The sequence below is a fragment of the Halictus rubicundus genome, chromosome 3 (assembly GCF_050948215.1).
Source record: "Halictus rubicundus isolate RS-2024b chromosome 3, iyHalRubi1_principal, whole genome shotgun sequence".
Taxonomy (NCBI): Eukaryota; Metazoa; Arthropoda; class Insecta; order Hymenoptera; family Halictidae; genus Halictus; species Halictus rubicundus.
Genome location: NC_135151.1, coordinates 22,207,460 through 22,433,902, shown reverse-complemented (window position 1 = coordinate 22,433,902; position 226,443 = coordinate 22,207,460). Strand labels below are relative to the sequence as shown.

Sequence of the window (226,443 nt, the reverse complement as noted above, 5' to 3'; positions counted from 1 at the left end):
GTAAGAAAGGGAGTCAGGAGGAAGCGTATTGGATTCCTTCTGGCTTCCTTTCGGGTCTCGTGTGCAGCAACCTCCTCGTGGTGAGACCCGGACAATCGGTATTATTTTCTATTTGTAAGAACTTCTAGTAATCTTACAAATAGAGAATAATATCGAGCTAATAGCTGCTCATTTATAATTTGCAATAACATTGTGAAATAAAATTTAAGACTTACTATTAATAAAAACTTGTGTATTTAATTGAATTGTGTCTTAATTTACTCGGTATGGGCCAAGACTCCTTCAATGTTTTCATTGTGTACCCCTGATCCACCTTCAGCTTCTTGGTAAGCTCCTTTCAATTATTAACCGAAACACACAGTTTTTGTTTCGGATTACCTTGTCATTCAATGAACATCATCAACTTTTTTTTCTGGATTTCTAATTGAAATTTGCTTCGGAACTTTTCAAAAGTTCTTTTTCTTAAAATGTTTGCTTGTTTTGCTTAAAATTGGTATTCCTCCGATTGGTGGTCCCTCTGGGGCTCGCTCACGGGTGGGGCCGTGGGTGAGTACGGGTATTGGCGAACCCTGGGCGTCCAGAATCGCCTTTAGGTCGTTGCGTTCCCATTTGAGTTAGTAGTTTGAAGTTCTGACTTCTTTTACTCTTGTTGAATTCTTGTTGGTTAGGCCGCACTCGTATGCGGGATTATTAGCTTGGCTCTCATGAGCTGGTTTTAGGTTTTGCTGAAAGTTGTCATTCCACCGATCGGAGGTCCCTCCATTTATTATAGGTGAATGTTCTAAGCTTCTCGTGGATCTAGTTGCAATATTTATCGTTCGTCAGCGTAGAGGGCGTAAATTGGTGTTTTTAACGATGTCGGTATTTCAGATCGTGAGACACGAAACCCCATATGGTGATTGGTCCACTCCTATACCTCGTTTGTGATTTTAGTAACTGCAACTCCTGACATTTCAGTTACAACGATAAAGAGCGCGCATATACTATTATTTTGGCGGTGCCGATAATGTAGATTTCTGTATTCTCAAGATGTCGATAATATAAATTCGTATTTTATAGATGTGTATTAGTTTTCTGTCTTATCGACAACATTATTATTGATAAATTGTATATTATGTCAAATAGTTTTTGACACTTTGTAAATATTCATTCGTTTGTTCGTCGTTTATCAAGAACGTTTCAATCAATAATGAACAACCAGATCCAAACTCTATTGTGTGAAATATCATAATGAAAATATTACTACATGGAATATTATTATATGGAATCTAAATTCCATATAAATCAGAGAATAACGAGATGAAATTAATATTGAAAAACTTCATGCAAAACGGTAGCGTCTTTACGTGTCGTACCGTTGCGTTCGTCGTTTGCTTTCTAACTACAAACGTGAAGGAAAAATAATACAACTATATAAATATGTAGTATGGGGACTATTTCCAGGGATCATGAAAAACGCCTTTAGTTTCTGTGACTTTAATCCAATCATCTTTATTTCAATCGTTTGGAACACCTTTTCTTGAATAGCAAAATATACTTTGCCCTGAATGACATCCAAAATTAATCAATAATATCTTCTCAGACCAGCTGTATACCAGCTTTATTATAACACGGTTATACGAAGACCTTAGACATACATTACATATCAATATCTACTTAAAAATTATCGTTGATACATTCATTTTCGTATTATAATTCTACGGCATCCACAATTTTTGATTGCCTATAATTCGCTATTATCTTTTGGCTGGGACTATGAAATTGATCGTTTTCCTGGTTCGTGCTAAATATCTTTCGCTTCCATTTCTCAATTTCGGACCCGTCTTGGATGGAAAGACTTGCTAATTTTTCAAAAAAGTATAGGAAACTCTTTTGCAGCATCTGATTTTCATCGTTGAGCTGCGCTTGGAGATAATTAACCATGATCACTCTACTTCTGAGGTCGTACAATTGCAGCGATAGCCTCTGCATCTCGGTTTCTGTTCTTGATCTTTCTTGTAGTTCGGCATCTACCAACGCTTTGTTATTCATTAACTCTTTCATTAACTTCCTGTTAGAATCGATTATATCCAATAATTGGCCCTCGAGGGCATGAAGATTTTTCTTTTTCATCTTCAACGCGGATTCTTTCTTCGTGTTCTTCATTACCTTTAGTTGCTTTGGTTTTTCTTGGAGTTTTGGGAACCTTTTGAGTGGACAACTCTTTAACGAATTTCGTTGGTATCTACCCTGAAAAAAATAATAAGCATACAATAAGTATTGTGAACACAATGTTTCTTAAATGAACTGTAGATATTTATGCAAATTGTCATTTTAATATGTCGATCTGCGAAGAAAGAGTGTCCATGTAAAGAATCGTAATTGTGCAATTATAAAAATAAAAATCGTAAGTGTCGTAATTATGATTTTTTTTTAAATGTCCATATGAAACACTAATTTTGCTAAATTACATTTACTAACTTGTTTGGTTGTTTAATCGTGTAACTGTTTAACCCTTTACAATCGGCTAAAATTTTATCAAAACCTGTTAATCTCTTCTGTCTACAGATTTTATTAAGTTAGAAGAAAAATCTTTACTGAACCCTAAGCATAAAGTTGTCAATTTGCGGGATGTATTTCGGTTGCATAAAATCTGCAGTAGTGGAAAGGAATAAGAAACATACTGTTCTTCTATTCAATCGTTGTTTTTCATTCTTAGATCCAGACGTCAATGAAGATTTCTTACAGTTCACGAATAATCGTTTCTTCACTGATTTGCTTTCCGTTGTGTCTTCTCTTTTTTTCAAAAGCTTTCGAATTGCCTTAAAGGTGTTGACAGGAATGCGATTACGAGAAAGGTCTATCCTTGTCAAAACAGTGTTCGATTTCAAAACATTGATTATATCCTCCGCGGTTTGTTTTGTCAGCCCACAACGTTTCAAGCTCAACGTCTTCAGCCAACAATCGAAGTGCACAGCGTGCATTAATTGTCGTACGCCATTGTCACCGAATTTTGGATTCTGGTTCAAGATTAGTGTGTGCAATCCTTGGACCTGAAATAAAAATTATTATTATTCTTCAATTCCAAGAATTTTTCAAACACTTTGCATCATTTATCATTTTCTTTTCTTAAATTTTTACTAACTTCAACCAGAAAGGGGATATCACTTGTTACCATGTGTTCATGTGATTTATGTGAATCATCCTCTACATATAGTGGTTGGATAAAATAATCTAAAGACTAGTGGATAGAATGATAAGAGCTTCAATATTGTATTTATAGGAGATAGACAAAATAATGGAAACCCTTCGCTAACTAAGAAAATTCTTTCGATGGAGTTTTTAAGAAATTCCTCCAACACAGATTAATATATTCACTGTTAATATAAGACTTGTAATATAAGTAAATATAACTTAATATAAGCTCTTTTTTTTAAGAACAACAATAGACTGAATCCCAGTCAACGATATAGATCATAGAATCCCAATGTCAACAGGTGTGACACAATTTCTAAGCAACGTTCCCATTATTTTATCCAAACTACTCTGTAACAATCATCTTCCCAAGCTATTCACCTTCTCAGCAGAATAGCATTCGCGAGATCGATCAGAAGACTCCGTCCACACATTCTGCAACAAGTCAGCTCTCCTCCTCTTCAGGAACAGGTACAGACTCATGGCACTTTTGTTGGTGAGACGACATCCGGAGAGATTCAGGACACGGATGTTCGGGTTGTTCGCCAAGCTCTCCAACAGCGTTTTGCAGCCTAAATAAGAAAAACATAATAACTAAAAGTATTTCGCGAAGAAGAAACAACAAAGGATACACCAGAAAAATACCAGAAGAACAATGTGTAAGTAATTTTAATTAAGAACCATACGAATTCGACGTAAACTAAGAAGTGGAAATATCGATATTGTTGCAAAGGTAGAAAACAATACTAACCGACGTCGCTGATTTTGCATTTCGTCAACGATAGATAGGTGAGCTTTTCGTTGTTCTTCAGCCCGGCGCAAAGGATGCTCATGTACTTGGGGGACAGCGGGATCCCGTCGATCGTGATCGATGTGATCCTCGGCGAATCCCTCGCGCAGACAGCAATGGAGTCGACCAGACAGCGCAACAGGAAGTTCGTGTAAAGGATTGGCCACAGTTCGTCCTTTCCGCATCGCCTGGACGTTCGAAATTCTCGTCTTCCGTCAATGTAATTGCCATCGCCGGTTCTTTAGCCTTTCCCTCCGTATCGTCTCGCACTCCCTTCCTCCATTCCATCCCCATCCTCTTTGCCACATTCCCCCTCCTCTCTCATCCTTCCTCGGTCCAGGCGATGCGACCTGCAAGCTTAAACTTTCTGCGAGTAGTATCCGAAAGACGAAACCAGGAAATCTCTTTTTCTTTTTTTTTTGTTTGAGAAATCTGAAGGGCTCGGGACGGGAGAACCAGCGTCGCCAGATCAAGACTTGTTCCCCCACTCTAATTTCCCCTTCTACCGCGCTATTCACCGGCACGTGACCGGTCACGTGACGCGTTTCGTCTCTGTCGCTTGTACTACCGGTACCGGCAGAGTGGGGGTAACTTTTTCCCCTCGATCCCTGCTCCCTCCCCTCGTCTGGCGACACTGGGGGAACCTCGTGTGTAGCACTTTGATCGAATAAAAAAAATTTAATTCAAAGGTTGAAAGAGTTTGACCGTAGAAGTTTTTTTAAAAAAATGTTTCCATTCTATGAGTTCCAACGAGTAAAAGTTTGAATTATTCATGTGAAGTATGTTTGTGCTACACAAAAGGTTGTCGGCCATGGGAACATTATAATGTTGCACATGAAATGGTCGATTTTATTTGATGATGACAGTTAACGAAGATTCTGCCAACGATCACAATTAACGAAGGCTGTAGTTTCATTTTATGATTAAAATATACGTGACCTAGATACTAGATACAATACATTCAAATGGATTCAACGTAATCTCCTTTCACTACATGCATAAGAACACAGTTTTTAATTCGAACGCTTAGTTATATGATAAATGATACACCTATGTAATATAGAAACAAGTTACTTCGAAATATAGTAATTATGGTACAGATTATAATATAGAAAGCATTACAAGTTATTTTAAAAGATAGTAATTGTGATACGCACATAATATAGAAAACATTACAAGTTATTTCAAAAGATAGTAACTATGATATATATGTGGAAAGCATTACAAGTTATTTTACAAGATAGTAACTATGATATATATGTGGAAAGCATTACAAGTTATTTTACAAGATAGTAATTGTGACACGTATTATGACATATGTGGAAAGCATTACAAGTTATTTTACAGGATAGTAATTATGATACGTACATGAAAACATTACAAGTTATTTTACAGGATAGTAATTATGATACGTACATAAAAACATTACAAGTTATTTCAAAAGACAGTAATTATGATTAATATAGACAAAAGTTATTTTAAAAGAAAGAAATTTCTTAAAAGAGTAATATAAATGTTCTTGTGTTTCTCAAATTTCTCAATCGGCCTTTCCACGTGCAACATATGAAGCATGCAAAGTAAAAGAAAAAAGACGTGGCAAGTTTAAGCTTGGGGAAGCGAAATATTCAAAAATCATCCCCTATAAATGTCCTACTAAACTATTTTCGTGTAGTTGCAAAATATAATCTGCCAGTAGCTCAATTCCATGTAACACTCACGCGTTTCAGATTTTAACACGAAGACGTAATACTCTCTTTTTAATGTCATAGTCGTTATGTCATTGTCTGCTAGTCGATATTTCAAAATTCGAATGTATTCGACCTTCGCTGCAATTACCATAATCTTTCGAGCTTCTCTTCCGTATTTACTTTCTCTCGTATCCTTCGGCAAACGCTCCGACTATACACATTAATTTTCGATATACTCCGATTCTCGGCGATACTATTCAATATGGGCGACCAATGTTTCAAGGCCACGCGGTCCACGCAGAATCGCAACCTTTTTCCTTTAAATCGAGCTCGTATGGTGGACAGCGGTTTCGCCGACTTTTGCGCGCACAATACCTTGTTAAAAAACGTTAGCATAACTTTTCTGGGACACCGAATCTCTAGCATACTAGAACCAGAAGCAGTTTCAGACATTCAAAGTGCTCCATTACGCTGTCTTCCTACTTCTGTGACTTCGAAAGAAACAATTCTAATTGTACTTCTCTGCATTTTTGAGAAATGAGTAGGCCAGCTATGAGAATTTACGGAACAACAAATTGACCAAAAAACTCTAATAAAATTTTGTCAGAACTGTAACTTAGAATAGGGCTGCTACGATACTCTGTTTTTTCATTTCTAAGTAAGGAAAATATATTTCTGAAAGTATTTAATATTTTTACACATTTTTTTGATAAGCTCAACCAAATCCAAAGACTGATCAAACAATTTGTAGGAGAAACGAATAAGGAATATGGCAGACAAATGTTGTCTATTGTTGCTATTTTATCAATATTTTTCCTTTCTACTAAATTGGCTGGTTCTTAATAAATTGCCGCTTCTGTCACAGATTAGCTAGAAAATTAAACATTGTACAAAAACAAGGGAAACACGAAAGTTTTTGCTTGTTTAGAGAAAACACTAATAGCGGATAAAAGTAGGAAGACTTTATGATACTAGAACGTCATGCTACGATACCTTGCAGTTTTATGATACAATTATAGGTCTCCGTTTACAAATAAGCAATATAATTATAGTTAGTAGCTACACTAATGCTGATCGTGATAAGTGCGATTCAAAAATCATTCAGGACTATGTTTACGTGTTATGAAGAATTGTGGAGTTGAATGAATCGTGATGATTATGAAATGATAAATATGTGAAATTATAATCTATGTTATTGTAAGTAGAATTTTTGTTACTTCCTTGTCGACGAACCTTATATAACCAACCGAACTGTTTGTTACTCTTTTTTCTCGGCTCTTTGATATTTCGCATGATTTGTCAAGTTTTATGTACCGTGCTCATTGATCCTTCGACTGGTCACCGTCGGATTTCATCACTCGTTGAAATGTTCGTACATTATTTAAATAATACAAGTAAAAATTGTCAAAACTGTCGCGTAACATTAAAACACATCGAAAACTGATACTGTCAGATTATCAAGACACAAGGGAACATTTGACAACTATTATCTTCTCGGTTGATACTTCATGCTACTGGAAAACTCGATTCGACATAACTAAAATTCCGACGAATTATACTTCTCCCTGGAACAGTTGAAAATTCTCAACAAACGTAATGGCTAAAATTTGTAACTTGATTAACAATGTGTCGGTTGTACATCAATTTCACATTAAAATTATTGTTTTTGTGTACAGACAAAGCGATATTGTATGTTAAATTTATAAATAGATAACTTGGACTTACTGCTTATTATATTTTAATCTCTGCTGTTTTTATAATTATTGTGAAATAAAAAAATGTAGAGTATAGACAGGCATTATTTTTCTACAATTGAAAGATTTATCGTAACTTTTTGTTATGTCTACGTCTTCGAGCATTCACCAATTTCTTCCTCATTCGAACATTTTTATTCACATTTATATATTTATTTACTCGATCTTTTTGTTTCATACGCTAGAAGTTATATTTTCTCACGAACATTGTGATCATTTTCTCTGCTGTAATTAAAACGCCTAAGAATCCTGAAATCTAATAAATCCTAATTACTGGAACAACGTAAAGTCTTTAAAGATAGGGAGTAGTTGACATTGAAATCTTAAATTATTATCTTAATTGCGACGCTTATGTTAAATCTATTTAAGCTCATAACATATTTATTTTAGACTAAAGCTATTTTAGTATAATCAAATGTGTTTAAACGTTAAACAATAATTCAATTGAAAAAGTAGATAAAGGTTGACTTACTTCCTTTTACAATTAGAGTCTTAGAGATAGAGGGTAATTGCTAATTTGTTCAACAATCTAATAATTCACAATATAAATACCGAAAAATCTTCCATCATATTTCAATTCATTTAAGTTTATTTGTTCTTATAATAATAATTCTGCTTTCATTTCGAATACTACGGCTCTGAATTTTCTCCTTGTTAGCAACTTTCCTAAACACTTTTAGTATTGCAATGATCGCGTTCACTGCGCCAATCAGGCTAGATTATAATTAAATTATTAAATAATTTTCCTGCGAAATCAGAATCATGGTTACGTACATACGTATTTGCGATGGTAAACGATAAATGTTATTATAAATGTTAAACAGAACTTACAATCGGAAATTGAGGAGTGAGCAGCAAATTTTAATGGCCGCCGAACTTACAGATTTTTTGTTCAGGCTATTACGATCAATTAAGTATGTATTTTCAGTCGTTGCAAGATGCAAGAATCATTTTAATTTTTCCTGTTCGATTTCCAGTGGAACTGAACTGTTATGTCCTTTTGCAATCAATCTCGATTCCTCGGAGATTAACAAATTAAACCTTTCTGTTTTAACGTGCCACCAGGAACACAGTCCCCAGTGATAGTCATCGTTGAAATAGTTGGACATTAAATCATAATAATCGAAAGTAACGGATGAAACAATTTCTGATGAAACGTTGTGTGATAGAATGTTAAATAAATGAATTTTATACCTTAGAATACGATGTTACATGTCTTAGTAAGGTAATAAGAAGAAATATTCTCGCTTTGTTTATCAGTTTTATTTTACGGCTGAGATCCAATTCACATTAAACATCTTAATGCTTCGAGTTCTCTTATCATTTTTGGCCCATGATCTTCGAATGATGTTTTTAATGTCTTCAAGTTGTTCGCGAATAATAATATGCTATTTCTTATTATTTTCAAGAAGAACACGGCAAAGATTATTAATTTAGACACAGTCCCTTTAATCAAATTTTAGTTGGATTTAATCAATGCTAAATGTAGATACTGTGAACGGAGCTTTCAACATGTTTTAATGGCATAGCTTTTGTGACTGTTGTGCAATTATCATATAAAATTGTATCGGGAGATATGGAATGAAATAATACTAAGTCCGTTACAAGAAGCACTACCAGCAAATCTCAAGTTTACATTTTTTAATTATAGGAAACCAGGTTTATTTGAAAAATTCTTTAATTTAGATTTATTGACGCAAACGTTGCATATTCATATGCGAAAGTGTAATTACCTAAATGTAAATAGGTTTAAATATTTTAATTAAATATTTTTTATCCCGCTGTGTAAGCTGTATGTATTCGCTCTTATAACATTTAAGATAGTAGAATTTGTTTATCATTTCCATTCCAACAAGCGTACGTGCAAAATACTGAACGTCCAATATTATTTTATAATTGTCTCCATGGGTCACCACACTTTTATACACACATTCAGAACATTGAAAACGTTCATCGAAAATCTAATTGTATAATCCCCCACCAGAATTCATGCGATAATAGAAAATTATGCGTTCAAAGGTGTCCCCTATTAAAAAGTTCACTAACAAATTGTTCACCATAAAAAGACAAAGTTCTCTCGTAGGCTCTCCCTAGAGAAACAATTTCGAGCGCACGATAAGCTCTCTAAGGCAATAGTAATTTACGCCAAGGAAACAGAAGTGTTCACACTCTCAAATAGTCGCTTTGTATCACCGCGGTCTGTGTAAACCGGCAATTAAAATTGTTAGAACTCCTTTGTATTTGCCACGCGTAAATTCTAGATACCCAGTATTCTCTTTGACTATCACCGAGTATACATTTCCGTTGTCACTGGTTGCCTTTCATTAAGAACAAAATTGCTCCCTTTTTGACGTCCAATTACAATAATGCAATCACACGATTGCAATCGAATTCTATATGTTCGTTATTAAATTGAATAATATGTCATTACGCTCGTGGGTTGCTTCATTTTCAGATGCTATGCAGATTTTTTACAATTTTTGTTACGACAATCGTTTAAAGATTATGGATTTTTGTGGAACTAGCACACAAGTTTTGAATTAACATGATTTTGTATGGTATTATTTGTCGAGTTAGTTTAATAAAATAAAATATTCGATCGAGGCAACAACTCTGCGAATCCCCATTTGAAATATAGTAGAATTATAGTAGAACTATAGTGATTAATTTATGCGTGCCATGAAATAAAATTACTTGAAAATCTCTGGTCCATACCAAAAGTTAGAAAATGGCAAATGACAGCTGGTTCATGATGGATGTATAAACACTTCGTACTTCGAATATTTAAATTTTCCAACTATTTTTGAAACTTTTAATGTAATGAACCCTTAATATATCGAATATTAAAATTTTTCCATTACATTAGAGACTTTTGAGTGTTTCAGCAATTGTTTGGTGCATACATGGCAATTTAAATTTCTGTAATGAGCACTTAATATTTCGAATATTAAAATTTTTCCATTATATTAGAGACTTTTGAATATTTGAGCAATTGTTTTGCTGCATCATGGCAATTTAAATTTCTGTAATGAGCATTTAATATTTCGAATATTCAAATTTTTCCATTACATTAGAGACTGTTGAATATTTGAGCAATTGTTTTGCTGCATCATGGCAATTTAAATTTCTGTAACGAGCACTTAATATTTCGAATATTCAAATTTTTCCATTACATTAGAGACTGTTGAATATTTGAGCAATTGTTTTGCTGCATCATGGCAATTTAAATTTCTGTAACGAGCACTTAATATTTCGAATATTCAAATTTTTCCATTACATTAGAGACTGTTGAATATTTGAGCAATTGTTTTGCTGCATCATGGCAATTTAAATTTCTGTAACGAGCACTTAATATTTCGAATATTCAAATTTTTCCATTACATTAGAGACTGTTGAATATTTGAGCAATTGTTTTGCTGCATCATGGCAATTTAAATTTCTGTAACGAGCACTTAATATTTCGAATATTCAAATTTTTCCATTACATTAGAGACTGTTGAATATTTGAGCAATTGTTTTGCCTCACACATGCCAATTTACATTGCTACAATGTTGAATACTTGAATCTTCAAATAGTACAAAATTTAAATTTTCAAAACACATCCAGTTTGATGGACTTTAATATTTCATTAAGTCGTGTGTTACTTTAGTCGTACCGGTGCATTGTGTGTGCAGCTTTTCTATTAGATAAGGGGTCGAGATTCGAGTTTAATTTCTGCCTCTACTTTGCGAATTCGTCGAAAACAACCGGGTCTGACGCGCGACCGAGTGCTGTTCGCAATTCAGAGAGCATGCCACATTATTAGCCTTTCAAATCGAATGATACTTTCAAGGCAATTCCACTGAATGTTTCATAACGTGTTGTTCGGCATCGAGGTGCAAACTTATCACATGTCGTGGCGCATCGTCGGCGTCATCATCGTCTCAATTTATAATCATCCGCCGAAAATTTCATTTCGCTAATATCTACACCCCCGTCAAAACAACTCCCAATCGTAACGTTGCTTTGAACGCTATTAGATTTTTGTTAGCGGTTCAGTTTTCACGTGAAATTGTGCAAACGTGTGTTAGAAGCCACCAAACAATTAGTGTATGTTAAAATTTCTTTCAACTCTAACGCTGCAACTTTTTAATGTATGTATTTCAATTACGAAAACTAGTTCTTTGCTAAGAGATGATTATTCACTATATTCACAATCTATGCAAAATATACCGGAGAACCATTTATGTCCTAAAGTTTGCAGTATTGAAATTCAAAATTACATTGTTCAACCGGCTTGTACTAAAATATTTTATATCTCGATTTTCGTTATAAGCAATTTTTATAAAAATAGAAAATAAAAGACATTCGCGAAAGAGAAATATGACTAATCGTCAAATTTTTCGGATACTGTGTTTTGTTGCTTAATATATATATAAATAAAACATTCTATTTCAGCTAAATTGCATTAGTTGCCTGAGTTTATACAATTTCTTTTCCTTCTGTTTTCCAACAAATCCATAAATCTTATATTCCATAATCCCATATAATCCAATTGCGCGCGAGGAATAATTAGTTCGGACCGTAACAAAACTGTGCAAAAAATTGTCCAGTACGACGAAAGAGTAGACAAATCAATTACAGCCAAAAATTATAATGCAAGACCTACTATCACTCTGAAAAAAATTCATAAAAATTGTTAAATTTTGCAGCGTTTACACGAGACTTTCTCTAAATTGTTTAAAATCGTGACACGCGAGGTTTGTCTTACAGTCGGAAATGTTTCTTGATATTTCGGCGCTCGAAAATGGAAAACTTTTTTTGTTTTTAAACAAATGAGTGATGGGGATGTTTCCAAAGGAAGCAAATCCGAAACAAATTTTTCGAGGAAAAATTCGAGGAAAGTTCGAGGAAAAAATTAAGAAAGTGAAATTGTCTCCTCTCACATGATTTTTCCAATATTCAATTGCAATTTGAAAGAAAACTATTAGAAATAGCTGAGTTGGGTTCAGACAATACAAAAGCTTGCATCTTCTAGGATTCAAACGATTTTGAAACAAGTAATTGTTATTACATTCTGAAAAGTACAGTTTTTTCAGGCGAGCACAAGTATTTCACCGTGAACTATAAACATGCGCATCTCAGCCGAAACCTAATAGAACCTTGCACCGACTACGATAAACTATGATTAGTTGACCAAACAATGCAAAACAATTCATTTGCGACAACTAGCAACAAATCTACCAGAAATCACAGATTTGCTTCAGGAATATTGATGCAGAAGAACAGGCATATTAATTCCACATATTCTATAGTTTCTTTAAAACCTGTGTAATTAATAAACACCGTGTAAATTCAAATTGATTTTTCTCGCAATCGGAAGCTACAAATGTTACCTTTTTACCTATTAAATTTCATTCTCTCTAATGGCTTAGAAGTCATTATTTTAGAGCGCGAAAATGGCATTTTCACTGTGCGGCTGCGCGACACGGCAACGTGAACGTAATGATTATCGGTACCATCGGCAAACAATCGGCGATCTCCCGCGGCAAATAAAATATTTGGCGAGGCGATCGGAAGGAAGAAGAAGAAGAAGAGGGGGTGGGGGTGGAGGGGGTGGAGGAGGCATCTCGAATTCGCAATCTTTAGTCAGTGGTTTCGAGGCCAGCATGCCATCTACAACTGGGTCTAGCTTTATTAAAACATCGCGCACATCTCGGAGCACCGTGTCGCCTAACAATGGATTGACAGTGGTGCGGGTGTTGATCGGTTCGTCGGCGAAAATAACGTCGGCGCGTCCTGTTCTCGTCGGATCGCGACCGCGGCAACAATCTCGCATAACCGCGCCGCGTCGTTTGGTACAGTGATCTCGCGGAGTACACGGACCACCAAAATCTTCGAGGCCACTTTTCACCTGAACGGTAACACACATCGTCTTCCGAGAGCATCGAACCAATAGATCGATTCACATAATTAATACCACCGACGGCTTCCAACGATCCCGATTCTTACTCCACGACACTTGGGATCAACTCTCCCGAGAGATTGTTAAACACATTGTTTCGAATAGCAAGCATCCTCGTGCAAGAGAACGTGTCGCTCACATTGACTGTTTGGTAGCTCCAGTGCTAATGAAGGTGAGAGATACTGGCGCTGAACTGCCGATCGCGAGCGTGCAATATCATCGGCGTTTATGGCACAGTTATATTAAGAAAAGATATCCAACGCGACAACGACAGATAATCGATCCGTAGGCGCGAAAGAAGCAGTTGAAAAAAGTCGTTCAGAAATGCAGATGATATGAAGATGTGAATTTTCTTTTCTGCGCGGCCACGAATTAGATTTTGCAGTGCACGGTTAAATTTGGTATGCTAATCAGTGTTTGGAATATTGCTCTGTTCATTGTACTCGGCCGACGTTCCATTAGCGAATTTTTATGTAATTTGCAACGTCAGTGATGTCCCAGTAATGTCTGAAATCTAAAATCAACGGTTTCGAAATTGGGAAATGTAATGGTGGAAGATTTGCTTCTTCAAAATGTTCAATTCAAAATGACAGCATCGTGAGTCCGATATTTTTGTTAAAAAAAATGCTTCATCTAATCACTAATACGTTATGCATGCCCGCGTCATTATCTTCGTTAATTGCTATGATGTAATACTTTTCCTTACTCCGAAACTCGGTTTCATATTCCTGGTAGACTGTATTTGTTTATCGTGCGTGGCATTCGTGAAGTACAGTAGAGGAATTAAACGGAAATATTTAGCAATATTTAGCAGATCTTTAGCACTATTTCGGGAGAAAAATTAAGCGAGCGAAATATTAATTTGTACTTTTTTTTAAATGCTATGATATCGTACTCCCACGATAAGCTTAAGCCTCGAAAGCGCAGCGGCTACTTAAACAATTCCGATAATTTGAAGATTTAAATCCGACCATCAGTCCAATTACCACCGATTTCAAGTGAGAAGAAAATAATTCGATCTAATCAGAAAATCCGGCGATTGTTCGACCACAAAATGCAGATACAATCAAAGCAGAAGGGAATCAATCAAACAGACATTCTGTCGGAGTAACCACTCCAACATAAATCACTTTTTGCTCGTGAAGATTTAAATAACGATTAAGTGTGCAGTCGTTAGTTACATAAGCAATGAACTCCAAAGTCGCTGAAAGTAAGTGTGTCGTTAAACAAATTTTGTGAATAATTTAGAGTGAAATTGCTGTTGCAAATAATATGTATACCAGAGATAAAATTTATTGGACTGTCACCGTTACCGTCAACCAAATGGTTTAGAAGCTATTACTATGAGACTTATGCCAGCGAATAAAATTTTTTTCAATAATGCAAATGAGCTGCCGGTGCTGTTCAATAATGAATCATTCTACTTGAAGATTTTTCTATGTACATAAAATTTTTCTAGACATGCAGAATTTTTCTAGACATATAGAATTTGTTTTAGGCATACTGAATTGTTCATATAGAAATTTGAAAAAACACATAGAATATTCTAGACATGTAAAAATTTTTTAGGCATACTGAATTTTTCATAGAATTTTGTAAAGAGAATTTTTCGATACATGTAGAATTTTTTTAGGCATACTGAATTTTTCATTTAGAAATGTGAAAAAACAGAATATTCTGGACATGTAGAAATTTTTTAGGCATACTGAATTTTTCATAGAATTTTGTAGACACATAGAATTTTTCTAGACATGCAGAATTTTTCTAGACATGTAGAATTTTTTCAGGCAAATAGAATTTTTCGTACAGAATTTTGCAAAGACACAGAATTTTTCTAGACATGTAGAATATTGCCAGACACACAGAATTTTTCGGAATTTTGTAAAGACGTGTGGAATTTCGTGCAAAAATCGTGGTTCTTTGTGGATGTTCAAGCGACTGATGCTTTCGCGAAAGAAATCATGTTTCTGATGTTGAAATCGGATATTGATCGAGTGCTGAATCGATAAAATTCAATGACGCTACGTAAGCTTAGTCCACTAGCAAAGTAATCGCGATATTTCATTGATAGGTTCCGTGTGTTTACGATCGATTGACAGTAGTGTTTGTGTTCCTCTACGCGTTCGCGCTGGGATCGCAATCGTTTCTACGATGCGTGCACGCAACAAAGAATCTTTACAATCGCGTGTGTGTGCGCGTGTGTGTAATCTGTTCTACGACACGTCGTTCAAAAAGAGAATGGAGAAATTCCGCGTGAAACAAGCACGTGCCGGGGCCTATCTAGAGATTTTATCTGAACTTGAGATCGCGGAGGCGTTCTTGGATCTCCGGGGAGGATCCTCGGCTTCAGATACGACGTAAGACATTTTGAATTACGTGGAAGACACTCACGGCCGACGCGATAAGATAAAACGAATGACGGAGATGCGTCGCCCGGTTGAACGCGTGCCACGCAATTTCCAATCTCAGGTACACATGCACTCCCCGATCATTTAACAAGTTTCAATAACAAATTTTCCCTGCACCCAAACATGACAGTCTAGCAGATCCGTTAATACAGTGAATTCCCGATATAAGTCACTACGAGCCTCGCGTTTAAAGGTCACTGGGACTACCCACACCACCACGGATAGTGAGAACCACAGATTTCGTCTAAATGTCACTCGCCAGAACCGCGCAAGTGACTTATATCGGGAATTCACTGTAAATATCTTAATTTGCAATTTTATCTCTAGTTAGACAATTTGTTGCTCTTGTTCATGAAATTTTTCACTAAAATTCGTCAGATTCTGCCTGGTATGACGGCATTGCTTTAGCTCTAATGGTTATGTGACTAACTTTTATGACAAATGTTAAAATTTTCGTCCTCTGTTTCTAATTCGCCAAAGAAATATTTACACTTTCGGGTTGAAAACATAATCAATATAATCGGTTTTAAGAACCAATACACAATGAGCTCGTTATTGTTTATTTCGCCTTTTAAACTTTTCCTTTATGTAGAGTAGTAATATATTTATTTTCTATTTCAAGTAACTATAAAGTAATTTTCATTGGAATTCTATTAACGAAATCTGTCCATCACCGTTCTATGTTTATTGTTTCGAAAAATGAGAGGCATATTGTTAGGCAAACTTGTAAGTCATCGATATTTAACACTTTCTTTTCTTTTGCTTTTTAAATAACTAATACACGGATCTACCACCTAACCCTCCGAATTAAAAGCTAGTATGTTTCAATTCACTGTCCATATTCTTAGTTATAATCTCTTATAAATTGATTCAGCTATGTCTGATTATCCGAGATGTTAATCTATCTTAAGTGAACATTATGTTTCCTAATTTTTAGTCGGTGGTGTAGACTCGAGGACTATGCAATTGAGGCTCTGCAGGTGTTAAACTTTTGCATTGTACGTGTCGAAATTGACAGAAGTAATAAAAATTACTTGAATTTGTTTCATGTTTTTTTTTTCGAGAACGATTTATTTTATTGAGTTCTGATAGGGGCTGCTTAGTTATTGAAACATTTTTGCAATCAGTTAGATGCCGGAAGTAACACTCGTTGTTAGACGATTCGATAAGTAGTTTCTTAATTTAATTATTGTATATTTTATACGTTGGACTAAATCATTTTTAAGTCTCCTCAAAGGCGTGGAAATTAATATTTTAAATGTTCTTGCAAGTTACAAGAATGTTGGCAACACGTTTCATTAATTAGATGATATGTTCAGAATAATTTTTTTAAGTAGGAGACGTATAGTTCCTGAAATACTATTCTAACTAACTCAATCCAAATTATGTGTCAGATTATATGTTCAGAATAATTTTTCGAAGTAGATGAAGTTTAGGTCCTGTAATACTTTTCCTATTAAAAAAACCGAAATATGTAGCTTATAAAAATGATTTTATTTTCTCATTTTGATATTAAATTGAAAGTGTCAAAGGATTTAGTATAGTATATATCACACACTTCTAGCTGCACGCTCTTTAAAATGTCAAGAACAATTTTCCAAGCAGTTGCCATTTATTTTCCGAGGTATTTTTTCAACTAGAGCCAAATTATGTAAATTTCGCCAAATATTCTATTACGCCTGAATTACACCTTTGGGATAATACTAAAAAATACTGTATCACAATTTGAAACAATTTCCAATTACTAAATTTATTTATATTTAATATTATATTTAATTTTGATTTATGAATAACTCTTAAATGGAAGTATGATATGAATAAATACGCTCAATTTATTTTTGTTTTTTTCTAAAATTTTCTATGACGGTTCAAATTTTGAAGTTTCACAAAATAGAATTTCTATAGTACTGTCATGGACTCGTTTTCGAAGTTCGATCAAAATTTATAAGACGACCATTGAATTAATTCCAAGAAGGAAGACCTGAACATTAAATCGCATAATTTTCATGCATCATACCAAGAAGCTCCATCAACGATACTTAATTTTCACTTGACTACTGAAGAATATACAAATCGAAGGCATGGTAGTGTCGCAATACGCGCAAGTATTTTTACGATGGGTTTTCGTGTCACGATTAATTTACAAACAATACCTGACCGTTTTTATTTTGGCCAACGGGACCGCAACATCCGAGAATATTTATAGCTTATTGTGGTTGTCACTGCCAGTGTGTCTTCCTCGTAAGAACGCTTCCTGCGCCGGCGATCTCTGAAACTCGTCTATAGTCTGTTCAAAGAGACGAAACTCGTCTATAGTCTGTTCAAAGAGACGAAACTCGTCTATAATCTGTTCAAAGAGACGAAACTCGTCTATAGTCTGTTCAAAGAGACGAGGCAGTAGACGTAAACAACTGCACGTGAACGCCGCGTAACTGGGATAGGGGCGAATTGCAATTTTCAGGGCCCTGTCCCTAATAAGGCAACAAGACTGACTATAACATGGGATTGGTCATTATCAATATAAATATTGCATGAAATTTTCAGAATATGAACGTTTGATAACATTTTCAGAATGTAAACGTTTCATAACATTTTCAGAATGGAAACGTTTAATAACATTTTCAGAATGTAAACATTTAATAACATTTTCAGAATGTAAACGTTTCATAACATTTTCAGAATGGAAACGTTTGATAACATTTTCAGAATTAAACGTTTGATAACATTTTCAGAATGTATACAATTGACACAGATCTAACAAAGGAATTTTTAAATTTTCAATATAGGTCGACATGAAAAAGTTGTAAAATCCAACTTTTAGTACTTTCTCTGCAGTTCTAAACAATTGCAATTGTCTCAAAATTTCTTTTTCACGTCACGTAGTAAACTGGTGGTTCTAACTTTATGAAATAAGTGAAGTCGTATGGCCCAATATTAAAAAAATTATCGTCTTTTTAACAGTGTCCGAATATTATCGCGATTGACTGTACTATGTGTACGTAGTACAATGTGTAAGTAGTGAAACCCTAATTATTCAATCCTACAGTTTTCTACAAATTATAAGGTTAATCGTTCTAATAGGTGAAGAAAAAACAATTCTAAAATTTTTCTAACGTTATAAAATAATCGAAGTCGTATGGCCCAATATTAATAAAATTATCGTCTTTTTAAGTGTCCCAATATTATTGCGAGTGACTGTGGCATGTGTAAATAGTAAAACCCTAATTATTCAGTCCTACAGTTTTCTACAAATTATAAGGTCAATCGTTCTAACAGGGGAAGAAAAAACAATTCAGTTCGTAACCACGTGGTCCCTGTATGAGCCCTAAAATTGTTCTAACGTTATAAAATAACCGAAATCGTATGGCCCAATATTAATAAAATTATCGACTATTTCAAAGTGTCCGAACATTAATTGCGATTGACTATTGCGAATGACCCTAAAATGAGGATATCACTTTTGAGGACCAACAAGTGACACGCAATCAATAGTTATCACTGTCGCCAGATTCAGACTTGTCCCCCACCCTACCTTACCCCTTCTACGAGTCTATTCCCCCTTCCTCCCCTTCCTATCCCCACCCTTCCGTCTCGGCCCGGTCACGTGACGCGTCTCGTCTCTGTCATGCGTCGCAACGTCACCCGATTAACTATAGTTAGTAAATCCGGTGATGACAAAGGGAGGGGTATACTCCCCTCAATTTCTCCGGTCCGACGACGCTGACCGCATGAACTGTTTGTTTACGTCTTCCGCCTCGTCTCGATGGACAGACTATAGACGACATTGACTCGGGATGTTCAACTTTTCCACACGGCAGTCACATTGAAACGTTATTGCGTGCTTATTATGCGAACCGCGAAGCATTTCCCCTTGCAAATCTATATTTGTCGCGATTACGTTGATTCTTCCACACGGGAAATTCCCAAGAGGTCACCCGCCATTGTAACTCGCTGTCCGCAGTAAAAAGTTGTTCGGTTTTGTTTTTTCAAGAACTAGGTCGTTGCGCATGAAATGTTCGATTACGTAACAGTAACTTTAAAGAAACGTCACTTTTTTCCTAAATATTAGGGTTGGAACGAGAGTTCCTAACGTTTTGAAATTAAAATTCACAGAAAAAATTAAGATAACTTAAGATTACTTAAGATTTAATTCTATCTTTGAATTTTAATAATTTTCTGAATTTTAATCATGTTCTGTCAACGAATGACGAGTTTTCTCCATTTCTGAGATTATTGTCTCCATTTTTGAGCGTCTCCTATGAATATAACAGTTTACTTCCACATTTCGCATCGCGTCGACTGACATTGACATTGAAATAAATATATGCATGACCAGATTAAAAGATTAGGTTTGCTCGAACGATGTATGTGTAATAAACCTGTCGATTGGAATAGTATTTCTTGAACAACCACTTCATAAAATTTGCATTCTGAAATCGGGAATTTCGCATGCAACGACCAAATATTGATTTTGCATTTGACTAATGCGTCCTATCTATGCGCGTCTCTTCGTCTTTTCTCGAGCATTCTTTTTGTTAGTTTGCAATTCTAAACGCGAAGACAATGACACTGCGAATATTATTAGGAATCGTCAGGACTTCATTGAACTCGTAACGCGTCTTTTCTGAGCTACCCGTGTTGCAATTCAAATTTGTTCTAATTAAACCCCGAGTCACGTTTAGTGTACCATTTCGTTTTAGCGTAGTTGCAGTGATGAGCGGCGATAATTATTGGGATAGAAGGGCACGCGAATCCGCAAGTCTCTCTCCTGTTTTCTCGAGTCGCTAATTCCCGAAGGTGCGCCCTATTGTTATGAAGAGTATCTCGGCATTGTCAATGTAAAAGGGAACCCGTTCGACGTCGAACATTCTGCAAAAACAAGAGGTTGCGACTATGCGGAATACTACTCGAGGACTTTGCGCGAAGTGAAACCTTCTGTCGAGGATGGGATGCGAGCATAGTATGCTGAAGTGCCTAAAAGACAAAGGGGATGCAGAGAAAAGCAAGTCGCTGGAAACTTTGGCCGAGGGACATCGAATTAATGGAGGTGAGTTTGTAATTACTTTGTCCCAAAATCTCTGACCGAGGAAATACGAGGATCCTCGTAGCATTAGTGTCTAATTATGTTTTCAATGATTTAATAGGAACATTTATGCATGTTTAAACGAGCCTAATAGCATTATTTTTTTCCTGGGACAAACCACTTACTCGCGTAATTCTTTTAGAGCACTGCTGCGTTGGTTAATAAAATTTTGATTGCATCTGCCTGAAGCTTTCAAGTTTTCAGTCCAATTGTTATATGAACGTCTATTATTTGTTCTTTCTTGTTCGACACATATTCGATTTCACGTTTGAAGTAGCTAATTTGCATTATTTTTGTGTTCTTCTTTTATCGACACAAGATGCATTTTAAGTTGTCAATCTTACATCTCTCTTGGTCATCTAATTTAATCCTAGCTGCTTTTTAATTTTAACAATTCTAACTCAGAAATGAATTACGTTTCAATGGGTTCAAAGTTTTCTTCGACACTATCGTCACAACGTGTTTGTTAAATTCTGTCACATTTCCTTTGTCCTACCTCGTTTTGCAAATAAATATAATTCATGGTCGACTCTTGTAACTCATGAATAATTCTGGAAAACACTTTTCGTTGTTGTAACACGTTCACTCCCAGCATCAATAAAATTTTATATTTCAATCAAAAATATGTTTTGAATCTTGTCTTACTTAGTTTCGTGATGGTATTTCAAAGCTAAAAATACTTTTAAAATCATTAGAAGACTTTTAGAAAAAAATATGATTTTGCTCCCAAGTATTATGACACATCGAAGACCTTTTTTTATATCTCTACGTAATTTTAATTTTATATCTTATGTAGATAAGTCATTTTATATATTGTACAATGTTACAGTTAGTTTTAGTTATTTATAGTTATAGTTATTTATGTTAGTTTGGTACGATGTTATATTTTGTGTGCGATACTACTGCTTATCAACTTTCTTGTAACATCTGTCCTTTCACTGGCAAACATCGTTCACTGTCATCCTCCCGCAATCTACATGCATCCGAATTACCGCTTCACAATTTAAAATCTCAATCGTTCCCGCACAAACCGTTTAAAACAAACAGATCAACGGACACGTGTTCACTCGAGCAAATTTTACATTCGAATTTCACATCGTCACTCTGTACCATAATACTTTCAATGATTTGCAAGCATCAGATCGGATCTCTTCACATAACAAGCCTCTCATAAGCATGCGTATGTACGCACTCGAGAACACAGCCAATTAACACCTATACACCACACGCATCAACAGCAGATTTATTATCACGTTTTCATTATACTGAAAAATTATAACCCGTCTTTCAGGGTAGATTATCAATGTTGTTATAATTATGGAAATATCCCTAGATCTATTTTTTAGCTGGACCACTGAGAAAACTCTGTTAAAAAGCTCTTTTTTTTTGTAAACTTTTAATACTCAATGCGCGAGCAGTAATGAGCGAGCGAGGTAAATTTAAGCAATGTTTAAATACGTAGCCGAACGTAGCCGTGGGTAACCGAACGACAAAAATGTTTTTTACCTTACATAATTAAATTTAAACCCAATATTCTTCTTAAAGTTATTAAGGTACACTCCTATACTGAGATAGAATTAAACAACGAGGTAGACATGGTCTTTCTTATTTTTATAAATTATAATGTGTGGTATTTTTCTCAATTATCATATACCGCTCAAAAGTGTCCGGACAAATGTTAATTTGTTTGACAAAATGTTGCTTAAATGTCACATAAAAGGCTCTGCAATCATTTTATCCGTGTGTAATTTGTTAGTATAAACTGTTCAATTTGTATCTGATAAATTGTGAAATTAATCAGACAATAATGCAGTCAGTATAGTGCGATTTTTCAGTCAAACATTAGCTCAAACCGAATTTCGAGTAATTTAGTATAGGGGAATGTTGTCAAATACGTATTGGTCACTTGAATCGTACTTCGTGAATTAATTCGTCATTATTTCTTATACTTGATAAATATACGGTTTGTAATGTCCATAATACAAAGATTTATCCATAACAGTTGTTGTTTTGTAGATTCCAAATTATACTAAACAAAATTGAGTGGGCCTAGTGTAATTTTAATCAATTCTATAACAAGCAACATCATTTTTAAGAATGCCACAATTATATTTCCCTGTTCATTATTTAAATCTCCATCTCAAATCTTGTTTGAATTCTTGTAATGGAACCATTCAAAAAAATTCTTTTGTTTTAGAACAATATCTACTCATGGAACCTTTATTATATGGATTCTAAAATATCTGTTCCACGATAAAATCTTTCAATAAAGTTTTTGAGTGTAACGTGTCCTTTTTGACCAAAGGCCCACAGGAACAGATGGTTTCTTTAAATAAAACATTTTAAGTTGTCAATCTTACATCTCTCTTGGTCTTCTAATTTAGTCCTAGCTTCTCTTTAATTTTAACAATTCTAACTCAGAAATGAATTACGTTTTAATAGCTTCTTCTTCGATACTATCGTCACAATGTGTTTGTTGAATTCTGTCACATTTCCTTTGTCCTTCCTCGTTTCTAAATATAAATATAATTCATATTTTCATTTTAATTCATATTTTCTGGTCGACTCTTGTAACTCATGAATAATTCTGGAAAACACTTTCTGTTGGAAAATTAGTTTTATTGGAAAATCTTTTAACGAAGTTTTTGAGGGTAACGCGTTCTTGTTGACGAAAGTCCCACAGGAACAAACTTTTGAGTCTGAATTATTTAAAAAAAGAAATGTATAAGTGTTTGTACGAAAATATAGACGGTTCTGTTGTTGATCAATTTTCGTTGTTTTCTGGCATATTGATTTCTATTCCGGATGTTCTTCGTAAAAATTTGTTGGGACACCTGTTATTTTCAGTACCTGATGTTACCAGCATTTCGCTCAGCTCTGAACAATTTTCATTGTTTTCTGATCTATTGATTTCTATTCCGGATTTTTCCATAATAATTTGTTGAGACTACTGTTATTTTCAGTACCTGATGTTACCAGTATTTCGCTCAGCTCTGAACAATTTTCATTGTTTTCTGATCTATTGATTTCTATTTTGGATTTTTTCCTAAAAATTTGTTGGGACCACTGTTATTTTCAGTACCTGATGTTACCAGTATTTCGCTCAGCTCCGAACAATTTTCTATTGATTTATATTCTGGTTTTTTTTCTAAAAATTTGTTGGGACCACTGTTATTTTCAGTACTTGATGTTACCAGTATTTCGCTCAGCTCTGAACAATTTTCATTGTTTTCTGATCTATTGATTTCTATTCCGGATTTTTTCATAATAATTTGTTGAGACTACTGTTATTTTCAGTACCTGATGTTACCAATATTTCGCTCAGCTCTGAACAATTTTCATTGTTTTCTGACCTATTGATTTCTATTTCGGATGTTCTTCGTAAAAATTTGTTGGGACAATTGTTATTTTCAGTACTTGATGTTAGCAGCATTTCGCTCAGCTCCGAACATGTTCAAAGCGGTCGGAAGGGGGCCGCTGTTGAAGCCATTGCTACACGCGCAATTCCCCGTCGAGTGGGAAAGCGGATTCGTCGGATTTCACCCGGCGGGCATTAATCGAGCAATAGAAATAAATTGCAACCGGCCTGGGGCGTCGCTGCGTCACTGGTGCGTGCGTTTCGCAAAGGAGAGTACACTTCGGGCAAACACTGATTCTCCTTGACCTAGTCTACGCCTCTGACCGCGCGCCGTGTAATCTTGACTCGAGTGAACCGTCCGCGACATGAATTAATTGGACGTTCGCGAGCGCCTTTGAAAACCTACCAGCCGGTTCTATCGGTTCTCGATCGAAGGAACCAAACAAAACATCGTCGCGAATCAACGCATTTCTGTCTACCATGTATCCTGCTCCTCAAGGACCAATAGAAGTAACGTAGCCTGCGGGAAAACGCCTCCTTAATTTTCTGTAATCTAGATCACCCTTTCCTTGTCCACTTTTGTTCAAATACTGTATTTCATGTTTTAACCCTTTCGGAATTTTTAATATGGTCGCAGAAACCCACACGATAAAGCTTCCTTAATTTTCTGTAACCTGGATCACCGTTTCCATTTCCAATTTTTTTTGAAATACTATATTTCATGTTTTAACCCTTTCGGAATTCTTAATATGGCCGCAGAAACCCACTCGAAAACGCTTCCTTAATTTTCTGGGATCAGGGTCACCGTTTCCATTTCCAATTTTTTTTAAATACTATATTCCATGTTTTAACCCTTTTGGAATTTTCCATATGATCACAGAAACCCACACGATAAAGCTTCCTTAATTTTCTGTAACCTAGATCACCGTTTCCATTTCCAATTTCTGTCAAACACTATATTTCATGTTCTAACCTTTTTGGAATTTTCAATATGATTGCAAAAACCCACTCGGAAACGATTCCTTAATGTTCTGTAACCTAGATCACCGTTTCCAATACCAATTTTTTTCAAATACTATATTTCAGGTTTTAACCCTTTCGGAATTCTTAATATGGCCGCAGAAACCCACTTGAAAACATTCCTTAATTTTCTGTAACCTAGATCATCGTTTCCATTTCCAATTTCTTTCAAATACTATATTTCATGTTCTAACCCTTTTGGAATTTTCAATATGATCGCAGAAACCCATTCGAAAACGCTTCCTTAATTTTCTGTAACCTAGATCACCGTTTCCTTTTCCAAATTTTTTCAGATACTACATTTCCGTTTTAACCTGTGTTAAACATTCGTTAAACACTGCTCTAATCTTTTATCATCTAGTGTGCCTACTTCGAATTTCTGTTCGAATACTACATTTTTATTTTAGAATATTTTAGCGTAGTTTTGCCGTGAATAATTTCACAGCTAGGAAGGGAAGCTTTAGAGTAGTTGAGTAATTAATTTCTCTTTTTACGTTAAGAGAACACTGACACTGACCTCTCGTACACACATTCTTCCTCTTTCTTTAACACCGTTGTTTTCAGATAAATATACAACTTCCTCAGACATGATTTCAATCGTCACATTTGCATCACACGGTCGTTTAACCCGATCACACACATAACACATAGATATGTCTCACTTAATTTCATTTACACAGATGAATGCGGATTAATTAATTCGGGTTACACGAATCTGTACTTCATGAATGATTCATCGATTCATTCGCGAAAGAGTTTATGCTGGTTAACAAAGCACAAAGCTTCGACTGTTTAAACTTTTATAGCGAGCTTTGACTAATTTTCAGAAATGTGGCTCGATCGAGATTCGAGTGGTGTCGATTCTCGATAGCAAAGATACACTAAGATTTGTGTTGCTTGAATTGCCATTTTTATATCGTACAATTAGTTTTATCATAAATCTTTGTAACGAAGGTTACAAACGAACGAGCTGCTGACTAATTATTTGACCTTTGAAGTAGCTAGCTTTCAAGTGCTTGTTTAGAATTACCTAATTGGTTATTCTCAAGACACTTTTCCCTTACAAACTATATCCACTTATTATACCTAAGAGAATTTCTTATGAGATTTATTTATGCTAATTTTATGTAGCAAGGTACTCGGTAGTTTACAGCTTAAATTTCGAAATAGGAAGCTTGATTCTAATATTTAATATATTAGGCTGTAATATATAGACTTTTTATTAGACTACCAACTCTTTTTAGAAATAAACATGCGGGAGAAATGTTGTTGAAAGGATCACTATGTCGTACCAACTCAGTCGTTACATCACAGTAGGCTTTGACAGTCACAACATAAAACTCGGAACATATTCTCAATCTTTCAAACTTTTCCCTTTCAATATGTTTTCAAGGTCATACTTCGGCAATTCACTTCAACATACATGGACGACAGAAAGCCTACACTCTTCATGGCAATACCGTTTTCACGTTGTTTAGCAGTAACAAAAAAAACTGTTATCATCTAACACACCAATGTTTTTTCAATCTTGCCTTTCACTCACAATTTTGTACTAATATTAACAAAAGCCTTCTGCATCTCAGAGTCATCAACCGAATTGAAAAAATAGCACGAGCAACAACTACTGCATATCAGCACATATATAGCAAATATTTTTTACACTCCAACTATTTTTAAAAACAACCATGCAAATAGATTAACTTCTCAAAGCTTCTAACAGTGGCATTGTCCAAATTGAATTGTTTACTTCACGATGAATATCTTTAATGGTTGTTAAATTTACAACAGAACACAGTCTATGACAATCTGCGGAATCAATCGGAAAGCAAGAATCATTCGATTGAAACTATTGCTTCAGTCTCCTCATTAACTATTTAGATGACGGAACTATTTGTTTTGTTCTCGATTTTGTTAAACCTCGTACAACAACAGTATATGGTCCGGCATTTCTAAAAGTCTTCCAAATATTTTATATTAATATGAACTCTATTAATATAGAATTATTAGGAGTAAGAAGTTTGACATTAAGAAGAGGATTGTTCCAGATCGATCATGGTGATCATGTTCTATTGTTGCGAGCGTCGAAAAATCTCTCAAATACTTCGATTTTACTATCCTGATGTTTCTAATAGCAATCTGCTGCAGTAATCGAAAGGATCAACAAGCAACGATTTGTTTTAAATTACGTTAGTTTTTAAATACTTCGTACGATAAGAATATATAATTTTTTAAGATTATCCAAATATTATATATTAATATTTCACAGACTCTTAGCAGATTGAAAAGACTATTGATAGCAGGGGTGTTATTCAATTTTGTATTAAGCAATCAACTGTTTCACTGGTTGCAGTTTGAGTTATGGTTTTCAGTGTCCTAAATACTTTGCATTCATACCAATTTATTGTGTCCGTCTCTCGAATAGCAATAGCAATTTCCCTCAATAATCGCAAGGATTCAACTCAATTGGAGTTGCCGGTTCACTGACCTCATGAACTATACAAATTTCGCGACGTCGATATTTATATTAACATCCCGTGTTTCATTCTTTAAGATTTTAGCTTATTTATACAGAATTATTCAGAAACAACACTGTACCACCTTAATTCACTAAATGACGACGAACTTTTTTAACAAATACCAGTTTCAGTATGCCGAATCCTCCAAATATATTCTGTTAATGTTAATTTGCGATAATGTTAACGTCCACAAGTCACAGTTGAAACTATTGCTTCGAATTTCTCGCGAACTATGCAGATCACCCAACATTTAGATTAGGTCTGACATTTACACGAAAAGATTTAAAGATTTTATATTAACATAAATCTTACATAGTCCTCCGCTTGCAAAATCGTGTTAAGTGCAACTATTTGTACCTGTTTCTTCACTTTCAACGTGCATCTTCAAAAATTGTAATTTGTTTTCAGTTTTCAAACACTTTTTATCCATATAAATTGATATTAATTAAAATCCATATTAATTTAACTTTAGAGAGTAAGTTTAATTCTTTCAATTAAATTGGAATTATTGCATCACTTTCAATTATGATTGAATCGAAAAAAGAAAATTCACCATTTTACACGATCGAATAAAAAAAAAATTTGTCATACACTGCTCATCACTCCACAATCACTTTACACAACTCGACAATTTCTGGGGTTTTTGCCCTAATTCCCAACGTGATCTACAGTCAATAATGGTCTCTAACACATATGTATATGCGAACGTATGTATTTATTAAGACATGCCAACGAATAAAATCGTTTTGCTTGTAACTCATGTTATCTGGCCTAATTCGCAAGTCAATATTTTTCTTTCTTTTCAAATGGCAATTGCTGAATTTGTATTGCGAAATTTTCATGATGTACAAAACCGAATTTCCTCCGGACTTTCGATTGAAATCGTTCACTTTCTTTCTCACGTCGTTCGGGAATTCTCCTAACTTCGGAAAAAAGCAAGAACGTACAGATTGGGATCGTTCGAGGAGCGAACGAATACTTATGCGAACGATTGTGTCTCCGGGGCCACTCGCTCGCGAGTAGAATTTTAACTTGCACAATTCGGTCCTCCAGTCCAGTTGCCGCCATTGAGCCTCTCGCAACGCATCGTGCGCCGTGCGTGCCCGATCTATCGGTATACTTTCGCGCTCATGGTTTCGATATTCAACGTGCACCGTTCGCTCGCCGTCGTTAAGCGTATACCCGTCAGTTATCCCCGAGGAGAGAACGTCTTTCACGGAACAATCCGCGCCCGGACAGTGATCGCCGAAAATATTCTTCCAAGTGCACAATTTTGAGTCTTCAATGAAGAAATTGTGAAAATTTCCACACGACCAACTAATTTCTCGGCACAAGGAACTATCGCCAACTATACCGTGACGTGAACGAAAGAAAAATTGAACGCATTCCACGAGTTGTCTTCCAATGTCAAATTTATTTGTTTATTCTGTAAAGAATCGTCGAATCGATTTTATCCGGTGTGTTCGTGTATGTTTCTGTTGTAAGTGTCGCATCGACTGCGTAAGTCCAATTATGATCTGTGAGTAACGTGTCCAATGTTCCGTTCGCCTATTCGAAACTATCTCTCGCATAATCGGGCCGATATGAGGAGACGTTTGACAAGAGATCGGTGCGCATTGCTGCTTTGAAGATCATCACCGAGTTTCTATATGGCATCCCCTCCGAACAAGTACTTCTTTCCCAGCGAAGATGAAGAGACTTTGCAGGACATGCTCTTCAGCAACGGTATGCAGAAGGGTTGCTCTCTCGTTCGACTAAATTTAATTTTTCTGACTCATTTCCGTTCCACTTCGGGGCGGAAAGCGATCTCGTTACGCGTCCGAATTTCCGGATCCCCATCCGCAGTGCCAACTCTCTTGATCGTTAAGTTTATATCGGTGTGAAGATGATCGTTCGCGAATTGACTCCGTGGTAGCTTTATTCGTGCGATGATTCGATCGACGATCCACGTATTCGATCTCGCGAATGCGAAAGGCCAGGAATGAAAAGGCGGGCAAGATCTTTGAAACGTGCTCTGTTGTCCCTACGGTGATCGGTACCGTCCAATTAAGGTGCCCTACTTTCGATCAATTATCTTTAAATTCAAATCGAACGATGACCATTGAGCGATACTGCCGTAAAAGGTGAAAATATGCGAACGCGATCTCTTGCGAATTAATCGTCTTATCCTGCTGTTAAATCCAATTTATTAACTGTGGCTATTAAAACAAAAACTCCGAATGAAAGCATTCTGCTCGATAAAACGGATGATTTTCAGAATCGGTAAATTCCTTTCGTGATAATCCAAGTGCCGTAAGCCATCGAGTAAATAATACAAGCGAGCAATTTAGTTAACAATCTGTAACGTTCGTCAGAATGAATCAGGTTATCGCAATGCTAGCATTTCCTTTTTTAGTGGAATTCTTTTAATCGTGAAGTCATTCATTCATTCGCTCGTAACTTTCCGTGATTAAATTTAATTTGTAATTTTGAAGTTTAATAAAATACGGGATTATTTCCACAAATATCTTGTTCAGATTATTTCGTCAAATTAATTACATCATTCTGTGAGTCGAGTATCGATTTGATTCGAAGAAATTTTTGCAGACGCTAAATGTATACGCTTTTAATAAAATATGGGAACATTTCCACAAATATCTCGTCCAGATTATTTCGTCAAATTAATTTGTTACATCATTCTGTGAGTCGAGTATCGATTTGATTCGAAGAAAATTTGCAGACACTAAATGTATATGTTTTTAATAAAATATGGGAACATTTCCACAAATATCTCGTCCAGATTATTTCGTCAAATTAATTACATCATTCTGTGAGTCGAGTATCTATTTGATTCGTGAAATTTTTGCAGACGCTAAATGTATACGCTTTTAATAAAATATGGGAACATTTCCACAAATATCTCGTTCAGATCGTTTCTGATCGATTCCGTGAGTCGAGTATCGATTTGATTCGAAGAAACTGCAGACGCTAATTGTATACGCTTTCCTATAAAGAGCGATCCATTTGAGCAGATTGATCGATTGAATTCGATAACGCGTTAACGAACTTCATCGGTCTTCGTTTCGAGATTAAAAGTTAAGTGCTACAGCAATTAATCCTGTAAACAAGTTTTAATTGACGGTTCGGTAAGTCTTGATCCATTGACCCATATTTCTCGATAACGATCTAGGCCCCCGGCTATTCGATTCCTAACAAGCCTGTCTTTCGTTATTGTCAAGATGCTGTTTAATTGCTTGTACAATGAAAATATATGAGATTAATCAAGCTTCCCAATGGAACGATGACTGTGCCGGTTCGAAGAACATCGAGACTGCGTAATGTTATCTTCCACGGTTACTTAATCGCGATTGATGTTGATCCTCGAGAAATTGAAAAGAGTTTGATTTCCTTTTCATTTGCTGTTCAAGGAGAAACCGAGTACGATAGCTTGGAAGAAAAGTCACCGTTTGAAGAAACTTCGGGCGTGGACGATGACTTGGATTATACGACAGCGGTACGTGAATTTTTAATACTGTTTCAATAATTGCTACACAACTGCGAAAATTTTCATTGGAACGATTGATCATTACTAGGGTGTACAAAGAAATTGTGTATTAATTACAAGAAGCAGTGACCAAAATATCTCTCGAACATAATACATAAATATTTTTAAATTCCTTTCATCTTTCCACTAGTTTAAATTTGATTTATACACTTTCACCTAAATGTATAGAATTTGCAGCCGCCTAATCATGCAATAATTTTCTCGATTTACAAAGCAATAGAAATGTAACGATTCGTGACGATATTAGTAGTATGATTAATATATTACTTATTTCTGATATTATTATAGTTAATATATCTCATTAGCTGCTAGTAAAACAGGTCATGCCCCTGGGTAATTATCGAGCAAACAATTTACTGTTAATATTTCAAAAATTATAACGATTTTAGTATAGTAATTCTAGTACCATGTTACCAACACGTTTAAATTTTCATTTTAAATATTCAGATACGACCGAGACTGTTTTTACATTATATGTCTAAGATATTATATTGAATTAACTAGAAGAGAAAAAGGATTCTCTATGCTTCCGCTATAATCATTTTAATAGAGCATTATTACTTTCTTATTGGACAACTTGTGTGTTGCGTATCGGTAAAGTTAAAATGGATAGTGGGACACCTTGTATATTCCTTTCTCCTCGTCTCTTTTCGGGCCACGGATACAGCAATTCAGTATATAGTCATTATCATCCGTTTGAAGGAAGGCCTGCATTAATAGGGCCAAAATAAAGGATGACCCATTTTTACCGTGCTCTTTCTTCCGGCGAAGAGTACACGAAAAAAAATTGAAAGTGCACATTGGTGGATTTTGAATGGGGAATGAGGACCACTTTGAAACAGTTGACAAAGGAACGCAGAATTTTAAAAAATTCATCGAAGAATGGGTGAACTCTGTGTGCAATTAGAATAAAACATCCGCCATTCCAATCACCGTTTTCCTGTTCGTGCCATAATCGGTTTTAAGGAATGAAATCACCTGTTGAACCGAATTCGTATTTTTCTTTCTTCTCGGAAATATTGAAAACAAATATCAAATTGACGAAATAAAATTTTGAAGAAACATCTAATTTTTATGTTTCCTTTTACAAAACTGTGAAACTTTGATGATGATCTAGCTATGTCAAAAACACGAATTTTTCACGAGTTCTGTACAGAAAAATAGATGCGATTTTTATTTGAAATTCTTTTGATATATTTCTTTTTTGAGAAAGAAAATTCAAAAGGCGATTTCACCCCCGGAAAATCGTGTTGTGGCGAACACAAAAGAAAGGTTTGGGTCACAAATGAGTTAGTGTAGTTGCACACGAAGTTTTTTGATTTTTTTTTTAACTCCTGGACAATAATTAATGAACGACCAAAGTGAACAGCTGTTACACCACCGTATCTCAAGTTCCTTTTCTGTACAACATAATAATTAAGTACACGTTAAAGGTTCTCTTTCGCGAGCAAAACCGCACTTTCAGAATCTCAACTATCTACTAATGTGATACAATGATAAATTTAATCTAATCTAATAGTAGCAGTAGGTGCAACGTTTTAAAGATAAACAACGTGAAAATATTGTGTTCATATCGTTATCTCGGTTCTTGCTAGCTGCAATCAAAGATAACACCCTGGAAACAGCGTTTCACTTCGCACTTTTTAACGCGGAACAAGAGGCAATCGAATTTACACGTTTGTCGTTTAAACTTCTCAAGCCATATATATATGTATATATATCAAAAGTATTTATTTAAGAAAAATGTTCGACGCAATCTACTATTATTTGCAATTACAGCACCATCGATGAACTTGTAACAATGTGGATTCAAACTGTTTCTGACAAATATTTTGCTTATTGAAAAGACCTAACTGTGCAGAATAATAAAAGTGTGCAGATAAGCCTTGAGCAAAATACGATCGATTAATTGTTCGTTATAGTTTTTTACACAAAAGTTCTATTTCGTTTTCGGAAAATATATATTTCTGAAAAAATTGCCGTTTCAAAAATTGAAGTTGCCCACTTTGAGTAACATCAAGAAATAGTATCTCAGAGTTTATTCGACACCTTGAACAACATCAACATTTTTGAAGAAAATGTTTCTGATATTACACGGTTCGGAAAGTTTCTGTGTGTCTGTTTGATCTTGTGTATGTGTACCTTCGTGTATCTTTTCTGTGTGCACCTTTTTGAACACATCCTTGATCCCTGCCTTCAATTTCATATTCTGCCTCTTGAATAATCATTTACAATTCGTTGTAATACAAAATGACTCACGTCTATTCGAATATTTTGATCGAAATCTAATTATAATCGACAATCTATTGATCGGAGAACTGGGGAAATCGCAATTACAGCAAATTTAATGTTTCATTGAGAAACAAATACTGCAAATTCAAGTGTTCGTGATTCTACGTATAGATTAGTCTGTGTTCACTTTTGGAGGGAAGCAAATTTCAGTATTTGAGGTTAACTGTACCTCTAGTGTCCTTGAATCAAATTTGACCTTCATCTTAACATTATTTTCGAAATTTCCATGGGAGCATGAATGTCAGAGGTCAAGCAGACATATCGTAAAAAACGACAGAAAGAAAAGATCGACCTTCGTCTATAGTCTTTTTTTTTTTATTAAATCAGAAACCACTTTTTCTCGAAATTCTATTGAAAATTTCCATATAAACGAGAAATCTAGAGGCCAAGCAGATGCTCCCGCCGATTCGCGGAAGAATGAATAAAAGATCAACCATGTGCAGACAAGAGGCATCGCTCGCTTTCTCACGAAGTTCGAACCCGCAATTAACCCTTTTTGCACTAATGGGAAACACGCGCGTCGTTCCCTCGATTATGACGGAGTATCGTGAAAAATTCATCGAATGTTTTGATTGAAGTTTCCATAGGGGGACAAGCGACGAAAGATTACAGTGAACTATGGCGGTGTCGGAAGATCATACGGAGTTATTCATGAACTGTTTCCGCTCGTTCGGAGACATTTTGTCGACCGTGCTTTCCTTACTGCCATTCTCGATACCGTCTATAGACAGGATATAAACTGCTGTCTATAGACGGTCTATAGACAAGACCGGGTTGCAGTCAGAAAAGCCGGAGGAGCGAGACAAAGAGTTCATTTGCAAATAAAAGTTCTGACACACCTGTTAATTATTAAATTCAGACTATTTTCGTAGCCAGACATTTTCTTTCTTGTTGATCCTCGTTAGACTGCGGAAGAGTTTCCGAGTCGACCGAAAGAAACAGAAGTTAAAGGAAAATGTAGTTGCAATAATTTTAGCACGTCGAAAAATATATAACAGTATTTTGAAATTCCTCTATAGTCTTTGCAAGATTGTATTTTCAGCCTCTTGGTATAAACTGCACCAAATCTGCAGTCCAGTTATCATTCTATTCAAAGATATCGCTAGGATGACGCGACAAAATCTTTCCGTTCGATTATGATTTTTTGAAGGGATGTCTGAAGGCAATTATAATTGAAATAAGATCGATTAAACAACCTTGGCCTAGACATTCGAATATGTAATTTTGCAATAATTTATATTGAACGTTTCGAAAATCAGTCTTTCTTCTTCCCCTTAGGACGTAAAAATGGACACTGAATTATTTCTTAATTTTACTATATTTCTATTTTTTTAGGAAAATCATTTATAATTATCCGCTATTTTCGGTTTCGTCGAAAGTGGATTCGGAGATGCTTTAATCATTGTGATAATTGTCTACCTGTATTTGGTGCGCGCATAATCCAAAAGTGCATTGGTAAAAAATGTTTATTCCTCTGAACCTGTTTGCCTTTGCAAGGAAGTTAATATGTACGATTAGTAGACTGCGGATCTTTGTGCAAAATAAAAATTGTCCACCTGAATTGCAACAGACTGGAGTGAAATAGATATTTATTTTCTTTCTTAATATGTTTAGTAGGTTGAAAATAATGTAACGGTATTTTAAAATTTTTCTAACGTTTTCACACTCCTTCCCATTTTTGTCATAAATGATAAAATCCGCATGATTAGTTTCTCTATCTTGATACGGAACGCAGAAGTGACACAATAGAACCTTCATATACTTTCTGCGTCTATAACACTTCGTTTAAAAATCATTCTGCCGAAAATAGAATTTCAAACATTTTTATTTTTAGAATTCTGTCTCACTGTCTGTCGATTGGTACACGAGTATGAGCTATATTTTTAAGCTTCTCAACCGGTTTAGTTTTGTAAGAGATCAAGTGTATAGGATTAGTTATTTTATTCTTAGTATTCTCGGTTGATTTCATGATGACTTACGTCGAAGTAATTTTGTCAGAACCCTAAACATGGTACTCTCAATGTTATAAGAATATGTAAAAATACAGTGCCTATCGTCTGAACCATATTTTTTCTCTCATGCAATCTAATGTTTACCATTTACTCTTTCGCAATTTGCAAATTATATTTTTAAATTTCACGAACACTTGGAACATAATTTGTGCCATTTTCTTTGAGTCTACATTTAATAGTAAACTAATGATTAAATGTCTTAACATCCACAATAGAGTGATAAAAGGAAATTTAATTGTACACCCAATAATTATGTAAATAATTTTTTGCGACCTGTTGGATTTTTCTGACTATTTATTTTGACCAAAAGCTTAAATGAACTCGGTTAGTGTTCAACGTAAACAGTGTCATTCGATTTATTTTAATGCAAACCACTCTACCAAAATCGTGAATGACCATTTCTAAAAGTTTCTTCCACAATAGTACTTCTACCCTCGTCACAAAGTTCGCTATCATTATCGTGAACTCAAGATCGAATTATTTTTCCCATAGTTCGTAATTGCATCGCTGAGCGAGTATCTTCTATTTGTTCTTCGCGAAAGTCAGATCACAGTATCTATTCTCCCATAAAAAAAATACCGCGATAACGTATATTTATAATCGATTCACGTGACGTTTTATCGGCTGTTTATAGAATTGCCAATATCAATAACTATACGTCGACGAGTGAACTTCCACGGAGAGGCTTCGTTATCGAGATTTTATAATAGCGAAATGATAGCATCGGTGCGTGACGACGACCGATCAGTATCGCGTCGGATATTCTCGAACGTCTTTCCCGGTTGCGTTCCGCGAGTTTTGCATCGTAGAAATTACCGTTTCATTAAACAATTTATCGTTACCAAGAATTTCACCACGGTTCGGCATGTTTACCTCGGAGACACAGGACAATTGACAGAAATTGATCTAGGTGGCAAGGATCAATCGCGGATCAAACTCGGTGACCGTTTCCGCCGGAACAAATTATGCACCGCTGCACGTCGAACGAGTGAATCGATCCGTTCGCGATCTCGATCGTTCCGATCGAGGGACCTTTGATGCGACACTCGGGACAGTCACAATTGATCATTAAGGATGCTGGACAAAAGGCAGTCGACTCAAGTGCGGATTTTCGTTTGCCATGACACCGAATTCACCGAGGAAAAGATTCCCCGGTCGAGAACCTGGTACAACTGGATTGTCAACCTAATGTGCGGCTCTGTTCGCAAAAAATGGCACGCCAGCAAAAGCAGGACACACATGAAAGGGCCACCGCCCTCGGTTTTGTTAGCTTCCCGGGTACGTGATGCGAATGGTTGTCACATTGACAGAGCAAAGAAAATTCAATCTATAATCTGCTGGCTATTATTTTATAATTTTGGAATTTTGGGATATTTTGATTTTGGAATTTTGGAATATTGAAATTTTGGAATTGTGAAATATTTTATAATTTTGGAATTTTTGAATATTGTGTAATTTTGGAATTTTTGAATATTTTATAATTTTGGAATTTTTGAATATTTTATAATTTTGGAATATGGAAATATTTTATAATTTGGGAATTTTGGAATATTTTATAATTTTGGAACTTTGAAATTTTGGAATATTTTATAATTTTGGAATTGTGGAATATTTTATAATTTTGGAATTTTTGAAAATTGTATAATTTTGGAATTTTTGAATATTGTATAATTTTGGAATTTTTGAATATTTTATAATTTTGGTATATTTTATAATTTGGGAATATTCTATAATTTTGGAATTTTGGACTATTTTATAATTTGGGAATATTCTATAATTTTGGAATTTTGGAGTATTTTATAATTTTTTATCTATGGTCTACGGCTAATAATTTTGTAATCTTCGGACGACGAGATTTGACCTAAATCAGATCTACATTCTAATTTTTTAGTAACCGGGATTGATCTTTGAAAAATAGGTTAAAAATGTGCGAGAAAAGTTGACTTTCAGTGGATTCAGCCACAATAATTTCGTTTGGGATTCATATTACGTGCAATAGAATTTTTGGAAGTCTGTGGTCCATGGCTGAAGATTTTTTAACAGATTTTTCAACGTCAATAGTAATTTCAATCGTGAACCAACGAGTCACTCCAAGCAACGTAATAATTACGTTCATGACTATTATCTTTCTTTTGGTATAGTTAGTGAAAATCCTGTTAGTAAGCTCTTGGTAGATATTTTAAGTCATTTAAAAATAAAAAAATAACAAGTGAGGTCTACTTAATGAATTTTTCCCTGGCGGTAGCAATTTCGTTCATAAACAAACCAGTAATTCTGTGGAATACACAGGGTGTCCGAAAAATGCTCTACTCTCCTTGACAGGGATAATTCCTGAGATCATTTGAAGTAACTTTTTCCTTTGAAAAATATTCTCCGTGGTCTCGTTAAGGAGTTATTAACAAAAAACACGGACCAATCAGGGCGCGAGAACAGCAGGGGGCCAGCTGAGCGCGGCGTTGGTATTGGCCGAGCCGGAATCTGTCCTCTGTAGCCGCGCCCTGATTGGTCAACATTTCTCGTTAATAACTCCTTAACAAAGCCGCGGAGGAAATTTTCGCAAAGGAAAAAGTTACTTCAAATGACCTAAGGGATCTCCCCTGTCAAGGAAGTACATTTTTGGGACACTCTATAGTTTGATCATTTCTTTTGACCTTTTGGAAGACAATTGTGAAATTCTTTTTTGATTTAACAGGAATATTAGAGAACCTATCAATACGCTTCTGGTAAAGTGTGAACCTTCTAATTGGAGATGACGAGTTATTCTTAATTTGAGTTCACCATCACGTTCAAGACTCTTTTCAATTTTTTCTTAATTCAACAAATAACTCTTTTCGTTTCATTGTTGTAGGTAGTATTTTGTAAAGTCACTTAATTAAAGGGAAACAAATAATAATTGGGTATTTCGATTGTTCGTTACAGTTATTCCGGATAAAGATTCTTCATAACTGTTTTAATCAGGACTTTTGTATTTATAAATGTTGTAAATAGTTATTTTGGAAACTGGTAATAATACGTAAACAGAAAGTTGCGGTTTGTGGAATCGATTTCGTTGTACAGATCTTTTACACTAAGTTATTATTTGGTAGCCATCTTTTCTTATGATTGCAAAATCTGCATTGACAAATTTTTCTGGGAACAGACAAAGCATTGATCGCAAATAATTATCGTTACACTAGGAACATGAATGTTATCTTTCGGTATTTGAGACAGTTGGATGTCACAAAACAGTGATTTGGATTCGTAAAAAATGTTTTTTGGAAAGCGTGGCTTTCAGGAAATTCTTGGGCTAATCTTTTTAAGAACCCCTTCTCCCTTCGATACAAAATTTACAAGCTTTCTCTCCTACAATATAAATAATATTATATTAGATATTAATAATTATAATAATGATATTATTATAATAATTATAATATAAGCAGTTATTCAAACGTTTAGACAGTTCTTCTGAAAAGTGATATATTTTAATTTCAAAAACTGCTACTATGTTTTTAATAGATCAACTAGTTATTAGAAACATAGAAAAAAAAAATGAAAAACTGTTTCATTTCACGAAATTGTTTTCGTGATACTGTTCTATCTCTTTTTACTTATTCAATTGTCATTCTTTGACAAATAAAAAGTAGACTTTACAGTATTTATTCGTCTTCATCCTAACAAAAATAAAATTTTAGGACTCATAGTTTCTCGAGTTTAAAAACAATATTGAAGTTTGGTTCATTACATCCAGAATGGAATTAATTTCTCCTAATTTTAAAAGGCTCAGTACCGAGTAACATGTTCTAATAGTTACTCCAGCAGGACAATAGTGTTTGTCTTCTTCATACGGTGCTCTGCTCGTCCTGCGATTTTAACAAGTCTTCTCCGTTTCAACAAAAATCGACAAGAAAAATCTGGATTTCAATTAGTACACTGGCGCAGAGAACAGTTACTGAAACGACAATCCCCTTTTCCGCAGGTGAAAATGAACTATGCATAGATCAAAAACCAATTTTATTTCTGATTCGGTAATACAGTGTTTACAGTTTGAAAATCGACTTCTGCCTCTCCAATGGAAACTAGGATACTTCAACTTGTTGAAATTGAAAGTTCCGACGAGGATGCACATCCGCGAAGTTAATTTATCATCATTGCACACGCGTGTCCCGCGTTCGAGTCGCGCACGTAACCAGCAACGACGATGATTCAATATCATGTCATCCTTGTTCGAACAACGCCTCGTACTTGGAACGTTTCGTGCGCTCAGAAGGAACAGTTCCGATAAGCAGTGAAACAATGTCACTATTTTCCAGTGCACTGAATAATAAACGAAACAATTTCAAGTCCGTTCTGAACTTGGTTGACGGCAAGGCTAACGAACATAATCGAGATGGTGGTCTCAGTTACCCGGTTCTCTGGCAAACTTCGTATCTTAGCGGATCGGTTTGCCGGCCTCCGATTCGTTTGTCTATTTGACGTAACTCTAACATGAATAGGTTATACCGGCGAACGCGCAGTTTTCCAAGTCGAGCACCGTAGTTTATACGAATGCAAAGCGCGGAACCACAAAATGAGAAGGATAAAAGTGTGAATGGATCTCCGCGTGCAAGGCGACGAGCGAAAATTTGTAAAACGACTACACCACCGAGAACACAGAATAGTGTTCCTTCTGAATTAGTAGGTTCTCCTCGCGACCCTATTCAAACGAGTAGAATTCAAGATAGGAAAACATTTAGGACTAATGTCCGATTATACCATAATCTCTACGAGTACAGTAAAGCCTTGATCTAAGCCGCACGTAGCTACACGATATTAGTTCGCTTATCCCCTCCACCGGGGAGCATACCCTATTGGGGCCAAGAATGTATTCTTTTACAAAATATGAAAAATATATTTTCATAGAAAAGTTATAAATTGAATGCTGTCAGTGGTAATATTAAATAACGAAAAAATTAGATTTTCTTCAGGCGAGAACTTTGCGCGAAACTGTACATTTCTATAGTTTTGTGGCAATTTAAGTGTTCTGTTTGGATCGAGTCGAAGATTTTTAATGAGATTGTTTTGTTTTGCAGAAAGGGCCACAGGATATCGACGCTTATCCGTTAACGAACAGTGTTCCTAGTCTCGTAAAAGTAAGTAAACCTCGTTCCCCATGATCTATCGACTAGCAGTCGAACAAAGCCGATAGATAATTTCTATTGACACACGTCGATTTATCGTGGCATTTATTATTTCTTTCGAATCGAACCCCTCGAACGTCAGATATTGTTGGTCTTCCCCAAAGATGATCAACAAATGGATATACTCGCTACCACTTCGAGGCGATTGGGGTGGAGCGTGTCGGTGGCGAAAGATAGGGAAAAAGCAGTGGAGTTTTTCCAAAGTCGGGGTCACGAGCTAATAATCATCGATCATCGGGGGCAACGCGCCGTAGAGGCTGATACAATTTGTAGGTACGGCCGAAAATCATTATCTGAACGTCTACAACCTAATCAATGCACCGCAAAATTTCACGCAACAAACTCCCTCATCTTTTGTCAATTACAAAAAATATTAAAGTGTGCTAAATCACTCAAAATCTTTTTGCACAACACTTTTCTTTTGCATGTGCAATTATACACTTGTACTATTTTTTAAAACAGAAACTTCCCAATTTTTGCGTCATCAAATTTCCCCCCCACCCCTCCATTTTATGTACAAAACTGTCATAGAACGGTTCTCATTGACTTTCATAAACAAACTATAGCTTAAAGATAGAGCTACAAACTATAGCTTAACTATAGCTTATAGATTATTTAAAATATTCTATGTAATCCCATAGAAGAGAGTGCAACATTTTTTCGAAATACCTCCCGAACCAATAATTACTGTAAAAGGAACTGAATTTTTCTATTTTAGGCGAGCTTTTGCAATCATGTGTTTCATATTATACAACATATATGTACATATTTATTTAACTTCAACTTTTATAATACAGATGGTGAATTCCTCATTTTGATTCCAGGGCAATTAGGTCTAGTCCCGTTTACCACAATTCCGTGATTATAGCTCTAGTAAAGAAATCGTAAGTTAACTTCTTTTTTTTTAATATTCGTCTTATTGTTCGCGAATTGAATGATTCGTATTGTCTGACATGTTTCTTCTGGTCGATCTCGACAGGTACTTCATGTATGGCGAGAGAGATAAAATCGTGGCACTGGATTTACTTGACACGGGCTTTAACAGGGTAAGCTAAACAAAGGCATTGTTTCACTATCGATTTTGCTTCTCCACGAATGTTTTTTTTTTCTCAATTTTTCACATTTCTTTAATCTGTTAAGGCCGCGTAGGTGGTTCTTTGTAGTCCAAAGTGTTTCTTCGGTTCGACTATTGAATCGACAATTTCCAAAGTTTCTTAAATCATGACGAACGTCATTGGATTAGCATTCAAGTATTTTACATATCAGAAAGTTATTGTAACTCCTGCGAGTTCTAGATATTTCACTTTTGTTCCGATATAAGACGATTGCTCGGGACCGGCTTTCGTCCTATTTCGAACGATAGCGGCAAACACTTATACGAAATGGTCGCTCTGAAGCGTTAACCTGCCAAAAAAAAGATTCTTTCTTTTTCTCTATTATTTCGCACGTTTCAGGCATTAATGGAGTGTTCCCATGAGGGAATATTAATAAACGAATTAGTGGGGATATATACGAGCGCGTTGCTGCCAAGGACTCAACTCGCAGCTGCCAATGCACTGTATCTGGCACTTGACAGATGCCGTGACATGGTACATGTGACCAGTGATAAACACATTGTACAGGTAACGTGAGTAATTGTAAAAAGTCATCGATTGCCACTTAATAAATTTTCGCTTAAAATAGAACCACTTTTAGAATAGAATAGAACTGCTTTCCGCTCAAATAGAACTACTTAATCATTCGCGCTCTAGTTACTTTTTTTTATTCGCCTTTTTCAGTATTTTGTAGTACACATTTAATTTATCAGAGTCGCGTTACACGTTTACTTCTAGTTAATCGATATCTGCATTTTCAATGGTTTGAGCATTCGTTGCAACTATAGTATTTCTGTTCAAAATTTTTTACATGAAATTTCATCTATAACTTAACGATAAATTCTGACGAGTAATAAAATGGACCATTAACCATCGCATTCGTAGCACCGAATGAGTGCTGACGTCAGCCTACGATTTGTATGAAATGTAGCAGGTGTATTTTCTGTTTGTTGCAGTTTGTTAATAAAATCAGCGAAAAGTTACTAGGCTATAAAACGAGCGAAATGTTGGGGAAAAACATCGGAGAGTTGGTGCACTACGAGAACTTCGTGGTGATGGAGCAACAGATCAGCAAGGGCCGGGAGTTCGAAGGGAACATGAACTGCAGACGAAAGAACAACCAGATGATCACTATCAACTGCAGGGTGATACCTTTTTGCACATCGTTAAAGTGAGTCGATTCAATTCTTCCGCCGGTAACAATTATATTTCTCCAGAGTCTGTCGATAATCGATTTTCTGAATTTGCTCGCAACAACTTGTGTTCGCAGAAAACCGACTCATTATATATACATATACGACACGACATATCTATCAGAAAACATTGATCCGCAAAGTCCAATGAGTCCACTTACCACGCCTCTGCAGCAGCCAGCGTTCCCAAAAACTGGGCCCCAAAGTACAACGCCGAGGAGGTCCTCCGATGTTAAGTCCAGTATCATTGACGGTGAGTTTCAACTTGATTCTCAACTCTTTCGTAAAGCTCTTTTCCTTATTAAGAAATTCCAATTATAGAGGAACGATACCGCACAGACTATAGCCCTGAAAAACAATTCTTCGATCCAAAAAATCAAGTGTCCATTATCATCATTACTCGTAGTTTCCACGTGGAAAATATCTCCACGCCAGCGGCGAATGCAATGATAATACTTGTTAGCGGCAACGTGTTTGAACATATTATCTACCGGCGATTATTTCACAATTTTTTACGAAATATCTTCTAACAGCAATGGCAACTTCAATCGTGAACCAACAAGTCCCAGCAACGCAATCTACTTATTTCGTTCTGGGATTAGTATGTGAAAAAGCACATTTTTAACCTTCGTTTTAGCACGGAAAAAATAGCTTGAAATTCTTAACAGTGGGTTCACGGGACCCGTAAAAGTGACAAATATTTTTAATTTGTGATTACTGAGCTTTTAAAGTTGCATCTACTATTATTAAAAAATTTATTTCTTTTGGTATTCTAAAAATATGGCTAAAAGTTTGGATAGATACATGTTTGTTGTTTCTATAAAATAATATAAAATTGTTTTTAGCGCTCCGCACACCTGGTGTCGATGCGCAACGCTAGAAACTAGGCTATCAGAGATACATGTACCTATACATTTTTTTCAGTTATCTATGACAGTCGTAAAACTATCGAATCGGTAAACAGAAAACTGGGGCATTAATCAGAGCGCTGCCAATACAATTTTCACTCTTCCAATTGTCTCCAAGTAACTGGACCGTAGCATTCGATGATTATTTGTATTTCAGATCATAGGCGATCCAGTTTGCAGAAACTGCATTCGATGCAATTGGAAGCACCTATCACGAAGGTGATCATTCTTCTCTCAAATGCCATTACGGAATCGACGAGTCCCGAGACAGCAGCGCAAATCGATAAGGTATCGTTTTATTCGAATTTTCAAACAAAATTCATTCCCCGAAGATCTTTTCGATTCATCCGAAAATTAAAAAAAAAAAACAGAGCATGTTCATGTCTCGTCCTCTCGAATGCAATATTACTAAATAATAGAGACTGTTTGCAGGAAGTAAACAATATCACCAGATTTGTATTTGCTAATTTACCAGGCGATAGAGATGCTCAAAGTCTCCGAGTTGTATGTGCCGCATCTTAAAGAGGACAGAAGTTATGCTGATCCCGTAGCGACAGATCTTGTTGGAGCCTTGCTTGCGGTGAGAATCTAATTTTTCGAATTTATTAACGAGCGATTACTGAATGCAACGTTCACACATGGATCATTATAGTCGCCGAGGAAACCATGGGAATCGAGAAGATCATCGGCCGAGTCGACGCGGCTGTCTACTATACGAAGTCTGACGACAGCGCCGAGCAGCTCGCGAATGCAGATCAAGGGGTTCAGGGGGCCCCAAGAAATCGCAGAAATACTCGACAGGTGTTTGGAATGGAATTTCGACATATTCAAGCTCGAGGTTTTGACGGAGAGAAGGTATGCCGGATCATCGAAAAAATATTTACATTAAGTTTCCGTCCTCGAAATTAAACTCTGCCTAGCAGCAAAAGTGACTGGCTTGCGTTACGAAACTGACAAGATTTAATTGATTTAGGGTAAAAATATTCTTTCACCCTGTATGCAATATCGATGATTAAATTATTGTCCCCCTTAACAGGTATATCTAGATCTATTTAAATCCAACATTTATTATACATTTGTAAACCTACTTCGAGGTCAACGTTGGTCTTGTAGAACCCAATTCGAAGCTAATAATTAGACAGCGGATCTTTATGCGAAATGAAAATTTTCCATCTGGATTGCAACGAACTGAAGTGAAATTAATTTTTTTTTTTTAATATGTTAAGTAGGTTAAAAATGATATAACAGTATTTTTAAATTCTTCTACTAATAATTAACCCTTACAACTCGAATGGCGACTGTAAGGCGTTTTTGACGTCATTAAATTTGTTTGTATTTAATAAATTACTAACATTTCAGTATTGTACGAATAAGTTGTACCATTTTCATATGTATATCATGAAAAAAGTATATATATATAGAAGGGAAATATTCTAGGTCGGAAGAAATGTATCGTTCGTGAGTGAAAATAGCTTCGAGTGCAACGGGTTAACGAAGCTGTCTACTAATAATTAGTGAACAGAGTCTCTCTTAGAAGGTCGTTGTTTATCTATCTGATCTCTTGGTTTCAGACCGCTGCTCTTTCTGGGAATGACTATCATGAACCTATACCAGGTACCGGCAAGATTGAACTGCGACGAGAAAATCATACAGAACTGGTTGGCCGTGCTCGAAATGAATTACAGATCTCAGAACTGTTATCACAATTCGACTCATGCTGCGGACGTCCTTCAAGCGACCGCTAGGTTCATGCAATCTGAGAGGCTAAAACAGATCCTGGAACCTTTGGACGAGGTCTCGGCCCTAATCGCGTCTGCTGCCCACGATGTAGATCATCCGGGAAAATCGAGGTAAACCGAAGCTCAATTTCCTCTTTAAAATCTGCCCATACCGGGATCGATATAGTTATGGCACTCTTTAATACTGTTCTAAACCGTGGACCCTAAAACATTTTTCAAAAATGTTCTTACCTCTTAAGCTTCAACGAGAATAGACAAAGAATAACTCTGGAAAGTAAAGGTTTAGTTTGAAGATATAAAAATAGAAGTTTTTCTATTACAATACTAACAATTCTGTCGATCATTGCAGCAAACGTTCAAAAGTAATTCATTCCTGTGGAACTCTTGTTGTGCCGATACTAAAATATTTGTCCTATAGATCATTTTTAGAGATCAAAAATACGCATTCAGTTCTTACTAATTACTTTAATAATTACTTAGTACTTATTTTCATATCTTATAGTCAAAGCACCAATATTTTTATAAGCAAATTCTCACACACGTTCGAAATATAATTCTTTCTCTGTCTGGAATACAACAGAAAAATGTGAAAAATTGACAAAGTATTTTTAAGACTTTGTAAAATATTTTGCATAGATTCTTAAATTATGAAGAGTACTCTGAAATATGTTCATCGTTAAGTTGATTCTCAGTGAAGACCTTGTTAATGATTTCCGCTGTTCGCTTGAACTTGAACCCGTTTCAGCCAGTTCCTCTGCAATTCTAACAGCAAATTGGCAATACTTTACAACGATATATCTGTGCTTGAGTCACACCATGCTGCCCTGACGTTCAAGCTAACATTGTCGGACGACAGCGTGAATATCTTCAAGGTAAAACGAGCACGGTGGAATTAGATTCGTAAGTTTATTATTGTTTGCAAGTGAAGATCAACCAGCGAAATTTCACGTTTGTTCTAGAATTTGGAACGAGACACGTATAAGCATGTTCGTCAAACGGTGGTGGACATGATTCTGGCAACAGAAATGACGAAACACTTCGAACATTTGGCCAGGTTTATGAACTTGTGCAGCTTGAAGGTTGGAGACCAAGCAAACGTATGAATCACTAATACTTTTTAACAATTTAATCGAATTAATTAATTTGTTTCCTCGATCTTTTAAGTGATTCTATTTTTACAATTGACAAGCTCTTAGGTACCATCAAATATTTTTCTTTTTTAATAACTATGTAACTTTCTGTTGCTGCCAACGTTATTCTTGTACTTCTGTTTTATTTATCTTAATGCGTCTGGTCTTAATTTTCTACTCGTCGATTGTACCCGACCATATTTATTTAACGGAATTTCAATATGTGTTTAAAATTGTAAGTACATTAATAACTTGTGCACCTATGGCGAATGGTTTGTTTGAAATTCTTAATTTAGAACTTTTTATTTAAACTTTAAAAATTTCAGTCACCCTTAGCAACGTGTTAGCGTTTAAAAATATTTGTAGATTAAGAATTCACTTACCTCGAGGGAATGCTCGAGCAACTATAATTTTCACCTCTGGATTTTATCAGTAGCTGTCTTAAATATTTGCATTACTCTTTGGAGTATATTAATCTGACTAATCGATTGTGTTAAAAAATACTTATTTCAAACCTTATTAGTGTTTAAAGTTGAAGTAGAAATAGATTAATAATGTTTCCATTAAGTGGGAATAGTTTGTCCGATTTTCTCGAGTTTACACTGCCCACTTTCGACCGCTCCTGAGCAGTAGGGAAAATCTAAATGTCTATTGTGAAATTATTATAATCTAATTGTTTATTGTGAAAAATTGCAATTTAAACACAGGGTTACGTCGACTCCGTGGACATGACCGTCGTGTTGCAACCCGAAAACGTGGCACTGGTCAAACGAATGATGATCAAATGTGCGGACGTGTCGAATCCGGCCAGACCAATGAAAAGTTGTATCGAATGGACCAGGCGAATAGCTGAAGAATACTTTACTCAGGTAAAATTCACTTACTTAGAATGATTGTCGCATCCGGAACGGCCCCTTCGTCAGCTCAAGCTCTTCTTTCGTTCAACGATCGTCGCGTCCAAAGAATTGTTCACGCGAGAATCGAAAGTTTGAAACCCTTTCACGTGGAAAACCCAAAACCAAATATCAAAAACTGCGTTGAACTTTCCGATTAACATTTCACATTGCTTCACTAGCTTCTTTTTCTAAATTTTATTTTTCCCTTGTGCGTTAAAAGGTTGAATAACTTACAATCTACAGTGACGCCTGGAGATATGCAAATATCGATGAAACAGTAGACTCCAATGACAAAATAGTTTCTCTTTCTAATCATTCTTCCACGAAACTCTTGCCAACACATTCGCGACATTTTTCTGGTTAAAATCAGCCCAAACACGACGCAATTCCGATCATGTTTACTCGTTTGATTCACGATACAGAAGAACCTCGATTATCCGAACGATATCTCAATTCTCAAAATTAAAGTTTCAAATTTAAACAGATTAATACAGATCGTACAGATCAGCTTAATTCTACTTAATTTTTCCTCGAACGTAATTGTTCTATTATCCGAACACTCGTGTCCCATAGATTAGTTCGGTCAATCGATGTTCTACTATACCGTGAATTAAACGATGCGAACCAAAAATTATGTCACGTTTGGTACCATTTCAGTCAGGAAAGTGTCACGAATATGTGGGCAGAAGTTTCATAAATAGAATCATTAGAAACAAGAAAGTTTTACATATTTGTAAATGTAATAGCATATTCACATGTTTGCATACTAAGAATTGTTACGTGTAAGCATGTAATAATGCATAATAATACAAGTAAGTGCTATCACATGTTTGTCCCCAAATTTTGCACATATCTGAGGATTTTATAATAGTTTTGAAAATCCTCCGCAGACCGACGAGGAGAAAAGTTTGAAGCTGCCTGTTCTGATGCCGATGTTCGACAGGCAAACGTGCTCGATCCCGAAATCGCAAATCGGTTTCATCGATTTCATCATCAACGACATGATCGAGGCCTGGGATGGTTGGTAATCCTTTCTACTATTTTTATCGCGATCGAGTGTCGCATAGTCACGGAGAATTTCTTCTGTTTTCCAGCATTTATCGACATGCCAGAAATGGTTGGATACATGAGACAAAATTACGACAAATGGAAAGAGTTCAATGTAAGACTGGTTTTTATTTCATTTTCCTTTTACGCTTTTATGGAATTTTGTTTGTCGAACACGTTTACTGTTACAGGAGAAGGGTATAACGACCCTGCAAGACATCGAGAAAATACAACTGACTCCCGAGATGCATATATACCGATTCACGTGACCCATGGAAACCGCCGGAAGTCGTCTTTCGTGTTTCTGAAATCCTCACTCTGGTCCGTCCCGACAAAGTTGAACGCTGCGAGTTGTGCAACGATTTGTAAAATATTTGTAATAATTTAAGAATAGAGTAATATGACACGTCGTACGCTTGTAAGTCCTTTTTTTTAGAAAATATACTGTAACTCATTCACACGTTCGCCACTGTTACTACAAAACCTCGCCCACCCCACTCTTCGAGGTCTAATTCTGAATTCGTGACAGAACGCGCCGAGCGGAACACGATGCGTTTTATAAATATACCGATTAGTCACCTGTTCGCGAACGTCAAGTAGAAATCTGTTCTCTCCGGATGTATCTGTTCTCGCGCAGGTAGCTTCCCGGAATTTCATGCGCTTTCTGTCGCTCCGTTTTGAAAAATTGAAGCTCGAACAACAAAGCTGGAACCGAATTGAGTGAAACACAGCTAAGCATACAGCTTATCGCTAACGTTAAAGCAAATCTATTTGTTCAAGGAACAACCTTCCGTTTAGTTACTCTTGTTACTATTAGCTTAATTTTGTAGAATTTAATAAACCTCTTGCAATACAATGACACTGCGAACAACTTGAAATATTATACGAAATCTTATTGTTCGGAACGTTAAAAATGTGTGCTTCTGTAACAAAAGAAAAAAGAGTTTAATACGTTTCTACTGAATACAAAAATTCGGTCAAAGAATACTTGATGTTCCTTCTTCCTGTAATTTTATTTACTCAATCCGCGTCTGAACTTGCATTCTCTTAGATTGTTCAGCGTGTGCCCGTACGGGCAGCGATGTCCTTGCCCCGGGCATACACAGAACGGCGGGCACGGAAGCCACGCCCCTGCGGGCAAGGCTGCGTGGCCAGCTACCCCCACTCCACTAACTCAGTTGCCCGTGGCTACGCCCACGGGCATCGGCGGGCGCCCTTGCCCGCCAATGGCGTGTCGAGCAGATCTGCTCTAAGAGAATGTCTTCTCTCGCGATGTCGAAGTAGCATGCAACAGTCTTTTCTAGAAGGGACTGGTTTCTTTGTCGAATGGAAAAGAACTAATTCGGTTATGATCACAATTTCATTTCACTTTATTGTTTCTCAGCCAAAAAGTGACGAATATGAGCCTATCGCTTGGCGTTGCAGAAATTTTACACAGAATATGGAACAAGATGTATATAGGTATATATATGTATATATATATATCATTATATATTTAATATAATTATAATGAAAATCTTTGGATCGGTAAGAATTTTGTTGTATAATCTTTTCTTTTAAATGAACATACGCCTCTTGTGTGGTTACACAGTTGTTTTCCTCAACACACGACTTGGCTACACGAGCAACCTAAGAAAAAAGACATTCAAAGACGTTTTTTTTTCTCTCTCTCTCTCTCTCTCTCTCTCTCACGAACTCTTTCAGAACGGAGTGGTTCTCACTGATTGGTTACAAACGCAAAACGTATTTTTTTCTCCTCGGAGCAAAATAGTAGAAGTGCGATCGGTCGTTACAACCCACTTCGCTTCACGGATGGACACAAGAATCCGATACAAACTCGTTACTAAGTCACACAGAGTACAAGTGTGATTTTACAAACGCTAAACGTTCAGAGTAATATACCATATCGTTTCGTTTATGTGAACAGCACACGCAGAGATTTAAAGACTCGTGGAGAAGTGTTTTTCTTGCTAATCGCACTAATCAAATCGAAGTCGTTTTATTCAGTATCAAAGAGACACGTGGAAGTATAATATGCAATTTTATAATGTCCCTTTTTTTTTTGTCCGAAGCCTAGCAGACGACAGAGATGGACTGTTTTTTTTTTGTTTGTTTGTTTTTCTAACGCATGTATGTTGCTTTTATAGTGACGTATAAACCTTCCGGCGAGAAGGTGCCTGACGTAACATTTAAAACACGGGAAAAACACAATACAGATATATTTCATGTTTATCGGTTATTGTAAATATTTAGACGAATCACGCGTTACCTAATAGTTACGTTAAACATTAAGTCTACGATTTATAATGCCGCACAATATTCATATAACTTCGATGTGTTAAGAAAAGAACATAAGCGTAGGAAATTATACAACCTGCATGTTCACACTCCCGGACAAAGAGAATGCAACGTTTGAATAGCAATCGCAAATATATAGTCCATTAAATGTAATATACTTATAAACTAGCGTTAGACGTACGAGTAAGTAACTTTAAAGTGTAAATGAATATTATATGGAAGTTCGATAACACAAATTTTCAGCACACACTGCGAAAAAACGAGAATTTGCTTACATTTATGAAGAACAATGTAATGTTACTATTTTCTAAGGCATCCTTTCATTTTTACTGTTCGAGTTATTGGTTTTGATAACGATTTCGATGATTTCCATTATTGTGCTTTCACCGACTCTACGGTAATACTGATGTTCCAAGTGATTTTGAAATTGTTTTTCATTTTTCTACCAATTTTCAATCATTATCGAATTTTTATCAATTTTCAATTATTATTATTGCTTTAGGACGCCTCGCACTGTTCTTAAGACGAGAATTATCACGTTCCTATTTCTATCGATGATTGTACCTATTTTTGTAATTGTATTCCGTCGAAAATTTGCAATTTCATCAATTTTCGTCGACCTGTTCCCACGATCGATATTCTCCAATCGATGTCCGTGTTACGACCAATCCGTTTCAACGCTTCAGATTCTCATATTGTCAGTTTGCAGAAGTAGAGTACTTAAATATAAACGGAATCGAACAATACAAAACTCTACGCTTAAACCTATCAGCGTAAATCGACGAATATTACCTAAACATATTTCCAAAAACAGAAACGCAAGAACCAAAAAATGCCTCTCTGTCCGGGAGTGTAAACATTAAAAACATATCCTGTGCTACTAACAAGTGCTCCCCCTTCCTTCCCGTAACAGAAAAACGTTGTATCGCGCATGGAATTTTCACAAAGTTTCCCGTTACAACCAAGTACGCGTAGTTGTTGTCAAGCGAAAGAATAGATATTCTCGGATACAACTAGCACTTGCCGCTAAACAGTAATTAAAACTCGCCAAGTAAACGCGCATCAGTAACAACAAACATCATACGCTACGATATAATAGAGTTAAATCGCGTTGCAAGTAGTAGGTGTGCGAATCGATCGAAAAAACACAGACACTATTTAGAATTGTTTCGTTTGTAGTTTCTTATTCTTTTTTTTTTTTTTTGGTTTTTTTCTTTTTTCAGCGACAAGACACCGAGGTGCGCTCGTCGAGTTTTCTTTTCTTAACGTTACTGTCAAGGAGGTCAACGACGCGACGTTGCTCGATCCTACCCTGCACGATACATGGATCTCGCGATCGCGAATGCGGTATACACGCGTCGTGTCCCGGACGTTCTGCTTCCTTTCGGCCAGAAAATGAGGGACACGTTTCGACTGTACGCGTAATTCTGTACGCATTTTGTGCATGTTCGCGTCGAGTGCAATTGCTGTGTGAGATCGTGTCCCCGGAGGATCGACAGGGTGTCAGTCATGCTGGAAGTTGGATCGAGAAGCCTCGAATGAACGCTCAAGCAGCGATGTTACTTGGTCGCGCGATTCGAAACAGTGGTGGTCTGCTGGTGTTAGCTCGACGCCGATAATCGGTCGGGAAGCAGTGTAGGCGAATCGCGATTAGTGCAACATGATTCGAGGATTTCTTGTGGTCTCCCCCCTCAAAGTACCGTCATTGTTGCCAGTAATTGCTAGTGTTAAGGAATGGCGACACAGTCGGCGTTGACACTTCTATACGCGACAGGATCCGCCAATCTTTTGTATTGCGTCTGTTACCTCCGTCTCGCTTTGAAGAACGACCTGAACGACCCCCGGAGGGCAAGGGCTTGCCCCCGGGGGATCGTGGGACCTCGGCCTTGGAAGGTGTTAGCGCGCCAAAATTATCGGAACACCGCATCGCGTGGAAAATCATCCCCTCCTTCTTCTCCGTTTGCGGGGGGGTGCGTATTTTTAGACTGAAAGTCAGTGTTACATGGGCTGCATAATTTCGGTGGCGTGTACACCGTGTGTCCAGGACGCCGTGGGCGTCGCCGCTCTTTTCTCGAGGCGAACTATTTAAGCTTCTCGCGTTTCCGCGGCTGAATCAGTCGAATTCCTCTCCGCCAGTGTCTCGCTCGTGTCCAAGTGATCAGTATAATACCGGGGGTGCGTCTCTCATCAGCTCGAGTCCGGTCAGCGGTCAACAACGTTCCCGAAGCTTACGGTAGTTTGATCAGTCGGTGTAACTTGACCGATCTAAAAGACCTAACACAGCAGAGAACATTCTAACCGAAACTTAACGTCTAGTACATCTAACGTTCCTTAGCGGTATGTAGCGGTTTTGCATCGGTTAACCCAACACAGCAAGAGAACACCCTAACCGAAACTTAACGTCTAGCACACATAACGTTTCTTGCTTGTATGCGGCCTTTAACCCTAACCTCGAAGGAATGGAATCCTTAAGCCTAGTTCTGAGACCGCGAAAGATAGAAAAGACCCAGCTCTGTTCAACTTCGAAAACGAAATTTTGTCGAAGAGGACGCGAACTACCCTCGTCCCTTCGTTAATCAAAGACGCACTACTGTAACAGCGATACTGCATGATCCGTAAGTCGCAACTTCTAGAGAACTTGGTAGACCAATAGTATGTAACACCTATGCTTCGTTACGTTCGGAGAGTATGCTCCTAAAACCGCTCGACGATTACTTTTCGATATCCTCGTCAGAATTTGTTGTCCGAATTTTCCTTCTCCGCTGAATCCTTCGTGTCTCGATACACTGCTGTGTCTCCGCTAAGTATCTTAATGCCCTGATTTCAATTCTCGTCACCGAACGCGATCGAGGATGGTGCGCGTCCACAGGATTCTTCGTCCGAGTAAATCAAATCAATTGGTGTATGCATCCTGTGTGTTTGACAGTACTATACTGGAGACGCGATTGGTAACGACGCGGTCAGAATTTATTACAGCTCTCTCGGTCACCTCTATTCCTAAACTACCACAGTATATGTGTCTCTGCATGGCTCCAACGTTAGCTAGCTCTTAAACTTAAAGCTAGCGCGAGATAATTGTGCGTATTCGATGGAAAATGCAACGTCCGTGACACGCAGACGCGCCCTCAATTCGACACGTATCCCTCAGTGTTTCTATTACTTCTATTGAAGTTATTCGGGTTCGATGTAGTGGAGTTGAACGAGTACACGAAGGTTCTTGCGCGAGAGCTGGTCGTTGCGTGCGTGCGGTCTTGCACCTGGGTGCTTGCACTTGGATCATTCGGGTGCAGGTACACTCGGTAGATGACAAGTGTAGAACGCGGCGAGCATTCAGATTTCGTATTGTCTTCGAAGTGGGCACCGTATAGGATTTGGTCAATTTTCGGAAATACGATTGCCGAATGAGGAACCAAGCCCAGCCAGGAACGCGGCCCGAACCGATGACTCATGACAGCGTCCAAGCTGACCTTGGCAGCAGAGTCGAAATTAGATTTGGATCGAGGGCGGAAGTGCGAGGAGGAGGAGGAGGAAGAGTATCACTTTCCCAGGCTCTGAAGAAACTTGTGGCGCCAGAGGATCAACCTAGGCTAAGTCTACCACCACATGTAAACAAGACTCGAACAGGTATTGGAGCGGAGGACAAACCATTGTTTTGGAAAATGATAAGAAATCGTGTTGCCGATTATTGCAGAGTTGCAGTTACCGATGTCGGTGGTTTTTTTCGAGCAGCTGGTGAAATTTAACAGGTGAAGCCGCATTCAGATCTAGGGTCCGAATTATCCCCGGAGATGTTCGAAAAGCACTAACAAGACCGCACGAAGATTAACTCATAACGTCAAAAACGCAAGCGTCTTGCTAGTTTCTTCCACAACCGCTAAAAGCCCGAGTACGAGATGTTAACGTCTCGGCTTGACAATAGCCTCTGTCTGTGGACGAACGTGATCATTCGTTGCCGGTCATGGGTGATTCTAAATGTATTCGAAGCCGCACTTGCAGAATCAGTGCACCGATCGGTGCACTGGTGTACCTTTATCAGGTATATTCTTATTTCCTATGCTTACGAGATAACCCCATCCCCGAAAAGCACGACTGAACAATTTACTTAGTCCTGGGCCATGCTTCTCTTCGTAAGGCTAGCTCGAAAATGGTCTAAAATACTAGTAATTCTCGCGTTCCTTTAGTCAGTATACTCCTACCAAGCAGTAGAGCGTTAATAATTTGAAAAGAAAAAGTTACCACCGGTAACGCGGGGCGCAAGCGCGTTCGACTATACACGCGCGAGTGAAGCTCAAAAAAAAGCTTTTCGCTATCTTAGTCCTTCCTAAGTCTTACACCCTAACTTCGAACCAAAAGACCTTATATAAAAATTTCGATCGTTAACAACGTTACAGTTGTTCAAGAAGTGCGGGAAAAGAACCACCAACAAAAACAAGAAGAGATTACGAAGATGTAGACTACCGCCGAAGACAGAAGTCACTGATGCCGAATTTGGGAAATATTTGCCTCGCAAAAGGCTACGTACACGGATGGGATGCTGGAAGCGGTCAAGCAATCCCGAAGGACAATATACAATTATCTCGATTCGAAGAATTTCTAAAGAACTGCCCTCGAAGCCGTGTATTCAAGAAAAAGAATCGCGCATAACGTTATTAAAAGGAGTACGGCCTTTTTAAGGGGCACTTGTATCATTTACACGATGTTGACGGAAGCTGAAGAGGCGGCGTGACTTCATTATTGCCGAACGTGATTGTTCATACTGTTACAGCAGCCGCGGATGACACTGGACAAATTTTGCAACGTATTTCACACGCGGTGGAAGAAAAGTTGCGCACTTTCGAATTGACGACGTGAACTGAATTGAAACTAGACACACATCTTTCCCGGAAAGTTCTGGACCCGAGGAATTGAAAATTTTGCGACGACGCGATCGACATTAGTGACTTCATTAATTGTGAATATATAGTAGAGCTGTACGGATTCAACCGTCACGAGCTCGTTTACTTATAACTACTTTAAATGGACTGTTTACTTATGTGCCTCTCTTCCACTGTCAATATAGAATCTGATCTTTCGTTACCGATCATGTGTGACCGAAACGAGCAATCAGCGATAAGGATCTATAGTGTACTAGCCACGATAGATGGTTTATCTTCTAAATCTAATGATTAGGCTCCATTTCCAGAATCAGTTCACCAATCGGTGCACTGGTGTACCTTTTTTCAGGTATATTCTTATTTCCTATGCTTACGAGATAACCCCATCCCCGAAAAGCACGACTGAACAATTTACTTAGTCCTGGGCCATGCTTCTCTTCGTAAGGCTAGCTCGAGAATGGTCTAAAATATTAATGATCTGCATGTGTCATTACAAGTAGTGTACTCCTCACAAACTGTAGAGCGTTAATAATTTGAAAAGAAAAAGTTACCACCGGTAACGCGGGGCGCAAGCGCGTTCGACTATACACGCGCGAGTGAAGCTCAAAAAAAAGCTTTTCGCTATCTTACTCCTTCCTAAGTCTTACACCCTAACTTCGAACCAAAAGACCTTATATAAAAATTTCGATCGTTAACAACGTTACAGTTGTTCAAGAAGTGCGGGAAAAGAACCACCAACAAAAACAAGAAGAGATTACGAAGATGTAGACTACCGCCGAGGACAGAAGTCACTGATGCCGAATTTGGGAAATATTTGCCTCGCAAAAGGCTACGTACACGGATCGGATGCTGGAAGCGGTCAAGCAATCCCGAAGGACAATATACAATTATCTCGATTCGAAGAATTTCTAAAGAACTGCCCTCGAAGCCGTGTATTCAAGAAAAAGAATCGCGCATGACGTTATTAAAAGGAGTACGGCTTCTTAAGGGGCACTTGTATCATTTACACGATGTTGACGGAAGCTGAAGAGGCGGCGTGACTTCATTATTGCCGAACGTGATTGTTCATACTGTTACAGCAGCCGCGGATGACACTGGACAAATTTTGCAACGTATTTCACAAGCGGTGGAAGAAAAGTTGCGCACTTTCGAATTGACGACGTGAACTGAATTGAAACTAGACACACATCTTTCCCGGAAAGTTCTGGACCCGAGGAATTGAAAATTTTGCGACGACGCGATCGACATTAGTGACTTCATTCATTGTGAATATATACTAGAGCTGTACGGATTCAACCGTCACGAGCTCGTTTACTTATAACTACTTTAAATGGACTGTTTACTTATTACTGCTTCTATTCCACTGTCAATATAGAATCTGATCTTTCGTTACCGATCATGTGTGACCGAAACGAGCAATCAGCGATAAGGATCTATCGTGTACTAGCCACGATAGATGGTTTATCTTCTAAATCTAATGATTAGGCTCCATTTCCAGAATCAGTTCACCAATCGGTGCACTGGTGTACCTTTTTTCAGGTATATTCTTATTTCCTATGCTTACGAGATAACCCCATCCCCGAAAAGCACGACTGAACAATTTACTTAGTCCTGGGCCATGCTTCTCTTCGTAAGGCTAGCTCGAAAATGGTCTAAAATATTAGTGTTCATCGGGTTTCGTTACAAGCTGTATATACCTCACAAACTGTCGAGCGTTAATAATTTGAAAAGAAAAAGTTACCACCGGTAACGCGGGGCGCAAGCGCGTTCGACTATACACGCGCGAGTGAAGCTCAAAAAAAAGCTTTTCGCTATCTTAGTCCTTCCTAAGTCTTACACCCTAACTTCGAACCAAAAGACCTTATATAAAAATTTCGATCGTTAACAACGTTACAGTTGTTCAAGAAGTGCGGGAAAAGAACCACCAACAAAAACAAGAAGAGATTACGAAGATGTAGACTACCGCCGAAGACAGAAGTCACTGATGCCGAATTTGGGAAATATTTGCCTCGCAAAAGGCTACGTACACGGATCGGATGCTGGAAGCGGTCAAGCAATCCCGAAGGACAATATACAATTATCTCGATTCGAAGAATTTCTAAAGAACTGCCCTCGAAGCCGTGTATTCAAGAAAAAGAATCGCGCATGACGTTATTAAAAGGAGTACGGCTTCTTAAGGGGCACTTGTATCATTTACACGATGTTGACGGAAGCTGAAGAGGCGGCGTGACTTCATTATTGCCGAACGTGATTGTTCATACTGTTACAGCAGCCGCGGATGACACTGGACAAATTTTGCAACGTATTTCACAAGCGGTGGAAGAAAAGTTGCGCACTTTCGAATTGACGACGTGAACTGAATTGAAACTAGACACACATCTTTCCCGGAAAGTTCTGGACCCGAGGAATTGAAAATTTTGCGACGACGCGATCGACATTAGTGACTTCATTCATTGTGAATATATACTAGAGCTGTACGGATTCAACCGTCACGAGCTCGTTTACTTATAACTACTTTAAATGGACTGTTTACTTATTAATGCTTCTATTCCACTGTTAATATAGAATCTGATCTTTCGTTACCGATCATGTGTGACCGAAACGAGCAATCAGCGATAAGGATCTATCGTGTACTAGCCACGATAGATGGTTTATCTTCTAAATCTAATGATCAGGCTCCATTTCCAGAATCAGTTCACCAATCGGTGCACTGGTGTACCTTTTTTCAGGTATATTCTTATTTCCTATCAGTGTCGGAGACTTGTCACGAGGTAACCCCACCCCCGAAAAGCACGACTGAACAATTTACTTAGTCCTGGGCCATGCTTCTCTTCGCAAGGGTTGCCCGAAAATGGTAAACAATAATAATTTGAAAAGAAAAAGTTACTACGGGTAACGTGAGGCACAAGCTCGTTCGACTATACACGCGCCAATGAAGCTCAAAAAAAAAAACTTTCCGCTATCTTAGATCATCCTAACACTTACCCCCTAACTTCGAAACAAAAGACCTTAGATCTCTATAAAAATTTCGATCGGTAAACCGTACACAGGATATTTTCAACAACGTTACAGTCGTTCAAGAAGTGCGGGAAAAGAACCACCAACAAAAACAAGAAGAGATTACGAAGTTGTAGCCTATCATTAGGACAGTAGTCACTGATGCCGAATTTGTGAAATATTTTGCTGGCGTTGCCTCGCAAAAGGCTACGGACTCGGATCGGATAAATCGCAATAAACTCGATTCGAAGAATTTCTCAGAAACGGCTCCCGAGACCGCGTATTCAAGAAAAAGAATAGTGCATAACGTTATTAATAGCTGTACGGTCAACTTAAGAAGCACTTGTATCATTTACACGATGTTGACGGAAGCTGAAGAGGCGGCGTGACTACATTATTGCCGAACATGATTCTTGATACCGTTACAGCGGCCGCGGATGACACTGGACAAATTTTGCAACGTATTTCACACGGGGCGGAAGAAAAATTACGCACTTTCGAATTGACGACGTGAACTGAATTGAAACTAGAGACACATCTTTCCCGGAAAGTTCTGGTCCCGAGGAATTGAAAATTTTGCGACGACGCGATCGACATTAGTGACTTCATTAATTGTGTATATACAATAGAGCTCTGCGGATTCAACCGTCACGAGCTGGCTTACCTATTACACACAGTGGTTTTTTTTTAGAATCTGATCTTTCGTTGCCGGTCATGTGTGACCTGAACGAGCAATCAGCGATAAGCATCTATCGTGTACTAGCCACGATAGATGGTTTAAATTAACGTAACTTGACTTCATTAATTGTGACTATACAATAGAGCTGTGCGGATTGAACCGTCACGAGCTCGCTTACTTATTACTGTTATTTCTTTTTTATCAGCAGGAGGCATTTCGTTGCCGGTCATGTGTGACCTGACCGAGCAATCAGCGATAAGCATCTATCGTGTACTAGCCACGACAGATGGTTTAAATTAACGTAACTTGACTTAATTAATTGTGATTATACAGTCGTGCTGTGCGTATTCAACCGTCACGAGCGCGCTTACTTATTACTAGTGCCAGGACAATTTCAACAATCTGATCTTTCGTTGCCGGTCATGTGTGACCTGAACGAGCAATCAGCGATAAGCATCTGTACTGTACTAGCCACGACAGATGGTTTAAATTAACGTAACTTGACTTCATTAATTGTGGATATACCGTATAGCTGTGCGGATTCACCCGTCACGAGCTCGCTTACCTATTACAGCTATGACGTCTGTTTCAGAATCTGGTCTTTCGTTGCCGGTCATGTGTGACCTGTACGAGCAATCAGCGATAAGCATCTATCGTGTACTAGCCACGACAGATGGTGTAAATTAACGTAACTTGACTTCACTAATTGTAAATATACAGTAGAGCTGTATGGATTCAACCATCACAAGCTCGTTTACTCATAACATCTAAATAGTGGGCTGGCATTCTTTCCCAAATCTGATCTTTCATTGGGGGACATGCGTGTCCTAAACGAAGAATCATCGATAAGCATCGATCGTGTACTAGTCTATTATGTTAGAATCGAATAGCGCAGGTTTGCCTTCCTAGAATCAATGCACCGATCGGTGCACGGGTGTACCTTTTTTAGGTATATTCTTATCCCCTATGTTTATTCGGCAATTACTCCAGAGAGAACCCCCCCGAAAAGCACGACTGAACAAGTTACCTAGTCCTGGGCCATGCTTCCCCCTTCGTAAGGGTTGCTCGAAAATGATCTAAAATATTAGTGATCCTCGTGTATCTTTATAGTCTGTATACTCCTTACAAGCAGTAGAGCGTTAATAATTTGAAAAGAAAAAGTTACTATGGGTCACGTGGGGCGCAAACGCGTTCGACCATACGCTTGTGTGTGAAGCTCAAAAGAAACTTTCCGCTATCTTAGTCTTTCCTAACACGTACACCCTAACTTCGAAACAAAAGACCTTAGATCTCTATAAAAATTTCGAACGGTAAACCGTAGAACTGAAGCACAAGATATTTTGAACAACGTTACAGTCAAGTTGAAGACGAACAGAAGAAGAACCACCAACAACGACGAGAAAAGAAGTCACTGATGCCGAATTTGAGAAATATTTGGCTGGCCTTGCCTCGAAGAAGGCCACGGCCTCGTATCGTATGCTGGAAGCGGTCAAGCATTCCCGAAGAACAATAGACAATTATCTCGATTCGAAGAATTTCTAAAGAACTGCCCTCGAAGCCGTGTATTCAAGAAAAAGAATCGCGCATGACGTTATTAAAAGGAGTACGGCTTCTTAAGGGGCACTTGTATCATTTACACGATGTTGACGGAAGCTGAAGAGGCGGCGTGACTTCATTATTGCCGAACGTGATTGTTCATACTGTTACAGCAGCCGCGGATGACACTGGACAAATTTTGCAACGTATTTCACAAGCGGTGGAAGAAAAGTTGCGCACTTTCGAATTGACGACGTGAACTGAATTGAAACTAGACACACATCTTTCCCGGAAAGTTCTGGACCCGAGGAATTGAAAATTTTGCGACGACGCGATCGACATTAGTGACTTCATTCATTGTGAATATATAGTAGAGCTGTACGGATTCAACCGTCACGAGCTCGTTTACTTATAACTACTTTAAATGGACTGTTTACTCATTAGTACTCTTATACCACTGTCAAGATAGAATCTGATCTTTCGTTACCGATCATGTGTGACCGAAACGAGCAATCAGCGATAAGGATCTATCGTGTACTAGCCACGATAGATGGTGTAACTTAACAAAACTCTAGACTACTAACATAACGATATCGGCCATTGCCTCTCGTCGATTGTGAATATACCGCAGAGCTGTACGGTTTCAACCGTAACGAGCTCGTTATTTACAACTTCTAATTACAGAGTTGGTTTTCACAAGGTGATCTTTCGTTACCGATCATGTGTGACCGAAACGAGCAATCACTGATAAGGATCTATCGTGTACTAGCCACGATAGATGGTGTAACTTAACGGACCTCTCCTCTATTGTAATGTCATTTATCTGTCGTGAACCTGTGACCTAACATAACCATACACATGCACGCACACACGCACACACACACACATCCATACACGCGTGTCTTTAAATACGATTTCTCATCACACAACGCTTCGCATAATCCCAAACAAATGATCCTTATTCGTCTGTCTTATCCGATCCTACATCGCTATACTAGTTTTCTATGACTCTATCTGACCGAGAAGCTAGAACTGACCAGGACGCGTGTCTCTTTTTCGTGTTGCACAGATGTCCATGGTGCCTATGATGTTTCGCGATTGGTGGGACGATTTCGACCGGCCGGTGTCCAGGATCATGGACCAACACTTCGGCAGGGTCCTGAACCGGGACGATCTGATCTCGCGGTTCTCCGATTTCGGGTTCGACAGGCCTAGCCGTTCGATGTTCAGCGGCAGGTACTTGAGACCTTGGCGGAACGTGTCGACTCGCCAGCCCTCGAGCGGATCCAGCACCATTCAGTTGGACAACAAGGACAATTTCCAGGTTGGTGGCGCTCGATCGAGTTTTCTTCGCATAATCGTCAGCGCGATCGTTTATCTCGCAGCTTTGTCGCGCGGTATAGGCTGAATCACTCGAATCTCCCAAGCCCGCGTGACAACGTTTAGGGTAGCTTCGAAAAGCTTGAGCAGGTTTCTCGGTGAATGGTGTGTTGTGGTACGATTGACGCAAGATTAGAAAAGCACGATGGTCCTGATACCTTGTTCCCAGACTACATCCGGAGGAGCGGGAACCGTGTATCCATAGTTATCACTCGATGGCGCGAATCGCTCCCATCGTCGGTGACAATGGGAGCGATCAAGGTCGCCTTTCGGTCGAGCGATGACTATGGACACGGGCCAAGAATGTATCTACTGGTAGACCACACCTGTGACCGGATCACGACTGCTCCGAGAGAGTTTATCAAATTCCAAAATGGTCTGATGTTTTCGAATTGGACGTTTTTTTTTTCTGCTCTAGATTTCCAACGGCTGAGACTTCAATGCGTCCTTGCGTGTCTGTTGTCGTGTTGTCGCTTTCCGTGAGTTTTTTCGTTCGGGGTTTATACTTGTAGGGATGGAAGTGGTACGCTTGTGTCAGGTATGGTTGACGTTCGAGGGCAAGCGATCGAAGTGTGCTTTGTTGGTTGCGACTTTGTTACAAGCGATTGATTTCCTTTGATGCGGTCGCCGATCGTTCTTGGATGACGTGGATGGTAACAGACAAGCATTAGTGTGTGCACATCTGTGGTCTGTCTGATTCGACAGTCTCGTAGATGGTCGAGCTAGCGAAAGCTCCTGCTGTTCGTGAGCAGACTTCCTGATGATCGTTTCTCACGTTCGGATTTCTCATTCTCCAACAATTGCTGGATGTTCGAAGTTTCTCGCGACAAAAGTTCATGGCAAGCGCAAGCGCATTTCCGCGGGATCCCGCCGTTTCCATAGCGAGCGAACGAGTATGTCAGTCGTTGGAGTACCTCGGGCTTCTTCAGCCTACACCTCCAGGCTCGCTTGGAATTGGCGGGATCCCGCAGAAGGGAATTTAAAGGCGAAACCGAATCACAGATCTGAAGAAGATCTAAGAACAAACGATGAAGAAATTGTTAAACAGCCGATTTCAAAATGTTAATTTCTCATCGCCGCAATTACTCAGCCTCGGGAATACTATAATCCTGGATCCGTCTATAATTCGGAAAAGCTCGAGCGAGGTACCAGGTTCGTTTAGGTTTGTTAGGAATCTTAAATTTCGACGGGAAACGAGATTATCGAGCGACTTCGAACATCCATGTTCATGCTGCCGTTGAATGTCAATGATCCTTCAAACTTTCCACGTGTATCGTCTCGCAAGCTGTGCAACGACTATCCCACGACTTTCTGAAACGGAAAGTCGTGGGATAGTCGCCGCCCCGACTTGGCGTTTATGCGAAAAGAAAAAGCTTGGACTTGAAGTTTTCCTGGTTCTGGATCGAAACGATAGCGTTGTACTTCCTTTGTCTGTTAATTATCAGTGAACGGAATATGCACTCCACACCTATACGCGAGGAGGTTCGTTTAGCGGTTTCGAGTTAAAAAAACGATTAAATTTGATCCCAAAGAAAGCCGAAAAAAGGACCCCCCGCGCGGGGGGGGGGTCCTTCAGTGAGATTCGACTCGAAATGTAGTTCTAGAAAATGAAACGTGAAAGGCACCCTTCTAATCTGTTCGCGTGTTAAAAATTAGCAGAAAGCCGTCTCTTTGATTGCTCGAGATTCGAACTGAATAAAACGCTTTGAATATATTGTTATATTATATTTGGTATATCCCTCTTAATGCGGAATCGTGAACGCACACCAACGGGTACACAAAGTGCGCTGTGAACGCTTAAAGTAACTTAATGTTGATTTTCAGTTTGTCGGTATAACATATATATGTATATATATATAAATATATATATGTGTGTGTATGTATGCGCGTACGCCGTGTGACACAGAGCTAAATTCTTCTTTACAATATTCGGAGTGCTGTCACCTGTATACTGGCCTATTAGCGGTCTACTGACAATTAGATTTTTCGCGGTGTGCAGTACGAGAATGCTTTTGGTTCCACCTATCCCTTCTTCTTCTCAGCTAACAGATTTTTTGCGTGCAGATTTCAAGATTAATAGCGTTTCGTGGGAGGATAATCGCGCGGAGTCGATGCCGAAAAGCAATTTATGAAAGAATTTCAAACTGAACTGGATATCCCGGGAACGCAATTTTTCCGAAGCGAAATAAAAAGGGGGGAAAAAAAGGAAAGGGAAACCGAACTACATGGACCGGGAAGCGTGAATCATAAAACAATGAATTTCAACGGGAAACCGAACGGGGGAATCAAACGACGAATGTTCGCGAGAAACAGTGAAGAACTAAGGAAATTTACTGAGGAACTGGAACACCAGAAGGCCCGAGAACCAATTTCTGTTTTCACCACTACTACTGCTACCACTACTGCGTTTCGTAGTCATTTTCTCTGTAGGTTGCATCACCGAATGATTGAGGAACGTGACGTGACGTGAGGAAACTGCGTTTTTCTCTCTCTAAAACTGCCTTCTTCCCCTCCGCTCTCTTTACAAATGGTTCACAGCACCGCTGTTATAGCGTTTCGGGGGAAAACAAATATTCGGGGGATGGGGAGTTTTCACCCCCCGCGAGGGGGTGACGCGTGACGTCGGTGGATTTTTCAGCGAAAATAATACAGAATCAGGTCTCGAAAAACAACTACTCTCCGTAGTCAGTGACTCGATCATCGAAGGAAAACATTCTCCATGAAACGGAAAGAAGGTGCTCCCTGATCGCGGCAACGTAGCAAAACATAGTTCTCGATCGTCGAATCACACACGCTTCACGCCCGGAAGTACGTTCGTAAAAAATCACAGTTTAACGCGCGGCGTTTTCGCCTCTTTTGTTCTCTCTTTTTTTTCTCTTTCGTTTTCTTTTTCTTTTCATTTAAAAAGGACCGAAAAAGTCCGCGACGCTCTCCTCTTCTCTTCTCCCACTACGGTTTTCATAAAAGAACTTTTGTATCTTTTTTTTTGTTTGTTTGTTTGTTTGTTTAACATAGGTACAAACGACGACCGTGTAACAGGTATTTGATAGCCGAAAAACGGGTCGCGTGTCGCAAGTGTCAGTCTTCTTTTACAGAAAGAACCGAAAAAATTCGTTTTCGTGTTGTCTGATGTTTTTATTTGTTCGCGGCGGAGCACCCTCCGCCCCCGAGAACGGGGGCGCCTGCCAACTCCCGAGGGGGTTGAACGGGCTCTCTTAAATCTTTCGGATCTCTCTTTCTCCTTTCTGTTCTCGCTACGATATATTAATTTCTATACAAAAATAAATGCTTCTCGAATTCTTTAACCATAAAGATCATAAAAAACGATGCAGATACGAAACTCTCTATGTACAAAAAATGCAGACGCGGCTATATTTCTCTCTCTCTCTCTCTCTCTTTCTGTATGTACGCAGCGGTACTCGGTAGTACCAAAAAATCTTTTCACTATTTTTCTGTTTCCGTTGATCTACGGTCCGAGATACGAAAGTAAAAAGATCGATTTATTTATTTTTATTTATTCCTGTTCCCGGATACTACGGTTATCATTCCCGAGATCACCCGCGCCGGGGTCCCTCAGGATCCCCCACCTGAAGAGGTGGCCTCTTCTGTTCCCTAGATTGCCGGGTGTGTCTGTTCAAGTGAAGCTGCTGACCACGTGACGGATAGATTAGACATGATCGAGAAAGGGTAGCAAGCACACAACCGGTGCGAACGAACGGTTTTCGTTCGCGGCAGTTGTGCGACGCGTGTGATTGGCCTTGGCCGCGAGTGCGAGTTGTGTGTGTGTGTGTGTGTGTATACGGATGCGTGGGTGTATTATTATTATCTCACCTACTTGTATGTAATGCTCGCGTCTTTTCGCGGTTGCGGAAAAAATGGGAACAACGTCACACAAGTAGGCGCGCCTGGTAGCTACATCTTTCCGGTGTTTCGTTTCCTTTCGCGGCCGCTACGTAGGCCGAAAAAGCACGCGGGACGTTACATCAAACTGCGGCGAACGGGATCGAGAATCCTTGAACGAAGCTGTTTTACATTTTTGCCTTTTAACTGTTTGCCGAGCAACGGTTCGGTTCGAAGCGATTTTATATAGAGCCAAGCTAATTGGTTGTGCGTACGCTAGCCGAGAAAAGTTTACGTGATCTTCGGCCAGATGCGATCTTCCGGAAGAACCTGCTGTTGGAAATAGTTTTGCGGTAAACAGCGAGCTTAGTATGCGTGTTTTTGGAAGCAGGCGAGAGAAGTCGCCTTCGCCCGCCAGAGCGGGCCGATTTTGTTGCGGGAAGCTTGTACCTCGCTATTCAACGATATGAATTGTACCAAAAAGTTGTTAATTTCAAGTAGCCAGAAGCGTGATTCGATGGTGGAGGACTTTCTGCACTGTTTTATATACAATAGACGGCCTCCTTCCGGTCAGACTAGTAGCATCGTGTCGGCGAGAATTGTGTTTGCGGTTATTATCCGGATTTCTAATTTGGAATTTTTGTCGTCGTACGGTTCGCTCTGCAGGTTATACTCGATGTTCAACAATTCGCACCGGAAGAGATCACGGTGAAGACGGTCGGCAATAACATAATCATAGAGGCGAAACACGAGGAGAGGCAAGACGAGCACGGGTTTGTCAGCAGACAATTTCTACGGAGATACGTCTTGCCCCCATCTCACGATGTGGTCAACATTACCTCGAGCCTTTCTTCCGATGGTGTATTAACAATCACGGCACCCAAAAAGGTAAGCAACGAGGAGGAGAAGCAGCGGTGGCCCGACGAATCCGAAGATTCGTCCGTCGCCGTCGGTCAACCGATCCTCTCCCGACTTTTCCTCTCGTTTCTTTTTGTTTTCTCTATTGTTTCGTTTCTACTTGTTTCTATCGTTTTTGGCTTTCGACTCTTTCAAATCCAATCATCCGGTTCTGCCGTTGCGGTAGTATTAGAGAAGATGTAGTGCCGACCATTTATCTCGATCATAATACGAGTCTGCTCTAAACTATAAAAAGAACGACTGGCTGTATTAAACATTCTCACGTCGATGAGGCACATTCGTCTTGCTAGGACGCGTTTATCGACTCGAACTCGATATTCGATTATGTGAATTTGAAAACAGTTTTACGTTACACCTATCAATAGTATTACTGCGCGAAATAGTAATTGAATTTCAGTCTCTAAATTTTTACTGTACAGATAGTAATTTTTATTTTCTTTAAAACGTGCAAACAATACCGCAAAAGTATTAATTCTGGGTCGGAGTCGATAAACCGCGACTACTGAGTGCTCCTCATCGGAAGGTCAACGGGTCGGGTCACTTTGAGATTCTCTCAATGTCGAGCAGACATCGTGAAAATACACGGTCGAGCCTAACTTAAAGGACGCAAAACAACTAACAGAGACGTCTACGCTTGATCTACGAAGCCATAGTGACGCTACATTTTTCGCATTCGAATATCACCGTAACCTTTCCAATTCGTATCTTAGAGAAATTTAGCAGAGTTCAATTGTTCGAATTTTGTAGACCGATGATCTAGATCTTGGGTGCAAGTTCAAGTGCAAGGTTAAGTAGCGACACCGCGAGCCGTGATCTCCAAACAAAAGAAAGGTCACGACGTTCTTGAGCATCTTTCGAATGAAACTCGGCCTAAAACGTCAGAATCGACTGATATAAACGAACCCTAAAATCGTGGTCTTCGATAAGCGCAATTTTTGTTACAAGAAATGGCTTTGAAACTTTGAATAACTCAGACCCAATAAACTAGAATTTATACATGCGTAAACAAACAAGTATTAGTATTTTTTGAGTATTTATAATTAGATTGCGGATCCTAGATAAAAATTTTCTATTGTAAGAAATAGGGTTCAAAAAGAATTTGTTTTAAATATATTTAGCTAGTTGCAAATAACCAGACAATATGGTAATTTTACTGTTTTACTACTTCAACATCTACTGATTTTTGACATAAAGTACGCATTCTACTTATAATGTCCAGAGCCATTTCTCGCGAAAACAATTGGCCATTGTTATTCTGGAGTATGTTTATATTCAGTGGTCCTGGCACACTTCAACAAAGATTTCGTCCAAAAGAGGCTAAAAAATCGTCACCTCCCCCTGCGCATCTTTGTACTTTCGTCAAAGTTCTCTTACATAAGGACACGTAACAAGATTATTGAAATGCATCGGTGCATTGACCGCTTACCTAATGCACGTATCTCGAAGTGCTCTTCTCAAATTGTTCGAAATACGAGGAAATTTCAAACTCTAGTCAGACCAAATTATCGTTGCGTACGGACTGTTCAAGCACCGACCCCGTAGGGTGCACTATAAAAACACAAATATAATAAAAGCCTCATTGCATTTTAATCCTTATTTCTAACATTAACTAAAACAAAAGTGCTTTCTCTTTTCAGGGCGAGATACCTAGCGGTGGTGAACGACTTATCGATATCGTGAAAACTGGCGAACCAGCGAGCAAACCGGTCAAAGTGGAAACTACTTCCGAATAAACAAAAAGATGGTTGTTCGTTAACCCTAACCCCAATCCCCCAAACGGTTTACTATAGTCTACCATTTGCGTTTATTTTTGTATACCAATTTGTACGCGAGAGTATAGAATAATGTTCAGATAAATCTCCATTTGATAAATTTTGTAATACAGCATCATGTGAAACGGAAATATAAAATTGTTCGTAAAATTCAGCAAGTTTTAACGAGTAATTTCCTGAATCTTCTAGAAATATACAATGCAATGTACAATGTATTTCCGGTACAATATATTACAGTATACGGAGCCCAGATGTCACTTCTGAAGCAGAAGAAATCTCAGAAAAAGTTCACTTTAAATTATTTACTTTAATTAAGTATTTACAGCTAGCAAATATGTAAGCACTGATACCTAAAAACTCGAATCCTTAGACCGCCGGACCATTTGAGCGAAACTATATTTTGTTCATTCTCATTTCTCTTTATTTAATATTAATTCTAAATTCACTCAACCCTCCTATCACACGATCAAATCCTTCAGTGTCGTATGAAAAAACCGTGTCAAGAAGCGATACTTAGAAATAATACTAACAATGCAATATTACTTGTAAGTAGTGCTACACGGAAACCGTATTACAAACACACTGTGTTATAGTAGGGTTATCGTAACTTTCTCATGATCTCAGAGTACCGTGTTAGAAAAGAGTAAAGTATGTTCTAAATAACTAAGCGGTCACTGTCAAATATTTCAAAAACTCTATAACCATCACAAGTGACATCCGGATAAACTTCAAGGTAGAATACGTGAAAGAACCGAAATAAGAAGGCACAGCAAACGGAAAGAGAAAGATGGGGTACGGTCGAAAGAAAAGAAATAATTTTATAATAAGTTTAAATAATACCCACGGTAAACTGTCGCGCTCCGCACCGGAACCTCCTCGTCTACATTTTCTCGTCCTGTTGTATCAGCAGCCTCATGGACCACGTAAAAGAAGCGGAGGTATGGTTCACTGGCTGGTGGGTCTTCGGGTGTTCTTCACGTCCGAACTAAACGAAGGTTGATTTACGAATGCACCGAGCGGTCGCGGCGAGCCCTCTTTTATAGGCGCGCGCCGTCGCAGCGTGGAACGTTCTAGAAGCTACGCCGGCAACCGGCTCCCGACACCCAAATGCGCATTATACTTTTGCTCGTGATTCCAACATTCTTAAACCCGTTTGCCCGATTGACACCGTCTCCATCACACTCCTCGTGGCAAGGGCTACCGATTGACACCTTGCCCATCAGAATCATCCAAGTTTTCGATGAAAATTTATGAAAATACCAAGTATTGATCGGTCGAGCCCGGGGCATGCATTCTGGCACGTTCTCCAGCTCGGAGCCCCACCATAACCTAACCCAGACGAGATCGCAGCTCATCTTTTTCTTTCTCGAACGATAGAACGGTCGCGACCTATCTGGCTGTGTTGATACACAAACAGAGCCGGCCGTGTGAATTTTATTTGTTTTGATCGTTACGAACGGCAGAAAGGACCGCTCCCGGGGATCCCGGCGTAGATTCTAGAACCAAGGGCGAATCCAGGTCGCCCTTCGCTGCGTACTTCGACATACGTAGAACCTACGGTTTTCTAGCATGTTCCCTGCCGCGGCCATTGTTTTCGTTGTTCGGATACGGATGGATGACAGCCGGCGTTCTTGGATGAGCTCTGATTGATTTCTTTTGGGGCAATGCTTGAACTGTAATTTGTACAGATTTGCCGTGAATATGACGCAATGAGACGTCATAATATGGGGCCATTGAAAGAATGTTCACCTGTGAAATAAAGATGGAAGTCAATGTAGCTCCAAGTTATTTTTAACTTGATAAATCCGTTGACCCTTATCCTTCGACTATTTCCCGTTTCCTTATGTATGCTTCGATGTCGATGGTCGATAAATTAGTATAAACTTCTCTCTTTGAATGTCTTTATAGGAATATACATAAATTCGTATATGTGTACCTTTAAAGTCTAGCAGCAAGACTTTATTCAATACCTGTTCTTAAGAATTATTCTTTAAAAATGTTAACTTGCTTTATCGTTCAGTAACGAGCAATCCACTAAAATTACGCATATTGTTGACCATGCCACGGTTCGGGAATAATTCATCAGCTTCTTTTGTCCGCCTGTCGGATAGATGTAGAGTCTGAAGATAATGTTGATAATTGTTTCTATTTTTTCCTTCGAGCTCGTTAACGTGAGTAGGTGAAAATAGGATGCGGTTATACATATGTCGGTGGTGACACCGTCAACATGATCTCACGACCAAAATAACAATGTGATAATGTTACGTAATGCTTCAGGATCATGTTCGCTGAGCTTGCAACGGAATTTTTCCCAGCAGCGCGTGTTTCGGAAACTACGCAACAGTCGTCCAGAATCCCTAACCTAATCCTAACCGAATGTTTGACGAAGCAAAATCATAGAAAAGGACGGGGCCAGTGAGTTGAAGGCCATTCGAAGGCGTGCCGGTGATACGAACGTATGACAGAATAGCGTGGCTGTGTGTTTACAAACATAAGAGTCACGACCTCGTCCGCCGTGTGGTAACGTTCCGCAATTAATCTAATTCGCTGACTAAAAGATGTCCTCATTAAGCAGCCGTGAAATGCAAGTTCAACTTTGTTACCTTACCGAACGTCCGAGACGGTTTCGGATTCGCTTGCTGACAGTGCAGATTGCGTTTTATCACGAGCTACTGCGGAAGTGGAAGAGTCCAATTTCAGATTACAAATTCTACTGTTACAGAAGACATATTAGCACTGCTTTCGCTGCAAATTATTTAGTAGATTGAGTTGTACAATCAAACCCGATTAAAATTAAAATAAACATGTTTTGTAATTCATATGATGGAATAGAATTCAGTAAGTGCCCAACTTCAGATTACAAATTCGACTATTACAGACGACATATTAAGACTGCTTTCGCTACAATTTATTTAGTAGATTGAGTTCTACAATCAAACCTTATTAAGATGGAAATAAACATGTTTTGTAATTTATATGATGAAATAGAATTCAGTAAGTGTGCAATTTCAGATTACAAATTAGGACTGCTTTCGTTGCAACTTATTTAGTAGATTGAGTTGTACAATCAAACCTGATTAAAATGGAAATAAACATGTTTTGTAATTCATATGATGAAATAGAATTCAGTAAGTGTCCAATTTCAGATTAGAAATTGTATTACAGAGGACATATTAAAACTGCTTTCGCTGTAAATTATTTAGTAGATTGAATTCTGCAATCAAACCTGATTAAAATTGAAATAAACATGTTTTGTAATTTGTATGATGAAATAGAATTCAGTAAGTTTGGAAACTAATCGACAATATACCAATCACGTTTTGTCACTGTCTTATCAAACGTATTCTTTATCTATTGATTGTGATCTACAGCACTCCTTTATACTCGAATTAATTACTTAAACCCTGTCGAGTACGATAATTGAATCTGATAATGGAAGAACAGAGTTTGTATTTTATTTGATGCGTATCACAATCTCGATTACATAATTTTGACCGGTTGATCGCCTGTATACGATTTCCTATACACCTATTGATTTATTGATTATCTACCTTTTTAGCTTTTTATAACTCCCAAGTGTTCTTCATTCAAATTATGAACAATAACGAGAAACGATTCAAATATGCGACGTTGAATTCATAGAAATCAATACACCCACGGAAACATTGTGTAAATTATTGCGCAATATGATTAAACCAAATTCTACCGCTCACGAACCCATCTCGTATAGCTTTTAATTATTTCTGCGAATGATAAAGTACGAAAAAATCCAGATTGCACAAGCATGCTAATATGTACGCTACGTAATAAATTACAGACTGGACGTTAATATATGAAATGCCCATCAGTATAATCGACCAAATGTTTCTAAATGTGTTGTGATTGGTACATCGTAATTTGTTTATAAAATCAGCCGATGCAACGTATTCGTGTTGTCTGTAACATTTAGCCGCACCCCGAAAAATGTTTCGAGGGACATGTTAAAAAGTGATAAACTGAGGGGTACATTCGCAACATACAGAAAATATTAGCGTAGGAATATTTCAATAGAAGATACGGCTTCTCAATTTCCCGACAATAAAGAAAAAATACGAAGTTCGAAAAATCGCGTGAATCCCTTCGAAAAGGTAATACGTTATTGCGCAATACGTGCCGGCTGCCAGCAGCTGTAGCATTATTGAATTTTCTTTGCCCATCTAGACCAGTTCTGCGCGCCTGGAAGACGTGGAATTAATGCAATTTTATTCAAGGAAACGTGGGGTCCGGAGAAAGGTGGGTCTATGTCCCCCGAAAAGAGGCTTTGTGTGCCACTCGAACGCATAATGCCCGTCGCGACAAAACAGGATTAACCTTCCTTGGCGAGGGTAAGGATGAGGTATCGGAGAGCTCCACCTTAGGTACAATGATGCGCAGATGCTTCGATAAATTCGCCAGCAGAAAAATGGAGAGGTACGGAACGATTGTCATGTCCAGATGGGAACCGCTAGTTCACGGTGCCTTGAATCCGTTTCCGTAGGTGCATGAATGCGTGAAGTCCCGGGGACGGGACGGGACGGGAGGACGCGACGCGACGCGACGCGACGCGACGGTTTTCGGATGCGAAAACGTCGATACGGACATGGTGGACGGGTTACATCGAATAACATAAATATAGCAACCGGCGGTTTTGCAACCGCGCGGTCGTTGGATATATTTAGAATGTAGGATGCGATGGACATCTTTGCGTGACCCGATGCGTCGTGACGTACGCAGCGTTCGTCCACCTCGCGATTTTTCAAATTACATTTCACCAGCTGATGTCATCGTTGCCACGCTTCAATCTGCCGGCTCGGCGACAGGGGAATTGGAGGCAGAGTCATACGATGGGTACGGAATTTTCTGAAAATTAGTTTCATCCCTTGCCGGAAAATTTTCTCACAGCTGCCGATGATTTGCATTGCCCTTTGGGCCCGGGATAGTCACGTCACTTTTTAATTAATCATTCACTGCCTTCGGACGCAGACTTAGGATCAGTCTTGGTCTTGATCCGATGAACTTGTCACATTTTTTGTATATTGAGTTCTGATATTATGAATTCTGACGCCGGAAACGTGCGAAGTTTTTGGCTTTGTTTCGCAGAGAATCGGGAGAAAATATAGCTCAATTTGTAGCTGGAGATATTTTGGAAAACTCATCCAATGGCGTAAAAATGCTTGGATTCCACGGCACGCACATCGTCAATTTTTGGCATACTTCTAACGCTTATATTACCAAATATCCGCATAATCTCGTCAGCTCATGACCAGCGCGAGCTAGATTGACCCTTCCTCTTTCGAACGAGCCCTTTCCCAGCGAAAAATATTTTCATATAAGGACGAAAAGTTTAGGCACGTGAAACCATTTTTCACCTATTTTTGTCGGTAACGTGGTCACTCTACCTTATCGCGAATCTACAAAGACCGGGTCCTTAATGTAAATAATGATCGATAAAGATATTTTTGTAGAAACCATTATATTTCCTTCCAACATTTCATTACTATCCATTAATGTCTACTTAGTATGTCTTCTTGTTAATTACAAAATCAAGAAATAGACTAACAAAAACCAACACGGTGTGAATTTGGTGTTTCACACAAATCTTGACTGTTCCATTGGTATAAACGATCAGAAGTGTTAATGATTATTATTTATTCCTTGACAATGAATTTTGCACCTTCTTCTTGACACTTATTCAAACACCGATGACAGTGGAGTGATCATTTTAAACGAATTAAAATTTGCATTTGGACATCCCGTTTGAAATCTCTATCGCAGCATATGGCAAGGGACTAACACGACGGATCTGTATTTTATTTAATCCAGCCATTCATTGACGTATAACAAGAAAGTTTCTGAAAGTCTATGAACTCTAATAGCACTCACTATTCAACGTGGGCGTCAGCAATACTCGGCACGTGATTTACGACTGGTCGATGACTGGTGACTTAAAAAAAAACTGCACACTTAACTGGAATATTTATGAACTTTCAATAATTTAAATATCGTTCAATCTCGAAAATCAAATACTACGGGTAATATTTGCTCGGGAGGGGGGTATTTGTTCGTTTCTCTGCAATGCAAATAATTACAGGAATTTATGGTCAATAATGTTACCAAAAAAAAAAGCAACTGAAACTGCGCATTGGAAATGCTCCGGTCCGTTAAATTCCAGAATATTCCACAGATGGATGCAGCAGGTAATCAATAGTTGGAGCAGACGAGTTTTACACAGTATAAATGTGTGTGTGTATTCGATTCGACGGAATGAAACTGACGCAAAACAGAACAATAAAAAGCGATGCAACAAACATATTAATTCCTCCGAATTCGCGCCTTATATGGTTCGGCTTTTTCGAGTGTTTTATGTGAATGTAAATATTATTCGCCTCGGTTCTGTACGTTGTAAACAAAGTCATTGAGCTATGTATATACTATATATACATACACGAGACGCATAAATAACAAATCTGCGTTTACGCGAGACAACCTGCCCCGGGTCACGTATTCTCGATTCGCCTGCATCAAATGCAAAAGTTCTTAACACGCGATCGTTCCTGACCTAGGTTCACCAAGATTCTTGGAAAATGTCAAAGCTATATTAAGCTCGATTAAATCTAGAAGCAATTATCTGCTCCGTACTGCGTCTTGGGAAAAAGAAATGTTTATCCCTAGAAACGGAGAGCGGCAGGTTTATCTCCAGATTTTTTCATCTGAACAAGTGATACAATTGAAAGCTAATGGGAATAACACTGAACAGAGGTTGACTAGACAATTAGTTGCGGAAATGTATAATTTGAGCATCTCACTGAACGTATTCGCCGTGTTTTGCGACACAGTATATTGAGCAGAGTATTTTTTTGTCCTGCAATTATTGCGTTCGAATATTAAGTGCACGTAGCAGATAACGAAAATACACTTAACAGGTGTAACCCATTTTTGTTTAGCTGTTAACGATTTTGCGTATCTCTGCGATAAGGATGATTACCTTGAAATTTAAAGAGCAGCGACCCATTCGTTTCTTGCTTTTCAACCGTCCAAATTATTTTCATATTTCCCAGGATTGTTTCACTGGATAAATTACTGTGAAATGTAATACTAGTGTTGTTCGAAAAACAAGTTAGAATTTTTGGTGCTATGTATGCAATAAGAATGGAAAAATTCATCGCTTGTGTTGCTATTGTCATATCCGTAAGTGGTGCCAACAATTTTCCATTGCGGAATACTGCGTCGAAAACAAACGTAGAAACGTTGCTGCAGCTTTTATGTATATTCTAGGTGGAGTCATGGACCGTCTTACTATCGATTCTGCCCCGGACCAAGCTGTACCTGTGATAGCATCTGCGCAGTTTCCCCAGGACTGAAATAGTCGCGACTACAACGTTGGAACATCTCATTCATTGAAATCAAGCTAATTGAACATCAGAACGATGTGCTGAAATTGTGAAAGAAAGCTACAGAGTGTCATTTAGATAGAAACTCAGCATGGGGTACAAAGGATCCAAATTAAAACAGTCTCCGGGGGATGCTAAGCTGCTATAAATGGCACTCCCAACGCAGAGTTGGTCGCAGTTACCACGAAACTTAATATTCCGATATTTTGAATAGCGATCAATAAACTATGAGTGCCGAGCGTTTATAACGTGCGCTACTATGCGAAGCAGAAACAAAGTCAATCAAAATCGTTTGGATCTTATTCGTGTTGGCTCGTTTCTAAATTATTGGCATTTTTATAAATTATAATTTTGTATACAGGACTTCGGTAGCTAGGTAACGGACAAAAGGGACGACAGTTTACAAAGGAGATTTGTTTATTAAACAACATGATGATATAATGAAATAATTATTCGAAGAGCTCATGTTGCTAATGATAAATACTATATAGGCAGTGAAAATGGTGACTCGTTTGGCCCGCGAAGTTACGGCATGACATTATGATATAGTTACGACGGAAGAGATATAAAGTGCGCGCCATTTTGCGGGTCGCAGCGACATCTCTGGCAGTTTCAGAAACCCTTTGAGACACGTAGGATCGCCGCTACTGGCGGATGATAAGTATTTGGATACCTCGTACCTGACGAGTCGCTACGAAGCTTCTTTATAAAGAATTTGCAATCTTCGAGGTTGCGTTCCTTCCTTCGGGGAGTCCGGCGTTTCCCGATCTATCGTTATCGGTTCCAGGACATTTATCGATTTCATTTCGAGCAGAGTCGGCTTTTCGTCGGGATGCGTCAGCACTTCGGTGTACACGTCCTTTTTCGGCGCGAAAAGCAGTTGATAGGTGTAAGTTCCGAGTAACGCGCCGAAGCTCGGTCCAATCCAGTAAATCTGAAGCAATAATTCGTTGAAAAATGATTATCGGGGCTTCGAATGCAATCTAATCTGTGCAACGCCAGGCAAAAGATTGCACATTTCTCTCAATACGGAAGGAGCACCGTGTGTCGATAACGTTGTCTTGGAACGCGTAAGACAACCGGGCTCGTGTCTTTTATCGAGAGTATCGAAGATTAGATCGTAAAGCGATCAGATTGTGTAACGCAGAACGCGACGAGGAGCTATAAATCGTTGAATGAGCCAATAAATTACGCTACTGAAACGATTTACCGACTTACCCACTGATCTTTCCAGTAGCCGTGAAAGAGGGCAGGAGCAAACGTACGGGCGGGGTTCATGCTGCAGCCGGTGTAGGGGCTCTGCAAGAATATTATTATTATTATTCGCGTTTACAAGAAAAATCCAAATGTTAGAGAATGTGCTGAATTAAGTCGTTAATGTTATTTAACCAATTTTATTAGCATTTTCTAAAGTATTTGTCCCACGGCTACTGACGAGCAACGTCTCTCAATAATATAAAACGTATTTTTAACGCGAAACACGGTCTAAAAAATAATTTTAACAAACTTTAGACTACCTAGAGTTATAGAAAAAATTAATCAGAAATGCAATCGGAAAATACATGGATCGAGATAAATTACAAAATTACTGTATGCCTTGGACTACAGCTACTCAATAAATGTCATGACTGCGGATTTCATATGAAATAAAAAATTTCTCCATCAACTGCGAAACATGGAAGTAATATAAAAATTCATTTCTCCTCTCGGTAACTTTAATTATTTAAGGATAACACGACCGCATCCTTATGTTCTTCTGATGTTCCACTGTTTTACGTTTCATGCACCCATTTTGTCATAAGTACATACAATCCGCAGTGCAGTCATCAGTCTTTAGCGGTACAGTGATTTCTCTATATACCTATAGGCCGTAGATATTCGACATCTAGGTAAAACTTTAATTTTCGAAGATCAAGGTCACTTCAAGATCGTGCTATTATACATGTCTGAATGTATTTTTCGATCAGTTACACGTTGTAATAAAAAAAAATGTAGTTATGGATCAAGAAACAGGGATGACCTTGATAACTCCGAAAAAATGACCTTCGGAAAAATTATTCTTGCCAGGCTATTTGGTCCATTGACACCATGCACATTACATAACAAATTGATCGATTGCATCACAATAATCTGAAGAGATATTTAGGTGGCCTTACTTAAAAGGACCACCCTGTATATGTCGCCAAGGCCTGGATGATAAGCGTCGCGGAATGATCCCCACTACCGCGGAGCATACTCCATGAAGGGCCTCGAAGCTCGAGAAGCCTCATAAACATAATTCAGCTCGGGGTATGTCTCCTGTACGATGCACGACGCTGACAAGACCCGAGTTGTTGACAATAATCGAGAATTCATTGTATAATAATATTCTCAGTTTTTGTCTACCTTTGTTTTGTTCAGACATACAACACATTTGATGACTTCAATGTCGTACTTTCTCTTATCGAACATTCAAAAGTTATCGAAATGTGCAATGATGGAATACTTGTTAATATAAAAAAATTTGCGTATCTGTGTGATTTATCAAGTTATGAAACTTTTCAACGCGCGTGACGCATATATCAGAGAAAGATCCAGTAGTTTCTGATAAGACTGTGAAAAATATATGTCGAAGAGGACATTCTTACAGATATGCTAGGTTTACTAGAAAAATCAGAAAATTTTATAGTAATGTAGGATGATAGCGATTCATCAAAAACTGATCGTAGTACTTCATACTACACGTAACTGTAAGATAGAGTAAGTTGATGCAATCATAATAAAATCCTTCTTGTACAAAGTAATTTTACGTTAAATATTGTTGTGCAAGTGAAATTAGAAAATGTTTTTACTGTTTCTTCTTTCTAATATCCCTTGTATGCCTCTCATTGAAATACAATAACTCCGAAAAATGATGTATATTTAAATATGTTTATGAGAAATATGTGCTTACAATTTGAGGTTATGGTTCCAGTAGTAGGAGGTATAGGAAACGTATTCCTCCCCTACTGCTCGAGCGAGTTGGCATGATAGTGGGGTTAGCGATTCAAGAGACTAATAATATCATGAACCATGTCGTTCAGACCTGATTTTAACACTATTCCATAACTTTTCTAAATATTGTTTTGAAAAGTCCAACCAGGGGCCCAATAAAACAGTTTTTCACATTAAATATTAGATTTGCCGGAAATTCCTAATCAGTTTCAAAAATCGCGTCTACCATTTTATCACATTTGTACATTCCATAGGACGACAGTATGAAAAAGCATTAAATGTAATAATTATTTTGTATTTTCTTTTTGTAGCTCCAAGCACGAAAACCGAGCTTTAAAAATTAAGCAAATCGCCAACAATGACATAATATTATCTTTTAATCGTAGAAAATGTGAAGCTTCCCATACAAGCAAGATAGTTTCAGAGTAGCATGACTGTATGAATCCTAATTCTTTCTTTTCAAACCTTTGCACCATGAAATCTGTGGGACTCTGATGAAAAAAATCGTAACAAAATACTCACCGCTGCGAGTGAGATTCCAACAACGGAGAAACCGAATCTGATGGCCGTGGAGTCAGTGGTGTGAGCGCATCTAGGGTCCCAAGTTGCGCAGGCCGCGCAAAGTATGAAAGAGGTGCACAAGATCTCAATCAAAATTGCTTGAGCGGTACCGATGCCCTCGTGAACGACCGTGACGCAGAGGCCAGCAGTCGAATTAGGGTTCCCGTCATGGAAGAGCTCGGGTGGCGTTATCATCTGCTCGGACAGAATCATGCGTAAGTCGGCGTCTCATTGAATTAGGTTTGCGGCTACGTATCGAAATCGTACCATCAGCACTCCATAGCCAAGAGTTGCGCCTAGGAATTGGCCTAAAGCGTACATGATGCCTGTTGGGATGCTTTTAATGCCCACGATGACCGCCCCGATCGTCACTGCTGGATTCAAGTGGGCACCGCTCACGTGGCCTAACATCTACCATAAAGATCAGGCGTATTGTAATTATGCTTTCATCGGGCATTGAAATAAACAGTTTTTCAAACCAATTTTAATCATTAGGATCCTCTACATGAAGTATTCTTGTGGAACAAACATTCCAGAATCTGATAAAAGTTCCATAGGAACAGATCATTTGAAAACACTTATTAAAAAGTGCCTCGTCGGAAAAATACTGCGCAAATATTACAAATAAATCACATTTTTAGAACGTCGGTATGTCAATTGAACTATATTAAATATTCAATATTGTTATGGTGCTATTATACTGAATATCATTCAGTATCTTTTACAGTGATCGACGACAGTATAGACGAACACAATATCTGCCCCTCTACTAGAAAAATATATTTTCAGATTTTATAAATTCTATTTAAACAAGAACTACTGGTTTCTAACTACTGATTTTTAAAATGGAACTTATCAAAAGATTCTATAATTTTTTCAACGCCTGATTGTTATACAGTGGCCGCGAGAAGATAAATATGAGCACTTGCCTACCATTTTGTAAATTCGTGAAATATATTTTTTCGTATTTGTTGAAATATGTGCGATAATTGGTAGCGATATTATATCTCGCAATCTTTCTGTAATTTGTAATTGTGGAATGGTTTATAATCGCGAAAGTACGTTAAAAGAAGTGAATGGACAATGAGTTAGGGTGCGTGTCCATTTGAGGGCAAAACTGCCGCGAGTTATTCTTGACAGACAAACTCGTCAGTATTTGCGAGTGCTATTCCTTTCTTGCGAAATAAAACAGTGACAAATTTAACCCTCGAGAGTAACTCGCGACACTTTTACTCTCAAGTGGACACGCGCCCTTAGAATTTCTAAAAGACTGTCGAGACTGCAACCTGGAAAATGACAGTTTTCTAGTGCCTTGAGATTATTTAAAAAAAAAAAAACACATCCAGTCGTTAAATGGAATGCTCTTACCATGATCAGAAGATTAACAGTCATGCCGAACGCTATGGAGGCTTGCAATGGCGGCGGTGGCGCAGCGCCCATGGATCCTATGGAGCCCATGCACCCAACAAACAGCAGAATTCCCGTTCCGACCACTTCCGCGACGAACATGGTGGTCGTGCCCTTTTGCAGGGTCCATCTCGGGACTGGGAAAAAATAAAATCGGAAATATTGATTTGCGTTCCGTTCGTACCTCTACACACTTCGAGACTCACTTTCAACGTTGTCCCCCATGTTGAACCAGCGATCCTCCCGGTCGAACTAAACAGCAACTATTGCTCTAACCGCGAGCGCCGTAATCACCACTCGAATTCTATTAACAATACTAATCAACGGCTATCGTGTTTCTCGAATTCGTTTAAAAAGAAGATGCCTTATCGATCAGCGATACGTTACGGCGTTCGTCGAATCAGTGCTCGATCGCGCGGCTCAAGAGGACTTACAAGAAATTTCATTCTGCCTGGCATCTCGACGGCGAACAATATCGCGCGTCACACGATTCCGAATCATCTCGAGATCACGACGTGCCCGCCTCGTGCTCCTGATAGCACTTAGGACAATTCAGTCGCGGCACTATCATCGCGGCGAAATCGTAGAAAATCACGAAACGAGGGAACGCAACGGCCATAAACGGCCGTTTACGCATGCAAAACCGCCGTTTATTCATGGGAAATCGGTCGGCGAGCACTTCCGCTTCGAAATAACGTCGTGTCTCGCGTACGTCGCGTACGGGTAGGATATTCGCATAATCGCGACGATTCCAGCGAAATTTACTCGAATTCTTACCGTGCGCTCGGAAGCCTTTTAAAATTTCATCGGATCGCGACACGGCAAATCGTCCCGTGGGAGATTTTACGCAAGCGCGTCATGATTTTATGCGAATCCCGGGGGCACGACCGCGGTCTCAGTCGTTGGAAGGATCTCCGAGCGATCATTTCGAAAACATGAGCGATCCGAGGAATGCGAATTATCGGAACGTCCACTACGAGTCGGATATCGCGTTCACGGTCCTCGTGGCGAAAACTCTGCTGACGCCGATCGGCATTTGGCCGTTGCGGAAAACCGACACGTTCCTGGATCGTCTGAAAATGATCGCTCACATTGGAGTGATTTTCAGCCTAATGTGCTCCCTGTTGGTGCCCCATGTAATCTACACGTTCCACGACGCCGAGGACCTGAAGCGATACATGAAGGTGATCGCCGCGCAGGTGTTCAGCCTGCTGGCGATCATCAAGTTCTGGACGATCATCGTCAACAGGAAGGACATCACGTATTGTCTGCAACAGATGGAGATACAGTACAGAGACATACAATGCGAGGAGGATCGAACTGTCATGAAAAACTCCGCGCAAGTCGGACGGTTCTTCACCATACTCTATTTGGGACTGTCTTATGGCGGCGCGTTGCCCTATCACATTATACTTCCTCTGATGTCCGAGAGGGTCGTCAAAGAAGACAACACCACACAAATACCACTGCCTTACCTGAGCAATTATGTTTTCTTCGTGATCCAAGACTCGCCCCTCTACGAGATCACTTTCGTCTCGCAGATATTCATCAGCAGCATCATATTGTCCACCAATTGCGGGATTTATAGCATGATCGCCACCATCGCGACCCATTGCTGCGGACTGTTCGAGGTCGTTAGCAGGCAGATCGAAACCATGCTCGAATACAAAGAGGACAAACTGTATGAACGGTTCAAGGAGATCGTTCGCTATCATCTGAAGGCAATCGAGTAAGACAAGTATGGTTTAAGAAGGGCAGAATCGTTTTGCTATGGTGTTTGTGTCTTCTCTCAAGTTTAATCGAAAATTTTCCTATACCTCTTCACCTCGATTGAACACGATCAATTCTAATTTGCTTTTATTCGATTATTTATACGGTAATCGATTCGTCAAATCTTGCCGATTTTTATATTTAAAAATATTCTTGGTGATATATCACTCTTCAGTTCATAATATTTTTTTTTTTAAATATTACAGATTACTTTTTACAGTATAAATAGGATAAATAATATTTTTCTGTACACTTTTCCAGGACAAGATATATCAATAGGATCTAATTTCGTCTTTGAGAGCGCCGGTGCACGATAAAACGTTCAAACAGTTTTGCACAATTTTATCTCCGCCGAAAATGTTAATCGATGACGACCATTATCATGATTTAAACGTGTTTGCTTTGTAGATTTGCGGAGATGATTGAGAACGCTTTGAACACGGTGTTTTTGTCGGAAATGCTCGGCTGCACCGTGATCATATGTTTCCTCGAATACGGAGTGCTTATGGTATTAACAATATAAATTAAAAAATTAAATATAGATCGTCAAGTCACCGGTTCTTTCTTTTTAGGAATGGTCGGACCACAAAATACTGAGCACGATGACGTATGTTGTCCTGATGACGTCGATATTTGTGAACGTGTTTATAATTTCGTTTATCGGCGACCGTCTCAAGCAAGAGGTATCTTCCTCGAAATAAATTATGTTGAACTCTTAACTGCGGAGACGGTTCGTCAGCTTCTTGATACTTAGCTAATTAAACAGACCGATCACCGATTGCAGAACACACCCCTTCGAAAATTGTTTATCGATGTATAAACATAGGGCGGGACACTTGTTAGAACGAGTTTCGACTGTTGTATCTCTTACTACAAATATTTTCACAAAACTGCAAACAGATGCTTGCGGTTCCTCCGGCGAGAATGAGTGACAAACTCGACGTCATGCAGTATTTGGGCACATTTTTATCGGTGCGTTCCGCGCTGATGCGTCGATCTAACCTTGACAAAGGAGTATTACGGAATATTTTTATCTTGCATTAATGACAGATAAATCGATACGCGTTCTATAGAGAACTCGAAGCAGCGTCAAGATACGATTGTATCGTACTCGATTTTTACCGAGTCTCGAGGAAACAGGAAAAATACGTAATTTCATAATTTCTCACCAGATCTTACCAGATCTTATCGGAACCCTTCGCAGTTAAGAGGTTATTAGAGTGCTACACTATCGCGATCTCCAATAACATATAGCTTTTCGTTAAGAGCGCGAGAGTGGGGGAAACATCGTACTTCGTGTCGTGGTACGATCTGCCCGAGAACATGATCTACGGCTTGAAAATGATCATTCTACGATCCAGTCGTCCGACCAATTTGACCGCCGCGAAGTTATTCGACGTCTCGCTGCTGACATTTTGCGACGTAAGTTTTCCGTGAAAATGCATTTGCCACGAGAGCATTTTCTAACGAATACAAATATAACGTAGGTATGCAAAACATCGGCAGCTTATCTGAACTTCCTGCGAGCAATGACAGAATGAAGAAGACTTATATCAACAGACAATGACGCCCGTGTCCGTGTGGAACAGACGACCGGAAACGACAAGTTTCGAGCTGTTCCTGTACAAATTTAATACTCGTGGCTACACTGGATAAAATCTCGTACAACTAAATAGAATAAAGTGACACAAGGAAATGCTCGAAAGACTTTTAGTTTTACATAGAAATATTATTGCCCGGCCTTCTATATAAAATGGCGGATTTCGTCTGTTTCAGTTTCCAAAGAATAATAATAATATATTTGTTTGTGTGTTTATTATTCGTATATCTCAAATAAAATAGAAGTCTTAGTTAAATAAATATTAATAATATACATACATATATTTTATATAAAATAGATAAATATCGACTGTATTTTCTACTCTAACTATTTTCTCCACATAGGTTCTGTAGTAATAAAACTTCTGTTAATTTTATGCATACAGTAGCCTTAAGGGCCCGGTCTCGTCAATTCGCGATAAGGTAGAGTGACTACATTACCGTCAAAAAATGGTTTTAACTCAGTGGCTGAAAGCTGTGAATGGAAATTATTAATTAAAAAGTCAACTGACTACCCCGGGCCCTTAAGGGGGCCGGCATGGTTCGAAATCCATATACGTATGCAAGGGTTAAAATCTAGACAAACTGCCGCTTCAATATTGCAATGAGCAGTTTACAAGTGGTCAATTGTGTTTCCTAAAAGTCCAATCTACGTCTGTATAGAGCCCAAATTGCGAATGTCTACCTCATCGGGGAGTAATTTGTAATATTCGGCAGAAAATTCGAATTCTGAAGCAGGTATGACGTCACAAGATGGCTGCCGCTGAAAGATTCTCTTAATTTCGAGAGATTTAGTGTTCGTATCGAAAAAAAGGCTCTGTACAGACGTAGCAAAGACATGTACAAACATAGTGGTATGCATTTTTAACTGATAACTTACTTATTTAAGACGTAGAATGTCTAGAAAAAAGGCAAAGGATAACATAGCGTGACAGTCAAGGCCAAATGCCTGCCGGCCCCCTTAAGGGATACTGAGGGACAGCCAATATATTTTAATGTCCCCAGTGCTGGGGACATTTCAATCAATTGAGGGGAAGGTGCCCCCACCGTAGCTCCCACTGTCCCCCTCCAGTAAGCGCCGTTACTATTAAGATGGGGACGCGCTTCACCTATCGCAAGTACTTACGAAGGCCCTTTTCTTTCTTTACGTGGTGGTAATCGCATTACGGATTCCCCGCCCTCCATGGGGTGGGGCGGAGATGGGGATGTGTGGGACTTCCCCTCCCCCGAAGGGGTATACCCACTAACTCTGTCACGGTGACCTTGCTGAGCTAACGTGAGACGGCCAGGAACACGTATCGAAAACAACTCGCTGCCCCCCACCCCAACAATGACACCACAGGGGAAGTAAAGCTTCGCCCCGCCCCCAGTGCCTAATCTAGTATGACACCCACCGGGTGTTCCCCTTTCCGGAGCCCTAGCTCGCGACTCCCCGGGACCTCCGATGACTCCCCACCTCGCTCAAGGGACCCATAGGTCCCCTCCCCGGACGAAGGAGAAAGCCAACATTGCTGACATTGCTGGATTTTTCCACCGCCCCTGTGGAAATACTTTCTACCGCCCCATGGGCCCGTGGGAGGCCCACAGGGGGTAGAGGTCGCACCCACGAAATCCTTCGAGAGCAGTAATGAGATATGAGCCGCGTTTGTCGCGCATGAGCGGCGATGTCAGCTCCGTTGAAGTAAAATTATGGCTAAAATAGGGTACCTTGATCACCCTGTAAAATTTATTAAAATTGATATGATTTGATTTTGAAAATAGGAAACGCAGTCACGTGGTCAGGCGAGACAAGACACGGTAAGGGCAATATGAAACAGTTGATAGTGGGGGGACCGTGGCAGTGGGAGTGGTGAAGCGACAGCGGGGAAGAAGTTGCCCGGGTCTGGGTCAGGCTCTGACGTCATACACTTTAACCAATCGGTTAGAAGCGAAAATGCGTGTGCAATGATCATAGACTTATAGGGATAGACTGCGCGGCTTGTACGAAGCGCAGAAGCCTACAATGGCGGCCGCCGGTCTACCTATCTCACCCGCACACCAATAGTTGGTGGGGGCTCGGGCGAAAAGGGCATGAGGGGAAATGTAATATGTATGTATATATTAACTTCGTATGTACGAGTCAGTGTTTTTTCCTGTAAGCACAAAGCAGCACAAAGTATTTACTAATTACTCTGTGTGCTATGTAGAAGCATGTAGGGGAAGCAGACTCTCTCCCCACCAATTCGCCAATTAGAAAGAGAGCGTGTGACCGGCACTATTGTTGTCTCTCTTTCTCTTTATACCCCGCGCCGCCATTGCGGGCTTCAACTCGCCCGTAAGACGGCTCAGTCTATCTATATAAGTCTCTGGTATATAAGTCATGTAGAGTACGTATGGTTGCCTATGGTGTGGCAACGAATACAAGAAACAATAGTGAACACGACGAAGATGCGCGCCGTATGAAAGAGAGGTTGATGGGGGAAGCAAGCGTTTGAGGGGCCCCATCTGTGCCCAGCACTGTCTTAGAGATGGCAGACGACACGCTGAGTGCATATCAACATGACGGTGGCCTTACCTGTAAAGAACGTTTAAAATCGTCCAACTTTAATCACGCATAATTTTGCAACCACTGAATTTCTCACATTAAAACGCGGATTCTTGGCATTTTCTCGTCAAAATCTACAGGATTATATAAGAAAAAATTAAAAATTTCTGGTTCGCTAAGGTGAAGTTTAGCCGATTTTTTGATTATAATTAATCAAAAAGAGTTAGAATTCGAGCAATGTTGTGTAAATGACTGATGCTTACCTGTACGATATTTCCAATGACAAGGCAGTAAAACTCACCAGTACCTACGCAGAAATGCACTTGTGAAACGTAATCTTGAGACAGTCATACTTGAACAGTCACGTAATTGACACGTATATGACATAACAGTAAAAAAAGTTCCTATGAAAACGTCTGCTTCGACAGCTGGCGCATTTCGAGATTAAAATCCGCATGTGATTTTATCTAATACATCGTTGACTCGTGCAGCTACTTGTACGTGTTAACAATTACAATTTTATTGTCAGTTTAACACATTTTTCATGTAAAGGACAATGTTACTCTGCCATTTGTGGAACAATTGATCGGATACTTTGGGACTTATTTTTGTTCAACATGAAATACATGTATTGATAATGTGACAATATTTGTTATAAAGAACCCCGGTGTGTCAGTCTGACAGAAGGACGGATGAGTGTTAAACTGCTTCGTCGAAACTGCATTATATTAATTGGTATTTTACTGCTCAACGTGAAAGAATATTTATTAACACTAAACCTACCACGGTCAAAACGACCGGTTTTCTATTTCACAATTACTAAAATTATAAAAATGTTCTCATAGGAAATTACTGAATCGACTTCTTTATTTAAGCACATATTACAATAAAAATCAAGTACTATCATTTTTGTTGAAAATTTCATTTCTTTGCCTTCAAGGTCATCCGAAGGTCACGGTATACTAGGTCGTTGAATTCGTCTTGATACGGGCTACTGTCAAGTCAAAAATACAAAGTGCCATTTAAAACAATGAAGATGACCTTGACAATAAAATAAAATTTTTTTATTGAAATGTATAGATAATCGAAAACCGATCAACTTTTGTTTCGTTTGTCAGATTATCGCAAGTACTTGAAAAATCGTGAAAAGTGTTAGGTGGGTCGCCGTGTATATTGTGCTTGGTAGGTTTAGTGTTGTAATTTGAAAAATGTTGCAGAATTTTCACAAACTTACGTGTCTGTACGGTATCGCCATTACTTTCGTCTGCAGCGGCCCAAGAAACCGCCGGTGCCGTGAAAGCTGCAATTCAGTTTCACCCTGATCCCGGTGCAATTGCAGAAAATCGTAACGAAACAACTTGACAATCTCGGTTGCATTCGAGCGAATCGTGACAAAACAACTGGCCAATCTCGGATGTATTTGAAACTTCGATCCGCGATTTATTCATGGGCAGTCCGTTCGATGGCAATTTCGTGTGCGCGTTGCGTCGCCATGATCGCGCCATTACTGCACATTCGATCCACTAAAGATTGCACAGAATCGTCGGAGTTCAATGGTGTCATGGGACGATTCGAGCAAGCGCAAACGGACACTTCCGGTCCAGAATGTCGTCCGCTGCTTCCAGTCGTCGCGTGAGCTTTCCAGGGACCGGAAGATGAGCAAAGCCGGGAAGCTCAAGGTCTATCAGAACGTTCATCAGAAATCGGATTTCGCGTTCACCGTCCAGGTGCCGAGGATATTGTTGACGCTGCCTGGCATCTGGCCTCTCCACAGGGGCGATTCGATCTTCGGCGACATCAGATCGATGATCCAGGTCGGAGTGATCTTCCTTCTGATGTGTTACTTACTGGTACCCCACGTGATCTACACGTTCCACGACAGCGAAGACCTGACCCGGTACATGAAAGTGATCGCCGCGCAGGTGTTCAGTCTGTTGGGGATCGTCAAGTTCTGGGTGATGATCTTCAAGAAGAAGAGGTTCAGAGCTTGCATCACGGAGATGAGTCTGCAGTACGCGAACGTCGAGTCCGAAGAGGATCGACTGGTGATGAAGAACTCCGCCAAAGTCGCCAGATTCTTCACTACCATCTATCTGGGCCTTTGCTTCGGCGGCGCTTTTCCCTACCATATGATCATGCCATTTTTGTCTGAGAAGGTCGTCAAAACGGACAATACCACTCAAATACCTCTGCCGTACCTGAGTAATTATGTGTTCTTCGTGATCGAGGACTCGCCCGTGTACGAGATCACGTTCGCCGTGCAAATAGCTATCAGCAACGTGATATTGTTCATCAATTGCGGGACTAACAGCCTGATCGCTAGTATGACCATGCATTCCTGCGGCATGTTCAAGGTCGTTAACAGGCAGCTGGTATCGCTTTACGATGGTCATCGAGATGAGATGAAGGGTTGCTTGAGGGGCGTTGTTCGGCATCATCTGAAAGCTATTCGGTAAGAATTGTGCATTATATAGGAACCCAGGAAACAATAAAAAACAATATCTTTCATCTTAATTTAAGTGGTGTTCAAAATGGTGTCCATCATCAGCAACGCGATCGCGTAGCCGACAAATAAATGACTGTTTGGTCCTTATGACGTCTGCTCAAAATTATAGATTTATGTATGAAAAATTCAGGGTGACCTTGACAACGTCTGAAAAAAATAGTTGACAAAAAATTTTGTTTTAATCGTGTTCAAGCTAAGCTGGCCCCTGCTAATAACAGAGTAATCTAAACTGATCAATTTCTGTGGTTTACTCTGTATAGAGAGGTACAACAGACACTATAGTACTGTTACTCATTTGTATTATGGTAACGATAAAGTACCAATGCCCAAGTTTAGTTTTTGATTTTGCAATTAACAAGAAAACATACTAAACAGACATTAATGGATAGTAATGAAATGTTGGAAGGAAATATAATGGTTTCTACAAAAATATTTCATATTTATCTTTTCATCGATCATTATTTACATTAAGAGAGCAAAGAGAATATCTTGAAAGTTACAACAATTAGATATTATTTCTGTTAAACTGCTCAATTGAAAAATACTAGAAATCGGAGTATTTTTCAATGATTGCTATTTTTATATCGTGATTTATAAAATAATGTTGAATTGCAGATTTGCTGAACTAATCGAAACAAATTTGAACACAGTGTTTCTCACGGAAATGGTCGGCTGTACTCTCATCATATGCTTCCTCGAATACGGAGTGATTATGGTACTGTAATGAAAATTGTAAAACAAAAGAAGCAACAAGCTGACACCGATGGCATAAACTTTTGACAATGTTTTCAGGAATGGGAAGATAAGAATATGCTGAGTATGGTGATATATTCCCTTCTGATGACGTGGATGTTCCTAAACGTGTATATATTATCGTACATCGGCGACTGTCTCAAGCAAGAGGTACAATTTTCATACAAAATTTTGTTGTTACCCTTCATAATTACATCCTATCGTCTTCCTAATAATTAACCATTCTAAACTTGTTAAATCTATCAGAGTACCTAAAACACGCTTGAGGGCCTCTTAAAATTATAAATGAACGCCATATTTCTTGCAGCAAGAATTCTCAAATACGTTTCTACTGTTCCAGACAGTGACAAAACATGCAAAGAATGATAAATAACTTTTAACAGAAAGAAAATTGTTTTTAGTTTCCAAATAGTAAACGTTAAAGAAATAGCAATTTCATCGTGTTGTAAAAATTCATTTAATTATTCAACAGAGTTGAACTATCAGCCAATGAAACGATCTAGAAAGGGTGTCCACTGGTATCTATGTACAAGCGCGTTAGGCGAACGGAACGATGTGATTATAAGGGTCGAAATATCGCATAGGCTAGTCTACTAGGTTGTGATAGTAATTTTTCTTCTCGTTAAGAGCATGAAAGTGAAGTTGATGGCATACTGCATGCCGTGGTACGAGTACTCCGAGGAAGTGAAGAAGAATTTAAGGATAATCATGTTCCGTCCTTCTCGTCCGACGTGCTTCACTGCGGCGAAGTTTTTCGAACTCTCTCTTCAAGCGTTCTGTGACGTGAGTAATGCTACGAGAACGTTATTTAACGAAATTGAGAACAATTGTTTAAAAATATTGTATATATGTATTTATCGTGGCACTGAATGTGCAGCCTTTCCAAACAACTTCTTCATCGTGTTATACGAGGACTCACTGTACGTTCAAGGCCATATACAATGCATGTATACAGTCTCTTTGAACAATGTTTTTTAATGTCGTTACAACAGGAACTGAAATGTCGTAGGTTGTGAAAACCTCCGCGGCATATTTGAACTTCCTTCGTACAATGACAAGATGAAGAGGATCTGTACGACGAAGTTGCGATTGGAGAAGTGTTGACTTGTACATGTGAGTTTATCGTCCCTGTAAACGCAAACAGTTAAATTTTTACTTGCAAATACTACCGTTAGTTAAAACGAAATGCTTCACTTACTTTAATACCCTTTCTATTTGTTTGCGCTATCACGGATCATCACAGTATACCCACCATTTGTTTATGTCCAGACTGAAACTTGTCCCGTCGGCGACTATAATTGATCGGGACTGTGGGCAACCGTTCTCCACGCAACTCGTTCCCAACTCTCGCAAACTTTTCAGACAGAAAAAAAGCGTCCACATAATACTTTATAGCGGTGTTAATACTCCGACACACAGTTCTCCAAGGGGTGCATTTCGGATTTTTGTTTCAAACGTTGAAACTTCATTTTCTGCGGAAAGTCTTACACGAATGGTACTTCTGCCATTTGCTAACTAATTAAAATACAAAGGAGTCTGTAAGTTATTGATGCGAAAGAGACGATTTCTGGAAATCTCTGAACGCTGAATAACAATATTACGACCAAACAGTGGTCCTTTATGGGAAATAAAAATTTTCCGCATCAATTCGAAGAAAGATGAATTAAATGAAAATATATTTTTTCCTTGATAGGTGTAATATCCCGAAAATAATATTAGGGGGGACCCACAAGTAATCAATCATTTTTAAAACAAACTTTGTAGTAAATTCAGGTTTTGATTTCTCAATTTATTATATAATCTCCCTCATTATCAAGGACAGTTTGCAAATTTTCTTTTAGTTGACCATGTGGACCCAAGGCTTCCCGATAATTCTTGTATACTTAATTTTGGATCAGCTTCCACTAGAGATTTTACTTTCTGAACCAACGTTGACACTTGTTGACCTTCAACACATCTCCATAAACATCGCAAATTTTCTTTGTTGTTATATTAAATCCCGCATGAAAATGAAAAAGTATGCAATGATTTCAGTCTAATTAATCTCACCAACGCCATTTTCCAAGAGAACACCGGGTTCACGAACGCGTATCTCAAGATATTAAACTATTAACACCGACACTGAACATTACCTTCAAATTACAGTCGCAAATTGCACATCTGCGTCTGCGATTTATGGCATTAGTCGTCCGCAATCTGATCGCCAACGTGTAGCGCAAGAAAGCGCAGTCGCGTGCGCAGCCCGTCTAGAAAAAATCAATTTAATGATACTCAACAATCATCCTTCAATTTCCACTCATAATGCATAAACAGGGAAAACATGATACTCCGGAAAGAAGGGGTCGAACCCTCACCTTACTTCTGTACCCTAACACCGCAGCTCGCAGAACTGCAACAACTGCTGCAGCTGTAAATATCCAACTTTTCAGTTTAAACAATGTCGGTGCAGAAAACGGAGATCTCGAAGTTTGCGCGATCGAATCATGCGAAAAACATGGATCTGAGCATTGGCTGGAATCGTCGGCTTCTCGAGCCGTTCGGCGTCTGGCCGTTGTCATACTCGAATTCAGGAGTCCAGAGATGCGTTCGCTGGTTGAAATACGTTGTCTCGTACTTTTTAATATCGTTGATCTGCGTACCCTTGGGTTTGTTCGGGGTGTTCGAGGTCGAGGGCGCTTACAACAAGCTGAAGCTCTTCGGGCCGATGAGCTTCTTCCTGATGGTGTACATGAAGTACTTCAATCTGATAAACAACATCACCCATTTCCGCGACTGTATAGAACAGATCGAGTCGGACTGGAAGAACACGAGCTACTCGGAGGACCGGGACATCATGGTGGAGAACGCGATTTTTGGAAGACGATTGGTGAAGATCTGCTGTTTCTTCACGTACAGCGGTTTCGTGTTCTACTATGTCGCCACACCTATCGCCACCGGACGAGTCACCGACCCGATCCACAATTTGACCTTCGTTCCAACGCCATTTCCGGTCGCGCAGGTGGTCGTCGACACCCGCCATAGTCCCGCCAATGAGATCTTCATTGTCGGCCAATTCTTTGGAGGATTCGTGCTCCATGGAATCGCTGTCGGTGCTTGCACCTATGCGGCCGTGTTCGCGGTGCACGCCTGCGGACAAGTGAAGATATTGCATTCTTGGTTGCAGCATTTAACAGCCGGTCGGACCGACATGAGCGAATCCGTGGACGACAGGATTGCGAACATCGTGCGTCAGCATGTTCGAATACTGAAGTGTGTAAGATGCATCTGATAAACTAATTTTAGTAAATTTCAGTCAATCTTTGTTTTCCGTGACATTTGTAATTCGTCTTTCAGCGAATTCACAGCAGTACTAATCGAATTAATCCGTAATTTCATTAGATTGTAGCTGAATTACATAGTGTTTCAAGTACGTTGTAATTGAATTTATACAGGGTCATCCGTTTTTAAACGGCCAAACGTTAACCAGCTATAGAGGACCCCAAATGGAACAACTTTCACACCTAACACTTTTTTTGATTCGGTCTTGATTTTTAGATAATTGCAAAAACCCGTCATTTTTTGCGCTCACTTAAGATTAAATATGTTAGGACTGCAATTATGTATCTTGATGATTTTTCCTTTGTTTGGTTTAAAATAAATAGGGGCATCTTTTTTATTGAGTCAACTTTTTTGTATGACCTTTGGATCTTGGTTTTTTGACATGGGGCACGCCGTGGAGACTGAATGAAATAACTTGGAATCAAAAAAAGTGTTAGGGGTGAAAGTTGTTCCATTTGGGGTCCTCTATAGCTGGTTGATGTTTGGCCGTTTAAAAACGGATGACCCTGTATATCATGCAAACCTTTTTCGGGTATGGATTTTTAAAATAGCGTAAATACTGACCAGAAAATGTTGAATTATAGTGTGTTATAAAACGCGTTGAACTGATCAACGGTGTGAGAAAAAGATACTCAAGTCTCGGATTTGAACATTTTGGAATTACAGGTTCTTGTCCGCCACGGAAGAAGTGTTGCAACAAATATCATTCGTAGAGTTCACAGGATGTACGCTGAATTTGTGTCTCCTGGGATACTACATTCTGATGGTATGCATGTACGATGCAAGGTGAATTGATTACTTTGAACAAAGGTATTGTTATGATCAAGTGTAATTGTAGAGAATTTTGTTCTTGCAGGAGTGGGAAACACACGATATCGCCACTGTTGTCACTTACGTCTTAATACTCGTATCTTTCGGTTTCAACATTTTCATATTTTGTTACATAGGAGAACTCATCGCTGAACAGGTAGAATATTCTTGTAATCTCAGAGAAAATTAGAAATAAGTAAAATTAATAAACCGCCACTTTGCCACGATAATATTTGTAGAAAATACTTTTTACTTACTAAAATAGTTTTCATTCCAACAATCGTTGCAGCTAATTATATCCTATAAAATTATATTAAGCTAATTTGTATCGAACAGTCGTTAGGAGATATTTTAACCACAACACTATGCACATAAATACAATTTTGTAGGCAATTAGTAGTCGCGTCGATTGATGTTTATGCAATTTTCTTTTTATGACTATACTCGGACAAAATTTCAAATTTTTCTGCAAATTTTGTTCCCAATATTTTAAGAAAGAATTATAATTATTAGACAGCGGATTGCAGGCGTTCATGGCAAAAATGAACACGTGCAATTTAGAACGCTGATAACATTGGAAGAATTTAAAAGCACCGTAATATTATTTTCAACCTATTAAACATATCAAGAAAGAAAATAAATTTCTATTTTATTCCAGTTTCTCACCAAAATTTTGCACGAAAGATCTGCTGTCTAATAATTAATGTTAAGTCAATTAATAATTTCTAAATTATTTTATACAGTGTAGCCGGGTCGGCGAAGTTGCGTACATGATAGACTGGTATAATCTGCAGGGGAAGAAAAAGCAGTGTTTAATTATGATAATTGCAATGTCCAATTCCTCATCGAAACTTACTGCAGGAGGTATGGTTGAATTGTCCCTCAGCACGTTCGGTGATGTACGTATACAATGCGCCATCTATGTTTGTATTTTCTGCAAATGCAATCGTAATGTATACAAATCTTTCAAATGTGTAGGTTGTTAAGACGGCGATCGGGTACATGAATATGCTGCTAGCGTTAACATGAATGTTTCCGAGGTATTCATTGTGACACTATTTCGATACGTAGTGCGTAAAATCATGCGATACATCGTTATATAGCAGGCTATTATAGTAGATATTTCGAATTTAGAATGAGAGTCTCAAGTAAGAAGTTCCAAGTAAGAAAATTATTTCTTTAACCTACTCTAGATTTAAATTTAACATTCTCTAGATTTCAATTGTTTAAAAATTTAAAGTTCAAAAATTAATTAACACAACTTATCATCTGATAGCAGCGAATTCGATTCGACAAACTGTATTCAAAAATCTTTCATTAACGAATAAGCAAACATTCTTAATACTAGAACTATCGACCATTTAACAACAAATATCAATTGATCTTTCAATTCTCGAGATCGCTTCATTTTTCCAAACAATTGAAAACTTTACTTCTAGTGCTCGGCAATTCGAAATTTGACCTGTTCAATGTCTCGCCTCACAATTCAGATTTCGAATAGAAAAACAGTGTGCCTCGATTTCCTTAAGTATTGTTTTCAATTAATTTGTATAACATCGCTTGCAGTACTTACTATTCACATCACGTGCTAAATTTTCGGTCGAGATCATCAGCGCCATTGTTTCTCTTTTAAAAATAAGACGAACAAATATATCAACTTTTGTAATAAAAATAAAATTAACGCACACGACTCAATAAAAATGATAAACAAACGCGTCTCTCTCTCTCTCTCTGTACTTTCTTTTGTTCCTCGAAAAAAAGTTTGTCGAACCGCAGACTGTTGAATCACAAAATGGTACGTGTTCACCGATGATTCCCCTCCATGGCGGCGCGGCGTGCAGTATTGATAATAATCAATGCATCGATACGGAGCAATCATCATCCTCACGTCCCCACGCATAATGCATAAAGCAATAAAGCGATCGAGCACTGCGAGAGGGTGAACTGTTTCTGCGGAAAACCATGCTCCGTTAGGGTATTGCGTGTTCAATCCCTTCCAACGGGGGCCAATAAATGGGCGCAGCCGCGTGGCATGGAGAACTGGCATGATTGCTCCGGAGATTTCAGTGCGAACTGAACTTTCGAGGTAAAGCAATGACGAAGCCTCGAACGACCCCCACGACCTTTCTGACGGAGGAGGTCGAGCACAAGACAAACGTGAACCTAAGTCTCCGATGGAATCGTTGGATCCTAAGACCGATGGGGGTGTGGCCTAACTCGGGCACCGTTTCAGGGCTCGATAGATGCTCGAGTCGATTAATGAACTTGGTTTGCTACTCTCTAATTAGCTTCCTGTTCGTGCCCTGCTGGCTGTTCATGACGCTCGAGGTGGAGAACCTCTACGACAAGCTGAAGCTCTTCGGCCCGTTGAGCTTCTGCGTGATGGCGTACATGAAGTATTACTCGCTGATAAACCACGCGAACGACATACGCGAGTGCGTCGAATGCATCGAACGGGACTGGAGGAACGTGAAGTACCCCAAGGACAGAGAGATCATGGTAGCGAACGCGAAATTCGGCAGGCGATTAGTGAAAATCTGCATGTTCTTCATGTACAGCGGCTTCGTGTTCTACTACATCGCCCTGCCGATCAGAATTGGGAGAATCACGGTGGAGGAGCAGAATTTCACGTTCATTCCCATGGTGTTCCCCATGACCAAGCTGATGCCCGATTCTCGGCGTAGACCCCTCAACGAGATCTTTTTTTCTATTCAATTTTTCGGAGGCATTGTCATCCATGGCGTTGCCGCGGCCACCTGCAGTTTGGTGGCTGCACTCGCAGTGCATGCTTGCGGACAGGTGAAAATCTTGGTCCGCTGGCTGGAACACCTAATTGAGGGACGGGAAGATATGAGCAAATCCGTGGACGAGAGGATCGCGAGCATCGTGAGCCAACACGTGCGAATACTGAAGTGTGTAAGATACGTCTTCCGACTGATTCTTGTTTCGTTAGGATCTTACAAGGGAACATATTCAGATGCGACAATCCGATTTTGATGAAACTTATGGGAGCTTATAGTTCTTTGAAAAATATTTGACACGTGCTTTTTGTTTATCGGCAGACATCCACTTTGAAGGGGTGAAAACAGCCCTCAAAGTTGGGGGTCAAAACCATATTCTTTCAGATATCTCGGAAACCAGAGGTCGAAAAAATTTGAATTTTTGTTTAAATCGTGTGTTTTTCAATGGGAAATGTAGTCGCGCAAGAAAATTTTAACAAAAGTTTTTTGTTTAAACAATATATTAAAAATTTGATCTTCTTTTATTTATTATTAGTTCATTTTAATGTAAACTTGGGTGTGTGATCTTTGATCCAAAATAGGGGATACCTATTTTGGACACCCACGAATGATCGTTTGTCGACTAATGTATTTTTGGATTGCGGAGGGTAATGGGTTAAATGAACAAATACTTAAATGAAAGATAGAGATTCGGAGAGAGTGTCTTTTGTCTATTACAAGAACAAAAAAGCTTATTATTCCAACGTATTATTGATATTGATAGAATATTTCTCTTCATCTGTGTGCAATTTTGTGGAGTAGAATAGAACATAAAAGTAGAATACTGCAAATACTGATTATTAGACTGCGGATCTTTATGCAAAATAAAAAATGTTTGCATGTATTGCAAGGAGCAGGAGCGAAATAAAAATTCATTTCTTCTTTTAATTATTTTATGAAATTGAAACCATTACGCTGATATCCTCAAATCTTTTTGCTGATGTCATAAAATCCGCAGTCTATTGATTATTGAATATAATTGTGTTTTGCAAAGTGTCTGTATTTAAAATGGAATGTGAAGATGCTCCAGCCTCGACCATTTTACAATTCCAGGTTTTTATCCATCACGGAGATAGCGATGCGGCAGATATCTTTCGTAGAGTTTACGGGATGCACGTTGAATTTATGTTTGCTAGGATATTACGCAATAATGGTACGAATGTAAGAGAGAAGTTTAAACAAACATTGATTCAAATACGAACGTGCGAATATACATTTACGATTTTCCTCTTCTAGGAATGGGATCCCAATGATCTCACCGCTACGGTGACTTACGTAACAATCCTTATATCCCTCGGTTTTAATATCTTCATATTTTGTTACATTGGGGATCTTGTTGCTGAACATGTAAGACAATAATCCACAATTTTCTTCACTGTCCATAACATACAGAATTTTTCACTTGAACGAGAAAGAATACGTAAACGTATTTCAAATGTCAATTATATTACCCATAAGTAATGAATTATTTGCAAAGAATTTGTTTTGCCTTTAGTTCTGTATCGATCGTTGAAGAGGAAACGCGTACTCTTTTACAGTTTTCGATAAAGCAGCCTGTGTTCAAAATATTCTAAAAAGTACAATTTTGTTTTACAACAAATAAAATCCTGAATTGACTGCAAAGCTTGTTTTAGATTTCAAAATAATTGATTACTTATGGATCCCCGCAATACTAGATGTTCCGACGCATACCTTTTGTCTCATCTCCAAGTTGAACTTTACAAAATTCAAAATTCTTCACGAATATTCATTGAAGTTTGAATTCGCGTCCCGCAAGTTTCATGTCATTATCTTCGATCTGTTTCCCAAGCATGTTTGCAACTTCTAATACCTGCTACGGTTACGTGACACTCGATCGAACGGAGTAGAACAGATTTCTGTTACAGTGCAACAAAGTTGGCGAAGTGGCGTACATGATTGATTGGTATCAACTGTGGGGGAACAGAAAGCGTTGTTTAATCCTAATAATGGCTATGTCCAATTGCTCGACGAAACTTACCGCGGGAAAAATGGTCGAATTGTCTCTCAGCACGTTCGGTGACGTATGTAAAAATGCAATTCTTCTGTTTTAGTTTGAAATGCTGCAACATAAAAATTTGTTCAAATATCTTCTAAACAAATAGGTCGTCAAAACGGCAGTCGGATTCTTAAATATGCTGCTGGCGTTAACGCAATAGTTTTCTGGAGAACTCGTTGTGAAGATTACTGTGTCATGCAGTCCTTACGAAGGTGTCTCGAATTACCTTACTGTGTACATTGAATAAGAGTGACGATAAGTATAAAAAGACTAGTTTCTTATTCTAACCGACCAGTCCTAGATGTAACCCTCCGACCGAATTGTTCTAAGTTATACTACTTCAGAGAGTCCGACGAAACTAAAAACATTTTGGTATAATGTTGCACGAACTATTGAAAACACTCGAAAATGATTCGTAATAATTACGTTGCGGATCATTATGCAAAAACAGAATCTAAAGGACAATGCACTTCTTCTCTTAAGTATTCGAATAAATCAAAAATAATATAACAGCGTTGAAAAAATTCTGGTAATGTGTTTATAGTTTTGTATTGCGTGCAATCTTTTTCGTCATAAGTGCATATTGTTAATGATACTTGAAGGACTTACAAAATCACGATCTGAATGACACGAAGTGGTGAACGAGATAACGCGTGATCCTTTGCAAGCATTAGTTATTGTCGAAGTTAGGGGTAGCTAGAATGCAGGGGGGTGAGTCGGAAAACAATATATGCGTGCGTCGCGTGCGAATGCCCAGTACATTGTGTGTTTGGTATTGGTAATCAATTTATCGATACGCACCATCCTCTTGCCCACGCGCATAATTCATAAAGGAACTTGCTCCTGTCTTCGCTGGCAACTGGGAAACGTAAAAAGAGGATCGACCGTTTCTGAGGGGAAACACAATTCTACCGTCGCGAGATTGCGTGATCCCTTCCAGCAGGTACCGCAAGCGCAGGCGCGCCATTGCGTTTGAATGAGCAGTCAGGACAGTGAGCTTTTAGTATGAAATAAGCTTTCGGGCTAAAACAATGGCGAAGCGGGAGATCATCGGCCCGAATTCGATGACGAAAGATAACGACTACAAGAAGGACGTGGACCTGAGCATCGAGTGGAACCGTTGGATCCTGAAGCCGATGGGTATCTGGCCTTATTCGCGCCATGTTTCGCCAGTCGAGGTGTGTTTTAAACGGCTGAAAAACGTCGTTTGCTACTCCCTGATGAGCTTTATATTCGCGCCCTGTTACCTGTACGTGTCGCTCGAAGTAGACGAGGTCTACGAGAAGCTGAAGACCTATGGACCGTTGATATTCTGCGTGATGGCCTACTTTAAGTACTGCTCGCTGATAGTTCACGCGAATGACATCCGCGAGTGCATCAACTGTATCGAACGGGACTGGAGGAACGTCAGCCACGAGGAGGACAGGGAGATCATGGTAGCGAACGCGAATTTCGGCAGACGATTAGTGAAAATCTGCTCGTTCTTCATGTTCTGCGGATTCATGTTCTACAACGTCGCGGTACCCATACACATCGGGAAAATCACGATCGAGGGGGGGAACCGATCCTTCATTCCTCTGAATTATCCTGTTTCCAAGCTGATTGTCGATACTCAACTTAATCCTACGAACGAGATCTTCTTCTCGATCCAATTCTTTGGGGATATGCTGCTCCATTCAATTATGGCAGGGGCGTGCTGTCTGGCGGCTGCATTAGCGGTGCATGCTTGCGGACAAATGCAGGTCCTCATGTGCTGGATGACGCATCTGGTAGACGGCCGCGTTGACATGAGCAATAATACGAATGGGAGGATCGCGAAGATCGTGGGGCAACATGTGAGGATACAGAAGTATGTAAATGGATCTCGCGCCATTGTATAGTAATCAATTTTATTCGAGTATAGAGGATTAGCGCGTGTTGCTGTGGTTATAGGAACATTTTACCTGTTGAAGATTACGTCACTGTTTCGATGCAGGGTGAATGTACCAGTCAGTGACCAGTTAAGAGTAAGCTCATGCTACAATTATTTTTAACTTGTTACCTTTCGGTACAATTGTATAAATAACATTGCACGTCTTTTTCTCTTATACAGTGACCATTTTACTTTTACTGTCGATTAGAAATTAATGAAACGCTGAAATTTCAATCAGATGTACCATTAAGTGACCACGGGGTAGCTAGTAAGTGAATGAAATAACAAACTAACAAAAAATAATGAAACAGTGCTTGTATTCAGAATATTCCGCAAATGTGTCAGTGAACAAAAATTTGCAGTACACACACAAGTGCGCTCTAGAAACAAGTGTAGCAAGACATATTTTGTGTGATTTACAAACCTCACCATTCTTAACCAAAGATAATTATATGATTGAAAGAATTATCCGGCTAGATATCTGCACCGACAGTTGTTAAAAATTATTATTTAAAGTTTCATTCTGTTACAACTTATTTTGAAACGGTCACTCACTGGTGCTCAGTCACTTACTGGTACAGTCACCGTTTTTGAAAGAGTTGGACACGACATCTGTGAAATAGTTATCCCCATTATAGAAGGCTGTACAGTGAATTCTCGTTACGAGTCAGTTGCGCGGTTCTGGCGACTGACACTTAGGCGAAATCTGAGGTTCTCGCCGAGCGTCGCATTTGAAATACACAGGGCACGCTGGAAACCTAGGAGTCACATCCGTCTATAAGTTATTAGCCTATGACTACTAACCGATAGTGACAAGAAGACTGAGAAAATGGCCTTCTCCAATACAATGTTGCACGTAGCTCGAGAGACGGCCCCTCACCGCGGTGGTGTGCGTAGTTCCACTGACTCCAAATCGCGAGGTTGGCACTGACTAGTAACGAGAATTCACTGTATACCTTCAGGATTTTTGTATTAATGGAATTGAATGTTTTATGATAAAAAATTTATGATATAAAAATTGTAAATGCTTTGAGAATTCTTTCGATTTAGCATTTTCTTATTTAAACTTAAAATTCAAGACGAAACCATAGGCCGAACTACAATTGTTGTTAAAGGACATAAATTAACTATTAAAAATCAGACACGAGCACCATTGGAACGGAAGTTTATTACTTAATTTTAATTTCTATGCTCATCATTACAGATACTTGTCCATGATGGAGAAAGCACTGAATAAAGTATCTCTTGCGGAGTTTTTCGGATGTACGGTGGATATATGTCTCCTGGGGTATTATATTATTGTGGTATGGATATGAATGCCAAGCATAATGAACATAAATTAGGGGTGTAGAAAATAAAATTACCTTCTAAAATGTATTACTCACTCCTCTCACTGATTGTCGACATGAAAAAGAAGTAATATTTTCATGTTTGACCTACTTAAAAATACAGATATTTAATAATAACTGTAGTTACATATAACATACAAAAACTCCTAATTGTTGTATATTTTTTACTTACTTTCGGATGAAACAAAATTATAGGACACCTCTGGTTTTTCCGAGTTTCTCAAAATCAACTATAAAGATTTTGTATTTGTATAATTCTATGTTGAGTATTTCTTTAAATGTTTATAATTCCTGAAAAATAAACTGTGATCATTCCTTAACATATTATTAACTTCTTAACTTAAAAGCCCGAGAATACCCGGGTATTATAATATAATATAATACCAGAGAGGAAATGCGGGTGCTCACGCCCGGGATATTCGTGTCCCCGGTATAGTGCTGTCCCCTAGTCTATTTTTTAGCCTGGGCCAGAACCTGCATCATCTTACCTGCATCATTAGCAGCGGATTCCAAATAATGCCAGAGTGGATGCTACTTCTATGTTAAAAGAGGCTCTACTATGTAGGCTCTGATACAGCCTAAAAGATGATGCAGGTTCTAATACAGGCTAAAAAGATGATGCAGGTTCTAATACAGGCTAAAAAGATGATGCAGGTTCTGGTCCAGGCTAAAAAGTTGATGCAGGTTCTGTTCCAGGCTATAAAGATGATGCAGGTTCTGTTCCAGGCTAAAATATGATGCAGGAAAAGTGGGGACACTAAAACCCTGAGCGTGAGCACTCACATTTCCTCTCTGATAATACACACTTTTACAAAATAATTGTTAATTTAATAGGTTAAGTAGGCAATACATGCTTTACCATACCTATACACAAAATCTTTGTAAATAATTGGTTTTGGGAAACTCGAACAATCTAAATGTACCTTATTATTTTGTCGTCGTAATTCTGTTATTTAATCATTTGATGTTATAGGAAACCAGAGCGAAGGATATGACCGCAGTCGTAACATACGGAACAATACTTGTATCTCTCGTCTTCAATATTTTCATATTTTGTTACATAGGCGAGATGGTCGCAGAACACGTAAGATTTCACACCTGTCTTTCTACTTCTATTTTCACCTTTCTCCGTTGAAACGAATGCTTGCCACTGACCATCTGAAAAAAATGTCATCCACACGTTCTTCGATGTAACATTATGTAGAATAGTATGATAGAAAACGGACACAATTATGTTCAATAAACACGTTACGCCAGTGCAGAAAAGTTGGCCAGATGTCTTACATGATTGATTGGTATCGATTGCCAGAGAACACGAAGCTCAGTGTGGTCCTGATTATGGCGATGTCCAGCTCGCCCACAAAACTTACTGCCGGAAGTCTCGTTAAATTATCGTTGGACACCTTCAGCGACGTGAGTATAGTGATTCCCCTCTTCGAGGATCTGTAACAGAAATTAACATAAATTCGTTGGGTCAACAGATTATGAAAACATCTGTAGCTTTCTTGAATATGTTGAGAACGTTGACAGACATGCATGATTAATCCAGTAGAGCACCACCTGCGCCATATTGGTCTACAAAATCATTTGTGCTACTGTATGCCGGTACTATTCTGCTAACAATTCTACGAGAATGATATTTTGAATGCTAATATAGATTATTCTTTACCCTAGTATTGTGTAAGCGTCTCAGTGAGTAGATAATTAAATAATATTTAATGTTAGGTATCAAACTTAGGAACATCATCTGCTCGTAATATTAATAGTAATAATACATACTTTCACAAGTAAATTAGCTTTATATCAGTACGTGTATTTTTCTAAATCATTTGGAAGAGAATTTCCGTTCAACATTTATCCCATTTAAGTTGCTTGTTATCCCGAAAAGAATGTTTTTCTAATTTTATGCTTCATAATCCAATAATACCAATCTAAATCTTAAAGGATCTTTAATATGTTGAATGCAACGACGAAACGTATATCGAGGCTTGAACTATTTTTTAATAAGCTAATAATTTAAGTAATGCAAAAATATAGAATTGCATCTTATTACATTGATACCGAATAACTACTATTACAATTATATCTTATCGTCTACCGAATAATGTGACTACCCTTTTAACATTTGAAAATCACTAACAAATATACGCCAATGAATTTTTTCGACTGGCCCTACAGTATCTACAGGATAGTTGAGCAACTCGCACGCGAAACAATTAGAAAAAATTGTTTTGTTAGTCCAAATATTAATCTTCAAAGACAAGTTAAGATCCGGGATTTAATTGTTCGTCAGAGTTGAACTATCAGCCAAAGAAACGATCTGAAAGGGGGGGGGGGCACTGCTCTCTCTCTCTCTCTCTCTCTCTCTCTGTATAAGGTAGATTCGTGATAAGGTAGAGTGACCACGTTACCGACAAAATTGGGCGAAAAATGGTTTCACGTGCCTCAACTTTTCGTCCTTACATGAGAATATTTTTCGCTGGGAAAAGGCTCGTTCGAAAGAGGAAGGTTCGATCTAGCGCGCGCTGGTCATCAGCTGACGAGATTATGCAGATATTTGGTAGCATAAGCGTTAGAAGTAGGCCAAAATTCCTTCGTACAATGACAAGATGAAGAGACTCCGTACGACGAAGTTGCGATTGGAGAAGTGCTAACTTGTACATGTGAGTTTATCGTTCCTGTGAACGCAAACAGTTAAATTTTTACTTGAGACTACTAATGTTAGTCGAAACGAAATACTTTACCTACTTTAGTACCCTTTCTATTTGTTTGCGCTATCACGGATTATCCCGACTGAAACTTGTCCCGTCGGCGACTATAATTGATCCGGACTATGCTCAAACCGTTCTCCACGCAACTCGTTCCCAACTCGCGCAAACTTTTCAGACAGAAAAAAGCGTCCAGATAAAACTCTGTAGCGGTGTTAATACTGCGACACACAGTTTTACAAGGGGTGCATTCGAGATTTTCATTTCAAACGAACCAAATGTTGAATTACAAACTGCGAGACAAGTTGACCACGAAATGCTGAATGAGATAATGCTACCATTACTTGCTGTCGAAGTTAGGGGTAGTCGGAAAAGAGTATGTGCGTGCATCGCGTGCAAATTCCCACTACCCTGTGTGTTTGGTATTGGTAATCAATTTATCGATACGCACCATCCCCTTGCTCCCGCGCATAATTCATGAAGGAACTTGCTCCAGTCTTCACTGGTAATGGGCAAACGTAAAAAGAGGATCGACCGTTCCTGAAGGGAACTACAATTCTATCTTCGCGAGATTGCGTGATCCCTTCCACCAGGTATGATAAGCGCAGGCGCAACATTGCGTTTGAATGAGCAGTCAGGACAGCAAGCTTTTAGTATGAAACAAGCTTTCGGGCTGGAACAATGGCGAAGCGGGAGATTACCGGCCCGAATTCGGTGACTAAAGATAACAACTACAAGAAGGACGTGGACCTGAGCATCCAGTGGAACCGTTGGATCCTGAAGCCGATGGGTGTCTGGCCTAGTTCGCGCCATGTTTCGCTGCTCGAAGTGTGTTTTAAACGGCTGATGAACGTCGTTTGCTACTCCCTAATGAGCTTTCTATTCGCGCCCTGTTACCTGTACGTGTCGCTCGAAGTAGAAGAAGCCTACGGGAAGGTGAAGAACTATGGACCGTTGATATTCTGCGTGATGGCCTACGTCAAGTACTGCTCGCTGATAGTGCACGCGAATGACATCCGCGAGTGCATCAATTGCATCGAACGGGACTGGAGGAACATCAGCCACGCGGAGGACAGGGAGATCATGGTAGCGAACGCGAATTTCGGCAGACGATTAGTGAAAATCTGCTCGTTCTTCATGTTCAGCGGATTCCTGTTCTATTACGTCGCGGTACCCATAAACGCCGGGAATATCGCGGAAGAGGGGGGGAACCGAACTTTCATTCCTCTTGCGTTTCCTGTTTCCAAGCTGATCGTCGATACTCATCATAAGCCTACGAATCAGATCTTCTTATCGATCCAATTCTTTGGGGGATTGCTGATCCATGGGATTGCGGCAGGGGCGTGCTGTCTGATAGCTGCTTTCGCTGTGCATGCTTGCGGGCAAATGCAGGTCCTCATGTGCTGGCTGAATCATTTGGTAGACGGCCGTGGTGACATGAGCAATAATACGAACGGGCGGATCGCGAAGATCGTGAGGCAACATGTGAGGATACAGAAGTATGTAAATGGATCTCGCGACGCTGCTCTGTATAGTAATCAACTTTGTTCGAGTGTCGAGGAATAGCGTGTGGTACCATGGTTGTAGAAAATGAGTAGTATGTCTGAGAATTTTAACCATACACGACTACATCACTGTTTCGAAGTAGGGTGAATGTACCGGTATGTGAAGAGTTAATCTTTGCTTTTATACAGTTATAATTTTACTTTTACTGTCGATTAGAAATTAATAAAATACTGAAATTTTAGAGAATGTAGTTTCACCATTGAGTGACCACCGGGTAGCTAGTAAGTGAATAAAATGTCAAACTAATGCCTGTATTCATAATATTCAGTACAACATCAATTTTACAGTGAAGAACAATATTCAATACACACACACACACAGCACCTTAGTACAAAAGTGAGAAATCACTCTGCTCTCGAAACACGTGTAACATGACATATTCTGTAGGAATTACAATCTCATCATTCTTAACCGGGGACAATTATATATACATATACGAGTTATATATACCGAGAGTTGTTAAAAATTATTAATCACAGTCTCCTTCTGTTACAACGTATTTTAAAACAGTCACTCGCTGGTGCTCAGTCACTTACTGGTACAGTCACCCTAACTGAAAGAGATGGGCACGACATCTGTGAAAGATTTGTCCCCATTATCGATGGCTGAATCCCTTCAGTCACCCTGAATCTCATTGCTGAGAAGCGTATGGACGTTTTATATTTATTAGCGAAACAATACTTTTTGTGAAACAATTTTACTTTGTATGTACACCGTTACAGATTCTTGGCTGTGATGGAAAAAGCACTGACACAGGTGTCACTTATGGAATTTTTCGGATGTACGCTGGCTATGTGTCTCCTAGGGTATTGTATTATTATGGTATGGATGTGATATTTAAAGATATTGAACATAATTATGTTTTATAAGATGATAATTCTTCCTAAACTATAGGACAAAATTTGTTTGTATAAGATTCAATCTGCAAATAAAGAATCAAACCGATTCAATCTGCAATTTAATCATTTCATTGAGTAGAACTCATCAAACAAGTCTGCATATTACCCACTCTCCTTACTGATTGTAATCATGATCAAGATATAACAGCTTTACGGTTGATTCTTGACTTACTTTCGGATTAATAATGCGGATGAAACAAAATTATACGTCACCTCTGATTTTCTCGCGTTTCTCAAAATCAATTGTAATCAATCAAGTCATTATAATTACTCGATGATATGTATCAAGATTTTGTGCACGTACAATTCTGTCTTGAGTATCTCTTTGAGTGCTTACAATGCTTGAAAGATGAACAGTGATTATTCCGTTGCTCTTTTATTGAGGATCGAATAAATACTCTATATAGATCTGTGCACAATATCTTTGTACCCGATTTTTTTTGGGAAACACGAGAAATCTAAATGGAATTTACGATTTTGTTGTAAAGTATGTATTTATTCTTTTGATGTTACAGGAAAGCAGGGCGAAGAATATGACTGCAGTCGTAACATACTCAATAATACTTGTATCTCTCGTCTTCAATATCTTCATATTTTGTTATATAGGCGAGCTGGTCGCTGAACAAGTAAGATTTCACTAACCTTTCTCCATTGAAACGATATGCTTGCCACTGATCAACGGAAAAAATAGTCATCCACACGTTCGTCGATGTAACATTATGTAGAATAATATATGATACAAAACATACACAATTATGTTTATCAAACACGTTACGCCAGTGCAGAAAAGTTGGTCAGATGTCTTACATGATTGATTGGTATCGATTGCCAGAGAACACGAAACTCAGTTTGGTCCTGATAATGGCGGTGTCCAGCTCGCCCACGAAACTTACTGCCGGATATCTCGTTAAATTGTCGTTGGCTAGCTTCAGCGACGTGAGTATAGTGATTCTCCTCTTCGTGAATCTATAACCGAAATTAACAAAAATTCGTTGGGTCAACAGGCAATGAAAACATCCGTAGCCTTCTTGAATATGTTGCGAACATTGACTGATTTGCGTGAATGATTCAGTGGATCATCTCCTGCGCCGTATTGGTCTACGAAATCATTTGTGCTGGTGTATGCCGGTACTGAATGATATTTTGAATGCTTATATAGATCATTCTATACCTTAGTACTGTGAAAGCGTCTCAGCGAGTAGAAAATTAAATATTTTTTAGTATTAGCTATCAATCTTAGAAGAATCTTGGAATAATATAAGTAAAGCATAAATATTGAATTACATGTTATTATATTGATACGGAATAACTTCTATTATTATTACATCCTATCGTCTACCTAATAATGCTACTACCATTCTAACCCCTTACACCCACTGACAACAATTTTCCTCTTATACACATAAAATTCGCAGTCTTGTAATAATTTTGATTAGATTCTCCAGCAAACACACATTAATTCAGTTCGATTCACGAAAGTTTTCAGTGAAAGGTTTTCATTTAATGTACAATAAATTTCTCACATGCAACAAATGACAGTTACCCTTGAAAGACTACGGGAACTCGATCCGCCAGTTTCGAAATAGAGTCCAGACAAGTTGATCAAATTAGATTCTCAAGGAAAGCAAACGAAAAAATTAGTTGCAGAGACTCGTGTTAATGATACTTGACGAACTTACAAAATTTCGAATTACTATCTCCGAGACACATTGACCACGCTGCGGTGAACGAGATAATGCGAGATCCTTTGCTAGTATGGGTTATTGTCAAGGTTAGGGGTAGCTAGAGTCTGGGGAGGTGAGTCGGAAAAAAATCTGTGCGTGCATCACGTGCCAATTCCCACTACCTTGTGTGTTTGGTATTGGTAATCAATGTATCGATACGCACCATCCGCTTGCCCCCACGCATAATTAATAAAGGAACGTGCTCTTGTATTCACTGGAAACGGGGAAACGTAAAAAGAAGATCGACCGTTCCTGACGAGAACTACAATTCTATCGTCACCAGATTGCGTGATCCCCGTAAGCGCAGGCGCAACATTGTGTTCGGGAGAACAGTAATGACCGCAAGCTTTTAGTATGAAGCAGGCTTTCGAGCTAAGACAATGGCGAAGCGGGAGATTATCGGCCCGAATTCATTGTCCAAAGACAACGACTACAGGAAGGACGTGAACCTCAGCATCGAGTTGAACCGTTGGCTCCTGAAGCCGATGGGTCTCTGGCCTGGTTTGCGCCATGTTTCGCCGCTCGAAGTGTGTTTTAAACGGCTGATGAACGCCGTTTGCTACTCTCTAATAAGCTTCCTGTTTGCACCCACATACTTGTACATGTTGCTCGAACTAGAAGAATTCTACGACAAGTTGGTGCTCTATGGCCCTTTGTCTTTCTGCGTGATGTCCTACGCCAAGTACTACTCGCTGATGGTCCACGCGAATGACATCCGCGAGTGCATCAAATGCATCGAATGGGACTGGAGGAACGTGAGACACTTGGAGGACAGGGGGATCATGGTAGCGAATGCGAATTTCGGCAGACGATTAATGAAAATCTGCTCGTTCTTCATGTTCAGCGGAGTCGTGTTCTATTATATCGCGGTACCCATAAACGTCGGTAAAGTGCCGATCGACGGGGGAAACGGTACCTTCATTCCTCTGAGGTTTCCCGTTTCAAAGCTGATTGTTGATACTCAGCTTAATCCTACCAATCAGATCTTCTTCTCGATCCAATTACTCGCAGCGTTCCTAATCCATGCAATTGCGGCTGGGGCGTGCTGTCTGATAGCTGCTTTCGCAGTGCATGCTTGCGGACAAATGCAGGTCCTCATGTGCTGGCTGAAACATTTGGTAGACGGCCGTGGTGACATGAGCAATAATACGAATGGGAGGATCGCGAAGATCGTGAGGCAACATGTGAGGATACAGAAGTATGTAAATGGATTTCGCGCCGCTGCTCTGTATAGTAATCAATTTTGTTCGAGTGTAGAGGAATAGCGTATGGTGCTGTTGTTGTTGACAATGCACGACAGCTGTGAGATAGTTATCCCCATTATGGAAGGCTGTACAGTGAATTCTTGTTACGAGTCTGTTGAGCGGTTCTGGTGATCGACTCTTAGACGAAATCTGAGGTTCTCGCCGAGCGTCGCATTTGATATACACAGGGCTCGCTGGAAACCTAAGAGTCACATCCGTTTATAAGTCATAAGCCTGTGACTACTAACCGATAGTGACAAGAAGACTGAGAAAATCTCCAAATCGTAAGGTTGGCACTGACTCGTAACGAGAATTCACTGTATACCTTCAGGATTTTTGTATTAATGGAATTGAATGTTTTTCGAAATTTCATCGAAATTTTTTCACGAAAAGTCATGAATGCCTCGAGAATTCTTTCGTTTTAGAATATTCTTTTTTAAACTTGAAATTCAAGACGAAACAATAGGCCGAACTATAATGGATGTTATAAGAAGTAAATTAACTATTGAAAATCAAACACGAGTTACTGTGTAACGAATATTTATTCCTGTATTTTACTTTCCATGTTCACCTTTACAGATTCTTGACTGTGGTGGAGAAAGCACTAACTCAGATATCTCTTGTGGAATTCTTAGGATGTACGTTGCAGATATGTGTTCTAGGATACTTCGTTATTATGGTATGGATATGAATGCCAAGCATAATGAACATAAATTAGGGGTGTAGAAAAGAAAATTACCCTGTAAAATATATTACTCCTCTCATTGATTGTAGACATGAAAAAGAAGTAATATTTTTAAGTTTGACCGACTTAAAAATACAGATATTTAATAATAACTGTTGTTACATATAACATACAAAAACTCCTAATTGTTGTATATTTTTTACTTACTTTCGGATGAAACAAAATTATAGGACACCTCTGGTTTTTCCGAGTTTCTCAAAATCAACTATAAAGATTTTGTATTTGTATAATTCTATGTTGAGTATTTCTTTAAATGTTTATAATTCCTGAAAAATAAACTGTGATCATTCCTTAACATATTATTAACTTCTTAACTTAAAAGACCGAGAATTCTCGGGTATTATAATATAATATAATACCAGAGAGGAAATGCGGGTGCTCATGCCCGGGATTTTCGTGTCCCCGGTATAGTGCTGTCCCCTAGTCTATTTTTTAGCCTGGGCCAGAACCTGCATCATCTTACCTGCATCATTAGCAGCGGATTCCAAATAATACCAGAGTGGATGCTACTTCTATGTTAAAAGATGCTCTACTATGTAGGCTCTGATACAGCCTAAAAGATGATGAAGGTTCTAATACAGGCTAAGAAGATGATGCAGGTTCAGGTCCAGGCTAAAAAGTTGATGCAGGTTCTGTTCCAGGCTAAAAAGATGATACAGGAAAAGTGCGAACACTAAAACCCCGAGCACGAGCATTTCCTCTCTGATAATACACACTGTTACAAAATAATTGTTAAGTTAAGAGGTAAATTAGGCAATACATGCTTTACCATATCTATACACAAAATCATTGTAAATAATCGGTTTTGGGAGACTCAAACAATCTAAATGTACCTTATTATTTTGTCGTAAAGTAGGCATTTAATCTTTCGATTTTATAGGAAACCAGGGCGAAGGATATGACCGCAGTCCTAACATATGCAACACTACTTTTATCTATGGTCTTCAATGTTTTCATATTTTGTTACATAGGCGAGATGGTCGAAGAACACGTAAGATTTCACACCTGTCTTTCTACTTGTATGTTCACCTTTCTCCGTTGAAGCGAATGCTTGTCACTGACCATCTGAAAAAAAGTCATCCACACGTTCTTCGATGTAACATTATGTAGAATAGTATGATAGAAAACGGACATAATTATGCTCAATAAACACGTTACGCCAGTGCAGAAAAGTTGGCCAGATGTCTTACATGATTGATTGGTATCGATTGCCAGAGAACACGAGGCTCAGTGTGGTCCTGATAATGGCGATGTCCAGCTCGCCCACAAAACTTACTGCCGGAAGTCTCGTTAAATTATCGTTGGACACCTTCAGCGACGTGAGTATAGTGATTCCCCTCTTCGAGAATCTATAACAGTAATTAAAATAAATTCGTTGGGTCAACAGATTATGAAAACATCAGTAGCCTTCTTGAATATGTTGCGAACGTTGACTGACATGCATGATTAATTCAGTAGAGCACCATCTGCGCCATATTGGTCTACGAAGTCATTTGTGCTGGTGTATGCCGGTACCATTTTTCTGGCGATTCTACGAGAACGATATTTTGAATGCCCATATAGATCATTTTATACCTTAGTATTGTGTAAGCGACTCAGTGAGTAGAAAATTAAATCTTTAGTATTGGGTATCAATCTTAGACAAATCTTAGAATAATTTAAGTAATGCATAAATATTGAATTACATCTTATTATGTTGATACTGAGTAACTATTATTATTATTACTACCATTTTAACACTCAGAAACAAAACTTTTTGTCTTAAACACATTAGTCTTGTGCTAATTTTGATTAGGTTTTGATTAGGTTTTGATTAGGTCCAGCGAATATACATTAAATCAGTTTGATTCACGAAAGTTTTCAGCGAAAGCTTTTCATTGCATATACAATAAATTTCTGAAAGTTGCCCTTGAAAGACTATGGCAACTCGTTTCACCAGATTTCGAACTAGTGTCCAGACAAATTGATCAAATTAGATTTTCCAGGAAAGCAAACGAAAAAATTAGTTGCAGTGACACGTGTTAATGATACTTGACGAACTTACAAAATTTCGAATTACTATCTCCGAGACACATTGACCACGCTGCGGTGAACGAGATAATGCGAGATCCTTTGCTAGTATGGGTTATTGTCAAGGTTAGGGGTAGCTAGAGTCTGGGGAGGTGAGTCGGAAAAAAATCTGTGCGTGCATCACGTGCCAATTCCCACTACCTTGTGTGTTTGGTATTGGTAATCAATTTATCGATACGCACCATCCGCTTGCCCCCACGCATAATTAATAAAGGAACGTGCTCTTGTCTTTACTGGAAATGGGGGAACGCAAAAAGAGGATCGACCGTTTCTGAAGGGAACTACAATTCTATCGTCAGGAGATTGCGTGATCCCTTCCAGCAGGTATGGTAAGCGCAGGCGCAACATTGTGTTTGAAAGAACAGGAAGGACCGCAAGCTTTTAGTATGAAACAGGCTTGCGAGCTAAGACAATGGCGAAGCGGGAGATCATCTCCTCGAATTCTTTGACTAGAGATAGCGACTACAAGAAGGACGTGGACCTCAGCATCGAGTGGAACCGTTGGATCCTGAAGCCGATGGGTGTCTGGCCTGGTTTGCGCCATGTTTCGCCGCTCGAAGTGTGTTTTAAACGGCTGATGAACGTCGTTTGCTACTCTCTAATAAGCTTCCTGTTCGCACCCACTTACTTGTATATGTTGCTCGAAGTAGAAGAATTCTACGAGAAGTTGGTGCTCTACGGACCGTTGATTTTCTGCGTGATGGCCTACGTCAAGTACTATTCGCTGATAGTGCACGCGAATGATATCCGCGAGTGCATCAAATGCATCGAATGGGACTGGAGGAACGTGAGACACTCGGAGGACAGGGGGATCATGGTGGCGAACGCGAATTTCGGCAGACGATTAATGAAAATCTGCTCGTTCTTCATGTTCAGCGGATTCGTGTTTTATAACATCATGGTACCCATAAACGTCGGTAAAATGACGATCGACGGGGGAAACCGTACCTTCATTCCTCTTAGGTTTCCTGTTTCAAAGCTGATTGTTGATACTCAGCATAATCCTACGAATCCGATCTTCTTCTCGATCCAATTCTTTGGAGCGTTCCTAATCCATGCAATTGCGGCTGGGGCGTGCTGCCTGATAGCTGCTTTCGCTGTGCATGCTTGCGGACAAATGCAGGTCCTCATATGCTGGCTGAAACATTTGGTGGACGGCCGAGGTGACATGAGCAATAGTACGAACCGACGGATCGCGAAGATCGTGAGGCAACATGTGAGGATACAGAAGTATGTAAATGGATTTCGCGCCGCTGCTCTGTATAGTAATCAATTTTGTTCGAGTGTAGAGGAATAGCGTATGGTGCTGTTGTTGTAGAAAATGCATGACATCTGTGAAATAGTTATCCCCATTATAGAAGGCTGTACAGTGAGTTCTCGTTACGAGTCAGTTGCGCGGTTCTGGCGAGTGACTCTTAGACGAAAGAGGTACTCGCCGAGCGTCGCATGTGAAATACACAGGGCACGCTGGAAACCTAAGTGTCACATCCGTTTATAAGTCATAAGCCTATGACTACTAACCGATAGTGACAAGAAGACTGAGAAAATCTCCAAATCGTAAGGTTGGCACTGACTCGTAACGAGAATTCACTGTATACCTTCAGGATTTTTGTATTAATGGAATTGAGTGTTTTTCGAAATTTCGTCGAAATTTTTTCACGAAAAGTTATGAATGCCTCGAGAATGCTTTCGTTTTAGAATTTTCTTATTTAAACTTAAAATTCAAGACGAAACAATAGGCCGAACTACAATGGATGTTAAAGGAAGTAAATTAACTATTGATAAACTGAAAATAAATTAACTATTGAAAAAATGAATTTTACGTTCCATGTTCACCATTACAGATTCTTGACTGTGGTGGAGAAAGCACTAACTCAGATATCTCTTGTGGAATTCTTCGGATGTACGGTGGATATATGTCTCCTGGGATACTACATTATTGTGGTATGGATATGAAAGTCAAGCATAATGGGCATAAATTAGGGGTGCATAAAACAATTGATTAGAAACAATTTGTTTATTTGATTCTGTAGAACTCACTCCTCTCACTGATTGTAGACGTGAAAAAGGAGTATTATTTTCAATTTTGATCTATTAAAAAATGTTAGTATTTCATAATAACCGTAGCTACCAAAAAATATAATATACGAAAACTCCTAATAGTAATATATTTTTTATTTACTTTCGGACGAAAAGAATTCTGGGACACCTCTGATTTTTCCGTGTTTCTCAAAATCAACGATATGCATACAAATTTTGTATACAGTGAATTCTCGATATATGTCAACAACATGGGACTTGCCAGCGTCGTGTATCGTGCAGGGGACATACCCGAGCCACGTTATGTTTACACTCCTCGGCGTCCGAGGCCTCTATACCCCGTGGTAGTGGGGATAGTTCCGCGACGTTTATCATCCAGACCTTGGAGACATATATCGAAAAATCACTCTATATATAATTCTATCTTCAGTATCTCTTTAAATGCTTATAGTTCATGAAAGATAAACAGTGATTATACCTTAGCATATTATTAAGTATACAATGCATGCTCCAACATATCTATACACAAAAAAAATTATTAAATAATTGGTTTTGGGAAATTCGAACCATCTAAATGCATCTTATCATTTTGTCGTGAAGTACTTATATATATATTTGTAAATGTTATAGGAGACAAGGGCGAGGGATATGACCGCAGTCGCAACATACGTATTAATACTTGCATCTCTTATCTTCAATATTTTCATATTTTGTTACATAGGCGAGCTGGTCGCAGAACAAGTAAGATTTGAAAAAAGTAATCCACACACCTTCTTCGAAGTAACGTTGTGTAAAGTAATGTTATAGGTACATAAGAGAAAGAATTATAATTAATAATCACGTTCCACCAGTGTAAAAATGTTGGCCAGATGACTTACATGATTGATTGGTATCGATTGCCGGAGAACACGAAACTCAGTGTGGTCCTGATCATGGCGATGTCCAACTCGCCCACGAAACTTACTGCCGGAAGTCTCGTTAAGTTATCGTTGGTCAGCTTCAGCGACGTGAGTATAGTGATTCCCCTCTTCGAGAATCTATAACAGTAATTAACATAAATTCGTTGGGTCAATAGGTTATGAAAACATCTGTAGCCTTCTTGAATATGTTGCGGACATTGACTGACACGCGCGAATGATTCAGTGGAGCGCCACCTGCGCCATATTGGTCTGCGAAATCATTTGTGCTAGTGTATGCCGGTACTATTCTGCTAACAATTCTACGGGAACAATATTTTGAATACTAATATAGATCATTCTATAACATAGTATTGTGTAAGCGTTTCAGTGAGTAGAAAATTAAATATTTTTTAGTATTAGGCATCAAACTGAGAAAAATTAATTGCCGGTAACATTAATGGTAACAATACTTTCCCATGTAAATTAATTTTATATCTGTATGTATATTTTTCTAAACCATCTGGAAGAAATTTGCTTGTTATCCTGAAAAGAATGTCTTTTAATTTTGTGTTCAATACTCCAATAATTAGATACAAAAACATAAAGGATCTTGAATACGATAATGGCGAGGACGATACGCAAATGGAGGCTTTCACTATTTTTTAATAGAAGAATAATTTATGTAATGCATAAGTATTCAATTACATCTTATTAAAGTGATAGAGAATAACTAACATCTTCATTACACCTTATCGTCTACTTAGTAATGTTACTACCATTTTAACCTTCTCAACTCATTAACAAATATACACCAATTTCTTCGATTGACCCTACAGTACCCACAACATAGTTGAGCGGCTCGTACACTAAAGAATTATAAATGATTGCCGTATTTCTTGTTGCAAGAATTCTGAAATACATTTATATTGCCTTAGACAGTTATACTATTACAGAGAGTCCAACGAAAGTGAAAGTATTTTGCCATAATATTGCACGAACTATTGCAAACTATCCTCAATGATAACTTGTAACAATTATATTGCGGAACATTTTGCAAAATGATAATTTTCTCAACCGATTGTAAGGGACACAATCTAAACAACAATGTACTTCTTCTTTTAAGAATTCGAATAAATCGAAAATAATATAACAAAATAATATAACATACATGCATAATATTCGCAGGCTTGTAATAATTTTGATTAGGTGCTCCAGCGAATACACATTAATTCAATTCGATTCGCGAAAGTTTTCAGCGAAAGTTTTTCATTGAATATACAATAAATTTCTCACATGCAACAAATGACAGTTACCCTTGAAAGACTACAGCAACTCGTTTCGCCAGTTTTGAAATAGTGTCCAGACAAGTGAATCAAATCAGATTTTCAACGAAAACAAACGAAAAAATTAGTTGCAGTGACACGTGTTAATGGTACTTAACGAATCTACAAAATTTCGAATAACTATCTCTGAGACACATTGACCGCGCAGTGGTGAAGGAGATAATGCGTGATCCTTTGCTAGCATTGGTTATTGTCAAGGTTAGGGGTAGCTAGAGTCTAGGGATGTGAGTCGAAAAAGAATACGAGCGTGCATCGCGTGCCAATTCCCTCTACCTTGAGTGTTAGGTATTGGTAATCAATTTATCGATACGCACCATCCGCTTACCCGCACGCATAATTCATAAAGGAGCGTGCTCTTGTCTTCGCTGGAAATGGGGAAACGCAAAAAGAGGATCGACCGTTCCTGAAGGGAACTACAATTCTATCGTCACGAGATTGCGTGATCCCTTCCAGCAGGTATTGTAAGCGCATGCGCAACATTGTGTTCGAGAGAACAGTAAGGACCGCAAGCTTTTAGTATGAAGCAGGCTTGCGAGCAAAGACAATGGCGAAGCGGGAGATTATCTCCTCGAATTCTTTGACTAGAGATAGCGACTACAAGAAGGACGTGGACCTGAGCATCGAGTGGAACCGTTGGATCCTGAAGCCGATGGGTGTCTGGCCTTGTTCGCGCCATGTTTCGAAGCTAGAAGTGTTTTTTAACCGGTTGATTAACGCCGTTTGCTACTCCCTAATAAGCTTCCTGTTTGCACCCTGCTACCTGTACCTGACGCTCGAGGTAGAAGAGTTCTACGACAAGTTGGTGCTCTATGGCCCTTTGGTCTTCTGCGTGATGGCCTACGTCAAGTACTACTCGCTGATGGTCCACGCGAATGACATCCGCGAGTGCATCAAATGCATCGAACGGGACTGGAGGAACGTCAGCCACGCGGAGGACAGGGAGATCATGGTAGCGAATGCGAATTTTGGCAGACGTTTAGTGAAAATCTGCTCGTTCTTCATGTTCAGCGGATTCGTGTTCTATTATATCGCGGTACCCATGAACGTCGGGAAAATCATGGTCGAGGGGGGTAACCGAACCTTCATTCCTCTTGTGTTCCCCGTTTCCAAGCTGATCGTCGATACTCAGCATAATCCTACCAATCAGATCTTCTTCTCGATCCAATTCTTCGGAGGCATGCTAATCCATGCAATTGCGGCAGGGGCGTGCTGTCTGGCAGCTTCTTTCGCGGTGCATGCTTGCGGACAAATGCAGGTCCTCATGTGCTGGATGACACATTTGGTAGACGGCCGCGTCGACATGAGCAATACTACCAATGGGCGGATCGCCATGATCGTGAGGCAACATGTGAGGATACAGAAGTATGTAAATGGATTTCGTGAGGTTGCTATAGTGATCAATTTTGTCCGAGTGTGGGGGAATAGAGTGTGGTACTGTGGTTGTAGAAAATGAGTAATATATCTCAGAATTTTAGCCATAGATGACTACTGTTTCGAAGTAGTATGTGAAGAGTTAATCTCTGCTCTTATACAATTATAATGTCACTTTTACTGTCGATTAGAAGTTAATAAAATGCTGAAATTTTAAACAAAGCAGGTTCACCATTATGTGACCATGGGGTAGTTAGTAAGTGAATAAAATATTAAGCTAATGTACAACATCAATTTTACTGGGAATAACAATATACAATACACACACAAAACCTTACTACAAAAGTGAGAAATCTCTCAGACCTCAAAACCCATTTCACTAGAAATAGCCCTATTCTTTGTATGAATTACAATCTCATCATTCTTAACCGGGGACAATTACTTATATATAGAAAGAATCATATGGCTACATTTATATACCGAGAGTTGTTAAAAATTATTAATCACAGCCTCCTTCTGTTACAACTTATTTTTAAACAGTCACTCACTGGTACTCAGTGACTTACTGGTACAGTCACCCTAACTGAAAGTGATGGACACGACATCTGTGAAAAATTTATCCCCATTATCGATGGCTGTCACTCTGACAGTCTTCAGTCACTCTGAAACTCATTGCTGAGCAGTGTATGAAAGTTTTATATATATATTAGCGAAACAATACTCGTCATTAAAAAATTTATTACATAATTCTACTTTATTTTACTTTGCTTGTTCGCCATTACAGATTCTTGACTGTGATGGAAAAAGCACTGACGCAGGTATCTCTTGCAGAATTTTTCGGTTGTACGGTGGACATATGTCTCCTGGGGTATTACATCATTGTGGTATGGATATGATAATGAAACATAACGAAAATAATTAAGGTGTATAAGATAATAATTCTTCCCAAAGTGTAGAACAAAACTTGTTTGATAAGATTCAATCTACAAATAAAAAATCAAACCGATTCAATCTGCAATTTGATCCTTTCATTGAGTAGAATTCATCATGCAAGACTGTATATTACCCACTCCCCTTACTGATTGTAATCATGATCAAGAAATGACAGCTTTACGGTTGATTATTGACTTACTTTCGGATGAAACAAAATTATACGTCACCTCTCATTTTCTCGCGTTTCTCAAAGTCCATTATAATCAATCAAATCATTATAATTATTCAATGATATGTATAAAGATTTTGTACACGTGTAATTCTGTCTTGAGTATCTCTTTAAGTGCTTACAATTCCTGAAAGATAAACAGTGATTATTCCGTTGCCCTTTTATTGAGCATGGAATAAATACTCTGTATAGATCTGCGCATAAAATCTTTGGACCTGATTTTTTTTGGAAAACACGAGAAATCTAAATGTAATTGATGATTTTATTGTAAAGTATGTATTTAATCTTTTGATGTTACAGGAAAGCAGAGCGAAGGATATGACTGCAGTCGTGACGTACGCAATAATACTTTCGTCTCTCGTCTTCAACATCTTCATATTTTGTTATCTAGGCGAGCTGGTCGCTGAACAAGTAAGATTTCACTAACCTTTCTCCATTGAAACGATATGCTTGCCACTGATCAACCGAAAAAATAGTCATCCACACGTTCCTCGATGTAACATTATGTAGAATAATATGATACAAAACATATACAATTATGTTTAACAAACTCGTTACGTCAGTGCAGAAAAGTTGGCCAGATGTCTTACATGATCGACTGGTATCGATTGCCGGAGAACACGAAACTCAGTTTGGTCCTGATAATGGCGATGTCCAGCTCGCCCACGAAACTTACTGCCGGAAGTCTCGTTAAATTATCGTTGGCCAGCTTCAGCGACGTGAGTATAGTGACTCTCCTCTACGTGAATCTACAACAGAAATTAACGTGAACTCGTTGGATCAACAGGTTATGAAAACGTCTGTAGCTTTCTTGAATATGTTGCGCACACTGACTGACGCGAGTGAATAATTCAGTGGGGCACCTGTTGCGCCACAGTGATCTAAGAAACCATTCGTGCCACTATACATCGGTACTATTATGCTGACAATTCTACGAGAAGTATATTTTGAATACTTGTACAGTTTATTCTTTACTCTTTAATATTTCCAAACTTAAAAAAATCATTTGCTGATGACATGGTAATGATACTTTTACAAGTAATGTGGCTGTAAATAAATACGTGTATTTTTCGAAACAATTTGAGGGAAATTTCGGTGCAACATTTTATCCTATTTAATCTACTTGTTGACCTGGAAAGATGATGCTTCCATACTCGAATGATTTAAATCTAAAACTTACAGGACTTTTGTTGAATGCGTGGGCGACAACTATTTTAGGGCGTGTCGTTAACTATTCTTTAATACACTAATAATTTAAGTATTGTACTCTAAAGTAGTACTAATTCGAAGCAAAACGAGAACACATATATTCAAACAGTGATAACTCTTATCTCTTACATCATAAAATCACTCGAGAGGAAAACATTTTATCCTATTTAATGTATTTGTTAACCTGAAAAGATGATGCTTCATACTCCAATGATTCCAATGTTAAAACTTAAAGGACCTCTAATACGTTGAATGCGAGGGCGAGAAGCGTATCGTTAACTATTTTTTAATAAACTAAGAATTTAAGTATTGCGTAAATACTTTACCAAAGAATTTAAGTATTTAAGTATTTACTAAAGAATTTAAGTATTGCGACCGCTCTAAAGTAGTACCACTTCTAAGCAAAACGAGAACAGAGCTTCACATAAATTCAAACAGTGATAACTCTATAGAACGGGATTATAGAAAGTGTTAAACTTGTCACAAACATTAAGTCAACAACTGCAAAATCCCACTTAGTTATCTACCAAAAATCAGCTCCGATACGTTCCAAAAAGTACCATATTATTATAGTATTGTTTCCATAGTATTATTTCCTGCCAGTACACAACAGCAATACTAAACGTAAAAAGAAACACCACTATTGTGACCATTGCGATCACTTCGAGCGAAGGGCTTGCAATGCGTGTCTGCCTGAAAGGTTCAACTTTACAGCCATAAATTGTACCTTCCCCTTCGACGCACCTGTCACGAAGCGAGCGTTCCCTCGCAAACGTTGATCGATCAGTTCGCAATAATTGCAAAAACAAAAGAACGTCGCGCAGGCGCCTGGTCCGTCGTCTCTCCACAATGTGCACTTGCTCATTCAAAACCCGACCTTCGCGAAGCGACCATGGCGAAAGACTATCGCGAGGCGACTCCGAGCAACGCCCAGTATATCAAGGACTACGACTATAGCGTGCAAGTGAACCGTTGGTTCCTGAAGCCGATCGGCATCTGGCCGAGCGGACCGGATGCTAGCAGGTCCAACAGGATCTTCTCGAGGCTGTTGAACGTCGCGTGCCACTCGTTGGTGGTGTTCACGTTCGCGCCGTGCGTCATGTTCATACTGTTCGAAGAGACCAGCCTGGACGCTCGAATTCAGGCGATCGGTCCCATGAGCCACTGGCTGATGGGCGAGCTGAACTACTGCTGCCTGTCCTTCAGGACGAACGACATTTTCCGGTGCATAGAGCACATGAAGACCGACTGGAAGACGATCGAGCGGCCCTCCGATCGGCAACTGATGCTGAAGAACGCGAAAGTTGGCCGATCGATCGCGACCGTAGCCGCGATCTGCATGAACCTCGGCGTCATCTCCTACAACCTCGTCACCGGATTCCAGAAGCTGGAGTTTCGTGTCGGGAACGACAGTTATTCGATGCTCCGGCTGCCATGTCCGTTCTACTCGAACCTGATGGACGTCCGGCACAGCCCGGCCAATGAAATCGTTTACTTCCTGCAACTCGTGTCCGGGCTCATCGTCAACTCGGTCACCGTGGGCGCTTGCGGTATGGCGGGCGTGTTCGCGATGCACGCTTGCGGACAATTGAACGTTGTCACGTCGCAGCTGAAGCATTTGGTCGAGCCGAACGAGGAGCAGACCTTCGCCAAGAAGAAGTTGACCTCCGTTGTGGAACGACATTCGCGGACGTTGAAGTATTGTGTTATGGTATCTACGGGGTGCGAGCGATCTGGTGGTACAGGCAGGTGAATCTATGTGAAAGATTGACACTAGAACTACCGAGCCCTGAACGTGACTTAGACTTATCCATTTATAATAACAGCAAGATTGAATTTGAACAGGTTTCGTACGATTTTTGTGGTAACATGTACTCCAAACTAGAGATATAGTAAAAAATTTCTAGTGAAAACGTTTTCATGGTTTCACTAATCGTGGAAGAAAAAATCATCCACCAGTCATTTTGACTGGTTCGGTAGTTCTAGTGTTAAGTCGAAAAAGAGTGTTTCGTTTTAGAGAAAAATGAGTTCCAAAAATTTTGATGCGCCTGCTGTTAGGTAGGAATAAGCTGGCGCACCTGTTCTTGACCGACCAGTTATAATACTTCCTGCAAATACTGGAGCACCCGAACCTAACGAACCTGCAAACTCATTTTTCTCGAAAACGAAACGTTGAACGAGAAAACATAACTTTTTCGACTTAATTGTTTACCTAGGTTCACCTCCTTACGGCTTGTGCCGCCAGATCGGTCACGCCCTGTATATGCGTTGGATTATTGCAAAAGTTTCTGCTCGATTTTTGAAGTAAAACTGTGCAGGTTTTAGAAAAAATGAATTCACTTGATTGTGAAAACGTGGGGAGGTAATTACTGAAACGGCGGTGATTATAAAGTTGATTAACAAGACTGTTATTTTAAAGAGTTAGTTTAATGAGTTTTATTTTCGAATCGAGCTTTTGCAGTCATCTAATAACAGCGATTAGATATTCATCTAGATTATTAGTACTAGAAGATTAGTACATACTAGATTATTATAATTAGATATTAGATCAGACATCGATATGCTCGATTTATGGTGCAGTGAGGTGGAAAGTATTCGCATCCCCTCAGTTAGCTATTTAACTCATTCCATGCTTTTTTGGAAATTTTATGAGAAGGTTATCAGCAGTATTATTGTAAGATAAGGTAATCAAAAATCTTATAATATATTTTGAAGGTCACGCGAGGGTCCAAGGTGGGGATTAGAAGCTTGCCCCTTTTGTCCTTGAACCATTCCGAGTGTTTTCTCTCCAGGCCCCAACAATACTGATGTCTGTGATATGCAGGATTATATTTATAGTTTTATAATTAATGTTCCGTAAAATTCTCTTTTACAAAAAAAAATACAAGAAAAATATGTCATATAAAATTAAAATTGATTTTTTGATTGCACGCCATAACTACCGTTCCGGTCAAGATATTATAAATTTTATATTTAATTTTTCTGCTTGATGTTCTATCGAGCGGATCATCCAGGGTTCCAATTAGTTTAAGTACACTTTTGACCGCCTCATCCGGCTATATCCTTCATTTTATTTTTTGAGATTGTTGATATCTTATCACTGGACTGCGGATTTTATGCATTTATGGCAAAAATAAATTTCCTACAACGAACCAATACACCGCACCGATAAACCATACACCGTACCAATACATCGCTTACGACATCATAAAATCACTCGAGAGGAAAATAATTTCCTGTTTGGTTCCTGTGTCTGCAATTAATGAAAAGAATTTCTATTTTGCATAAAAATCCGCGGTCTACTTATCACCGAAGAAGACAGTCTTTTTTGCTTAGCTATTTAAACGTTGCTATTTCCAAAGTCTCCTATCTTTGTGTGTGCACGTTGTCAATTACTCTCTTAGTTAAATACGCTCAACTATTGTGCACTATTCACACCTAAGCAATAGCATCGCATTCATTGATGAAAATATTAATTTCAGTTTTGTATGGTATATAGAGAAAATTATGCATCTAATATGTCTCGTCGAGTTAATGGGATGCACGTTGAACATATGTATGCTTGAATACTACATGCTAACGGTACGTTCAACCCTTGAGAACATTAATAACAATGAAACCGTTCGTTGGTAAACATTTTCCCACACCTCCTGCCCAAACCTCTTTTATTTTTACATAGCTAAAAATATGTAATCACTAGACTGCGGACTTTATGCATTTGTGACAAAAATGAGTGGGTGTAATTCAAAACGGTGAAAAGATTAAAAGAGTTTAACAATGTCGATATACTATTTTCATAAAAATTATTAACGAGTAAAATAAATTTGTACTTAGTTCCTATAGATTGCAGTAGATGTACAAAAATTTTATTTTGCATAAAGATCCGCAGTCTAGTAATCACGAATAGCGATTAAAAGATACAGTGTGTCGTATAATTTGAATTTACCTTTACGACTGAAATATTTTTTAATTGCCCAGGAAGACACCACGGAAAGAATGGCCACGTACGCCATCGTTTACGTGTCCATGATCTTTAACACCTTTATATTCTGTTACATCGGCGAGAAGCTGACGGTGCAGGTAAATCCAGCGACCGGAGGCAAATGAAAAAACTTGAAATATCTGAAAATATCATTTCACTTTTTTCGCAACAGTGTCTACAGGTGGGGGAAAAAGCGTACATGACACAGTGGTATCGTTTACCTCATAAAACTGCAGCTGGACTGACGTTAATGATCTCGAGATCTCGAATGGTAACCAGGATCACTGCTGGCAAGCTGTTACCGATATCCATCTCGACGTTCGGCGACGTGAGTATGGCGGATCGAAGGAAACTCCATTTTCGTCTTTCTGAAACACAATTATCCCCACATGTGCCATTCCCGTGCTTTCTTTTCAGGTATTCAAAACGTCCTTCCTGTACTTCGACATGCTCCGCAGACTTACGATGTAAAACGTTACATTGCTTAAAAATCACACCAGCACGTTACACGTAGGAACGCAAAATTCTGAAGTAGAGAAACTCGCAAAAGAACGTCGCGTGTTTTTCCGTGAAATTTCATTTCTGACAGTCTCAACGGACATGTACTTGAATAAATGAATTAACCAAAATGTATACAACAAGATCAAGGCGCAGGGACACTGCTCAGAAACGTAGGCTTATTATTTAAAATTGCTCCTGTTCTTCATTCCAATCCGCGTGTATGAAAACGACCGCTCACACTGCGTCAACGCGCACCAAAGTTCACGACCCGAGCGCAACTTGTATCGTTTGCGGAAGTAGGCAGTTAGAACACAAAGAAACCCAATTCGGAACAGTAATTGCACGCGGAAGTTCGAAACTGTTGCGCTCTGAGAACGAACAAAGAAGCGATTCCCAAGTAAATTTTTCACGGGGCACAGTCTCCTGAGGCGCGTCGATCAAAGAGACAAATGCGCGTTCACTGTCGCAACAAGTTGCACTATACGTGGGGATCGATCAGCGAGGAGCCGGGGGGCCGGTTCGTCGAATTTGCGCAAGCGTTTTCAACTTTCTATCCCGTCGCGTCGCGTCGTCGTCGCGCGCAAACAGTGGCACCGTAGTTGCATCTTCGACATCGATGAGTGAGAACGATGGTCAGCGCGGTGGTCGAGACGATTGACAACAGTTGGAGCGACTATAGTCTGCAGCTGTCCCGATGGAACCTGACGCCGATCGGCGTCTGGCCTGCGTCGTCCTCCTCGTCACGGCTGAAAAGATTAGCCTCGATCGCTATGATCGTCGTCTCTTACAGTTTGATTTCGTTGACGGTGGTCCCCAGTTTGTTGCACATCATGCTGTCGGACGACAACGTTCGCCAGAAGCTGAGGGTGCTCGGGCCGTTGGCCCATTGGTTTGTCGGTGGTTGCGACCTGACCGTGCTGTTGATGAAAAGCAAACAAATACGACTCTGCATCGATCATGTGGAAACGGACTGGCAGATGATCAGGCGGCTGCAAGACCATCGGGTGATGCAGAAGTACACCAAGGTCAGCCGCTTCATATCTATGGTCCTGACGGTCTGGTGGCACAGCAGCGTGCTCATCTCTTGCGCGGCTACCGCGATGACTATACAGGCCATACAGATTGGAAACGAAACGAGACTCGTGCACCCGTTGCCCTGTCCGATTTACGCGGAGCTGTTCGACCTCTACACCAGTCCCACCAACGAAATTGTCCTCGCCGTACAGTTTTCCTCGGCTGTCATCGTTAACGCCGCCATATTAGGATCGCACAGCCTCGCTGCCGTGCTCGTCGCTCATGCGTGCGGCCAGCTGCAAGTCCTAACGGACTGGATCACGGAATTCGTGAACGATTTCGGACGGGACCGAAAGGACGAGTTCTTTGTGGAGATTGGGATAATCGTGGAACACCATCTGCGGGCCTTAAGGTACACTTTTCCACGTTTCAGATAAAGGATGCAGTAGGGGAGCTATTTGTTCAGCCAAGGGTAGCCACGTGACTTCTGCAGGGTCAGCAGGTCGGTAACTGCTGCATAATTTCCTTCAGCCAATGACTCAAGATCCGTCTTGGTCTTGATCCGACGGGTCTCTAGTCTGTGTCTAAACTTAAAATATAGCTCAATTTGTAGCTGGAGATATTTTACAGCGCGCGCTGCTCTCGATTCCATCCAGAAAACTCATCCAATGTCATAAAACTGCTTGGATTCCACAGCACGCACAGCGTCAATTTTTGGCCTACTTCTAACGCTTATATTACCAAATATTTGCATAATCTCGTCAGCTCGTGACCAGCGCGCGCTAGATTGAACCTTCCTCTTTCGAATGAGCCCTTTCCCAGCGAAAAATATTCTCAAATAAGAACGAAAAGTTGTGGCACGTGAAACCATTTTTCGCCTATTTTTGTCGGTAACGTGGTCGCTCTACCTTATCGCGAATCTACGGAGTCCTGGCTAAATTTTTGGCCTACTTCTAACGCTTATATTACCAAATATCCGCATAATCTCGTCAGCCAATGACCAGCGCGCGCTAGATTGAAGCTTCCTCTTTCGAATGAGCCCTTTCCCAGCGAAAAATATTGTCATATAAGAACGAAAAGTTGAGGCGCGTTAAACCATTTTTCGCCGATTTCTGTCGGTAACGTGGTCGCTCTACCTTATCGCGAATCGGAAGAAAATACAAAAATGCGATCTCAGATTCGGTTTCGTGTTATAAACGATCAGACATCTTCCTGGTCACGAGAGATAGAAACAAGGAACTGTTGTTAACTTTATGGATAGAGTCATTGAACGTCTAATTATTGATACAATTTTATTCAACGCGATGTTTGAAGTTCGTGTGTATTATAGAATAGTCCTTCTGCACATGTAATCATCAGAATTTCCGACTCCTATGCGTGTTAATTGCAGTTTAATGTCGAGTATTGAAGACGTGATGAATCGGATATGTTTCATGGGACTGTTTGAGTGTACGTTGGACGTATGCTTGCTCGGCTATTACATTCTTACGGTATGCTAATGATGCTAGGATTACATTTTTCACACACGGTGTACCTACATCTAAGAGATAATCAGAATTTCATTTTTCCTTCGTGTGTGGCGGTAAAATTTTGCAGTTATTACAACACTACAATTTTTTAATAAAATTCAAATTTACGTAGTTATAGTCTGCAAAGTGTACATTCATTTTCTATTCTCGTACAGATTAAGGCCTTGTATTGTTTATTTAGTAAAAAAAGGTACCGCTATGCCGAGAAGAAATGATTATCAGTCTTTTAATATTTTTCGAATCGGCTAAACTTTACTTCGGGAAACCAGAAATTTTTAACTTTTTCTTATGTAACGTAGTAGATTTTGCCGATAAAATGCCGAAAATCCAAGTTTTAATTCTAGGAGATCGGTAGTTCAAAAGTTATGCGATTTTCAGCGTTTTCGACAGGTAAGGGCGCCGCCATATTGGTACGTAGTCAGATATCGTCCAATGAGCGGAGCCGCTGAATGATTAGTCGAGGTTAGGTTCGTGTGGCGGGAGCGACTACGCTTGCAAATCGACGTTGACATTACCGCGTGCTTGTGCTGTCACCTAGCGGCTGCGCTTCGCACCTAGCGGCTCCGTTAGATGACGCGCGACGCTGAGTACATACCAAGATGGCGGCGCCCTTACCTATCAGAAATGCTTAGAATAACTCAACTTTAAACACGCATAACTTTTGAACCAGTGAATTCCTGACATTAAGACTTGGATTTTTTATATCTTCTCGTCAAAATCTACAGGTCTACCTAAAGAAAGTGACAAATTTCTGGTTTCCTGAGATAAAGTTTAACCTTCGAATCGCCGTGATGTATCTAAATTATTCTGTGTTTTCCTAGGAGTGGGCCGACCATAATATTCCAAACTTATCCGGATATTTCGGTATTCTCGTTGCTATTATATTCGATGTGTTTGTAGTGTGTTATATCGGCGAAATGATGTCGGAACAGGTAAGAGCGCCTTCATTGTCTTCACGTCTAGCATCGAATCTGACAGAACGAATCCTTAACAGAGCATAAAAATCGGCGACGTGGTTTACATGACGAATTGGTACTGTTTGCCTAGTAAAACGGTCCTCGATCTGATATTAATTATCAGGAGATCGAGCATGCTAATCAAGATGACTGCCGGCAAGCTGATTCGCATGTCTATTTACACGTTCGCGGACGTAAGTATGCTTCTAGTCAACGAGCACGAAAATGCCTCACACAGTCCACAAGAACACGTGTCTTTTCAGGTGATAAAAACTAGTTTCGCTTACTTGAACTTTCTCCGGCAAACAACGTGATGTGAACCCCAATCCAACGATAATCATAGCAACCGTGAATTCGTAGAAGTGTCGTCAAGATTTATACGTTGCTCTGCGTTGTCTTTGAAACACATTGTCCGACAGTACTCCTACCACGTGATCACGCTTTTCGAATAAATCGTATTACAGCGCGATTGGTGACATTATCTAGGAATCATCGAAGCGTGATCTCAAGGCAGGAACACTTACTTTTTCACATCTTTGCGGTTTCTATAAATATTATACGTTTGCAATAAAGCGTAGGCAATTGTACCAAACGGTCTGTCGTTACATGTATCCAAACGTCCAACAATTATTTATATATGTACACACAAACTTATGTTCCTACAAAGGAACTGTCATTATTAACTGTTCACTATTTTGGAAAAGAAAAAAGGGGCACAAACAACCCCTTCACTCGATTAACTTCAATAATTTTCAGATCTTCGTTGTATTAACACGAGACACACATTTTTTGAAAAATTAGCGGCACATTTTACAAAATTAGTGGTCAAAGACATTTTAAACGCTTACCACCTCGATGGTACAATAATCCCCAATTATACAGTGCACATTGCACCCAAGTTAAATACTAGCTTTTCCACAGAACTATGACCCGACGCCTTGAACACCAAGGACTAAAACCTCAAGACCTCTATCAATTAAACAAATCTCAAAAGCGTACTTGCGTTTCCTTCCTCAGACACATAACAAGCTAGCACACGTCTCATCACCTCGTACACGGTTGCATTGCACACCAATTGTCCAGTAATAGTATAGACTATAAGCTCCACGACTCCGTGCTTATCGGACATGTTTGCGCCGTGCGCTGCAACAAGTTGCACTGTCTAGACAAATCGATGGGCGAAGGGTTGCAATGTCCTGGAAATCTGCGCAAGCGTTGAGCAATCCATTCGATCGACTCGCCCGTTGGAAACACGCGCTTCAGTAGCTTGCTGGGCTTCGATGAGTGACCGTCATGGTGGACCAATCAACGACGATCATCGGGGCGGTCCTCGACAGTCCGAGCGATTACAGTCTTCAGTGGAATCGATGGTACTTGAAGCCGATAGGAGCCTGGCCACCTTCTGCGTCCACGACGAGGCTTGAACGCTTCGTTTCAATCGTATTGGTGGTCGCCTGTTATGGCTCCATACTGTTCACCGTGGTCCCCTGGACGCTGCAGATCTGCCTCGAAGAGACGGACCTGCACAAGAAGCTGAGGGCGATCGGCCCTCTAGTCCACTGGATCATGGGTGGCATCAAGTACACCACCTTGCTGACCAGCGGGAAAGAGATTCTCCATTGCGTGGAGCACCTGCAGGCTGACTGGCAGATCATTTCCAAAGTACAGTATCGTCAAGTGATGCTGAGGTACGCCAAGGTCGGCCGTTACGTCTCGGTCTTCTGCGGCGCCTTCATGCAGGGCGGCGTTCTCTCTTATTGCCTGATCACCGGAATGTCCACGAGACAAGTGGAGATCGGCAACGAGACCAGAATCGTGCACGTGCTGCCCTTCGCCTTTTATCAGAAGTTGCTCAACACCGATCTCAGCCCAGCGAACGAGATCGTTCTCGCCTCGCAGCTAGTTTCTGGGTTCATTGTCAATTCCAGTGCTGTCGGAGCTTTCAGTCTCGCCGCTGTCCTTGCGGCGCACGCCTGCGGCCAGCTGAACATCCTGATGACACGGATCACGGATATGGTGAACGAGGCGAGAGACCGAGACACGAAAATCTTCTTTGAACAGATCGGAGTCGTCGTGGAGAACCATCTGAGGATCCTGAAGTAATGCTAAGCTTGACCCCGGTGGTTTCAGATGTTCGGTACCATTGATCTATCGTGGGTGGTCGAAATTATTAGAGCTACACTACGAGAAATGTTATTTATTGTGCTGGTGGTGGATAATGTTGACTACAGCATCACTAAATGTGTATTTGCCATTTGCAATTTGCGAGCATCGAAATTAATACGAATGCAGTATAGATTGGCTGTCGTTTAAAAATTTATTATTGTAATGTAAAGTCGTCTGCTTATGCAAGTGGCTCTAGTAATTTGATCGCCCACCATATTTGTGTCCTGTTTCCATTAAATTTTTCGCTTTAGGGAAATTCGTTCAAAAATATAAATAACTGATAAATTGATTGGTGAAATTCTACAGTTTCACAACTTGAAAACTTGAATTATTTCTATGTGAAAATTGAAATTATAAATTAGATGAAGTAGTTTAAATATGCAACCTTATAGGGTTATTGTGTATTTAATTACATTAATTTCAGCTTCATATCGCGTATTGAAGACGTGATAAGTCCAATATGTTTCTCGGAATTGTTTCACAACAGCTTGAGCACGTGCATGATCGGGTATTACATCCTTACGGTATGTCAGCAAAATATGAACTAAAGATATCTGTTTAATATTTTATGCAAAACCATTCCGACGTATAGGATATTCGTGCATCAATGCTTAAGTCTTTGTTACTATTATTGGTAATAAAGATATTTAATGTTCCTCTCAGAAATTCTTTCTTCTGAGGATTTATACGGTCTACAGTAAGGTCTCGTTCTAAGTCGCACGGATCTGCACGATCTTAGTCAGTTCGCCTACCCCCTCCACTGGAGGGAATACCCCGCGAGGAGGGAGAAGCTCGAGCTGCCTGGGCCGGGTATATCGGTGTGAACCACTACTAATCCAATTACAAAACTTCTTTAGTTTTCATTATTTTTTAATGGGACTTTCGCCAACTTATTCGTGGAATTTTTTTTTTATTAAAGTGACACTATACACGATATAATTTGAACTGTATCTAGTGGTTTAAATGACGGTATATAGTGCACCTTCGGCCGCGCTGACCTTTTCTACACGATCTATGTCACAGCACGGACCCAAGGATCCGGCTTAGATCAAGACCTTACAATCTCCATAAAAATACTTACAAAGAAGCCTCTGATTTTCCAGAGGCACAGAACCGTTACGCGCTCAAAATATGCATCAGAATAAGTTGATAAACTGTAGTCATAATTTTTTAACTGTATCGCCATCGAAACAATATTAACAATTTTCTGGTCATCATAGGAAAGAATTTCACGATTTCATTAAAATAATCACTCAGACGATGTATTCTTTTCAGGTATCACTTTAGCAAACAATGAAATTCCAATAGAATTGTTTAGAGACACTTCAAGAAGACAGTTTTCAGTAGAAATTATTTATAATTATGTTGATATTAGAGTTTAGTTGAGCATATAGAGCTTTGTCTTTTTAAGTGTACATGTAATAACAACAAACTAGGAATAGATTTGTGGAAAACTATAGCCGCGACTACCGCTGCAACAATGCCAATTTCAAGAAAAAGATGAAAACATTGTTGTTTTAGGAGTGGGACGAACACGATTACCAAAACCTGACCACCTATTTCATGATTCTGTTTTCTATGACCTTCAACATATTTTTACTATGTTATATCGGTGAAGTACTGACAGACCAGGTAACGGAGACAAGTAGGTGCAACTGTTTAAGACTGCGATCGTGATTCACCGACTGCATTCTCAACAGTGCGCGAAAGTCGGTAAAGTGGTGTACATGTCAGAGTGGTATCATTTACCTTATAAATGCATCCTCGACTTGAGAATGATCACAGTGCGGTCGAGCGTGGTGATCAAAATCACTGCCAGCAAGATGGTTCACATGTCCGTTTACACGTTTAGTCAAGTGAGTACGTCTTCACGTTTCCATAACCATAATTCTTCAAGAAAATGCAGCGTCTGTGACCATTTTACGACAACTTTGCTATTTCAGGTAATGAAATCTTCCTTTGCGTATTTCAACCTCCTGCGAGAGACTACATGACATGTGCACTCGCATGATAACGTAGAACAGCGCGTACAGACTTCCGGGTAAACTGTAGAATTTCCTATAGAACTATAATTTCTGGATTCTTTGTTAAATACAATATTTCAAAGGCATTAGAACATATATAACGACTAGACTGCGGATTTTACGCATTTATGACAAAAACGGGTAAGCACAATTTAGAGTGGCCATATTGAAATGATTTAAGGGCACCTAGCCTATTGGTTTTGGCTTAATGAAACAATTAAAAGAAGAAAGAAATTCTTATTCCGCTCCTGTGTCTTCCAGCCAATATTTTTTGCATAAAGATCAGCAGTCTAATAATGATATAGTTTTGTTTCATTCCTGCATGCGCATTCTGTGTCTGTGTGCGAGTATAAACAAGTACGAAATGAACAGGTATTAGAACTTCACAGATTTAACTGTGAATAATTTTTGTGCTCATAGTAAGACGTGAGTCTCGCCTCATCACGAAAGCCAAGATTAAGTCAAGATAATATAATAATAAGTGAGTAATCTTTGTGTGAACTGCAACAGTCATGGGGCAAACAGAAGTGTCTTTAATCGTTCTAAGGAGTTGACACTAATGCGTTGATATTCCTAAACTCTGTTAATCGTTCTTCCGTTCTAAATACCCAATTTTACGTACCCAATTTTGCCATAAGCGCACAAAATCCGCAGTCTAGTGATTACGCACGAACGATTGCAACACCTAGTATATCTTCTCCACAAAACTGAACATGTTCACATGTTTGCTCCATTATTCCCAGGCATCGCTGAACGTACTTTCCTTTCATTCTTCGTACGCGCAAAAAGTTTCCGCTCGTCCCCTTTGAAACCGGCTATCACTCCATTTCACAGAAAAAACAAAACAAAAAAAAAACAATGAGTCTACGCGACGACTGCATCGCGAATGCACCGGCCAATGCACGAGCCCGCAACAAGTTGCATTGTCCAGACGAATCGATCGGCGAACAGTTCGAAATGTTCGGGAAATCTGCGCAAGCGTTGGGCAACCCGGTTCATCGACTAGTCCCGTCCGGATCAGGCTACTCAGTAGCTCGCCGAGCTCCGATGAGTGACTGTCATGGTCAGCCAATCAACGACGATCATCCAGCAGCCCGGCAGTCCGAGCGATCGCAGTTTACAGGTGAACCGATGGTTCCTGAAGCCGATCGGCGCCTGGCCGTCGTCCTTGTCCACGTCTAGACTCGAACGACTCGCCTCGGTGATGTTGATCATCCTCTGCTACTGCTGCATCCTGTTCACCGTGATCCCCTGCATGCTGCACATCTGCTTGGAGGACGTGGAAATCGGCAAGAAGCTGAGAGCGTTCGGCCCGCTGATCCATTGGTTCATGGGCGGCGTTAATTACACCGCGTTGCTGGTCCGCGGCAACGAGATACGCGATTGCGTGCAGCATCTGCGATCGGACTGGCAGATCGTGACCAAAGTGCAGCATCGATCGGTGATGACCAGGTACGCCAACTTCGGCCGTTTCGCCTCTGTGTTTTGCGCCGTTTTCATGCAGGGCGGCGTTCTCTCTTATTGCTTCGTCACCGCGCTGTCGACGCGGCCCGTGGTGATCGGCAACGAGACCAGAATCGTGCACGTACTGCCTTGCGAATTTTACCAGAAACTGGTCAACCCCGATGAGAGCCCCGCCAACGAGATCATTCTCGTCTCGCAATTCCTCTCCGCGTTCGTAGTCAACTCCAGCGCTGTCGGAGCGTTCAGCCTCGCCGCCGCTCTGGCCGCTCACGCGTGCGGTCAGCTGAACATTCTGATGACTCAGATCACCGAAATGGTGAACAGACCGCGAGATCATGACACGAATATCTTGATTACCGAGACCGGAGCCATCGTGGAGAATCATCTGAGGATTTTAAGGTAAACTTTCTGCTGGGTTTAATGTTGCCTCGTTCGTTGCCATCAACGTGGCAACGGGACAATCTGTTTTTGCAAAAGTTATTTTATATGGAACTTGCATGTTTGTTACTGAAATGTGGTCGTATTTAATTTCTCATGGGGATGTAAATTTTATATCTACAGTGACTCGCGAAAGTATTTGAACACTTACCACGAAGTACTTTATTTATTATAATAAGTATATTGTACAATACTTTACGGAAATATTATTAACATTGTAAATTGGTATGACTCCCTAGATTATACAGGTCAAGTTTCAAGTGAATCGAAATGCGTGTGCAATAGTTATGAATTATTTCTTACAAACATAAATGTTTTAATAATATTTCTGTGAGTGTTGTATACTATACTTATTATGACGAATAAAGTATTTGATGGTAAGTGTTCAAATACTTTCGTGAGTCACTGTATTGACTCACTGAATTAAAATTATTTACACTAGAGAGCCTCCACCGATTTTTATGACCTTGAAATACATCCTCAGTAAACTTTTGTCTCAGTTTTTGATGTATTGAGAATTTATTTTTTTGCTTTACAATAGATAAGACTCGCAAGTAAATTCATAATTTCATAATTTCGGAAACGTATTTCAAGCTTTGGAAATTGGATGAAGTTTGTTAGAATGTTGTAAAACGTTATTGGCAGCGAACGTGTTCAGTGGTGACATAAGGAAAGAAATTTAATTCGGAAAATTTATAAATATTGCAGTTTCATATCGCAAATTGAAGCGGTGATGAATAAAATATGTTTTTCGGAAATGTTCCACAGCACTGTCTGTACGTGCATGCTCGGATATTATATCCTTACGGTACGTCACAATGTTATGTTGAACATACATCATCTTTTTAACATTTAATATTGATAAATGTGTTCATCATTCAAGAGAAATATATCCACATGATTATTTGTATCTGCTCTCACATTGAATAATACTATATATTCAAAACTTGAATAAACGATCGTGGTATTTATACAAGAATAACATTTTAAACTCAGAAAAATAAATAATAGTCTCGTGTTTGTTTTTATAGATTAATGTCAACAGCTTGGAACATTCATAAATATTTGTGAATAATACAAGATTTTCTTGCTGTATTTCATAAAGGTTCAGGCTAAAGAAAATTGATTACAATATTTCAACTGAATTGTAAATAACATCAATGATCATTGAACTTTATCACAATCCACAGTCCAAATCACTATATTGTATCAACGATGATCTAGATATCTCGAATGATTATCAACGTGTTATTGTAATTAACCTCACAACACGCACAAATAAAATTAAATTGTACGAACTTCGGTAGATTCATTTTTCCAAGGAATCTGTGTGTAAAAATAAATATAATAATATTTTCAGTTTTTCAGATTACATTGCGATATTTCTTAGACACGTTTAGACAAGATGGTGACGTACACGAGAAACAGATGTTCATTATAATTCTTCTAGATTCCAGATACCGTAGCATGACGCTTCGAGCGTCATCGCTTTATCACGCATTGAAATTACCGGCCGCCACACGGAGTTCACGCGAATTATGCTCGCGACTGTATTACAGCAGAACGATGACAAGCTTATTGCACAAAACTCTTCGCTTTTTATGGAAAAATTATTTTTAACAATTTCCTAAACGTATTACTTTTCTGTCTTACTCCTTACTAAGAGAAAATAAAATTCTTATCGAGTTCTTTAAAGAACTATTCAAAAGCAGAATTTTCGAAAAAGCTATTCGCGACTACGTTAAAATGGATGTACATAAAAAAAAGTGTGTCAGTTTAAATGTACTATTACAAGCAAATGTCGATGTGCAATAATATATATCGATTTGAACAGTGGACTGGTGCGGAGTACTATAGTGCTCTTCCCCCGTGTGTCTAGATGGGAATAGATTCGCAGAAGGCCACTATAGCATAGAACGCCATATTTGTCAGAGTGTTTCGTCGTTGTGGACTGATTCACGACAATCTCAAGGGACGAGAGTATTGTTCTTTTAGGAATGGGACGATCACGATTACCAAAACCTGACCACCTATTTCATGATACTGTTTTCTATGACTTTCAACGTGTTTTTGCTCTGTTATATCGGTCAAATACTGACAGAACAGGTAACGGCGATAAGTACTGTGCGTGCCGTGCAAGAAGTCTCGTGAAAGGAACGCGGCGCTGATTGGTCGGAGTGGAAGGGGCACGCCTCCAGCTGCTCTATTGGCTAAAGCGGTGGCACGTACTATACAGCGCGTGACGCGGAAAGCCTAAGCGTTGGCCTACTGGAGCGTCAACGGTGGGGATAGGCGGAGCGAGCGTGTGACCCCTTTGCCCTTGTGCCGTCCCGCGAGACTTCTTGCGAGGCACCGACGGTAGATGCAACCGATTAAAACTGCGATCGAGATTCACCGAGTGCATTCTCAACAGTGCAAGAAAGTCGGTGAAGTGGTGTACATGACAGACTGGTATAGCTTACCTAATAGATCCGTTCTTGACCTGGGCATGATCATAGCGAGGTCGAGCGTGATGATTAAGATCACCGCCAGCAAGATGTTCCACATGTCCATTTACACGTTCGGTCAAGTAAGTATGCCTTGTAAGTTGCGAGCAAATGGAATCGAACGTCTGTGGCCATTTTATGAGAACTTCCTGTCATTTTAGACAATGAAATCTTCCTTCGCGTATTTCAACCTTCTGCGACAGACTGTATAATATTTCCGCCCCTGTTCGAACGTTGAATCATGTGTACAAAATTCCCGAGAGATCCAAATATGTAGAATCCTGCTTAGAAAGCGCATTAGTGGAGTTCATTGTTAAATATAATATTTAAAAAGCATCGCATGTGAACATTCTATGTTATTTTATCCTTCGATTCTTTTTGTTCTTTTGGCGTGACATGTTTAATAGCTGCTGGTTTCTAGAAGGATTCCAATGAAAGTATGAAAATTGGATATACATGACGTTTACATTTTTAATTACAGTCGTAATGCACGTTGCGTGTCATTTTTTATGTCCAAGTCTGCAACACCCGAGCTATATTTCACATACGATACTAGCAAAAATATTGAAACATCATGTTTTGTTTGTTTTTCACTTATAAAATAAATCTGTTTAAATGACACAAATATGGTGGACTTGTTCTCACGTTACATCAATAGATATTGCAATTGTTAAGTATGTTGGAAATCGTGTACAGGTGGGAGACACTTGTTCTGTCCGTTGGAAAATGAAATTAATAAAACACGTTTTCTTGTACTCAAATGGAAATGATTTCTTGAAGAAGAAAATTGATTCAGAAAATGCGGACGAACTGACTTGGATATTCTGAATGAAATGTTACAAATTTCCAAACAGAGTTTAATTAAAAAAATTATATGCAAGCCGTAAAAGCTTTTGCTTAATTGTCTCTGTACCATTTTTGTCACTACAATAATATTATGCAACAATACTTGCCAGACGCCGTGCGTAAACATTTCAAATACTTTTTTCTATCGCAAAAATAAAAATTTTCAACACATTTACAACACTGGACAGCAAATATTGTAGGACAATATTTTTAATACTCGTAGCACGGAGGACATGAAATATATTACGATCTGAAAATTATCTCGTTAACTTTCAATTACCTCGATCATGCAGAAGGTATTGCAAATGTCGGACACAAGACAACAATATTATTAGATAAATTGCAAAAGTTCGTGCCTGACATAAACTACAATCAGCTTGGTTAATCAATCATATAGTCACCGCCGCAATTGTTTGAACGTGATACAAGCCGGTGGATTTCGCATTTCATGAAGACCGCGTTTTTCTCTTCAGGTCTCGAGGTCTCCGAAAATTGGGCAACGAACTTTCGCAATCATCCAATAGGTCAGTTTCGTCGGGAAATGTTACACAGAGCTATACCTCCCGACGACCACCCCACAGCACTCTACACTCGAAACCGCCAGTTAGCCTAACAGTTGTTGTTTCCCTTGCTACTCACCCCCTACTTCACCGGTTGATTCGAAGTCGTCCCTCACGCGACCATGAAAAAACCAGCTACGAAAAAAAGCCAGAGGACGAAGCAGTTTTGCGCAACCCTCGCGCGATTAAAACTTCATCGTGCGACCAACTGTCGTTCGAGATCGTTCATTCTGGGAACTGCTTAATTTCTCATGTATCCACAACACCGATCAAAAGTGGCGGGCACATGCGCGAAAGCTTCGGGAGCAATCGATGTATCAATCGCTGGTCTCTGTTAGTTGTAGGTGCACATTCGTCGGGGCCGGTATCATGATTTCGTCGAGTCCGGTGCACGGGGACTTGATGTTGTACAGTGTGCAGATAAATCGTTGGCTGTTGAAGCCGATCGGCGTGTGGCCGGTGTCACTGTGCTCCGGCACGCCGGAGAAGATTAGTATAGTGACGCTCGCGTCGATCAGCACCTTTCTGATAGGATACCTGCTGGTCCCGTGCACGTTGTGCGCCATCCTCGACAAGAACGGCGACCTGGACGCCAAGATCAAAATGATCGGTCCGCTGAGCTTCTGCGTGATGGCTGCCGTGAAATATTGCATACTCCTCTCCCGTGGGAAACAGATCGGCGAATGCGTTCGGAAAATTTGGTCGGACTGGGAACGGTGCGTTTCGCCAGGGGACAACCGGAACAGAGAGATCATGATCGAGAGCGCCAGGTTCGGCAGATTTTTAGCGGTGTTCTGCGCAGCGTTCATGTACTCCGGAGGATTTTTCTACACCACCGTGATGCCGTTGTGCAGCAAGAGAACGGAGATCATTGATAACGAGACCGTCAGGTCGCTGGCTTTCCCGATTTATCGCGGCATGATCGATCCGCGAACAAGTCCCGCCTTCGAGATCGCTCAATTGATGCAATGCCTGGCCGGATTTGTGATCTACTCGGTCACCGTCGGCGCTTGCAGCCTTGCCGCTGTGTTCGCCATGCATGCTTGCGGGCAATTTAAGATTCTTTCGGTCAGGCTTAATCAGCTGGTTAACAGTGCCACCGCGAATAATAATCGCAAGAGTGCTGAGGATTATCTGGGCGATATCGTGCAGCATCATTTGCGGATTCTAGGGTAAACCGCCACTTACGTTTCTAACGAACCGAAAATGGTTGATATATATTAGGCTCTAATATATGGAATGTCCGATTTGTAGAATTCATTTTAGAGGAACATTTTTCATGATAAGTAGTTTTCATCAAAATATACTAAATATATTTCCAGGTTTCTTAGTACAGTTTTATATTGTCACGTCCAAATGTTTTTTTTTTAATTCTCGAGTAAGTTGAAAATACAATTTTCATTAACACTTTGACTGCCATACTAGAAACCTCAAAAGTTCCATGAAATCAAAGTAAGTGATTTAACGAAATGAAAATTGAAAGAAATTGAATGTATGATATTGAGTAGTCCTACAACTTTCTTGCATTTTACAGATCCTAATCAAATTTGGTACAATGAATATATTAACGCAAAAATTGATTTTAAAACCTGGACAAATAATTCCGTCACCCACGTTAATGACTGACCCACGGAACGTGACAATATATGTAAATTCGGTGTTCCGGTGTCAACAAATTTCTTAACAGTGTCTTCAATGTTTTCTTAATCCCTGAAGGTTTCTTTTTTGTTGGGGAAATGATCCAGATGCAAAAATTACGTTGATTACTGTTGCAAAGCACAACGTCAATATGTGAGATTTTTTAATGAAACAGAATTTAAGATAAACTAAAATCTGACATTCGTATGTTACAACTTAATCCTTGGCACTCGAATGGCGATTGTAAGGCGCCACTAAAAATTGCTGTATTATTATTCAAAATATTTTTCACATTATTAAATTTGTTTGTATTTAACAAATTACTAAACACTTCAGTATTGTACGAGTAAATTTCACCATTTTCGTATGTATAACATGAAAGAAAAATATATAGAAGGGAAATATTCTAGGTCGGAAGAAATGTTTCGCTTTGGAGTTCAAATAGCTTCGAGTGCAAAGGGTTTTCCCAGTCTGGGGGGTATTTGAGGAATTTTTTTGTGATCGAGAGGGTTTGGATTTTTTAAATATTTGTAGAATAAATGACATTTGTCTAAACTGCTAACTAGACTGCGAATTCAATGTGTTCATGTTGAAAACGAGTAGGCGAAACACAAAACAGTGAATATATCAAACGACTTTAAGAATACGAGTATTTTATTCGTGACTTATTAAAATTATTAAGAGGCGAAAAAAATTGCTTCGAGATCATCGAAGCACCAGAAGATACCCACTACCGAAGTATGCTGTGGCATACCTTGCGAGAGGGCTTTTAGGAAAAATTTGGGAATTTTCAGTTTTATATCACAGGTCGAAGGACTGCTGAACGAGATATGCTTCGTGGAATTCGTGGGATGCACGCTGAACATATGTTTCTTAGGCTATTTCGTTCTGACGGTGAGAACTATGGCGAAGATGACACAATAATTCAGTAAATCAGAAAATTTTGAGAATATATTCTTATTCCTTCTAATGATCTGTGGTTAATTAGGATTCATGTCTCGATTCCGGGGCAAATCTTTTGCATTTTGAATATGTTACGCTCACAGATTTAAATTATATGTATAATTATTAATTGTGTGCTGACACTGATCGCGGATGATTAAAAAGTGGTAAAGATTACCGAACATTTCTGAATAATCAAAATGTCCTACTTTACTGGATAATCCTTTCGCGATGATCCTTCGGTTAGGTTCGAATGTACTAATGTTCGAATCATGTCAGTTTCCCAGGAATGGGAGCAAAGTGACACTGTCGGAGCAATGACCTATTGTATATTGCTGATATCATTTATATTCAACATTTTTATACTCTGCTACATCGGCGAGATTCTCTCTGAGGAGGTACGCCACTCGGTACAACAATAATCGTTAGTTTCATGTTAGAATGATATTAACAATCGTTTATTTTCAGTGTATAAAACTTGGCTCGACGGCTTACATGATCAACTGGTACCGTTTACCAGGAAGAAAAGCGCTCGGCTTGGTACTGATGCTGGCGATCTCGAACTCGTCCACGAAACTGACTGCTGGGAAAATCGTGAACTTGTCGTTAGGCAGTTTTTGCAGCGTAAGTAGCACACAAGCTGATCCACGATTTCAATTAAGCTTGAATTCGTTGCAGGTTCTGAAATCGTCTCTGGCTTATTTGAGTTTGCTCCGTACTCTCACTACGTAAACAATGTACTATCCATATAATCTGAAATAAACATATTTTGAGGATCTGTTCGAACCAGTGAATTTTACTCGAAATATCAATATCGAAGATTAAAGAGAAGATTAAAGTGCTATATTTTGTACATTCTTGCTAAAGTGAAAATTTATTCCAGAAGCAAATCTGCCACTGTTTGGAAACTTTCGTGACCACCGTTCATATCACAGATTTTTCATTTGTCAACCATAAATTAGTAAGGAGCAAAACTGATTACACACTATTTGAAACAGCATAACTTTTTTCAAATCAGTCCAAATAACTTCAGTGTTTTTGAGAAGTTGGAAGGATTAGTTTATTAGACGAGATGTAAGAAATTTTTGACAAAAATTTGAATTGTTCGGAATCGTGAAAGAAATAGCAAAAGTTCGTTTTTTCAGCTTTTTTTATCTGAGCCTGTATTGAAAATTTAAAGAATGTGTTTGATTCGCTAAATTATATCCATGCTGAAAATTTCACCGATATTTGTTACTTCGTTTACGGGTTATAAACGATTAAAAGTGGAAAAATTGCCATTGTTCACGATTTTCGACATAAAATCGCGCTTTCAATCGTTCATAACTCGGTTCAAATAGTGTGTAATCAGTTTTGCTTCTTACTGTATATTTCTAGCAGTTGACAATCAGCCAAATTAAATTAATTGCAATACAAACATCGAGTGACTTACAAATGGTGTCTGCCGCGGCAAAATGGCACAGTAACGAGCTTAGCATTTGATTCAGTAATATAAGAAATAATAAAATTGCCATCGTATTTACATTTTTCCAGGACACATTCCGCCAGATAGTTATTGTAAACTTTGGATTATTATTCAAATACGAAATACGAGAGTCAGTTAACAAAAATGATAAAAGATGTTAAAACTATGAAAATCTCACAGAATTACCATCGCGCTATGAAACGAAAATACGAGGCCGACAAACAATTGGTTTTTCCAGGCACGATATCCAGACACGTGTTCGATAAACTAACAATACGTCGCTCATGCGGCTCCTGTTTCGACTGCACACGACTGACACAATGTTCGCGAGTGAAAAAATTGAAACGCAGCTCTGCAGTTCTAGTCTCCCCTTTTCAATTCGCCAGACGGGTAAACAATCGTTAAAAAAAAAACGTCGATACTTTCCCTCTTCCCGATTACAGTCGGTCATAGTAATCGCCGAACGGCATCGAATTCGCGCTTGCGTTCTGCGACTTCCTGCGCGACAGGTTTCAATAGTAGTCCAGTCGAGGATGCGCACCTTGCTGGTGACCATGCGTGATCGATCATGCCGCCAAGTGAAAAACGGCAACGCGCACCACGGGAGCGACTTGAATTACACGTTGGAGATGTGTCGGTGGTTGTTGAAGCCGCTCGGCGTGTGGACCTTGGTTTCTAACCGCGCGAGCAAAGCGGAGAGGATCGTGTCGTTGTTCTTACAGCTGACTTGCTTCTCTTGCCTGCTCTTCGTGATACTGCCGTCGGCCTACAACATGTTCTTCATGGAGGAGGACGTGCAGAACATAGTGAAGCTGTTCGGCCCGGTCGGGTTCTGCACGTTCTCCACGATTAAATACTGCATCCTCGGCGTGAAGGGCAACATCTTCGGACGGTGCATGAAGCGCGTGGAGAGGGATTGGAAAATTGTGAGCGACCCTTATCACCGTGCCATCATGCTGAAACAAGCGTCGATTAGTAGGTCCCTGATCACAGTGTGCGTGGCGTTCCTTTACACAGGAGGTATGTCCTATCACACGGTGATGCAGTTCTTGTCGAAAGACAAAACCGAGGCGAACGTCACACTGAGGCCGATCACTTATCCTTGCTTCGACTTTCTCGACACCCAGTCCAGTCCCACCTACGAGATCGTATTCTTTCTTCACTGTGTCTCTGCTCTTGTTCAATACACCATCACCTCGGCCGGCTACAGCTTGACGGCGATTTTCGTGACACATATCTGCGGACAGATTCAGATACAGATCACACGGTTGCACGATCTGATCGGCGACCACGACGAGAAACATAACTTTCCCGAGCGCATCGGGAGCATCGTTCGAGACCATGCCGAGGTACTCAGGTAATTTTATTGTGGTGTTCGCAGTCAGATGGGAAGGTGTTAACATATTTTTTTTTATTAACACATTCGCGACCGGCAAAGTTTTTGCGTTTCTAATAGTGAGTACCGGCGAAAGTAATGAAATCCTGAAGCTGGTCAAACTTGTATCGCTAAAGCAAGGATTAATTAATAATTTAAATTTAAATCCAATCCCATTGGTGCGCCTAAGGTTGCCGCATTCAGAAACAAAAATTCAGCGGCAATCGGGAATAGAATTTGAAATGACGTGAATTCACGTCATCGGTCGCGAATGTGTTAACCGTCTGACAGCGGCGGTTGGGTCCTAGAGTTGTGAACGTTTTATGAAAATTCTAGTTTTTCAGCAATCGATTGACATTGTTATTTGTTGTTCAAGTCTAAGAAGAAGACTTCGCTTGAAAGAAGTGAATTGAAAAAATATGTAAAATTGCTGAACAATAAAGACTTAAATTGATCTATTTATGGATTTATTTATGCTATGAATTCGTCAAAAGCATTCGCGGTTAAGGGGCTACACACCTTTGATATGGTAATGATAAAATGAAAAAGATTTTTCGAATTCGCAGTCTGTAAGTATTGCTGCATTTATAGCTCTGCAAATGTAGCATTGCATAGTGGTATAACATAAACGCTTTCAAAAGTTTCCAAAATCAGTGCCAGAATTATCTGAAAGAGTACCGGACCAACTTCGAACTTGCAGTAAAATTTTTGAAATAAGTAAAAATTTAGTTTGATGTGAAAGTAAAAAATTGTGTGTTAGATAAAACCCCACTTTAAATAATATTTTGAACAAATTTTGTTCATAGTAAAATTCATAAGACCGGCCTGTATCTGGTACTTGACCATCGGATTTTTTCCTTAATATGCAAGCATAAGAAATAAATAAAAATTGATTTCAAGTAAGTAAAAATTTAGTTTGATGTGAAATTAAAAAATTGTGTATTAGATAAAACCCCACGGAGACGTATATGTTTCCATCAACAATATTTTGCAAAACAGGCTTTTGAAAAATGATTGTCACATCCTTCTAGGTTAAGATATTTAGTTCAAATTTTAGGCACATACTACTGAAACATCGTATAATAGAGTATAAACATTAATTTTTTAAAGAAAAGATAATTTTATACATAAAAAATGGTTGAATTCCTATTACTTTTCAAACCGTCAAAGGTATGTAGCTTTTTAAAGAAATGGGTACAAAAAAGAAACAACTTATGGAAATACAGTAAAGTCTCGATCTAAGCAGCACAGAGCTACACGATCTTAGTCAGTTCGCCTATCCCCTCCACTGGGGAGGGGGGACATACGGGGGTATATCGGTGTGAACCAGCGCTAATCCAATTGCAAAACTTCTTTATTTTTCATTATTCTTTTATGGGACTTTCGCCAACTTATTCGTGGCATTTTTCTGATTAAATTGACACTAAACACGATGTAATTTGAGCTATATAAATGGTTTAAATGGCGGTATGTAGTGTCCTTTTCTGCACGATCTATGTCACAGCACGGACCCGATTGGTTTTAGATCGAGACTGTACTGTAATGCTGAAGTTAAAAGGTATACTATGTGCATTCTAGGTTTTCCAAAGACGTTGAAGAAGCTCTGCGAGAGGTATGCTTCACCGAGGTCATAGAATCGACGCTGATAATGTGCCTGCTCGAGTACTATTGCCTGATGGTAAAGGATTTTCTGTCGGAACGATTTTCACGTTGTTAGCTTTTACTGGTGTCATCCTGTCTTTCAGGAGTGGGCGAAAAGCGACACGATCGCAATACTCACGTACCTGATGTTGTTGGTCTCCTTCACTTTCAATATATTCATATTTTGTTACATAGGAGAAATTCTATCCGAACAGGTATTTATCAATCAATTTTATTTCCTTTTGTCCTTTGGCGAATGTATGCAGTACCAAGTGGTGAAACGCTTCTTAAAATATCCGATTTCTGATTTTGTATTCTATGTGACGTCATGATTTCCCGAGGAACGATTGAATAAAATTGTTCCTTTATGCAGATGCTATAATAAATATCGCGTAAACTGTGAGTAAATTCAGTCCCGTAATTTTCATTAGGTGACACATATCAGTCACTTTTGCAATACGGAATTATTCGTAAGGAAATTATTTCAAATATTTTATTTGTCCATACACTATTGGCAATGAAATAATAAATATCGACAAAAATCATTAGTGCCTACCATGTAGTGCCTACATTCTGCAAAATGCCACTAAATTTCTTACTTTTATAAACCGTCCCCTCATTGAATCGTCATATCAGTGCAGCCGAATGGGTCCAGCAGTCTACGAGATTCAGTGGTACAATTTACCACCTAGAAAAGCATACAATCTTATCCTCCTGAACGCTATAGCTCTGTATCCGCCAAAACTCACGGCTGGAAAAATAATCGATCTGTCTCTGAGCATGTTCGGCACTGTAGGTATCTCATAACTAGACTGCGGATTTTATGCGTTTATGACAAAAATTGGTAGACGTATTTTAAAACAGTAAAAACATTAGAAAAATTTTAACCCTTAGAGCACTCGAGTGGTGACTCTGAAGCACCACTAGAAATTGTTGTGGCATTATTTCAAAGAAATTACAAAAAATATTACAAAATATTTGTTACATTACAAAATTTCTATTTGATAGATTACTAAACATTTAAATATTATATGTAGAAATCGGATCAGTTTGTTATGAATAAAATGCAAATATTGTAAAACGGAAAAAATATTTAGTTTTAGAATGAAAATAGCGCCGAGTGCAAAGGGTTAAAATACTGTTACATCATTTTCAATCTAGTAAGCATATTAAGAAAGAAAATAAAATTCCATTTCACTCCGGTCTGTTGCAAATCAAAATTTTTATTTTTCCCAAAGATCCGCAGTCTACTCGTAACAAATCAAAATTATAATCTGGGAGAACGTACCTTACGATTAAACCTTTTCCAGGTTGTGAAAACCTCAGTAATTTACTTGAATTTGTTACGGACATTTGCAACTTGGTAACTAGCCTTCGACTTGACCAGTATTGTTAATCAAACATTATTCTTCGTTACAGTCTAATTTTTTATAGATCTTCTGAGCTCCGCGTTCATAGAACATACTTAGGCGAAGGTATCTGTCTTGACACTTGTTTTGAATCATCTCGATAATGACAAGAAACACTTCCAGGTTACAGTATTCAGTAAGAACTGTAGTACAAAAATATCGTTGAAAACAAAGTCAGTTTGTTTCAATAAAATATCATCAATATTCCTGTTCATTGTCTTCCGTATTCTCTATTATTTTCAATATTATCTTTAAGTACGTACATAATTTTTTAAAATCCACTGAGCCGTGAATTAATACAAACTATGGAAGCTGTACTAATTACCCCGCCTGTATAGATCATTTATATTTTCTTCTAGTACCGTGTATAATTTTCACAAGCTTGAGCTTTGTTTGCTACGTAAAAATATAATGAAACGTATCACAATTTATAAAATCTGTTTTAATAGTACAAGTGTGACACTGACAACAAACGTATTAAACAAACAAGAAATTGCAAACTCACCCTATTATTTACAACATAAGAACCTACTTGGTGAACCCTGCTCGGTAAACAATCATCACAGTTTAACACGTTCACTGTTTCGCGCATTATGATTCAAAGTTGCAAGCAATATGGAATAAAAATGTACCAAAAACAGGTACGAAACAAAATTGACGTAATAAATAAAACCGTATTAATCAACGAGAAGGGGTACAATGGCAAACAATTTACAATAGCAAAAATTCCGCAATCTAAACTGAGCGTTTTAGTGTTCCGCGGGACGCTAAAGGTCTGAGTCCAGACAGTGAACGCGTTAGGTATTTCTGTGTTGAATCATGATATTCTTTCGTATACACGAGGGTTCCGAACGAAAAAACGTCAGTATTCCCACAACTGTGCTCTTCCCCTTCGCGATTAGGCTTGTAGGATGTCCGTGCAATTCGCAAAAAAAGTCGGTCGTCTCCCTTAGGGCGATTGCGGTCGCACGCGTCCATAAGCGATCACCGGATGCATGAAACATGCGCTTGCGTTCCGATAACGATGCGCGGCAGATTTCAACCGCAACTGCAACCAGTCGTGAACGTGCACCGGGATGGTCAGCATGCGTGCTCGATCATGCAGCGGGGTCGAGAGCTGCAACGAGAATCACGAGGACGATTTGAATTACAGTTTGGAGATGTGCCGCTGGCTATTGAAAGCGCTCGGCGTGTGGTCCTCGGTTTATCAACGCGTGACCAAACTGGAGAAAGTGTTTTCCATTTTGATGCGATTCACTTGTTTCTCTTGTCTTCTGTTCGTCATCTTGCCGTCCGCTTATAACATGTTCTTCGTGGAGGAGGACTTGAAGAATATAGTGAAGCTGCTCGGCCCGGTCAGCTTCTGCACGTCCTCAACGATCAAATACTTCATCCTCGGCTCGAAGGGGAATATTTTAAGACGATGCATCAAGCACGTGGAGAAGGACTGGAAGATGGTGGGAGATCCGTATCATAGGGCCATCATGCTGAAGCAAGTGTCGATCAGCCGATTCCTGATCACCGTGTGCGTGGCTTTTCTTTATTCGGGCGGCATGTCCTACCACACGGTGATGCAGTTCTTGTCGAAAGGCCGATCCAACGCGAACGTCACCATGCGGCCGATCGCCTACCCGTGCTTCAACTTCCTCGACATCCAATCCAGTCCCACATACGAGATCGTGTTCTTCGTTCATTGTGTTTCCGCTCTTGTTCAATACACCATCACGTCGGCCGGCTACAGTCTGGCGGCCATTTTCGCCACGCACATCTGCGGGCAAATCCAGATACAGATAGCTCGGTTGGACGAACTGGTCGACGAGAACGAAACGAAAAGTACTTTTCACGACCGAATCAGCATCATTGTTCGTGACCACGCCAAAGTAGTCAGGTAATTATCATTATGTCTAGACTGCGGATTTTACGCCTTTGAAAATGAGTAGATCAAGTTTATTATTTATTATGAATTTTGACGCCAGAAACGTGCCACAAGTTTTTGGCTTTATTTCGCAGAGAATCATGGTTTCATCCAGAAAACTCATACAATGGCATAAAAATGCTTGGATTCCACGGCATGAGCATCGTCAATTTTTGGCCTACTTCTAACGCTTATGTTACCAAATATCCGCATAATCTCGTCAGCTCATGATCAGCACGAGCTAGATTGAACCTTCCTCTTTCGAATGAGCCCTTTCCCAGCGAAAAATATTCTCAAATAAGGACGAAAAGTTGTGGCACGTGAAACCATTTTTCGCCTATTTTTGTCGGTAACGTGGTCGCTCTACCTTATCGCGAATCTACGGAGTCCTGGCTAAATTTTTGGCCTACTTCTAACGCTTATATTACCAAATATCCGCATAATCTCGTCAGCTCATGACCAGCACGAGCTAGATTGAACCTTCCTCTTTCGAATGAGCCCTTTCCCAACGAAAAATATTCTCATACAAGGACGAAAAGTTGAGGCGCGTGAAACCATTTTTCGCCGATTTTTGTCGGTAACGTGGTCACTCTACCTTATCGCCAATCTACGGAGTCATGGCTCTTAAGATTACCGATGTAGTACTTTCATCCTGTTCAAATTAGTATTAAAGGAAGAAAGGCATCCTTAACACTAGGTTTACGGGAGCCGTCAAAATGATGGGTTCTAATATTTTTAATTTACGATTATTGAGATTGTGAAAATCCATCTATGTGGAATTACTCAACAAATTTATTTCTTTAGATATATATTATTTAAAAAATGGCTAAAAACCTGAATAGACACATTCTTCTTATTTTTACAACGTAATGTAATATAAGGACGAAAAGTTGGGGCGCGTGAAACCATTTTTCGCCGATTTTTGTCGGTAACGTGGTCGCTCTACCTTATCGCGAATCTACGGAGTCCTGGCTAAATTTTTGGCCTACTTCTAACGCTTATATTACCAAATATCCGCATAATCTCGTCAGCTCATGACCAGCACGAGCTAGATTGAACCTTCCTCTTTCGAATGAGCCCTTTCCCAACGAAAAATATTCTCATACAAGGACGAAAAGTTGAGGCGCGTGAAACCATTTTTCGCCGATTTTTGTCGGTAACGTGGTCACTCTACCTTATCGCCAATCTACGGAGTCATGGCTCTTAAGATTACCGATGTAGTACTTTCATCCTGTTCAAATTAGTATTAAAGGAAGAAAGGCATCCTTAACACTAGGTTTACGGGAGCCGTCAAAATGATGGGTTCTAATATTTTTAATTTACGATTATTGAGATTGTGAAAATCCATCTATGTGGAATTACTCAACAAATTTATTTCTTTAGATATATATTATTTAAAAAATGGCTAAAAACCTGAATAGACACATTCTTCTTATTTTTACAACGTAATGTAATATAAGGACGAAAAGTTGGGGCGCGTGAAACCATTTTTCGCCGATTTTTGTCGGTAACGTGGTCACTCTACCTTATCGCGAATCTACAAATACCTAAATAGATGTATATGCAGCTCCAGTATTTTGCAACGAGTGCAGACAATTTTTATTTTGCACAAAAATCTGCAGTTTAATTCTGTCATACAGTAAAGTCACGATCTAACCCCAATCCTTGGGCCCGTGCTGTGACATAGATCGTGTAGGGCTTCTATTTTCTTGTGACTGCGTTGGCAGGCCCATGTTCTGGGACCCTCGCGGATATGCCCCCAGTGGAGGATATAGACGAACTGACATAGATCGTGTAGCTCCGTTCGGCTTAGGTCAGGACTTTACTGTAACTAACCCTTCATAATTTCTATGAATTCTAGACGATTTATTGGCGTGATTATTTGTTCCTCCCGGGAAACTGATATATACAATTATTTATATAAAAATCTTTACTCCTTTATCGAGATTTTTAACGGTGTTCCATGTCAGCTGCATTTTTCCTGCAATATGAATAATATGGATTATATTGTGGCACATCTTTGGATCTTCCAGATTTTCTAAAGAGGTTGACGAAGCCCTACGCGAAGTATGCTTGGCACAGATCGTGGAATCGACGTTGAATATGTGTATGCTCGAGTACTATTGCTTGATGGTAAACGAATGTCAATAGTCTGAAGCCGATAGCCGTTATTGTTGTCGTTCTGATTTCAGGAATGGGCGAACAGCGATATGATCTCGATACTCACATACTTCATGTTGCTGGTCTCCTTCACGTTCATTATATTCATATTTTGTTACGTAGGTGAAATTCTATCTGAGCAGGTATTTATCAAGAATTTGATTATTTCCATCTTTCGAGATAAATTTCGAAATAGTGAAATCGTCATTCTATGACATCCCCACCATAAATGAGGGAAAAATTTTAATTCTTTTTTAATAATTTGTCTATTCGTGCAAACGACACACACACCAGTGTAGCCGAATGGGCCCAGCTTCCTACAACGTTCAATGGTATAATTTACCACCGAGAGATGCTTACAATCTCATCCTTGTGAACGCCATAGCTCTCTATCCGCCTAAATTCACCGCTGGGAAAATAATGGACCTGTCGATACCCACGTTCGGCACTGTTAGCAATTTGTTAGTTAATAACAATTTCACGATACAGACGATTTTTTAAGACTCGATATTTTTCAGGTTGTCAAGACGTCGGTGATTTACTTGAACCTGCTCCGAACATTTGCTTGGTAACTAGATTTCCGATTGTGCTCATCAGTATTGTGAAGTAACCATTATTTTACATTATACATTAACTTTTTTATAGATTATCTGAGCTCAACATTCATCGAGCATTTTTTGGAGAAAGTATATAACTTCATAGAAGCGTTTCAAATCTATGAATGTCATGAAACACTTCCAATTAGTACTCAGTAAGAATCGTAGCATTAAAATGTTGTTAACAATAGGATTATTTTGCTCGAATAAAATGTTAACGATGGTTACATTCAAATCCATACTTTATATATCCCTTTGTCGTACTAATCGTCCTGGAGTTATGGTCGTCTCGTGAAAAATCTTGATGCAATTTTTCCTTCATTTTTCCACGTTTCATCCGTCGTCTCTGAAATTCATAGCTCAAATCAGACTCCAAAAACTTCTTTACATTTATGGTGCACGTGTTTACAAAAGATTCATGCATTTTCCAAACACATGACAGTACAAAGAAAAATCAAACAACTGCTGTAATGCAAATAATTATAATTTTGTGTTCTTCTTGGCACACTAAACTTGAACAAAACACAAGGAACAGTTGAAAAAGTGGAAAACGAATTCTCATTTCCGAAGACAATGCTGCGTGAACTGCAACGATTACACGAACCTGTTGTGCATCCTATGCACTCGCAACTAATACTGCCATCGTCAAACGACAGTCCTTCGAGCTCGCATAGAGGCGCATTCATTATTCCTTCGATCAGCAAGCACTCGGGTTGCGAGAGGACAATAGCGTGCACCGAAGAAGATCGATCGTTTTCTTATGTTCAATCGCAACTCCAAACGTCTGTGTTTACAGGACAATAGACACTTCTGAAGAAAACCGATCGTTTTCTTTCGTTGAATCGCAACCCAGAAAAACTTCGGTTGCATAAAACTCGCGCTTGCGTTCTGACGATATCGCTCTGCAATTTGCCACCGTGTCGCGTGCAGTTCACTGCGGATGGTCGCCATGCACGGTCGGTTCAGAGTCATAGTGAAGAACACCGGGCCGGGGAACAGGAATTATGCGAGTGACGTGAACTACACGTTGGAGATGTGTCGGTGGCTGTTGAAGATACTCGGCGTGTGGACCCTGGTCTACCATCGCATATCCAAATCGGACAAAGCTCTCTGCACGGCAACTTTGGCGGCCTGCACCGGAATTTTGAGCTTCACCATCCTTCCATCGCTTTACACGGTCATGTTCACGAAAAACAGCACGGACACTATCATCAAGCTCCTAGGGCCGGTCGGATTATGCTCGTTCTGCACCGTCAAGTACATGTACCTGATTCTGAAAGGAAGAGCCCTGGGCCGCTGTGTTCGACACTTGGAGAGGGACTGGGAAACGGTGGTGCATCCAGGACACAGATCTATCATGCTGAAATACTCCTCCATCAGCAGAAAGCTGATCGTCGTGTGCGTCGTATTTCTCTATTCCGGCGGCCTGTCCTATCATACCGTGAAGCAGTTCATTTCGAAGGACAGATCCGCTCAGAACACCACCGAGAGGCCGTTCGTTTATCCTTGTTTCGAGTTCATCAACGCTCAAGCCAGCCCCAACTATGAAATCATATTCTTCGTTCACTGTCTGTCCGGCCTCATTCAATACACCATCACGTCGGCCATGTACAGTCTGGCCGCCATTTTTGTTACGCATATTTGCGGCCAAATCGAGATACAGATATCCCGGCTGGACGAATTGATCGAGGGTAGCGAGGAGAAAAGGATCTTCTACGATCGGATGGCCATCATCATCCAAGAGCACGCCGAGGTGTTGAGGTAACGTTGCGTTTATGCATTTAGGACAAAATGGGTGAGCACAATTTAAAGCAGTGGACAAAGTGGTCTAAGTCATAAATTTCTTCTTTCGAGATATTTAATGAATTGCATTTGAATAAAAATTAAAAAATATTTTTACATTGTGCGACATTTTAAGTTATAATTTTATTAGTCTTGATTAATGGAAATTTATTATGAATATGAAATTTTGTGTGAATTTCATACGAAAATGTTGTTTTTAAAGTTTGAACTGACTTAGACCATTTTCAAAATTAACTGTATGTCCTATAAATGACTTAAAGCAATAAAGAACTATGAGTTTTATTTGAAACTATAACTTTAATGAAATAATTCATGAACATTCATTAATTATTTTTAAAAAGTAATCCATTTTTATCATTTCGAGTTTTAATGTTACGATTTTGGCCTGAACAAGCATCACTGTAAGCTATTACGTGTTTGATTTTTGACTTAGACCACTTTCATAATTAACACTAACTGAATTCCATATAATGTTGAAATTACAACCACTATCTAATGGTTCATTTTTGACGATATCGTAAAAATTACATTGAATAATTTTAGTTTAAAATAATGTGTTGTGAAATAACTGATAAACTCATTTTTTTTTAAATTTTGACTTAGACCACTTTCATAATTATGGGCAGATATCAAAAAGATTTAAGGACATCAGCGTATTGGTATCAGCTTACTAAACTAATTAAAAGCAGAAAAATTTTGGTTTCGCTCGAGTCTTGCAATCAATACAAACATTTTCTATTTTGCATAAAAATCCGCAGTCTACTCATAGCACATTTACATCGTACAGTCTATGCGAGTCCAAATAACTTTCACTTAGAACAAATATTAGGGGTGCCCATAAGTAATCAATTATTTTGAAATCTAAAACAAACTTTGTAGTAAATTCAGGTTTTTATTTCTTAATTTATTATATAATCTCCACCATTGTCAAGGACAGTTTGTCATCTTTCCTGCAAATTTTCAATCCCCCTCTTATAAATATCCAGGGTTCGTCAAGCAAACTATGACTCAATGGTGCCTTCTTAATAACACGGCGCCCCTAATAGCACGCATGTGAATTAATTGGTACAGTTAAATCACCATTTTTCCACTGATTTCTCGAAACTTTTTCTATACTCTATTTCTGCTCAATATTTTTCGGTTTTCAAACCGAACGAAAGCAAATTTAACCGAAGGGTGTCTACTCGCTATTTCTCTCTATACTCTATTTCTGCTCAATATTGTTCGGTTTTCAAACCAAACGAAAGCAAATTTAACCGAAGGGTGTCTACTCGCTATTTCTCTCTATACTCTATTTCTGCTCAATATTGTTCGGTTTTCAAACCAAACGAAAGCAAATTTAACCGAAGGCTGTCTACTCGCTATTTCTCTCTATACTCTATTTCTGCTCAATATTGTTCGGTTTTCAAACCAAACGAAAGCAAATTTAACCGAAGGGTGTCTACTCGCTATTTCTCTCTATACTCTATTTCTGCTCAATATTTTTCGGTTTTCAAACCAAACGAAAGCAAATTTAACCGAAGGCTGTCTACTCGCTATTTCTCTCTATACTCTATTTCTGCTCAATATTTTTCGGTTTTCAAACCAAACGAAAGCAAATTTAACCGAAGGGTGTCTACTCGCTATTTCTCTCTATACTCTATTTCTGCTCAATATTTTTCGGTTTTCAAACCAAACGAAAGCAAATTTAACCGAAGGGTGTCTACTCGCTATTTCTCTCTATACTCTATTTCTGCTCAATATTTTTCGGTTTTCAAACCAAACGAAAGCAAATTTAACCGAAGGGTGTCTACTCGCTATTTCTCTCTATACTCTATTTCTGCTCAATATTTTTCGGTTTTCAAACCAAACAAGAACAAATTTAACCGACGGGTGTCTACTCGCTGAGCGAAAGTTTACAGAACACAACGCAATCATGCTCGCGTCTAATTCTACACAAAGAGCGTGATAATTGCGAATTTTAATAGCGGTTTTCAACGGATATTCTAGATTCTCCAAAGACGTCGAGGAAGCGCTGCGCGAGCTCAACTTGACAGAGATCGCGGAATCGGCTGTGATTATGTGCGTGCTCGAATTCTATTGTATGATAGAATGGCGGAGAAGCGATGCGATCGCGTTGCTCACGTACTTCACGCTGTTGGTTTCTTTTACTTTCAACATTATGATATTTTGTTACGTAGGCGAGCTTCTATCGGAACAGGTATTTATCAACTATTCAGCATAGTCTTTTAGTAGTTGACTGTTTGAAAATCGTGAATCTATGCAAGTGGCTCTAACAGTTTAGTCAGCCTCTGTAAATATCGAGACTCAATGTAATATCGTGGACTTTGACACTGCGTTTTATCGGTTACAAAATATTGAAAATTGCAAAAGCTCAAGACCATTTGCTCTTTGTATGGCCATTATAATAATTGTCGTACAGAGTGTCATGTACCCCATAACGACATCATTAGTCACACTCACATTCTTCGAGATGTCACTGTAAATGCAGAAAGAAATTATATTTTTCGTTGTTTATATAATTTTCTCCTTGGCGGAAATGGCGCATCAGTGTAGCCGAATGGGTCCAGCTTCTTACGACATTCAATGGTACAATTTACCACCGAGGAGGGCCTACAACCTCATCCTCCTAAGCGCAATATCTCTCGAACCGCCAAAACTCACTGCTGGGAACATAATAGACCTGTCGATAAACACGTTCGGCGCTGTGGGTGATTTCATTATAACTAACATCTTCAGGATACAGTAGCTTTTCTAAAATTCCATTTCTTTCAGGTGGTGAGAACGTCGGTTATTTACCTGAATCTGCTTCGGACCGTTACTGTTTGGTAACTAGCCTCCCAATTGTTCCCAACATTCTTGCCACTAAATTATTACCACTTGGTAATTCCGTCGAAATGGTTGCAGACCTCTTGCTCATCAAATTCATAGAACGCGTTTAGACGAAAGTACGTGCCGAGACGGAAGCGTTCCCACCGAATAGGTTTGTAGATCATTGTCAAAAATCACTTCCAAACTTCAGTATTCTATAAGAATAGTAGCATATAAATATTGTTAACGGCTGAAACAGTTTACTTGAATAAAGAGTTACCAATTGTACATCTCCAGATTCGTCTTAGCTAAAACTAGGTAATATGCCCCAGTTTACAAAACGGCCCACGTTTGTTTTAAAAATTATCAAGCTTTAGAGGTTATTGTCTACAAATAAGTTGTGGTGAGCACTAGAGCAATTTAATTTCGTATGTTTCTTTGCGTTAAATTAATATAAATTTCTAATGCTCAAATTTCTTCGTGTAGATTCGTTATTAAATTCAAGCCCAAGGCGTTTTGTATTTCAAAATTTACAATATGTTTTAAAGAATTTACTATACGTTCCACCTTAATATCAGGAGAAGAGTGGTTGTACGAATCTTGCAATATTTAGGAGAGAGTGGGGCCAATGGCGGTCACTTGAGCAACAGTTATAATAAAATCAAAATATGGTACATTCATTCCCACAATAAAAAAAGAACCAGTCACATTCTTCTTTGGCACTATACCTAACCGAATACACACGATTCCCACACTAAACCCATTTAGAATGACGTGGGGTCTTCGCAAAGCGGTGAGAGAAAAACTGACACATTTTCGCTGTTACTGGCAAAGATTGTTCTAATTGAAAGATTTTCTAATTTTTTTCTAATTGATCGTGCGCTTCGAAATTTGTCAATAATTCTTAGGATTTCTCAGAGTGTAAATTCGGTAAAATACAACGGACGAAGCGTCAGGTAACAAAACAAGACTTACACCCAACTATTCATTTCGAAAGGGAACACAACCCCGATCGCATAGCAATCACCGGCACGTAAGAATGACCAATGAACGATAGTGCAGCCCTCTTCGCAAGTTGATTCTATGGGCGGAGCTCCCCCTCGATTGGATCGATTCCATCGAGCGCGGTATTCCCGTGTAATTGTGAACAATTATCCGTTCGCTCGTTCTCCGGCAATATTTTCTAAACACGCCAGCAAAAAAAAAAAAAGTGACCCCGTACTCGCGCTTGCGTTGTTACAATGTTGCCCTTAGGGTCTCCGATCAGTGAGCATTGTGCGCCCGAGGGGTCGACATGACTGCTTCACAGAAATTAGAAGCCGCGGAGAACCCGAACTACGAGAAGGATATAAATCATGTTTTCGGCTTGTCTCGGGGTATACTGAAACTGATCGGAGTATGGTCGCTGGTCGAGAAGCAGACCAGCACTCTGGAGCGTGTCGTCTCGTTTCTCGTGCGAGTAACGCTGCTCTGCGTTCAGGCGTTCTTCGTGATCCCGATCTGCATGCACATCTTCTTCGTCGAGCAGAATCCGATCATGAAAATCAAATTGTTCGGCCCGCCAAGTAATTGCGCCTTCACGGTGATCAAGTTCTTCTGCATGGTGTTCAACGGGACGGCCATCGGACGTTGCATCGAGCACATGAAGAACGACTGGAAGAGGGTGCAGAATCCCCAGCATCGCGACATCATGCTGAAACAGATCTCGATCAGCAAGAACCTTACCATCCTCTGCTTCATATTCATCTACACCGCCGGTATCTCGTACTACACCATCATACCGTACATGAACAAGCATCGGCTCAAAGGGAACTACACCATGAGGAAGCTAGCCCATCCTGGCTACGACCGGTTCTTCGACATCAAGTCCAGCCCCACCTTCGAACTGATCTATTTTGCTCATCTTCTTTCCGGATTCTTCAGGTACAACGTCACCGCGGCCTCGTTCAGCTTGACTGTGATCTTCGTGACGCATGTCTGCGGACAAATACAGATACAATTGTTACGACTGAAGGAACTGTACCAAGAGAACTCGAAGAGAAACGGGCCTGATCCACTGGCGGTCATTATACGTGATCATGGTTCCACCTTACAGTCAAGTGTCCTTTACTCCTAATTCATAAATAGCCTTTGACAATTATTTCCAATTCCAGTTTCTGATGAATGTTGAAAATATTTATTCCAGTCTACTTGTGTATAATTTTTGGAGATGGAATTGAATGGCGACTGGAAGAGTTTTAACATTCTTTAGAAACCGGAAGCTTTAGTATTTGAGTGTTTTCTTTTTCCATTGTAATGTTTAAACTGTCAATCAGATTTTTTTTGTAATGGAATTTTTGAGCCCCTTCCAGACTGACAAACAATTGTCTGTAGACAACAGTGTCCGTCAGTCTGGACGGGGCTTTAAGAGTTTCAGTTCCATAAATAATAGGTGTAAATATTAAGTCGATAAATATTAAGTTTAAAATTAGTTTATTGTACATTCACAGAAAAATCATAAACCATTCGAATGTTCGTTATAATTATTAATGATTTCGTTCGATTTTCTAGACAACATCCTTTTCGAAAAAAATTTCTATATCTTTTAGTTAAATAATGCGTTAGTTCAATGAACAGATGACATAAAAAAATCATCTGTGCGAATTCGATATTTTTCTGCAATTTGAATACGCACAGAATAAATGCAACAAACCAGTTACGTTTTTCATCAGTTTGAAAATTAGTAGACATTAAGATCCCAAAATGGCAAAATATTGAAATTTCGAATGGTTTCGAAATTTACTTAGCGAAAAAGCATCGAACTAATCTCTACACCTAATACGTTATCAAATTTTATTTTATTTGACTTTTTGCTTCGTCAAAGTTCAATTCAAGCATTCGCTTTTCAGTTGAAAATTAGTGAACTCGTTTTATTTTATTTGTTTTCAAAGAACTAAGTACGCAGACATGAGAATGTCCTTTCGTGTAAATATTTTAGACTCGCAAGCGACTTCAGAGAGAGTTTGAACGAGCTCCTTTTAACGGAGATCTTCGGTTGTACATTCAGTATGTGTCTGGCCGAGTACTGTTGTCTGATGGTAAGAATAACGCAATACTAAATACTCGTGATCGATGACATATGTATCAGATTGATCTGGATCTAGGAATGGAATGATATGAATCCAGTCGCGATAACAACGTACCTAATTTACTGCACTTCCTTTTCGTTTAACGCGATGATCTTTTGCTACATAGGCGAACTTCTCACCGAAGAGGTAACCATTATTTTACGAGCTGTGGACAAAATATTTATGGAAATAATAAATAAAAATCATTCATTTCAATGTTCGTCATACCCTGCACTTCCCTGAATTTTCACATCATATTTTCCACTTCGAGGAATAAAATCGTATGAAGCACTATTAACATTTCATTAATATTCTTTTGCCGAGTTTCACAAGGCTCAATGTTAATTCTTCGTTCAGTGAAAAATTCACGAAACATTCTGCTGTAAAAGACAAAAATATTTAAAAAATATCTCTTCTTTATTTCGATTGATATAAAGGAGAAAACTTAATTCCACAAATTTTTTATCCACATCTTGTAATTGACGACTATGTGCTATGAAAGCTTTATTTTCTCGATATGAAATAATATTTTTAAAAATAACATACTCACGATTATTGTGTGCATAGACTCTGATAAATTGTTAATAGCGAACATTTACAACTGTCATACTTATAGTGCTCTCAGGTCGGATTTGCTAGTTATGACGTCAGCTGGTACAACTTACCGTCATCCAAAGCGTCCGGCTTTATTCTACTTAATCTAACATCGCTCTTTCCGCCCAACCTCGTGGCTGGTAAAGTCATGAAATTGTCTATGAACACATTCAGCGTTGTAAGTGACTCGCTTAAACAATGTACATCCTGATTAGAAAGAATATAAATGAATACAATGTTTCATATTTTCCAGATCGTGAAGACCACGGTTGTCTATCTGAACTTACTACGAACAGTCACTAATATTTAGTGTAATATCCATGTTTTGCAACTGTCACTCCACCGCTAACATGGTACATAATCATATTCAAACTACTTATAGATGTCCCATTTACTATGAAACAGTTTGTGAACATTAATAGTAATCGCCGCGAAGGTAAGTCCACAGAGAGACGAGCAATACGACGGAAAAATTATAATTGTTTTTATAAAGCAGTATTTATTCTAATAAATTATCGAGAGTAACAAACAGCACCGTATATTCTTCCAATGCCCTCGAAACACAAACCTGGTAGCATTTTCTTTAACCCTTTGCACTCGAAGCTATTTTAACCCCAAAACGAAACATTTCTTCCCACCTAGAATATTTCCCTTCTATATATTTTTTTTTCATGTTATACATACGAAAATGGTGAATTTGCTCGTACAATACTGAAATTTTTAGTAATTTATTGAGAGACAGCGGAGAAAATAGGGATTGAAGACAATTTTTACAGTTTTTCGCTTTAATTGTGCTCGTCGAAATAAATAATTTCTCCATTTTCCTTTACTTTTTTGTACTGCTTCTAGCCCTTCGTGGCATACTATCTATTAAATTTTTAATCATTTCCGGCTAAATGTTGTACCATTCTTGTTCTGTCCTTTTCCACAATTCATGAACACCTGAAGGTGTATTGCCATATTTTGCTTTATTACAAATATTGTTAATATTATCTGACATAAACTGTTACGTTTTGTTTATCACATCCACCATATATAATTATTATAAAGCTTTATCATTCAATTGAAAAACAGGTTGTATTATCACGTTTCATGTAAAACTGGGGAAGTGTGTTCACACTTTTGCTCGTCACGTTTCATTGAAAAGTAATAACTACATATATATAAATAAAGTAACAGCTATCAATAATATTTTTACTCAGCGTCTACTCACAGCGTTGCTCCACTTTCCATAAAACAAAATAAAAAGAAGAATCAATTTCACATTTTGCAAGTGACGAGTCCAAACAACCCTTTTTAACACTAGAACTACCGGACCAGTCAAAATGACTGGTTCCTAATTTTTTCTTCTAGTATTACCGAAATTGTAAAAATGTTTTGATCGGAAATTTTTGAATGATCATCTTCATTGAAACACACATTACAATAAAAGTTGTACCAAGTCTGAACGGGCACAGTTATGTCACTGTTACAAAGCGATGCACGTCAGTCGCATTAATTGCTCGGTAGTTCTAATGTGAATATCACTAAAAGAGTAGGGTAACGCGCGACCGCTATAAACAAACCACAATTGAAACAAGAAAACGGCACAGCAAGAGAAACGAGAAACAGCAAAATCAGATGTGGAATCACGAATTCATATGACAGACTACCACACTACGAGTGTCACAACGACCACGACGACTGCGCAGCAACAACTATCGAGTGAAAGGGTAGTCTCCATCAGCAAAGCCTATAGCAAAAGTTCCCTCTCGATTCGATTCACCCACCGCACGCGCAACGTACAATTATCGTCGATTCCGTTCCCTCGCAAAATCGTCGACGTAGAAAAAAAAAACAGCCATGCATACTTGCGCTTGCGTTCTGGCAATATTACACCGGTAACAATCATGGTAGTCGATCAGTCTGGTCCTTGCACTCGAGTAGCCAGCATGCACGATCGATCTCGTGAGACGGTGATGAGACCGTTGAAGAAGTATCACGAGGATGATGACATCGATTACGCTTTGGAGATGTGCCGGTGGGTGCTGAAACCGTTGGGAGTTTGGTCGCTGGTTTACAGTCGCACGAGCAGATGGGAGAGGACGGTTTCGGTTGTCCTGCTGGTCACGTGCTTCATCAGCCTAATAACGATCATAGTGCCGGTATGCTGTCAGATCATGCTAGGAGACATAGGCGGAAAGGCGAGGATAAAGTGGCTCGGCTTGGCGTGCAACAGCTTGTTGTCCGCGGTCAAATACACGTATCTCGTCTTGAGGCGAGCAACGTTGGCGCGTTGCATCGAGCACATGGCGAACGATTGGAGAACCGTGAAGAACGAGCAGCATCGCGCCATCATGGTGAAACAGGCGACCTTCAGCCGAACGCTCATCATGCTGTGCATCGCTTTCATCTTCTGCGGCGGTATCTCGTTCCACGTTATGCTGCCGTTGTCCAGGCGACGCGTTGTGGGAAACCATACCCTGAAGGCGCTCGCGTATCCCGGCTTCGACAGATTTTTCGATGTTCAGTCCAGCCCCACTTATGAGATTTTATACTGCGTACAGTGTTTCGCCGGATTTGTTAGGCACAACGTTACAACGGCGACGTTCAGTTTGATCGTGTTCTTTGTGACACACATTTGCGGACAGGTGCAGATACAAATAATGAAACTGGAGGAGCTGAATTTCGGCAGGCAGGGGAACAACTGCGACCATGATGCCGTGGTGGCGGGGATCATTCAGGATCATTCTGAATTGCTAAGGTCGAGTGGAAATTGTTTGAAAATAATAGAATTAGAAACTGAATTAGGTTTAATCCTTTGGCAATCTAGTCTCGGTATTAACTTGTTTCACTGACTTATATGACATTCATGCATATGACACATACGCCGTGGTACATACACACGAATCTCGTATTTAATTTTAGCGGAGCATTGGTAATTTTTAATTTGAAACGTTAGATATTTCGTAAGAAACTAATAAAAATCGATTTTAGTCACCGAAATAACATTTATGCAATGCTAATACATATTTCGCGAGTGTCCGGAATCTTTTCAGCGGTAGTGTACATATGGTATACATATGGCAATAACTGAACTATATCACGGATGTCTAAGTAGGCTAAAAAGTTGCACATGAGAATATAATCGAATTGTGTGTAGCAAGTCGAGAGAAAACAATTTAGACCACAAACTGTTGCTAATGTTATCCTTCCACTATGTCTGCCAAATGGATCATTTTTTCTCACAATCTGGAAGAGGTTTATGCTGGTTTCCCTTGTTCAATAATTTAAGGAACAGGGACAATGTTGTTGGAATATTTAACAGATTCAATATATTTTTTAAATGACTCTACAGATTCTCCTTGAATCCTTTATTCAAAATGCAGTACGAAAAAAACAAGTGAACAACAAATTGTAAATAACAAGTTCACCCATCTATAGAAGTTACAATTTTACTACTAGTGTTTCCTGTCCTTGTGTAAACATTTTAACTTAAACTTTCATTTTAACCCCGAAAGCTAATACTGCGCAGTAACATTTATTTAAAAAAGAAAACGCATCTGTGCAAAGTTAAAATTCCTGAACACGAGAACTTAATTGACAATAATCATTTCAGGTATGCTAAAATCGTCGGGGAGTCCTTCAGCGAGATCATCTTCATGGAAATCGTGGCCTCGACGTTCCTCATATGTTTGGTCGAATACTGTTGCCTGACGGTAACGATAACAGGAATTTTAATTAAAAAATTTGTTGAATTTTTCCACTGGTACGAAGAACATTTGTCAAGATCGTCTGGTTTTAGGAATGGATAGATAGCAATGCAATCGCAATAACAACGTACGCGGTTTACATGATTTCTTTGACGTTCAACGCGCTGATCTTTTGTTACATTGGGCAGATTCTCACTGATCAGGTAACAATAGTCTTGATTGTAGATAATCGAATAATAGTTTGCACTTAAATGGACGGATGAACAGTGTTCGCAGATCGGATTTGCTAGCTATGACGTCGACTGGTACAACTTACCAGCAACAAAGGCGCGTAATTTTATTCTGCTTGGTATTATATCACTATACCCACCGAGACTCACGGGTAGCAATGTAACCGAATTATCTTTGAATACGTTCACTGTTGTAAGTAATTTTTCCAGAGACACCTGTTTGGATCCTGTTGTTATTTTTTTTTTTAGAAATGGTAATAGCGTATTTTGCAGATCCTGAAGTCGTCTATGGTTTACTTGAACATGCTGCGGACAGTTACATCTCTCTAGTGTAATATTCAGTTTCGGGAAATTATCGCGCTGCCAGTGTCATTCGACAATTCAATCCTAATCGCAGCGTCGATGTGCAGCTCTCCCGGAATGAATTGAGCCTAGAAAAAAAGTGCCTAAATCACTATGCAATAACACAATCGGTGAAATATTCTTTTAACACTACACTTCAGTTTCTGAATATTACACGTGATGCAAAATTCACGAATTGAAATGTAGTGGTAATTTACGTAATTGATCTATTACTGAATTTATTTTTGATAACTTTTATAGCTTTTATAACATTTCCAAAAAAGACGGTGATAGACCTATGGATTCGGAACTAACGGATTTAATTTTTGGTAATTTTGTACTCGGTATTGGTTTATCAGGCTCAGTCAATTTCGTGGCAGCTACACGTTGTAAATACATACAATTAATGATGTTGCAAATGCCGTGTGTTGTTTCGACAAACCACTTGCACTGTCCATATTAATTAAATAGTTGTTAAATAATATCGTATATTCTGCACCGAGAATATTAATGAAAATATACAAAAGCGAGAAAGAGAGAGAGAGAGAGAGAGAGAGAGAGAGAGAGAGAGAGAGAGAGAGAGAGAGAGAGAGAGTGAGAACGAACAAACGAGACTATTTGTACATGATGGTAAGTAAACATTTATACCTCCGCGTCATTTTCAATAAACATCAATGAAATCAAGAGTTTAATCCATCATATCATCAATCCACATATTGCCTTAAAAAAATATTATTTTCGGCTAACGACTCGCGATTTCCCTGCTACAGTGATTTACTCGGAGTTGCAAATTATAGTGTGCAAATTCTCATACTGACAAATGCAGAGTATTCACTATGAAGCATTAACAATTTCATGTTACAATACTTACATTTCCACTCTTCCGTGCGCGCGAAAGTCGCGTGTGTCACGTTGCAGCCAATGATCGGAAATCCAATACTTAAGGGGGGCGTGTCCGCGCCTGCGCAGAATCGATAGGCGTGTCCGCGCCTGCGCAGAATCAATGGGCGTGTCCCACTATAGTCCAGAGTCAGGCAGTGCACTCTTTACGTGTTGGTCCAACCATGCTGGAGGTGTGGGAGAACGTCCTCGAAGCGTCCCGTTCCGATCCGACATTTTCTGGTCATTGCACCCCACTAACCATAACCCTAAAATCAAACCAACATGACTTACCGTGAAGCATTCTGTAAAAAAAAGGATTTCACAGGTACAGTGAATTCCCGATATAAGTCACTGCGAGCCTCGCGTGTAAAGGTCACTGGGACTACCCACACCACCACGGATAGTGACTTTTACATTTCCAGCGTGCAATGTGTATTTCAAATGCAACGTTCCGTGACAACCACAGATTTCCTCTAAATGTCACTCGCCAGAACCGCGCAAGTGACTTATATCGAGATTTCACTGTAGTGGTCTTCTGGTTTCACATCGATATAGCCGACAATGCTGTGGCGGCTCTCGAGCTTCAGCCCCACACCGCGGTGGTGTGGGTACTTCCCCTGACTCCTAATTGTAAGGTCGGCACTGACTCGTAACGAGAATTCACTGTAGTTAACTAACCAAACTGTATGTCAAATATATGTTGTATGTTTCGTTTTCCACGTCTTGGGCGCAATTGGTAGGGGTGCATCATTTCGTGGAAAAGTATTCCCCTACAGTTCCGTATACCGAATAAACGGCAGTGAGTGCTGTACTACTATAGCATGCCGCAGCAAGCATAATTGCGTGTAAAGCAACCAACGCGCTCAATGGCTCTACACTTGTGAATAACCCTAACCCACGACTCCGCAGGATGACATGCTATCTCAGGAAATTCGTGTTGTTGTTTTTTTGACGAGTGGGGTCGATCAATCTGAACCTGCAATCAAAGTGCACGCGAGCTTGCACCAGCGCAAGCTCAGTGCATACTCAATGGGGGTTTAGAACCCCTCGCGGAACAGTCGCTTTCAAACTTCCTACGCGCAAGCACGATGACACCCGTCATAGTTCAACAGCAAAACACCGACAAACCGCGAAATCCGTACTACGAGAAGGACATCGTGTACATTTTCAAGCACAGCAGGTTCATCCTGAATTTCCTCGGCATTTGGCCGAAGCTCTTGAAAAATAGCAACCAATATCAACAGAATGTCTCGATCGGACTGTGCAACGTTGTGCTGCTCTTCGCGATAATACCGTACACTTTGTACTTCACGGTCGAGGAGAAAAGTTTGATGATCAGAGTGAAGGCAGTTGGTTCTTTATGCTTCTGCTGGCTATCTCTGCTGAAATATTGGGTGCTGATCGCGTGCAGACCGACGCTCAGGTACTGCATCGAATTCGTTCAGCATGACTGGAAAGAGGTCAGTGATTTGATTCGTAATTAACTGGACTGCAGATTTTATGCGTTTGTGACTATAATGAATAGATGACGTTTGAAACGGTAGACAGATTCTAAGAATGGGGATGCAATGTTTTGAACTGGTTGAAACTGCTGAAGGGAGAAGTAATTTTTATTTTGCACCTGTTCCTTGCAATGTATGCAGAACAGATTTATTTTGCATAGCGGTCTAATTATTACATAGTTTTACCAACTGAAGTGAGTTATAAAGAAGATCGGAACAAATATCTTGCGATAATTAAATGGTTAACACTTTGACTGCCAAGACTAGAAACCTCAAAAATTCCATAAAATCAAAGTCAGTTATTTAATGAAATCAAAATTGGAAAAAATTAAATGTATGATACTGAGTAGTCCAACTTTCTTGCATTTTACAGGTCCTAATTAAATTTGTCACAGCGAATATATTGACGTAAAAACTCACTTTAAAACCTGGACAAATAATTAATAATCCACATGTGGGTGACATGGCAGTCAACGTGTTAATACCAGTGGGAATTAACAGTTTTGAAATTATGAAAATATTTATTGTGACGCTCGAACATTGAGCGCATTACAGTTCTTTTATCATTAATAATGGAAGGTTATAGCTTAATTTTTTAACGAAGAATTCAGTTGCAAGTTATTTGAAGGCACAGTAAAATGGTATGATTTTATTTTATCAGCGACGTAGCTACGAATGCAATGCCTTTCTCAATATTATGAAAGTGATCTAATTTTCGGATTGTTTCACTTCTTTGCGAACTCAAGTTCGTAATTAATGTACAAATTTTGCTTAACAATTTTAACAAAGTGAACAAATAAAATATATTCCTTCCTCGCATACTGCTTTAATTTATATTTTCAAGATTCAACAGCCATACCATAACTGACTATAGGAAGAGTAACTTACGTTAGAATACAAACAATTTTCTAAAATATTTCGAAACAAAGGTGTACAGTGAATTCCCGATATAAGTCACTGCGAGCCTCGCGTTTAAAGGTCACTGGGGCTACCCACACCACCACGGATAATGACTTTTACATTCTGCACTGTGTATTTCAAGTGCAAAGTTCGGTGACAACCACAGATTTCGTCTAAATGTCACTCGCCAGAAGCGCGCAACTGACTTATATCGAGATTTCACTGTATACGCTAAACTGTTTCGACTTGCTTCATATAGAAGAAACTATTTAACACTATAAAAGATTCTAATCAGATAATACATTTAATCGTAGCATTAGGGTGCATATCACACAAATTTTAATCGCATTATTTTGCAAGTAGCTCCTCCCATTTTCCATTGTCACTTTTCAGCAAACAATAAATTATGTTTTATGATTACGGTTGAAAGTTTAATCCATCACGAGTAGAAACAAAAGAAAAATCAAATGAATTTTATACTGGAAAACGATGTGGCAGGTGGAGAAAACGGAGGATCGCGAATTGATGCTGAAGTATGGCAACGTGGGCCGCAATTTAACGATACTGTGCCTGGTGTTCATGTACTCGGGTGGCCTCATGTACCTAACAATTGCACAGTACGCTGCCGGAACATACGTCGACGAACATAATCGCACGATCAGGCCGTTGGTTTATCCCACGTACAGCAAACTATTCGACGTGCAAGTGAGGCCCGTTTATGAATTGGTATACGCCGTGCACTCTCTTAACGGGTGCATTGTTTCTTCCATTACGGTGGGCACTTGCGGATTGGCAGCATTGTTTGTCACCCACATCTGCGGTCAGATCGACGTCATGATACAAAGACTGCAGAACTTGACGCAGCTCGGAGTACATACGGACCTGCATCCAAAATTGATAAGGATCGTCCAACATCATGTGCGGACAATAAGGTACGGTCTTCCGATTATGTGTCACTAGAATGATCAACGACGAAACTATGTTGCAATCACGTTTCAGATTTTCGTCATCGGTAGGGAAACTTCTGCAAGAAGTCTGCTTCTTGGAGTTCATTGGTTGCACGTTTGTCATATGTCTGCTCGAATATTATACTATAATGGTGCGCTGAATTTCACGCTCTTCGGCCACTTAGGCTTCTTTGCTTATGCCTCGAACGATACTTGCTACCAAACAAATTAGAGAGAATGGGAAAGGCGAGAAGATAAGTCCTTGTTTAACAATACCGACTGTGCGAATCGAGAAAGTTGTGTAACTTGAAATATGGGTTTCCTAAAGCAATTATACTTTCAAAATAAAATTTTCAAAATGTCTTACAAATCGTTGAACGTCGGATCTCTGTTGCACTTTGAATTTACGATTGTCTTCCGAGGCATATTGTGTTTGTTGTACATGTATTAAGTCTATTTTTGCACACATTGTGTCATTCCACGACAGGATTGGGAGGTCAACAACACACTCAGTCTTATGACGTATGCTATGCTACTAGTGTCATTAATGTTCAATATATTCATACTGTGCTACATCGGAGATCTTCTGGTGGAGAAGGTATGCATGGGATTATTATGTATGCACCTAAGTAAGTGAAATGCGGGATAATTATTTGGAATTTAGAATTTGGGCCTCCTCGCCGATTTTGGTGACCCTGAAGTATACTGTCAAGGTCATCATTGTGAACAACTTTTTCCTATACGTGCTACCCCCGCTTGACCTTAGCCTCCCGGATATTGGTAAACAATTTTTTGGTCCGTTACAGCGAACTCCGCCATTTTAAATGCATTTTGATCATGTCTGTATTAGGTTTGCTGGGGAAGGGGTGCATGGGGGAGGAGCGAAGCCCCTCCCCCGCCCTAAAACGCGTGTTCGTTAAATTAAAAAGGTCAGTAGTTTGCGAGCAATATTTAAAAAACTTAGGCCGAGCGTCTATAAAATGTATTGGCAAAAGTTGTGCAGAATGATGACCTTGACAACATATTTCAAGGTCATCGAAATTGGTGAGGAGGGTCAACTTCTAAATAATTACCAAATGTCCTTCTGTACATTACAGACTGGTAACGTTGGATCAATGTGTTTTATGATCGATTGGTATAAATTTCCTGTTGGAACAATGCGCAGTCTAATCTTGATCATCGCTATGTCTAATAATCCTGCGAAAATCACAGCCGGACACATAGCAGATTTGAACCTATCCACTTTTGGAAGCGTAAGTGAGATTTTGAATTTAGTCATGCTATGCTACGATAACAATAATGTTGGAATCGTATGAAAATGAAATTTATTCCATTAATCATTCAACCGGTCTGCTTTTGCAGATCCTCAAAACATCATTAGGCTATTTAAGTTTCATTCGAACAGCTATGATGTAATACGGAGTTTCAGTAGCTGTTTGTAGAATAAGTGAATAAATCTGTTTTCATAGAAAACCGGGATGACAATGTAATTTCTTGCAATCCTACATGTCGGTATTAATGTATTATACTTGTACATCTGCATTATGTTGATTAGATTCAAGAATTATTCAGGTTAGATGTTAAAAAGTGGAAATGTTTATTAAATACATGTAAGAAGATAGTTAACCTAACATGTAAAATAGATGTAATAACTATGTACATGTTAGGATACATTCTACAGTCATTTCTCGATATTTGTCTCAAACACTTGGGCGATAATAGTCACAGTACTATCCCCACTACAAGAGGCTTCGGACGCCGAGGAGTCTAAACATGATACGGGTACGACGTTCACGTGGACGAAAGAATAATAGTGTCTCCTGGACGATATATGTCGCTGGCAAGACCCGTGTTGTTGACAAGTATCGAGAAAACACTGTATTCGGTATTATGACATATGGCAGTGCCGCAAAACAAATTGTTAAAAATAATGTGCACTGGAATTTTTGGCATTAAGGCTGACTTATATTTATACTATACCTATTTATACTACCGTCACAGACACGGGACGTATCGGACCCGGCAAATATTCTCCAATGCATTTATAACGTGTTCATACTAACTCCAAAGAGTTTATACTAACCGTACCGAAGAATATTCTGTCGGTGCCGTCGTGACGACCACTGTGCCAATTCTAATTACAAGTGCAACGTAAATTATACTTTCTAAAAGTACCGACCGGAGTTTGACCATGCTTGTGCGCCGAACGAACAGAACAATGTACTCACAGTGTGTCTCCCCTATCTATTGTTCTCGATCATACGGCTCGGGTATTACCTCATTTATCATTCATTCATTTGCTCAGATTTAGTCATCAAGAGGACCGTTTTCGAACGCGTTTTCAAATATAAAATATAACGTTTATACGTACAAAATATTGGCATAAGAAAACGACACACGAAGAGAAACGAGAAACAGTAAACTCAGTTGTCGAATCACAAATTCATATGTCGGACTGGCACAGGACGACCGTAACAATGACCACCACGACTGCACAGCAATTACTATTGACTGAAAGGGTAGTCTCCGAGACCAAAGACTATAGCTATAGTACCCTCCTTTTCAGGGTACTATATTCATCCACCGAACACGCAACATATAATTATCGGCGATTCCGTTCCCTTGCAAAATCGTCGACGTACCCCGACAAAAAAATCCATGCATACTTGCGCTTGCGTTCTAGCAATATTACCCCGTAACTTTCAGGGTTGTCGATCAGTTTGGCCATTGCACTCGAGTAGCCAGCATGCATGATCGGTCAGGTGAGACAGTGATGAGACAGTCGAAGGAGTATCACGTGGAGAATGACATCGACTACGCTTTCGAACTGTGTCGTTTGGTACTGAAACCGTTGGGGGTTTGGTCGCTGATTTACCGTCGCACGAGCAGATGGGAGAAAGCGGTTTCGGTGGTCCTGCTGGTCACGTGCACGTCCTGTCTATTGTCCCTGATCGTGCCGCTTTGTTGTCAGATCCTTCTGGGAAACATAGGCGGAAAGGCGAAGATAAAGTGGCTCGGCTCGGCGTGCAACTGCTCGTTGTCCGCGCTGAAATACATGTTTATCGTTTTGAATCGAGCAACGTTCACCCGTTGCATCGAGCTGATGGAGAAGGATTGGAGAACCGTGAAGAACGAGCAGCATCGCGACCTGATGGTGAAACAGGCGACCTTCAGCCGAATGCTCATTATGATGTGCTGCGCTTTCATCTTCAGCGGCGGCTTCTCGTTCCACATTATGCTACCGATGTCGAAGCGCCGCGTTGTGGGAAATCATACCGTGAAGGCGCTCGCGTATCCCGGTTATGATAGATTTTTCGACATCCAGTCCAGCCCCACTTATGAGATTGTATACTGCGTTCAGTGTTTCGCCGGATTTTTTAGACACAACGTTACTGCCGCGTCGTTCACTTTGGCCGTGTTCTTCATAACACACATATGCGGACAGATACAGATACAAATAATGAGACTGGAGGAGCTTAATATTGCCAGTCCCGAGAAGAACTCTGACCATAACGTCATTATTGGGGACATCATTCAGAATCATACTGAGATATTAAGGTCGAGTGTATATTGTTTGAATGTAATCGTCTGAGACCGTCCTTAATAATTAGTTTCAATTCCCGTCCGGTCTTTTATCAATTTAGACTTGATATCAATTTTTGCACCAGTGGACACTTCTTGCACTGACTTTTATATGTATTGCATTTATCGGTAACAATCATATGATATATAACGACGGTTGTAGCCTTTATAAAGTTACACATGGGAATATAATTGAACTGTATGTTGCAAGCTCTGAAGTAGGAGCGAGAAAATACTTTGGACCATGAAGGATTAATAATCGGTCGTTGCTAATATTATCCATCCATTATTTTTACCAATAATAACGCTATAATTTCCCCTGTTCAATAATTGAATGGGGGGGGGGGGATTATTGGAATATTTGTCAAATTTATTACATATTTTAAATGATGCTTTCCTTCTTTTTAAAGGCAAAACAAATTTTCTTGCAAATAATTGATTACATATGGGTACCCCTAATATTTTCTGTCCCCGTATAAATACTTTAAATTGAACTTTTATTTGAATCCCGGAAGCTAATTGTACAAAGTTATATTTATCTGTAAAAACGAAAATGCATCTCTGCGAATTTATAATACCTGATCATGAGATCTTAATTTTCCATAACAATTTCAGATACGCTAAGACCATCGGGAACTCCTTCAGCGAGATTATCTTCATGGAAATCGTGGCCGCCACGTTCATCATATGTATCGCCGAATACTGTTGGCTGCTGGTAAAACTAACAACACGTCTAGTTTAAAAAATTTATGTATTTTTGCACTGACATCGAGAACGTTCGTCAAGGTTTTCTGATTCTAGGAATGGAAGGATAGCGAGACAATTTCGATGATAACGTACTCTGTTTTCGTTCTTTCTATGACGTTCAACGCGCTGATATATTGTTACATTGGCCAGGTTCTCACCGATCAGGTAATAATCATCTAGCTGGTCTGGAAAATCACTGTTAAACATTTAACAGAAAAATTTATTTTTCCCTCGTGCATAAGCACGTCGAAAGTAATATTTCTCAAAGCTATGTACTAATGGCAATAATGCGAATCGGAAGCCAGATTTTTCAATAGTTTGTAAAGATTCGAATGTTATCGAAATATTGAAATTGTCGTGCCAACAGTGTGCGCAGATTGGATTTGCTAGCTACGAATTCGACTGGTACAACATGCCACCACCAAAGGTACGCGATTTAGTCCTTCTCGATGCTATATCACTATACCCACCGAAACTCACCGGTGGCAAAGTATGCGAGTTGTCTTTGAATACGTTCACTATCGTAAGTAATTTTTCCAGAGACACCTGTTCAGAGCCATTATTTTCTTTAGAAATGATAATACCTGACCGCATACTTTGCAGATCCTGAAGTCGTCTATGGTTTACTTGAACTTCATGCGGGCGGTTACATTTCTCTAGTGTAATATTCAGTTTCGTGAAAGTATGGCGATACTACTGTTATCCGGAAATGCCAACTAATCTGCCGGAATGAATTGAGCCTAGAAAAGGAAGTGCTTCAATCAGCGTAGTATAACACAGTCGGTGAAATATCCTTTTTATACTACACTTCAGTTTCTGAATGTTACACGTGTTGTTTCCGTTGTGGGACAACATTGATTCTAAATTCGCGAACTCAAATATAGTAGGTAGTAATTTACGCAATTGTCTTATTATGAATTTTATTTCCGACAACCTTCGCAGCATCACATTTCCAAAAAGAAAAGGTGTCAGACCTATGGCATCGGATATAATCAATTTTATATTCAACAATTCTGTATTCGTTTACTAGACTCAATTAATATCGCGGCAGCTGTAAATTGTAGACACATCTAATTAATGATGTTTGAATCTCGCGTGCTGTTTCTGTAAAGCGTTGGTTCAACGAACCACTTGCACTGTAGATATTACTGAAATAATTATTAAATAATTTGTCACGATACCCTACTTTCCGTCTTTGAAACGTAGCGACTCAACAGGCTCTGTGACCGGGTCACGCACGGCCGTGCGAACGTGACCCACAAGGGTAAAAAAAGCGGTTCTCGAAGGCACGACGTCAAAGACTATAATTTTGGTTCATTCACCGGAACGGTGCCACGCGACACTAACAGTTTTCCTCACACGAAAAGCTATGCTCGACCTTCGCAGGACGAAAGAAATTCTCCAGATATTTAATTTTCATAATTATAACGTCGACGGTCACGCTACCCATGAGCTCCTCACGGTGTTTACTCGATATATGTCCAAAACACGGGTCTAGCCACGGACATATATCGGAGATTCTATTGTTCGATCCACGCGACCATACACTCCTCAAGAACCGAGATCTCTCGAGCTTCTGGGCCCCTTACGATACCCCACGGTAGTGGGGGTAGCGCTGGGACTTATATCCGCTAAGCAATTCGGACATATATAGAGCAGACACTGTATACAATTATTAGGTGGCCACACGCAGCACTAGGTTGTAAAGCAAGTGGTACGGTAATTACAGATGGACAAAGCAATTACACAGTAGATTGTTCTGATAAAGTAAAAAGGGTAAGTAAAAATTTGTACCTCTGCGTAATTTTCAATAGACACAAATAAAATCAAAAGTTCAAAATAAGACCTGGCCAATATAAATATGAATTTTAACCCCTTGACTTAACAATTATTTTGTAAAAGTGTGTATTATATTATATTATATTATAATACCCGAGTATTCACACATTTCTTTAAAAAAATATTGTAATACAACAACGTAAATAATAGTGTACCAATACCTTCAAGGATATTACATTTTCCTACCGTAGAAATCACAAATCAGTTTCGAGCAAATTTTAACTTTGATTAATGAGATATTCATTGTAAAGTATTAACAATTGCATGTTACAATACTTACGCTTTCACTCGTTCGTGCACACGAAAAACGCGCGAGTCACATTGCAGCCGACGATCAGAAGTCGAAGAGCTAAGGGGCGTGTCCACGCCTGCGTAGAATCAATGGGCGTGTCCACGCATGCGCAGAATCAGTGGGCGTGTCCCTCTATTTGTCCAGAGTCGGACACTGAATTCTTTACGTCCTCGAAGCGTCCCGTTCGACACGATCTTTTCGGGTTGTTGCACCCTTCTAAACCAACCCTAAAATCAAACGAAAAAATCAAACATGCCTCACCAGGAAGTCTTTTTTCCAAAAAAGAAATTTAACACTCAGCACAGGCTTGAAATTCTTATTAACACGTTGACTTTCACGTCACCCATATGTGGATGATGGAATTATTTATCCAGGTTTTCAAGTGAATTTTCACGTTAATATGTTCATTGCACAAAATTTAATTAGACATTAGAAAGACATCGTGTACATCTTGAAGATAACCAGATGGATTTTGAATTCGATCGGCATTTGGCCGAGCCTTCTGGAGAATAGTAATCCATTCCTTCAGAAAATAGTGATCGGACTCTGCAACGTGATTCTGATGTTCGCGATAATACCGTTCAGCCTGTACCTCTCGATCGATGTGAAGGATCTGGTGATGCGGTTGAAGCTCATCGGTCTCTTCAGCTACTGTTCGGTAGCGTTGATGAAGTATTGGACGCTCACCGCGTGCAAGCCCAACCTCAAGTACTGCATCGAGATGGTTCAGCATGACTGGAAACAGGTCAGAGATTACATTCATTGTTACTGGACGGCTGATTTTTATGGTGTATTTTTCTGGTTTTTCTACATTCCTAATAATTCCTAGACTGCGGATTTCATGATTCTATGACAAATATGAGTAGATCGATTGCAAAAGAGTCAAAAGATTTAAGGAAGTTAGAAATACTATTGTGCCATTTCCAACTGGCTAAAATTATTTAGACACGAAATGAGTATCCATGTGGCTCTTGTATCTTTCAATTCATGCAGACAGTTTTTATTTTGCCTAAAGATCTGCAGTCATTTTATCCTTCTTGTTCATTTCGATGGTCTTAATCGAAAATCAAAACTGAGCCTTTAAAAATTATTTGATTACTTCAAAATTATTTGATACCTCAAACGTTGTTTATACACGTTTGAATGTTCATAGAGTTAGAAAAGAAAATACAACTATATTTAGGGCGATCTATAGAATTGTTTTACCCGAAAAATAATTTTATAGCTTTAGGCGTAACACCACAAAAAATTCGTAAGTCTAGTGAATCACACCGATTTTAATATGTTCATATAATATTTTACACCTTATTTCCGTCACAATTTATAAAGTTGTAAATTTGCTTCGAACAGCACAATATATTTATCCTCGTAGTAAAAACTTTTATTTCTGACAAATAAAGACAAAAATTATTTTAACTTTTTGACTATGATCAATGTGTCTTCACTTTTTGGATTTTGGACATAACCTAAAGTTACATATTCGAATTTTAGGAAACATTTCAATCTCTATATTATTCCGTTTATTATTTTGCTAGATTACAGTCTCATTTATTACTACTAGACTCCGGATTTTGTGCAATTATGACAAAAGTGAGTAGGTTCAAAGTAATACCTAATAATATACAGGGTGGCCCACATAACTCTGAACAGCTCAATATCTCGAAAACTATGCCATCGATTTTAAAGTTCTTAGTCTTAAATTGCATGGAACTGAAGGGCCTTCCTGACTACATAAACGTGAAGTGGCCTCCCTTCCCCTTTAACGGGGGAGGGGAGGTACCTTTGTAATTTTAAATGGAACCCTCTATAAAATGTTACATATTTAGATTCTACCGGAAAAAACAAGTCAATTTTGTCTGAAACATTTTTTTGTCAGATACTTCCATGATGAGATATAACAGTTTGAAGTTTCGAGTTGTAGGTACTTGAAGCGCTCGGAAATAGCGTTATGGAATTATACTATTTTTAATAAAATATCTAAGATGTGCCTGAAATCATTGAATATCAGATCATTGTTACAATTTGAATTTGTGATTGTCTTTCCAGGCATATTGTAGTTAGTCGTACACGTGTAATGTATAAAGTTTCTCGAATTTTTGCACAGATTTTCTCGTCGCACGACAGGATTGGGAGGTGAACAACACACTCGGTCTTATTACGAATACTGTGCTACTACTCTCTTTAATGTTCAATATATTCATACTGTGCTACATTGGGGATCTTCTGGTAGAGAAGGTAAGCATTATATGTTGATATAGTATCCTAGTGCTCAAATTATGGGCATTGTAAGTGAAATGCAATTGTCCTTCTGTACGTTACAGACTGGTGACGTCGGATCATTGTGTTTCATGATCGATTGGTATAAATTTCCTGCTGAAACAATGCGCAGCCTGATCTTGATCATCGCTATCTCAATTAATCCTGCGAAAATCACAGCCGGAAACATAGCAGATTTGAACTTGTCCACTTTTGGAGGCGTAAGTGAAATTTTGAATTTAATCATATTACAATTACAATAACGTGAAAATCGTTTGAAAATTAAATTTATTCTATTAATCATTCAACTGGTGTACTTTTGCAGATCCTCAAAACATCATTAGCCTATTTAAGTTTCCTTCGAACAGCTGCGATGTAGTAAAGGATTTCATTAGTCGCTTGTAGAATAAGTGAATAAAACTGTTAGCATGGAAAGCTGGGATGCCAATGTAATTATTATATTTATAGTGAATTCTCGATATATAGTTCACCAATACGGGTCGTATATCGTCCAGGAGACATGTTACCGTGTTATGTTTACACTCCTCGGCGTCCGAGGCCTCTCGAGCTTCGGGGTATGTCCGCGGTAGTGGGGATAATTCCGCGACGTTTAGCATCCTGGCCCTGGCGACATATATAGAGAAATCACTGTATTTCCCCCGTTTCATTGAAAAGTAATAACTAGACGACCGTTGAGCCTCTATAGCTTGTGCACGTTTGTAAAATACATGGAAATGTACATGTCCACTGCCATTAATAATATTTTTATATTATTTCATCCTTCGATTTTATACCAATTGTTATGACCGGAAATGTGACGTCGCAATGTTTGCAATGTCTCGAATTATATATCGTATATATAATACACGGTGGTAAGTAAAAATTCGTACCTCTGCGTCATTTTGAATATACATAAATAATATCAAAAGTCCAGGATAACACCAGGCAGATATAAATATGAATTTTTAAATTGCTTATCCAAGCCACAGATTCTTCATTCCTTATCTTTCAAAAAAATATTATTTTGTGCTAACGACTTGCGATTTCTCTGCTCCTATGATTCACACGCAGCAGTAAATAATAGTGTACCAAACGTTTTCACATTTTGCAACCGAAGAAATTTCAAATCAGTTTCAAGCAAATTCTTACTCTGACAAATATTCATTACAAAGCATTGACAATTGCGTGTGCCACGTATTTGCTTCAAATTATTATATAATCGCATTTTTAACACTTGGTCTGCCGAGCGTATTTTGTTTATTTTAAAATCACATCCCTAGACTGCAGATCTTTATGCAAACTAAAAAATATTTGCATTGATTGCAAGACACGGGAACGAAATAAAAATATCCTTATTCCTTTAATCATTTTATTAAGCTAAAACCAACACGCTGAAACAATGCGCATCCTAATCTTCATCATCGCTATGTCAAATAATTCTTGTGACGACCACTGTGCCAATTCTAATTACAAGTGCAACGTAAACTATGTAAATGTGTGCTCCGGTCGAAGAAAATAGAGAAACTGGTGTCAACCATTCTACTTACAGTGTATCTCCCCGATCCATTGTTCTCGATAATAGTTCTCGGGTATTATCTCATTATTCATTCATTCGTCTGCTCAGATTTTGTCTTCAAGGGGGCCGTTTTCGAACGCGCTTTCCAATATAAAATATAACGTTCATACGTGCAAAATATTGACATAAGAAAATTACACAGCAAGAGAAACGAGAAACAGTAAACTCAGTTGTCGAATCACAAATTCATATGTCGGACTGGCACAGGACGACCGTAACAATGACCACCACGACTGCACAGCAATTACTATTGACTGAAAGGGTAGTCTCCATCACCAAAGACTATAGCTATAGTTCCCTCCCGATACTATTCACCCATCGAACACGCAACGTACAATTATCAGCGATTCCGTTCCCTTCAAAATAGTCGACGTACCACGCGAAAAAAAATCCGTGCATACTTGCGCTTGCGTTCTAGCAATATTACCACGTACCTTTCAGCGTTGTCGATCAGTCTGCTCCTTGTATTCGAGTAGTCAGCATGTATGGTCGATCTCGTGAGACAGTGATGAAACCATCACTCTTGAACCATCACTCCTTGAAGAAATATCACGAGGAGGCTGACATCGACTACGCTTTCGAAATGTGTCGTTTGGTACTGAGACCGTTGGGAGTTTGGTCGCTGATTTACAATCGCGCGAGCAAATGGGAGAAAGCGGTTTCGGTCGTCCTGATGGTCACGTTCACGTTCTGTCTATTGTCGCTGATCGTGTCGCTTTCCTGTCAGATCATTCTAGGTGACACAGGCGGAAAGGCGAGGATAAGGTGGTTCGGCTCGGCGTTCAACTGCTGGACGTCCTTGCTGAAATACATGTATATCGTTTTGAGGCGATCAACGTTCACCCGTTGCATCGAGCTGATGGAAAAGGATTGGAGAACCGTGAAGAACGAGCAGCATCGCGAGCTCATGGTGAAACAGGCGACCTTCAGCCGAACGCTCATTATGCTGTGCTGTGGTTTGATCTTCGGCAGCATCTTAATGTTCCACGTTATACTGCCATTGTCGAAGCGCCGCGTTGCCGGAAATCATACCGCGAAGGCGCTCGCGTATCCCGGCTACGACAGATTTTTCGATGTTCAGTCCAGTCCCACTTATGAGATTATATACAGTGTCCAGTGTTTCGCCGGACTTTTTAGATTCAACATTACAGTCGGGGTGTTCTCTTTGGCCGTGTTCTTTATAACACACATCTGCGGACAGATGCAGATACAAATAATGAGACTGGAGGAGCTTAATATTGCCAGTCCCGAGAAGAACTCTGACCATTACGCCATTATTGGGGACATCATTCAGAATCATACTGAGATATTAAGGTCGAGTGTATATTGTTTGAAAGTAATCGTCCGAGACTGTTGTTCATAATTAGTTTTAATTCCCTTCCGGTCTTTTATCAATTTAGACTTGATATCAATTTTTGCACCAGTGGACACTTCTTGTACTGACTTTTGTATGTATTGCATTTATCAGTAACAATCATATGATATATAACAACGGTTGTAGCCTTTATAAAGTTACATTTGGACCATAAAGGATTAATAATCGGTTGTTGCTAATATTATCCGTCTCTTATTTTTACCAATAATAACGGGATAATTTCCTTTGTTCAATAATTGAAGGGGCGGGGATTATTGGAATATTTGTCAAATTTATTACATATTTTAAATGATGCTTTCCTTCTTTTTAAAGGCAAAACAAATTTTCTTGCAAATAATTGATTACTTATGAGTACCCCTAATATTTTCTGTCCCCGTATAAATATTTTAAATTGAACTTTTATTTTAATCCCGGAAGCTAATTGTACAAAGTTATATTTATTTGTAAAAAGAAAAATGCATCTCTGCGAATTTAAAATACCTGAAAACGAGAACTTAATTTTCAATAACAATTTCAGATATGCTAAGGTCATCGGGGACTCTTTCAGCGAGCTTATCTTCTTGGAAATCATGGGCGGCACGTTCATGATATGTATCGCCGAATACGGTTGGCTGATGGTAAAATTAATAAAACGTCTGGTTTAAAAAATTTATGTATTTTTGCACTGATATCGAGAACAGTTGTGAAGATTGTCTGATTCTAGGTATGGAAGGCTTCAAGGTGGAGCGACACAATTGCGATGACAACGTACTCTGTTTTCATGCTTAGTTTGATGTCCAGGATGCTGATATTTTGTTATGTTGGCCAGGTTCTGACCGATCAGGTAATAATCATCCAGCTGGTCTGGAAAATCACTGTTAAACATTTAACAGAAAAATTTATTTTTCCCTCGTGCATAAGCACGTCGAAAGTAATATTTCTCGAAGCTATGTACTAATGGCAATAATGCGAATCGGAAGCCAGATTTTTCAATAGTTTGTAAAGATTCGAATGTTATCGAAATATTGAAATTGTCGTACCAACAGTGTGCGCAGATCGGATTTGCTGGCTACGAATTCGACTGGTACAACTTGCCACCACCAAAGGCACGCGATTTAGTCCTTCTCGATGCAATATCACTGTACCCACCGACGTTCATCGGTGGCAAATTATGCGAGTTGTCTTTGAATACGTTCACTATTGTAAGTAATTTTTCCAGAGACACCCGTTCAGAGCCATTATTTTCTTTAGAAGTGATAATACCTGACCGCATACTTTGCAGATCCTGAAGACGTCTATGGTTTACTTGAACTTCATGCGGGCAGTTACATATCTTTAGTGTAATATCCAGTTTCGCGAAAGTATGGCGCTACTACTGTTATCCGAAAATGCCAACTAATCTGCCGGAATGATTTGAGCCGAGAAAAGCCTAGAAACCTATAGAAATTATCCTTTCTGTACTACACTTTAGTTTTTGAATGTTACACGTGTTGTTACCGTTGTGAAACGACATTGATTCAAAATTCGTCGACTTAAATATAGTAGGTAGTCATTTACGCAATTGACCTGTTACTGAATTTTATTTCTGACAACCTTTGCAGCATCACATTTCCAAAAAGAAAAGGCGACAGACATATGGCATCAGATATAGTGAATTTTATGTTCGATAATTTTGTATTCGTTTATTAGGCTCAATTAATATTCCCAACGGGAGGACGAAAGAAATTCTCTAGATATTTAATGTACATAATTGTAACGTGGACGGTCACGGTGACCGCTACCCTTGTGCTCCTCACAGTGTTTACTCGATATATGTCCTAAACACGGGTCAAGCCACGGACATATATCGGAGATTCTATTCTTCGATCCACGCGACCATACACTCCTCAAGAACCGAGGTCTCTCGAGCTTCTGGGCCCCTCACGATACCCCACGGTAGTGGGGGTAGCGCTGGGACTTATATCCGCTAGGCAGTTCGGACATGTATAGAGCAGACACTGTATACAATTATTAGGTGGCCACACGCAGCACTAGGTTGTAAAGTATGTGCTACGTTAATCACAGATGGACAACGCAATTACACAGTAGATCGTTCTCATAAAGTAAAAAGGGTAAGTAAAAATTTGTACCTTTGCGTAATTTTCAATAGACACAAATAAAATCAAAAGTTCAAAATAAGACCAGGCCAATATAAATATGAATTTTAACCCCTTGACTTAACAATTATTTTGTAAAAGTGTGTATTATGTTGTATTATAATACCCGAGTATTCACACATTTCTTTAAAAAAATATTACTTTGTGCTAACGACTTGCGATTTCTCTGCTCCAATGATTCACACGCAGCTGTAAATAATAGTGTACCAAATCTTCAAGGTTACTACATTTTTCTACCGTAGAAATTGCAAATCAGTTTCGAGCAAATTTTAACTTTGATTAATGAGATATTCATTGCAAAGTATTAACAATTGCATGTTACAATACTTACGCTTTCACTCTGTCGTGCACACGAAAAACGCGCGAGTCACATTGCAGCCAACGATCAGATGTCGAAGAATTAAGGGGCGTGTCCACGCCTGCGTAGAATCAATGGGCGTGTCCACGCATGCGTAGAATCAGTAGGCGTGTACACGCATGCGTAGAATCAGTGGGCGTGTCCTCGAAGCGTTCCATTCGTGCCGAACTTTTCGGGTTGTTGCACCCTTCTGAACCAACCCTATAACCAAAAAAAAAAAAAAAATCAAACACCTCACCAGGAAGTCTTTTTTCCAAAGAAGGAACTTAACCCTTCGCTTAGCACAGGCTTTAAATTCTTATTAACCATTTAATTATCGCAAGATATTTGTGCCGATCTTCTTTATAAATCACTTCAGTTGGTAAAACAATGTAATAATTAGACTGCTTGTGCAAAATAAATCTTTCTTGCATAGATTGCAAGGAACAGGTGCGAAATAAAAATATCTTTCCCGATTAGCAGTTTTAACCAGTTCAAGGTTTTAAAATCAGTTTTTACGTTAATATATTCGCTGTGCCAAAATTAATTAGGATCTATAAAAATACAAGTTGGAGGACTGGTCAATATCGTACATTTAATTTTTTTCTATTTTTAGTTCACAAAATAACTTACTTTGATTTTATGGAATTTTCGAGGTTTCTCGTTTGACAGTCAAAGTGTTAATATTGATGAGCGTATATTGAGTCGCACAGATTTCACTAAAGAGTACACCGTTTAGCTCCGAAATCTAAAAAAGAAAACAATTTATCGCTACTTCATATGGCACCGAATCCTAAAGCAACTCTGTTCGAGGTTGACACGTGAAGTACTCTAACGGAAAATGACTATACCGTGCTGTCTCATAAAATTCTCAACGTCGTGTTCATCGAGGACGAGGAGACTTCGTCGCGAACTATTAGGAGGGAATAGCGATGAGGGAGACAACTGTTTGCCCTTTGTTTCGTTTCCACGTATCGAGAGCGATTGTTAGGGGTAGATGATTTCTTGAAAAAATATTCCTCTGCAGCCCCGTGTGCCGTACTATCGGGAGGGAGTGCTGCACTATCATAACATGTCGCACAGCAAGCATGTAACTGCACTCCGCGTGTAAAGCAACCGCGCTTAATGGTAATGCACTTGGGGAGAATGCCAACCCTCGAATCTCGAGAATAGTCTGCTATCTCTGCAAATTTGTGTTGTCTTTTTTTTTTTTGTGACGAGGGATCGATCAAGCTGTAACTACAGTCATAGTGCACGCGGGCTTGCACCAGCGCAAGCTCGGTGTTCCTGCATAATCAATGGGGATCAGAACCCCTCGCGGAACAGTCGCTTTCGAACTTCCTGCGCGCGAACGCCATGAAACCTGTCATCGTCCGAGAACAAAGCGCCGACAAACCGCGAAATCCGTACTACGAGAAAGACATCCTGTACATCTTCAAGATCACCAGATGGATTTTGAATTCGATCGGCATTTGGCCGAGCCTTCTGGAGAATAGTAATCCGTTCCTTCCAAAAATAGTGATCGGACTATGCAACGTGCTTCTACTGTTCGCGATAATACCGTTCAGCCTGTACCTCTCGATCGAGGTGAAGGACGTGGTGATGAGATTGAAGCTCATCGGCCTCTTCAGCTTCTGTTCGGTAGCGTTGATGAAGTATTGGGCGCTCACCGCGTGCAAGCCCAACCTCAAGTACTGCATCGAGTTCGTTAAGCATGACTGGAAACAGGTCAGAGATTTCATTCATTGTTACTGGACGGCTGATTTTTATGGTGTATTTTTCTGGTTTTTCTACATTTTTTTAATAATTCCTAGAATGGGGGTTTCATGATTCTATGACAAATATGAGTAGATCAATTGCAAAAGAGTAAAAAGATTTAATGAAGTTAGGAATACTATTCTGCCATTTTCAACTGGCTAAAATTATTTAGACACGGAATGAGTATCCATGTGGCTCTTGTATCTTTCAATTCATGCAGACAATTTTTATTTTGCCGAATGATCTGCAGTCATTTTATCTTTCTTGTTCACTTCGACGGTCTTTATCGAAAATGAAAACTGAGCCTTTCAAAGTTATTTGATTCACGATTATTTGATACCTCAAACGTTGTTTGAATGTTCATCAAGTTAGTAAAGAAAATACAACTATATTTAGGACGATCTATAGAATTGTTTTACCCGAACAATAATTTTATAGCTTTTGGCGTAACACCACAAAAAATTCGTAAGTCTAGTAAAGTCTAGTAAGTCTACTAAATCACACCGTTTTTAATATGTTCATATAATATTCTACGTCTTATTACCGTCACAATTTATAAAATTATAAATTTGCTTCGAACAGTACAATATGTTTATCCTCGTAGTAAAAACTTTTATTTGTGACAAAAACAAAAATTATTTTAACTTTTTGACTACGATCAATGTGTCTTCACTTTTTGGATTTTAGACAACCATCTAAAGTTACATATTCGAATTTCAGGAAACATTTCAATCTCTATATTATTCCGTTTATTATTGTACTATATTACAGCCTCATTTATTACTACTAGACCCCGGGTTTTATACATTTATGACAAAAGTGAGTACTAAGTGATACCTAATAATAAAGAATATGTATGTAAATATACGTGAACGGTTCGGATGTTATGGAAAGAGTCACGCGTTGCATCCCAAAAAATCTCCGAGTGAAGTTATTAGTAAATGAATCTTTCAAACAAACGAGGAAATATTGGGATCACGATTTGGCAGGTGGAGCACAGAGAGGATCGCGAGTTGATGCTGAAGTACGGCAACGTGGGTCGAAATCTAACGATACTGTGCCTGGTGTTTATGTACTCGGGCGGTTTCATGTACCACACGATCATGCAGTACGCGATCGGCACGTTCGTCGACGAGCATAATCGCACGATCAAGCCGTTGGTTTATCCCACGTACAGCGGACTATTCGACTCACAAGCGAGTCCCATTTACGAATTAGTGTACGCTGTGCACTCTGTCACCGGTTACGTGATTTATTCGATTACTGTGGGCGCGTGCGGATTGGCAGCGTTGTTTGCCACTCATGTTTGCGGGCAGATCGACATCATGATACTGAGGCTGCAGAATTTAGCCCAGCTCGAAGGAAACACGGATCTTCATCCAAAATTAGTAAGGATCGTCCAGCACCATATACGAACGCTAAGGTACGATCCTTCGGTCATGTACGAGTTCGATCAACGACGAAAGTATACTGCAACCCGGTTCCAGATTTTCGACAGTGGTAGGGACACTTCTGCAAGAAGTATGCTTTCTGGAATTCATTGGTTCCACTTTTATGATATGTCTACTCGAGTATTATACTATCACGGTGCGCTGAATTTTACGTTCGTCGATCCCTTAGGCTTCGTTGATTATGCCTTGAACGACACTTGACACTGAAAGATGAGGGAATGGGAAAGTCGAGAAGATAAGTCCTTGTTTAACAAAACCGATTGTGCGAACGGAGAAAGTTGTGTAAATTTAAATATGGGTTTCCTTAAGAAATTATACTTTTTAAAATAGTATATTTAAGATATAGTTTAAATCGTTGAACATCAGATCATTGTTACGATTTGTGGTTGTCTTTCGAGGCATATTGTAGTGAGTAGTATACGTGTATAATGTATTATGTTTATCGAATTTTTGCACACATTTTCTCGTCGCACGACAGGATTGGGAGGTCAACAACACACTCAGTCTTATTACGTATACTATGCTACTACTGTCTTTGATGTTCAATATATTCATACTGTGCTACATCGGTGATCTTCTGGTCGAGAAGGTATGCATGGGATTATTATGTATGTACCTAAGTAAGTGAAATGCGGGATAGTTATTTGTAATTTAGTATTAGGGCCTCCCCACCTGTTTTGATGACCGTGAAATATACTGTCAAGGTCATCATTATGAACAACTTTTTCCTATATGTGCTACCCCCGCTTGACCTTAGCTTCCCGGATATTAGTAAACAATTTTTTGGTCCGCTACAGCGAACTCTGCCGTTTTAAATGCATTTTGATTATGTCTGCATTAGGTTTGCTGGGGAAGGGGTGCATGGGGAGGAGCGAAGCCTCTCCCCCGCCCTAAAACGCGTGTTCGTTAAATTAAAAAGGTCAGTAGTTTGCGACCAATATTTAAAAAACTGAGGCTGAGCGTCTGTAACATGTATAGGGAAAAGTTATGCCGAATGAAGACCTTGACGACATATTTCAAGGTCATCGAAATCGGTGAGGAGGATCAACTGCTAAATAATTACCAAATGTCCTTCTGTACATTACAGACTGGTAACGTTGGATCATTGTGTTTCATGATCGATTGGTATAAATTCCCTGTTGGAACAATGCGCAGCCTAATCTTGATCATCGCTATGTCAAATAATCCTGCGAAAATCACAGCCGGACACATAGCAGATTTGAACTTGTCCACTTTTGGAGGCGTAAGTAAATTTTTGAATTTAATCATATTACAATCACAATAACGTTAAAATCGTTTGAAAATGAAATTTGTTCTATTAATCATTCAACTGGTGTACTTTTTCAGATCCTCAAAACATCATTAGCCTATTTAAGTTTCCTTCGAACAGCTGTGATGTAATTAAGAATTTCATTAGCTGTTTGTAGAATAAGCGAATAAAACTGTTTTCATGGAAAGCTGGGATGCCAATGTAATTATTACATTTACAGTGAATTCTCGATATATGACAACAACACGGGTCGTATATCGTCCAGGAGACATGTTACCGTGTTATGTTTACACTCCTCGGCGTCCGAGGTCTCTCGAGCTTCGGAGTATGCCCGCGGTAGTGGGGATAATTCCGCGACGTTTAGCATCCAGGCCCTCGCGACATATATAGAGAAATCACTGTATTTTCCCCGTTTCATTGAAAAGAAATAAGTAGATGATCGTTAAGCCTCTATAGCTTGTGCACGTTTGTAAAACACAAGGAAATGTACATGTCCACTGCCATTAATAATATTTTTATATTATTTCATCCTTCGATTTTATACCAATTGTTATGACCGGAAATGTGACGTCGCAATGTTTGCAATGTCTCGAATTATATATCATATATATATATATATAACACACGGTGGTAAGTAAAAATTCGTACCTCTGCGTCATTTTCAATAAACATAAATAAAATCAAAAGTCCAGGATAACACCAGGCATATATAAACATGAATTTTTAAGTTGCTTATCCAAGCCACACATTCCTCATTCCTCATCTTTCAAAAAAATATTATTTTGTGCTAACGTCTTGCGATTTCTCTCTGCTCCGATGATTCACACGCAGCTGTAAATAATAGTGTACCAAATGTTTTTACATTTTGCAACCGAAGAAATCTCAAATCAGTTTCAGGCAAATTCTCACTCTGACAAATATTCATCACAAAGCATTGACAGTTGCATGTGCCATGTATTTGGTTCTAATTATTATTTAATCGCATTTTTAACACTTTGCCGAGCGTATTTTGTTGATTTGAAAATTACATCCCTAGCCTGCAGATCTTTATGCAAACTAAAAAATATTTGCATCGATTGCAAGACACGGGAACGAAATAAAAATTTCTTTCTTCCTCTAATTATTTTATTAAGAAGAAACCAATACACTGGTGCCGTTGTATCTTTTCAACCCATTTGCATTATTAGTGTATACATACGCTCAATTTTCCTGGTCACCGGTCAATTTATTTTTTCTTATAATGCTGAAATATGCAGTTCTTTTACTCGTAGTAATTTTTGTACTTAAATATAATAAAAAATAAAAGATTGGTGTTAAAGGCCTTCTTTTCATATCTCCTTATGATGCAAATGGGTTAATATGTCCACTGCTTTAAATTGTGCTTCCCCATTTTTGTCATAAATGCACTAAATCCGCAGTCTACACATCACACAAATCTATGTACATTTGAGTTTGTAATAGTAAAAATAAAAACATGTACACGTTCGCACGTATGCACGAGGAAACTTCGTCGCCAATTGTCAGGAGAGACTACAAACTGTAAAAGGAGGGAACTGTTCGTTGCCACTTAGTGTTTCGCGTATTGAGTTGTTTCACAATTGTTCCTCACTTCGTGGGAAAATATTCCCCCACGGGTCCGCACACCGAACAATAGCGAGAGAATACTGTACCCTAATCGCATGTCACAGCAACCACGTAACTGCACTCTGCGTGTAAAGCAACCGTCCTTAACGGCTCTACAATTGCGGAGAATCGCAACCCCACGCAGTATAGTCTGCTGTCTCTGTAAATTTGTATTGTTGTTTTTTTTTTTTTGACGAGGGGTCGATCAATCTGAACCTGCAATTAAAGTGCACTGGCGCACTTGCACCAGCGCAAGCTCGGTGTTCGCGCATAATCAATGGGACTAGACCCCGTAGGGGAACAGTCGCTTTCGAGCTTCCTGCGTGGAAGCACGATGACACCCGCCATAGTTCAAGAACGAAACTCCGACAGGCCGCGAAATCCGTACTACGAGGAGGACATCGTTTACATTTTCAAGATAATCAGATGGATTTTGAATTCAATCGGCATCTGGCCGAGCCTCGTGGAAAATAACAACAAATTTCACCAGAAAGTTTCAGTCGGATTGTGCAACTTTGTGCTGCTTTTTGCGATAATACCGTTCACTTTGCACTTCACCGTGGAAGAAAAAAGCTGGGCAATTAGATTGAGGTTCATTGCTTTTTTAGTCTTCTGTTGGATATCTGTGTTGAAGTATTGGTCGCTGGTGGCATGCAAACCGAACCTCAGGTACTGCATCGAATTCGTTCAGCATGACTGGAAAGAGGTCAGTGATTTGATTCATCATCACAAGACTGCGGATTTTATGCATTTGTGACTATAATGATAGATAGATTCAAGCACTTTCAAAGTGGGGGTGAAATGGTTTGGATTGATTAAAATTGTCAATGACAGACAGAAATATTTATTTTGGTCCCATTCCAAAAAATTATTTTCCAAAACGATCAGCAGTCTAATTGTTACATAGTTTTACCAATTTCAGCCAGTAATAAAGATTCAAAGACTTTCAAAGTGGGGGTATAATGGTTTGAATTGATTAAAATTGTCAATGACAGACAGAAATTTTTAGTTTGATCCCACTCCAAGAATTTATTTTCCAAAACGATCAGCAGTCTAATTGTTACATAGTTTTACCAATTTCAGCCAGTAATAAAGATTCAACGACTTTCAAAATGGGGGTGTGATGGTTTGAACTGATTAAAATTGTCAATGACAGATAGAAATTTTTCTTTTGGTCCCATTACAAAAAATTATTTTCCAAAACGATCAGCAGTTTAATTGTTACATAGTTTTACCAATTTCAGCCACTAATACAGAAGATCGGGACAAATACCTCGCGATAATTAAAGTATTAATATTAGTGGGAATGTACAGTTTTAAAATGATGAAAATATCATTGTGACACTCGTACATTGAACGCGTTACAGTTCTCTCATAATTAATACTAGACGGTTAACGTTTCAATGCAAACAATAAATTATGTTTTATTCCTACGGTTGATAGTTTACTCCGTCACAAGTACTAACAAAATAAAAATCAAATGAATTCTATACTGTAAAACGACGTGGCAGGTGGAGCAAGGGGAAGATCGTATACTGATGCTGAAGTACGGCAACATGGGTCGAAATCTGACGATACTGTGCCTGGTGTTTATGTACTCCGGCGGTTTCATGTACCACTCGATTATGCAGTACGCGATCGGATCGTACGTCGATGAGCACAATCGCACGATCAAGCCGTTGGTTTATCCCACGTACAGCAGACTCTTCGATCCACAAGTGAGTCCCATTTACGAATTTGTATACGCTGTGCACTCTGTTAACGGATGCATAGTTGCTGCCATTACGGTGGGCACTTGCGGATTGGCAGCATTGTTTGTCACCCACATCTGCGGTCAGATCGACGTTATGATACAAAGACTGCAGAACCTGGCACAGCTCGGAGTAAATACGGACCTGCATCCACAATTTATAAGGATCGTCCAACATCATGTACGGACAATAAGGTACGGTCTTCCGATCATGTACGAGTTCGATCAACGACGAAAGTATACTGCAACCCGGTTCCAGATTTTCGACAGTGGTAGGGACACTTCTGCAAGAAGTATGCTTTTTGGAATTCATGGGTTCTACTTTTATCATATGTATGCTCGAATATTATACTATAACGGTGGGCTGAATTTCACATTCCTCGACCCCTTAGGTTTCGTTGCTTATGCCTTGAACGACACTTGATACTGAGAGATTGGGAATAGCGAGAAGATAAGTTATTATCTAACAATACCGATTGTGCGATTAGAGAAAATTATGTAAATTTAAATATGGGTTTCATATAGAAATTGTATCATACTATTCACATAATATATTTAAAATTTCCTACAAATTGTTGAACATCGGATCATTGTTACAATTTCAATTTGTGGTTGTCCTTCGAGGCATGTTGTAGCAAGTAGTACGTATATAATGTATTAAGTTTATCAAATTTTTGCACACATTTTCTCGTTGCACGACAGGATTGGGAGGTCAACAACAGACTCAGTTTCATAACATATAGTGTACTACTAGTGTCTTTAATGTTCAATATATTCATACTATGCTACATTGGGGATCTTCTGGTGGAGAAGGTATGCCTGTGATATTATGTGTATATGAAATACGTGAATACTTAAATCATGTACGTGCATTGTAAGTGAAATGGTGTTGTTCTTCTTTACGTAACAGACTAGTAACGTTGGGTCACTGTGTTTTATGATCGATTGGTATAAATTTCCTGTTGACACGATGCGCAGTCTAATCTTGATCATGGCAATGTCTAGTAAGCCTACGAAAGTTACTGCTGGTCAAATAGCAGTTTTGAACTTGTCCACTTTTGGAGGCGTAAGTAAGATTTTGAATTTAATCATGTTACAATCAGAAAAATGTTAATTCTATTAATCATTCAACTGGTCTGCTTTTGCAGATCCTCAAAACATCGTTAGCCTATTTAAGTTTCCTACGGACAGCTGAGATGTAATAAAGTATGACAGTAGCTTTTTGTAGAATACGTGAATAAAACTGTTTTCATAGAAAGCTCAGATCGCAGGGTAATCCTAATCGCTTGCAATCCTACGCGTGGTATTACTATAGGTGTGCGGGTAACCTTTATTTCGAGTTCAGTTTCGGTTTTGGGTCGGGTCTGAAAAAATCGGACCTGCTCGTCCGAGCATGGGTCTTTCAAAATCTTTAAGTTGTGGAAGCTTTGCCTCCATATTTCTTCTTTTTCTGTGTATGTAATCGTTTTTTTTTCAACATTTGGCCACTTTTTAGCATCGTCTTTAGTCTTAATCTTTTTGTTTTACGTGGATGACTTCCAAAGCGAAAAATTACACCCAGCACATCGCGAATGTCTAGCACCCATCTTAACAGTATGCACTCATATTAATTTACATATTATTAGTTTTGTAATGTTGCAAAAACTGCAAATTGCTTCTCTAGACCAGTTCGAACCGGAACGCCCTCTAGCATATAGCGCGTTAACCTTGGAGGTTCTATCGATTTCTGCCACAGGACGCTCGAAAACGACCGGTTTTTGACTTTTTAACTATGTGTCCCCAGTTTGAAAAATCTAAAAAAAATTCTGTGTCAACAACCAGAATTAGATGCCAAAAGTGTCAAAATATAAACATAATATTTCATAACTTCTACTTGAAATCGGCATTTCAAAAGTTTATTTATTTTTTAAAATGCGGTTTCGAAGATAAAAAAATTCTGAAAAAATTCATAAATGTGCACTCTGGTAGCTCAAGTATGCTTGATTATTTTGAGAATTTTGAATTGGAGGGGATAAATAAAATGACGGCAATACCTGATTTACTTTGTGACCCCATTTCTACACTCCATGTTGACATATAGGGTTGAAAATTGGTACATGTGTTGGAAGTATAAAGTATAAAAATATTTCTAAACGCATAGTCACAGCTCCGGTTATAGTGCATGTGTAGGCCTGGGTTAGGTGTGTGTAACATTTGTTATAAGGAATTGACAATTGCTTGTTGTAATACTCACATTTCAATATTAGCGTGCATAGAACAGTCTGATGTGTCATACTGCAACCAATGATCAGAAATCCAATACTTAGGGGTTTGGCCACGCCTGCGTAGTTTCAATGGGCGTGCCCCCAATTGTTCAGAGTGAGACAATGAATTCCTCGCCTGTTGATTCAACCATTCCTAAAATTATACCATCATAGCTCAATATGAAGTCTCTTTTAATTAAAGACTGGAACACCTTTATTATTCTAGACTTTAATTTTCTGCTAATACCGGTGATCGTAAATTGGGTCCCGCAGGTTTCACTGAAGGATACACAGTTTAGCTCGAACGTCTACAGAAAACAATTGCTCACTCCTTCATGTGGCACCGAATCCTAGTATAACCACAAATTAGCTCGACTTTGACACTATAAGTACTCGCACTGCAATTAACTGTTCCCCAATGTGTTAGAACAATCACAAAACTGTGTTCATTGAAATCTTCCATTGTCCTTACAGTACTTAATGCACGAATAAACAGATTCATCTTATAACTCTCAACAAAAGTGTCTACAAAGTTTCAGCAATAGTAGGACAAAAATCTAAATCAGATCAGGTTCACTCGTCTAGTAATTTCAGTATTGAAAATTCAATGTTTACAGCACTTTATCATCATCTGTGCACACATTACTTTGCGTGAGGCTATAGACAGCGATGCATGTCACAGCAAGCATGTAACTGCAGTCTGTGTGTAAAGCAACCGCGCTTAACGGTTCTGAAATTGTGGACAATCCCAACTCTGAAGAATAGCCTGCTATCTCCGCAAATTTGTATTGTTGTTTTTTTTTTTTGACGAGGGGTCGATCGATCTGAAACCACAATGAAACTGCACGCGCCCTTGCACCAGCGCAAGCTCAGTGTTCGTGCATAATCAATGTGACTAGACTCCCTTGGGGAACAGTCGCTTTCGAGCTTCCTGCGTGGAAGCACGATGACACCCGCCATAGTTCAAGAACGAAACTCCGACAGGCCGCGAAATCCGTACTACGAGAAGGACATCGTCTACATTTTCAAGATAATCAGATGGATTTTGAATTCAATCGGCATCTGGCCGAGCCTCGTGGAAAATAACAACAAATTTCACCAGAAAGTTTCAGTCGGATTGTGCAACTTTGTGCTGCTTTTTGCGATAATACCGTTCACTTTGCACTTCACCGTGGAAGAAAAAAGCTGGGCAATTAGATTGAGGTTCATTGCTTTTTTAGTCTTCTGTTGGATATCTGTGTTGAAGTATTGGTCGCTGGTGGCATGCAAACCGAACCTCAGATACTGCATCGAATTCGTTCAGCATGACTGGAAAGAGGTCAGTGATTTAATTCATCATCACAAGACTGCGGATTTTATGCATTTGTGACTATAATGATAGACAAATTCGAAGATTTTCAAAGTGGGGGTGTAATGATTTGAACTGATTAAAATTGTCAATGACAGACAGAAATTTTCATTTTGGTCCCACTCCAAAAAATTATTTTCCAAAAAGATCTGTAGTCTAATTGTTACATAGTTTTACCAATTTCAGCCAGTAATAAAGATTCAAAGACTTTCAAAGTGGCGGTGTGATGGTTTGAACTGATTAAAATTGTCAATGACAGTCAGAAATTTTTAGTTTGGTCCCACTCCAAAAAATTATTTTCCAAAACGATCTGCAGTCTAATTATTACATAGTTTTACCAATTTCAGCCAGTAATAAAGAAGAAAGGGACAAATACCTCGCGATAATTAAAGTGTTAATATCAGTGGGAATTTACAGTTTTAAAATTATGAAATTATTATTCTGACACTCGTACACTCAACGCGTTATAGTTCTCTCATCATCAATACTAGATGCTTCCTGACTAACGTTCAAACGCAAACAATAAATTATGTTTTATTCCGGTTGAAAGTTTCCTCCGTCACAAGTACTAACGAAACAAAAATCAAATGAATTTTATACTGGAAAACGATGTGGCAGGTGGAGCAAAGGGAAGATCGAAAGTTGATGCTGAAGTACGGCAACATGGGTCGAAATCTAACGATACTCTGCCTGGTGTTTATGTACTCGGGCGGTTTCATGTACCACACGATCATGCAGTACGCGATCGGGTCGTACGTCGATGAGCATAATCGCACGATCAAGCCGTTGGTTTATCCCACGTACAGCGGATTGCTCGACCCACAGGCCAGGCCGTTCTACGAAATAGTGTACGCTGTGCACTCTGTTAACGGATATATAATTTATTCGGTTACGGTGGGTGCTTGCGGATTGGCCGCGTTGTTTGCCACCCATATTTGCGGGCAGATCGACATCATGATACTAAGACTGCAGAACTTAGCCCAGATCGAAGGGAACGCGGACCTGCATCCAAGTTTAGTGAGGATCGTCCAGCACCATATACGAACGCTAAGGTACGATCCTCCGATCATGCGTCACGTGTTCGATCAACGACGAAAGTATACTGCAACCCCATTCCAGATTTTCGACAGTGGTAGGGACACTTCTGCAAGAAGTATGCTTTTTGGAATTCATGGGTTCCACTTTTATCATATGTATGCTCGAATATTATACTATTACGGTGGGCTGAATTTCACGTAAATCGACCCCGTAGGCTTTGTTGCTTATGCCTTGAACGACACTATGATGAGGGAATGGGAAAGACGAGAAGACAAGTTCTTGTATAACAATATCAATTGTGTAGAGAAATTTGTGTAAATTTAAATTTGGGATTCCTACAGAAATTGTACTTTTCGTTGAACATCGGATCATTGTTGCAATTTCAGTTTGTGGTTGTCCTTCGAGGCATATTGTAGATAGTAGTACACGTGTATAGTATATTTAGGTTATCGAACTTTTGCACACAACATTTTTATCGCACAACAGGATTGGGAGGTCAACAACAGGCTCAGTCTTATTACGTATAGTGTACTACTAGTGTCTTTAATGTTCAATATATTCATACTATGCTACATTGGGGATCTCCTGGTGGAGAAGGTATGTCTGTGATTACGTGTACATGCGATACCTAAATACTGTGCGTGCCGCACAAGAAGTACCGTGAAAGGAATGCGGGTCTGATTGGTCAGAGTGGAAGGGACACGCCTCTAGCTGCTCTATTGGCTGAAGCAGACGCGCATACTATGTAGCGTGTGACGTCAAAGCCTGAGCATTGGAGCGTCAACGGTGGGGATGGGCGGAGCGAGCGAGTGTCCCCTTTGACCTTGTGCCATCACGCGAGACTTCTTGTGAGGAACGTACAGTACTTAAATCGTGCAGGTGCATTGTAAGTGAAATAGAGTTGTTGTTCTTTATATTACAGACTGGTAACGTTGGGTCACTGTGTTTTATGATCGATTGGTATAAATTTCCTGTTGACACGATGCGCAGTCTGATCTTGATCATGGCAATGTCTAATAAGCCTACGAAAGTTACTGCCGGTAACATAGCGGATTTGAACTTGTCCACTTTTGGAAGCGTAAGTGAGACTTTGAATTTATTCATGTTACAATCACAATAATGTTAATTGTATTCACCAGTCACGTGGTCTGTTTTTGCAGATCCTCAAAACGTCATTAGCCTATTTAAGCTTCCTACGGACAGCTGAGATGTAAGAAGGAATGACTGTAGCTGTTTGTAGAATAAGTGAATAAAACTGTTTTCATAGGAAGCTCGCATCCCAGGGAAATTAATTGCAATCCTATGTGTGGTATTACTGTAGGTGTGCTGGTAGCCTTCATTTCGGGTTCGGGTTCGGGTCGGGTCGGAAAAATCGGACGTGCTCGTCCGAGCACAATCTGCAACGATGATGTGTCGATAACCATAATTAGACACAAAACTGTACAAATATTAACTTAGTAGTTCATAACGTCTACAAGAAATCGATAATTCAAAATTTGTTTTAATTTTAAAAATGTGGATTCGACAATAGAAAATTCTGAAAAAATTCGTAGATGTGTATTCTATTAGCTCACATATGCCTGATTTTTTTCAGAATTTTCAATTGAAAGAGATAAATAAAATGCGGGAAACACTTGATTTTTTTTTGTCACCCCATTTCTGCCCACCATGTCGACATATAGGGTTGAAAATTGGCACAAAGCATTTTCTTTGGATAAGCTATCGCATAGAGTATTGCAAATTCAATTCGATTTAGGGACACTTTTACAAAGAGTCGATATGTATTTGATAGTATAAAGTATAAGAATATTTCGAAACACATAGTAACAGCTGTGACTGTAGTGCATGTGTAGGCCTGGGTTAGGTGATGTAACATTTGCTATGAGGAATTGACAATTACATTTTGCAATACTCACATTTCCACACCACCGACATACTGAAACCAATGATCAGAAATCCTATACTTGGGGGTTTGGCCACGCCTGCGTAGATTCAGTGGGCGTGCTCCCCTATTGTTCAGACTCAGACTCGGACAATGAATTCCACACCTGTTGATTCAACCATTCCTAAAATCAAACCATCGTAGCTCAACATGAACTATCCTTTAATTAAAAAAATGGAACACTTTGATTATTGCAGACTTTAATTTTCTGCCAATACCGGTGATCGTAAATTGGGTCCGGCAGGTTTCACTGCAGGATACATAGTTTAGCTCAACAATTTACAGAAAACAATTGCTTACTACTTCATGATGCACCGCATCCTAGTACAAACACAAATTTGTTCAACCTGACACTGTGACTTGCAATAGAAAGGACTGTTCCCCAATGTTTTAGAACAATCACAAAACTGTGTTCATTGAAATCTTGCTCTGTCTTTACCGTACTTAAAGCACGAATAAACACATTTATCATATAAATCTGAACAAAAGTGTCTAGACAGTTTCAGCAATTGCAGGATAAAAATCTAAATCAAATCAAGTCCACTCGTCTAGTAATTTCAGTGTTGAAAAGTAATAGTCAAACTCTAATGTTTAGAGCACTTTATCATCATTTGTACGCTCACTACTTTGCATGAGACTATAGACAGTGATGTCTATCAGCAAGCATATAACTGCAGTCTGCGTGTACTGCAATCTGCAACCGCACCTAACGGTTCTGCACTTGTCGAGAATTCCAACCCTCGACTCTGGACAATAGTCTGCTACCTCTGGAAATTTGTGTTGTTGTTTTTTCTTATTTTTTTTTTTTGACGAGGGGTCGATCGATCTGGAACTACAATGAAAGTGCACGCGCGCATGCACCAGCGCAAGCTCAGTGTTTTTGCATAATCAATGGGATTAGACTCCCCTGGCGAACAGTCGCCGTCAAACGTCCTGTGCGCGAACACCATGAAACCTGTCATCGTCCAAGAACATAACGCCGACAAACCGCGAAATCCGTACTATGAGAAAGACATCATTTACATTTTCAAGATAAGCAGATTGGTATTGAATTCGATCGGCATTTGGCCGAGCCTATTGGAGAATAGTAATCAATTTCTTCCAAACATCGTGATCGGACTGTGCAACATGTTTCTATTGTTCGCGATAATACCGTTCAGTTTGTACCTCTCGCTCGACGTAAAAGACATGATGGTGAAGTTGAAGCTTATTGGTAGTTGCATCTTCGGTTTCGTATCATTGATGAAATATTGGGCGCTCACTGCGTGCAAGCCCAACCTCAAGTACTGCATCGAGTTCGTTCAGCATGACTGGAAACAGGTCAGAGATTTCATTCATTGTTACTGGACGGCTGATTTTTATGGTGTATTTTTGTGGTTTTTCTACATTTTTTAATAATTCCTAGACTGGGGGTTTCATGAATGTGTGACGAATATTAGTAGATCAATTGCAAAAGATTAAAAAGATTTAAAGAAGTTAGAAATACTATTGTGCCATTTTCAACTGGCTAAAATTATTTAAACACGAAATGAGTATCCATGTGGCTCTTGTATCTTGCAATTCATGCAGACAATTTTTATTTTGCCTAAAGATCTGCAGTCGTTTTATCCTTCTTGTTCATTTCTTCATTACTTCAAACGTTGTTTATACATGTTTAAATGTTCATAAAGTTAGACGACCTATAGAATTATTTTCGTCACAATATATGCAGCTATAAATTTACTTCGAACAATACGATATATTTTATCATCATAGTAAAACCTTTGCTTTGTGACAAGAAAAAATAATAATAATTTTAACTTTTTCACTCTGATCAATGTGTCCTTATGTTTTGGATTTCAGACATGATCTAATGTTACACATTTGAATTTTAGGAAACATTGCAATCCTTACGTTATTCCGTTCATTATTGTACTAAATTAGAGTCCCATTTATTACTACTAAACTCCAGATTTTTTGCATTTATGGCAAAAGCAAGTAGGTACAAAGTCATACCTAATAATAAATAATATGTATGTATATACAAGTAAACGGTTCGGGCGTCACGGAAAGAGTCTCGCGTTGCATTAAAAAAATCTCCGAGTGAAATTATTAGTAAATGAATCATGCAAACAAACGAAGCAAAATTGGGAACACGATTTGGCAGGTGGAGGACAGTGAGGATCGCGAATTGATGCTGAAGTACGGCAACGTAGGTCGAAATCTAACGATACTGTGCCTGGTGTTTATGTACTCGGGCGGTTTCATGTACCTCACGATCATGCAGTACGCGAGCGGCACGACCATCGACGAACATAATCGCACGATCAAACCGATGGTTTATCCGACGTACAGCGGACTCTTCGACTCACAAGCGAGTCCCTTTTACGAATTACTGTACGCTGCGCACTCTGTTACCGGATGTTTAACATGTTCGATTACGGTGGGTGCTTGCGGATTGGCAGCGTTGTTTGTCACGCATATCTGCGGTCAGGTCGACATCATGATTCTGAGACTGCAGAACTTGGCCGAGATCGAAGGAAATACGGACCTGCATCCAAAATTAGTAAGGATCGTCCACCATCATGTTCGGATGCTAAGGTACGACCTCCTAATCACGAGTTTGATCAACCCAGGAAAGTATATTGCCATCCCGTTCCAGATTCTCGTCATCGGTAGGGACACTTCTGCAAGAAGTATGCTTTTTCGAATTTCTTGGTTCCACTTGTGTCATATGTCTAGTCGAATATTATACACTAATGGTGCGCCGAATTTCACGTTCGTCCACCCCTTTGGGGATCGCTTATGCCTTGAACGACACTTGTTACTGAAAGATGAAAGAATGGGAAATGCGAGGAGATAAATTCTTGTCTAACAATTCCGATTCTGCGATTGGAGGAAGTTGCGTGAATTTAAATATGGGTTCCCCAGAGAAATTATACTCTTTTTAATAAAATATCTAAGATGTGCTTTAAATCATTGAATATCAGACCAGGGTTAAAATTTGAATTTTTGATTGTCTTTCGAGGCATATTTTAGTTAGTCGTACACGTGTAATGTATGAAATTTATCGAATTTTTGCACAAATTTTCTCGTCGCACGACAGGATTGGGAGGACAACAACACCCTCGGTCTTATTACGAATACTATGCTACTGATGTCTTTATTGTTCAATATATTCATACTGTGTTACATTGGAGATCTTCTGGTAGACAAGGTACGCATTACATGTTTATATAGTATCCTAGTGTTCAAATTATGGGCATTGTAAGAGAAATGCAGTTGTCCTTCTGTACATTACAGACTGGTGACGTTGGATCATTGTGTTTCATGATCGATTGGTATAAATTTCCTGCTGAAACAATGCGCAGCCTAATCTTGATCATCGCTATCTCAAATAATCCTGCGAAAATCACAGCCGGATACATAGCAGATTTGAACTTGTCCACTTTTGGAGGCGTAAGTTGAATTTAATCATATTACAATTACAATAACGTTAAAATCGTTTAAAAATTTAATTTATTCTAATAATCATTCGAGTGGTGTACTTTTGCAGATCCTGAAAACATCATTAGCCTATTTAAGTTTCCTTCGTACGACTATGATACAATAAAGTATCTCAGTAGCTGTTTGTAGAACAATTGAATAAAACCTTTTTCATAGGAAGCTGGGATAACAATTTAATTTCTTGCAATCCTACATGTGGGTATTAATGGATTATACTTTATATCTGCACTGTTTATGATGATTATGTTCAACAATTATTCGGGTCAGAGGTGAAACTGCTGTAATGTTTATCAAATACATGAAAGAAAATTTTATCAACAATTTTTAAACTAGCATGTAAGATAGATGTGATGACTAGGTTTATGTCAGCATGCATTCTATTTGGTATTAATTGATATGGCAGTGCCAATGGAAAAATGTTACAAATAATGACGTGCTACTCTATAAGGGAGCACACGATTTGAAATTATTCTTGTTACAATTAAAATATCCAGTTTTCGTTATTTTTGCTTTGGTATGAAGTATGTTTTCTGTCAATGTCCTGCGAGTCTTCTACAAGGTGTTCGACTGCAGGTGAGAGAAAATTTAAGGGCTGGTTCTCCAAAATAATATAAGACGAAAATAATGAATAAAAAAATTGCCATTTCGGCTTCATTTTTCAGTTAACATCAATTTAAAATCCGCATCTGTCGCGTGCCTCTGACGTAAGCAGCATGCATCTCGGTTGGCCGGGTTGCCGCATTTTAGGCGACTTTTTAATCGTTAATAACCAAAAAATGAAGCTGAAATCCCAATTTTATTACTTTTCATTTTCGTCGTACAATGTCATGGGGAACCACCCCTTAAATTCTCCTCCACCTGTAGTCGAACACCCTGTATATTAATAACTTGCTTTGACTTAAAAATTGTAAAATATAATATATTTACAATACTCACCATACAATATGTGCCTAATACATGCAATATTTATTTCGATTTTATAAAACGGTAACAAAGTGCAAATTAGTATACTCACCCTTCCATTCGCGGAAAGAAAAAAATCCATCCAAAAAGAAAGAAATCCAATGCTTGAGGTGCTAGGTGAATTCTTCCCTCGTTACTGCATTCGTTACGAAAGTTGAAGTTAAAGCAGACAATTCTAATCGCTTCAATATTCAATTCCGTGATCGAATTACTCATCTTCAAAGTTACTTAAAACACGAACATCAAATTCACCCTAGAATCTACCAAAGTTGAGATCGTTCCTGTGAATTTTACTGCAATAACAAACAAAGATAAATCTACTCCTACCGATAAGCTTCTGGAAACCGAAGCATCTTCTGGATCCAATCAACGATCTCATTTCTGTAATTTTCGATTTCATTTACTGTCGACATCGTTCACCTTGTGTCGTTCCCTTCGTGTCCTTGTCAGCGGACAAGATCATAAAGAAATGTACTCGAAAGTCTAAAGACCACGTCAGCTACACGTAACAGCACTCTCGTCAAATTCGCTCACCTCGGTAAATAAAAAATGTGCAAATAAATTCTGCGTCTTGTGGAACGTTCCCACTGGCAACCGAGTTCAGCAAAAACAATCAGGTGTACGCACCTGCGTCGTGACAATATCGTCTTGTCACACAATGTTTTAGAACAATCGCAGAACTGTGTTCATTGGAATCTTCCATTGTCTTTATTGTACTGAATGCACGAATAAACACATTTATCTTATAACACTCAACAAAAGTGTCCACAAAGTTGCAGCAATAGTAGGACAAAAATCTAAATCAGGTCACGTTCACTAGTAATTTCAGTATTGAAAATTCAATGTTTTCAGCACTTTATCATCATTTGTGCAGACACTACTTTGCGTGAGACTATAGACCGTGATGCATGCCATAGCAAGCATGTAACTGCAGTCTGTGTGTAAAGCAACCGCGCTTAATCGTTCTGAAATTGCGGAGAATCCCATCCCACGACTCTGGAGAATATCCTGCCATCTCTGCAAATTTGTGTTGTTGTTTTTCTTTTTGACGAGGGGTTGATCGATCTGAAACAGCAATGAAAGTGCATGCGCGCTTGCACCAGCGCAAGCTCAGTGTTTTTGCATAATCAATGGGATTAGACTCCCCCGGCGAACAGTCGCCGTCAAACGTCCTGTGCGCGAACACCATGAGACCTGTCATTCTCCAAGAACAAAACGCCGACAATCGTCGAAATCCGTACTATGAGAATGACATCGTTTACATTTTCAAGATAACCAGATGGATTTTGAATTCGATAGGCGTTTGGCCGAGCCTATTGGAGAATAGTAATCAATTTCTTCCAAACATCGTGATCGGACTGTGCAACATGTTTCTACTGTTCGCGATAATACCGTTCAGTTTGTACCTCTCGCTCGACGTGAAGGACATGATGGTGAAATTGAAGCTTTGTGGTAATTGCATCTTCGCTGTGGTATCATTGATGAAATATTGGGCGCTCACTGCGGGCAAGCCGAACCTCAAGTATTGCATCGAAATCGTTCAGCATGACTGGAAACAGGTCAGAGATTTCATTCATTGTTACTGGACGGCTGATTTTTATGGTGTATTTTTGTGGTTTTTCTACATTTTTTAATAATTCCTAGACTCCGGATTTCATGAATGTGTGACGAATATTAGTAGATCAATTGCAAAAGAGTAAAAAGATTTAAAGAAGTTAGAAATACTATTGTGCCATTTTCAACTGGCTAAAATTATTTAAACACGAAATGAGTATCCATGTGGCTCTAGTGTCTTTCAGTTCATGCAGACAATTTTTATTTTGCCTAAAGATCTGCAGTCATTTTATCCTTCTTGTTCATTTCGATGGTCTTCATCGAAAATAAAAACTAAGCCTTTCAAAATTATTTGATAACTTCACGATTATTTGATACTTCAAACGTTGTTTATACATGTTTAAATGTACGTAAAGTTAGAAAAGAAAATACAACTATATTTGGGACGATCTATAGCATTCTTTTACCCGAAAAATAATTGTATAGCTCTCGGTGTAACACCGCGAAAAATTAGTAAGTGCAGTAAATCATGCTGTTCTTAATCTGTTTATATCATACTCTACACCTTATTTCCGTCACAATATATAAAATTACAAATTTGCTCCGAACAATACGATACATTTTATCCTCGTAGTAAAAACCTTTATTTGCGACAAATAAAATCAAAAAATATTTTAACTTTTTGACTCTGATCAATGTAGGTCTTCACTTTTTGGCAAGATCTAAAGTTACATATTCGAATTTTAGGGAACATTTCAATCTCTATATTATTCCGTTTATAATTGTACTAAATTACAGTCTCATTTATTACTACTAGACTCCGGATTTTATGCATTTATGACAAAAGTGAGTACAAAGTGATACATAATAATAAATAATATGTATGTAAATATAAGTGAAGGGTTCGGGCGTCACGAAAAGAGTCTCGCGTTGCATCCTAAAAAATATCAGAGTGAAATTATCAGTAAATGAATCTTGCAAACAAACGAGGAAATATTGGGACCGTGATTTGGCAGGTGGAGGACAGTGAGGATCGCGAGGTGATGCTGAAGTACGGGAACGTAGGTCGAAATCTAACGATACTGTGCCTGGTGTTTATGTACTCGAGCGGTTTCATGTACCTCACGATCATGCAGTACGCGAGCGGCACGTCCGTCGACGAACATAATCGCACGATCAAGCCGTTGGTTTATCCGACGTACAGCGGACTCTTCGACTCACAAGCGAGTCCCATTTACGAATTATTGTACGCTGCGCACTCTGTTGCCGGATGTTTAACATGTTCGATTACTGTGGGTGCTTGCGGATTGGCAGCGATGTTTGTCACCCACATCTGCGGTCAGATCGACATCATGATACTGAGACTGCAGAAGTTGGCCGGGATCGAAGGAAATACGGAGCTGCATCCAAAATTAGTAAGGATCGTCCACCATCATGTGCGGATGCTAAGGTACGACCCCCTAATCGTGTATCACGAGTATGGTCAACCCAGGAAAGTATATTGCCATGCCGTTCCAGATTCTCGTCATCGGTAGGGACGCTTCTGCAAGAAATATGCTTTTTCGAATTCCTTGGTTCCACTTGTGTCATATGTCTAGTCGAATATTATACAATAATGGTGGGCCGAATTTCACGTTCGTCGACTCCTTAGGGGTTGCTAATGCCTTGAACGACACTTGTTACTGAAACATGAAAGAATGGGAAAGGCGAGAGGATAAGTTCTTGTTTAAAAATACCGATTCTGCGATTGGAGGAGGTTGCGTGAATTTAAATATGGGTTTCCCAAAGAAATTATATATATTTTAATAAAATATTTGTGTAGTCCTTCAAATCGTTGAACGTCAGGTCATTGTTACAATTTGAATTTGTGATTCTCTTTCGAGGCATATTGTAGTTAGTCGTACACGTATAATCTATAAAGTTGATCGAATTTTTGCACGCATTTTCTCGTCGCACCACAGGATTGGGAGGTCAACAACACACTCAGACTTATTTCGAATATTATGCTACTACTCTCTATAATGTTCAATATATTCATACTGTGCTACATTGGAGAGCTTCTAGTAGAGAAGGTACGCATTACATGTTCATAGAGTATCCTAATGTTCAAATTATGGGCATTGTAAGTGAAATGCAGTTTTCCTCTTGTACATTACAGACTGGTGACGTCGGATCATTGTGTTTCATGATCGATTGGTATAAATTTCCTGTTGAAACAATGCGCAGCCTAATCTTGATCATCGCTATCTCAAATAATCCTGCGAAAATCACTGCCGGACACATAGCGGATTTGAACTTGTCCACTTTCGGAGGCGTAAGAGAAATATTGAATTTAATCATGTTACAATTACAGTAACGTTAAAAATTTAATTTATTCTATTGATTATTCGACTGGTCTACTTTTGCAGATCCTCAAAACATCATTAGCCTACTTAAGTTTCCTTCGTACGACTATGATGCAATAAAGAATCTCAGTAGCTGTTTGTAGAACAATTGAATAAAACCGTTTTCATAGTAAGCTGGGATACCAATTTAATTTCTTGAATTTCTTGCAATCCTCCATGTGGGTATTAATGGATTATTACTTTATATCTGCACTTTTTATGACGACTATAGTCAACAATTATCCGGGTCGGAGGTGAAACAAATGTAATGTTTATCAAGTACATGTAAGAAAATTTCATTAAAAATATTTTAACTAGCATGTAAGATAGATAAAAAATATAATAAAAAAATGGAATGAAAAAGTTGCGATTTCGGCTTCATTTTCAGTTATTATTAATTGTAAGTCCCCCTAAAATGCGGCAACCCGACCAACAGAGGTGTACGTTGTTTACGTCATAATGGCGCGCGAAAGTCACGTATCAAAGGGGTTTCTCGCTCGAACACAATGGTTAGGCTTTGACGTCGCAAACTTCAACCAATAATTCCGCTAGAACCGAAAACGAGTGACCCAAATCATTTAAATGATTGAATGACCCAATCGGACGGTTTACATGTCGAATTCTTGTCAGGTGACTTGTTGCGATGCACGCGGAGTATCTGTCACTTGATACGCGACTGTCGCGCTCCTCTGACGTAAGCATCGTATACCTCTGTTGGCCGGGTTGCCGCATTTTAGGCGAATTTTTAATCGTTAATAATCAAAAAATGAAGCCGAGATCCCAATTTTTTTACTTTTCATTTTCGTCGTATATTGTCATGGAGAACCACCCCTTAAATTTTCTCCCATCTGTAGTCGAACACCCTGTATATTAATAACTTGCTTCGACTCAAAAATTGCAAAATATAATATATTTACAATAGTCACCATACAATATGTGCCTAATACATGCAATATTTATTTCGATTTCATAAAGCGGTAACAAAGTGCAAATTAGTATACTCACCCTTCCATTCGCGGAAAGAAAAAAATCCATCCAAAAAGAAAGAAATCCAATGCTTGAGGTGCTAGGTGAATTCTTCCCTCGTTACTGCAATCGTTACCAAAGTTGTAGTTAAAGCAGACAATCGCTTCAATATTCAGTTCCGTGAACGAATTCCCCATCTTCAAAGTTACTTAAAACACGAACACCAAATTCACCCTAGAATCTACCAAAGTTGAGATCGTTCCTGTGAATTTTACTGCAATAACAAACAAAGATAAATCTACTCAAACCGATAAGCTTCTGGAAACAGAAGCATCTTCTGGATCGAATCAACGATCTCATTTCTGTAATTGTCGATTTCATTCACTGTCGACATCGTCAACTTGTGCCGTTCGTGTCCTTGTCAGCGGACGAGATCGCCAAGCAACAGTCTGGATAGTCTAGAGACCAGCTCAGCCACACGTAACAGCACACTCGTCAAATTCGCTCTGCTCGGTAAATAAAAAATGTGCAAAAAATTGCTGCCCCTCTTGAAACGTTCAAAGCTGAAATCCCGGTGCAAAGGTTCCCACTGGCAATCGAGTTCAGCAAAAACTGTCCGGAGAACGCGCCTGCGTCGTGACAATATCGTCCGGCAGCTGTGCGTGTTGTCGCTCAGTCGACAAAGTTCACCGGAATCATGCGTGATCGATCAGCTGACCGAGCTGGCGGCTACTTTGCCAATTCTAACTACAAGAGCGACGTGAACTATACTCTGGAAATGTGCCGATGGGTAACCAGGCCGATCGGCGTTTGGCCGTTCGTGTACACCCGAGCCAGCAAAGCGGAGAAACTGGTGTCGATCATTCTGTTCACAGTGTGCTTCTCCGATCTGTTGTTCTCGATCATACCGCCCGGGCATTACCTGATGTTCGTGGAGAAGAACGTGTACGTGACAGTGAAGTTGCTCGGTCCTCTGGGATTCTGCTTGTCCTCGACGATCAAGTACCTGTACCTGGTCTTCAAGGGGAACGTTTTCAAACGCTGCATCGTCCGCGTGGAACGTGACTGGCAAACCGTGGCGGATCAACGTTTCCGTCAGATCATGATCCGGCAATCGTCCATCAGTCGACACCTGATTGTTCTTTGTGCGATCTTCCTCTACAGCGGAGGCATGTCTTATCACACCATAATGCCGTTCGTCTCGAAACCGAAGATGCGAGGCAATCAGACGTTAAGGCCGTTGATATATCCCGGCTACGATGCGTTCGTCGACAGCCAGGCCAGCCCAACGTACGAGATCATCTTTTCCATGCACTGTCTTTCCGGTTTCGTCAAGTACAGCATCACCACCGCTGCGTACAGCTTGGCCGCCACCTTTGTCACTCACATCTGCGGACAGGTGCAAATACAGATCGCCAGGCTGGAGAATCTTGTCGATAGCATTCAGAGAAACACCGGTCATAACCCAATTTCTGTCATCGTGCGCGAGCACGTTGAGATTCTCAGGTATGAAGATAAATTATGTATCAGCCATTCGATAGCGGGACCGAATATTATCGAACCTGGAGTATTAGAGTCATTATTATTAATGATAAGCCAGTGTCAGAGTGTCTTCACCTCTGATGTAGCCAGCTGCAATGATGGCGAAACTTTGGGAACAAATTCTTTTTGGACACGGCTCTCTCCCGAAAGCCACTTGTCATGAGTTACATTACAGGCCGTGAAAGCATCAAATCTACAATCATTATTATTATTATTTACTACCTGACGATTGAAATTAATAAACGACCTGTGCGTGCGTAAAATCAAAAAGCCGGGTGTGTTTCAGATTTTCCAAGAACGTTGAAGAAGCACTGCGCGAGATTTGCCTAACGGAGATCGTGGAGTCCACGTTCATTTTGTGCGTGCTCGAATACTATTGTCTGCTGGTAATAAGTTGATTCAGCATCTCATTTGTGTTGAATCCTACGGGAGGTGCCCATGCCGTCTGCTGATTTATCATTACTGTACTGAATCATATGGATTTTTTAATTACTTCTCACTTGGAATCGTGTTCCGCAAAGTACTTCGTAACTAGAGTGAGGGACCCAATTACTGTGCCTGTATTAATCATTCTTATTTTTAAAGCATAACGAATATTAAAAAAGAGTCATATTCGAATATTGAAATATTCAATATTCAAAATTCAAATATTCAATATTCAAATATGCAATATTCAAATATTCAATATTCAAATATTCAATATTTAAATATTCAATATTTAAATATTCAATATTCAATATTCAAATATTCAATATTCAATATTCAAATATACAAATATTCAATATTCAAATATTCAATATTCAAATATTCAATATTCAAATATTCAATATTCAAATATTCAATATTCAAATATTCAATATTCAAATATTCAATATTCAAATATTCAATATTCAAATATTCAATATTCAAATATTCAATATTCAAATATTCAATATTCAAATATTCAATATTCAAATATTCAATATTCAAATATTCAATATTTAAATATTCAATATTCAAATATTTGATACTCAAAATTCACTAAAATCAGTTAATATATATGCTATACATCTCTTGTTTAACATTCATTGTGCCTTAAAAATAAGTATATTTAATAGAGGCACAGTAATTGGGTGCCCGAGGCCCCTCTAGTTTCGTAGTGGGGATAATTCCGCGGCGTTTATCATCCAGGCCTTGCCGACATATATAGAGAAATCACTGACTATGGTGTGCGAACTAAAGTGGGGGCAACGGTGATTCTTGCGTCTCGGCGTCATTTAGAGTCAGCTTCAGTGACCAATGAAAGTACAAAGATCACAGTTTGCCTAGTAGATAATGGTCCAACTGACCAACTATTTAATTTGTTGTTGTCAAAATGTAAAGGATGATCGCGCTATTACGGGTTTTCTTAGAAATAATAAATAATAGGAAAACGTGCAAAAAATTGTACAAACGGTATTACCTTTTTCTTTTTCATTTTTATCTAATATTTATTATTTGCATGAGAATCGCTGACTAGTAATAGTGTTGTTGTCATCCAATAAGGGCAGACCTTCCCGAAGGATTCAATACAATTGAGTAGAAATGGAACTCGGATTGACCCACGCTGTTCTATGTCTTCAGGAATGGCAAAACAGTGACGTTGTTGCGATATTCACGTACGTCATGTTGCTAATTTCCTTCACGTTTAACATAACAATATTTTGTTACATAGGAGAACTTCTGACCGAACAGGTACATACAAAACCATTTTATGTCTCTAAAAAAAGTATGTCTCTATCCTTTAATGGCAATTATTCACTGCTATAATAATCGTTAACTTTTCATCAGTGTAGCAAGATCGGTCCGGCTGCCTATGAAATCGACTGGTACAATTTACCATACAAGAAAGCTCACGATCTAGTTCTACTGAGCGTTGTTTCAAACTACCCACCGAAACTCACAGCTGGAAAAATATTTACTTTGTCCCTAAACACATTTAGCTCTGTGGGTATTATTATTATTATTATTATTATTATTATATATTAAAACGAGTTCTCGACCTAACTGAATACTCGATCCACTCCAGGTGATGCAGTCGTCGGTGATTTATTTAAATCTGCTACGCACAGTTATGAATTAAGAACGAAACGTGTGCCATCGGTTCCACGAGAAGGTGATGTCTCCGGGATTATTACGTAACAATGTTTAACGCCAATTTACGCAAAGAGTTGTGCAGTTAAGATTTTTCATTGTTAGAAGAATTGCTCTGGTCGATGAGGATTTGAACCCATATGAAAATGAGAGGACCAAAACTTGGACTAAACGCAGAGCTGTTTGAATTTGATGTTCAAAACCTTGTCCATTGTTGACAAGGATGTGTGACGAACAGAAGCGACATTTTGGAAAGTATTATACGACAAATAAAATAGAAACGTTCAATAAATTTTTAATTGTCACCGATCGAAACACTTGATTTTATAAAATCTACAAAAATCAAGGACATTGCATTTCGTACGACTTTTATATTTTATACTGTAGCGAATTCATACCATTTTCAAGACATTTCACACGTAAAGCTGAGTAGACACTTCTGCGCGCTGGACGAAGAAGATAGCATGATCGATCAACGTTTGCTAGAAAACCATTTGCTTTATGGTAGCTACTTCAAGGGGAAAGTAGATGGTGAAGCTCGTTGTTTCTACAAAAGTTTCTACAAAGTTTGTACCCATAGGGTACATAAAAATAATAATAATAATAAAAATAATATAATAATACACATTAACTTAAATTATGTTTATAATGTAATTGTAATTGTTTTGTAAATGTAAGTATGTACCTTGATATCCACGTACAGTAGAGTCTTGATCTAAGTGTAATCCTCGGGTCCGTGCTGTGACATAGATCGTGTAGGGCTACATACCGTCAGTAAAACCACTAAATACAGTTGAAATTATATCGTGTATAGTGTCATTTTAATCAGAAAAATGCCACGAATAAGTTGGCGAAAGTCCCATAAGAAAATAATGCAGAATAAAGAAGTTTTCTAATTGGATTAGTAGTGGTTCACACCGATATACCTGACACGGTATCGGGTTACGCAGCATGTTTACACTTTTTACTGCTCGGCGACCTAGGCAGTTCGAGTATCATGACCCCTCGCGGGGTATGCTCCCCAGTGGAGGGGTTAGGCGAGCTGACTAAAATCGTATAGTTCCGTTCTCCATAGATCAAGACTTTACTGTACCTTTATAGGAAGACGACTACGAGTCTTGTCGAAGTTATTGAATACTTTAGGTTGTCTATAGAATCGCAGCAGTATGCAACACTGCAGGCGGTTTCCTACAGTAATGCGGCGCAACAGGTGCTCCGCCTACGTTATTAACGTTTCTCACAGGGGAGTATACCGCTGACATGTTAATGCGTTCCACACTATTTTGTTTGTCAGTCACCGTTCATATTGAAATACGCATAAATCGGTATTCTGATTTTTCTACTATAAAAGATATGATTGTGGTTAAAGATTTAAAAAGACTTAAAGAAAGCAAATTTCTGTGGCAATTGAAACTGTTTTAAAGATATTATTATTATTAATGTCTTTTAGATGGAAAAAGGAACAGAAAATTCAGTGTTTTCATTTTCTAAACAGCAACAAATAGCTCAATGTTCAATACGGTCCTCACGCTCAACTTTGGGGCAAACTACGCTCCTCCAAAAAATGCATTATTGTTGCATTAAATCCCGCATGAAAATAAAACAGTATGCAATGACGAATATGATCCTCGGAAGGTACGGCCGCCATTTTATTATTGTAAAAAACATTATACTTTTTAGAATATTTTGAGCACAGGCTGTTTTACCAAAAACTGTAAAAGAATACGTGCTTCCTCTTCAACGATCGGTACAGAACTGAAGGTAAACCAAATTCTTTGCAAATAATTGATTACTCATGGGTAACCCTAATGGTTACGGTTCAACCCTCGCGCACATGAGAAGCTACCCGTCATCCTACCATACCTGCTGTGACCTCACTCGCAAATTTTCTCCCATCTGTAGTCGAACACCCTGTATATTAATAACTTGCTTCGACTCAAAAATTGCAAAATATAATATATTTACAATACTCACCATACAATATGTGCCTAATACATGCAATATTTATTTCGATTTCATAAAGCGGTAACAAAGTGCAAATTAGTATACTCACCCTTCCATTCGCGGAAAGAAAAAAATCCATCCAAAAAGAAAGAAATCCAATGCTTGAGGTGCTAGGTGAATTCTTCCCTCGTTACTGCAATCGTTACCAAAGTTGTAGTTAAAGCAGACAATCGCTTCAATATTCAGTTCCGTGAACGAATTCCCCATCTTCAAAGTGACGTAAAACACGAACACCAAATTCACCCTAGAATCTACCAAAGTTGAGATCGTTCCTGTGAATTTTACTGTCGACATCGTCACCTTGTGCCGTTCGTGTCCTTGTCAGCGGACGAGATCGCCAAGCAACAGTCTGGATAGTCTAGAGACCAGCTCAGCCACACGTAACAGCACACTCGTCAAATTCGCTCTGCTCGGTAAATAAAAAATGTGCAAAAAATTGCTGCCCCTCTTGAAACGTTCAAAGCTGAAATCCCGGTGCAAAGGTTCCCACTGGCAATCGAGTTCAGCAAAAACTGTCCGGAGAACGCGCCTGCGTCGTGACAATATCGTCCGGCAGCTGTGCGTGTTGTCGCTCAGTCGACAAAGTTCACCGGAATCATGCGTGATCGATCAGCTGACCGAGCTGACGGCTACTTTGCCAATTCTAACTACAATAGCGACGTGAACTATACTCTGGAAATGTGCCGATGGGTAACCAGGCCGATCGGCGTTTGGCCGTTCGTGTACACCCGAGCCAGCAAAGCGGAGAAACTGGTGTCGATCATTCTGTTCACAGTGTGCTTCTCCGATCTGTTGTTCTCGATCATACCGCCCGGGCATTACCTGATGTTCGTGGAGAAGAACGTGTACGTGAGAGTGAAGTTGCTCGCTCCTCTGGGATTCTGCTTGTCCTCGACGATCAAGTACCTGTACCTGGTCTTCAAGGGGAACGTTTTCAAACGCTGCATCGTCCACGTGGAACGTGACTGGCAAACCGTGGCGGATCAACGTTTCCGTCAGATCATGATCAGGCAATCGTCCATCAGTCGACACCTGATTGTTCTTTGTGCGATCTTCCTCTGCAGCGCAGGCATGTCTTACTACACCATAATGCCGTTCGTCTCGAAACCGAAGATGCGAGGCAATCAGACGTTAAGGCCGTTGATATATCCCGGCTACGATGCGTTCGTCGACAGCCAGGCCAGCCCAACGTACGAGATCATCTTCTCCATGCACTGTCTTTCCGGTTTCGTCAAGTACAGCATCACCACCGCTGCGTACAGCTTGGCCGCCACCTTTGTCACTCACATCTGCGGACAGGTGCAAATACAGATCGCCAGGCTGGAGAATCTTGTCGATAGCATTCAGAGAAACACCGGTCGTAACCCAATTTCTGTCATCGTGCGCGAGCACGTTGAGATTCTCAGGTATGAAGATAAATTATGTATCAGCCATTCGATAGCGGGACCGAATATTTTCGAACCTGGAGTATTAGAGTCATTATTATTAATGATAAGCCAGTGTCAGAGTGGCTTCACCTCTGATGATGGCGAAACGTTGGGAACAAATTCTTTTTGGACACGGCTCTCTCCCGAAAGCCACTTGTCATGAGTTACATTCCAGGCCGTGAAAGCATCAAATCTACAATCATTATTATTATTATTTACTACCTGACGATTGAAATTAATAAACGACCTGTGCGTGCGTAAAATCAAAAAGCCGGGTGTGTTTCAGATTTTCCAAGAACGTTGAAGAAGCACTGCGCGAGATTTGCCTAACGGAGATCGTGGAGTCCACGTTCATTTTGTGCGTGCTCGAATACTATTGTCTGCTGGTAATAAGTTGATTCAGCATCTCATTTGTGTTGAATCCTACGGGAGGTGCCCATGCCGTCTGCTGATTTATCATTACTGTACTGAATCATATGGATTTTTTAATTACTTCTCACTTGGAATCGTGTTCCGCAAAGTACTTCGTAACTAGAGTGAGGGACCCAATTACTGTGCCTGTATTAATCATTCTTATTTTTAAAGCATAACGAATATTAAAAAAGAGTCATATTCGAATATTGAAATATTCAATATTCAAAATTCAAATATGCAATATTCAAATATTCAATATTCAAATATTCAATATTTAAATATTCAATATTTAAATATTCAATATTTAAATATTCAATATTCAATATTCAAATATTCAATATTCAATATTCAAATATACAATATTCAAATATACAATATTCAAATATACAATATTCAAATATTCAAATATTTGATACTCAAAATTCACTAAAATCAGTTAATATATATGCTATACATCTCTTGTTTAACATTCATTGTGCCTTAAAAATAAGTATATTTAATATAGGCACAGTAATTGGGTGCCCGAGGCCCCTCTAGTTTCATAGTGGGGATAATTCCGCGGCGTTTATCATCCAGGCCTTGGCGACATATATAGAGAAATCACTGACTATGGTGTGCGAACTAAAGTGGGGGCAACGGTGATTCTTGCGTCTCGGCGTCATTTAGAGTCAGCTTCAGTGACCAATGAAAGTACAAAGATCACAGTTTGCCTAGCAGATAATGGTCCAACTGACCAACTATTTAATTTGTTGTTGTCAAAATGTAAAGGATGTTCGCGCTATTACGGTTTTTCTGGGAAATAATAAATAATAGAAAAGCGTGCAAAAAATTGTAAAAAACGGTATTACCTTTTTCTTTTTCATTTTTATCTAATATTTGTTATTTGCATGAGAATCGCTGACTAGTAATAGTGTTGTTGTCATCCAATAAGGGCGGGCTTTCCTGGAGGATTCAATACATTGAGTAGAAATAGTACTCGGATTGACCCACGCTGTTCTATGTCTTCAGGAATGGCAAAACAGCGACGTTGTTGCGCTATTTACGTACGTCATGTTTCTAATTTCCTTCACGTTTAACATAACAATATTTTGTTACATAGGAGAACTTCTGACCGAACAGGTACTTACAAAACCATATTATGTCTCTAAAAAAATTATGTCTCTATCCTTTAATGGCAATTATTCACTGCTATAATAATCGTTAACATTTCATCAGTGTAGCAAGATCGGTCCGGCTGCCTATGAAATCGACTGGTACAATTTACCATACAAGAAAGCTCACGATCTAGTTCTACTGAGCGTTGTTTCAAACTACCCACCGAAACTCACAGCTGGAAAAATATTTACTTTGTCCCTAAACACATTTAGCTCTGTGGGTATTATTATTATTATTATCTATTAAAACGAGTTCTCGACCTAACTGAATACTCGATCCACTCCAGGTGATGCAGTCGTCGGTGATTTATTTAAATCTGCTACGCACAGTTATGAATTAAGAACGAAACGTGTGCCATCGGTTCCACGAGAAGGTGATGTCTCCGGGATTATTACGTAACAATGTTTAACGCCAATTTACGGAAAGAGTTGTGCAGTTAAGATTTTTCATTGTTAGAAGAATTGCTCTGGTCGATGTGGATTTGAACCCATATGAAAATGAGAGGACCAAAACTTGGACTAAACGCAGAGCTGTTTGAATTTGATGTTCAAAACCTTGTCCATTGTTGACAAGGATGTGTGACGAACAGAAGCAACATTTTGGAAAGTATTATACGACAAATAAAATAGAAACGTTCAATAAATTTTTAATTGTCACCGATCGAAACACTTGATTTTATAAAATCTACAAAAATCAAGGACATTGCATTTCGTACGACTTTTATATTTTATACTGTAGCGAATTCATACCATTTTCAAGACATTTCACACGTAAAGCTGAGTAGACACTTCTGCGCGCTGGACGAAGAAGATAGCATGATCGATCAACGTTTTCTCTTATTGTTTCGTCACCGCGCTGTCAACGCGGCCCGTGGCGATCGGCAACGAGACCAGAATCGTGCGCGCACTGCCATTAGAGTTTTACAACAAGCTCTTCAACATCTACGAGAGCCCCAGCTACGAGATCGTTCTCGTCTCCCAGTTCATTTCCACGTCTATAGTGAACTTCATCACCGTTGGAGCTTTCAGCCTCGCCGTCGCCCTCGCAGCTCATGCGTGCGGCCAGCTGAACATCCTGATGGCAAGGATCACCGAAACCGTGAACGGATCGCGAGATCGTGACGCGAAAATCCTGCTCTATGAGACCGGAGAGGTCGTCGAAAATCATCTGAGGATCCTCAGGTAATGTTCTACTGATTTTTGGAAAGACGTTGGGATGTTCGTTGCCTTGAAGGCTGATTTCGAATGTTTGCCCAGAATTCATGCTCGTGTTGGTTTGTTAAGTGTTTTGAGCCGAACATTTGGCGAACGTGGCATTTGTTTGTATTTATAAAATCGAGTAGCGTTCTAATGCATGATAATACGCTGTAACAAGGAAGATAGTACGTGAAATAAATAGGGCTGTGCGGGAACCCGATGGTCGGGGCGAGTCGGGAAGAAGTCGGGTCGGGTCGGGTCGGGTCGGGTCGGGTTCCCGAAAATTTAGAAATTCCCGGAAAAATCGGGTTTCCCGAAAATTTTGAGATTCCCGGAAAAATCGGGTTTCGCGAAAATTTCGATATTCCCGATGGTCGGGGCGAGTCGGGAAGAGGTCGGGTCGAGTCGGGTCGGCTTTCCGAAAAAATCGGGTTTCACGAAAATTTCGAGATTCCCGAAAAAATCAGGTTTCCCGAAAATTTCAAGATTCCCGATGGTCGGGGCGAGTCGGGAAGAGGTCGGGTCTGAAAGAATCGGGTTTCCCGAAAATTTTGAGATTCCCCGAAGGAATCGGGTTTCCCGAAAATTTTAGGATTCCCGAAGGAATCAGGTTTCCCGAAAATTTTGAAATTCCTCGAAGTAATCGGGTTTCCCGAAAATTTTGAGATTCCTCGAAGGAATCGGGTTTCCCGAAAATTTTGGGATTCCCGAAGGAATCAGGTTTCCCGAAAATTTTGAAATTCCTCGAAGGAATCGGGTTTCCCGAAAATTTTGAGATTCCTCGAAGGAATCGGGTTTCCCGAAAATTTTGGGATTCCCGAAAATTTTAGGATTCCCGAAGGAATCAGGTTTCCCGAAAATTTTGAAATTCCTCGAAGGAATCGGGTTTCCCGAAAATTTTGGGATTCCCGAAGGAATCAGGTTTCCCGAAAATTTTGAAATTCCTCGAAGGAATCGGGTTCCCGGAAAATTTTGAGATTCCTCGAAGGAATCGGGTTTCCCGAAAATTTTAGGATTCCCGAAGGAATCGGGTTTCCCGAAAATTTTAGGATTCCCGAAGGAATCGGGTTTCCCGAAAATTTTGGGATTCCCGAAGGAATCGGGTTTCCCGAAAATTTCGAGATTCCCCGAAGGAATCGGGTTTCCCGAAAATTTCGGGAATATAACATAGCACTTGAAAATAATTCACGATTCTTTAGGGAATCCCGATTATTTCGAGAATCCCGATTTCTTCGGGAATCCCGACAGTTTCGACAATCTCGAAATTTTCGGGTAGCCGTTCCAAAACCGAAAAAATGTCGTGTTCCCGACCCGACCCGATATTTCGGGTCCTCGCACGCAACAAATAAATGTTGCTAGCGAATGTGTTATGCTCGTCTCGTACAAACGTCGTCGGTATTTGTAAAAATATTCGAGCGTCATTGGCAACGAGCATACCATTTCAGCGCCAGCATAAATAATGAAATTTAAGTTGATCCATTATAAAAATTGCAGCTTCATATCTAAAATCGAAGAGGTGATGAATAAAATCTGTTTCACAGAAATGTTTCACAGTAGCCTGTGCACATGCATGCTCGGCTATTACATTCTTACGGTACGTCACAATGTTATGCTCACGTGAAAAACAACATACTTCATATTCTTAATAAGTATTATTCATTGACGTAATCACCATTGGGTCCAAAGAGGAACATATTCGCATCATTCTCCGTAACAATAAAATTGTCATGTGATCATTATTTATTCTGTATTTATCTTAAATGGTAATGCTAAGGCATATAATCAAGACTGGAATGAGGTTTCATACTATTTATACGTTATTAACAAATTAAACTCTGCAATATAAAAGACAATTTATGTCGTTTTTATTTTTTTATTGGCTCTTACGTAGTATAATTTACATCCACAAAAATCTCTACTATTGGACAACTGCGGATCTTTGTGCAATATAAAATTTTCTGGATAAAATTTAAAACCTTTGTTTAACTTGAATATTTACAATTTTCCGGATAGAATTTGTAAAGATTCAAGTTAAACAAAAGTTTTTTAGCATTGTATTGTAGAGAATATTAACTGCATTGAACTTTGTCTATTATTATATTTCCCGTTTTCATATTTAACATAAAAGTATAAAAATTTTGCAGTTTAATTTACTACATCGTATCAACAATGATTTATATGTCTACATTTAAGTATAATTAACCATACAATATAAACAGATAAAGTTATGCTATCCTCTAGATCAGTGCTGCTCAGCAAGCCTTGTGGCGGGCACCGGTGAGGGCAAAGTTACGGGCAAATGACGTCATTTGATTTAACCCTTTGCAGTCGACGCTATTTTGCAAATGGCGCGGTTTGTTGCCCGCCGATTTGTTTATGACCGGAAATGTACTGCCCGTGCGGGCAACAGCTGAACAGCAGTGCTCTGGATACTATAATAATAAGTCCTCGATAAGGCTCGTCAGCAGTGTCGTCAGATGAGGGGAGGGAGCACGAATTGAGGGGAAAGGCGTCACGTGACCGAACCATGGCGGAAGCGTAGGGGAATAGCGGAGTAGAAGGGGAAATTAGAGTGGGGGAACAAGTCTTGATCCGCCGACTGGCCACCATGCAGCGTTTGTGTGAATTACGCGATTGCATTACAGCAGGGCAATAATAATCACGAAACTCTTTGGTTTTCACAACAAAGTTATCTAAACAATTTCGTAATTGCCTTACCTCGAAATGGGCCTTAACAATCGACTGTTCCTCACTGAAAGACAAATAAAATTCTCATTGAATTCTGTAAAGAAATACTCAAAAGAAAAATTTGTGGAAAAGCTATTAGTAATTACGTTGATGTTAAAATTGAATTTTTGTAAAACTGTGTCGGTTCAAGTGTCATGTAACGTTATAAGCCAATGTTGTGCAATAATATAAATTGATTTGAACAGTGTGGACTGGTGCGAAGTATTGCAGTGCCCTTCCCCCGTATGTCCAAATGGGAATAGATACACAGAAGGCCACTATAGCATAGAACACCATTTTTGTCAGAGTGTTTCGTCGTTGTGGACTGATTCACGACAATCTCAAGGGACGAGAGTATTGTTCTTTTAGGAATGGGACGATCACGATTACCAAAACCTGACCACCTATTTCATGATACTGTTTTCTATGACTTTCAACGTGTTTTTGCTCTGTAATATCGGTCAAATACTGACAGAACAGGTAACGGCGATAAGTACTGTGCGTGCCGTGCAAGAAGTCTCGTGAAAGAAACGCGGCGCTGATTGGTCAGAGTGGAAGGGGCACGCCTCTAGCTGCTCTATTGGCTAAAGCGGTGGCACGTACTATACAGTGCGTGACGTGGAAAGCCTAAGCGTCGGCCTACTGGAGCGACAACGGTGGGGATAGGCGGAGCGAGCGAGTGACCCCTTTGCCCTTGTGCCGTCCCGCGAGACTTCTTGCGAGGCACCGACAGTAGATGCAACCGATTAAAACTGCGATCGAGATTCACCGAGTGCATTCTCAACAGTGCAAGAAAGTCGGTGAGGTGGTGTACATGACAGACTGGTATTTCTTGCCTTGTAGATGCATTCTTGACTTGAGAATGATCATAGTGAGGTCGAGCGTGATGGTCAAAATCACAGCCAGCAAGGTGTCCCACATGTCCGTCTACACGTTCGGTCAAGTAAGTATGTATTGTCGCTCGAACAAATAGAATCACAGTGATTTCTCTATATATGTCGCCAAGGTCTGGATGGTAAATGTCGTGGAACTATCCCCACTAACGCGGGGTATACATCGGGAGGGGCCGCGAAGCTCGAGACGCCGAGGACGCCGACGAGTATAAACATAACACGGCTCGGGTATGTCACCTGGACGACACAAGTCCAGTGTTGTTGACATAAATCGAGAATTCACTGTATCTTAAAGCAGGGAGTTCCAACATGTGGCTCGCGAGCCATGCGCCGCTTCTTCCTCGCATAGGTACTTCCCCCATTCCTACGTCCCTGTTTTAGTGTCGCCATATGGGGGGGGGGGATTGATGACACGAATTGAGGGGAAAAAGTTACCCTCTCTCTCTGAGACGGAACGCACCACGTGACCGGGTCGCGGAGGAAGCGTGGGGAATAGCGCGGTAGAAGGGGCAATTAGAGTGGGGGAACAAGTCTTGATCTGGCAACTATGCTCTGTTCCCGTGCCACTACTGACGCCCCACTACTTCTATAGTTGTACGCAGTAGTGGGATGACGTTTGACTAATGGTGGGGACTTTGCGATCTCGGAGAACAGATTGGAACTCTCTGTTTTAAATAAATGTTAAGCCTGCTGAACTTTTATGAGAAGTCATAAACTTTTATGAGTGTCATTTTAGATAATGAAATCTTCCTTCGCGTATTTCAACCTTCTGCGACAGACAGTGTAATATTTACACTCCGGTTGAAACACTGAATTGGGTACAAACTTTCCGATAAATCTATGTAGAGATTTGTTTAGAACACATGTTTTATGGAGTATTTTGTTAAATATAGTATTTAAAAAGCATTATGCGTGAATGTTCTGTACTATTTTATATTTGCATGCGAGTTGTGTGTATGTTTGGTGACAGATAACAAAATATTGGGAATAATGACATGTTCGCATCAATGTTAACTAAATTTTTAAATGAGATAATGTTTCAGTAATGTACATGTAACAGATGTTACCCTTGATTTACAATTAAGTCATTTGGATTTTCCAAGATAAATTTCATTAGGATGTTATTACTAATCTTGAAGTTCACAAATAAGTAGACAATACGAACGCAAAATAGACACCGTTCAAATAATTATTACCAAGTATTCATAAATAGAACGTACGCCTTCAAGAACAATATGCATATTTACAACACATTTGAACATAAAACAAAATAAAGTATTCCAGTAAAATTGTCAAGCTTACTCTACTTTTTCTATCTGTGCCGAATAAGTCTTTAACAAACAACACTAATTTCCCTCGAACATTTCACAAACTCTATTATTCGCGTAAATATTCACACATTTATATTATGTAAAATAATATTTTAACATCACACCAAACATTGAGAAATATTAGGGGTACCCATAAGTTTATTTGCAAGAAATGAAAACTTGAATTTACTAAAAGGTCTGTTTCAGATTTCAAAATAATCGATTACTTACGGGTCCCCCTAATATTAACAAAATTCGTGCCACAAATGTCCCTCTAATAATGACTAACTAAACAATAAACTTGAAAAGTTCACCGCTCACTCGATACAAGTAATCTCTCAATTCAGTTCTTTTTCCAGACACGAAACCATAACTGTGAACCCTCCGCTTGTGTGTACTTCCGTCTCCACTTCGTCTTCGATTGCATGTGACAGACACAATGTTTACGAGCCGAAAAAAAACAGAGCTATACCTCGGTCTCCCTTTCGCGTTTCAATTCCGAGGGGCAAACAATCGCCGCAAAAAAACTCGATCGTTTCTTTCTGCGATCACGTAAGCTCGCAGAATCCGCGCTTGCGTTCTGACAACATTGTGCGACGGGTTGCCGCCGCGTCGGGTTCAGTCGTCATCGTGCGCGTGTATGGTCACCATGCGTGGTCGATCGGTGAACCAAGCGAAGAGCTTCAACAACGACTATGAGAACGACTTGAACTACACGTTCGGAATGTGTCGGTTGCTGTTGAAGCCGCTCGGTGTATGGACATTTATCTACCACCGCGTCAGCCGATTCGAGAGAGTTCTTTCCATCCCGTTGTTGTTCATTTGTTTCTCCAGTCTGTTCTTCACGATCCTGCCGTCGGTCTACAACATGTTATTCATGGAAGAGGACCTGCAGAATGTAGTGAAATTGCTCGGCCCGATCAGTTTCTGCATGTTCTCCACGATCAAGTATTGTTTGCTTGGCGTGAGGAGCAACGCGTTGGGTCGATGCATCCTGCACGTGGAACGGGACTGGAAAATGGTGCGGGACCCCGATCATCGGGCGATCATGCTGAAACAAGCGTCCATCAGCAGATTCCTGATTACCATATGCGTGGGTTTCCTCTATTCGGGAGGTATGTCCTATCACACAGTGATGCAGTTCTTGTCGAAGGAGAGAACCAACACGAATGTCACCCTAAGGCCGGTCACTTATCCTTGCTTCAACTTTCTCGACACTCAATCCAGTCCCACCTACGAGCTCGTGTTCTTTGCTCACTGTGTCACCGCGATGGTCATGCAAACCATCACAACTGCTGGATACAGTTTAGCTGCCACCTTCGTCACGCACATGTGCGGACAGATCCGGATTCAGATATCCCGATTGGACAATCTAATCGATGAATACCGGGAGAAGAACAATTTCCAGGAGCGTATCGCTGTCATCGTCCGGGACCATGCCGAGGTACTGAGGTAATGTTTTCGAATGGTTCGAAAGCCTGGCACAGTGCTTCCAGGATTGTTCAGAATTGTTAAGCGAAAATTTATTGAAAGTATACCAAAAGTACCGTTACACGGTCTTTACTCGATATATGTCACAAATATTTAGCAGATAAAAGTCACAGAACTATCCCCACTGCCGCGGGGTATGCCGCGTGAGGGGCCATTCGTTTTCTACGATCAGCAGTATGTCGAAGAATAGCATCTTCTAGCCGATATTTGTCTCTGGGTAGACCCGTGTTGTGGACATATATCGAGTTAGTACTGTAATTGTCACCACAATACTGTGGATGTAACTTACTGCAGTAGCTAGGTAATTGTTCTATTATCCATGTTGCACTGATTAGTGCCGGGTTTGGCATCATTTCAATCAGAAAAATTTCACAAACATGTTTCAGTTTGATGAAAAAATAATTGAAAACTTTAAAAGTTTTTCCAATTTTATTTAGATTTGTCAGGTATTCTATAATATATTAGGTACCGTTTTTCTGAAATGTCAGTATTCACTTCCTCCAAAATTTTTAATTGTAAAAAACTTAAATTTCTAATTTTAAGAAACTTAAATCGTTAATTTATTTTTAAAGTAAATCCATTTGCTTTTGGCTAGCTTTTGAAGTCGGGTGTTCCATTTTGCTAACACTTATTCTGTACAATGGTACATACATGAATGTTCTAGGTTCTCCAAAGACGTCGAAGAGGGTCTCCGTGAGGTTTGCTTGACAGAGATCGTGGAGTCGACCTTGATAATGTGTCTGCTCGAGTATTACTGTCTGACGGTAAAGCATTGACGATTGCACACCCGTACGTTGTCAGCCATTATTGGTGTTATCCTGATTTTAGGAATGGGAAAATAACGACACGGTCGCAATACTCACGTACATCATGTTGTTGGTCTCCTTCACCTTCATTATATTTATATTTTGTTACATAGGTGAACTTCTATCCGAGCAGGTATTTATCAACAAATGTTACCCAGCGTAACACTTTAGTGGACGTGTGCGTTACCAACTACGTGTAATATTTCTATTTACCGTGATACGATAAAACAGAGAACAACACTATAATTATAAATAAATAAATTGCCACGAGTAAAATTTCTTTACGCTAAGTTTTATATTAAAAATACTTTATATCATTTTAGATTGTGAAACGACTTGAATATACTTTCAACCAACTTTATTTGCATTTTTTAAAGTGTTAACTTTTACAGTGTACTTTGTTATATCAGAGCATAATTTTAAATTCGGGTTGAACGCATGAAATAAACCATAGTTTCGCGAAGGTCATTACAAGGTCAAATAAATAAGAGTCCGTCTGAAACTGTTCTTCATTTTATATTTTTCAAGATATTTGAGCGTTTCGAGATATTTTACAGTTTGTAAATGTTTGTGATTCTATTGTTAAACGCCCTGTGGAATGGAAAACCCAGAAATTTGTTTGGTTGTCAAAGAAATTGAAAGTGGCATGATTCACAAACACGTAGATATTCCAAATTCAAAATGAGCTCAATATTTTACGAAATGTCACATAGCATGGATAACATTAGACTTTTTTGGTTTTCATAATTCCTTCCACCATCAAAACATTAAATCAGTGCAGCAAAATGGGGCCAGCAGCCTATGAGATTCGCTGGTATAATTTATCATCGAAGAACTCCTACGATCTTATTATGCTGTGCGCTGTAGCCCTCTATCCGCCTAAACTCTCGGCTGGGAAAATAATAGATTTATCTATAAACACATTCGGCACTGTAGGTGATTTTGTCAAAGGTACAGTTTCCGGTATACACAGGATTCTTTATCATTCAATCTTTTTCAGGTTGTGAAGACGTCGGTACTTTACTTGAATCTGCTTCGGACATTTGCCACTTGGTAACTAGACTTCTAATTCTTTTTATCCTTACCACCATGGAATCGTTACCATGCAATAATATGAACATTTTTACAGAGCCCCTTCGTTTCGTATACATGAAACATGCTCTTGACACGACAACATCTGTCTTGACAAAAGCGTTTCCAGCATACTCGATTGTATCGCAATATTAAGGAACACTTCCAAGTTACGAAATATCTAGCGAGGATTGTAGTACAAATGATGAAAACGGAACCAATTTATTTGAATAAAATGTTATCGATATTTGTCTTCAAATTCGTGTGCTATTTCTCACAATAAAAACATAAATAATATTCTTCTTTTGGAAGATCGCTCTTATACATAGGATCAGTTAGATTTAAATCGAGCTAATTGGAACTATCCAAAGTTTAATAAGTTTTATAAAACACATTTTAAGCCAAACATATCAATTTTAAGGAACTTTTGTATAGTCCAGATGCAAATCCCAATCAGTGTTCTGGGACAGAAATTGTATGTTTGAGTTGATACTTACAAAGAGCTGCTGAAGGTGGGCCAAGGAAAATGAAGATAGCATTCAAAAACCTCTGGCCCACTCCGAGCTAGCTTAAGGTAGGCTAAAGAATTTTTAAATGACCCTTGGTCCACCCTAAGCTAGCTAAAGGAAACCAAGGTAGGCAATTGTAGACCAGGGTAGCTCTGGAGGGCCTCTGGTTAAGGTAGGCAAGAGTAGACCGGGTAGAGTAGGTTAGGGTAGGCCAGATCAGCTCTGAAGGACCTGTGGTCAACTTC

At 39.2% G+C, this 226,443-nt stretch overlaps 30 protein-coding genes and 8 long non-coding RNA genes across 75 annotated transcripts; 28 read left to right on the top strand and 10 right to left on the bottom strand.

Moving 5' to 3' along the window:
* Window positions 1-1,460: 1,460 nt before the first annotated feature.
* LOC143352976 (uncharacterized) lies at window positions 1,461-12,569 on the bottom strand. 4 transcript variants are annotated; one of them, XM_076786059.1, is made up of 6 exons: window positions 8,081-12,569; window positions 7,378-8,042; window positions 3,926-7,217; window positions 3,556-3,746; window positions 2,664-3,032; window positions 1,461-2,229 (listed from the first exon to the last, which is right to left on the bottom strand). In XM_076786059.1, exons 3-6 carry the CDS (start codon window positions 4,005-4,007, stop codon window positions 1,690-1,692), a joined length of 1,182 nt encoding a protein of 393 aa, XP_076642174.1. In that variant the 5' UTR covers window positions 4,008-7,217; window positions 7,378-8,042; window positions 8,081-12,569; the 3' UTR covers window positions 1,461-1,689. The 4 variants fall into 4 exon arrangements, with proteins under 4 accessions (XP_076642174.1, XP_076642176.1, XP_076642173.1 ...); XM_076786061.1 differs by having other exon boundaries at window positions 3,926-8,042; window positions 8,081-8,152; window positions 8,238-12,569; XM_076786058.1 differs by having other exon boundaries at window positions 3,926-8,042.
* A 373-nt stretch (window positions 12,570-12,942) lies between these two features.
* On the top strand, window positions 12,943-51,862 carry Pde8 (phosphodiesterase 8). Of its 10 annotated transcripts, none has more exons than XM_076786041.1 (20): window positions 29,251-29,461; window positions 31,144-31,229; window positions 36,827-36,862; window positions 40,633-40,692; window positions 40,823-41,013; window positions 41,565-41,624; window positions 41,720-41,786; window positions 42,195-42,362; window positions 42,791-43,005; window positions 43,105-43,280; window positions 44,093-44,223; window positions 44,411-44,515; window positions 44,588-44,790; window positions 45,507-45,785; window positions 46,420-46,546; window positions 46,634-46,753; window positions 47,512-47,673; window positions 48,591-48,720; window positions 48,795-48,862; window positions 48,939-51,862. In XM_076786041.1, the coding sequence occupies exons 1-20, from the start codon at window positions 29,386-29,388 to the stop codon at window positions 49,014-49,016; spliced, it is 2,538 nt and encodes an 845-aa protein (XP_076642156.1). In that variant the 5' UTR covers window positions 29,251-29,385; the 3' UTR covers window positions 49,017-51,862. The 10 variants fall into 10 exon arrangements, with proteins under 10 accessions (XP_076642150.1, XP_076642149.1, XP_076642153.1 ...); XM_076786039.1 differs by having other exon boundaries at window positions 46,634-46,771; XM_076786035.1 differs by lacking the exons at window positions 29,251-29,461; window positions 36,827-36,862 and adding exons at window positions 12,943-13,523; window positions 20,465-20,806 and having other exon boundaries at window positions 46,634-46,771; window positions 48,795-51,862.
* On the top strand, window positions 50,125-69,195 carry LOC143352977 (protein lethal(2)essential for life). 2 transcript variants are annotated; one of them, XM_076786063.1, is made up of 4 exons: window positions 50,127-53,278; window positions 62,201-62,455; window positions 67,018-67,239; window positions 68,907-69,195. In XM_076786063.1, the coding sequence occupies exons 2-4, from the start codon at window positions 62,201-62,203 to the stop codon at window positions 69,000-69,002; spliced, it is 573 nt and encodes a 190-aa protein (XP_076642178.1). In that variant the 5' UTR covers window positions 50,127-53,278; the 3' UTR covers window positions 69,003-69,195. The 2 variants fall into 2 exon arrangements, with proteins under 2 accessions (XP_076642177.1, XP_076642178.1); XM_076786062.1 differs by lacking the exon at window positions 68,907-69,195 and having other exon boundaries at window positions 50,125-53,278; window positions 67,018-67,472.
* Window positions 50,418-62,194, bottom strand: LOC143352980 (uncharacterized). The gene is made up of 2 exons (XR_013082029.1): window positions 58,928-62,194; window positions 50,418-57,779 (listed from the first exon to the last, which is right to left on the bottom strand). It is a non-coding gene; the product is annotated as an uncharacterized LOC143352980 (long non-coding RNA).
* Window positions 67,335-70,075, bottom strand: LOC143352979 (uncharacterized). Its single transcript, XR_013082028.1, has 3 exons — window positions 69,886-70,075; window positions 68,696-68,817; window positions 67,335-67,494 (listed from the first exon to the last, which is right to left on the bottom strand). It is a non-coding gene; the product is annotated as an uncharacterized LOC143352979 (long non-coding RNA).
* A 6,774-nt stretch (window positions 70,076-76,849) lies between these two features.
* Window positions 76,850-81,727, bottom strand: LOC143352296 (aquaporin AQPAe.a). Its single transcript, XM_076784625.1, has 6 exons — window positions 81,598-81,727; window positions 81,353-81,528; window positions 80,252-80,395; window positions 79,946-80,179; window positions 77,669-77,749; window positions 76,850-77,384 (listed from the first exon to the last, which is right to left on the bottom strand). Exons 1-6 carry the CDS (start codon window positions 81,614-81,616, stop codon window positions 77,142-77,144), a joined length of 897 nt encoding a protein of 298 aa, XP_076640740.1. The 5' UTR covers window positions 81,617-81,727; the 3' UTR covers window positions 76,850-77,141.
* A 585-nt stretch (window positions 81,728-82,312) lies between these two features.
* LOC143352295 (odorant receptor 82a-like) lies at window positions 82,313-84,886 on the top strand. 2 transcript variants are annotated; one of them, XM_076784623.1, is made up of 5 exons: window positions 82,313-83,120; window positions 83,570-83,669; window positions 83,734-83,844; window positions 84,416-84,583; window positions 84,649-84,886. In XM_076784623.1, the coding sequence occupies exons 1-5, from the start codon at window positions 82,327-82,329 to the stop codon at window positions 84,700-84,702; spliced, it is 1,227 nt and encodes a 408-aa protein (XP_076640738.1). In that variant the 5' UTR covers window positions 82,313-82,326; the 3' UTR covers window positions 84,703-84,886. The 2 variants fall into 2 exon arrangements, with proteins under 2 accessions (XP_076640738.1, XP_076640739.1); XM_076784624.1 differs by having other exon boundaries at window positions 84,428-84,583; window positions 84,649-84,884.
* A 3,906-nt stretch (window positions 84,887-88,792) lies between these two features.
* LOC143352230 (uncharacterized) lies at window positions 88,793-99,802 on the top strand. The gene is made up of 12 exons (XM_076784558.1): window positions 88,793-89,736; window positions 90,406-90,505; window positions 90,583-90,693; window positions 91,171-91,512; window positions 91,787-91,973; window positions 95,775-95,833; window positions 96,020-96,142; window positions 96,730-97,587; window positions 98,505-98,612; window positions 98,688-98,798; window positions 99,338-99,493; window positions 99,575-99,802. The coding sequence occupies exons 1-12, from the start codon at window positions 88,838-88,840 to the stop codon at window positions 99,626-99,628; spliced, it is 3,108 nt and encodes a 1,035-aa protein (XP_076640673.1). The 5' UTR covers window positions 88,793-88,837; the 3' UTR covers window positions 99,629-99,802.
* Window positions 92,599-96,117, top strand: LOC143352972 (odorant receptor 10-like). 7 transcript variants are annotated; one of them, XM_076786048.1, is made up of 5 exons: window positions 92,599-93,409; window positions 93,707-93,792; window positions 94,528-94,647; window positions 94,718-94,828; window positions 95,415-96,117. In XM_076786048.1, exons 1-5 carry the CDS (start codon window positions 92,845-92,847, stop codon window positions 95,655-95,657), a joined length of 1,125 nt encoding a protein of 374 aa, XP_076642163.1. In that variant the 5' UTR covers window positions 92,599-92,844; the 3' UTR covers window positions 95,658-96,117. The 7 variants fall into 7 exon arrangements, with proteins under 7 accessions (XP_076642163.1, XP_076642165.1, XP_076642159.1 ...); XM_076786050.1 differs by having other exon boundaries at window positions 92,840-93,409; window positions 93,707-93,796; XM_076786046.1 differs by having other exon boundaries at window positions 92,843-93,796; window positions 95,415-95,570; window positions 95,650-96,117.
* LOC143352981 (uncharacterized) lies at window positions 94,527-95,660 on the bottom strand. 2 transcript variants are annotated; one of them, XR_013082031.1, is made up of 4 exons: window positions 95,528-95,660; window positions 94,929-95,459; window positions 94,757-94,846; window positions 94,527-94,659 (listed from the first exon to the last, which is right to left on the bottom strand). It is a non-coding gene; the product is annotated as an uncharacterized LOC143352981 (long non-coding RNA). The 2 variants fall into 2 exon arrangements; XR_013082030.1 differs by lacking the exon at window positions 94,527-94,659 and having other exon boundaries at window positions 94,744-94,846.
* A 592-nt stretch (window positions 99,803-100,394) lies between the features above and the next one.
* Window positions 100,395-109,035, top strand: LOC143352974 (odorant receptor 4-like). 3 transcript variants are annotated; one of them, XM_076786056.1, is made up of 5 exons: window positions 100,395-101,317; window positions 102,585-102,684; window positions 103,703-103,813; window positions 103,987-104,142; window positions 104,211-104,522. In XM_076786056.1, the coding sequence occupies exons 1-5, from the start codon at window positions 100,500-100,502 to the stop codon at window positions 104,271-104,273; spliced, it is 1,248 nt and encodes a 415-aa protein (XP_076642171.1). In that variant the 5' UTR covers window positions 100,395-100,499; the 3' UTR covers window positions 104,274-104,522. The 3 variants fall into 3 exon arrangements, with proteins under 3 accessions (XP_076642171.1, XP_076642170.1, XP_076642169.1); XM_076786055.1 differs by lacking the exons at window positions 102,585-102,684; window positions 103,703-103,813; window positions 103,987-104,142; window positions 104,211-104,522 and adding exons at window positions 107,726-107,825; window positions 108,418-108,528; window positions 108,683-108,838; window positions 108,907-109,035 and having other exon boundaries at window positions 100,397-101,317; XM_076786054.1 differs by lacking the exons at window positions 100,395-101,317; window positions 102,585-102,684; window positions 103,703-103,813; window positions 103,987-104,142; window positions 104,211-104,522 and adding exons at window positions 105,944-106,936; window positions 107,726-107,825; window positions 108,418-108,528; window positions 108,683-108,838; window positions 108,907-109,035.
* On the bottom strand, window positions 102,641-106,011 carry LOC143352982 (uncharacterized). Its single transcript, XR_013082032.1, has 5 exons — window positions 105,889-106,011; window positions 104,014-104,172; window positions 103,828-103,887; window positions 102,902-103,032; window positions 102,641-102,769 (listed from the first exon to the last, which is right to left on the bottom strand). It is a non-coding gene; the product is annotated as an uncharacterized LOC143352982 (long non-coding RNA).
* On the bottom strand, window positions 106,794-109,689 carry LOC143352984 (uncharacterized). Its single transcript, XR_013082034.1, has 3 exons — window positions 109,582-109,689; window positions 108,796-108,868; window positions 106,794-106,844 (listed from the first exon to the last, which is right to left on the bottom strand). It is a non-coding gene; the product is annotated as an uncharacterized LOC143352984 (long non-coding RNA).
* A 265-nt stretch (window positions 109,690-109,954) lies between these two features.
* On the top strand, window positions 109,955-113,318 carry LOC143352973 (odorant receptor 82a-like). 2 transcript variants are annotated; one of them, XM_076786051.1, is made up of 5 exons: window positions 109,955-110,854; window positions 111,450-111,549; window positions 112,496-112,606; window positions 112,779-112,934; window positions 113,003-113,318. In XM_076786051.1, the coding sequence occupies exons 1-5, from the start codon at window positions 110,007-110,009 to the stop codon at window positions 113,063-113,065; spliced, it is 1,278 nt and encodes a 425-aa protein (XP_076642166.1). In that variant the 5' UTR covers window positions 109,955-110,006; the 3' UTR covers window positions 113,066-113,318. The 2 variants fall into 2 exon arrangements, with proteins under 2 accessions (XP_076642166.1, XP_076642167.1); XM_076786052.1 differs by having other exon boundaries at window positions 109,956-110,824; window positions 113,003-113,316.
* A 410-nt stretch (window positions 113,319-113,728) lies between these two features.
* LOC143352229 (uncharacterized) lies at window positions 113,729-125,223 on the top strand. The gene is made up of 15 exons (XM_076784557.1): window positions 113,729-114,915; window positions 115,530-115,629; window positions 116,356-116,466; window positions 116,577-116,732; window positions 116,801-116,853; window positions 117,461-117,485; window positions 117,531-117,597; window positions 118,116-118,165; window positions 118,314-118,428; window positions 118,495-119,329; window positions 120,123-120,222; window positions 120,801-120,911; window positions 121,064-121,219; window positions 121,288-121,411; window positions 125,209-125,223. Exons 1-14 carry the CDS (start codon window positions 114,098-114,100, stop codon window positions 121,348-121,350), a joined length of 2,760 nt encoding a protein of 919 aa, XP_076640672.1. The 5' UTR covers window positions 113,729-114,097; the 3' UTR covers window positions 121,351-121,411; window positions 125,209-125,223.
* Or26 (odorant receptor 26) lies at window positions 122,357-126,477 on the top strand. The gene is made up of 5 exons (XM_076786057.1): window positions 122,357-123,407; window positions 125,192-125,291; window positions 125,688-125,789; window positions 125,864-126,019; window positions 126,109-126,477. Exons 1-5 carry the CDS (start codon window positions 122,602-122,604, stop codon window positions 126,160-126,162), a joined length of 1,218 nt encoding a protein of 405 aa, XP_076642172.1. The 5' UTR covers window positions 122,357-122,601; the 3' UTR covers window positions 126,163-126,477.
* Window positions 126,478-126,582: 105 nt separating this feature from the next.
* LOC143352965 (uncharacterized) lies at window positions 126,583-130,394 on the top strand. Its single transcript, XM_076786029.1, has 5 exons — window positions 126,583-127,618; window positions 128,597-128,696; window positions 129,557-129,667; window positions 129,730-129,885; window positions 129,955-130,394. Exons 1-5 carry the CDS (start codon window positions 126,822-126,824, stop codon window positions 130,003-130,005), a joined length of 1,215 nt encoding a protein of 404 aa, XP_076642144.1. The 5' UTR covers window positions 126,583-126,821; the 3' UTR covers window positions 130,006-130,394.
* A 302-nt stretch (window positions 130,395-130,696) lies between these two features.
* Window positions 130,697-133,898, top strand: LOC143352964 (uncharacterized). 2 transcript variants are annotated; one of them, XM_076786028.1, is made up of 5 exons: window positions 130,699-131,790; window positions 132,282-132,381; window positions 133,379-133,489; window positions 133,558-133,713; window positions 133,801-133,898. In XM_076786028.1, the coding sequence occupies exons 1-5, from the start codon at window positions 130,985-130,987 to the stop codon at window positions 133,849-133,851; spliced, it is 1,224 nt and encodes a 407-aa protein (XP_076642143.1). In that variant the 5' UTR covers window positions 130,699-130,984; the 3' UTR covers window positions 133,852-133,898. The 2 variants fall into 2 exon arrangements, with proteins under 2 accessions (XP_076642142.1, XP_076642143.1); XM_076786027.1 differs by having other exon boundaries at window positions 130,697-131,790; window positions 133,558-133,898.
* A 547-nt stretch (window positions 133,899-134,445) lies between these two features.
* LOC143352963 (odorant receptor 10-like) lies at window positions 134,446-138,689 on the top strand. Of its 2 annotated transcripts, XM_076786026.1 has the most exons (5): window positions 134,446-135,744; window positions 136,492-136,591; window positions 137,779-137,889; window positions 138,197-138,352; window positions 138,431-138,685. In XM_076786026.1, exons 1-5 carry the CDS (start codon window positions 134,942-134,944, stop codon window positions 138,479-138,481), a joined length of 1,221 nt encoding a protein of 406 aa, XP_076642141.1. In that variant the 5' UTR covers window positions 134,446-134,941; the 3' UTR covers window positions 138,482-138,685. The 2 variants fall into 2 exon arrangements, with proteins under 2 accessions (XP_076642141.1, XP_076642140.1); XM_076786025.1 differs by having other exon boundaries at window positions 138,197-138,689.
* Window positions 138,690-139,999: 1,310 nt separating this feature from the next.
* LOC143352228 (uncharacterized) lies at window positions 140,000-148,283 on the top strand. The gene is made up of 13 exons (XM_076784556.1): window positions 140,000-140,847; window positions 142,108-142,207; window positions 142,543-142,653; window positions 142,724-142,983; window positions 143,123-143,216; window positions 143,633-143,717; window positions 143,789-143,850; window positions 143,901-143,977; window positions 144,022-145,077; window positions 146,674-146,773; window positions 146,841-146,951; window positions 147,373-147,528; window positions 148,047-148,283. The coding sequence occupies exons 1-13, from the start codon at window positions 140,045-140,047 to the stop codon at window positions 148,101-148,103; spliced, it is 3,072 nt and encodes a 1,023-aa protein (XP_076640671.1). The 5' UTR covers window positions 140,000-140,044; the 3' UTR covers window positions 148,104-148,283.
* Window positions 148,284-148,856: 573 nt separating this feature from the next.
* On the top strand, window positions 148,857-153,089 carry LOC143352962 (odorant receptor 2a-like). Of its 2 annotated transcripts, XM_076786024.1 has the most exons (6): window positions 148,857-150,033; window positions 152,094-152,193; window positions 152,253-152,363; window positions 152,515-152,670; window positions 152,739-152,788; window positions 152,866-153,088. In XM_076786024.1, coding segments are annotated over exons 1-6 (1,230 nt in total). In that variant the 5' UTR covers window positions 148,857-149,221; the 3' UTR covers window positions 152,867-153,088. The 2 variants fall into 2 exon arrangements, with proteins under 2 accessions (XP_076642139.1, XP_076642138.1); XM_076786023.1 differs by having other exon boundaries at window positions 152,739-153,089.
* A 398-nt stretch (window positions 153,090-153,487) lies between these two features.
* On the top strand, window positions 153,488-157,662 carry LOC143352952 (odorant receptor 13a-like). 2 transcript variants are annotated; one of them, XM_076786013.1, is made up of 5 exons: window positions 153,491-154,577; window positions 156,609-156,819; window positions 157,171-157,326; window positions 157,395-157,447; window positions 157,527-157,662. In XM_076786013.1, coding segments are annotated over exons 1-5 (1,242 nt in total). In that variant the 5' UTR covers window positions 153,491-153,756; the 3' UTR covers window positions 157,528-157,662. The 2 variants fall into 2 exon arrangements, with proteins under 2 accessions (XP_076642126.1, XP_076642128.1); XM_076786011.1 differs by lacking the exon at window positions 157,527-157,662 and having other exon boundaries at window positions 153,488-154,577; window positions 157,395-157,451.
* LOC143352960 (uncharacterized) lies at window positions 157,152-166,381 on the bottom strand. The gene is made up of 3 exons (XR_013082025.1): window positions 166,263-166,381; window positions 157,419-157,645; window positions 157,152-157,285 (listed from the first exon to the last, which is right to left on the bottom strand). It is a non-coding gene; the product is annotated as an uncharacterized LOC143352960 (long non-coding RNA).
* LOC143352957 (uncharacterized) lies at window positions 158,700-161,484 on the top strand. Of its 2 annotated transcripts, none has more exons than XM_076786021.1 (5): window positions 158,700-159,353; window positions 160,408-160,507; window positions 160,574-160,684; window positions 161,154-161,309; window positions 161,385-161,484. In XM_076786021.1, the coding sequence occupies exons 1-5, from the start codon at window positions 158,725-158,727 to the stop codon at window positions 161,439-161,441; spliced, it is 1,053 nt and encodes a 350-aa protein (XP_076642136.1). In that variant the 5' UTR covers window positions 158,700-158,724; the 3' UTR covers window positions 161,442-161,484. The 2 variants fall into 2 exon arrangements, with proteins under 2 accessions (XP_076642136.1, XP_076642135.1); XM_076786020.1 differs by having other exon boundaries at window positions 158,700-159,524.
* LOC143352950 (odorant receptor 10-like) lies at window positions 162,970-165,914 on the top strand. The gene is made up of 5 exons (XM_076786007.1): window positions 162,970-163,874; window positions 164,730-164,829; window positions 164,916-165,026; window positions 165,091-165,246; window positions 165,327-165,914. The coding sequence occupies exons 1-5, from the start codon at window positions 163,021-163,023 to the stop codon at window positions 165,381-165,383; spliced, it is 1,278 nt and encodes a 425-aa protein (XP_076642122.1). The 5' UTR covers window positions 162,970-163,020; the 3' UTR covers window positions 165,384-165,914.
* A 577-nt stretch (window positions 166,382-166,958) lies between the features above and the next one.
* LOC143352953 (odorant receptor 4-like) lies at window positions 166,959-171,505 on the top strand. Of its 2 annotated transcripts, XM_076786015.1 has the most exons (6): window positions 166,959-167,737; window positions 169,178-169,611; window positions 169,679-169,778; window positions 170,114-170,224; window positions 170,724-170,879; window positions 170,989-171,502. In XM_076786015.1, the coding sequence occupies exons 1-6, from the start codon at window positions 167,366-167,368 to the stop codon at window positions 171,040-171,042; spliced, it is 1,227 nt and encodes a 408-aa protein (XP_076642130.1). In that variant the 5' UTR covers window positions 166,959-167,365; the 3' UTR covers window positions 171,043-171,502. The 2 variants fall into 2 exon arrangements, with proteins under 2 accessions (XP_076642130.1, XP_076642129.1); XM_076786014.1 differs by having other exon boundaries at window positions 170,724-171,505.
* Window positions 171,506-172,273: 768 nt separating this feature from the next.
* On the top strand, window positions 172,274-182,894 carry LOC143352951 (odorant receptor 13a-like). Of its 3 annotated transcripts, none has more exons than XM_076786008.1 (5): window positions 172,274-173,184; window positions 173,824-173,923; window positions 181,997-182,116; window positions 182,319-182,474; window positions 182,555-182,894. In XM_076786008.1, the coding sequence occupies exons 1-5, from the start codon at window positions 172,373-172,375 to the stop codon at window positions 182,609-182,611; spliced, it is 1,245 nt and encodes a 414-aa protein (XP_076642123.1). In that variant the 5' UTR covers window positions 172,274-172,372; the 3' UTR covers window positions 182,612-182,894. The 3 variants fall into 3 exon arrangements, with proteins under 3 accessions (XP_076642123.1, XP_076642125.1, XP_076642124.1); XM_076786010.1 differs by lacking the exon at window positions 181,997-182,116 and adding an exon at window positions 174,010-174,120 and having other exon boundaries at window positions 172,276-173,184; window positions 182,555-182,892; XM_076786009.1 differs by lacking the exons at window positions 181,997-182,116; window positions 182,319-182,474; window positions 182,555-182,894 and adding exons at window positions 174,010-174,120; window positions 174,323-174,478; window positions 174,559-174,853 and having other exon boundaries at window positions 172,279-173,184.
* On the top strand, window positions 175,404-178,721 carry LOC143353021 (uncharacterized). The gene is made up of 12 exons (XM_076786116.1): window positions 175,404-175,417; window positions 175,635-175,731; window positions 176,122-176,268; window positions 176,520-176,850; window positions 176,916-176,985; window positions 177,080-177,138; window positions 177,240-177,319; window positions 177,578-177,676; window positions 178,133-178,142; window positions 178,191-178,321; window positions 178,408-178,563; window positions 178,668-178,721. The coding sequence occupies exons 1-12, from the start codon at window positions 175,404-175,406 to the stop codon at window positions 178,719-178,721; spliced, it is 1,248 nt and encodes a 415-aa protein (XP_076642231.1).
* Window positions 182,895-185,064: 2,170 nt separating the features above from the next.
* On the top strand, window positions 185,065-188,437 carry LOC143352955 (odorant receptor 4-like). Its single transcript, XM_076786017.1, has 6 exons — window positions 185,065-185,493; window positions 186,513-186,946; window positions 187,011-187,110; window positions 187,453-187,563; window positions 188,062-188,217; window positions 188,322-188,437. Exons 1-6 carry the CDS (start codon window positions 185,122-185,124, stop codon window positions 188,373-188,375), a joined length of 1,227 nt encoding a protein of 408 aa, XP_076642132.1. The 5' UTR covers window positions 185,065-185,121; the 3' UTR covers window positions 188,376-188,437.
* Window positions 188,438-190,187: 1,750 nt separating this feature from the next.
* LOC143352226 (odorant receptor 4-like) lies at window positions 190,188-192,825 on the top strand. Its single transcript, XM_076784555.1, has 6 exons — window positions 190,188-190,573; window positions 191,379-191,812; window positions 191,877-191,976; window positions 192,320-192,430; window positions 192,528-192,683; window positions 192,766-192,825. Exons 1-6 carry the CDS (start codon window positions 190,202-190,204, stop codon window positions 192,817-192,819), a joined length of 1,227 nt encoding a protein of 408 aa, XP_076640670.1. The 5' UTR covers window positions 190,188-190,201; the 3' UTR covers window positions 192,820-192,825.
* Window positions 192,826-194,662: 1,837 nt separating this feature from the next.
* Window positions 194,663-197,803, top strand: LOC143352956 (odorant receptor 4-like). Of its 3 annotated transcripts, XM_076786018.1 has the most exons (6): window positions 194,663-195,178; window positions 195,827-196,260; window positions 196,328-196,427; window positions 196,733-196,843; window positions 197,169-197,324; window positions 197,407-197,803. In XM_076786018.1, the coding sequence occupies exons 1-6, from the start codon at window positions 194,807-194,809 to the stop codon at window positions 197,458-197,460; spliced, it is 1,227 nt and encodes a 408-aa protein (XP_076642133.1). In that variant the 5' UTR covers window positions 194,663-194,806; the 3' UTR covers window positions 197,461-197,803. The 3 variants fall into 3 exon arrangements, 2 of the variants coding, with proteins under 2 accessions (XP_076642133.1, XP_076642134.1); XR_013082023.1 differs by lacking the exon at window positions 197,407-197,803 and having other exon boundaries at window positions 195,827-196,401; window positions 197,169-197,288; XM_076786019.1 differs by lacking the exon at window positions 197,407-197,803 and having other exon boundaries at window positions 195,827-196,401; window positions 196,733-197,310.
* A 393-nt stretch (window positions 197,804-198,196) lies between these two features.
* Window positions 198,197-205,686, bottom strand: LOC143352959 (uncharacterized). Its single transcript, XR_013082024.1, has 5 exons — window positions 205,649-205,686; window positions 200,719-200,775; window positions 200,440-200,651; window positions 199,356-199,498; window positions 198,197-198,312 (listed from the first exon to the last, which is right to left on the bottom strand). It is a non-coding gene; the product is annotated as an uncharacterized LOC143352959 (long non-coding RNA).
* LOC143352949 (odorant receptor 4-like) lies at window positions 198,364-201,933 on the top strand. The gene is made up of 6 exons (XM_076786006.1): window positions 198,364-199,508; window positions 200,335-200,768; window positions 200,830-200,929; window positions 201,274-201,384; window positions 201,471-201,626; window positions 201,724-201,933. Exons 1-6 carry the CDS (start codon window positions 199,080-199,082, stop codon window positions 201,778-201,780), a joined length of 1,287 nt encoding a protein of 428 aa, XP_076642121.1. The 5' UTR covers window positions 198,364-199,079; the 3' UTR covers window positions 201,781-201,933.
* Window positions 200,804-203,271, bottom strand: LOC143352961 (uncharacterized). Its single transcript, XR_013082026.1, has 3 exons — window positions 202,965-203,271; window positions 202,690-202,897; window positions 200,804-200,854 (listed from the first exon to the last, which is right to left on the bottom strand). It is a non-coding gene; the product is annotated as an uncharacterized LOC143352961 (long non-coding RNA).
* LOC143352948 (odorant receptor 4-like) lies at window positions 203,685-206,697 on the top strand. The gene is made up of 6 exons (XM_076786005.1): window positions 203,685-204,196; window positions 205,208-205,641; window positions 205,710-205,809; window positions 206,153-206,263; window positions 206,350-206,505; window positions 206,600-206,697. The coding sequence occupies exons 1-6, from the start codon at window positions 203,768-203,770 to the stop codon at window positions 206,654-206,656; spliced, it is 1,287 nt and encodes a 428-aa protein (XP_076642120.1). The 5' UTR covers window positions 203,685-203,767; the 3' UTR covers window positions 206,657-206,697.
* Window positions 206,698-208,074: 1,377 nt separating this feature from the next.
* On the top strand, window positions 208,075-211,184 carry LOC143352954 (odorant receptor 10-like). Its single transcript, XM_076786016.1, has 5 exons — window positions 208,075-209,047; window positions 209,370-209,469; window positions 210,686-210,796; window positions 210,893-211,048; window positions 211,131-211,184. Exons 1-5 carry the CDS (start codon window positions 208,239-208,241, stop codon window positions 211,182-211,184), a joined length of 1,230 nt encoding a protein of 409 aa, XP_076642131.1. The 5' UTR covers window positions 208,075-208,238.
* Window positions 211,185-213,533: 2,349 nt separating this feature from the next.
* Window positions 213,534-222,092, top strand: LOC143352225 (odorant receptor 4-like). The gene is made up of 11 exons (XM_076784554.1): window positions 213,534-214,605; window positions 214,913-215,012; window positions 216,049-216,159; window positions 216,256-216,411; window positions 216,482-216,533; window positions 216,624-216,727; window positions 217,030-217,376; window positions 218,886-218,985; window positions 220,488-220,598; window positions 220,906-221,061; window positions 221,748-222,092. The coding sequence occupies exons 1-11, from the start codon at window positions 213,797-213,799 to the stop codon at window positions 221,796-221,798; spliced, it is 2,097 nt and encodes a 698-aa protein (XP_076640669.1). The 5' UTR covers window positions 213,534-213,796; the 3' UTR covers window positions 221,799-222,092.
* A 449-nt stretch (window positions 222,093-222,541) lies between these two features.
* On the top strand, window positions 222,542-226,007 carry LOC143352294 (odorant receptor 49a-like). Of its 4 annotated transcripts, XM_076784622.1 has the most exons (7): window positions 222,542-223,436; window positions 223,549-223,773; window positions 224,477-224,576; window positions 224,641-224,751; window positions 225,395-225,550; window positions 225,619-225,671; window positions 225,748-226,005. In XM_076784622.1, coding segments are annotated over exons 1-7 (1,005 nt in total). In that variant the 5' UTR covers window positions 222,542-223,077; the 3' UTR covers window positions 225,749-226,005. The 4 variants fall into 4 exon arrangements, 3 of the variants coding, with proteins under 3 accessions (XP_076640737.1, XP_076640736.1, XP_076640735.1); XR_013081895.1 differs by having other exon boundaries at window positions 222,542-223,773; window positions 224,732-224,751; window positions 225,748-226,007; XM_076784621.1 differs by having other exon boundaries at window positions 222,542-223,773; window positions 225,748-226,004.
* The last annotated feature ends 436 nt before the right edge of the window (window positions 226,008-226,443 follow it).

What these genes read in the sequence shown, in the direction of transcription:
- LOC143352949 (XM_076786006.1), top strand. Translation starts at nt 199,080, where the DNA reads ATGGGATTAGACTCCCCTGGCGAACAGTCGCCGTCAAACGTCCTGTGC. An exon ending in TCGAATATTATACACTAATG is followed by an intron (nt 200,930 to 201,273) that starts GTGCGCCGAATT and finishes GTCGCACGACAG; the next exon opens with GATTGGGAGGACAACAACAC. An exon ending in GAGATCTTCTGGTAGACAAG is followed by an intron (nt 201,385 to 201,470) that starts GTACGCATTACA and finishes TGTACATTACAG; the next exon opens with ACTGGTGACGTTGGATCATT.
- LOC143352956 (XM_076786018.1), top strand. Translation starts at nt 194,807, where the DNA reads ATGACACCCGCCATAGTTCAAGAACGAAACTCCGACAGGCCGCGAAAT. An exon ending in TTCAGCATGACTGGAAAGAG is followed by an intron (nt 195,179 to 195,826) that starts GTCAGTGATTTA and finishes ACGATGTGGCAG; the next exon opens with GTGGAGCAAAGGGAAGATCG. An exon ending in GGGATCTCCTGGTGGAGAAG is followed by an intron (nt 196,844 to 197,168) that starts GTATGTCTGTGA and finishes TTTATATTACAG; the next exon opens with ACTGGTAACGTTGGGTCACT.
- LOC143352965 (XM_076786029.1), top strand. Translation starts at nt 126,822, where the DNA reads ATGGTCAGCGCGGTGGTCGAGACGATTGACAACAGTTGGAGCGACTAT. An exon ending in CACCATCTGCGGGCCTTAAG is followed by an intron (nt 127,619 to 128,596) that starts GTACACTTTTCC and finishes TGTTAATTGCAG; the next exon opens with TTTAATGTCGAGTATTGAAG. An exon ending in CTATTTACACGTTCGCGGAC is followed by an intron (nt 129,886 to 129,954) that starts GTAAGTATGCTT and finishes GTGTCTTTTCAG; the next exon opens with GTGATAAAAACTAGTTTCGC.
- LOC143352226 (XM_076784555.1), top strand. Translation starts at nt 190,202, where the DNA reads ATGACACCCGCCATAGTTCAAGAACGAAACTCCGACAGGCCGCGAAAT. An exon ending in CATCATGTACGGACAATAAG is followed by an intron (nt 191,813 to 191,876) that starts GTACGGTCTTCC and finishes ACCCGGTTCCAG; the next exon opens with ATTTTCGACAGTGGTAGGGA. An exon ending in TCGAATATTATACTATAACG is followed by an intron (nt 191,977 to 192,319) that starts GTGGGCTGAATT and finishes GTTGCACGACAG; the next exon opens with GATTGGGAGGTCAACAACAG.
- LOC143352225 (XM_076784554.1), top strand. Translation starts at nt 213,797, where the DNA reads ATGCGTGATCGATCAGCTGACCGAGCTGACGGCTACTTTGCCAATTCT. An exon ending in GAGCACGTTGAGATTCTCAG is followed by an intron (nt 214,606 to 214,912) that starts GTATGAAGATAA and finishes GGTGTGTTTCAG; the next exon opens with ATTTTCCAAGAACGTTGAAG. An exon ending in CCGTCTACACGTTCGGTCAA is followed by an intron (nt 221,062 to 221,747) that starts GTAAGTATGTAT and finishes GTGTCATTTTAG; the next exon opens with ATAATGAAATCTTCCTTCGC.
- LOC143352296 (XM_076784625.1), bottom strand. An exon ending in TTGGAATCTCACTCGCAGCG is followed by an intron (nt 77,750 to 79,945) that starts GTGAGTATTTTG and finishes ATATTCTTGCAG; the next exon opens with AGCCCCTACACCGGCTGCAG. An exon ending in GCTACTGGAAAGATCAGTGG is followed by an intron (nt 77,385 to 77,668) that starts GTAAGTCGGTAA and finishes TTATTGCTTCAG; the next exon opens with ATTTACTGGATTGGACCGAG.
- LOC143352295 (XM_076784623.1), top strand. Translation starts at nt 82,327, where the DNA reads ATGAGCGATCCGAGGAATGCGAATTATCGGAACGTCCACTACGAGTCG. An exon ending in TCGAATACGGAGTGCTTATG is followed by an intron (nt 83,670 to 83,733) that starts GTATTAACAATA and finishes CTTTCTTTTTAG; the next exon opens with GAATGGTCGGACCACAAAAT. An exon ending in CGCTGCTGACATTTTGCGAC is followed by an intron (nt 84,584 to 84,648) that starts GTAAGTTTTCCG and finishes AATATAACGTAG; the next exon opens with GTATGCAAAACATCGGCAGC.
- LOC143352973 (XM_076786051.1), top strand. Translation starts at nt 110,007, where the DNA reads ATGGCGAAGCGGGAGATTATCGGCCCGAATTCATTGTCCAAAGACAAC. An exon ending in TAGGATACTTCGTTATTATG is followed by an intron (nt 111,550 to 112,495) that starts GTATGGATATGA and finishes TCGATTTTATAG; the next exon opens with GAAACCAGGGCGAAGGATAT. An exon ending in CGTTGGACACCTTCAGCGAC is followed by an intron (nt 112,935 to 113,002) that starts GTGAGTATAGTG and finishes TTGGGTCAACAG; the next exon opens with ATTATGAAAACATCAGTAGC.
- Or26 (XM_076786057.1), top strand. Translation starts at nt 122,602, where the DNA reads ATGGCGAAAGACTATCGCGAGGCGACTCCGAGCAACGCCCAGTATATC. An exon ending in CGACATTCGCGGACGTTGAA is followed by an intron (nt 123,408 to 125,191) that starts GTATTGTGTTAT and finishes TATTAATTTCAG; the next exon opens with TTTTGTATGGTATATAGAGA. An exon ending in TTGAATACTACATGCTAACG is followed by an intron (nt 125,292 to 125,687) that starts GTACGTTCAACC and finishes TTAATTGCCCAG; the next exon opens with GAAGACACCACGGAAAGAAT.
- LOC143352230 (XM_076784558.1), top strand. Translation starts at nt 88,838, where the DNA reads ATGGTGTCATGGGACGATTCGAGCAAGCGCAAACGGACACTTCCGGTC. An exon ending in CATCATCTGAAAGCTATTCG is followed by an intron (nt 89,737 to 90,405) that starts GTAAGAATTGTG and finishes GTTGAATTGCAG; the next exon opens with ATTTGCTGAACTAATCGAAA. An exon ending in CGAAATTTGACCTGTTCAAT is followed by an intron (nt 96,143 to 96,729) that starts GTCTCGCCTCAC and finishes TGATTGCTCCGG; the next exon opens with AGATTTCAGTGCGAACTGAA.
- LOC143352294 (XM_076784620.1), top strand. Translation starts at nt 222,962, where the DNA reads ATGGTCACCATGCGTGGTCGATCGGTGAACCAAGCGAAGAGCTTCAAC. An exon ending in GACCATGCCGAGGTACTGAG is followed by an intron (nt 223,774 to 224,476) that starts GTAATGTTTTCG and finishes TGAATGTTCTAG; the next exon opens with GTTCTCCAAAGACGTCGAAG. An exon ending in CTATAAACACATTCGGCACT is followed by an intron (nt 225,551 to 225,618) that starts GTAGGTGATTTT and finishes AATCTTTTTCAG; the next exon opens with GTTGTGAAGACGTCGGTACT.
- LOC143352955 (XM_076786017.1), top strand. Translation starts at nt 185,122, where the DNA reads ATGAAACCTGTCATCGTCCGAGAACAAAGCGCCGACAAACCGCGAAAT. An exon ending in CACCATATACGAACGCTAAG is followed by an intron (nt 186,947 to 187,010) that starts GTACGATCCTTC and finishes ACCCGGTTCCAG; the next exon opens with ATTTTCGACAGTGGTAGGGA. An exon ending in GTGATCTTCTGGTCGAGAAG is followed by an intron (nt 187,564 to 188,061) that starts GTATGCATGGGA and finishes TGTACATTACAG; the next exon opens with ACTGGTAACGTTGGATCATT.
- LOC143352977 (XM_076786062.1), top strand. Translation starts at nt 62,201, where the DNA reads ATGTCCATGGTGCCTATGATGTTTCGCGATTGGTGGGACGATTTCGAC. An exon ending in ACAACAAGGACAATTTCCAG is followed by an intron (nt 62,456 to 67,017) that starts GTTGGTGGCGCT and finishes TTCGCTCTGCAG; the next exon opens with GTTATACTCGATGTTCAACA.
- LOC143352953 (XM_076786014.1), top strand. Translation starts at nt 167,366, where the DNA reads ATGACACCCGTCATAGTTCAACAGCAAAACACCGACAAACCGCGAAAT. An exon ending in TTCAGCATGACTGGAAAGAG is followed by an intron (nt 167,738 to 169,177) that starts GTCAGTGATTTG and finishes ACGATGTGGCAG; the next exon opens with GTGGAGAAAACGGAGGATCG. An exon ending in GAGATCTTCTGGTGGAGAAG is followed by an intron (nt 170,225 to 170,723) that starts GTATGCATGGGA and finishes TGTACATTACAG; the next exon opens with ACTGGTAACGTTGGATCAAT.
- LOC143352229 (XM_076784557.1), top strand. Translation starts at nt 114,098, where the DNA reads ATGGCGAAGCGGGAGATCATCTCCTCGAATTCTTTGACTAGAGATAGC. An exon ending in GCGAGCTGGTCGCAGAACAA is followed by an intron (nt 116,467 to 116,576) that starts GTAAGATTTGAA and finishes ACGTTCCACCAG; the next exon opens with TGTAAAAATGTTGGCCAGAT. An exon ending in CGTTGGCCAGCTTCAGCGAC is followed by an intron (nt 121,220 to 121,287) that starts GTGAGTATAGTG and finishes TTGGATCAACAG; the next exon opens with GTTATGAAAACGTCTGTAGC.
- Pde8 (XM_076786033.1), top strand. Translation starts at nt 29,386, where the DNA reads ATGGCATCCCCTCCGAACAAGTACTTCTTTCCCAGCGAAGATGAAGAG. An exon ending in GTGTTCCTAGTCTCGTAAAA is followed by an intron (nt 40,693 to 40,822) that starts GTAAGTAAACCT and finishes CTCGAACGTCAG; the next exon opens with ATATTGTTGGTCTTCCCCAA. An exon ending in CCTTTTTGCACATCGTTAAA is followed by an intron (nt 43,006 to 43,104) that starts GTGAGTCGATTC and finishes TTGTGTTCGCAG; the next exon opens with AAAACCGACTCATTATATAT.
- LOC143352228 (XM_076784556.1), top strand. Translation starts at nt 140,045, where the DNA reads ATGATTTCGTCGAGTCCGGTGCACGGGGACTTGATGTTGTACAGTGTG. An exon ending in CATCATTTGCGGATTCTAGG is followed by an intron (nt 140,848 to 142,107) that starts GTAAACCGCCAC and finishes GGGAATTTTCAG; the next exon opens with TTTTATATCACAGGTCGAAG. An exon ending in TCGAGTACTATTGCCTGATG is followed by an intron (nt 146,774 to 146,840) that starts GTAAAGGATTTT and finishes CCTGTCTTTCAG; the next exon opens with GAGTGGGCGAAAAGCGACAC.
- LOC143352951 (XM_076786008.1), top strand. Translation starts at nt 172,373, where the DNA reads ATGCATGATCGGTCAGGTGAGACAGTGATGAGACAGTCGAAGGAGTAT. An exon ending in AATCATACTGAGATATTAAG is followed by an intron (nt 173,185 to 173,823) that starts GTCGAGTGTATA and finishes TAACAATTTCAG; the next exon opens with ATACGCTAAGACCATCGGGA. An exon ending in GCCAGGTTCTGACCGATCAG is followed by an intron (nt 182,117 to 182,318) that starts GTAATAATCATC and finishes TCGTACCAACAG; the next exon opens with TGTGCGCAGATCGGATTTGC.
- LOC143352952 (XM_076786011.1), top strand. Translation starts at nt 153,757, where the DNA reads ATGGTCGCCATGCACGGTCGGTTCAGAGTCATAGTGAAGAACACCGGG. An exon ending in GAGCACGCCGAGGTGTTGAG is followed by an intron (nt 154,578 to 156,608) that starts GTAACGTTGCGT and finishes CGGATATTCTAG; the next exon opens with ATTCTCCAAAGACGTCGAGG. An exon ending in GCGAGCTTCTATCGGAACAG is followed by an intron (nt 156,820 to 157,170) that starts GTATTTATCAAC and finishes ATGGCGCATCAG; the next exon opens with TGTAGCCGAATGGGTCCAGC.
- LOC143353021 (XM_076786116.1), top strand. An exon ending in TTACGTCCTCGAAGCGTCCC is followed by an intron (nt 176,269 to 176,519) that starts GTTCGACACGAT and finishes ATTAGACATTAG; the next exon opens with AAAGACATCGTGTACATCTT. An exon ending in ACTTGTCCACTTTTGGAGGC is followed by an intron (nt 178,564 to 178,667) that starts GTAAGTGAAATT and finishes GTACTTTTGCAG; the next exon opens with ATCCTCAAAACATCATTAGC.
- LOC143352963 (XM_076786025.1), top strand. Translation starts at nt 134,942, where the DNA reads ATGGTCAGCCAATCAACGACGATCATCCAGCAGCCCGGCAGTCCGAGC. An exon ending in AATCATCTGAGGATTTTAAG is followed by an intron (nt 135,745 to 136,491) that starts GTAAACTTTCTG and finishes TAAATATTGCAG; the next exon opens with TTTCATATCGCAAATTGAAG. An exon ending in GTCAAATACTGACAGAACAG is followed by an intron (nt 137,890 to 138,196) that starts GTAACGGCGATA and finishes CATTCTCAACAG; the next exon opens with TGCAAGAAAGTCGGTGAAGT.
- LOC143352962 (XM_076786023.1), top strand. Translation starts at nt 149,222, where the DNA reads ATGGTCAGCATGCGTGCTCGATCATGCAGCGGGGTCGAGAGCTGCAAC. An exon ending in TCGAGTACTATTGCTTGATG is followed by an intron (nt 152,194 to 152,252) that starts GTAAACGAATGT and finishes TTCTGATTTCAG; the next exon opens with GAATGGGCGAACAGCGATAT. An exon ending in GTGAAATTCTATCTGAGCAG is followed by an intron (nt 152,364 to 152,514) that starts GTATTTATCAAG and finishes CACACACACCAG; the next exon opens with TGTAGCCGAATGGGCCCAGC.
- LOC143352976 (XM_076786058.1), bottom strand. Translation starts at nt 4,007, where the DNA reads ATGAGCATCCTTTGCGCCGGGCTGAAGAACAACGAAAAGCTCACCTAT. An exon ending in AATGCTATTCTGCTGAGAAG is followed by an intron (nt 3,033 to 3,555) that starts GTGAATAGCTTG and finishes TTTTTATTTCAG; the next exon opens with GTCCAAGGATTGCACACACT. An exon ending in AACGATTGAATAGAAGAACA is followed by an intron (nt 2,230 to 2,663) that starts GTATGTTTCTTA and finishes TATTTTTTTCAG; the next exon opens with GGTAGATACCAACGAAATTC.
- LOC143352964 (XM_076786027.1), top strand. Translation starts at nt 130,985, where the DNA reads ATGGTGGACCAATCAACGACGATCATCGGGGCGGTCCTCGACAGTCCG. An exon ending in TCGGGTATTACATCCTTACG is followed by an intron (nt 132,382 to 133,378) that starts GTATGTCAGCAA and finishes TTGTTGTTTTAG; the next exon opens with GAGTGGGACGAACACGATTA. An exon ending in GTGAAGTACTGACAGACCAG is followed by an intron (nt 133,490 to 133,557) that starts GTAACGGAGACA and finishes CATTCTCAACAG; the next exon opens with TGCGCGAAAGTCGGTAAAGT.
- LOC143352957 (XM_076786020.1), top strand. Translation starts at nt 158,725, where the DNA reads ATGACTGCTTCACAGAAATTAGAAGCCGCGGAGAACCCGAACTACGAG. An exon ending in GATCATGGTTCCACCTTACA is followed by an intron (nt 159,525 to 160,407) that starts GTCAAGTGTCCT and finishes TAAATATTTTAG; the next exon opens with ACTCGCAAGCGACTTCAGAG. An exon ending in GCGAACTTCTCACCGAAGAG is followed by an intron (nt 160,685 to 161,153) that starts GTAACCATTATT and finishes TCATACTTATAG; the next exon opens with TGCTCTCAGGTCGGATTTGC.
- LOC143352948 (XM_076786005.1), top strand. Translation starts at nt 203,768, where the DNA reads ATGGGATTAGACTCCCCCGGCGAACAGTCGCCGTCAAACGTCCTGTGC. An exon ending in TCGAATATTATACAATAATG is followed by an intron (nt 205,810 to 206,152) that starts GTGGGCCGAATT and finishes GTCGCACCACAG; the next exon opens with GATTGGGAGGTCAACAACAC. An exon ending in ACTTGTCCACTTTCGGAGGC is followed by an intron (nt 206,506 to 206,599) that starts GTAAGAGAAATA and finishes CTACTTTTGCAG; the next exon opens with ATCCTCAAAACATCATTAGC.
- LOC143352954 (XM_076786016.1), top strand. Translation starts at nt 208,239, where the DNA reads ATGCGTGATCGATCAGCTGACCGAGCTGGCGGCTACTTTGCCAATTCT. An exon ending in GAGCACGTTGAGATTCTCAG is followed by an intron (nt 209,048 to 209,369) that starts GTATGAAGATAA and finishes GGTGTGTTTCAG; the next exon opens with ATTTTCCAAGAACGTTGAAG. An exon ending in GAGAACTTCTGACCGAACAG is followed by an intron (nt 210,797 to 210,892) that starts GTACATACAAAA and finishes ACTTTTCATCAG; the next exon opens with TGTAGCAAGATCGGTCCGGC.
- LOC143352974 (XM_076786055.1), top strand. Translation starts at nt 100,500, where the DNA reads ATGGCGAAGCGGGAGATCATCGGCCCGAATTCGATGACGAAAGATAAC. An exon ending in TAGGGTATTGTATTATTATG is followed by an intron (nt 107,826 to 108,417) that starts GTATGGATGTGA and finishes TTGATGTTACAG; the next exon opens with GAAAGCAGGGCGAAGAATAT. An exon ending in GCGAGCTGGTCGCTGAACAA is followed by an intron (nt 108,529 to 108,682) that starts GTAAGATTTCAC and finishes ACGTTACGCCAG; the next exon opens with TGCAGAAAAGTTGGTCAGAT.
- LOC143352972 (XM_076786044.1), top strand. Translation starts at nt 92,981, where the DNA reads ATGTCGGTGCAGAAAACGGAGATCTCGAAGTTTGCGCGATCGAATCAT. An exon ending in ATGTTCGAATACTGAAGTGT is followed by an intron (nt 93,797 to 94,527) that starts GTAAGATGCATC and finishes TTGGAATTACAG; the next exon opens with GTTCTTGTCCGCCACGGAAG. An exon ending in GAGAACTCATCGCTGAACAG is followed by an intron (nt 94,829 to 95,414) that starts GTAGAATATTCT and finishes TATTTTATACAG; the next exon opens with TGTAGCCGGGTCGGCGAAGT.
- LOC143352950 (XM_076786007.1), top strand. Translation starts at nt 163,021, where the DNA reads ATGGTAGTCGATCAGTCTGGTCCTTGCACTCGAGTAGCCAGCATGCAC. An exon ending in GGCAGATTCTCACTGATCAG is followed by an intron (nt 165,027 to 165,090) that starts GTAACAATAGTC and finishes ACGGATGAACAG; the next exon opens with TGTTCGCAGATCGGATTTGC. An exon ending in CTTTGAATACGTTCACTGTT is followed by an intron (nt 165,247 to 165,326) that starts GTAAGTAATTTT and finishes CGTATTTTGCAG; the next exon opens with ATCCTGAAGTCGTCTATGGT.